This window comes from Microcaecilia unicolor, chromosome 3, assembly GCF_901765095.1.
Source record: "Microcaecilia unicolor chromosome 3, aMicUni1.1, whole genome shotgun sequence".
Lineage (NCBI taxonomy): Eukaryota > Metazoa > Chordata > Amphibia > Gymnophiona > Siphonopidae > Microcaecilia > Microcaecilia unicolor.
Genome location: NC_044033.1, coordinates 200359114 through 200615061, shown reverse-complemented (window position 1 = coordinate 200615061; position 255948 = coordinate 200359114). Strand labels below are relative to the sequence as shown.

The window sequence follows — 255948 nt, the reverse complement described above, 5'->3', positions numbered from 1 at the left end:
GAGCTACAACTGAACAAGGTGTGAGCAAAATCTAAATAAATAAATTCATCAGGAGGTTATCTATAGAAAGACAGCACTGGAAAGGATCTAAGGGCTCATGTACAATCATAGAGAGAGATTATTTTTTATATATATATATTTTAGATTTAGCTCAGGACTTTTCATTGGAGTAGCTCAAGATGAATTACATAAAGGTACAGAATTAATTTGGTCCACTCCCAAACCTCCAGATAGGATCCACTCTACCAAAACTGTTGAATGTTATTAATTTTGTTTTGTAATCTGCTTTAATACTGTTGCACTAAGTGGTATATTAAGTTAATAAATCACATCAACATGATTGCCTAACCTGAACTGAAAAATCTCCAATGATAGCAACTCCTCTAACTCACTGGACAATTTGTTTCAATGCCTAAATCCCAGTTAGGAAGCTCTTCCTTATGGTCTACTGTACCTAATTCAACTCTGCTGTAATAAACGTTAATTACATCTTGTCCTTTCCTCAACAGAGAGGTCGAACTACTCATTGCTACCCACATCTATCTTATGTGAAGAACGCAAGCAGGTCACTCCTCAGTTTTTTTCCTCTCCAAATAAAATTCCGCTCCTTCTGCCAATCTACACGGATCTTTTAGCAGTTTTGCTCCATTTAAAAGAATTCTCTAGGGGTAACAGTTGCTGAGTGCAGAGGAGTAGGCTAATGGTTAAAGCAGCAGGCTATGAACAAGAAAGACCAGGTTCAAATCCCACAGCAGCTTCTGGATCAAGTAACTTAACCCTCCATGCCTTGGGTCTGATGTTGGGGCAGGTTCTGGCAGCATTGATAGTCTGGATAATGTCCCAGTCTCCCCCCCCCCCTCATGTTGGGCAGCAGTGACAGGTGGGCCTCACCCTGCACAGGAGAAGGTAACAGCAAACCACTCCTGTGTCTTGCCAAGGAAGTGAGGGAGGGTCATTCTGTGGTCACCAGGAGTCATTTTGACTCAAAGGCACATCTGGCTCTGGAACAGCTGCTGTGTTGTAGGAAAGTCTTCTGGAATTATGCCATTTCCTTTAACTGTATTATTTATTTGTCAAGTTTGAGATACTGCTACCTTATATTGACATCCAAAGGAAGGTACAATAAAAACAAACCAGTTGCTATTCTGCTGGCAGTTGTCATTGTTTTTTTTTTTAATGCTGACCACAGCCGGCAGAATTATGCCCCAATATTTCAATGGCAGGCTATGTCTGGACACTAGCATCTGACCAGATACAGTCAGGCTGTCAGCTCTTAAGTGGGTCCTGGCTGATATTCAGCTGAGACCTGCATAAGACCCTTATGCCGGTCTTGGCTGAATGTCGGCTGGGACCCACATTAGTGGAATGTGCACCCCCCCCCCCCCCCCACTAGCTCTGATGCTTCTCCTTCCCTCCCACCCAATACCAGCCTCAATCCCCCTCCCCCCAAGTTACAAAAGGCCCCCTGACCCTACCGTACTCCCTGGTGGTCTAGTGGGGCAATGGGGGAAAGAGCAAACCCCTCTTGCTCCTGCCTTTAGCAGCTCAATAGTAGCTTAAATAGAAAACAACTTACGCATCTAGTTTTTCCTACATAAGCACACAACTGTGGAACGCACTACCAAAAGCCTTGAAAATGACGTACAACCACCTAAACTTCCGGAAATCACTAAAAACCAACCTGTTTAAAAAGGCATACCCTACCGATCCAACTTAAATGCCTAATCTCTGCAACACAACCAAAGTAAAGCACGTAATGGACATAACACAACTCTTCCGTTCTCCGATTCCCTAATGTGGCTGTGCCACATGAACTTGATCTTACCACAACATCACCCTGTATTTGTTCACACCGGAGCCTGCAAAGGCCTCTCCGGTACTATGTAAGCCACATTGAGCCTACAAATAGGAGGGAAAATGTGGGATACAAATATAACAAATAAATTTAAAAAAAATGGCTCTCATGGCCAGGGAAAAAGGTAGGTCTGGTGAGGAGGGGAGGGGGAAGCTGGTCCTTGTGTTGGGAGGAATTAAGAAGGAAATCAGAGTTGGTGTCAGGTGGAAGAGAAGGGGGACAGGATGGAAATTAGAGTTGCTGCTAGGTGCGAGGGAGGGAGGAGGGTCAGCGCTCACTGAAGTGGGAGGGCAGGGCAGCTAGGCTGGTACCCAGAAGTTGATGATATTGACATGAAGATATTATTGATAAAATGCTGATGTTGGGATAACGATGTTCATAATGATAATAATGATGGATTATCAAGATGTTGGAGCTTATAAATATTTAACATCATATTAGTTGAATGTTCTAATGCATGCTTATTAAGTGAATCATTAGTATTATGCTAACATTGTATTTTATCTTTAGTATTTGAATTCCAGTGCTGCTAAGTGTATATTTTTGATACTGTTTCACGGTAGTTCTATTATTAGGTTTCAATTTACTGTTTTCAAGTTTACCTCATTTATTGTATTTAGTTTATTCTTGGTTATTTTACTATTGTTATGCGGTTAACAAAATTGTAAGTTTTATGTTAAACTGTACCTGCTACACACCGCCCTGGGTGAATCTCTTCATAAAGGTGGTTAGTAAATCTCAATAAATAAAATAAATAATAAAATAAAATGCTACTGACGGGGGCTATGTTGGTGATAATAAAGAGTGGGATGATAATGTTAATGCTTATAATGGGGGTAATGAGAATACTATTGACAAAGAACTGGCGATCTTTTCTGTTCTTAATGTTCTTTTTAAATTGTAAAACCGCTCTGACTAGTTTGACAAAATAGGGTGGTATATCAAGTATTTTAAACTATTAAATTAGAGGACAATGACGGTAATGTTGCAGAAGATTAAATACATTTTCATACAATAGAAGTAACCCCTGCACGTTTATCTCATGCATATTCATTGTGGATAGCCTGAAAACCTGGTTGTCTTGAGTATGTCCCCATGCTCTAAATACATTGATCCTACAGCGTCCTTAATCTGGAGCCCGTCTTCCATTGCTCTTTTATTGTGACTAAATAAAGGGCAGATATGAACACATCAACAATGACCCCAACAGACACTTTATAACAAATGGAGGTTTATGGTTGTTTGAGTGGTGGATAAGCAGATTCTTGAAGGCTGTAAGAACGTGCAAGGATTTAACCTCATGTCCAGGATCTCATCACTGTAGAATATTTCCACCATTCCATCCTTATCACTGCCACCATTTGCACAATTGTGTCTTTATGGACAGGATTATTCTCAACGTAGCCGTCAACATAATTTACAACTTCATGCGCATTTATTGTGAGCATCCTGAAAACCTGACTGGTTGGGTGTATCTCAAGGACTGGGTTGAGAACCTCTGATTTAGAGGAAGAGTCTGAACAACGCACTGGCAAATGTTAACCATGCCCAGTTTTTCTTCTGCTCACTCACGTTTTGGGTTGCGTTTTTTAAAACACTTTGTAACAAGAATGGTCAGTGGTTCCCAACCGTTATTTAGAAAGAGGGCACTTTCTAATGCTTCATCTTTCCCCTGTGTTGTCTTAGGGTCTGATGTATGAATAGACCCTCACCAGGTCCTTTAGTACCTTGCTCTCATTCGCTTTTCTTCTTCTTCAGGATGTTAATTAAAGGGGCAGTGGTTGAAGTTTGTTCTCTAAGAAACTGGTAACGTTTTCAACTAAAATGAGGGTTTGCTCTTTTCAGGGCAGTTGACCATAGGAGACTGCTCCTTCCCTGTATATTTCCTCAGGGTGTAATGTCCTCTTTCCTTTCTCTTATCTTTGTCTCCTTGTCTTTGAATGTTTGCCCCATTCTCTTCCTTCACCTCTCCCTCTCTAAACTCTACCAGTTAGCAGAACAGAGGTGGTTAAACACAGAATCAGGTTGCAACACTTGGAGTCAAAGTCAGATTCAGACCTTTCACAAAACTTCCTTTGTGAAACTTCCCAAACCTTCATGATTTTGACCCATCATCCCACCCCTTTCAACTCCTCCCTCCCTACTCTACTGTAACACTGTCCTGGATCATGCCTTGTGTCTTACGTAAAGAACACTTTCTGTAAACTCCAGAATCCTGATCATTCCACACCAGTGACTGCTGTGAACAATCTTTCCCCTGCTCCTTCTAACAAATTGGGGGGGGGGGGGGGACCAGGCTATTTATCATTGCCGCCTCCAGCCAATCTAGATTCTGCCTCTCTCTTTCTGTCCATATACCATTCTAGTTGCCTGACATCCTGTGAAATGATCTACCCAGGTTAATCTGCCTCCACATTTCAGCTTAGGAAGAATAAATCCAGCAACAGTGGGGACTGGAGGAAAAGGTGAGGGTTTCTGTGTTGGCTCAGCTGGATAACAGATGCTGTAGATGAGACACTTTAATTGGACTTCTCAGAACCTGAAGCTGTGTGATGATGGTGCCCATATCACATTTTACACTTTTTCATATAGTTCTTCCATCCATTCAGAAGCACAGATGTGTCAGCTTTCTTTGAAATGTCTAGAACATAAGATTTGAAGGTGAGGAAGCTCAGCAATTCTATTTCAGGCATGCCTTGGTGGGGAGGTGGGAGCTTCTCCTTGAAATATCACTTTGTTTTTTTTTATATGGCAGCAGGGCTGTCTCATGAAGGCAGCACATCTGCCTGGGTATCACTGGAGCATCTCCAGGAGGTGACATAGATGGGAGGAGGCTGCATCACCCCCTTTCTGCCTCACCCCTCTGCCCTCATGTGTCCCTGGGAGAATAAAGGATGGGAGATGCTGAAGGACACCAACAGCTGCCACAATTTTGAAGTGTAAAAGGGGAGGGGGGACTATAAGTAAAGAAGTAGGTTTGAGGGGAAGGAGATTCAGAGAAAGCACCAAGGCTGCTAAACTAACCCAAGAGATTCTGGTTCGAAATGTGCCGCAATCAATTTTGTTCAGATTCATTTCTATTTTGTTAGGAATAAAAACAATGCAAACGCTCTCAGGGAGATAAATGGCCAGTTCTCTGGTAGGGCAGCCAGTGTCTTCCTGCCAAAGTCACATTTCTCTCTTCTTTCTCTGTTTATTTCAATTTGAATTATAAACCACTTTGTTGTTTTCAAACTAATGGTGGTTTATCAAGTGTAATGTAAATAACAGAGGAGCCCACGCAGCAAAGTGCACTCAAGCTGTGTACAGGGTTAGGCAGCTGTAGGGCACAATTTTGTGCACAAACTAATCCTGCATAAAGCTTTGTTTAGACACTAGTGCACAGCACATTTAAAGTCACAGTGATGAGGCTAATTCATTATGCTGCAGTGATGGAGAGAAGGGTGCACAAGAGTTTTAAAGGCTGAGTACAGTGTCGGGGCTTTAATGCCTAGTCTGAGGAGGTGAAGAAGGGCTCCATGTTCTTCTGCAGTACCATATGTGAGTATTTAATGCCTGGTCTTGTTTATCTTGCACAAATTCAGAACCCACCAAGTTTTATCTTGGCCTCCAGGAACAGCATAGATTAAAAAAAAAAAAACCCAACAGAGTAGGGAAGTGTTGGTTCCACACGAAGGGCAGCTATGTCCATGCACAGGTCAGAGCAGGAAAAAAAAAAAGTATTTTTTTTTTTCTTTGTGCTTCCTTTGGCTTCACACCTGGGCAGGTGTCTGTGCTACCCACCCTATATCTGCTGACATGGTGTGTTTCTTTTCTTTTACCTTTCTTTCCTGATACAAATTGTGTTTCTTTCATTTTCAGATTATTACTATTAACTGCCTACATTGGTATATCAACATTTTAATAAACTTTGAATGCTATCTTGTGCAAAAATATCACCATTGTAATACTAGTGTGCATTGAATAGCATTCCAGGCATGTGCAGATACATTTCTCTGTTCAGACATGCACTCGGCATCATATGCACATGCATCCAGTCTGCTCTGCCTGTTTTGTGCACAAGTTCTGCATGGATCTTATTTGCAAATAATGTGTTAGAAAGCCATGTGCTAAGCCAGCAGCGCATGGCTGTAATGCAAGCTTGCTCCATTGGGCCCAGCATTAGAAACCTTCAGCCTGTTACTCAGGAACATAGGAGTCAACTTTTCAAAATGATTGGAGTGCTCAACTTGCCACACATTACCAAGTGGAGGAGCGGCCTAATGGTTAGAGCACCAGTCTTGCAATCCAGAGGTGGCTGGTTCAAATCCCACTGCTGCTCCTTGTGCTCTTGGGCAAGTCACCTAACCCTCCATTACCTCAGGTACAAACTTAGATTGTGAGCACTTCTGGGACAGAGAAATATCCAGAGTACCTGAATGCAACTTCAGCTACTACTAAAAAAGGTGTGAGCAAAATATAAATAATGCCTGTAAAAAGGAAACAAAAGGCAGGGTGATGGGCACAACTGGCCAGGCCATATTTAGAAGTAGAGCACAGCAGGTGGTGCCCACATTGGAAAGACTGAGGGCTAAAGGAAGAGCTCAGGAAACACTGAATGTTCCACCAGTCTCTCTTCCTCCCCAACATCACCTCATCCCCACCGCTATACTCCACCTCACTTTTCTTCTCTTTCTTCCCCCCACCCACAGCCATAAATCCTTCTAGCCAGTCCAGCCTTTCCTATCCATACCACCCACAGTCGGGCACCATGACTGCTTTATTTTTGTGAAAAAGGAACATAATGTTCCTCTCCATTTCTCTTTCAATTTGAGACTTGACTATAGGTCCTCTCCATTACAGAACCTTTTCAGACCATGGCATCACATTCTGCCAAAACTCCCTCTGCTCCCATCAGTAAAATAACTTGTATAGCCTGGTGAACGTAGGGCTGGAGGAGAACAGCAATAAAAGTAATATTGTGAGGTATTATCTTCTACAACCGGTATCCAACCCTTTAGAAGTCAGATGAGAGGAATGTTTTAGATGAGGGGATGATGGAGTTGACCCTGGCAAAGACCATGGGGTCTGAAAACACCAGTAAACTTCAGGAAAATGCAGACCATGTGAGGACGGAAAATATCAGGAGGAGACGCCAACAAAATCCAGAGAGCATGCAGGGGCTGAGAATACCAGGGGGGGGGGGGGGGCACCAGAAAAAAACTAGAGCGCAGATGAATTAAAAATACCCAAGGAGATTCCAGGAAAATGAAGAATATACAAGGGTTGAAAATACCAGACTCCAGGAGAACCAGAGCATGCAGAAAATGAAAATTCCAAAGACAACTCTCGAAAAATGCAGAAAGAGAAGAGGATGAAAATATCAGAGGAAAATTACGATGAGTTCAAGGGCTGAAAATACCAGAGATTTGGAGCATTTGCAGCTAGTTCCTTCTAGTCAAAGGCAATTTGTAGTTCTTTCATAAATCCAAGTAACCTTCAGACTTAGATGATTGTCTGATGCCCTCTGAAGGCCACTGCTATAATGACTGCTAACGGGACTTCAGCAAACTAATCTTTTGGCCACCATCCTTAAGAGATTCTTCCAGCTGCCGGGCTTAGAACCCAGGCTCCCTGGTTACAGTCCAGCTGAACGTAGAAGCCAGGTCTCTGTGATATTAGGTCTGTTTTTCCTCTCTCAGTGAACCTCTGGTAGCATTGCCTATCTACGTCCCTTCTCTCTGCCTCCCCTCCCTCCTTGTTTGTATCACTGTATCATTCTGTGCTTGAGAATCTCCCTGCAACCCAGCCCCATTAAACCTTCCCACAAGAAGATCTGTGCTTTATTCTTAGCCTTGCCAGGGCTACATGGAATGTTCTCTTCGGATGTCCCTTCACTGCCTCAGAGAATGCACTCGCTGCCTCTGTTCTCTCCCCCGAGATCACTTACTAGAAATGTATATTTAGCAAGGCACAAGGCCAGGGGACTGCAGGGACACTGGGTGTCCTGCATCTAATGCCACTTTCACTGATGCCCGGTAAAGCTTCTTCGACCTGGCTTTCTCTTCCAGAATTTGATCTTAATTATCAACAGAAAAAGTTGGTTGCAGTGGGAGACAATGACCAATTATATCAAATTCATTGTTATTTTAATCATGCCCAGCACCTGGTATCAGAATCGGAAGCTCCAATAGAGAAGGATGTGGCCAGGTACAGCAGCAGTCCAGGGAGAGTGGTATGTGTGCTAATGTTTAATCTAGCTTTTAAACTTTCCACTTCTATGAGAAATAAACACACAGAGAATCAGAACCTGTGTTTAAAGCCGTTTATGTTAACCCTTTACATATAAAACACAAAAAATATCTACAAACAAAATTCAGAAGCAGCAAAGATCCAACCTCCTCCCCACGGTCCAGAACAAGCAGAAAAACACAGGCCCAAGGAAGAGTCCATCATGTAGAACAGAACCAGCAAGAGGACCAGTCTGTCCTCTCCCCCTACCCCATCACAGAGATCCCACAGCAGAGCCCACCACACCTCCCCCTCCACATCTCAGACTTACATTGCCCTGCAACAACATCTGAAACACAAACTTCACCATTTCTCCAGGCTATCACATACTCTAGCACAGATACGATGACCCAGTTTAACATCAAGCCCTTATTCTGCTGTATGAACCAATGAGTTCCTATAGCCTCATCTCGTTGAAGCAGCCTTTAGACATGTCTTAAATTAACTGGCTGATGCCTTTATGGTTGTGATGGACCAGCAACAGAGACTTATTTTTTTTGTTTGTTTGTTGGTGTTTCCCTTTCCATTGCTGCTTACAATTTATTAACATATCATACTGTTAATGTAGTTTACTTGAGTGTATTGTAATCCGTGTGTGTCTGTCTTGTCTTTATTACTTTCTTTTATTGTATATGTTTTTCTTTTTCCTTTCCCCTGTTTTTAATACTTTGTAACCGCTATGATTTTAATTATAACCAGCAGGATATTACATAAAATGAGCCTTTGATATTCAAGATCAGCCAATGCTATTTGGCCATAACACCACAAATCCCTCTGCAGTCTTTGTCAAACTATAATTATAGCCCTGTGCCTTTCCCATTTTAAGATCAGTTTTTCTGTAATTGGCACATTGATCTTAGCGTACGGTCCCTGGTAAAGTTTCTGGTATGTGCAACTCTTGATATAACAAATGCCGAGTGCTAGAGAGTTGGATACTGAAAACGTTACACATTCACAGTGATCTTCATCTGCCACTGAAGAATCTAGCCACAGAACAGGGTGTACTGGTCAGGATGAGACTCCAAGGACACTCCTCGATCACTGAAGGAAATAGCTTTCGATTCTCAAGGGGATAACTACTGCACTCCAAATCAAATAGTCTTTAAAATAGATCAAGCTCAAAAGGAGATTTAGAGAATCCCAATAAGAAAGACACCATCAGAATATTAGATTTCATATCAAACTGATACCTTTGGCACTGTGTTTAACATTAACATTCAACTCTATGATTAAGTGCATTGTTAAAGGTCTTAGCGATTAGGATAAAATAGTTAATCAAGCCAGTTTAGAGGTACTTAACTCAAGAAGATGAGGCTTTGAAGGACCAACAGTATGCCCAAACAGCATGTTTAAACCAACAAAAACCCGGTTATCTGAGGAAAATTATTAGTTGTGGTGGGAGCGGGAGAGGGGATGGTAGGGGAGGGAACTTCATGAAGGTGTGGGAGAAGAACGTATGATGCTCAAGTACAAAGTGCTTTCTTGGGGTATCACAAGTTGGAGAGTTGAAAAATGTAATAAAAACAAATTTAAAAAAAACAGAAATACACAGAGAAGGAGTAGTGGTATTAACCTTTTCAAGTGAAGCAGCAAGACCTACTGGTCCACCAATCTGAGCTTGACAAGAGAACCATGTGTGTCTGACTTACCTACAGCAGAGGAGAGAATGAAATGAACTTCTCTGTCCACAGGCAGGAGGGTGAACTCAGCGAGGCCATGCCCACCCAACGTAGAAAGCAATGCGAAGGAAAAATACAACCAGCACAAAAAGATCCAGGTGCACTATTGCACCTGGTACAAAAGTGTAAACTATTTTTAAAAACCAAATACAGTACAAAGTACGATACCTGAATGAGGACACTGCAGTGTGATAGCTAGTTTAGTGTTATAAAAATGCTACAGACACAAGGCTCGATATTGATTTTCTTAAATCTATAATTAGTCCCATACATTTTAAATGGAATAAAAAGCTTGTGATGTGGTTTAATGACGTCAGCAACGAAGAGTCTAGTGGCATTGAATGGTAAATTGGGCTCAACAGCCTACACACATAGACTTGTTTTCAGCCAAGTTTTTCTATCTGTAGAGGGGGGAGGATGGCCACCTGCCAAATCAAAAGCCCTTGCGTTTCCACATTCATAGTATGCCGTCCTGATCACACAGGGAACCAGAAAAATGCAAATTGGTACTTGTGAGCTGGAATCCCCCTAAACAGGAATGAAAAGGTGACCATGGCTTTGACAAGCAAACATCAGCTCCTCCTCCCTCCTATCACCATGGGGATAATAAAACCAGAGGAAACCAAACTGGCATAGGGTCCAGTGTCTACAGCCCAGTTCATAGTGGCTCTGCTATTCCACCCCACCTTCCAAGGCCAGTTGTATGCCACTCAGCAAGATAAATGTCCTTCAAAGAAACATTGTAGAAAGCCCTGGAGGGCTAACTGAGACACTTGGACAGAACAAAGGACTTGCTGGGCTTCAGAAAAAACTCACCCCTCAGCCACAGAGAAATCCCCAACCAGACTCCTATCCACCAAAAAAAAAAACCTCATACTTGGCTGTGATGTCACACATGGTCTCAATGACATACACCACACAGGCCAATTGGCTACCACTGCCTGTGCCGAGGTAATACAAAAAAAAGTATTTGTTAAGTGTCTTAAGAAACAGCTAACTATGAGACACCAGCCAGTGTGATCCATGTGCCCCAAGGAATCAGAGATGAAGGGGTGTGTGGGGGTGGGGGCACAGGATCTTTTCATCAGCTGCGGAACTTTTGCTGGACTGAACCCAAGAATGAGCCCAAGACACCAACTCCGTTGTGACATCCTACAGAAAATAGAACTCTTCAGCTACAAAAAGGTTCCTGAATCTGACAACTGCTCTCAAAGGACCAGATTAATCTAGCATTTTTCCCTACTGCTGCAAAACATTGGGTGAAAAGCAAATCTGAGCCTGTCCATGCAGATTCATGACATGCTATTCACGTGATCCCTATTCTGCAAAACCCTGATTTTTAAGAGCTCTAGAGGTTCAAACTCCCTCAAAAAAAATATCTGCTCATTTAATAATAACAAATCTGTCTCATATCAAACCCGGATAAGACCCAGTTAAGACCAACATCCTTCTGCCTAAGGCCCAGACCTGTATTATTTTTGTTCAGTAACATAAGACATAAAAACATCAAGACACTAGTGAGGAGATAAAAACCCAAGTTACCCTGAAGGTCATAGTGTTATTGCAGACAAGCTGTACCACCTTCTCTCAGCTTTACAAAAATAGTCTCTCTTAGCTGCTTTCACCAATATCCAGAGTCTTCTGATCACAGGGAAGAAGCCCAACTGGAAAACAGAATTAAAAGGGATAAAAGTCTGGCAGGAAGCAGATAGGGAAGGAGAGGATGGTTAGAAGCTGGGACTTTTCATGGTGGCTCTGAATGCAGAAGAGGCAGGGGTGAGGTCTCCCACAATCCTGTGTTCCTGTAATGCTGGAATGGAGCAAAACAAATTAGGGGAGGGGTACACTGTGGGACAACAGCCTCCACTGGACTCGAGCATTCCAGGAATCCACAATAGGAGAGGAAACCAAGTGTTCTCCACTTTCACCCAACTTTCTGTGATCTGATTTCATCTGTGTGCATGAATTCCCCAGTATGGTCTCAATGTAGGCAACATCTTGTAGGAAGGCTGGCAACAGCACGGGTGCTGCTACTGATTCTCTGTGACAGCAACAGAACAGTGAATGGGCAGATCCTGTGCCACCTCCTGCTCTGAAAACAAGCCTTCCTGCAGATGAGGGAGCAAGGAGAGTTTGGATCCCATCTCTTCCACATCCAGTGTTGGCTATGTAGCAGATTCTGTGTACGCAGGCTAGGGAGAGGGGAAAGTGGGAGGTAGTGAAATCTCTGTTCAAGTTCAATTCTGAGTTTTGGGAAGTAGATGAAGGATATTGGGGGCGGGGAGAGAAGGAGGTTTCTCCATCATCTTCAGCCTCCTTTACTAACTCCCCACTTCTGTTTGTTAAGCTCTCCTAAGAAGAAAGTACAGCCCTCCATTTTCCCCTGTTGCAGCTGCCAGTCCTTGCACAGTGCATTACGGAGAGCTCAAACTTTATTCTCTGGCTGTAGCAGCATAGGACGTGGTAAGCTGTTAGTACCGGCCAGACTTGGCATCCCCAATGGCACCCCAGACATCAAAGACAAACTCATCAGGAAAGGCAAAGTCACCCAGTGTCTCATCCAGTGCTTCAGCAAGCTCATCAGGGTTCTTCTTGTCCTTTCCCAGTTCCACCATGGTGGCAGCTGCAGAGGAGAAGAGAGATTTTACTTCTAAGCGTCATTTAACATCGCATAATGCACTGTCCACTGGGGTAAAGGGAGGCAGATGGAGGTTTCTTCACCCAGCATCTGCCAATTGCAGCATTACTAGCCCTAAGGATATCTAAGGTAGGGAGCGAAGGGATGTGTGTAGCTTCTAATGACTTGCCCATTTTCAAGTGTGTCTATCCCTACAGGCAAGGGTAGCTGGGGGAGGAGGAGAGGACTATTCACCTAGCGCTTGCTCTCAAATGGGGGTTGTATGTGGTAGTGTCAGAAAGGGATATGGAAGTACCCACATGACCTCTTAACGCCCTGCCCATCTTCAGCACTGCTTTTACTGACAGGGCAAGGAAGACTAGCATCAGTCGGGGTATGGGAGGATTTCTCACCCTTTTTCTTTCCCCTGCCTGTCAAAGATGCCAATTCCCCACCCCCTGCCCCCTCCCCAGTGTTAAAAGGCAGATAAGGAGGATATTCACCTAGCTCCGTATCACGGATCCCCATGTAATTCTCCAACAAGTCATCCACTTTTTTGATGGCTTTCTCCTCAAATTCCGATGGCTATGGGGAGAAAGAGGATGTAAGGGCTGAAAGCAGATCAGAGCAGGGATACAACCTGGACAGATCCCAGCAGCCTCCCTCCCCCCCCCCCCCCCCAAGTACCCTTGAACAGCAGAATATCTCTTCCTTTGTTCAACTTACCAGCTCCTCCACAGTGGCAGGTCCCTTCGACCGCAGCCGCAAGGTCCCTCTCCCAGTACCAAGCTGGGAACTGGTTCCCAGTTTCCCTCCTCCAGACCTCTGGCTGATCTTATCTGGAAAAACAAAGGGTGCAAACATAACACTTTGGGCAACAAGACATAAATCCTGTGCACAGAAACCATGGTAAAGTCTCAGCCTTATCCTCATAAACCACTAGGCACATTAAGTGAATTCTTGGGCCTCCGGAAACAGACTAGCAGCTGTTAAATGGCTTGCAGTTCTCCCGATACCAGGCCACCAGTGAAATGGTCATGTGCCGCCCTCCAATGGAAAAACTGAAGAACTGCATCCCCAAATGATATAAAACCGTTACGTGTTCCTTTCCAAACTAAATCATGGCTGTCCCAGAGGCCATTAATGTTCTGGCCAACCCAAGCAGCAGGAGACAGGTCTAGGAATGGAATCAGTGGTCTCACTCATGGCACTGATATGAAGCAAACTCCTCTGCCCTAAGCTTTTCCCTTTTAACTCTTTAGAATAGCCACACAAACTCACCAAATGCTTTTCTGGGCTCAATAAGCTTCAGCACAAAGACGCGCCCCTTGGGTAAGTCCTTCAGCATTTTGGCCACCTCATAGTGGCGGCAACCAATAAGGCTTTGACCATTGATGGATTCGATCATATCACCCACACTAATAAGCTGGATCCGGTCAATGATGCTGCCTTCCTTGATCCGCTATCCAAGGGAGTTGGGAGGGGGGGAAGGGGAGGAGAAGACAGGAGGGTGAAACACAGAGGAATTAGATTCACTGCATGCAAAGCAAGTGCTGAAGGTCAATAGTAAAAGCCCTCAGAGGCAGTCATGCAATGCAGAATGACTGGGATCATTTCTGACCCAGACAGTGGCCTTCCTCCCCAGGATGGATAAAGGGAACAACAAACAAGGGGTATGCAAGCAGCTGGCCAGAAATCATGGCCAAACACTGAGGAGATTGACTGCCAGCTAACTAACCTCGGCTACCACTAAAAAAAAAAAGGACACAGGTCTTTCTTAAGAACCTCCTGTTCCGATTCTGCTGGAAGCCCTGTTTGCCCCAACCTCTACCTTCCCTTAAACAAAAATGCATAATCAGAGGGTTGTGGTCTGGAAATGTACCAACTCCTCATGGAGCTGAGGTCTGCTCAAGATTTTTAGGTTCAGCAGAGAAGGGGACTCAAGACGTGATTCTTCAAGACAAGAGACAACTCAGTGACAAGATGATAAGCTGCCATTGTTCCTCCTATTCCTCCCCCACAAGCCCACCTTTATGAAGGCATAGCCAGCCCCATTGTCTGTGATGGTGAGCCCCAGGGCATCCTCTGACTTGTACACCTCCACCTCCTTCTTCTGCCCCTTGACGTGAGCAAAGATGAAGTCCTCCAGCCCAATCTGACCTCCCAGCAATTTGTCCATGTCAACTTTGTGGGTGTTCAGTGTGCAGAACAAAACCTAAAGAGGGAGAAGTTTAGAGGTTTTATAGGCTCAGGCCGAGGCATCACACCGCATCAGTATATCCCTCTGTATGAAGCTAGGATTTAGGAAAGTGCATGAAATACCTTCCAGCTTCAGCAGGTGTACACAGCTGAGACCCCACTGATGGGGTCAATATAGCTCTCCCCTCCATCCCCACTACTGCAGTGATGCACTAAACCCTCACACCTCCCTCCTGGTATTAAACCTGGCTCCCCTTACTACACTGGTAACAAAAGGAGAGGGAATCCAAAGGCACAGAAGTCAAAGCAATTAGACAAAAAGCACAAGGTGCCTTCAAACATGGGGGCATCTCAACTTCACTTTATTGAACGGACCGGACACGGTCCATGTTTTAGCAACAACTTCATGCGTCAAGAGTCTAATCATGGTATCTGGTTAAGATGCCCCCATTTTTGAAGGCTCCCATTAATACACTACCACATTGGGGGAAAAAAAAAAGCAAGGCATGATATTGCAAACTTCTTAAGAAGTGATAACGTCACACATTTTCAAGAATATTCTCTCACAGGAAACCTTCAGCTTAGGAGACTCTGATTCTCTCTTGGGGCCCATCTGGTAACTGTGCCAGGATGGAAGCGGCCATCCAACATTTTCCAAGGACAGCGCAAGAAAGCTAGTCTGTCCAAGTTACAGGGCACAAGTGTGGGAGATACTCCCTGCAGGCCCACACTGACCCAAGAGAAAAACAGAGTCGGAACAGATTTAACTAATAAATTGAAAACACATTTGCTAACAGAAAAACAAAGCAGTTATCTCCCTTTCCCCAATCCAATTTCCTGTTAATGACTAAAATGTCTCCTCTTGGCTCTGTTACTGCCAGCCCATCATCACTGCCCCCCATTAAGCAAATCCTTGCTGCCATCCCAAAAGCTCTGAACACCAAGTGAATCAAAATGAAAAGGCTTCACAGGGAGATCCTAGCTTGCTCTTATCTTGCTGTTTATAGCAGTGACAAATTTACAGCACACCAAATTTTGAAGAGTTTAAACAAAAGTCATGCCATACCTCTGAGCCGGGGATCTTGAAAACCTCAGCAATCTTTCCATATAGTTCTTTCACATTGGTGAACCCTTCGATCCTGCCTGTTGGGCTCCCTTGAGCCAGCTGGGTATGGAAGACCAACCGAGGCCGAAGACCAGGGGGCGGTGGGGGCAGGCCAGGCTGCATAGCAGCCAGTCCAAATGGGCCCATGTCTGCCCCGGCCAGATTGCCACGGATGGGCTCCGCCTCCTCATTTTCCACTAGTGGAGGAGCTTTCTTCCGGCGACCGAGTCCAAGTGGCATCAGGAGGGGACAGTGCAAGGTCTTAGGAGCTGAGACTGCAGCGAGGGGCAAGATCCCCTTCCTCAACAGTGTAGACCTGCAAAGATAACGATAAGGTAGATGTTTAATTAAACAGCCACAGATGGGCAAAATGTAACAATTCCACAGTCTGATGATACCCGATAATGTGCAGCACCTAGAAAATGTCTTGTTTCATGAACTAACTCAAAGTCAACATCTAAAACTGAAGCCCTGGCATCTCTCTAGCTCACCTATACATAAGAAGTGCCAAGCCATGCACCTCCGACAGTGATAGGTTACAAGTACCGGCAAGATCTCAAAAAAAACCTTTAGGAACTTGTCTAAACACTTTTTAAACCCAGCAATGCTAACTGCTTATAACCACATCCTCCAGCAACAAATTCTAGTTTGTTTGTTTTTGCACCCTGTTAGGTACCTTTTCCAACACAGCTTTATATTTTTTGAGATGAGATCAGAACTGCACACATTTAAGATATATGAGAAGAGGTCACGTGATGCTCTAAAGAGAGGAAGACGTGGTCCCGCGTCCTCCTAGGCCCCGACTCCAATAATCGCATTTAAACACTGGAAATAGAACAAAACAAAATCGACAAACCTTGCTTAATAGCAGTGGGAAGCCCTATGGACAGATACCTGTGCTCGCCACAACACACCATGGCGAGCAGAACCACGAAGAAGGATAAAGAAAAATTGAAGGCGCCAAGCGGCGTTGAGGAAGGCCAGAAGGCGAACAGCAGTGGTCCATTCATGGAGGAACAATTGCGGCAGCTAACGGAGGCAGTGAGTATCGCGCTGGACCAGAAATTGGACAAACTTTACTCCCAGGTGTCTAATTTGGAAGCGCAAGCAGCAGACGCGGAACAGAGACTGGGGGAGCTCGAGCGTCGGGTGTCGGAAGACGCAGCGGGTCCAGTAGCACAGAAAGTACACAATATGGCTGCCGCAGTAGAAACTTTACAGGCAAAAGTGGATGACCTGGAAAATAGGTCACGCAGCAGAAACTTGCGGATAGTGGGGCTTCCCGAAACAGTGCCGGATAATGTACTCCTGACAGTCTTGGAGAAATGGCTGGCAGAGGAATTTGCCCTAGCTGACCACGCGGGGAAATTATGCTTAGAGCGAGCACATCGTGTTGGCAGGAAACAAGAAGGGAAACAGGCTCCGCGAACAGTGATCATAAAGGTGCACAACTATGTGCACAAGGATGAAATACTCCGTGGATCCCGACTTAAAAGAAATGAGTTGCGATACGATGGGCATCAACTACGAATTTTCCAAGACTACTCGATGGCCCTTCAAAAGAAAAACGCCGGCGGTTCACGCCACTATGCCAACAGTTGCACGAGGCACAGGTGCCGTTTATGCTGATTTATCCTGCAATATTGAAGGTGAAGACAGAGGGACGCTGGAGACAATTTGCAGACATTAAAGAGGCACAAAAGCATGTGCAGGAACTGGTGCAATCGAGAAAGACCGCCGAACAGGCAGAAGATAAATGACAACAGCTGATAGAAAGGCCTACAGGAGGTACAATCACTAAGGGCATTTAGTGAGACCACACACAGGGAGCAGGCACAGAATCAACCAGTGTTAGATTTAGTTAACATTTTCAGGGGGAGGGGAGAGCGGAGGATGCGGGGAACCCCAGTATCCCACAAGATAGTATGGGATATATAGATGGGAGGGTAGAGGGTGGGGAGGGGAGTAAAGGAAATGTGAGGTATATAAAGAGTGGTTGGGTATGGAGACTAAACGACACTTTGGAGGGAAAAAAGGGAACTGAACAGCAGAAGAAGTGGAGAAAGAAGGGGCTGGATTTAATGAGAGCAATATGGATCCCTGGGGGGAGGCTGGGCTTCCTAGGGGTAGGGATAAAGAACAAGCTGATCTACTTAATGGAGATAGTGGATAACGATTAAACAATCTGGTGGAACTACACGTGTAATATCGTGGAATGTGTGTGGGATAACGTCCCCGGTTAAGCGAGCAAAGATTTTAAGTGCGCTTAAGAGACACAAGGCGGGAATAGCTTGCATTCAGGAGACCCGGTTGTCCGCAGTAGAACTCAAGAAATTGCAGAGGAATTGGGTGGGCGAGGTTTTTGGCTCCCCAGCAGTGGGCAGACGTGGGGGGGTAGCAATATTGATACACAAGTCTGTGGTGGCAACGGCCAAATTCCTTTTTGCAGATGACGAGGGGCGATATGTGGTGATCCGGTTGAACCTACAAGGGGCAGGCATATCTTTTGGTAGCAGTATACGCCCCACAGACTGGAGGGAAAAAAATTTTTGCGGACCTGTTTGCGCGGTGTCAGGGGCAGGGATCGGATCCCATAATAGTGGCAGGTGATATGAACCAGGTGCTGGAGCTGGACAGGACGGGTCACACGCAGGGGGGGAGTTCCGGGTTGGGGATGCTCGAAACCTTTTGTAATGGGCTGGGTTTGGTGGACCCTTGGAGATTACTACATGAAGAGGAGCGTGACTACACGCATACCTCGAGGGTGCATGGAACCCAGTCCAAGACTGATTACATCTTGGTGGCATCTGGGGTGTTTGCCCGAATTGTGGGGGCGGAGGTGGGCCCGGAGGAGCTTTCAGACCACGCCATGATTTGGGTAGACATTGAATCCCAGCTGTACTACCGTGGGTTGGGTGGTTGGCGATTCCCTGCATATCTGTACACTTCCCCAGAGTTTGCAGAATTTTTAGCAAAAAAATGGGAGGAATACACACAATATAATGAGCAACATATTAGAACCCCGGGCCTTTTTTGGTCCACCGCCAAAGCAGTGTTGCGTGGAGAAGTGATTGCCTATGTCTCCAAGAGGAATCGTACAATAGCGCAAAAAATGGTGGAACTAGAACGATAGGTTAAGGCAGCTAGAAAGAAATACATTGAAACCCCTACCAGGGCTCTATTGAACTCCCTGATCGCCATACGCGTGGAGCTGAATTGTTTGCTACAGGACAGATATAACAAGGCAACGATTACACGCAAGTATAATCTTAGCTGCTATGGGGATAGACCGGGCGGTATGTTGGCACGGCTGATAAAAGGCTCCCGCAGATCACATGTTATTACCCAGATACGGACCCCCTCGGGCGCCCTTACGTCAAACCCAGAACAGATAGCAGACACCTTCCATACACATTTCACCAGGCTCTACACAGGAGAGGGTGAAGGACAAGGGGTTCGGGATACAATTAGGGAGTACTTGCAGCAATCAACCCTGCCTCAGTTGACGGAGGAACAAAGAAGTGTCTTAGACTCCCCTTTGGGAGCAAAGGAGGTGCTGAAGGCTATACAGACATTAAAGCTACATTCAGCCCCAGGCCCAGATGCCTTCCCGGGCAAATTTTACAAAATGCTTAGGACGCAGGTAGTGGGGCCCCTAGTGAGCTTATATGAAGAAGCGACGGAAGAAGAGCAGTTTCCAAAATATGCTAATGAAGCGCTGATAAGCTTAATACCGAAACCCGGACGAAACTTAGATGATCCAGCCGCGTATAGACCCATTTCCTTAATAAATGTCGACATAAAGATTCTCTCGCGGGTCATGGCGGAGCGCCTGGCACAAGTAGTGCCCTCCATAATTAGAGAGGAGCAAGTTGGCTTTGTTAGGGGCAGGCACTCTGTCATGAACGTGAGGAAGTTGATCGCAACGATGACCGTGGCCCTGGAGAGGGCACCTAAAGGTTTAGTGATTAGTTTAGATGCGGAACGTGCCTTTGACAGGGTTGCGTGGCCTTTTATGCATGAGACTCTACGCTGGATTGGAGTACGGGGCTGGTTTGCGAGAGCACTGGGGGCGCTTTATACAGACCCGAGAGCCAGATTGCGGGTGAATGGGGTCAGAACGGGTGAAATTGTGATAGGGAGAGGGACGAGGCAGGGTTGCCCTTTGTCCCCCCTGCTTTTCTTACTAGTCCTGGAGCCACTTTTGTGCCACATTAGACGCAACCCCGAAATTAAAGGCATAATGGTGGGAGAAACAGTACTAAAACTTTTGGCGTATGCGGATGACCTGTTATTGATGGTGAATGATCCGCAGGCATCGGTAAAGTGTCTCTTACAGGAGATAGAACATTATGGAGGCCTCTCTGGGTTTCAATTAAATCTGTCTAAGTCTTTGGCACTAGCGATGACAGAGGAGGCTGGACAGGATTGGACAGGTCCCTTTCCCTTTCGATGGGCTGCGGGTCGGTTGCAGTATCTGGGGGTGGAAGTGCCAGTTCAACTATCTACACTTTATAAGATAAATGTGAGACCCTTGTTAGCGGAAACGAGGCGCCTACTGGGAATCTGGGGATCCTGCCCTCTTTCTCTGGCGGGGCGTATAGCTCTTTACAACATGTTGATAGTCCCTAAGTGGCTATATAAATTCCAAGTGTTGCCACTGCACTTGCGGGGGAGGGAGGAGAAGGAGTTGAAAGTGACACTAAGACAATTTCTATGGAACAACAGACCACCTAGGCTCCCTTTAGAAGTATTGTATAAGCCCAAAACACATGGAGGAATGGGACTGCTCAACATAAGATACCTCACTATTTCCTGTACAATGAGACATGTCAGGGACTGGCTGGCAGGTAGTCAACATTTCACGAACACATTGTTAGAGGCCTCATTGGTACCTAGAATGCATCTGAGTTGCCTATTGCACACCACTAAGAAGAAGACAGGGGCCAGGCCCCCCATGAACTGGTTTGTGCGCTCAGCGAGAGCAATGTGGAGATGGCTATGCAGGAGACATGACTTCTCTGCAGCAGCAACGCCTTTTGTTTCCTTGAAATGGAATCCAGACTTCCCGGCGGGGACAACAGAAAAAGCCTTTGTGCGTTGGAGGCAAAAAGAAATGTATTATTTGTACCAGATATTGGATGAAGAGGGACAGCTCAAAACTTTGGAGGAGCTGACGAGAGAATATGACATTTCAGCGAATGACTTTTATGCACATGCACAAGTACAACACTATGCTCATTCATTGGGAGCGTTTAATTTAAGTGAAGACGTACAGGACATACTTGCTACAGCACTAACATTGGGATCTCAAAATATAGTGCCTTTGCGCTTCCACCATAGAAATCTCCTGGACACTACGGAGGACATTGACTATACCAATATAGCGGAAAGCTGGTCACGGGACCTTGAGACTGAAATTACTGTGGAGATGATTCAGGACTTTTTACTGGCTATCTTGCGTAAATCCATCTTTATACGACAGTGGGAGCAGCAATACAAGTTCCTCCTGAGAGCTTACATAGCGCCGGTCAGAGCACTGAGAGCAGGATTTGGCACAGGGATGTGCCCCAAGTGTGGAGAGGCGCAGGTGACCTTGGGCCACATGTTCTGGCTGTGCCCGGAGATTCAACAGTTTTGGATACAAATAATAGCAGAATCTAGACAATACTGGAGACGGAGAATAACGACGAACCCTCTGGTGTTGTTTGACATTTTTAATGTAGGGCAACCTGTGCCATTGGGACTTACTGGTTTTCTGCAGAGAGCGACCCTGATGGGGAAAAAAGTGATCTTGCTTAAATGGAGAGACGAGCAGGCTCCGACCAGAGACATGTGGAGGTCCAAGATGACCGAATTATTGCATCTGGAGCTTTGTGGCATGGTTCCCTTAACTGACCAGGAGAAGGACTCAGGTACTTTCACAAAGATCTGGGGAAAATATTGGAACACACTCCATCCTACGTCCAAACGTCAAATTCTTCATAAGTTGAAAGGCTGGCAAAGGAATAAAGCTGTACCCTCCATGGACTGAGCTAAGAGGTCATTTATGTCAACCACATTTTCTTTGGAAGGACTGGGAAGGGGAGGGGGAGGGGAGGGACTTGTTTATAGCAGAATGATATGTCATGAAAGGTGGAGAGCTATAAGACTCCAAGCTCTCCATGTTTAAGTACGACAGTTGTATTTACTGCAGCTACTAAAATTTGATTGTTCTGTAATACGATAAATGTTTGATTGAAGTATAACACACAATAGCTGGCTATAGAAGGGAGGGAAAGCGGTAAGGGAGGGAGGGGAGGGGAATGATAAAATGGAGATGAAGAGCTTGTTATTTCTCTTACACTCTCCTTGGTTCTTGTTTACTAGTGGAATGTGTCAAGAGTGTGGATTATCTATTGTTTTCATTGGTACTTCATCAATAAAAATTATTGAAACTAAGATATATGAGAAAATAGAGCAGCAGTCCTACAAATCCACAGATTTCTGGGTGGTACTTCCCCATGTCTCAAGAGGGTCCAAAATCGAATTAGATCCTTTTCATAACCCCTACCACTGGAGTGGAGGAGTAGCCTAATGGTTAGAGCAGTGACCTGAGAATCAGGGAAGTGGGTTCATTTCCCACTGCAGCTCCTTGTGACTCTGGGCAAGTCACTTAACCCTCCACTGACTCCAAATAGGAGGAAATATTTTTTCACTCAAAGAATAGTTAAGCTCTGGAACTCACTGCCAGACGATGTGGTAACAGCGATTAGCGTATCTGGGTTTAAAAAAAGGTTTGGACAAGTTCCTGGAGTAAAAGTCTGTTATTTAGATGGACATGGGGGAAGCCACTGCTTGCCCCGGGATTGGTAGCATGGAATGTTGCTATTTGGGTTTCTGCCAGGTACCTGTGACCTGGTTGGATTGGAAGCAGGATACTGGGCTAGATGGACCACTGGTCTGATCTAGTATGACTGTTCTTATGTTATTACAAAATAAGTACCTGTATATAATTTGTAAACCACTTTGATTGTAACCATAGAAAGATGGTATATCAAATCCTTTTCCCTGAAAATGGACAACCCTTCTTGGATCAACTGTGACATCTAAGCAGTCCTTCATATAGAAACAGCCCAGCCTGACTCTCCTTTCCCTAGCAGGACCTGGCATGAATCCACTTCCCTCCCCAATTATCTGGGAAGGAGATGATCTGTAGTTTTCTAGTTCCCAGCAGCGGATGCACAACCTCTCAGCCTTTTGTCTCACCAAGAAAATAAATAAATTTAAAAAGTGAGTCAGCTTGATCAACCTCTCAAACCTAGTGATACCAGATCCTCCCCAAATACACCCATGATGTCTAAAGCAGATTAACCTAGTAGGTGTGGGGTAATTAAGCAAGGACTGCCAGCACATCACTCAAGGAAGAGCTGGTAAGAACTAGGCCTGTGCCCCAGAAGGGTTCAATCCTTCAGCATGCCTGTGTCACAACACCTCATTCAAATGCGCATGAGCAATGAAATATCCTGCCTGTAAAAGTACTCCATAGCAGAAAAGGCTCAGTCTAAAGGGGATAGCAGACAAAGAAGGGACAGGCAATGGATGACATTCAAGAATATTACCTGAAGAAAGCAGATGTCTGTGATTCCACAACAGCAGGTGGAATCGGGCCGGATTGCTGCTCACCTGCCAACAGGAGCCACTGGCAGCAAGCTCCCACATCATATAACTGCTGTATTCCTCAAAACCTCAAATACACCAATCATGGCACAATTCAAGCCACATCCGCAAGATTGAAGTCTTTCCCCTGATCCAAAGAAACAGCATTTGTACGTGACTCAGCCTTCTCTGCCCTACTATGTGTGCTGAAAGGCATTCAGTGGAAATGTACCTATGAGTTTGAGCCCAGCACCACGCCTAGAAAATGCCCTGGTATGTCTTACTGGTTAATTACAAAGGAAAGTGACAATAGGTTACCAGCTAGCTAAACAAAGTCTGGCAGCTGGACAAGGAGGAGGAGAAGCAGCAGCAGCAGCAACCCTGGGGAAATTAATTTGAGGAGCCCCTGCTAGTCACAGTCCCTTCCAGTACCCCACCGATGTAAGTGGGAGCAAAACTCCTCCAGCAGGATTATTCTTGGCTTGATCTCCATTTCCCACGCTCTGTCCTTCACATCCAGCTGCACCTCCACCCTCTGACAATCATGTGGTTCCCCTGCCTTTCCTGCTCATGAATTGCATGCTCCTGATCAACGCTTGCCATCACGCCTGCCATCCCCCACCCCTGCATGGCTTCAACACTGAAGACAGCACTAACTACATTTTATCCTAGCTGCCAAGGAGCTCACACATTTAGAGAAATGCTATGTACGAGGAAAAAAATGCCAGAGGACCACCACCTACAGAAGACATCACTAGCCCTGTGACGGTGGGTGGTGCTGACAGTATGGAAGAACAATTGTACTTAGAGGACCTCATCAAGGCAACACCCTCAATCTAGCAAAAAAAAAAAAATAGGGGGCAAGCTTGTAACCCCATACTAGGCAAACTACTTCCTTTTCCACTACATTCCAACTCCTTTCAGAAGTTAACAGCAGGGGGGACCCTTCCCAGAAGGAAGCTGGGATAAGCAGCATCTCTTAGGGCTTCCAACAGCAAAGATCCCCAAGGAGATGCCCTTCCTGAGAGCAAAAATCCAGACGGATCTTTTTAATCTCTCCAAGTGATTCTGGAGAAAGGAGGCTGGAACGCAGAGGAGGTCTGGAGCTGTACAATTTATACTGCCTGGTTTTAGAAAGAGGGTGAAGGTGCCCCAGTGTGTAACCTGTAACACAGCATGGTGTTTCAGCCCTGTGCCTCTGCTGTCAGAGCTGGCACATGGGGAGAGGAAGTGGGAAACTGGTTTCCTTATAAGCACACAGTAAAGGCTAAAATGCAGAGCCGCACCTTCATTCCTTGTCTTTGCCACCTCCCTTTCCCTGTAATCTTACACCACTTTCACACCTGAAACCTCTACAGGAGAAACCTCTGTTCACTCATACCTGGTCACCTGCCTATGGAAAGAGATTTCTTAAACCTAGAGGGGCTAAATGGGGGGGGGGGGGCCAACAACGGGGACTTGGTTTTTAAAAAAAGGACATCTCAAGCCGTCCTCGGGGACTCAGAAGGTTTTTCAGGACATCTATAATGAATAAAACACGAGACAGATTTGCATGCAGTGGCTTTCCTGTATGGAAATAATCGTATGCACATTCATTGTGGATATCACAAAAAGCTGACTGGTTATGTCAAGAGGACTGGGTGAGAACCACTGGCTTATACACATCACTGCTTACAATGGAAAAAGAGTGAGAAGGCAAAACATGCTGTATTGGACCAGCCTGTCAACACGATCATGAGTCCGTGGTATGGGGAACAGAGCTGAGCTGGTTCTGGCTTTGTTCCCTTCTATACAAGGGCCTGTAGCTTGATTTACCCCTATGAAACGCAAGAATTAATCTCTAAGCACACACAACCTCCTCTGGGGGGCCTGAGATGCCGACAGTACAACTTATTTGATTCCTTAAGCACCAGGCAGAACTTTGCACTCTACCAATCAACACTCGACTGTTCCTTCTTTCCGTCAAATACGTTACAAGTACATACGTAGCTCCTTGTTAAGCGTCAATGGTCCATTTCTTTCAAAACACACTTCATCTGCATCTAGAAATGTAAGTCATCTCTGAAGAATTTGAAAAAAAAACGTATTGCCCCTGAGGGGAGGGATGCCCTGAGACCGGGACTGAAGCACACAGGTAACTCTTAATCCCTCCTTTTTTTCCTAATCTCATTGTAAAATGTAAGCTTACCCTCCTACCCCCCCCCCCCCCCCACCCCCATCTCTTTCCTCCGGCTTTCACTAGTTATTAATTATAATTACAGAAACATTTGTTGCCGTCAACTTGGTACTGTGATAAGCGATAGGGATAAAAAGAACTAACTACAGCCCGACTGAATTTTGGTTTCAGCTTTGGTGAACCAACTGTACTGTGCAACCCTCGCTTCCTCTCTCCTCCGCATCCCCTGGGTCCACCACCCACAACAGCAGCTCCCTTCTGGGCCTACCATGTCCTTGGTAGCTAGTGGGGGGCAGAAGCGATTTCCACTTACTACAGCCCATGGCCAGCTCCTGCTTAAAATGGCTTCCAGGACTTCAAGTGACAGTTTCACGAGAATGCTGCTGGAGGCTACAGCTTAGCCATCAGATTGGAACCAGCATAGGCAGGAATGACTGAGGATCACTCCTACAAGTGCTGGTTCCAAATCAAAATGATGCTGCAAGAAGTCCCGGAAGCCATTTTGAGCAGGAGCCTGCCATGGGCTGCAGCGTGTAGGAATCGCTCCTGCTCTCACTAGCCACCAACGACAAAGCAGGCCCAGGAGGGGGCTATTGCCAGTAGGTAAGTCTGGGAAGGGGGCTGGGCCAGTTTTGTTTTCAGCTAGAATTGAGCAGCCAATTTTGGTCGTGGATTCGAAGATTCTGGTTTTGGTCGGCTCTGATCCCAACTGGACACCAATTTCTCTCACAAACTGGTTTTCAGATAACCTACTTTAGAACATCCCCCAGCCTGAGGTTGCTTTACACCCTTCCTGCTATCCCCCTCCTTTTCACAATAGTCTAATTTATCGGTCTCCCTAACACTGCGTACCATGCAGCCAACCCTGCTGCCGCAGAGACATGCAAACAAGCAGCCTTTTGTGCATGCTGTGGCTTGGCCCTGTCCACAGCCCCGATGTCTCCACGACCTCGGACAGGACATCTGCACAGCAGTGCATTGAAAGCAGACTTCACCGACTAGTACCAGAAATGGATGCTGTAAAAAGGCTCCCACCCTACACCCGAAAACACACACCTCCAGTCCCCTGGCTCCCAAGTTATGGAAATTGAAAATTTATGACAAACACATAGATGAATCACACTGGAAGTTCTTAACCTTTTGTGGTTCCTGCACCTCTTTAACTGATCAGTGAAATGCTTGCACCCTCTACCCAAAGCACGCATCCGCTAGCAACTACTGACAGCTACATATGTCATCATTAGCCACTACAAGTAATATCTGTTAACATGTCGCTAAAATTACAATGATAAATTATTGATATCCAGTCTAGCTTCAGTTGTTGTTTTAATGGGAATTCTTTACATATCAGGTCATATCTTAAGACTTTCAATTCTTAGATCAAATCATACAGTTTCCCCAAGAACCTCAGTGATGTTAATTGCCAACAACTTCAATGTTTAGCGATATATACAAACGTCAACATCTTCACTGGTTCATTTACAAATACTCTTCTCTTATTCACTCAAACCCATAATTTAAATTATATTTGAACTTATCTTATTTTCTTTAGTTTTGTTGGACCCAGGGGTTCTACTGCCCGAATTGCACGTTTCGCCCAGAAGCGAGCTGTCTCGAGGACATCCCCCTGAAGTCTTTTCAACGTCAGCTCAGCAAACGTTAGTCATCAGCCAAGATTCATCAGCTAAAATTATAATAGCACACAGCGGAGGAATAGCCTAATGGTTAGTGCAGTGGCCTGAGAACCAGGGGAACTGGGTTCGATTCCCACCATACCATCTTGTGACACTGGGCAAGTCACTTAACCCTCCATACCCAGGTACAAAAAAAAAACTTAGATTATGAGCCCAGTAGGGACAGAAAGGGTACTTGTTTATATAATAAGTAAACCACCTTGATTGTATCATGGAAAGGTGGCTTATCAAATTTCTTTCCCCTACTAGCAACTGTATACAATGTTGTTGAATAATGTACCTGTGTGAATACTAAATGCAGATTTGAGCCTGAGGAACTCCTTTGATAACTGTCTTAATAACTGCCGACACACTCTGTCTAGAAAAAGTTTAATAAATTGCCTCAGATTTCAAGACCCATTTGGGCACTGCTGGTTATGAACCCCTAAATTAGACAAAAGATTTTTCCATCCCAACCGAACGATTCAGAAGCCTAGCAATAAAAGTACACTATTAGTCTACTAACATGGATAAGCAAAATATTAGTGGAAATGATTAAAGGAGAAGAAGCACACTGATATGCTAGATTAAAGAGCATATCATGCCCACATTGTGTCCAGCTCTTTTGAATACTTTGGCCACAGACATTGCAGATAGGTTGTTAGAAAAGGTTTGCTTTTGTGGATTCCACACTCTGCAACAGAGTAGACATTTGTAACATGTAGAAAAAATGAGGAATGATCTAGAAAAGCCTTTGCCATTGTCTATAGTTTGACAATAAAGATGTGCAACTGTGGAGCCTAATTCTATTCTATTGTAATTCTTTGTTTTAAATGTATTGTTTTTATTATTGTAAACTGTTGTGACCTAACAAGCCTGGCAGTGTGGTAAGTTCTTTAATAAAAGAGAATCCACTCAAGAAGTCCCACAGAGCAACTCAAAAGCAGAGGGAAGTGGGAATGTGAACCAGGATTCCCAAAGACCGGACCACAGCAGTAGTAAAAATGAAGCAAAGTTTATTAAACAATAAAATGACTCTCCTCCCCCCCCCTCCCTCCGCCGACCCTCTCCACCCCCCCCTCCCGCCATCATGGGCTACCTTTGCTGGTGGGGGACCCCAATCCCCGCCAGCCGAAGTCCTCTTCTTCCCGCGAAGGCTTCGTTCTGTTTCTGACTTCCTGCACATTGTACTGACGTCAGACTCGGGGGGGGGGGGGGGTTGAGGCAGGAGGGGGGGGTCGAGAGGGTCGTCAGCGAGAGGGGGGTCGAGAGGGTCGTCAGCAGGGGTCGGGGGGGGGAGGGTCGGCGGCACTGGGGGTAAAATGTGCCCCCTCACCTCGGGCTCTGGACCTCCCTTCCGCCGAAGTCTGGCTAAGCCCCTGGTGACAATCTTGTGGCCATAGCCAGAAGGTTGCTAGGCTGCAGAGAGAGATGCGTGTGACCAGCAGAAGAAAGGAGGTGTTGATGCCCCTGTACAAGTCGTTGGTGAGGCCCCACCTGGAGTATTGTGCTCAGTTTTGGAGGCCGTATCTTGCTAAGGATGTAAAAAGAATTGGTGGTGCAAAGAAAAGCTACAAAAATGGTATGGGATTTGCGTTACAAGACGTACGAGGAGAGACTTGCTGACCTGAACATGTATACCCTGGAGGAAAGGAGAAACAGGTGTGATATGATACAGACGTTCAAATATTTGAAAGGTATTAATCCGCCAACTAACCTTTTCTGGAGACAGGAAGGTGGTAGAACTAGAGGACATGACATGAGGTTGAAGGGGGGCAGATTCCGGAGTAATGTCAGGTAGTATTTTTTCACGGAGAGAGTGGTGGAATGCCCTCTCGCGGGAGGTGGTGGAGATGAAAATGGTAACGGAATTCAAAAATGAGTGGGATAAACTTAAAGGAATCCTGTTCAGAAGGAATGGCTCCTCAGAAGCTTAGCGGAGATTGGGTGGTAGAGCCGGTGGTTGGAGGTGGGGCTGGTGGTTGGGAGGCAGGGCTAGTGCTGGGCAGACTTCTACAGTCTGTGCCCTGAAAATGGCAGATACAAATCAAGGTCAGGTATACATATAAAGTAGCACATAAGAATTTATCTTGTTGGGCAGACTGGATGGACCGTACAGTTCTTTTTCTGCCGTCAATTACTATGTTACTAAGATGGCCAACCATAGAAAATGCAACAGGAGTGGAGGAGTAGCCTAGTGGTTAGTACACCAGTCTTAACATCCAGAGGTGGCTGGATCAAATCCCACTGCTGTTCCTTGTGATCTTGGGCAAGTCACTTAATCCTCCATTAGCTCAGGTACAAATTTAGATTGTGAGACTGAGAAAGGTGTGAACAAAATCTAGAAGGATGCCTGGGTGCATTAGGAGAAGAATGGCCAGCTGGGGAATGTAAAAGTGACAGTGCCTCTGGATAAGTTTCTAATGAAACATCATTTGGAATACTGTGAACAATTTATACAGGTTGTGCTTTCAATCACTGGCTGGAGTGAGTTAATCTAGCAAACAGCTACTAAAATGGTTGACACATAATAGGACAGTAACAGGACCTCCTAGAGAAAAAGTGGTTTTGGATGTGCTACATAATTTTTTTGTATCATTTTATGTTTCTATGTGAGAAACAAGAATTAGAACCAAGGCACACACAAGGTCAGACATAGAGGAGGGAAGATGAAGTCATGCACAAGGATTTCTGCTGCTAGTAGAAAGTATAAAGCTATGCACCACACCCTCTTCAGTACACACAGCTCTGGAGGCTCTCCCTACTACTTACAAGTTAAAAATACAGCAATTTGTGTTTCATACTTTTCAGGTAATGGAGGACTTGTGCTGAGGGTAGGAGGAGTTTTGCGCAAGTGGCTAATCTGAAGCCCAGAGCAGAAAATCTAAACTGTGGGGCAACTCAAGGACAGAGTGTTGAGATCAGCTTGTCGGGGGATAATTTGGCACTTAAAGAACATAGCATAAGACCATAAGAACAGCCAAACTGGGTCAGACCAATGGTCCATCTAGCCCAGTATGTTGTTTCCAACAGTGGCCAATCCTGGTCACAAGTACCTGGCAGAAACCCAAATAGTAGCAACACTCCAAACCTAAATAGTAGCAACACTCCATACTACAAATCCCAGGGCAAGTGGTGGCTTCCCCATGTCTGTCTCAATAGCAGACTATGGACTTTTCCTCCAGGAATTTGTCCAATATTTTTTTAAACCCAGATATGCTAACCGCTGTTACTACATTCTCTGGCAAAGAGTTCAAGAGCTTAACTATTCGTTGAGTGAAAAAAATATTTCCTCCCATTTGTTTTAAAAGTATTTCCATGTAACTTCTGTCCCCTAGTCTTTGTACTTTTGGAAAGAGTAAAAAATCGATTTACTTCTACTCATTCTACATCACTCTGGATTTTGTAGACCTCAATCATATCACCCCTCATCTGCCCTAACTTCTTTAGCTTTTCCTCATAAGAGAGGAGTTCCACCCCCTTTATCATTTTGGTTGCTCTTATTGGAACCTTTTTCTGCTACATCTTTTTTGAGATACGGCGACCAAAACTGAAAATAACGTGCGGTTGCACCATGGAGCGAAACGGAGTGCTGCATACGTCTAGTAGAGCTTTAGAAATGATAAGTAGTAGTAGTAGTAGAATTATAATATTTTTGGTCTTACCATTCCTTTCCTAATAATTCCTAGCATTTTGTTTGCTTTTATGGCCCAATTTGCTCACACACGTGTGTTTTTACAAGTCTCCCTTCCATATCAATCTAGACTCTATAACCACTAAGATCTCCAAGTCCCATCAGAATCACCAGGGTCCCCAAAACATGCACCCTATTACCACCGAGATCCCCCAAGGGGGCTGCTCCTAAGTCACCTCATCATCTATCCCATTATTATGGGTATCAAATTTTCTCTCCTCCGGCAGAGAAAGGACTAATGTTATCTTTGATGTATGACTTTTCACATACATTTGGCACACAGGTAAGGGGGCAGCCGAATGAGAGTGAGCAAGGGATAAGGTAATACAGAAGAACAGGATGTTGTAGTAGCAGAAATGAAGGCAATGAGAATTGGGAGAGCGGGACCTGCCAGGGTTCACATCCTCTCCCCTATCATAGGTGCCAGCTCAGGGGTGCACAACCCTAATACTAAACACCTTTTTCACCGTGCCTATGGAGGGCAAATTTTATATTGCATGTTGCACCCCTGATCATTTTTAACAGATAGCTCATACTAGGGCTCACCTCCCCAGCTCCTCTCCACCGTCTGTCCCAAGCTGTTCCCCCAAATCCCTCCTCTCCCAACAGACTCATTTCTACCCCCCACCCTCAGGGCTCAGCTCCTCTTCCTCACTGCCTCTGGAGTTACTCCCAGCCCTAATCCCCTCTCCTGGGACTGAACTTCCTTTCAGCCCTACCCTCTCCTCCTTTCGGTCCTCAGGTGCCTCTCTCCCTCTCCCCTGTCTCCTGGGACTTTCTATCCTTCTCCCCTACCCTGGCACCTTAACTCTTAATCCTTTTCCCCTCCCCCCTAAGGAACTTAACCCTTGCCCTTCGCCTCTTAACTCAACCTCCATCCCCTCTCCCTCTTCTCCTCTCGATACTGACTCCTCTTACCCAAGTTACACAACCTGACCTTTCCGAGACAGAATCCGCCGAGCGAGGGCTTCTGCGAGACTCGGTCTCCTTTTCGCACTCCGCTGCCTTTGATGACAGCGACCGGGTCCGATTCCCCTCCGCGCTGCCGCCTCTCTCCTCGCTCCAGCGCTCCGCTTCCCGGACTACCACAGAAGAGACGAGAGGAGGAAGGGAGGGGGGGGGCGGGAAAGCGCCGGCACTCTCTTCCGCGCACGCGCAGCACCACACCGACGTCACAGCCCTCGGAGCCAACCGGCGCCGCTTCCGGCTCCGGCCTCGCCCCGCCCTCCCATCCGCTGCTGTGGTTGCGTGCGTGCGTACGTCGACCCTCCTCCTCTCGAGGAGGTTTAATGACAGGAGGCTGTGTGAGACTATCTGGGCTGAAGCCAGTGGGTGGAGCTTGCCGCCATACTTGTTAGTCCAAAACAAACAAATCGCAGACTTGTGAGATTTATATTGTCCTTCTAGGCTTTGCATTCTGTCCAGTAGTGGGGGGGAGGGGCGGAAGGGGGTATAGAGTCACCAGTTCCAGACTGGAGATATTGCACAGGGCTATATTTAAAACTCTGATTTTCAAGGCCCTCAGACAAAAAGGGCCTGAGTACTTAAAAAAAATAAGTTAACTATTTACACACCTCTGAGAATTCTAAGAGCCTCTCAAGGAGTATCACTCTCATCAAAGGAAATTGTAAGATATGATACCCACCAGCGAGCCTTTTCAAGAGTGGCCCTTACTCTCTGGAATTTATTCCCAGAGGGGCTACATATAACTCAGGAAACAGATGAAAGCCTGGCTCTTCTCTCTCAAGCCATAGGGTGACTGACTATACACCCATTCTGTGCCTGGACTAGCTTGCCACACATACTGTAACTTAGACCAGTCCTTATATCTTGTTTAACTGTACAAAAAAAACTAGTTTAGCCACCCATTTATTTATCCCAACTGACTCTGTACCACGCATCTTGTCCCCACCTATATATCTTTGTGAGAATTTCTGAGATGAGTACATTTAGATCAATCAATAGACAGTATGGGCTGTTAATCCTACTAAAGTAATCTAATACAACAGAAACTGAAAAACAGCCAGACAGAAACTCAAAGGGTCGTGTAAAAAAGGAATGCACAGCGATAGCTAACTAGTGGGAACTACCCTCAGAAACCAAGGTATCTACCAAGGTCTGAACACCAGGACACTAATATCTACGTGAGATTTCTTGTGCCTGTGATCTTGTCTCTTTCATAGGGTACAATATCCCACCTATTTTCAAACAAGACTGTTCACAATAGAACTAATAGTTCAGGAAACATTATCAAAAGGTAAAAACTTTCCAAGCTGCAGCATAGCATAAATAAACTTAGCTTTCTCAAAGCTGGCTTGGTAACCCCACACTTCAACTGTTAACTTTCATTCGTTCAGTGGGGCCCAAATCATTTCACCCGCTTCATGGCTTCATCAGGAACCACAGTTTAACATGGTTACAGGGGTATAAATAAAGTTACTTGCATACCCAACTGCCACCAAACAAGTAAACAGTTTACCTGTTTGGTGGCAGTTGGGGGTGAAACGATTTGGGCCCCGTTGAACGAATTAAAGAATAGTAGAGCACATGGGCATATGAACCCATGACCCCAGAGTGATAAGTAAACTGTTCTGAGCACTAGACTACATCATTTACTGTTTGTAGAGAGTTAATGCTCACCAATCTTTGAGGTTAAATTTAAAAAAATAGAAAAACCAACCCCAAGGCTAGAAGAAGATGGGGCACCCAGATAACTTTTTATTCATGAGTAAACAGCTCCTATTGATGTTTCTTGAGATCTTAGAAGATTACTTGTGGATTTGATCCCACCACCTCTGAACTATAAATCAACTGTTTTTAACCACTAGATACTTCATCAACTGCCCTCAATGAATTGCTGCTCAACAATCTTTGAGGAATTGATGCCTACTTCTGATGATTCTTGAGACTTAGTAGAGCACCTAGGGATATGAACCAGTGACCCCTGAGTGACAACCTCTACTCTATGTAGACATTTAATGCTCCCCAATCTTAGAGGTTAATTTTAGAAAATAAAAAGTCAATCCCAGGCTAGAAGCATTCCAACCCCCTTTGGTTCCTCCTTTATTTGAAAAATCGACTGCTGACTGCTACTGTTTGTAGAGAACTGCTGCTCAACAATCTTTGAGTTTAAAGTTAAAAATAGAAAAGCTATCCCAAGGCTCAAAAAGATGTATCAACAATAGTACTTTATTTGAAGAGATTATTTCTATTGATCCTTCTTGAGGTATTAGTACATCATCTTATGATTTAATCCCACAACCTCTCAACAATAAGTCAACTGTTTTAACCACTAGACTATCTCTTTAAATGTTTGGAGAAAGACATTCCTCACCAACCTTTGAGTTTAAAGAATAGAAAAGCCATCCCCTGGCTAAAAGCAGGTGCATCCCCCAGGGTACTTTTTTTATTTGAGGAACACCCTTGTACAGTTCTTCTGTTACTTAAGAAGATTCCTGCTTCTGATGCTTCCTGTTTTATTACAACACCTAGGGTTATGAACCCACCACCCCTGAATTATAAGTAAACTGTTCTAACCACTAGAATACATCTTCTGCTGTTCATAGAAATTTAATGCTCACCAGTCTTTGAGGTTAATTTTAGAAATAGTAAAGCTAATCCCAGGCTAGAAGCAGTCCCAAACCCTGGTTTCTTCTTTTATTTGAAGAACTGACTGCTGACTGCTACTGTTTGTAGAGAACTGGTGCTCACTAATTTTTGAGGTTAAAGTTAAACATAGAAAACTCATCCCCAGGCTAGAAGAAGATTCCCCTCCCATGTTTATTCTTTTATTTCATAAAACAGCTGCTACTGACTTTTTTTTTTTAGGTCTTAGTAGATCACCTTGGAATTTGAACCCAGTAAACCCAATAGACTATTTCATGAACTGTTTGTAAAGAGCTGGTGTTTACTAATCTTGGAAGTTAAATTCAGAAATTGAAAAGATAATCCCAGGTTAGAAGCAGTCCCACCTCCTTGGGTTCTTCCTTTATTTGAGGAATCAAATGTTGACTGCTACTGTTTGTAGAGAACTGCTGCTCACCAAACTTTGAGTTTAAAGATGGAAAGAGAAAACTCATCCCCAGGGTAGAAGATGCACCACCCAGGTTATTTCCTTTATTTTAGGAGACAGCTACTACTGATGTTTCTGCAGGTCTAAGTAGATCATCTTGGATTTGAACCCACAACCTCAGTATAATAAGTCAGCTGATTTAAACACTAAACTCAGTCTATCATATTGTTGTTGCATTGGGACTACAACCCAGGTTGTCAGGATCAAGGTCAACTGCACTAGCCATTAGGCTAATCCTCCATTCATTCTTCTTTGCGCCCTGGGAACACTGAGACAAGAGAAGAAGTGACAGAAGACTCTGTTATCCTGGTTCTGCTCTCTAGAGGGTCTATTAGTCCGACTGCTTTCCATATACACCAGGTTATGGGTTTACCCCCACTGTATGCAGGAGTTGTAGTTCTGATTTCCACAATACATCCCCTTCAAAATAAAAAAAAGTGCATGTCCCTACACCCAATAGAGGGTAAACCCCAAAACTGGAATGGCCCTTTAGGGGTAAAATGTTAAACCCTAAAAAAACACAGTCATTAGATGTCACCTATCAGCAATAGATTTTCTATGACAGTACTAGATGCATTTGGTACTGTATACATTATAGGCAAATACACTTGATGCTTATAATGAGCTTCCAATCTTTTTTTTTTTTTTTTTGGTGTGATGGGAGGATTGAATGGCTTGTATATGTTGTTGCTGTAGTGGGGCTTGAACCCAGTTTACTGGGATCAAGGTCCACCGCATTAGCCATTAGGCCAATCCTCCAGTCACACTTCCTTGGCTCCCTGAAAACACTGAGTACCTCCAAGCCTTATATGGACATCCATCTCATACATGTTCATTCTGCTAATGCTGATCTGTGACTGGCCAGGTACTTATGAACTGCATTGGCTACTGTTGGAAACAGGATATTGGGCTCGATGGGCCATTGGTGTGACCCAGCATGGCTATTCTTATGTTCTTAAGTCTAACGCTTTATCTCTGGGAGGGTGGAAAGAGCTAGGCAGACAGCTGTCAAGCGAAGAAGTGACAGGAAACTCTCTTGCTCCTGGTTCTCATCTCTAGAGGGTCTTTCCATATACAGCAAGTAAAGGTTTTACCCTCACTATATGCAGGAATTGAAGTTCTGATTTCCACAATGCATACCCTTAAAAAAAAAAAAAGGCAATGTCCCTAAATGCAATGGCCCTGTAGGGTAATTTCTTCGATCCAAAACGTGTCACCCATTAGCAACCATTTTTCTCTGACAGTACTAGATGTATTTAGTACTGTTTACATTACTTGCAGGTAGAGTTGATGCTTCTAATGAGCTTCCAGTCTTATTTTTTTTGTTGTATGATGGAGGATTGAATGGCTTGTTCATGTTGTTGCTACAGTGGGGCTTGAACCCAGTTTATAGATAAGGCATGGTGACGAACACAGGGAAGGCAGGTTTCTACACAGCAGGAAGTGGCAAGGGGCTGAGGGAAACTTAGTACGAGTTCAAGGTAGGGGGCCTACAGATGCAATTAGAGGAAGGTGGAATTAGGCCTCACCTGCTAATTTTCTTTCCTCTAGACCAGTCAAGACCGTTGGGTTATGCACTCCTACCAGCAGACAGAGACTGAGCACACAAACTGTAACAATGTATAAGCCACCTGCCAACCTCCAAGCAACCAGTAAATCAGTACCAAAGCAGAAAAAGAACAAACACATAAAGCAAATACATAGAACCTTGTACTCAAAACAGACACGAATGTGCTTCTGTCGACCGAACGCCAAAGCGCTGCAGTCCACCCTGACAACACAGAGGCTACTACCACTGCACTTCAGAAAACGAGAAGTCCAGACCTAAAGACCTATCAGCGATAGCAATCCTAAGGCACAAAACCAAAGCCAGTCTGCAGACCTCACTAGACAAACACACGGGGTGGGATCTGGACTGGTCTGGAGGGTCTAGAGGAAAGAAAATTAGCAGGTAAGGCCTAATTTCACCTTCCTCAGTGACCCTCCAGACTGGTCAAGACACTTTGGAAGTATCAAAGCAGTAAATAGTCTAAGGGCAGGAACCCTAAAAACCAGAAGTCAGAACTGCCGCACCAAAAACTCGTATCCTCTCTAGCCTGCACATCAATCCTATAATCCTTCATAAAAGAATACAGAGAGGACCAGACAGCCGCTCTGCAAATATCTTGAGGAGAAATCAAACTACTTTCAGCCCAGGAGGAAGCCACCCCGAGTAGAATGCGCCTTAAGTACTGAAGGCACCTGACACCCCTTGAGCAAGTATACCGAAGAAACTGCCTCTTTCAACCATCTGGATATTGTTGCTTTAGAAGCTGCAGCACCCTTCTTAGGTCCCCCATTCAACACAAACAACCTAGCAGAGGCCCAAAACACTTGAGTCCTTGTCAAGTAAGAACACAAAGCTCGACGAACATCCAATTTAGCTAAACGGCGTTAACTCCAATCTCCCAACCTATTGCCCAAAGCCAGTAAAGAAATGTCCTGAGTCACGTGAAAAGAGGAAACCACCTTAGGCAAAAAGGATGGAACATGCTTCAGGAATACCTTTTCCTTAGAAAAAGTAGAAAGGATCACAACAAGACAAAGCCTGCAACTCCAAAATCCACAGAGCTGAAGCAATAGCTACCAAAAAAAAAGTCTTAAGAGTGAGATCCTTAAAAGTACTCGAAACCAACAGCTCAAAGGAGGAAACCAATGGCTCAAAGGGGGAACCCACCAACACCAGATTCAAATCCCACGGCGGATGAATCAACTTCACGCCCCGCAAAAAACAAATGTCTGGAGAAGAGGTCAAGGATATACCCTGTACCTTCCTCCGGAAACAAGCCAAAGCCACCACCTGTACCTTCAAAGAGGAAAGAGCGAGACCTCTATCCACACCAGTTTGCAAAAATTCTAGTACTTCCGGAACCGAAATGCACCAAGGAGAATAAGAACACTCCTGACACCAATTTTCAAAAATTCACCACAAACGAACATAAGCGACGGAGGTAGACAGTTTACAGGACTGCAACATAGTATCAATTACTCTGGACGAAAACCCTTTCTTCCGCAACCTGTTCCTCTCAAGAGCCAAGCCATAAGCGAGAATGGAGATGTATCGGGCATCATTATAGGCCTTACACTAACACCACCGACTCCTCCAGAGACAGCAGACCCCGAACTGCCAGACGCACTAGATCTCTGTACCACGGCCGACGAGGCCAATTCAGAGCTACCAGAATCACAGTGCCTAAGTGCCGCTCTAGTCTCTGAACTACATGACCTACCAGGGCCCAAGGAGGAAACACATACAACAGCTGTTGAGGAGGCCATGGAAGCACCAGGGCGTCGATCCCCTCGGACCGTGGATCCCTACGACGACTGAAAAACCGGGGCACCTGAGCATTGGTGGACATCGCCATGAGGTCCAACACAGGCAGACCCCCACTCCATCACCAGACGATGAACCAGCGGACAATGAAGTGACCACTCTCCGGGATCGAAAGTGTGTGCTCAGAAAATCCACGCTCATGTTGTCCACGTTGGTCATGTGACCTGCTGAGAGACAATGCAGATAACTTTGGCCCAACGCATGAGCTCCGCTGTCTCTTCGGCGACCACCGGACTCTTTGTGCCCCCTCGACGATTGACATATGTGACGGCCGTGGCATTGTCAGACAGAACCCGGACCGCCTTGCCGCCTAGAAGATACTGAAGAGCCTGGAGAGCCAAACGGATCGCCCGCGTTTCCAGACGACTGATGGACCATCCGGCCTCCTCCGACAACCAACGGCCCTGGACCACCTGTCCGAGGCAATGGGCCCCCCAACCTCCCAGACTGGCAACCGTAGTGAGAACAATCCAGTCCGGAGGATCCAAGGCAAGCCCTTCTCCAGATTCTGTGTGTGAAGCCACCACTGAAGGCTGAGGCGGGGAGCATCCGGCAAAAAGAGTTTCTCCTCCAAGTCCTGAATCTGAGGAGACCAGCGATCCAGCAAGAATGACTAACTGCCGCATACGAGTCCGGGCCCACAGAACTACTTCTATCGACACTGCCATGAGACCCAATACACCTGCAGATAAGAGCGAGCTGAAGGAAGTCTCTTGGAGCAAAGCTGACGAATCAGAGCCTGCATCATTGACAATCTGAGCTGACGGTAGGAACACTCACCCCTTCAACGTGTCAAAACGAACTCCCAGATACTCCAGGGACTGCGACGGAACTAGGTGACTTGTCCATGTTCACTACCCAACCGAGCGACTCCAAGAAACTCACCACTCTCACTGTCGTCTTTACACTCTCCTGCCTTGACTTTGCTCAAATCAGCCAATCGTCGAGATACAGATGGACCAAGATTCCTTGCTTCCTCAATGCCGCCGCTACGACCACCATGACCTTGGAAAAGGTACGAGGTACCGTCACAAGACCGAACGGCAGAGCACAGAATTGTAAATGCTGTCCTAAGACCGCAAAATGAAGAAAACGCTGATGCGCCGCCCAGATGGGAATATGTAGATAGGGTTCTGTCAGATCCAACAAAGTGATAAACTCCCCCGAGTGAACCGCTGCGATGACCGAACGCAAAGTCACCATCCTGAAGGAGGGAACCTTCAGCACCCCGTTGACTCTTTTCAGATCTAAAATAGGCTGGAAGGCACCCAACTTCTTGGGAACCACGAAATAGAGTTACAACCCACCCCCCTCTCTGAGGTGGGTACGGGAACCGAAGGAGGGTTTGGCGAATTGCCCTGGCTTTGAGATGAGAGCGACACGGAGATCCCAGAAAAAAATCGGGAAGAGGGCCATCGAACTCTAGGACATACCCGTCGCACACCACTTCGAGCAGCCACTGATCCGATGTGATATTGGTCCACCTCTGGTAAAACTTACGTAGATGAGCACCCACGCGAACTAGAGGCTGGACCCGTACACCTTCATTGCGAGGCACGCACCAAGGCGGAACCCACTGAAGATGCATCCCGACCTCGCCAGCGGCCTCTACGAAAGGGCTGCGTACGCTGAGCTCCCACAACCAATGCCATATTTTTTTTGCAGAGGCTCGCAGCAAACGATAAAGAGCATCCGCTAAGAAAGAAGAGCCCATCTTCAGCTTGGCTAGTTCCTGCACCCAGCTGAAGCAAGCATGAGCTACTAAACCTCCACACACCGAGGCCTGCAGCGACAAGGCGGACAGATCAAAACTACACCTAATAAAGGATTCCTATCTTGAGGATCCCTGAGAGCAGCCCCCCCCCCCCCCCATCAACAGGAATAGCAGTGGCTTTAGTGACCGCTGTCACCACAGCGTCTACTGTAGGAGACTTTGAGTCCCTATCCTCTTGCGGAAGAGGATAAAGCCTCACCAATGCTCTAGCCACCCTACAAGCAGAATCTGGGGAAGACCACTCCTGCATGACCATATCTCTGAGGTCTTTATTCATGGGAAAAGAATGGGAAGACCGGCGAATACCCTTAACCAATGGGTCTACCTGCTTTACCTCCGCCACCGTGGTCTCATGAGAATCAAAGTGTAGCAACCACCTGATCAATTCAGCCAGCTCATCTCTATGAAAGATCCTCACTACCGAGGGATCTTCACCTGGCAAGGACCCCTCCTCCTCAGGACAGGTGTCCAAAAGAACATCATCTCCAAGATCACTGCACTCCTCTTCAGAGTGCTGTAAGGACAAAAACTCAGGGTCTTCTGACCACGCCAGACGAGGGTGTTTGGCAACTAAGGGACTTACCCCCTTCTGAAGGTCTGCCTGCTGAGATCCTGACTTCCACACCTGGATCATCAGCCAAATAAAATCAGGTGGGAATCCCATGCCCCCTGAGCACTCAGACCAGCCTACATTCTGCCCCCGAAAATCCTGCAACGTCTGAGGCGAAACCACAGGCCGGAGGAAACCAAGGTGGCGACGGTTCCCGCCAAAATCGGAATCACCGCTACCGCACCCGGGAGCAAGGACATATCAACAGAGCCTGAGCTGACCCTGGAAACCTCTGCGGACAATACCGGAGGCGAAGAGGCGTTCTGGCTCCCCACAGAGCCTGCATTGTGCCTCCGGCACGTCCACACCTCGGCACGCACAGAACCGGCAACAGGATGGTTTCCCCGCCAACATCCCTCAGGGAAGGAGGTAAGCAACCCAACAGGCAGCAGCGCCCAGACTCACACTCTCTCAAACGCACTGCAGCTCTCCTGGTCAGCCCCAAAAACAAGCAGAGCTTTTTTTCTTTTCTTTCAACTAGCTTACCTCCCACCCTGGTTGCTAAAAGCTGACAAGAGCTATGGCTCTCAAGGTTCCTGCAATCACACAGGAGCCAAGGCACAGGGCTGACTGCTCAGGAGAGCACAGCAGGGGGAGGGACCCGATCACCGCGTGCGACACCCCAGGGGAAAAACGGAGCCCCACCGGACCCACTTCCCTGAAGCACACAGATTCTAAGTAGAGGGTGCTAACCCACAAAAGGCCTAAAAAATCCCAGGCCTACCAGACCAGACTGCTGCTCAGGCTGCACATCTACCCTCTGCTGGAGACAGATTTACTGGCTGCTTGGGGGTCAGCAGGTGGCTTATACATTGTTACAGTTTTAGTGTTCTCAGTCTCCCTCTGCTGGTAGGAGTGCATAACCCAAGCATCTTGACTGGTCTAGAGGGTCCCTGAGGAATAGCTCTAGCAAACAGGCACAGTCTATAGGGAAGTTAGGAAACATGTAAAATTAGGCAGACTTGCTGGAAACCTCTACAGTGTCGTTCAGCCTGCAGGTGGAATGCTGACAGTTAAACTTAATTATCAGAGAAACAGCCTCACCCTCTTCACTCTGCATTAACACTGTACACAACGCACCTTACAGGATCAGAGGACAAGGTGAAGATAATCACCCCATCAGTCTTTATATAGAGCTCAGGGTACAGATACCACTCAGTTGCTAGCCTGTGTTACAGCACATTCATCAGTAGATAGTATGTTAACTTATACATTGCTTCTGAGAAATCACACACATTGGTCCTGTATTTTATGGTATCAAAGATACAGCCCTGTTCTTTTAGCATAACCTAGCTTTTAAGTGGTGGCCCCATTGTACCAATCTCCACCCCCCCAAAACCACACTTGTGAAAGGGTGGAGGAAGAGCAAGGCAAATGCACTTAGAAACACTCTTTAGATCTTGCTCTTGAAGATACCCTCAATGAGAAAAGGTTTAAGGTGGCCTAGAAGGGATGATGTCATACAGTATTATGGCACCTCTGCACTTTTTACCATAATTTGAAAAGGTGGAGTGCTTTGCCTTTAGCTGGGCAACTGTCCTTACAGCTTAATAGAAATGAAGAAAATGAGATTCAAGTACAATACCTTCATATCAGAAATGCAAAGGAAAAAAAAGGAGACAGTTCTTACCTGCTAATTTGCTTTCATTTAGTCCTTCCAGACCAGCCCAAAATGTGACTGATGGGTTGTGCACTCCTTTCAGCAGGTGGAGACTGAGGAGTCTCATGAGAGCCAATAAGAGCCCAGTATAGCCAGAGTGAGATTAACTATTATCTTTACAAAGCAGAATAGAAAGGAGAAAAAGCTTCTGTGCAACTGGAGAACTCAAACAGCCACTGTGAGCCTACAAGAAAATACCTGAAAAACTTAAAAAAAAAAAAAAAAAGAGCATCAGTAACCTAATCACCAAAGTCAAACAGACAAAGCAGCTCTTCCCTAAAGCTCTGGCCAGGAAGGGATCTAGGCCGATTCGGAGGGACTAAAGGAAAGCAAATTAACAGGTAAGAACTAATTTCTCCTTCCTTAGTGTCCCTCCGGACCGGCCCAGAATGTAACTGATGGGATGTAACAGAGCCAGTACCCATAAGAGTGGGACCATAACCATCTGGCTGTAAGAGCACTGGCTCCAAAAGTGGCATACTGACATCACTGGACCTCCAGCCTGTAAAGATTCAAAAAGAATGCCAGGGAAACCATGTCACTGCCTGACATACATCCGAGGAACCAAAACAAAAAATGCTCTGCTTATGACATTGGCTGCCCTGGTAGAATGGACCTGGAGTCCCTTCAGAACTGGCTTCTAGGAAAAAAAATTAAAGCCGAACCAAACATCTCTTTAAGCACCTAGAAAGGTAAAATTATGTATAATCATACCTGATAATTTTCTTTCCATTAATCATAGCTGATCAATCCATAGACTGGTGGGTTGTGTCCATCTACCAGCAGGTGGAGATAGAGAGCAAACTTTTGCCTCCCTATATGTGGTCATGTGCTGCCGGAAACTCCTCAGTATGTCGATATCAAAGCTCCATCCGCAGGACTCAGCACTTAGAGAATTACACCCACGAAGGGACACTCTGCCCAGCTCACCACCGCCGAAACGGGGGAGGGGAATTAACCCAGCTCATCCCCACACAAGTGGGGGAGGGGAATCCGTCCAGCTCATCCCCGCGGAGCGGGGGAGGGACACCACACCCGCCGATGCGGGGGGATCTGGCTTATCCTGCAACCGCAACCGCGGGAGGAGCTGACTGACCCTAACACCGCCGAAGCGGGAGGGGTACAAAGCTGCCCTACAGCCGCACGAAGCGGGAGGGAGTGCCGGCAGAATTTATGTCTCAATCCAGCCCCGTAAAACGGAGGGGAGAGGAATGCAGCAGCTCACTGTAACACAAAGTCGTCTCAACTCTTGAAGAATCCAAGTGAAAGAAGAACTTGAACACGAAGTCCTCCTGAAGTAACTGAAGGCTAAACTTGAACCTAAAATTCAACCAGAATATAAACAGTACAGATATCTGGGAGGGGCTATGGATTGATCAGCTATGATTAATGGAAAGAAAATTATCAGGTATGATTATACATAATTTTACCTTCCATATCATCAAGCTGATCAATCCATAGACTGGTGGGATGTACCGAAGCAGTACTCACCCAGGGCGGGACATAGAAATCCCTGACCTCAACACTGAAGCTCCAAACCGGGCCTCCGCCCGTGCAGCCACAGTCAAACGGTAATGCTTGGAGAATGTATGAGCCGAAGCCCACATTGCCGCCTTGCATATCTCTTCCAAGGAGACGGATCCGGCCTCTGCCATCGAGGCCGCCTGAGCTCTCGTGGAGTGAGCCTTCAGCTGGATAGGCGGCACCTTCCCCGCGGCCACATAAGCCGCTGCAATGGCTTCCTGGACCCATCTTGCCACTGTAGGCTTAGCAGCCTGCAGACCCTTACGAGGACCTGCAAACAGGACAAACAGATGATCCGATTTCCGGAAATCATTGGTCACTTCCAAGTATCTGATGATGACTCGTCTCACATCCAGATATTCAAGAGCGGAGTACTCCTCTGGGTAGTCCTCCCTACGAAAGGAAGGGAGACAGAGCTGCTGATTCACATGGAAGCGAGAACCAATCTTGGGCAGGAAGGAAGGCACTGTGCGAATAGTCACTCCTGCCTCAGTGCACTGCAGAAAAGGCTCTCGACATGAGAGCGCCTGGAGCTCGGAAACTCTTCTGTCTGAAGTGATAGCCACCAAAAAGACTGCTTTCAACGTCAGGTCTTTCAGAGATGCCCTCGACAAGGGTTCCAAAGGCGGCTTCTGCAATGCTCTTAGCACCAGGTTGAGATTCCACGCAGGCACCACTGAGTGCAGAGGAGGGCGCAGGTGATTAACTCCCTTGAGAAAGCGCACCACATCTGGCTGCGAAGCCAGGGAAGCACCCTTCAGGCGGCCCCTGAAGCAAGCCAGAGCCGCTACCTGGACTTTAAGGGAACTGAGCGACAGGCCTTTCTCCAGACCTTCTTGCAGGAACGCCAACACTGAAGAAATTGGAGCAGTGAAGGGAGAAAGTGAGCCTGCTTCACACCATGCTGCAAAGATACGCCAAACCCTGGCGTAAGCAGTAGAAGTAGAGCGCTTCCTCGCTCTCAGCATAGTGGCGATGACCTTGTCTGAGAAGCCCTTCTTCCTCAGACGCTGCCGCTCAATAGCCAGGCCGTAAGACCAAAGGGAGAGGGATCCTCCATCACCACGGGACCCTGATGTAACAGGCCCTGCTCCACTGACAGCCGCAGAGGATCGTCGACTGAGAGCCTGAACAAGTCCGCATACCAGGGACGTCTGGGCCAATCCGGACCCACCAGGATTACCCTGCCGGGATGCTTTGCCACCCGGTCTAGCACCCTGCCCAACATGGGCCAGGGCGGGAACACATAGAGGAGCTCTTGTGTCGGCCACTGTTGGAGAAGAGCATCTACTCCCAGGGATCGAGGGTCCCGTCCTCTGCTGAAAAAGCGCGGCACTTGGCCATTGGCCGATGACGCCATCAGATCTAGGCTCGGCTGGCCCCAGCGCTTCGTGATGTCCAAGAACGCCTGAGCAGATAGTTGCCACTCTCCGGGCTCCAAGGTATGGCGACTGAGAAAGTCCGCCTTGACATTCATGACTCCGGCAATGTGGGCCGCTGAAAGCTGCTCCAGGTTCGCTTCCGCCCACTGGCAAAGACTCATAGCCTCCTTGGCTAGAGGGGCGCTCTGGTACCTCCCTGGCGGTTGATATAGGCCACAGCCGTGGCATTGTCCGACAGGACCCGTACAGGCTTCAACACGAGTACCGGGATGAACTCCAATAACACCAACCGAATGGCTCTGAGTTCCAGGAGGTTGATAGACCACTTGCCTCTGCAGGAGACTAGAGCCCCTGCGCTGTCCTTCCCAAGCAGTGGGCTCCCCAGCCCATCAAAGAGGCGTCTGTCGTGACGACAATCCACTCCGGGGTCACCAGAGGCAATCCTGCAGACAACTTGTCTGTCTGCGTCCACCAGCTCAGCGCCTTGCGCACTGCTGGGTCCACGGGAAGGCGCACAGCGTAATCCTCCGACATCGGAGTCCAGCGCAGCAGCAGAGATAGCTGTAGTGGTCTCATATGAGCCCTGGCCCAGGGCACTACTTCCATCGTGGCCGTCATAGAGCCCAACAGCTGCACGTAGTCCCAAGCCCGAATAGGAGAGGCTACTAGGAACTAGTCCACCTGAGCCTGAAGCTTGACAATCCGATTGTCTGGCAGGAACACTCTGCCCACTTGGGTGTCGAATCGAACTCCCAGATACCCCAGGGACTGAGTCGGGCGCAGCTGGCTCTTCTTCCAGTTGATGATCCATCCCAGGGAGCTCAAAAGAGCAACTACCCGGTCCATAGCTTTGCCGCACTCTGCATAAGAGGGGGCTCGGATCAACCAGTCGTCCAGATACGGATGGACTTGTACTCCTTCCTTTAGCAGGAAGGCCGCTATGACCCCCATTACTTTGGAAAAGGTCCGCGGAGCAGTAGCCAACCCGAAAGGGAGGGCTCTGAACTGGAAGTGTCGTCTCAGGACTGTAAAACGCAGAAAGCGTTGGAGAGGAGGCCAGATGGGAATATGCAGGTACGCTTCCTTGATGTCCAAGGAAGCCAAGAACTCTCCTGCCTTCACTGCCGCTATAACAGAGCGGAGAGTCTCCATGCGAAAGTGCCTCACTTTCCAGGCCCGATTGACCCCTTTGAGGTCGAGGATAGGCCGGACAGAACCTCCTTTCTTTGGAACCACAAAGTAAATGGAGTAACGTCCCTTGCCAATCTGATTTTTTGGCACCGGAACGACCGCACCCAGGCGGATCAGGTTGTCCAAGGTCTGCTGCACTACCACAGCTTGACCGGAGACTTGCAGGGAGAGAGTACAAACCCGTCTCTTAAGGGTTGGCAGAACTCTAGCTTGTAGCCGTCTCTGATGACTTCCAGCACCCACGCGTCTGAAGTTATAGTGGTCCACTCGCCCAGAAACGAGGACAGCCGTCCTCCAATCTGCACTGGGGCATGGACCAAGGCCCCGTCATTGGGTACGAGACCCTGGGGGAGGACCGGAGGGAGCACCTCCGGGACGGCGGTCTCTGCGAAAGGAATGCTGCTTGGGGGAGAAATTCCTCTTGAAGGAAGAGGGGGCAGAGGAACCCGACTTGCCCGGGCGGTATGGAAGTATCGGGACGAGTACTAACCCGAGCCCTGACCTCTGGTAATTTCTTGCCCTTAGACGTGCCGAGATCGGTCACGATTTTGTCCAGCTCGACCCCAAAGAGCAGCTTGCCTTTAAAAGGCAATCTAGCCAGGCGGGATTTAGAGGCGTGGTCAGCAGACCAATGTTTCAGCCAAAGCCACCGCCGTGCAGAGACTGTCTGAGCCATGCCTTTAGCTGAGGCTCTCCAGACATCATACAGCAAGTCTGCCAAATAGGCTAAGCCCGATTCCAGGGCCGGCCAATCAGCCCTCAAGGAATGATCCGAGGGGGAAGCCCGCTGCACCATAGTCCGGCACGCCCTGGCCACATAGGAGCCGCAAACTGAGGCCTGCAAACTTAAAGCAGCTGCCTCCAAGGACGACCTTAAGGCCGCCTCCAATCTTCTGTCTTGGGCGTCCTTTAGGGCCGTGCCACCTTCCACCGGCAACGCCGTTTTCTTAGTCACCGCAGTGATTAAAGAATCCACGGTAGGCCACAGATAGGCCTCACGTTCACTCACAGCCAAAGGATAGAGGCGGGACATAGCCCTAGCCACTTTAAGGCTCGTTTCCGGGACATCCCATTGAGCCGCAATTAAGGTGTGCATGGCATCATGCACGTGGAAGGTTCTAGGCGGGCGCTTCATCCCCAGCATAATGGCAGAGCCAACAGGGGCTGAGGGAGAGACGTCCTCCGGAGAGGAAATCTTCAAAGTGTCCATGGCCTGTAACAACAGGTTGGGCAAATCCTCTGGGCTAAAAAGCCGCGCTGCAGAGTGGTCATCCGCTCCATCCGAGCGGGGATCTATCTCCTCCAAGGAATCCGCAAAGGATCGTTGGGAGACCTCAGACACGCTGCCCTCATCTACATCGGAGGAGACAAAAGTCCTCCAAGGCCTGGAAATCAACCCGAGGGCGTTTACCTCTGGGAACCTCAACCTCTTTATCAGAAGAGGGAGCAGGGGCAGCGTTTTGCATGAGGAAAGCCTGATGCAGCAGCAAAACAAACTCGGGGGAGAAACCCCCCAGACTGTGCACTTCCGCAGCCTGGGCAACAGCCCTAGACGCACTCTCAACCGGCGCTCGCAATAGCGGGGGAGAGACATGCTGCGCATCCAAAATGGCGTCCGGCGCGAAACTCCGTGAAGGAGCCGCGCGGGAAGAACGGCGCTTAACTTTAGCCGCTTTTGTGCCGTGGCCCAAATTAAGGGCGTTCATGGCATTAATGTCTCCAACCTCAAGGGCGGCCCCGAAGCCGTCCGAGCCGCGTGGCCGGCCAAGATGGCGGAGGCGAGGAGCGGGGGATGGGCGTTTATGGCGGGAAAAAACCGCCACGCCGGAGGAACGACCGGGACATTCATCGGTCACTAAACTATCACCCATCAAGGGCGAATCAGGTTCTAAAACCCCCGCATCCCCTCTAGAAGCGCTCCAGCGATCCGGGGAGCGACCCTTTGCGCCCTCGCCCTCCGACGCCATTGCCACGAGGAGAAGAATCGGGGAACCCCCTGCCCGCTATAAAAAGGTAAAATTACCTGCTTGCCGCTCCGAGCTGTAACGAACTGGTGTCCCAGTGAGTAGTTGCAATGAACGTTTAAAGAAACGTCGAATTAAACGCCTTTAAAGACGTTTAAAAATATTTTTTTTTTTTTTTTTTATAAACGGAGCCAGCGGGAGGGGGGGAGAAAAGGAGGGACCTGGCACCACCAGGTTTGCACTTGCTCAAAAGAGCCCTCAACCCCAGGCCTCAACAAAACCTAAGGATTAGGCTTGGAGGCCTAGCCAGAGCTGCTGCTGTGTGTGACCACCACCTGCTGAGATAGAGAACATACTGAGGAGTTTCCGGCAGCACATGACCACATATAGGGAGGCAAAAGTTTGCTCTCTGTCTCCACCTGCTGGTAGATGGACACAACCCACCAGTCTATGGATTGATCAGCTTGATGATATGGAATGGTGGGTTTAGATTAGAGGAAAATACAAGATTGAGTAAACTCCTTAAGGGAAAGCAAAAATTAAATAGTCATTAAAACTGAAGGAGAGAAAATTAGAAAGCCTGAAGGGCTCACCTCCTTCCACCTGCTGGAGACTGAGAACACTGGCTCTCACTCTAGCTACCCTGTTTCCCCGAAAGTAAGACATCCCCCGAAAATAAGACCTAGTAGAGGTTTTCCTGAATTGGTAGATATAAGGCCTCCCCCGAAAGTAAGACCTAGCAAATTTTTGTTTGAAAGCAGGGCCACCGAGAGCTGGACAAGGCCGCCGGGCCCCCCCCTTCACCCACCCTCCGTCGCTCCCGGAATTAACCTTGAACGCCTCCTTTCACCTTCGCAGCAAGCAGCAGCAGGGCAGACCTCTCCTTCCTTCCGTGCCCCGCCCTCGCGGACGTTACGTCAGGCAAGGGCGGGACACGGAAGGAAGGAGTGGCCTGCCCTGCTGCTGCGAAGGTGAAAGGAAGCGTTTAAGGTTAGTTCCGGGAGCGACAGAGGGCGGGCGGGCCAACCCCAATGTTTCCCCGAAAAATAAGACAGCCCCTGAAAATAAGACCTAGCGCATTTTTGGGGGCAAAAATTAATATAAGAGTGTCTTATTTTCGGGGAAACACGGTATCCTGGACTCTTACTAGCTCTCACGAGAGTCAGAGTTCTCATTCTCCACCTGCTGGAAGGAGTGCACAACCCATGTCAAATTGTGGGCTGGTTCGGAGGGACTCTAAGGAAATGACTGTTTCTGCTATCTTTCCTATCTTATGGCGTTTTCCTAATTTTTGGTTCCACAGTCTTATAAATCATGTGATAGTGACACAAAAGCTGACATAGCAAGGATAAACATCTCAAACTGAGGTCAAATGAAGAAATACTAATGTTTCTCTCAGGACAAGCGACCTAGGCAAGTGTTCAAGGCTTGGTTAGGAGGGACACACTTGTATGTTAAAACAGTTCAAGACATTTTTCAGCTACTAGCACCTAGGACCAGCACCCAGACCTGCCCCTTCTTCCTGACCCTTATGCCTTGTCCTTCAGTTCTGATATTCTATTTAAGTGCTTAGTACCTAAGTCCTAGTTACTACCTCTCTACATAAGGGTTAAAGATACTTCTTTTTACATTTTAGTTTTGTGAATACTGTAATAGCTCAGATGCCAATCAAGAACAAACTGGCCAGTTATTTTGATTGTGATGTGCTTGCAAGTAACTCCTCACCCTCTTGCGAGCTAAGGCACCAAATAAAATTCACATTAACACTTCCATGTACTGATAGTGATCTATACTCCTGCCATTTATTGATTTAAGAAAGCAAATCAAAACCTTACAGCATGTGATAAGAACTGAGCCTCTTAACCAGTTATGCCCACACCCATCCCAAAGGGTTTGGAAAGAGGTCAAACCGCACGAGATTCAGAGAAAAATAACTCAATGTTAGGCACTATCTATGCTAAGATTACTTAACTGCTCACATTATGGGGGTGGTGTGGTGAGACCAGTCTAATCCCACACACATGAAGCTAAATTATATGTACAGCACTAACCTCAACTCGCCTCCAGTCCTCCAGCAGTGTCTTAAGCTGCAGAATAGAGAGCCATCTACTTCTATGGATTAAAGCAAATACACAGGGATATGCTCAAACCCTAGCACTGGCATTAGTGAGCCAAGAATGCAGTGGGCTCTAGTGCAAGAGACAAATGTGCATGCCAAAGCTGAGCACAAATAGCATGCAAATGTAGTCAGATAATAATGATGTCATTTCCTATTACCTCCTGATGCTCAGCACACAAAGCCACCCTTAAAAAAAAAAAAAGCAGAGAATTGTGGGAAATCCTCTCTAAGGCTGCAAGCGGGTATTAGGTTTTCAGCATTAAGTTCGTAACAGAAGCCAGCCCAGGCAAGCTCTTAAATGCTGGCAGCAAGACAAGTGTGCAAGTCAGAGCACATACAAGCTGAAAGAACACACTGGAACCTGTGCTTCAAGGATTGTCTGGGCATGTGCTTACTGTGAACATCTCTCCCCCCCCCCCCCCCCTTAATTTCCCAATGCTCATGCTTTGTGCGTATAATTTGCATATTAGTGTTGAGCATTGGGAAGTTACATACGGCACCAGCGTTTTGAGCATTGGCCAACAGAAAGGTAGAAGCAGATCAGCAGCTGTTACTGCATGGAAGCAGCAGTAGCAGCAGCAATTGTGCAGGATGGAAGCATTTTGGAGATACAACCAGCAATAGGGGAAGAGGGACAGCAAAATGAAGAGGTATTGTGGAACCAGCTTGGAGCCGAGGAAGAGGAGATTACTTTCCAAAAAGTTCAGGGATCCTCAAAAGGGGGTGCAAAGCACAGGGACCTCTGACAGAATGCGAGTTCCATAAGTGGAAGTGTACTCTTGTTCACTTGCAAGATCAGTCTGTTCCCTATGATTGTTTGAAAACAGGCTATGAATAACTAGATTTCACAGCACATGTAATACTCTGGCCATAAAAAAACCACATCAATTTGTCATATCATGGTAGATACTTTAATATACTGAAACGTAAGGCTTTACATAAATTTTAATACAAATTAAAAAAAAAGTTATGTACAGAAATTCTATTATGCTCCTTTAACAGAAGCAAAGGCCCTTTTATCAAAAGGACTTCTAGGGTTGTGCAGACAATTCCCCCAATAGAAAAAAGTAGCCTGTCAAGAGAAGTAGAGGTGGGGGTTTTAAGTCAGCTCAACAACCTTACACATTTAAGCTGAAATAAATAGTGACTCAGAAAAACTGCACTAGGACAAAGACCAGTGTTGTACCCAGGGCTCAAGCTGCAGCAAAATGGAGTGGTCAAGCCAAAAGTGCTGATTGGAGAGTAGAGTTAACATCTCTACTCTAGGCTCAACCCTCCCCCTGCACTCTAGGCCACCTGGGCAATGGGCTAAAGTAGAACATATCTACTGCTCCAGAGACTAAGACGTGGCAGAACTGTGCTGTAGGCCATTTCCCCAGAAATTAAGCCCTGGTTGTATTGTAGCTACTAGTCAAGTTTGATAAGTAGAAACTTAACACAACCAGTCACACTTTCCTATCTCATGAGGCTGGTCTCTATACATAGATTTTCAAATAGCAGATGCTTTATCTGCTATGAAAAGTAAGTACTAAGACACCATAATGCAACTGAGCTTCAAGCCAAGATTAGCTTCAATCTCCCATCAATATGCAGGTGGGCTGGGAAGAGCCTCTGGCACCAGCAGCTAAGCTTATAAAAAAAATAAAAATAAAAAGCCACTCTGCCAGGGAGCAGCAGTCTGCTCTGCCCAACATACACTGCAAACTGAGAATATACTTTAATATTCTGTTTAGAAGATGGACACTTTCAGCACCAGAAATAGAAAAGAGCTCATGTATATGAAAAACAAAGTTAAGCCAAGATATGATGAAGGAACAGCAGGAAACTATTAACATTAAGTTGTGGGGAGCTGAGTAGCAACAGGGACTAAAGTGAGGTTTGACAAGTTATGGCCTGAAAGGCTGATGGCATCTGACATACATAAGAGGTTGGTATAAATTTTGGTCATAAGATTTAAAAAAATAAGAAGCTTTAAAATACAACGTAACCCTTTTTACATCATCAGCACTGCCCTGTACTATGAGTAAAGTACTGTATGACATAAGTCCATGCATCCCTCCCAAAGTTCTCAACCCTTCACCCATGCTAGATAAGACCCAAAATCCCTCTGGAGAAAGTGTCCATACTAGTGTCTTTGCTATGCTGGCAATATTCTCTCCAGGACTTCTTTTGAAGACTGTGGAATTTTGTCTGGAAATTTCACTTCAAACTCTATGATGAGGTCTCCTCTTTGGTTAGGTGATTTTGGTAGGGGAAGACCTTCTCCTGGGATTCTTCGTTTCATTCCAGGTTTTATCACATCCTTGAACACTAGTGGTATGGTCCTGTTGTCCAGGGTTGGTGCCTCTATTGTACAGCCACACAAGGCCTGAAAGGGACAGAGAAATTTCTGGCTAGCAGTGGATTTGAGATTCAATGGTTTAGTAGAATGAAACAGAACATATGAATGAAATACCTCACCTTTCACCTAACAATGCTTTAACAAGCCACAAACTCTGAAGTCAGCTAGTCCCACTACCCCATCCTCCCACCACCATATGCAAGTTGCATGAAAAAGTTCTAAAGTTCTTATCAACTGTTGCTCATACTAAATCTATGCATACTTCACAGCTCTTCCATTCAACACTCAGTAGAAGAGACTATTTGGTTCATCTACACTGCCCCCAGTATGCTTCAACTAGTCTTGCTCCTTCCAGACCCACAAAAAATAAATCATATTGCTCTTGCGACTTAACTGCATGCCTCACTTACCTGTCTGAGGCTGATTTTGGCTGGGTAGATTATGTCTGAGCCATCTCGCTTGAAGGTGGGGTGTGGCTTGTCCTTTACAACAAAAACGATGTCAGCAGGAATGTTGTTAGGTGTCTCATCTCCCTCTTTAGGAAAGGTTATCTTTGTTCCCTCTTTCCAACCTCTCTTGATTTCTACTGTTAGAATCTTGTCCTCAGTCCGTGTTGTCCTTCTGTCTGAATTCAAGCGTTTGTGAGAGATTTTCATCTTCTTGGTGCATCCCCTGTACACCTCCTCCAGGGAAACCTTCAGATCACGGACCACTGGAGGGTCCTGTTTCCGGCCAACATTCTCTCGGATTGTGCGGGAGCGTGGGAAGCCCATACTGCCAAAGTTGCCTACACCAAAGCTGGCAAAGGGATCATCAACATCCATATCTTCATCTCCATTCCGTGCGCTGAAGAATGTATCAAATGGATTCCGGCCACCAAAGAACTCTGTAAACATGGCATGTGGGTCTCCGTGGAAGGTATAACTGAATGAAGAGCCATTAGGTCCTCCTCCACCACCACCACCACCTCCACCACCTTTCAGACCTAAAAAGAGTAGAAAATGTAATTTTAAAAGCCTGGCATCTCAAAGAGTCAAGTACATTCAGAGAACCAACCAACAAGGAATAGGTTAGAAATTAAACACAATCACTTAAGCCAAACAGGTAACGTTCTCTAACTTGATACTGTACTCTGGCCAATTCTGGCAGATTTTAGAAACGACTGGTTTATTCTGTAATGTGAATAATTCCTCTCCCACAAAATTAGCTTAACTGCATTTTTATTTTACTCCACAGAAGCAATCCATTGCCAAAATTAGCTATCCTAAAGATTACAGTAATTTAGTGCCTTTTTGAAGGAATTCACTCAAGGCAGTGTATAGCAAGAATAAATCAAATACAAAGTTAGTACTACAATGCAAGCCTATGGTTAATCTGGCTTCTGTGATCTTGTTTTTCTACTTCCTTCAAGCACTTTGTTAAATGTCAGGATAGCCAGCTGGATCCTTGGCTTATCTACAACATGATTTTGTATAAGTTTCAGTGGTGTACTCCAGTAACCAGACATCTAAACACCACCAAAACCCACATGTTTATATTTTATATGGAATTCCCCACAAACTTAAACCAAACTCCAAGATACAATATAATGAAACTGAATTTGCTAGAAGCTTCCAGCAAGAGCTATAAGGTATCATCGGCAAGAGCTCCCCCCAGCTGTCAAAGATCACCTCTAGCATACACCTTAGTGCAACTTCAGGTGTCTGCTTCTTGCACCAGGTTTGCCCTCAACCCATGCAATGCAAAGTTTAATTTGTACAAAAAGCAACCAAAAACGATAAGTAGTTTGTGAGAGCAGGCTGGGGGATGGAGTGGATAAAGTTTGTCCTCACCTCATTCTCTAGTTTGAAAGCGATTCTTCCCCCCCCCCCCCCCCAATTTTACTAGTGGACTATCACAACAGACCAGGGTTTCAAATTATATCAAGTCAGGAAAGCACCTCCCTACTAGACCACAGAAAAAAAACCCATATACCTTGATATGACTGATAGGTCTGTCCTGTCAAATTACACTGTTGCTTTCCTTTCTCTTGGTTTGTAAATGTTTGAATCTTAAATCGCCTAGATCTGCCAGTTAGTCATGACGACATAGCACACCTTAAACACCATGAAGTAACAGGACGCTAGAAAGTAAACGTACAGCTGAGCGTCCCAAGGGTGTTTAACCCATTAGTGCCCAATGGGAGCTTATTATGGGAACACTGGGCACTCATGGGCTAATTAACCACACCACCCCCACATTATAGTCTCCCAAATCAGACAAAAACGTTGCCTACCCCACGTTCTAGGCATATGGGTGCAAGTGCCGGCCATTCCCCCCCCCCCCCCCAGGAGATACAAGGCATGTTACCCCCCCCCCAACCCAGAGATGGCTACAGAACACCTTACCACCCCACCATGAATAATGACCGATATAGCCAGAGCCATTACACTCCACTACTCCCTGAAAACGGGTCGAGGCCAGGCCCAGCCTCCCTCACTTACCCTCCTCGCCGAACTTGTCGTACACCTCGCGTTTCTTAGGGTCGCTGAGCACGTCGTAGGCCTCGGCCACTTCCTTGAACTTCTCCTCGGCGCCCGGTTCCTTGTTCTTATCCGGGTGGTAGCGCAGGGCCTGCTTGCGATACGCCCGCTTGATGTCCTCCTCGGTGGCGCCCCGGCTGAGCCCCAGTGTCTTATAATAGTCCTTACCCATGACCAGAGCGGAACTGTCACTAGCAGCAAGATCTAAAGCGCTTTTAACTGTCCGAAGCTATTTAAAAAATAAAAACAACGCCAAGCCGCTCCCCGCTCAGCCTTGTCGCTAACTGCGGTCGGCGCGCCCGCCACCCGTCGCCATTTATAGCTCGGCCGAACCTTCCAGACCTGCCCAGAACTTTCCAAGGCCGGGCGCGCGCGAGCGCCGCAGCTCCGCCCGCCCAATAAAGCAAAGGGGCGTGGCTTCCCGCTCGCGGCCCCCCCCTCCGCCAATCAGGGCGCGCGGATTTTCTTTCCTCCCCGCCCCCTCCACCCTCCCGCTACTCCCCGCCTTCTTTTTTTTTCTTCAGTAAAGGGTGCCGAGCGCGCGGTTCCAGATCCCTCTCCTTTTCATTCCGTTTCTTGTAACGAGGGTACACACTTCCAGCGCGAGACCCCGACGGGCGTCTGAATGACTACTCCGTCCCCCCTCCCCCCAACCCGTGATGACGCCCGAGCTGTCACCCGGATTGGCTGCTTTCTGCAAGCCCCGCCTCCTTTGTTTGTTTTTCCCTGCTCCCTTGCACCTTGCAGGGTGAGAGCCACGTGGTTGCGGTGCTGTCAGTTGTGACACACACGACATTAAGGGAAGTTGGATGTGATCCTTGGGGTGCGACAGTGGAATTAGTGCTGCTCCAAGATCTGGTGGCAAAGTTTGGGATTCACTAGCGAATTGACAGACGATTTGGGGATCCCTGAGAAGGCAGGTGCAGCAGCAGCACCAGGGATTATTACTAGAAAGGGACTGTCTTTTGTGTATGGTGTACAGCGCAATATTCTTGTAGCGCTATAGAAATACTATTACTACTACTACTTAGCATTTCTATAGCGCTACTAGGGTTACGCAGCGCTGTACAAGTTAAAACATGGGGAAGGACAGTCCCTGCTCAAGAGAGCTTACAATCTAGAGGTAACAAACTATGTAGTCAGTGTAGTCAGTGTATCATGAATGGGGAAGGTGGTTAGGCGCCAAAAGCAAGGGAGAAGAGATGGGTTTTGAGTAAGGACTTAAAGATGGGCAGGGAGGGCGCATGGCGTATGGTCCCGGGGAGTCTGTTCCAGGCATAAGGTGATGCGAGGCAGAAGGGACGGAGTCTGGAGTTAGCGGTGGTGGAGAAGGGTACAGATAGGAGTGATTTGTCCTGAGAGCGGAGGTTACGGGTGGGGACATAGGGGGAGAGGAGGGTAGAGAGGTAATGGAGGGCTGCAGATTGAGTGCATTTGAAGGTCGTTAGGAGAAGCTTGAACTGAATACGGTAGTGAATCGGGAGCCAGTGAAGCGACTTGAGGAGAGGGGTGATATGAGAGTATCGGTTCACGCGGTAGATAAGACGTGCAGCGGAATTTTGGACAGATTGAAGGGGGGATAGGTGGCTAAGCGGGAGACCAGCAAGGAGAAGGTTGCAATAGTCAAGACGAGAGGTAACGAGTGAGTGGACGAGGGTTCGGGTGGTCTGTTCAGAGAGGAATGGGGGGATTTTGCTAATATTATAGAGGAAGAAGCGACAGGTCTTAGCTGTCTGCTGGATATGGGCAGAGAAGGAGAGGGAGGAGTCGAAAATGACTCCGAGATTGCAGGCTGACGAGACGGGGAGGATGAGGGCGTTGTCAACAGAGACAGAGAGTGGGGGAAGAGGAGAGGAGGGTTTGGGTGGGAAGACAAGGAGCTCAGTCTTTGCCATGTTCAGGTGACGGTTGGACATCCAGGCGGCGATATCTGAGAGGCAGGCCGAGACTTTGGCCTGGGTTTCGACTGATGTCGGGAGTGGAGAGGTAGAGCTGGGTGTCATCGGCATAGAGATGGTACTGGAAACCATGTGATGAGATCAGTGAGCCCAGGGAAGAGGTGTATATTGAGAAAAGAAGCGGTCCAAGGACAGATCCTTGGGGAACCCCAACAGAGAGCGGGACGGGGGTGGAAGAAGAGCCATTAGAAAATACTCTGAAGGTGCGTTGGGAAAGATACGAGGAGAACCAGGAGAGGACGGGGCCCTGGAATCCAAATGAAGACAGTGTGTCAAGAAGTAAATTATGATTGACGGTGTCGAAGGCGGCAGATAAGTCGAGGAGGATAAGGATGGAGAGTGACCTTTGGATTTGGCAAGGAACAGGTCATTGCAGACTTTGGAGAGAGCTGTTTCTGTTGAGTGTAGTGGGCGAAAGCCGGATTGAAGCGGATCAAGGATGGCCTGAGAGGAGAGGAAATCAAGGCAGCGGCTGTGGACAGCGCGTTCAAGTAATTTGGAGAGGAAGGGTAGAAGGGAGATGGGGCGGTAATTGGAGGGACAGGTGGGGTCAAGTGATGGTTTTTTAAGAAGTGGAGTGACTACAGTGTGCTTGAAGGTGTCAGGGACAGTAGCAGTGGAGAGAGAGAGGTTGAGGATGTGACAGATTGAGGGGTTAACTGTAGGAGAGATGTTGGTAAGCAGATTGGTGGGAATGGGGTCAGAGGAACAGGTGGTGCACTTAGAGGAAGAAAGAAGGCGAGCAGTTTCCTCTTCGGTGATCTCAGGGAAGGAGGAGAAGGAGGACAGGTTAGGTTGGTTGAGGGAGTGAGTTAAGAAGTCACAGGGAGGAGAAGGCTTGGAGGTGAATTCAAGGTTTATCTTCTGTACTTTATCGCGGAAGTAGTCAGCTAATGTTTGAGGAGAGAGTGAGTGGGGGGTGGAAGTGGAGGGCACTTTAAGTAGGGAGTTGAGGGTTGCGAAGAGGCGACGAGGGTTGGAGCCAAGAGAATTGGTTAATTGAGAATAATATTTCTGTTTGGCAAGGAATAGGGAGGACTGGAAGTACTACTACTACTATTTAGCATTTCTATGTAGTAGTAGTAGAAGTGCAATGCATGCACCGTAGAGGAGGCTAGTTACAAATCTGTGGAAAGCATTGTCTGTACCTGGCAGAGTTAAGGACTGGCTAGAACAAGGCAAGGGTCCTGCGAATGCAGGCATTGCATAGGGTTGGATGGAACTCCTGTGACAGTAGAGGAGGCATTTAATTTATGTATTTAAAAATATTTATAGCCTACGCTGTCCTTCCACTTTAGGTGGGTTACAAAATTAAAACATACTTAATATAATTAACAAAGATAAAACAGCATCAAAATAACAAGATGTAATAAAATCTACCATAAAAATATCTAAGCAAAAAAATGAGCCTTAAGTTATTTTCCCAGACTGTTATACAGCTGAAACATTATAGATCAGAAGAACGTGTGTTCCATAAAAATAAAACTTTGACAAGAATGCCTGGCCAAACAAATGACTCAAGTTGTTTTATAAATTGCGTTTTTTGAGCTGACACATCAAAAGTACCGTGTTCCGTAACTGAGCACCTTGGCTAATTAGTCTGATTGATGGAACATCAAGTAACATGTTCCCTTAGGCATCACGATTTTTGCAGTTGTTCTATTCTTGCCGCCTCTTGTCAAACCCTGGGGAACTCTGGATCCAAAACATGGTGTTTCATTTTGGGCAGGACAAAGATCGATAAAGGGGACTCCCAGTTCTTCACCTGAACATCCTTCAGGATCTGGTGAAGAGGGACCGTCACAGCCTCTCTAGGAGGAGATTCGTAGTCCAGGACCCCCGACATCTTAGCCCAGGACTTGTCCTCCATCTCCAAATGAATGGGAATAGCAGCCGCCATTTCCTGTACAAACCCTGGGAAGGAAAGTCTCTCAGGTGGAGGACTTCGTCCTGTCATCTGGAGGGGAGGGGTCGGATGGGATACCATAGGACTCCTCTGAGAAGTACCGTGGATCCTCGTCAGACTCCCATGAGAGCTCCTCATCAGTGTCAGCAAGAAACTCCTTATGGAGGGCCAAGACCAAGCCTGCCTCGATGCAGAGGAACCATGTCCCCGAGAGGGGTGTTGAGGCGTCAGCTCCATTCTCGACTCTGGCGAAGCTTCCTCCACTGACGTTGAGGGGTGCCAGCACAGGTGGCTGTCGACACTGGTGTCAGAGACCTCACTGCAGGCTGAGGGCCTTGCAGGACAGTAGCAAGAGGGCATGGTTGGCACAAGCAGGCATCAGAGTAAGTGGAATCAATGTTTCAGCCATTGTGCTGTGGCTTTCTTCAGGGTTTGATATGAGGTTTGCAATTTGAGTTTTTGCGGAAAAATCCATTGACGAACTTTCCCTCCAAAATTCAAATTTGTGTTCAGCGGAATTCCTGCCTCAATTTCCTGCAAGAATCTCCTTCCTTCCTGAGGAAACTACCCACCTCAAACCCCAGCCAATCAGGTTTGAGAACCCACTCAGGGCTGGTGTTAGACATTCACTGGCTTCCCATAAACACAAGGATCACCTTTAAAATGTGTGACTGTTTACCAAATCATATATGGTTTATCGCCCCCCTATATGCAAGAACTAATTGATTTACCTTCATATAATATAGTAAAAACATACCTCACACTCCATTATCCAAACTGCAAAGGTCTTTCTTACAAATCAATCCTTGTCACAGACTTCACATATCATCTACTAAACTTTGGAATTCTCTGGCCAAGCAATTAAGATACTTAGAAGATTATCTGTGATTCTACTACTACTACTATTAAACATTTCTATAGCGCTACTAGACTTACGCAGCGCTGTACAAATTAACATGAAAAGACAGTCCCTGCTCAACAGAGCTTACAATCTAAATTGGACAGATGAACAGACAGCTAGGGGTGGGGAAATTGCAGTGGTAGAGGTGTTGAGTAAGAGAGTCATGGTTAGGAGTCAAAAGCAGTAGCAAAGAGGTGGGCTTTAAGCCTAGACTTGAAGACAGCCAGAGACTGAGCCTGACGTAATAAAGGCTTTTCTATTAAGTATGTATCTTATCAAAAGTCAATAAACTAATGTTGCTGTCTCTCTTATATGTTTCTCAACATAACCAATACTCTTGCCTAGCTGCATGAGAAACATACAATTATTTCTAATACCTTTAAAATGTGATAATTATCTGACTGTATCACATTTTTTAATGTTTTTCTTGAATGTAAGCCAGGATAATGTGGGTTACAAATGTCATAAATAAAATAAATAAATAAATATTTTACCTGCAGCCAGTGCCGTAGTGAGGGCGGCTGACACCCGGGGCGGGTCGCCGCTGTGCACCCCCCCCCCCCCCGGGTGCAGCACAGTGCCCCCCTTGGCACGCACCCTCCCCCCCCCCGGAGCGCATTCTTACATGAATTAGGAAGCGAGGGGCGGGCGAGAGGGCCGATCCGCCCCAGAGTGCGCGTCGCTGGGAGCTGCGTCGGCTCCACTGGTTCCTTGCTCTCTCTGCCCTGGAACAGGAAGTAACCTGTTCTAGGGCAGAGGGAGCAGGGAACCAGCGGAGCTGACACCCCCCCAGCGGCGTGCACCCGGGGCGGACCACCCCACCCCCTTCCTACGCCACTGCCTGCAGCTACTTACAATTCTGATAAGTTCAGGATTCTGGCTTTATATTTCATCTTGTAAGCCACATTGAGCCTGCAAATAGGTGGGAAAATGTGGGATACAAATGTAACAAATAAATAAATCATAGCTAAGAAGAAGCTATTAAGGATAGTTTCCCTGGAAGTTTACTTCAGTAAACTAGGGAGGTCAACTGGACCCCTATTTGATCAGCGAAAGAGGGAGTCAAACACCTAAGTAAATGATGCCATGAAAGAATAACTATCCTCCTGTGTATCCACGTTAGCTAGGGTTTGTCACCCAGAGAAAGGTGACAAAATAATTAAAAGCTAGGACAGGATCCTTACTTTCCTGGGGGGGGGGGTCATTCAGATTTTGTTTTATTGGCATGACAATTTTACAGTTATCGCTCAAGTAATAAGATAATTAAAAAGGGTCGGTAATACTTTACAAAATAATAATATAAAATTACAGTAAGTAGGAAGAAAGGTCACAATAAACTTATCCGCCCATTGGTGCAAAGAGGCGCGGTCGGCTCACCAGTCCTGCTCTACGATTGGCTACCCTCCACTCAGCCTTCGCTTCCTTCACCCATTGGTTCCTGCTGCCGAGCAGGCTCCTGTCACCTTCCCCGAACCGCAATAGTTCATTGGACGGGCAGGGCTGTCGAACGTCACGCAGATTAAAAGTATCGGGGAGAGATTGGCTGTCAGAAAGATCCCGCCCAAGCGCCGGAGACAGCTCATTGGAACGTTTAGTTAAAAAAAACAACCCAATAATAATAAAATCGGTCACCTCGCCGCCGCCAGACTCCTCGTCGCACCTTTGATGACGATCACCGGCGGCGGTCTGGACTCTGGAGCGCGCGCAGGTGCGTGAGCGTGACGGTTTATCGGCGGTGGGGCAAACATGAAGCATTACGAGGTGAGAGGTTGCGCTAATAGCAGTGTTGTTGCTAGGCCCCGGGGAGGGGGAGAACGAGACTTAATCCTGTTGTTCGTTCAGTTAGAGGTGGGTAAATGACTAGGTAGAAGGAAGGTTTGATGCGCATGCGCCAGGGAGTGCGGATATCCCCCGACAAGTATAGGGATATGTCATATGTGCATGGGGTGTGCTAGTAAATTTTTAACAACAGGCTCTCTCCAGGCCTAGCCAGCCCTGCAATTTGGGGGGTGGGGGGGGGGTGCAGGGATGGACTGGCAGGAGCAATGCATGCCTCTCTCTCCCCCCCCTCCCTCATGTAGCCACACTAAGCATACCTTTGCTTACAGGGATGTTGAGCCCCACCAGCCAATAAATGGACTGCCACCACTCCCTGCTGCTTGTTTCTGGTTTTCAGCAGCATGCTAGGACTTCTTTCGCCTGCACCAGAAGTCGCAACTTGCTGCTCAGCGCTGGAAACAAGGAGTGGGGAGCAGCTGCAGTCTATTGACTTGGCTGGTAGGGCTCATCATCCTCACCAGCAAAGTAAAAGAAAAGTAATGGGGGGGGGCTTAATCCCTTAATCCCACATTTTGGAAACCAGTTGTTAAAGTAGGGAGGGAGCTAGTTCAACAACCGGCTCCCAAAATTCTTAAAAACTTAACAAACAGCTCTTGCAAGCCTGTGAGAGCCCACTCTAGAACACCACTCGATATGTGGTTATCTATTATAGTATATGAAACACGTTAGTGGGTGTGTTGGGGGACATGCGGGTATCCGTGGGAGAATTTATATCATATGTAACATGCCCGTATTTCCTGGGGACTTAGGTGGATGTGAAGCGTCTGTTCACGCTTTCCAAAAATACTAGGACTAGGGGGCATGCGATGAAACTACAGTGTAGTACATTTAAAACAAATTGGGAAATTTTTCTTCACCCAACGCATAATTAAACTCTGGAATTCATTGCCGGAGAACGTGGTGAAGGCGGTTAGCTTAGCAGAGTTTAAAAAGGGGTTAGACGGTTTCCTAAAGAACAAGTCCATAAACCACTACTAAATGGACTTGGGAAAAATCCACAATTCCAGGAATAACATGTATAGAATGTTTGTTCGTTTGGGAAGCTTGCCAGATGCCCTTGGCCTGGATTGGCCGCTGTCGTGGACAGGATGCTGGGCTCGATGGACCCTTGGTCTTTTTCCAGTGTGGCATTACTTATGTACCCCCTGAAGCATGTGCACTACACACCCGATATTGTGTTTTCATATTATATAAGTTTACCCATACCCCTTGGGGATACATATACATTCTAGTTCATACACACCCACTAGTGTGTTTGATATAATATGCGGATATCTGTATGTGAATTTATATCCCCATATTTCCTGAGAATACAGATAACCCCCTACTGCATGCACGCTACACAGTCATTAACGTGTTTTGATATAATATAAATTCACCCACAGATGCCAGCATAACCCTAAACTTCCCTAGGATATTCCTGTTGTATGTGCAGTACACACCCACTAATGTGTTTCATATAGTATAAATACACCCACAGATACCCGCGTATCCCCATATTTCATAGGAACAGAAACATCCCCTGGCTCATGTGCACTACACACCCACTAACGTTTCATATAATATAAATTCACCCACCGATACCTGCATACTACATGAAACATGTTAGTGGATGTGTATCCTGGGAAAATATGGGACTATGCGGAGTATCGGTGAGTGTAAAAACTGTTCCACTCTATTTTTACTGTAGAGTATAATTTAAAATATGGATCATGGTATGATTTTACATACTTGCATCTGTTATCAGTTCAAGGAATAGCCAAGCACTGATGCACCTGGTTTGTGCAGCTGGAGAGAATTATTTCTGCAAAAGTAAAAAAATACTTTTTTATAAATGGTTATTAAAAAGCCCCAAACAATTTAAAAAAAAATAATTTTTAACATATCTCTGCTTTTATAAATGTTTTTAAATGACTATAAGTTTGGCTGGTGGTGGCTGCTGTGTCTGCATGGAGGAAATGTACTTCTTATGCCTCTATTCAGGAAATCTAGACTGCCCCAATTTGACTGCCCTATTTGAATGACTGTACACTTGTCCTTTAGATTGTAAGCTCCTTGAGCAGGGACTGGCCTTCTCTGTTAAACTGTACAGCGCTGCTTAACCCTAGTAGCGCTTTAGAAATGTTAAGTAGAAGTAGTAGTTCGTAGACTTTGGTGTAGTGGTGTATATAATACTTATGTATGCCTTTGTTTTTTGGAGGGGGAATGGGATGTCGCTTGTTTCAGGTGATGTAGTGGAAAATGATGAAGAATGCTAGAATATTTGCAGAAAAGCTCCTCTACTCCCCTGGTTCAATTATAATTCTCATTTAGTCCTGCAGAAACTCATCTCTTCTGTGGTGAGCTACGTGGAAGGCTTCCAATCATTCTGTAGCATTTTGTGTCTGAATAGAGTTCGGGGCATTCACGCTGGTCGTCTATGAAAAGATTTTTTGTTCTTTATAGCTGGCAAGTATTTCCCATTCGTTTGCAACTTTGCAGACTTTAAATCTATTCATGGTTTGATATAATGGGAACTGAAGAGTCATTAGCTGTTGACTAGAAGGAACATTATTGAGGTGGGATATTGTTTTAGCTTTTACTGTTTCTAGCAGAATTAGAAAAGGTTCAAAGAAGAGCGATGAAAATGATAAAGGGGATGGAACTCCTCGTATGAGGAAAGGCTAAAGAGGTTAGAGCTCTTCAGCTTGGAAAAAAGACGGATGAGGGGAGATATGATTGGGGTCTACAAAATCCTGAGTGGTGTAGAATAAGTAGAATTAAATCGATTTTTTACTAGTTTCGAAAGTACAAAGACTAGGGGACACTCGAGGAAGTTTTAAAACAAGTAGGAGGAAATATCTTTTTCACTCAACGACTAGTTAAACTCTAGAGCTTTTTGCTGCAGGATGTGGTAACAGCGGTTAGCGTAACTGGGGTTAAAAAAGGTTTGGACAAATTCCTGGAGGAAAAGTCCATAGTTTGCTATTGAGACAGACATGGGAAGCAACTGCTTGCCCTGGGATTTGTCGTATGGAGTGTTGCTATGATTTGGGTTTCTGCCAGGTACTTGTGGCCTGGCTTGGCCACTGTTTGGAAAACAGGATACTGGGGTAGATGGGCCATTGATCTGACCCAGTATGGCTACTCATGTTCTTATGTAGATGTGTATGCCATGTCCAGTACTGAGATTAACCACATGGTCAAGTAAACTGGATTGTTAGACCAATATAAGTCCATTTCTCTGCTGACTGTTCATTGCTAGTATTCTCAAACTCCAACTGGTTTGAGGCTCTTAAGAACCGAGAGTTTCTCCACAGACGAGCAGGGGAGATATAGACACACTTTCTGGTGACGTCTCCTAATTGATCAAGTATGCCAGTGCTTTTCTCAAAATCCAACTGGTTTGAGGCTCTTAAGAACCGGGAGTGACTATATCTATCTGATTGAGAACAATCTTGTCCTACCAGTCCCTCTGTATTGCAGGAGAGAACAGCTTGACACAGTGATTGTAGACTTCCAGGCTGTACAGTTTCTCTTTGCCTTTGTCCTCTCCAATAACTGTCCCCACAGTATCTTACTTTCTATGAAAAATGTGTATTTTGGAAGCCTGCTTTTAGCTCAGACCTGTTAGCAGCACACTGCTGATTTTGGAGGAGATGCTCATGGAGTCTGTGGTGACTCTGTCCATATAAGTTACTCTTTGCATTTGCTTGATCCTCATCAATCCTTCCCCTCTCCCTTTCCAATAGTGTAGGGGCTGCTTCTGAAATCATGTACTCTCCAACATCTGTGCGATAATATCCAACCTGCCGGAAATGTATTCCTCCCACTGAAGTGTGTAAACAAACTTCAGATTGTATGCAAATGGCCTGAGGTCTCCAAAGCTCATGCTGAATATCGTTTGGTATTTGATCTAGGAAATAACATTGCAGCAAGTAAAGAATATTATGTTATGGAACAGTAGTACATTGATAATGTAAGAGATTGTATTCTGAACGGGAGGAGGATGGGGTTTTAGTATCTTTGGGACCATTACTTTTTCTCTGTTTTGTATTGGAAAAAGCTCTTGAATAAAAATAAGTTTATTTATTTATTTGCATATTGTTATACTGCCTTTCAAATGAATTGTACATAATCAGGTACTTTAAAGAGATTTTACGAATGTTATGCTCATGGAAAACATTTTTATTGAAAAAGGCCCCTTGATGGACACAAATGGTTGGGATGTTTATCAGATGAAGTCGTCTTAGACTAAAGCATCCTTCCGTGGTAATATTGGCGTATCCAATTTTGTGGTAGTGATAACTGCAATTGGATAGACACTGCACCATTTGTGAAGGCTGGTAAGTAGTAAAATTAGGTGTGAGTTTTATCTCTTTCTAGTTTTTGCTGTCAACAATTTCCAGGAACAGTCAGCTGATAACATGGGGTGTAGACTTGGGTTCTGTCTGGGCTGGAAGGGGCTGTAGGTCTAAGGTTCATTTCTACTTTCATGAATAATTAACCTTGCTCTCTTGTCCCGCCTGAGAGAAGACACTTTGTGGAGGTCGTTGCATAAGCAGAGCCACTCTTGTACATGTCCTTGCACTGTAAACCCAGCTATATATAGAGGCAAAGCTATTAGTGCTATCCCTGCAAGCTCAGCATACTCACCAAGACGACAGCACAAGGTTTTCATCACAAATAGAAGCAGCTTGGGGGCCTGGACCGCAGGCTATAGGAATCAGAATTCAAGCATACAGGAGAGCAACCCAAAGGGAAGGAGACGACCACAGCTAGAGTAAGACCTGCAGCAATGCTGTAGGCAGGCACAAATGAGCAAATCCAACGATCAGCCAACTGGCCCTTTATCTGAATCTGTATTTTGTGTTTATGTAGACTGCTGGAAATACAGTTTTGTTTTCAGGCATTTTTGAAACATTTGAAAAGTGTTTCCTTGTGGCTGGTTAGCTGTTGTAAGGACTGACCAGATCACCATGCTCAACATCTCTGAAAGACTCTTTATTAAACCCCAGCGGGTGGTGGTTTTTTGTTGTTGTTGTTGTTGTTTATCGTTCCACCAGGTTGGTTACAGCACTTGTTCTTTAGATACTCCGGTTTATTGAACCCATAACAAGACTCAGTTCTTTCCTTTGTGCGCCAGAAATATACTTTTTAGCCAGCTATCAGGCTATAGAGTTATACTCATGACCCCGAGGGCAAGGTGGCTTTGTCCATGTCACGGGTGCTTTCAATAAAGACTTGAAGACCTCATCCCATGCCTGATCGTCATTTCTTCCATCCTCTACTGTTTTCTCGACTGTGGTTATGTACGTAGAGACTCTGTTTTTCTGCTTTTACACTTAAAGCCATTCCTTTTATACAATTTTTGGGTGATATTGTCATCCTTCTGTTTAGACTGATCTTTTGTATTTAAACTACTATGATATCCCTTCCAAAACAGGTCTCCTGACAGCACAGCTTTAAGCCATGGGAAAAAAAAAACTTCCCAATATCCTGTATAAGATCTGGTCACCTTGTTTTCAGCTTTCCTCTATACACTGTTGATTTGGATATCCTCCCCTTTACTATGACCAGTTATGTGTGTGTGTGTTTTTTTGTTTTTTTTAACAATTGATATCATCTTAATCTACAGCAATCCAAAGCAATTTACAGTAAAGCAAAAATACATAAAAATAATACTCTGCTCATCTGTCATAAACAAAATCCCAATACTCACCCAACTAAACAAGTACTCATACAACCTCCTCTTCGCTCCTCTGTCATGCAAACCTGCTCAACTTAACAACCTCCAAACACTTTTTGAAAAAGCCCAAGTCTTCACCCCCTATCTAAATTGTAAATAATACATTCTTTCTGTTCGCCCCTCCGAAATCCCATTCCATAACACTGGGGCCATCGCTGATTAAACCTTTCTTAAAATCTGCGCAATCATGGGCACCACTAACTCATCTTTCTGAAATGAACGCAGTTCACGTGTGGGAACATAATCTTAAAGCCTCTGAGGTAGATACTTTGTACCTAATCCTTGAATCATAACACAACGTGAACATCTTAACATGAATTCTACCTCCACTTGGAACCCATGCAAGGAGTGACAGCTTTCAACTGTCCTAGAGTGCAGAATACTGGACTAGTTGCAACCACTTAACCTGCCTCTGAGGTTGGCCCATATAAATGGCATTGCAGTAGTCCAACCTAGACAAAAGTAGCATCTGAGCCACAGGCACCAAATGTTCTTGGCTCAAGAAAGGATGCAACGGTCATAAAAGTCACAACTGACAAAAAGCAGCCTTCACTGTTGATACTTGATCCTCACATGTGAGGCAAAAACTGATCCAACCCCCAAATACTTGATTTTATCCTGTTGTATCAAAGCATCCAATCTAACTATACGTTACCTACAACTGTAATGTCAGATTTAGAGCAATGCAACTTCAAGTGATTCTGCCAACACCACCCCAAATCCTGCTCAAGACACCTAGTTAAGAACTGAAGCATAGGAGCCAACTTTTCAGAACAATTGAGGTGCTAAACTCATAAATTGTCCCTCTTTGGACAAAGTGAAGGAACCCATAAAACCATGGAGCTAGTGCTTGTAAACTGAAGATCTGCAGCTGGATCCTGAGTCAGCATTTAAATTAACTGAGCATCATCCACATAAAATACCATTATTTTGGAAACTGTAAAGAGGCATTGATAGCAGAACAGAGAGGCGGTGGCTGAGGAAATTGTCATACCAGGGAGAAAACCCCCAATGGTGAAAACTCTCTGCTTTGGCGCTACCAACAGAAGACTGGTTGGTTGAAGCTTGCACCTCAGTCTCTGCATTTAGAGAGAACAGGTATAGACAAGTCTCTTCTCTCTTCTTTTCCCCACCTCTGGCCCCAGGAGAGCCGTGTGTGGACTCCCAACGAGCAGTAGGTCTTTGTGAAGAAGAGAGAGGTAGTCTTCTGACTGTCTCCTCTAGACTTTAGTGGACAAAACTTGGTGTTCTCAAAGGCCTATTCTCTCGACTATGTTGTAAACTGTATATAGCAGGGACTTCATTCAAAGTGTCTACTGCATACACCTGGTAGCGGTATATGAAGACAACAGTGTTGACAGAATTCAAGAATGCATGGGATAAACACAGAGGATCTCGACATAGAAAAGGGATGGAATCCATTAAAACTAAATCTAAATGATCTCCTAGCTGGAGTGAGGTTAGGAAGCAAAGTCTGGCAAACTTCTACAGTCTGGATCCTGTAAACGGCAAAGACATATCAGGATGTAGGCCGGAGTGCACGTCAACGACAACTCCAGTAATTGAATAGTAAGAGCAGTGCTGGGCAGACTTCTCTGTAGGGGGAGAGATAGAATCATAAAATTGATATTGCTGAATGATAACTAGTTAGTGATGGGGAAGGGAATCGTGGTATTTGATGCCGGTGTTTAATCATGAAGAAGTATAACCTGCGCAGAGTGCCAGATACAACTCTGGACATCTTGGTGGGCAGACTGGATGGACTGTACAGGTCTTTTTATCTTCCAACATTTACCTGTTATGTTAGTAAAACTGTAGGTAGCACTGGTTTAGCAAACTCAGAAGCCTAATAGCACTTTTTCCATATAAAGCTCAAGGGGGCTTAGAGCATTATTAGTAGTTTTGATAAAAGTCCCTTTCCCAGAAGAGTATGGTTTAAATAGGTACCTGAGCTATTGGGATATAAAGTGAGGGACATGCGGTTCGAACACTGATGTTCTAACTAGGCTCCCTGACCATCATATTCTCCTAAAACTCAGGGCAGGGTTAATATGGCAGATCCTGTGCTTTAATGAACAAAACGCCAAGGGGCGCTGTGGTATTTTATCTGGGTGCCGCTCTGACTTGGGTTTCCAGCATTAGATTTACCTTCGGACTGAAGGACTTGTTCATGGAGTGATTTTTTTTTTTTTCTTTTGATAGGTCCTTGAATGAGTGAGACTTAAAGCTATTTGAATAGCTGTGACATTCAGGACAGTAAATCGATGCCAGTAAAATGGGCTTGTAAAAAGGCAGACATTCCCCAGGGGCAGGGGCACACTGACTGCAGCCAAAGCAGCGGGATGATTCATTACTAATACATGGGAGGACTGTGCCCAATTTAGCCATTCATGAGTTTCTAATCTGTTGTTTCACAAGAGTTTGTGCCCTTTTTTTCACTTTCTTTTGCAGCAGTTTTGTCCCCCCCCCCCTTTTTTTTCCCCAGCACCAAAAAGTTCTCTTATACAAAGACTTTTCCAGCAAAATCAGCAGCCCTGCAGCCTGATGACATGAGTTCCATTTCTCAAGTGCTGCAAATGGGTCTGGCATTTGGGGCAGCCAGTCCTGCAAACAAATCTGATTCTTGGCTCAAAGATATGCAGAGAGATTCTGTGAATAACTGTGGTAGGAATCCTGAAAGCCAGAACCGGTTTTGTGGTACTAGAGCACTGCAGTTCTCTGCCTTTGGTCTACTTTTTGAAAAGTCCATGGAGACTGCTTGTCGGTTAAGTAAAGTTGACCATCTTCAGGCTTTAGGATGCAAAGAGGCATATTTTCAAAGCATTTAGACTTACAAAGCTTCATAGTAACCTATGGACCTTTATAAGTCTAAGTGCTTTGAAAATAAGCACCAAAATGTCCTTTCCTGTGTTCTGTGCCAGTGAAGCTAATAAAACAACAGATTAAAGAACACCCAGCATCACAAACGTGATCTTAGAGAAACAAAATCATGTGCCAACCCAGGCTATACAAATTAAAATTGCAAACCTTTTTTTTTCTTTCTTTCTTTCTTTCTTTCTTACCTACTCTACTGTGAAGAGAAATGCCAAACATGGGTCAGCTGCAAGGTGTGTTGCATTTGGTTTGGCTGTTAATGGATTTCCAGAGACCCATGGTGAATATGTATAAGTTGCTTTTGCATGCAAGACTGAAGAAGAAGAGAATTAACTTACTTGCATTTTCTCTGCCAGTATGCCACAAAAGTAGGTGAGCTGCTGAGTGAGGCTGAGGGGCCCAGCAGTTCACGAGAAGTAGTGCCAGTAAGATAAGATCCTCAGGTACCAAGAAAGGCAGTCTGAAACAAAAAAAAAAAATGGCAGAAAGATACAGAAATATTTTCCATCATTTTGGGTACCACAGACTTGATGAAAACATTTCCAAGCATACCTGCATAAGATGCCTTGTGTTAGATTACATCTTACGAACTGCAGAGAGGAGCTGTTTGGCACAATGCAAGTTTACGGACAAGCGTTAGCAGTAAATTTGAGAGACTGAGATCATACTCCATGTGAGCCTGGCTTAGGAGTGAGGTTCATTACTGTCATGGTGTACAGAAAACAAATCCATTTGGAGAAAATACCCCAAGAGAAAATGCCAATCTTTTTAACCTTCTGCATTCCTTTTGTGTGAGGCAGCCTCCTTTTGGCTGAAAAGGATTTCACCTGCTTTCAACAGCTTGCCAGATTACCACTTCCCTCCCCTTCCCTTTTGCAAGAGTAGAGCATAATTCTGTGCAGCTGAACGTTTCAGCCTCGGGAACATGAACCATTGCCTTGGTTAAGAATAGTCATCTTTATGATATTAGAACACTTGTTCCTGAGATACCAGGATAAGATGATTGCTGGAAAATAATATGCAAAAGGAGTTAAGAAATGTCTGTGTCTAGGGGCAAACCACCAGATTTTATATAGGTTGCCCAAAGTTGGGCATCGAGCCCAGATGTGCACACAAACTAATTAGCCAGTTGGGTGCTAGCAACCAATTTATTGGTGTTAATTAGTTGATTGGCATGTAATTGGCACTGGTTTGGTTTTGCACGCATCTGCTGATATGCTGTTCTATAATGCTGTGCAACTAAGGTGTCACGTGTAGCCCAAAATGGGGCGTGGTCACGGGAGGGACATGGGTGGCTCAGGGACATTCCAAATTTTAGGCGCAGTGTTATGGAATATTTGGGGTTATGGACCCAACTTGCACGCCAGGATTTACACTAGGTTTCAGCCAGCATAAGTCCTCACGCCCGAAGTTGGGCAAAGGAATCTGCTCAGCCCAGTGCACCCCTTATAGAATAGCACTGAGGGCAGGTTCTTCCTGGTGCTTAAATTTGAACACCATTTACTGGATCGGGCTCAAAACGACTCTGAAAAAATAGAACAGGATGAAATTTGGAATGGGGAATCACTGGTGGAGGTTAAAGTGGGCCAAATTGGACCCCAGGGAAATAAGACCACCCCCCCCTCCCCAATGGCTCAGGAAACTTAGCAGAATTCTCCTTTCAAACTTCCTCTCCCCTGTTCTCAGCTTTCCCCTACACTCCTAAAAGATTCCTTACAACTGACTCTCTCCCCCAAGAGCCATGGTCCAATTGCTTTCTCCACTTGTTCATGTCTACATCCTTGGTTCAAATTGTACAGTCCTCAGTGCTTGACCAACAGCCTTTCTGGATTTGATACTTTTTCCTGCTGTTCCTTTCTTGGAACCAGTCTCTATTCCTTTCTGGCTTCTTTTTTTTTTTCTTCACCTTTTTGCTTCTCTTTAAATTTTGGTTTTAAAATTACAGTTTTTATATGCTCTGTTTGTTTCTTGTGTAATTTAAACATTGACACTTTGAAAGCAGCTACATCTGTGCCAGAAAATACCAGCTTGGGAAGGAGATTTGATACCTTGAAGACCTCAACAAGAGGGAGAGGAAGATATCTGTACTTTTGGAAGAGTTTGGAACCCTCCCCCAGTGGTAAAAGTAGAGAAGATTTGAGAGAAAGTGAACCTCCTGGTTGTCTCAGTCCATGCAATTTTTTTTGTTCTTGTTTTTTTTTTTTACTCTAGTTTTCGACTTGCGGTCTTGCACATTTCAAGAATACCGTTCAGTGCTGAGGAAATTCAAGTGGGCTTGGCCAGGCAGAGAAGCTTGCCAAGGCAATACTTGGCCCTATGCTACAGCTGCCCCTTCATCTGTTGAACATCGGGAAAAGTGAGCCTTCACCCATCTTTGTCAGGAACTGACTTAGCCATTTGGGTTCTCTTCAGCACTGGTATGCAAAATATTTGTTTCAGCTGCTTGAATATACTTGGAAAGAAATATTATAGTGTTGGCAACATTACACCAGTTGCTACTGTTGGAAGCAAAGGTTGTCATAATGAGTCCATAAGCTAAAATGCAATGGACTAGGCTTATAGTACTGTTTGGAATTATATGTGTCATTGAAAACCAAAGCAGTAAAATGCTGTTTTCTTTCTTTAACATATGATCTGGGTAAAACTTAATTGAGAGTGTTGTCCTGTTCACTTTGATGTCATTTGTAGAGTTTTTGCTCCAGTCTGGGCTGCTGAGTATAGTGATGGAGGCTGTTGGATCGTACAAGGCCTCTTTCTAAATTGCTTCATCGTTTCAATTTCCCAGGTTGGTTGTTTGGTCCTCCCACCTGGGAAGCAAGCAAGTCGGAAGGAGTAACACAAAGTAATGTCAGGTAAAAAGAGTGCATCAGGCCACAGATGGAACAACCAGGTGGATTCAGAAGTCAAAGGAAGCAGTTTTTTATTCACAACTCAACACGGCCTGCGATTCGGCTATCGCCTGCATCAGGGGTCAGTCAGAGGTAAAACATCAGTCTCGAGAATCCTTCTGAGCAACAATACAAAAGAACATGCAAGAGGTTCTCTGCACCGCTTACTAGAAAACAATGGTGGTTGCCAGCATCATGAATCAGACTGTTGTTGCTGAGAAAGTTTCTCGAGACTGATGTTTTATCTCTGACTGACCTCTGATGCAGGCGATGGCCGAAACACAGGCTGTGTCAGGTTGTGAATAAAACATTGCTTCCTTTGACTTCTGAATTGTGGCCTAATACATTCTTTTTACCTCTCACCTGGGAAGATATTGAGAGTGACTGCTGCTGTTCCAGGGCATGCATACCTTCAAAGGCAATGACTTGATGGAAGAGAGACAATTCCAGAAGCAGACTTCTAGGACTGTTATGGACATTGTTTGGTGTACAATGTTCATTAATCAGTTTTGGTTGGTTCTTTCGATTTTTCTTAAGGGATGCCAAGAAACCCCCTAGAGTGCAAGGGATCCTAGACTCATGTTGTCCAGTGAGTTGAATAGTGCAAAGTGAGGTACCACTCAAAGATTTATCCTGTTGGATGGTGATCTGGCTCATTGACTTAAGAGATTGATCCTGATACAACGTTTGGAGCTTGTGTGGCGTCAGAAAAGCAAGAGTTGGATCCTTCAGCAGGGAAATCTCCCAAGACAAATTATAGAATGTTGGGTATTATTAGGAAAGGTATGGAAAACAGGTGTGAGGATGTTATAATGCCGTTGTATCGCTCCATGGTGCGACCGCACCTTGAGTATTGTGTTCAATTCTGGTCGGTGCATCTCAAGAAAGCTATAGTAGACCTGGAAAAGGTGCAGCGAAAGGCGACGAAAATGATAGCGGGGATGGGACGACTTCCCTATGAAGAAAGACTAAGGAGGCTAGGGCTTTTCAGCTTGGAGAAGAGATGGCTGAGGGGAGACATAATAGAGGTATATAAAATAATGAGTGGAGTGGAACAGGTGGATGTGAAGTGTCTGTTCACGCTTTCCAAAAATACTAGGACTAGGGGGCATGTGATGAAACTACAGTGTAGTAAATTTAAAACAAATCTGAGAAAAGTTTTCTTCACCCAACGCATAATTAAACTCTGGAATTCATTGCCTGAGAACGTGGTGAAGGCGGTTAGCTTAGCAGAGTTTAAAAAGGGGTTAGACGGTTTCCTAAAGAACAAGTCCATAAACCACTACTAAATGGACTTGGGAAAAATCCACAATTCCAGAAATAACATGTACAGAATGTTTGTACGTTTGGGAAGCTCGCCAGGTGCCCTTAGCCTGGATTGGCCGCTGTCATAGACAGGATGCTGGGCTCGATGGACCCTTGGTCTTTTCCCAGTGTGGCATTACTTATGTACTTATCTTTCATGGTCATCACTTTAAACAAAATCTTGATTATGCCTTTGGCTTTTTGAAACTGCTTCCTGTAGTATTCTGTAAGCTGAGAAGGCAGCAGCTTCTCTTAAAAACCCTTACAAGACGCCATCAGGACCTACCAGTACCCCAGTAGAGGCTTCCACTGCTGCCACACTTCTGGAGATTTCTGCATTTTGCCTGTATTGAGTTTGAGAAGTGAAGTTGGAAGCAGAGTGGGATCTGAGAGCTAACATGTTGCTTCCCATGCCTATTTCTTAAGTTTCACAATCCATTCCAGATGGGTCACGCTTGGGGTTTTTTGTTTTTTTTTGTTTGTCAAGAAGGAAGTATTAGTTTCTCAGATGCTATATATAACGCCTCTCGTTGGGATCACCTTGGCCTTTCACTTGATGTGGCTCATTCTGTGGACTCCCTGGGATGCTGCAGATATTTGTAGGAGGTTCTGACCTTTCAGTTATAAGGATTATGCTCTGGCTTGTTCTTCAAGTGGGTGGACTACAAGTGAAAGCACAGCTTGAATAAGACTGGTATTTCCTTAGATCCCACTGTGGCTTCTTGTGATGTTGGGCAAGTCGCTTAACCATCCATTGTTTCAGGTACAAACTTAGATTGTGAACCCTTTGGGGACAGGGAAATACCTTCTGTTCATGAATGTAACTCACCGTGAGCTACTACTGAAAAAGGTGTGAGCTCAGCCCAAATCCAAACTGGAACATCGCCTCTTCTAATAAGCTATTTTCTCTGTGAGCTTAGCCACCCCTTTGCTTTTCTTGAGTTCTGGTTTTGGTATATTAGTCTGCTTTCCTGTTCTAAACAAAGCAGGATCTCTCTGGTTTAAAAAATAAAATTAAAAATTATATATATGTAAATATAACATGATCTTCTGTGAGAGGTTAGACATCCTTTATCATCCAGTTCCATTCCTGCTCCTTTTCTCTCTTGTCTATAGCTGTCATTTATTACCCCCCCCCCCCCCCCCCTTTTAGTCTGTATTTTAAGCTGTGGGACTCATCACTATCCCAAGTGCCATCTCTCCTTGTTCCCAGGGGTTTGCTGGCATGCTTGAAAGGCAGACGGGCAGTTTTTGTGACTGTGCCTGGGTCTATTAATATAACAATTGGCCACTGGTATCTTCTATGAGCTGAGGCCCGGTTTGGGCAGGTCTGCTGTCAAGCTCACACTTAATGAGGAAAGAGTATAGAGTTAGCCATCAAGCCCTGGGGAAAGGTTGTACAGGAAACCCTGAGGGCCAGATTGTGCATCTAATAGGGGAGAAAAGGTTTTAGTAAATCAGAGCCAGAATTCAGTTGTGTTATGATAACATAGTAACATAGTAAATGACGGCAGATAAAGACCTGTACGGTCCATCCAGTCTGCCCAACAAGATAATGTAGAAGAACTTTACAACCTTGGATTCAGTTGACTTCTTCCAGATAGTATTACTGGATTCTCAAGCTGACAAGTCTCTGCAGTTTGTTTGTTTTGTGATGGAGAAGATTAATGTGTATTATCCAGACCTCCTCCCTTTTCATAGGGCACAAGCGTAGGTCCCCCCCCATTTGGTTTAGCAGGAGGAGTGACCTAATGGTTAATTCAGTGGCCGGGGAACTGAGTTTGATTCCCACTGCGGCTCCTTGTGACATTGGGCAAGTTGCTTAACCCCTCATCGCCCCAGGTACAAAATAAGCACCTGTTTATAATATGTAAATCGCTGCGAATGTAATCAGAGACATTTTTTTAAATCCCATCCCCTTTCCCCTTATCCAGCAGTGATTCCTTTTTATTGACTAATGAGAAAGTAGCCAAACTGTGGTCCATGAGTCTTTTGAGTCCTGATTGGTGACCTCCAAAGCTTGACTGTGCAAAATTATTCTGTTTGTCCAGTTTATTGATATCTTGCTCTGTTTCTTTGTTTTTTTGTGTGAATTTTCATCTTGTGCAGTCTAGCTAGAAATGGAAAGTTCTCCCTACAAGAATAGACCCAAAATGGGTTCTCTAAGTCTCCTATGACTGAAAAAGCTGGTGGTGAGACGGTAGGGTGGGGGGGGGGGGGGCTTTTTTGGTTTCTTTTATTTCCAAAGTGATGATGGATTGATCGAGATTTTGGTTGAGTGGAAATGTTGCCCTTTTGTCTGCTGGAAATTTGATGTATGTATGTGTCTCCCCTGCCTTTCTGGTAGCTGAGGCTGCAGAAAAGATCAGAGTTGCCTTGCTGTAAATGGGCCTGGGGGACATTTCACAGGGGTCTGAACCTGAAACCTGCTTCCCTGCCTCTGGGAAAAGTCACAGCTGACATGGGTTAGCTAAAGCAGGCAGCTGGAGGTATTTGCTAAGTGAACCATTAAATAAATGCCAAAAAAATTCATTTTCATTGGTTGAATCTGAAACCAGATACAAACCTTTGCAATTTCTGAACCAAGAGAAGCAGCCTCCCCCAAACAAACTTGGTAGCTCTTTGCTTTGTACCAGCTTAAAACTTTAAAAAAAAATAAGGTTGCGGAGGGTGGGGTGGGGGGTTGTACATAAATTAGAAATTGGCAATAAATGCTCACCTTGCTTCAGTCTAACAGGAGGATGCCTGCAAAAAGCTGGTGCACCCCGAGCAGATGTGAATGGAGCAGGTTCCCAATGGCTGGGCTCTTTTATATTTAGCAGTCCGTATGAGCAGACTTATCAGGTTACACCTCGGAGCAAAACTTGTCCAGTGCACAGAGCTCAGCAACCACCTCCCCTCCATGCCACGGCAAGATCTGTTTATCCCGGAGGGGTGCTGGTCCTCTAGCTCCTTTCAAACATATTGGGGCTCACTCCAACCACCGAGTCCTCTAGCAGGGTTTTTTCTTTCCTATCCAAATCTGCAAACACAGCTTCGGGAGGGAGAGGATCTATTCTGAAAGTAGCTGAAGAGAGCACTCAAAGAAAGGGAGAGGTCCAAAACCCTTAAAAAAAGCAAAAAAAAAAAAATCATGGATATAAATATGGTGGCAAGTGAGACAAACCAGCCAGGCAAGAAGAATACCAATGGGGCTGCCCCGAAATGGACTCCTGTCAAACTACCTAAGAAAACTAAAAAGGCTGTTGTTTTTTTCGAGGTGGAGATTCTGGATGCCAAGACCCGGGAGAAACTCTGCTTTCTGGATAAGGTAAGGCACTGGCTTTGCATTGCCCCCATCCCACCCCTGTACGAGCGTTAACTGGCTGCACCCAGAGCCGTTTTTGAAGCATTGTGGATGGCAGTAGATGTGGAAGTCCTCTGCTGGATAAGGAGTTGAGCACGGTGAGGTGGATATAGGGCTTCTGATTTTAGATTTCAGTTGATGAACACAGATAAAATGCCTTCCAGTGCAAGAATAATTTAATTTTAATGTCTGTTTTGTTTGACATAGGTATTTATTGGATGCACAGCAGAAAAAGCTCACTTTTTCCGACAACTGTGTGATATAAATATGCATGGTTGATTCCACAGGAATTTTGTTTTAATGCCTTCAAAGAACCCCTGATTAGCTGAAAAATAAACACCTACATTCACAATTTATAATGACCTAAGAACAGACACCCTAAGCATATTGAATATAACAGGACAGGCACAGACAGGACTGTGATGAGAGATTCTTGTGGAGGGTGGAAGAACTGGGTTTTACGTATTCGGAATCGCTTATTGGTTTAGTAAGATAATGCACTGGGGCTGCATAAAGATGTTGATGTATTTCATTTTGAAAGAGAACCTGACAAACACTTCTGCTTCCTCCACCCCCCTGGCAGATGCATGGAACAGTCTACAATTTGATTTTGATGTACTGTTCAGTTGTTTAAAAAAAAAAAAAAAAAAAAAAAAAAAGTCATAAGGGGGCTTCACAGTTGGATGGATGGTGGGGAGTTAGTTTTGGAAGGACTCCATCTCTGAAAACCACACAGTTTATTTTGAGGTCTGTGCAGACAGTTGCCACAGCCAGATTAAAAAAAAATAAAATTAGAATCCCGCAGTCAGACCTGAGCTTGTGTTTGTGATTGTTGGATCGGTAGGCTTGCTTTCAGCTGCAGCATTGCAGATACCAGAACACAGTTGAGGGGGGAGGGTGGGGTGTATTATAAGAATAGCCATACTGGGTCAGACCAGTGGTCCATCCAGCCCAGTATCCAGGAGCAGCTTAGTATCCTTTGGGAGCTGGGTGGCTTGGTGTACAAGAGGCCTGTAGGATCCAGAAAAGAATACTAGCAACAGCGTCCACTACAGTGGGAGTGATTCCCACTCCGCTCGTCTGCTGTCAGGTATCGGGTTCCATCGTGGTGGCCCATGGCTTCTTCATCCTTTTGTGGTCTGCCCTACCTAGCCATAGCTAGTTCTAATATCTGCTTGGAGCACATACTTTCTGGCATTTTCCTGTGGCATGTTCAGCTTTGCGTTGCAGCATGAGTGTCACTGACATCCTGCTAAGCATGTGTATTGGGAACACACCTTTTTTTTTTTTTTTTTTTTAACTAAAATTCCATTTTATGTAAATAATACCCACCCTATCCAGCCCTGTAAATTAATTTCTCACCCTTCCGTTCTAGACTACAGGCATAGCACCCAGGGTTTTCCCAACAGTAAGACAGTGACCCTTAACCAACCTCCTCTAACCCACAGACACCACAACAAGCACCTGTTTGTTCTACCTTGTTAGCAGTTCCTAAGCGCAGATTAACAGGTTGTATGGGCTGTTTTCTGTAAGAAATGGTATGCTTTTTACAGAAAGGACCACACTTCAAACATCTGAGGCCACATTGTACTACTGTGGTATGTAGTGATGCCAAGTAGACTACTTGTGTTAATAACTTATTTACAAAATGTATACACTGCACAATCTGTAATCCTTGGCAGTGTCTAACTTAAAATACAATAAACACAACCAAAACCATATAAGCATCAAATCTGATCAATATAAAACATTCATTGGCAGCTCCAAATGCTTGCTTAAACATGTCTTCAATTCTTCTTTTTTTAAATTCTCAACTGGATTAATTGTTCTTGAACCTAAAGGTAAGGCTTTAGGGCCATTGACCCTTCTCTAACTTAGCATCTGTGAGTTGGAAATGAACAACAATTTCAGTGGAGCTGACTTACCTTAAATTGACACTCGGCTTCACACTGGGGTTTTAGCAAGGGCTGCAAGTTCTGGAATTAACGTGGACATTCACTGCACATGTTTTAGTCCAGTGAAGTGTTTCTATTTCCTTCCAATATCTATAATGACAGACTAGGGCTCACCAACTCGAGAATATCACTCTACACCCCATATGATGCACTGCCTTTTGTCTCCACCTTTCCTGTTTTCTCTCTCTTCACCAGTTTTTTGTATACTTTATGCATGCTTGGGAAAAGGATTGTTTGGGGGTTTTTTTGTTTTGTTTCTTGGGTCTAGCATTTTCCCTCCTGCTTGGTGTTTTTGGCTCAGTTGGAGCCAGCCTTTGCCCTGAACCTGCCTTCATGATTTTCCCTCTTTCAATTTAGCCTAGCTACGACAGGGACTGTCCTTGGCTAGAGACTACAACTGAACTACCCTCCAGAACCCAGCCAGTGTGGCCCTCGGGTCTGGCCACCAGGTGTAGATATTAAGCGATGGCAGAAACCTTCATCGCTCAGGAGCTGTGTGCACTGTCTCTGCAGCAACACTTGCCCCATGTCCAGTTTGGAGTTTGCATAGACTGACAGCAAATAACTAGAGCAAAGTCCATTTCATCTTCCCTTCTTGTAATATATCCCACAGATGCAACCAAAACTTTTTGCTTTCATCTCCTGAATTCCATTACTATTTTGCTTCCATAATCTCCCCAAGAGATCATTCCATGCATTCTTGACTGTTTCTGGAAAGAAATATTTTCTGAGGTTACTCTTCCTATAGTGATAGCAATGCATGCAAATTTCTCTCATGCATAATCATCATGGATATCCTGAAAACTTGGCTGGCTTGGTGAGTCCAAAGGACTCGGCTGAGAGCCCCTGGTCCATCATATCCGTCCTCTGGACACGTCCCTTCTGTGTTTGGGTGGGTGCAGGACCGCCAAGGGGGGGGGGGAGGGCAAAATTCCCCAAGCTCAGTGCTGGCAAGCTTCTTCTTGCAGCCTGCTTCCGGGTGTGTCCTCCCCTGCTCTTGCGTGCCGCCCAGGACCCGTATGATTGCATTAGTGCAATATCATATTCCTTAGCGTCCCTCCGGACCGGACCAGGATTGGACTGATGGGTTGTGCTCGCCTACCAGCAGGTGGAGACTGAGAAAAAACTCTGACTCTAGAGAGCCAATAGGAGCCCTGGCCATGTGACCTTAGCCCCAGTATTTTCTCAGTCTCCCAGCAGGTAGGAAGTGAGCCCATTAGTCTCTCTCCTTTTCTCTTTAGATATTACAGATATTTGTGATAATTCTTCTGTGCCTGGAATCTTATTTAGAGGCTTGACAGGGTTTCCTTTCTCTTCTTTCTTTGACAGCCTCGGGGGTGTTAAACTCGGGTGTCTCGAGTCCACCCCCCTTCCTCCCCATCTCCCTGGCTTAGCAGGGAAGGGCCGTCCCTTTCTCTGGAAAGGTGTACCGTCTTTGGGAGAGGCAGCCACTTTTAACAGGTAGCTGCTTTAAAAGAATTAAATCAAATAAAAGGAAATTCAAAGAAGCAGCCTTTCTTTCCCCAGACTTCTAACGAGCAGGCAGCTCCAGTGTTTTATTATGATTGAGGGGTTATAAAAAAAAAAAAAAAAAAAAACAGAAGAAAATAATTCAGTATCTGTGACTTTAAACAGCGATTTTTCTCGTCAGATTTAATTTCCTCCATTTTCTTGCGTTTTGGCGGCGGCAGTTTAAACAAATGAAAAAAAAAAAAAAGAAAAATGTGCGAACCGCGTAAGCGCGGCCACCTGTTTTTTCCGATATGGCTTAAAAGTTCAAACAGCTGCTGTCGGTCAGCGTCGCGCAGTTCACGCAGCCGGAACGTGTAAATTTTGCTCTCCCTTCAAGGTTTCTTCGGGTCCGGTGCTGCCTCCAGTTTTTTCGGGGCCTTTTTCGCCGGCTGTTGTTTCTTCGCCGTTCCGCTGGGCTCCGCTTGTTCGGAGGTGTCGGGCGCGCTGTCGACGATCGCCACAGGGCCAGTGGAGCGAACGGCGGCCATTTTGTTTCTCCCTCCATCTTATCAGTCGGGGATCTCTCTGCTGAAGGTAAGGCTGCAGTTCATAGAGCAGTTCGGCTCCAAGATGTGTATACTTTTGTATGTGCTGAACGGCGTATTCTAAAATGCTCTTCACATCAGCAGGCAATATTTGGTTGAAAGGGGGCTCCTTTCATATATGAATATATAACAAGCTTTTCTTCTTTTAAATTTCTATGTATCACGGGGCTGTTAACACTAGTTTTTTCTGGTGCTCAGTCATTTTTCATTGCCTGGTGGAAAATCTACATCTTATCATAATATCATAATTCATTTCAAGCATTTTCCTCAATAGCTGTAGTATTATACAGTGTTTTAAGAACTTTAGAAACTTTCTCTATAGGCATAGAGTAAATTTCTGTCTTTCTCATTCCCTGGTGAATAGGACTACATTGTCTAAGAGTCAATTGATTGGTACTTTGCAATTCTGACCATAATATATTAGTTCCTTTCAAGCATTTTACTCCATGCCTATGATGTTATATAGTGTTTTAAGAACTTAACAGACACTCTCATTGGCTGTAGTGTTATACAGTGTTTTCTTTTTCCGACTTTAAGAAGCCTTCTCTAGAGGCATACAGTATATTGTTCAGATGCCATGGGGATATATCAGCTCTTTCATATTCTCTGAGGGACAGTCCTGTCTACCAAGCAACCAATCACTCAGCTGCCTTAGCAGGCATGCTTTATTCATGTCTTCCCTTCTTTTCCAACTGCCTTGAAGCCTCTCATTTTTCATTTTAGCTTTCTTCTGGTTTTTACAGGACATATGGTCACTTAGAGAATAAAGTCATCCTTTCACTTAAAGATAGTGGACGGTCCTCAAACCATCTACTCGTGTTTGTCTCTACTCTATCAGTTCAGCATTGGCAGATTATAAACATCCTGGTTTGGTCCAGTATGCCTATACATACCATCTGCTATCTCTTCCTCTTCCTTAGAGACCTGATGTTATATCAAGCTTTCTTGAATTCAGATACAGTCTTGTCTACACTGCCTTCACCAAGTGGCTGTGGCACAACTTCACTTTTTTCGTTACAGGTAATTTCCAAGTTTGTCCTTTTTCATTTTCATTCTATGCGCCTTCACTCCAGAGTGTTCTTTCAATTGGAAGGGGATTCACTCACTTCCTGTGTATTTATACCATAGGTACATAAGTATGGTTATGCTGGGTAAGGCCTAAAGTCCATCAAGTCCAGCATTCATATCTAATGGGCATAGGTACATAAGTTTTGCCATTCTGGGGAAGCTCAAATGTCCACCTTTCTACAGCCAGAACAGCATTAAAGAAAAGAAAAAAAAAAAAAAAAACCTCTCACGAGAGTATCGAACAGAAATCTCTGCTCCAAAAGCAAGGCTTTGCAGTAATTCTGCAAACTAACGCATACAATATTTGCCATGGCTGTTCACCACTAGGAACACCGGGGACCCTGGGCCTAGGTTCGGTGTTTTAACCTGAAACAAGCTCAACATTCATATCTATTGGGTGTGAGTCTGGTACTACTACTACTACTTAACATTTCTAGAGCGCTACTAGGGTTACGCAGCGCTGTACAAATTAACAAAGAAGGACGTTCCCTGCTCAAAGGAGCTTACAATCTACATCTCAGTGAGGGAGGACGCATGACCGTGGTACGTGGATTAGTGGTATGTGGATTAGGGAGATCCAAGAAATTACAGGCCGGTGAATCAGACGTTCATACTGGGACAATTTTTTTCTGTCCGGAGCGTACTACCATAGCTGGTGGACTCCTATATTCAGAACTTTCTATATTCAGAACTTACCCAACTATGGAACGCCATAGAGATAGGGTTGGAGTTTGTAGCCCTATTTAACTGGTGTCCTTGGTCACCCTTCCTCTTCTCCTCAGGATCCAGAGAATGGCTAGTTTTTTGCTTATGCATTAACCGGTCATTTTCAGCAGTACTCTCTCTTCCGTTCTTTTATAGATCTAAGAGGATGTTCATTGCGCTCTTAGGGTCATTTCATTCTTACCTAGACGACTGCCTAATTGGAGAAAGTCTTATCAGCAGAGTTCTCAGGTCACGCACCGGGTGTTGCATTTCTTACAGTCTCTAGGTTGGGTGGTGATTGTAGCCAGGCCTTTTATTTGATCTCTCATCAGATATCTCTGATTTTCTCTTTGTTTAGTCAGGTTGGCGCACAGTCTTTTGTCTCCTCTGCAAACACCCCAGTTTATATTTTTCTTGGTGACCTTGGGCCTTCGGCCATTTCCTCGCTCTATTCTGCAGAATGCAATTTTACTTTCTAATGCCCAAGAAGGAATTTTCCTTCATCCTATTGCGAATCTCAGGGTCATCAATCGCACTATTTAAGTGTCATCTAGTTATCTCAAGAACCTTAGTTCTGTCATTGGGATGCTTCGTGCAGTACACTTTTTGGCAGAAGCTTGTTTGTATATATTTTTTTTCTGGGGGACCTCAGCAATTCGTTTTACCTTCGGGTGAATTTTGTTTTCCCTACTGACAAACAAGGCGGAGAGAGCTATGTTGGTCCTTGCCATGGCAATGGGTTATGTTATCCGCCAAGGAGGAGTTAAGAGTATACTCTTGAGTTTGTACTCATTTTTTCTTAGTTGTGTCACCCTGCTTTTAGGTGAATGGACTCTCATTTTTTCAGCCTTACTTCCTCACTGCGACACTTCAGGGCTATCTCTTTTTGCCTTCAGGCTCATGAACATTTCTTGCTTCTTCCGTTCAGCAACAGTCTTGACGGAGACAGGGACAGATGCCAACGTCCAGCAGGGGTTTTTCAGCCTTCTTTATGCGTTTCTTCCATCATCTCACTAGGTGTTTACGCAGAACCAAGGCACCCTTCTACATCCGGACCCCCAGTCACTCAAACTTATGGCGTGGTTACTGGGTTTGCAACATCTTTGATATTTTCGCAGGAAGTACTTCAAGTTTTAATTGCTTCCAGACAGAAATCTACATTAAAGTCCTATGAATCAAAGTGGCGACGGTTCACTCTGTGGTACTCCTCTCGCCACTTCATTCCACAAACAGTATCCATTTTGCATGTTTTGGAATATCTTCTGCATCTTGCGAAATCTTGTCTGTCTTACTCATCCATTAGAATTCATTTGGCAGCTCTATCAGTGATGCATGATACTGTTGACAACCGCACGCTTATGCAGCATCCACTGTCAAAGCGGTTTCTTAAAGGAGTCCTGCACCTGTACCTCCCGCTTCGTCCACCAGCTAGGTGAACTAGGTGAACAGACTCTTAAAGTTCTGTTTTCTAGTAGCCATAACTTTTTCTATAAAGTTTTCCTCTTCAAGCAGTGTTTCCCAGTAGCCATTGCAGCAAGTAGATCTATGTGTGGAATACTTCTACGGTTGGTAACTTCTTTTCGGTCTGCTGTAGTTTAAAGTTTTCACCTTTCCCAATCGGTTTTTTCTTATTGGTTTTGTCCTTCTAGCCAGTAGGCGTAAAAGTTTTTCATTGTTTCTAACCCGCTATATCGCGAAGGATCAAGGAAATGAGAATGTCTATTTCTCTTCTCGCTGAGAGGGCAGTTCCACAGCGTATTACAACATATTCCACAACTTCAGAAGCGGGCTCTATTCTTACTACGGCAATTTTTGGTGCTCTCGGTGCACATTGGTAAGTTGGCAACTTAGTCCTAGTTTCATTTTATTTTGCTCATTGGGACACACTACATGTTAGTTGTCGCCAGGTGGCCTATGCAGCATGAACATTTCTCTGCAGTTTTCATAGGGTCCCTCCCTTCAGATTACTGCTTTGGTACTTCCCATCAGTCCAATCCTGGTCCGGTCCGGAGGGACGCTAAGGAAGGAGAAATTAGATCTTACCTGCTAATTTGCTTTCCTTTAGTCCCTCCGGACCGGACCAGGCCCCTCCCATGTTCTCTCTACTCTTTAGCTTCTTTTATTAAGTAGGAAGTGTATTCATTCCTTTACGATTCGTGGAACAATACTATATATATACAGAACTTTACGTGGTCTATACCACTTCTCTGGTGGTTGCTGGTGAGCTCAATTGCTGGAATCTATCTATAAAACCTTAAATACGCCATACCACTTCTCTGGTGAGAGTTGTGGCTGAGCTCAGTTGCTGGAATATCTATAAAACCTTAAATATGATTTACCACTTTTCTGGTGAGAGTTGCTGGTAAGCTCAGTTGATGGAATATATATAAAATCTTAAGTGGGCCATACCACTTCTCTGGTGAGAGTTGCTGGTGAGCTATATTACATGTGAGCCATATCGCTTCTCTGGTGAGAGTTGCTGGTGAGCTATAGTACAAGTGAGCCATATCGCTTCTCTGGTGAGAGTTGCTGGTGAGCTATAGTACAAGTGAGCCATACCACTTCTCTAGTGAGAGTTGCTGGTGAGCTGTAATACATATCGGGCCATACCACTTCTCTGGTGAGAGTTGCTGGTGAGCTCTGATACTTGGCATTGCCGAGTGCTTTGTGGCTGCTAGGATTCCATACGGCACAGAAGGTCTTTCTTTCTTTCCTGCTTTGTTATTCAAATACTGAGGCTAAGGTCACATGGCCAGGGCTCCTATTGGCTCTCTAGAGTCAGAGTTTTTTCTCAGTCTCCACCTGCTGGTAGGCGAGCACAACCCATCAGTCCAATCCTGGTCCGGTCCGGAGGGACTAAAGGAAAGCAAATTAGCAGGTAAGATCTAATTTCTCCATCATCTGGGTCCTGACTGCTGGCACAGACAGTGGGAGCAGGTACGCAGGAAGCAGCTTGCCGAACCTTGAGCCCAGGCCCCCCCTTGGAGGCAAGGACAGAAAGGTAAGGGGGCGGGTGGAAGCGGCGTTGCAAGTGGGGGTGGCAGCTTGCGGCAGTCTGGTTGTACCTCAGGCCTGGCTGTGTCTCTTGGCGGCTCTGGGTGGGTGCAGTGATGAATTTTACCCCCTGCTGTAATTGCCAGTGCTGTCTGCCTACAGATCCTTTTCTGCAGAGGCAGCTCAGCATAACACCAGAGAACCTTTAAACCTGGAAGCAGTATTAGTGACATTAGATATGGAATGAAACTTCAGTGAGCAGAAGGGACCATGCCCAAAGGTCTGGGGAGAGCAAGAGCTACGCACTGGCCACTGCTTCCTAACACAAAGGTAATGCACAATTTTAGCTGCTCAATGCAGTAAGCAAATAGTATGCAAAATACTGCTTTGTCAAGGTATGCACTGCAAACATCCTCCCTTCCTGTCAGTACATGAGGGGGGATTGGCTCACGCACTGTTGAGGATTGAAAAAGCCAGCTGAACTCCCGGTTCCCCATCCCTCCTCCCCAACACGGTCCCCCAAAAATCCCTAGTGTACCACCCCCTCTCCCTAAAACAAACTCTGCACACACATAAGGGAGGTGGGAGCAGTACCCACTCGCCCTCTAGATCCTGAGCTGCCCTGCTATGGCAGATGGACCCCAGGAAAAGGATCAGTGGGGAAGGGGGAGATAGGCCAGGTACCAGAGGCATCAGAAGGCATTAAAATGTCATTTTATTTTAACTGACAGTTGGCATTTGTCCAGCCTTCAAGGTTTCTAATTCTTGTAGTACAGATGAAGCAGATGACATGCTGTGTAATGGAAAAAGCTAGATATAGGTCTCTGCATTGTGCACCCCATCTCCCTGCCCCCTCCCTGGCCTGTTGCCTTTGGCTGGTGTCTCACACATCTTTTCACACCTTCAAATCCTTCCTGACAGATTGTATTGCGCAGGCTAGGGCTTGATTAGCCACCATAGCAAACTCCATCTTCCCAGTGGGGACTGAATGCATCTGCAGCTACTGGGCCCAGCCTGTTATATGGTGTATCTGTGGGGGTAATTGGACAGACTTTATTATATTATTGTTAAATGGGAGAAAGATCAGTATTAATAAATATACTATAGATCCCATATAATACTGACATTAAACCAGAACAAAAGAAAAATGTAAAGCCTATTCTCCGAGGACAAGCAGGCTGCTTGTTCTCACGACTGGGTTGACGTCCGCGGCAGCCCCCACCAACCGGAAAAAGCTTCGCGGGACGGTCGGCACGCAGGGCACGCCCACCGCGCATGCGCGGCCGTCTTCCCGCCCGTGCGCGACCGCTCCCGCCAGTTACTTTTTTCCCGCGACTGAGAGAGTCGTGTTTTTGCAACTCTCTCGTTTCAGCCGCCGGAATTTTCGACCGCGTTTACGCGGGTCGTCGCTCTTGGCCCTTTTGGCCTCTTCTTCTTTCAGTTTCGTTTGTTATCCAAAAAAAAAAAAAAAAAAGAATTTTGCGCGTGTGGAGCACGCGCTCCTCCTTTTTCCCTCGCTTTCTAGCGGGGACGCCTCGTTGCGGCCTAGTGGCCGCTCGGTCGGTTTCAATTTTCGTGGTGTGATTTTAGCCACCATTGCCGACTTTGACTTCGCCGACGCGATTTTTCCGTCGATGTCCTCGAAGGTCCCGAGTGGATTTAAAAAGTGTGGTCGCTGCGGCCGGCCGATCTCGCAGACCGACACCCACGCTTGGTGCCTCCAGTGCCTCGGGCCGGAGCACAATCTCAAGTCGTGTGCTTTGTGTCTCGGTCTCCGGAAACGGACTCAGGTTGCGAGGCAAGTTCTGCGGGACCGTCTTTTTGGAACTTGCGCCGGCCCCTCGACGTCGACCTCGACGGCATCGGTATCGAAGGCCGGTTCTTCGGTACCGGTATCGATGCCCGAGACATCGGCACCGATGGCAGCGACCCCAGGAGAACAGGTCCCGTCGGCCCGCCGGTCCGCCGGCGAGAGTGGGGTAGAGAGACCGCGTGGGCAGTCGGCCCCGGTCACTCCCTCAACTCGTGAGCCACGGGACCGAACCCTGTCGGACCCGGTACCTCGAGACCGAGGGGGATCGACCTCCTCCTCCTCCATGCCCTCCGGCACCGGTGACGTGCACCGGAAGAAGGACAAGAAGCGCCGTCACCGGGAGCCCTCGGTGCCTGAGGAGGTGTCGACGCCGAAGCGTCATCACAGAGAGGAGAGATCTCCGTCGGTGGTGGAGGTACCGACGCGTCGGGGTTCCGGCACCTCGGTGCCGTCTCCTGGCCCCCAGCAGCTTCTGGCACCGACACCCTTGCCGGCCCCACCGCCTTTCTCGGCAGCGGGCCTGGACGAGTGCCTCAGAGCCATCCTTCCGGGGCTCCTGGAAGGGCTGATGCGCCAGGCTGTGCCGGCGCCGGGGGTGCTTGCGCCCTCGGCGCCGATGACTGTGGCGCCGGCGAGCTCTAGCCCGGCGCCGGGGCAGTCGACACCGCCGCCGCTTGCGGTGCCGGTCTCGACAGCCACGCAGGTGGAGTCCCCGTCGACGTCGATGGAGGGAGCTCCGTCCCCGCCGGCGCGGGAGTCCACCGCTCGACGACACCGAGGCCTCGGTGCCTCGACGTCGAGCCGGGCCCGGTACCGGACTCAGCTACATGAGCTAATGTCCGATACCGAGGATGAGGACTCGTGGGGGGAAGAGGAGGACCCGAGATATTTCTCCTCAGAGGAGTCTACGGGCCTTCCCTCGGACCCCACGCCGTCACCGGAGAGGAAGCTCTCACCTCCTGAGAGTCTCTCCTTTGCCTCCTTTGTGCGGGATATGTCTATAAGCATTCCCTTTCCCGTGGTCTCTGTGGAAGAGCCGAGGGCCGAGATGCTCGAGGTCCTCGACTATCCATCACCACCTAGAGAGTCCTCCACGGTACCGCTGCACAATGTCCTGAAGGAGACGCTGCTCCGGAACTGGGTGCGACCATTAACTAATCCCACCATTCCCAAGAAAGCAGAGTCCCAGTACAGGATCCACTCTGACCCAGAGCTCATGCGGCCCCAGTTGCCCCATGACTCAGCGGTCGTGGATTCTGCTCTCAAGAGGGCACGGAGTTCGAGGGATACCGCCTCGGCGCCCCCGGGGCGGGAGTCTCGCACTCTGGACTCATTTGGGAGGAAGGCCTACCAGTCCTCCATGCTCGTGACCCGCATCCAATCGTACCTGCTCTATATGAGCATCCACATGCGGACCAATGTGCAACAGCTGGCGGACCTGGTCGATAAGCTCCCGCCGGAGCAGTCCAGGCCTTATCAGGAGGTGGTCAGGCAGCTGAAGGCGTGCAGAAAGTTCCTGTCCAGGGGGATTTTTGACACCTGTGACGTGGCATCTCGTGCTGCGGCCCAAGGTATAGTGATGCGCAGGCTCTCATGGCTGCGTGCCTCTGACCTGGACAACCGCACCCAGCAGAGACTGGCCGACGTCCCTTGCCGGGGGGATAACATTTCGGTGAGAAGGTCGAGCAGATGGTGGACCAACTGCATCAGCGGGAAACCGCTCTCGACAAGCTCTCCCACCGGGCGCCTTCAGCACCCGCCCCCACGGGTGGGCGTTTTTCCCGGGCACGGCAGGCTGCACCCTATTCTTTTGCAAAGCGTAGGTACAACCAGCCGGCCCGAAGGCCTCGTCAGGCACAGGGACAGCCCCAGCGCGCTCGTTCTCGTCAACAGCGTGCGCCTAAGCAGCCCCCTGCGCCTCCACAGCAAAAGCCGGGGACGGGCTTTTGACTGGATCCACGGGAACATAGCCGCCCTACAAGTGTCCGTACCGGACGATCTGCCGGTCGGAGGGAGGTTAAAATTTTTTCACCAAAGGTGGCCTCTCATAACCTCCGACCAGTGGGTTCTCCAAATAGTGCGGTGCGGATACGCCCTGAATTTGGCCTCCCTGCCTCCAAATTGTCCTCCAGGAGCTCAGTCTTTCAGCTCCCATCACAAGCAGGTACTTGCAGAGGAACTCTCCGCCCTTCTCAGCGCCAATGCGGTCGAGCCCGTACCACCCGGGCAGGAAGGGCAGGGATTCTATTCCAGGTACTTCCTTGTGGAAAAGAAAACAGGGGGGATGCGTCCCATCCTAGACCTGAGAGGCCTGAACAAATTCCTGGTCAAAGAAAAGTTCAGGATGCTTTCCTTGGGCACCCTTCTGCCAATGATTCAGAAAAACGATTGGCTATGTTCCCTGGATTTAAAGGACGCATACACTCACATCCCGATACTGCCAGCTCACAGACAGTATCTCAGATTCCGCCTGGGCGCACGGCACTTTCAGTATTGTGTGCTGCCCTTTGGGCTCGCCTCTGCCCCACGAGTGTTTACAAAGTGCCTCGTGGTGGTAGCGGCCTACCTACGCAAGCTGGGAGTGCACGTGTTCCCATATCTCGACGATTGGCTGGTCAAGAACACCTCGGAGGCAGGAGCCCTCCGGTCCATGCAGTGCACTATTCAACTTCTGGAGCTGCTGGGGTTTGTGATAAATTACCCAAAGTCCCATCTCCAGCCAACTCAGTCTCTGGAATTCATAGGAGCGCTGCTGAATTCCCAGACGGCTCAGGCCTACCTTCCCGAAGCGAGGGCCACCAATCTCTTGGCCCTGGCTTCGCAGACCAGAGCGTCTCAGCAGATCACAGCTCGGCAGATGTTGAGACTTCTGGGTCATATGGCCTCCACAGTTCATGTGACTCCCATGGCTCGTCTTCACATGAGATCTGCTCAATGGACCCTAGCTTCCCAGTGGTTCCAAGCCACCGGGAATCTAGAAGATGTCATCCGCCTCTCCACCAGTTGTCGCACTTCACTGCTCTGGTGGACCATCCGGACCAATTTGACCCTGGGACGTCCATTCCAAGTTCCGCAGCCCACGAAAGTGCTGACGACGGATGCATCTCGCCTGGGGTGGGGAGCCCATGTCGATGGGCTCCACACTCAGGGTCTGTGGTCCCTCCAGGAAAAGGATCTGCAGATCAACCTCCTGGAGCTCCGAGCGATCTGGAACGCACTGAAGGCTTTCAGAGATCGGCTGTCCTGTCAAATTATCCAAATTCGGACAGACAATCAGGTTGCAATGTATTACGTCAACAAGCAGGGGGGCACCGGATCTCGCCCCCTGTGCCAGGAGGCCGTCGGGATGTGGCGTTGGGCGTGTCGGTTCGGCATGCTCCTCCAAGCCACATACCTGGCAGGCGTAAACAACAGTCTGGCCGACAGACTGAGCAGAGTCATGCAACCGCACGAGTGGTCGCTCCATGCCAGAGTGGTACGCAAGATCTTCCGAGCGTGGGGCACCCCCTCGGTGGACCTTTTCGCCTCTCAGACCAACCACAAGCTGCCTCTGTTCTGTTCCAGACTTCAGGCACACGGCAGGCTAGCGTCGGATGCCTTTCTCCTCCATTGGGGGACCGGCCTCCTGTATGCTTATCCTCCCATACCTTTGGTGGGGAAGACCTTACTGAAGCTCAAGCAAGACCGCGGCACCATGATTCTGATAGCGCCCTTTTGGCCCCGTCAGATCTGGTTCCCTCTTCTTCTGGAGTTGTCCTCCGAAGAACCGTGGAGATTGGAGTGTTTTCCGACTCTCATTTCGCAGAACGACGGAGCGTTGCTGCACCCCAACCTTCAGTCTCTGGCTCTCACGGCCTGGATGTTGAGGGCGTAGACTTCACTGCGTTGGGTCTGTCTGAGGGTGTCTCCCGGGTCTTGCTTGCCTCTAGGAAGGATTCCACTAAAAAGAGTTACTTTTTCAAGTGGAGGAGGTTTGTCGTGTGGTGTGAGAGCATGGCCCTAGAACCTCGTTCTTGCCCTGCACAGAACCTGCTTGAATACCTTCTGCACTTATCAGAGTCTGGCCTCAAGACCAACTCAGTAAGGAATCACCTTAGTGCGATTAGTGCTTACCATTATCGTGTGGAAGGTAAAGCCATCTCTGGAGAGCCTTTAGTCGTTCGATTCATGAGAGGCTTGCTTTTGTCAAAGCCCCCTATCAAGCCTCCTACTGTGTCATGGGATCTCAACGTCGTCCTCACCCAGCTGATGAAACCTCCTTTTGAGCCACTGAATACCTGCCATCTGAAGTACTTGACCTGGAAGGTCATTTTCCTGGTGGCAGTTACTTCAGCTCGTAGGGTCAGTGAGCTTCAAGCCCTAGTAGCTCATGCTCCATATACCAAATTTCATCACAACAGAGTAGTGCTCCGCACTCACCCAAAGTTCCTGCCGAAGGTGGTGTCGGAGTTCCATCTTAACCAGTCAATTGTCTTGCCAACATTCTTCCCCAGGCCGCATACCCGCCCTGCTGAACGTCAGTTGCACACATTGGACTGCAAGAGAGCATTGGCCTTCTACTTGGAGCGGACACAGCCCCACAGACAGTCCGCCCAATTGTTTATTTCTTTCGACCCTAACAGGCTAGGGGTCGCTGTCGGGAAACGCACCATCTCTAATTGGCTAGCAGATTGCATTTCCTTCACTTACGCCCAGGCTGGGCTGACTCTTGAGGGTCATGTCACGGCTCATAGTGTCAGAGCCATGGCAGCGTCAGTGGCCCACTTGAAGTCAGCCACTATTGAAGAGATTTGCAAGGCTGCGACGTGGTCATCTGTCCACACATTCACATCTCATTACTGCCTCCAGCAGGATACCCGACGCGACAGTCGGTTCGGGCAGTCGGTGCTGCAGAATCTGTTTGGGGTGTAAATCCAACTCCACCCTCCAGGACCCGAATTTATTCTGGTCAGGCTGCACTCTCAGTTAGTTGTTCTTCGTAGGTCAATTTCTGTTGTACCCTCGCCGTTGCGAGGTTCAATTGACCTGGGTTATTGTTTTGAGTGAGCCTGAGAGCTAGGGATACCCCAGTCGTGAGAACAAGCAGCCTGCTTGTCCTCGGAGAAAGGGTATGATACATACCTGTAGCAGTTGTTCTCCGAGGACAGCAGGCTGATTGTTCTCACCTTCCCTCCCTCCTCCCCTTTGGAGTTGTGTTTCATACTTTATTGCTTGTCATTCAACTGGCGGGAGCGGTCGCGCACGGGCGGGAAGACGGCCGCGCATGCGCGGTGGGCGTGCCCTGCGTGCCGACCGTCCCGCGAAGCTTTTTCCGGTTGGTGGGGGCTGCCGCGGACGTCAACCCAGTCGTGAGAACAATCAGCCTGCTGTCCTCGGAGAACAACTGCTACAGGTATGTATCATACCCTATATCAGGAGTTGAAGGTTTGGTGTACAACTCCACAGCCATAATTTCATGGATGTCTGTTCTTTCTATGACAAGCAAAGGTTTATGCATTTTGTGTCACTGGGTCATTAATTTTGTGAGCTAGTTTCCTTTAATAGAGAGGGTCCTTTTGTGGGGAAGAAGATACAGTGAATCACTCTCTTGGTTTTAAGTGTTTTTCTTTCTCTGACAGGTGGAGCCTAATGCAACAATCGCAGAGATCAAGAATCTGTTTAATAAATCTCGTAGGTACCAGAATTGAACGTATTGTCTGTATGTAGCTGTTCTAATAAAAGCAGTTTTAAAACTCTATTCAGCTAGATAAGTTTTTATAATAGTCATATTGAATATAAAGTTTTGCCTCCATGCTCATTTTATCTCGTGTATAATCATTGTAGATAACCTGGGTATGAAGTCACGAGGATAGGTTAGGAACCACTGGTCTGCCGAGAGAATACAGACGCTCATGCCTGTCTCATTCTTATTGCAGATCCCCAGTGGTACGCAGCCCGGCAGTCTCTGCGGCTCGATCCAAGTAAGCGTTGTCTCCGTGGATGTGGGCGTTGTGTAACTGCTGCTGAGCAGAGATGCTATTGGTACTGATCCTCCTAGAGGATACAGCTTTGTTACTGGAGGGGGGGAGGGTACAGGGAGCCTGTGACTCCATCATGGCCTTTTTTAGGCACAGTCAGAAAGCGAGACTGGGGGGTGGGGGAGAATCAAAAAGATGAGCTATGAAGGGAGAATCCAGATCTGGATGAAATCATTCTGGCTGCAGCTGAGCTAGCAAACGGCATTGTCTAAGCAAAAAAACGCAATTCAGATAGTAAGCCAGTGATCTAAATATTTGCACTTGTAAAATTCCCTACAGAATCTAGCAGCATGCATCTCTGAAACAGCATACACAAGAAAACAGGAGCTCTGCTCTCCTGGCATCCAAAGGGAATGCTCTGACCTTTTCCAATGCTGCTCTCGTCTCCTGGGCCAGGCTGGATGCTGATGGATGAGGGGGCAGCTGGTGTGAACTGAGGTCTAGGGGGGCAGTGCCATGCAGGGTTGGGGCAGTGGTGGGATTACTGTCAGCTACACTAGAAACATAAGTGGGGGTTTGTGCACCAAGTGAAAGAAAAGGTAAGAGAACTTTTTTAATGCAGCCTGAATCGAATATCTAGTACTATAACTGGCCTCTCAAGATTAATTTCACAATTGCTCTTGTGTATTCTGGAGTGTCGCCGCTGTACACCCTGTGACATGTGTTTCCTGTTTTATGGATGAGGCAATCACAAGGCAGCTCAGAAATGCACCATGCAGTTGCAGTGCCCTCAGCCCGAGTCCACAGCAGAGACGCACAATCATATGTCCCAATGGCCTGCTACTTTGCATTAGAGATGTTACAAAGCTCCATTAAAACTTTTTGGCATCTGCAGCTGTAGGATACAGAAGATCCATTTTTGTTTTTCATTCCCTTTTTGTCTCCTGTCCAAATCTATCTGTAAGTATTTAGCTTAAGTCTTTCCAGTGGTAGTTCAAGGCAAGTTATATTCAGGTACAGCCGGTATTTCTCTGTGCCTGAAGCAGTGCAGGGATAAGTAGCTTCCCCAATGCCCCAAGGAGCGGCAGGTGGTATTGCTGTGGTTCACAGCCTGCTTCTTCTTCTCCTCCTCCTCCTCCTCCTCCTCCTCCTCCTCCTCTCCAGTTTGGAGGGTTTCGCTAGCTGGCCTCTTTCCTTTTTGTAAGTTTATTCCTCCCCCACCTTCCTTGGATTTTTATTTTGCTGTTGCTGTGTTGGCTGCTTCACGTGTGTTGGGCCCAACACTTGTTGTTGTTTTTTTTTTTGGACATCTGCATGCTGGAAATTTGTAGTTTCTGTAATGGTCACTGTAGCCAGAGCTGCCGAGCTCCCAGCTGGCAGTGACTTATCCATTTTACACTATTTCAGTACAAGAAGAAAGGCCTTTGCACTTAGCTTCACTTTTAACCCAAGGTCCTTCCCTCTAATCATTATGTTGCCAGACTCCTAGATGAATGATAGGGAGGGTGGATTCTCTTCCATAAAGAATAGAATTCTCATGTGTTACTTTATCCTCCCTACCTACTACTACTTATCATTTCTATAGCGCTACTGGACGTGCAGCGCTGTACACTTGAACATGAAGCAGACAGTCCCTGCTCGACAGAGCTTACAATCTAATTAGGACAGACAAACAAGAGATAAGGGAATATTAAAGTGAGGATGATAAAATAAGGGTTCTGAACAAGTGAATAAGGGTTAGGAGTTAAAAGCAGCATAAAAAAAGTGTGCTTTTAGGTTAGATTTGAAGACGGCCAGAGGTGGAGCTTGACGTACCAGCTCAGGAAGTCTATTCCAGGCATATGGTGCAGCAAGATAAAAGGAACGGAGTCTGGAGTTAGCGGTGGAGGAGAAGGGTGCAGATAAGAGAGATTTACCCAGTGAACCGAGTTCCCGGAGAAGAATGTAGGGAGAGATGAGAGTGGAGAGGTACTGAGGAGCTGCAGAGTGAATGCACTTATAGGTCAATAAGAGGAGTTTGAACTGTATGCGGAAACGGATAGGAAGCCAGTGAAGTGACTTGAGGAGCGGGCTAATATGAGCATAACGACACTGGCGGAATATTAGTCATGCAGCAGAATTTTGAACAGATTGAAGAGGACAGAGATGGCTAAGTAGGAGACCTGTGAGAAGCAAGTTGCAATAGTCTAAGCGAGATGTGATAAGAATGTCTCTCCCCCCCCCCACCGACCACTTTTCATGGTGGTGGGGAGATAGAAAAGCTAAAATCAGACTCATGATTTGTATGCTGATGACAGCCAGTGCATGTGAACAGTCTAGCACCATGCATAGACTGTCTTTAACAGGTGGTCAGGGGTTTGGTGCCGTTGAGTGATTATTATTATTTTTTTTAAATAAATTTTTGAAGTGACCTGTTAGCTGCGGTGATCCAGATTTATTTCTTCAACTAGGCTGGGCGTGCTGCAGAAGAGGCACTGAGGTCCCAGAGGAAGGGCATCCTAGCTATTGTTCAACAATGACATCCACTAGCTGACTTCTGAATACACTTGTGCCTGGTGCTGCTGTTTGTACCTCTCATCCGGGGAACCAGGGGTGGAGGGTAGCCAAGGGAATATGAAGGGTGACTACATATGAAGGCTTAGCACTAGACCGATTTTAAGCTGGGGTTTCGATGTTATCTTCAGAACTTAGTAGTACAAGAAGAGTGCTGGGCAGACTTCTACGATCTGTGCCCTGAGAATGGCAAGGACAAACCAAACTCAGGTATACATATAAAGTATCACATACCATATAAAATGAGTTTATCTTGTTGGTCAGACTGGATGGACTGTAAGGTCTTTATCTGCTGTCACTTACTATGTAAATTCAAAGGAGCATTTATGAATTTTTTTTTAATTAATTGCAGACCAGATCAATCAGTGTAATGGTCTCAAAGCGTAGCAGACGTCTGTCGTGTGACATTGCAGAGTTCCCAATGGCTTGCCCCTGAATGGCTGTGTGACATGGCTGTTGCACAGGATGCTAGGCCTCTATTTCTTATCCTATAGCTGAGCATTCTGATACGCACACCTGAGGATGTTTTTCTGGAGTACTAGACTACACCACACGGATTGTATTTGGCAGCCAGCTAAGTCCATTTTCTCCTTTCCTCTTCTTCCAGAGGGCAAATCGCTGAAGGATGAGGATATTCTGCAGAATCTACCAGTGGGGACCACTGCCACGTTCTACTTTCGAGATCTGGGAGCTCAGATCAGCTGGGTGACGGTAGGCACATCCGGTCACCAGTGATGCTTAAATGTAAAGCCCCCTGCTTGAGAGCTGTACCTGAGGGTCTGTGTGTCCTCCTTCCTTGCAGGTTTTCCTGACTGAGTATGCAGGGCCTTTGCTTATATATTTGCTGTTCTACTTTCGAGTTCCATTCATCTACGGCCCAAAATACGACTTCATCTCAAGCAAGCACTCGGTGGTGCAGTGAGTATCTGTACATGGAGGCATGTGTTATGAGGGGGGAGGTAAATTTGGACAGAGGGAATCCTGCTCTGTGATAGGACAGAGTTTGACTGTCTCGTTTGTGTAGCTGGTTTTTGATAGTCAAGAGACAGCAGAACACAGAAGGGGGGGGGGGGGGACCAAACTCTAGCCCCATCCTGTAAGCTCTCTGGTGAGGCTGTGTGGAATAAAAACATTGGTTGGGCTGTAGTCCCAGTGACCCATCCCATTCCACTGTCTGCGTCCCCTCGATTATCAAAAAGATTGCATTGTTATGCCATGTTTGAAGAACAAAAGGGTGTAGCGATGCTAGGAAGGTGTAGTATTTCTCAAGCACACAATAAGTTGCAAATCAATTCCTGTAAAAAGTTTGAAAGTCTTTAGGCTGCTTCCCTGAAGCCTCTGGGAGCAACTGGATTGATCCATATTTACTATGATGTCATAAATGAACACAGTTCCTATTCTGTGCAAGAAATGGCGGGGTTTGTTTTAATCCAGGATGGAGTTTACCTGTGACCCATGAATGAGAAGAGATTTATTTATTAGGATTGATGTAGGTTCACTTAAACCCATGGTATGCTAGTTTTATTTTAAAATGTTCTAGATATGTTACCCCCTCCTTTTTGCCCCCTCCATTCCCGCCCCCGACTCGTGTTTCCAAGTTATTGTTTTTCTCACCAGCTCCCCCTGTTGATGCTCTTCCAGCCTAGCATGCATCTGCCACTCATTCCACTATGTGAAGCGCCTGCTGGAGACACTGTTTGTGCATCGTTTCTCCCACGGCACCATGCCGCTCCGTAACATATTCAAGGTAAGACACGCCAGTGCTTTCTACATGTCTTGCTGGCTGTAGGCTTGTGCTTGAAGTTTAACAGTTTATGATGACAGACTGCCACTGCAATTAATTCACATGCAGCACATGTACAACCAGGACCCTGAGGCCACCTCACTTTCTAAGTGCATGCAATAACCTAAACCCGTTTCCTTTTCTTTCGTAGAATTGTACTTACTACTGGGGATTCTCCGCTTGGATGGCGTATTACATCAACCACCCGCTCTACACACCACCAAGTAAGTGAGGTTTTCCAGTCCTGTACTACATGTAGGGATGGGCCCTTTCCATGTATAAATTTCCATCCTTCCTATGCAAAAGATCAGGACCCGCTCTGAGCAGTGGTTATCTCCTTTATGGAGTAGAACTAGCAATGTGATTGTTTCCCGTAAGCCCTTGAATCCTGACCTTTTACTGCTGTAAATCTTGCCAATTTTTTTTTTTCCAGTGTATGGAGATCGGCAAGTGAGATTGGCACTTATCATATTCCTGGTAAGAAAAGAAAGGGAGAAGCAAAGTACAGTAACTCTTAATGCTGTGTAACTTATCTGGAGGAGGAGGAGGAGGTTTGCCTTGGGGTCCTGATTCTGAAATGAATGTCAGGCTATTAAGAGAATGTGCTTACATTTCTGTCTTTGATGCAGATGGGTTGATGGTCATGTGAGGTTTTTGTTTGGGGGGGGGGGGGGGGAAATTGGATTTCGTTATCTTGCTCCCCCTGTTGAAGGCTTGGTAGACTGGGCGAAGGGAATAAGGTTTGCTTTGCTGGGGGGGATGCAGATTGTAGAGTGATCAGTGTAAAAGTTGCTTTGTTTTCCCTCCCCTTTTCCCCTCCAGTTCTGTCAGTTGGGAAACTTCTCCATTCATATTGCCCTCAGGAACCTGCGTCCAGCTGGTGAGTTGACCATGTTATCATCCCTGGCTAACCCAATGTGCAGGCTAGAAGAAGGGTCTTTATATGCCAGCAACAATATTTCAGAATTCACCTTGCATCAAAGAGAATTAGGACCATTGCACTGTGAAATCTACAGATTAGGATTAGTAATAACTGTTCAGAAGTTGGATATTTAATTGAAAGTCTAATTATTAAATGCATAACATCATAAGTTTTATGTAGAGTTTTAGATGTAATTAAGTACAATGTGAGTTATACTTGGCTACAGTAATTGAAGTTCTAAAATCTACTTAGATTTATAGTAAAATTGAGGTGCCACTCTGTCATCAGCGCCCCAGCACTTTAGGGGAAGACACAGAATCCCAAGATACCTAGAGGTAGTGAATCTGTAACAAGTAATATTTAGAGTTAAACGGCTTAAGCTGAGCTTTCCAGAGGTGAACACAATTGGCCAGACAAATAGGCTTTTGCTGCCTTCTTTCTCCCAGGCTCAAAGACCAGAAAGATCCCTTTTCCGACCAAGAATCCATTCACTTGGCTCTTCTTACTGGTTTCCTGTCCAAATTATACTTACGAGGTGAGAATCCTCACACCTGCACTGCAGATGTCTTTGTGTGTTATGTATGAATGCCCACTTTTGGTTAATGCACGTATGAATGTAAAAATGCATGGGATGCCTCTGTCTGTGAGAGGTACAAGAGTCTCCTCCCGTCTGTTGAGTCCTGGCTTTCCCTTATGTTGCATGTGGTGGGCAGGGACAACCACTGCAAAGGTAGTGGCCTGCCTCTTCTCCCTGCTCTCTGACTGTGATTTGGTTTTGTTGGTTTGTAGGTGGGATCCTGGGTTGGTTTTGCCATCATGACTCAGTGTCTGCCAGGTGAGTGGACCTTGTGTGTATTCCCAAAACATCCATAAACGACTGTCCTCTGTCGCTTTACAGGACTATGCCAGGAATGTAGTATCTCAGCAGAATCTTCTTTAATCTTACCTACCTTGTTCATTTTGTGGTGAAATGGGACAATAAATTAGATTATCAGCCATGAGAAAAGATGAGTGAAAAGAATTTTAGATATGTTAAACCACTTGGGCTGCCCATCAGTGCTGGTAGAAGATGGGTACAAGAATTGTGCCATGAATTGAATGTGTGTCTGCTAAAGCAGCAGTTGAGCCGAGGCTCAGTAATCCTGTACAGTACTTCTTGTTAATTAAAAGGTTGGACCTTTTAACAGCTGCTATTCTTTCTAACATAAGATACCAGTTTGTAGTTCTACATTTTGTACGTAGAGGCTCATTTAAATGATGGGTGGGGTAGGCTGCACACAGTGCCAGAGTGTTAACCACTTTGATGGGCATCAGCTACTAGAAGGCTTTTGGTAATGCTAGAGGTAGGGTAGTACTTGATTGGAGGTACATAAGTATTGCCACACTGGGACAGACCAAAGGTCCATCAAGTCCACTATTCTGTTTCCAACAGTGGCCAATCCAGGTCAGAAATACCTGGCAAGATCCCCAAAAAGCTCAATACATTTTATGATGCTTATCCCAGAAATAAGCAGTGGATTTTCCCAAGTCAATTTAATAATGATCTATGAACTTGTCCTTTAGGAAGCCATCCAGACTTTTTAAACCCTGCTAAGCTAACTGCCTTTACCACATTCTCTGGCAATGAATTCCAGAGTTTAATTACACTTTGAATGAAGAAAAGTTCAGATTCGTTTTAAATTTACTACTTTGTAGCTTCATCGCATGCCCCTAGTCCTAGTATTTTTAGTAAACAAACTATTCACATCTACCCATTCCACTCCACTCATTATTTTATAGACCTCTATCATATCTCCCCTCAGCCGTGTCTTCTCCAAACTGAAGAGCCCTAGACGCTCTCGTGATGTGTGCATGTTTGACCCACTCCTGTTTTGTACTTCAGATAGAACCAGGGCTGGCATCTGGCACCATCTTAAATCCCCTCTGTCCCCAGACCTACTTAGCTCAGTCATTTTAGTAACAGTCCTACTCTGGGGCCTATACACCAAATCTGGCTACCAGCTGTTACCCTTAACCAATGACCAGGGCTCCTACTGCTTGGCATCATGCAGCACTTAACCCTTTGCTTGCTGGGTGGCCCTAGTCTGATATGCTGATTTTGTGTAGATGGGTGGAGTTGCTCTGGATAGGGTTGGATAAGGTTCAGTATTTCATATACACCTGCCTTGGTTCTTACTGCTTTTTCTGTCCACAGTGGCTCTATTTACTCTTGTTGGATTCATCCAGATGACCATTTGGGCAAAGGGAAAGCATCGCAGCTACCTGAAGGAGTTCCGGGATTATCCACCCTTGCGCTCTCCTATTATCCCCTTCCTGCTCTGACCGTGCAGCCAGCCAGATGGGCAGGGATAAGGGGAAGGAGAGTATGTGGCTATATAAAATGTAATGATGGCAGCTGACACTGACTGACTGGGAGGGAGGGGAGCTACAGAAATGCGAGTGGTTTATTTCCACAGCTGCCCTTCTCATACCCGACATCTTGCTGTGAACAATCTGTCCCCCATGTTTAAATCAAAGAATTTTATCCTGTGGCATGTACCTGGCCAAATCCCAAGACTCCTCACTAGTCGGCTGCAGCTGTATTAAAAGCCTTTGGGAGCCAAAACCCACCAGGTATCCACTAAGCACAACTATTAAATCTTTCCTGGCCTACAGACTAGGGCTGCTTGTACAGCTGCCACAGGCCCTCTAGTGATGGGTAATGGCTTGGCTAGATTAGGGTCAGCTTTTGCCCTGTATGGTAATAGCTGTGAAAGCCTTACTTTAGGCCAGTCTTCTTAGGTTAGAGGAAGGAAAAGAGGTGTTGCACTAGTACAGATCTTATGTGAGAGAGACCATTTGAATGACAGAGTTGATGTAGGCCAAGGGAAAGCTGTATGTCAGAATACTAACCATTACTGCAAGTGGTTTAAGAGCATGGTCACTAGCGCCTTCATAGCTAAAATTAAGCTCATAGGATTTCAGATGGGCAGAGATTCCACAGCTTATACCATCACTATTGTTGGAAATCTTTCCATATATAAAGCATGAAATGAGATGGGCTGGAAAAATGGAAGCCAGGCAGCTACTGGGAGCAGTCCTGACCTTTCTTCTCTCCCCCATCCCACTGAAAATTGATCCATAGTTTGGGGGGGGGGGGGAAGTGGATTGAAAACTAGTTCTTATTAAATGCAGTGGCCTGGGGCCATTTTTCTTGTACTTCTTGGTTTTGAAACCATACCAGAAACCATCTATACACCTTGTTGCTTTCTCTTATTGTATAATGTAAATCCTGTCTGCTTAGACCTTACTCTGCAATGCCACAGTGTAAAACATTTGTACCAAAACTGGCAAGTACAACCAAGTTGATTTTGTAAAACGATGTCCAATGGAACAGGTCTGGACACAGAACCAGGAACAGATTTTTTTTATACTGGATGTTCTTTGTAGGTCGCTCTTGGTAACCTTTAAGAATGGCTGAAATAAAAGGAAACCCTTAGCACCTCTCAGAGCTGTGTTTCACTAAAGAAGCAAAAAAAGGTGGGGTGGGGTTCTCTGAGTTAGTTCACAAAAAGGATACTGGGCTCAGGGCGTGATGTACATCTGCTATCACTGGTGAAGGAAGAAGAGTGTGTTTACCAAGACAGCCTCTGGTCATAAGGTTAGATTCCCCCCCCCCCCCCCCCAGGTGACTGAGGACTGATTGTTCAGTAATGTGGATAGCATGGCCACACAGGCCCTGATCTGGGCAATTACTGTAGGTCAGTTTATTAAGCTGTTATAAAACAGCACCTTCCATGAGTGCCACAGTGTGCTTGGGCCTGTCTGAACTTCTGTGTCATGGCTGGGCCAACCCACACCTTTCTATCTTTGGCAATGTGTAATCACAGTCTGGGGCTACAGCCAGCTATAAGTCCTCAGTAGTTGGCCAGCCCCACTCCTACAGAAAGCACTTCCTGAACTTTCCCCTTCATCCTAAGGCTCATTCAGGAGGGGGATTGCAATCACACCAACTCCAACCCTGGCTGACCAGAGGCAGTTCTTTGCTCAAGTGCTAGATGGCACTATTAGGAAGGAGGGAATGCACTCAGAGGCAGATGCACTAAAGCTTAATGAGCCTTTAATGACCCTCCAACGAGGAAATTTTGATCCGTTGCATGCATCAAAGGGCTTTTACCGAGGAAGCTAGCAGCTAACGAAAACGGAATGGAGATGAGCAATTAGTGTAAAAACCCCATTGAAAGGAGATGCACTAACCTTTCCCGATTGCCTTTACGCAGGAAAAAGGCAGGAAATCTAACGAGAGGTCTATCAGCTACAAGTTTAAAAGTGAAATGTATTTAAAAAAATAACTAGGGGGGCGAAAACGCGCGTCAGGGGCGTCCTTTATTGACGCCCCAGGTCGCTGCTGCTCCCCTCTCCCTCAGCACCAAAAGAAAAAAAAAAAAATCGGGAGGGGGCAAGGGTGCTTGGCATGAGCATCCTGTATGGCCGTCCTTGCCCCCCCCCCCCCCCCCCCCAACCCCCGCACGAAAAAACTCAAATTTTAGCAGCCCCAGCCCCTGGCCGGCCCTCCTCCCTTCCTGTGTCTTCTCCCACACTAGCTCCGCCTCCCGCCATCCTCCAGTCCCGTGCCCCCGCCCCCGCCGCCCCCCCTTTGGTCGTGGCTGCCGCTCCCCCCCTCCAAGGCCCCCCCCCCCCCCCTTTGCCTTACCGGCCCGTGCAGCGCCTCTCACCTCTGCTGCACGGGCAAGAACAGCTGATCGGCGAGTCAGAAGGCCTCCTCAGATGTCCCTTCTTTCTTCCTGGGCCCGCATAGTTTACCTACGTCAGAGGAGGGCGGGCCCAGGGAGAAAGAAGGGACTGAGGAGGCCTTCTGACTCGCCGATCAGCTGTTCTTGCTCGTGCAGCAGAGGTGAGAGGCGCTGCACGGGCCGGTAAGGCAAAGGGGGGGTCGTTGGAGGGGGGGAGCGGTAGCCAAGACCAAAGGGGTGGTGGCGGGGGCGGGGCACGGGACGGGAGCATGGCGGGAGGCGGAGCTAGTGTGGGAGAAGACACAGGAAGGGAGGAGGGCCGGGCTTGGGCTGCTAAAATTTGAGTTTTTTCGTGCGGGGGTGGGAAACGGCGACCTCAGGGGGGGGGGGGCGGGGGAACAAGGACGACGCTCCTCAAGAGCACCTTTGCCCCCCCCACCCTTTTTTTATTTTTGTTTTGATTTGGGAGCCATGTGCTTGTGTTTTGGCTGTTTGTGGCATGCGCAGAGCAGCTAACATAACGATTGGCTGCTCTGCGCATGCTTTAGGGGCCGATTACCGACGTGTATTGTGATTCTTTGATACATTGTACTTTTCAATACCGATCCGAGCATGTGTGACTTGTTGTTTTGGTGTATTCTTCGTTTTTTTAAAATCGTTAGGGACTTTAACGATTTAGATTTTTTAACGTTTGCTTGATGCATCTGCCTCTGTCTGCTGCCCCTCATTACCCCTCTACCCTCATTTCCCCTTACGTTCCCGCCCGTAACCTCCGCTCACAGGACAAATCCCTCCTCTCAGTACCCTTCACCACCGCCAACTCCAGGCTCCGCTCATTCTGCCTTGCCTCACCCTATGCTTGGAATAAACTTCCTGAGCCCTTACACCAAGCCCCCTCCCTACCCATCTTCAAATCCTTGCTCAAAGCCCACCTCTTCAATGTTGCTTTCGGCCCCTAACCTTTATACCTTTCAGGAAATTTAGACTGTCCCTATTTGACTGACTGTACATTTGTCCTTTAGATTGTAAGCTCCTTTGAGCAGGGACTGTCCTATGTTAAATTGTACAGCGCTGCGTAACCCTAGTAGCGCTTTAGAAATGTCAAGTAGTAGGAGTAGTAGTAGCACTCCACATCCTAATGTACTGCCAACACTAACCAGATTCTATGCTTTACTACCATTTCTGACTTCTCTTAAGCTGTATTTACACATCCAGTAGCAGAGTTGGGATTAAACTTAAACACAGGGCGATGAGTCTCCACACTAGGGAGACAGGGTTCATGAGTGGCTATATTTTCTAATACCTGTTAACTGTTGATTAGAAAATGACCAGGCTTAAGCCACTGGAATGCTTTTAACCAAGATCCTTTTTAATTTCTCAGAAATAATTACATACAAATATAGGAGGAGAAACGGGTGCTCCTGTTTCATACCAGAGAGATTCAGGCTGCGGCCCTCTCATCTAATCTCTTCTTCCTCATTAACAGGCGTCGCTCCCGCTCATACTCCTTCATACGCATCACATAACTGCACAGCAAGGAGACAGCATCAATGCATGGGCAAACTAAAGAAAGCAGTAATTCCTAGTCACAGCACCACTAGAGGACCACAGCCAGCTTAAATGTTTGTTAGCAAGAAGTATTACATATAAAAATCATTGAATGCTTATTCATAAAAGTATGAAATTAATTTATCAAGAAAGTCAGAAGTATAAACTACTGCAAGAGCTTTCCTTACAACAAGCAGCTGCATCTGCGAGAGCAAAGTTTTACACACACCCCCTCAAAAAAAAAAAATGTAGTTAAAGAAAGGGGTTTTATAGAAAATGAAGAAACAGAGCATACATCTTACCCTATCACAGAACAGTCAATAGTTCAAGTTATAGCCACACACAAGCATGCATGCGCTGCCCTGACAGAACAAGTTAAAGCAGTAGCCAAACAAGCTCTTTGCATACTGCCCCAACTGACTGAATCTAGAAGCAGACTGTAAACTAGAGACAGTTTTATCTCTAAGGATAATAAACATGAATAGAAAAAAAAGTGATTACAAGATAGGCTCTTTTATTTTAAATCAGGGGTTCCCAAACCTATCCTGTCAGTCAGGTTTTCAGAAAATCATATTAATGGTGGATATCCTGAAAACCAGACTCACTGGGGTTCCCCCAGGACAGGTTTGGGGATCACTTTTAGACACTAGAAATTCTTCATTGGAGTCCAGTGGCCAGGTTGTGCTGACAACTGCTTTGGACACCAAGAGGCATATTTTCAAAGCACTTAGCCTTCCAAAGTTCCATAGGTTTCTATGGAACTTTGGAAGGCTAAGTGCTTTGAAAATATGCCTCCTTGGCACATGAGGTAGCCAAATGACTGTCAAGCTCCAGGAGTCTGCTCTGCTGCAAGATTCACACTAGTATCAAGCCAAGGTGAGCAGAAACCATTATGCTAGCAACTGTCTCTGATATGCAGCAGTCTGCCACAAAACTTCAGTGATGTAAGCTGTTCCATATGAGCAGGATCAGTCTAAGGCAGTAGGAATCCCTGCTTACTTACTCTAGGTGCTCACAATAGTCCCATTCGTGACGCTCATGTGAACATGCCAAGAAGTTTGGCCAGTTGTCTCGCTTGCACTTCAGGAATTTGATGAGGTGGTGAGCACAATAGTCCCTCTGATCCAAGGGCAACTGGGCTGCATTCATCTGCTCCTGAGTTGCCACCATCACTGTAAGGAGAAAACATAGCCATGCTAAAAAGTAAGAAAGAGGTGTTATGACAGAGATGTAGTTATGCAGTCAGAGCTCACAGGATAAAGGTGAAAGAGGATAGACTGCAGCGTAAGCAAAGGAACTAAATGGCTGTAGGTTGGAAAAGGAGACTAAAGTTGCAGATCCAAAAAGTTGAGAATGGCAGATTTTCTTGTCATGGGTCCATCAGCAGTCTAAAAAAGTTACGTTTGAACTTCTGTAACTTTTATATAAAAGTATAGGGTAACAAGTAGGAACTTAACATTTGTAGATTTTTACATGGTCCCCTGAAAAGTGATGTAGCCAAATGCCTCATGGGTAGATTAAATTGAGTAGTTCACTGGTGAGCTGAAGAAATGCTAAATAGTAGTAGTAGTAAGAGAGGATAGGGAAATTAACAGACAGCCTAGGTGAGAAAGCATGTTCAGTAGGGAAAGGGTATATGCAAAAGGAGTAAACAAGGATGTCAAGTGATACTAATTGGTGTGAGCTGATTCATGCATAGATTGGGACTGTTTATTTGTGGGCAGACCTATGCCAATTTATATGGTATGACATACTTCACACTATTGACAATTCATATGTCTAAATCCCATGCCACATTCTCCTCTGTTAAATGAGAAGCATATAGAGAATGATAATCCTAACGAGAGATACATGATGCTGTGTTTCATATTAAGATCCTGTTCAGGAGTGGTGATTCCTACGCATGATGGTGGACAATACAGTGAAATTCCTCTTAGACCATCGAGATAATGCAGGATATAAATCTGAAAATAAGTCCTCTACTCAATATGCATCAGTGGCCAAACAGAATAAAACAGTATCATTCTACTTCTATTTTATTCCATGCTTCCAAAAAAGATAAGGGATGCAATGACAGACAGCAGATACAGACCAGCATAGTCCAGCAACTGCACAGTAATGTGGCTAGAATTGTACATGCCTCTCCATGCAGTTACCGCCTACATAGTGGCAATTCTATACAGTAATACCAACATTTTTGGAGCCTCAATGTAGTGTGCTGCAGTGCTGAGCAGCAAGTCTATAATAGGCAGCTATAGGGGTCCTAAGATTCCGTTATAGAGTATGAGATAGCACTCTAATCAGTCGCATACGTTTGTAGAATAATAACACTATCTTTTAGGGACTGCCCTTTATGCCTTTTTTTTTTCAGGCTTGTACTTGTGCCTCTGTGCAGATTACCTACATCCCTCTGGCTTTTTTTCAAGTGTGAAAGGTCATTAAGTTTTGCTTTGACTCCAATCTCAAACTAAGTTCCTTACAGAAGAAACAGCTGCGGGGAGATAGAAGTCTATAAAATGACAGCTCAGCAGTAGGGGTAAATAGGAGACCTAGAGCAGTTGGGTGAGAATTCGGGAAGCCCACTGCAGCTGCTTGAGCAGTCACTTAACCCTCCGGTGGGTCGGATCCAAACAGACCCGAGTGCTCTGGGGCCAGGGACATGTACATGAATGTAAATCTCACTGCGAGATTAAAAAAAAAAAGACATGAACTAGATCTTAATGACTAAAATAAAACAGGGGGTGGAGGGATAAAATTGTGCCTCGGACTGCTTGACCCCTCTCCACTTACCTCTTTCCTTGCGCTCGCCGAATCCAATCTCCGGGGAGAAGGTGGGCGGGTTCGTCGGATCGGGTTCCGGCTGCCCCGTGTAACGACGCACTAAGTGCGCCCCCATCTCCTCTCCCGGCTCCGCTTTAGACGCCCAGGAGGTGAAGCGACAGGTCACTTCCACAGCACCTACTGCACTGCCCTAGTCATTACTTCCGGGGACGGAAGAGGGTCTAGAGAAAATGCTTCCGGGGCGGGTGGACGGCGGACCAGCTGCTGGAGCTACGTGCTGACGTCACGACCCTGTTGGTTTCCCCTGGTTCTTCACGTGGTTCTTTCCCGCCCTTATTCGCGACGGCTTTGTTTAGAACTACAAGGTTTATTTTCAAATAAAAAAAAGTAAAAGGGGTTATGTGGCGGCAAAGCCTGGATAATCACCTCGCAGAGGGGTAAGTAGCATTTTTTTTTTACTTTTGTCATTTTCTGTATCTTCTTAGTTTTACTTTATTTTTGCCTTATGATTTTTTTTGTGTGTTTTCCTTATTGCAGCAGTAGGTGCATTTTTAACGCACCCTAAAAATATTCCTGGGGGCGTCTCTAGCATTTAACCTGCGCTAGAAAATCGTAGTTTCTTACCTGTAACGGTAGTTCTCCAAAGACAAGCAGGCCAATATTCTCACTGATGGGTGACGTCACGTCGGCCCGGAGGACTTTCCAGCAAAGTCCATGACAAAAACAAAAATGTCTCTCGTCGCGCGGGTGGATGTAGTGCGCATGCGCGCGTCCACTTTCCCGCCCGTCGCGCGAGCACATTCCTCAGTTTTTTCTTCTCCGCGTCTGAGGTGACACGGAGCTCGACCTTCGTCTTCGTGTTCCTCCTATGCCCGGAGGTGAAGATTCAACAAAAGCGAAGTATCCTTTTATAGTTATCTTAGATATTTTTTCGTTTATTAAGTTTCCTTTCTTTTAGCTGCGATTTTATTTAAATCGCTCGGTTGGGTATTTTTTCCCGTTTTTCTTTTATTTTTCTGTGTCATCTTTTTATAGACACAATCGCGTCTTTTGATTTGGCAGGGACTATTTTTCCCGAGATGTCAACGAAGACGCCCAGCGGCTTCAAGCCTTGTGCCCGCTGCCATCGGGCCATCTCTGGCACTGATACACACTCGTGGTGTATCCAGTGCCTTGGGCCGGACCACCGCTCGGAGAGTTGTAAATTGTGTCTCGCCATGAAAAAGCGGACACTGCTCTCTCGAGATGCCCAGAGACAAAAGATTTTTGGGCCCGGTGCTTCGGCGTCGACGTCGTCTAAGTCGGCGCCCTCCAAATCGGTGCCGGGGAAGTCGGCGCCGGTGAAGTCGGTGCCGTCGAGGATGATGTCTTTGGAGCCGGCGTCGTCGAGGTCGACGTCGAAGGAGGCGTCGGCACCGGGAGATAGGGGACAGGCTGCCTTAAGACCGATGCACGCTGGGAGCAGTGATGCATTGAGTGGGTCTCCACCCGCCTCGGCGCCTCCTGCTTTGCAGGCCCCCCGGGACCGTCCTGCGTCGGACCCGGCCCCGAGGAGACGTGTGGATTCCACGTCCTCTCCGGTACCGAGGAGTCTCGACGACATGCGTCGGGCGAAGGCCAAGAAGCATCGTCGTCGGTCTCCTTCGAGACACGGCACCGGGAGCTCCGGGTCATCGATGCACTCGATACCCGAGAAGCGTCGGTGCCGAGAGGATCGCTCTCCCTCTGTTACTGAGGTTCCGACGCGTGGGGTCGCTGGCAGCCGAGTCCCCACTCCCCAACCTCAGCAGACTTTGCCTCCGATGTCTCAACCGACCTCGCAGCCTCTTCCGACACCAACTCTGGATGAGCGTATGCAGGCCATGTTCCCATTTTTTATGGACATGATGCAGCAGTGGCAGTCGGCATCGAGGTTGTCGGTACCGTCGGCGTCGGCGGTGCCGGTGTCGATGCTTTCAGAGGCACCGGTGCCGACGGCGTCGAGTGTGTCGACATTACCGATGCCGGATGTTTCTGCATCAGGCCTTCAGCCTGTGGTGAGGTCTGTGTCACCGGTGTCGCCCCCGGTGCCGGTGGCTTTGACTTCCCGAGTTGACTCTCCCGAGGCATCGGAGCGGGAAGCTTCTCCGGAGCTTCAGGGACCTTCAGCTTCTCGGCATCATCATAGAGGCCGTCAAGCCTCTGCGTCGAGACGGGCTCAGATCCGGGCGGCTCTGTCTGAGCTTTTAGCCCCATCTGATGATACCTCATCTGAGGATGAGGAAGGAGTGCATGGGGAGTTCTCTGGCGAGGATTCTCAAGGCATTCCTTCTGACTCCACTCCCTCGCCTCAAAGGCAGTTGTCTCCTCCCGAGAGCTTGTCTTTTTCATCTTTTGTTCGGGAGATGTCTGAGGCCATCCCCTTCCCAGTGGAAATTGTGGACAAGCCCAGGGCCAAGATGCTTGAGGTTCTGGACTATCCATCTCCACCTTCATCTTCTGCCACAGTTCCTTTTCATGAGACTCTTAAGGAACTTATGCTGAGGAACTGGGAGAAGCCTTTTTCTAGTCCAACCGTCCCCAAAAAAGTTGAGTCCCAATACCGGATCCACGGGGAACCCAGTCTCATGCAGACCCAATTGTCTCATGATTCAGCGGTGGTGGATTCCGCCCTCAGAAGAGCCAAGAGTTCCAGGAACTTCTCCTCGGCGCCCCCGGGGCGGGAGTTTGCAACTCTGGACTCTTTTGGGAGGAAGGCGTATCAGGCCGGTCTGCTCGCCACCAAGATCCAGTCTTACCAACTCTTCACGAGTATTCATTTACGGAACTCTGTGAGGCAACTTGAGAGTTTGGTGGATACACTCCCTGAGGAGAAAGCTGAACCCTTTCGTCAAGTGATCAGGCAGCAGAAGGCGTGTCGCAAGTTCCTGTCCAGGGGCATTTTTGATACTTGCGATGTGGTATCTCGCTTTTCTGCTCAAGGTATAGCGATGCGCAGGCTCTCATGGCTGCGTGCCTCTAACCTGGAGGAAAGAACTCAGCGGAAGATAGCAGATATCCCATGCCGGGGGGATCACCTTTTTGGAGAGAAGGTAGAAGAGATGATTGATCATCTCTACCAGCGTGATAACGCTATGGATTCTCTCTCCCGCCGGGCGCCTTCTGCAACCACTTCCACTGCTAGGAAGTTTTTTAAGGGAAAGAGAAGTGCTCCCTTCGCTTCTAGGAACCGCAGGTACACTTCTTATTCCTGTCAGCCGGTTCAGGCTCGACCCCAGCCCGCTCGCTCTCGTCAGCAGCGGGCACCGAAGCAGCCCCCTGCAGCTCCCCAGCAAAAACCAGGGACGGGTTTTTGACTGGCTCCAGCAGAGCATAGCCGAAGTCAAAGTGCCTGTACCGAACGATCTGCCGGTCGGAGGGAGGTTAAAATATTTTCACCAAAGGTGGCCTCTCTTAACCTCCGATCGGTGGGTTCTTCAAATAGTCCGGTACGGGTACACCCTCAATTTGATTTCCAAACCTCCAAATTGCCCACCGGGAGCTCAGTCTTTCAGCTCCTACCACAGGCAGGTACTTGCAGAGGTACTTCTCAGCGCCAATGCGGTCGAGCCCGTACCACCAGGGCAAGAAGGGCTGGGATTCTATTCCAGGTACTTCCTTGTGGAAAAGAAAACAGGGGGGATGCGTCCCATCCTAGACCTAAGGGCCCTGAACAAATATCTGGTCAAGGAAAAGTTCAGGATGCTTTCCCTGGGCACTCTTCTTCCCATGATTCAGGAGAACGATTGGCTATGCTCTCTGGACTTGAAGGATGCTTACACTCACATATCGATACTTCCAGCTCACAGGAAGTATCTTCGATTTCGGCTGGGATCACAGCACTTTCAGTACTGTGTTTTGCCTTTTGGCTTGGCGTCTGCACCCAGGGTTTATACAAAGTGCCTGGCAGTTGTGGCAGCGTCGCTACGCAGACTGGGAGTGCATGTGTTCCCTTATCTAGACGATTGGCTGGTGAAGAACACCTCTCCGCAAGAAACTTTGCAGTCCATGCGGATGACTACTCAGGTGCTAGAGATGCTGGGCTTTGTCATCAATTATCCCAAGTCCCATCTCGTCCCAGTTCAGAAATTGGAATTCATAGGAGCTCTGTTGTGCACACAGACAGCTTGTGCTTATCTCCCAGGACCCAGAGCAGACAGACTTCTGTCTCTGGTTTCCAAAGTACAAGCATCTCAGCAGGTCACAGCCCGGCAGATGTTGAGATTGCTTGGCCACATGGCCTCCACAGTTCATGTGACACCCATGGCACGTCTACATATGAGATCGGCTCAATGGACCCTAGCTTCTCAGTGGTTTCAGGCCACAGGGAATCTAGAGGATGTTGTCCGGCTGTCCACCAATTTTCGCAATTCCCTCAGTTGGTGGACCATTCGATCCAATCTGGTCTTGGGACGCCCATTTCAAATTCCTCAGCCTCAAAAAGTGCTGACGACGGATGCATCCCTCCTCGGGTGGGGAGCGCATGTAGATGGGCTTCACACTCAAGGAGCCTGGTCTCTTCAGGAGAGGCATCTCCAGATCAACCTCCTGGAATTGCGAGCGATCTGGAACGCTCTGAAGGCCTTCAGAGATCGGCTAGCCAACAAAATTGTTCTCATTTAGACAGACAATCAAGTGGCCATGTATTACACCAACAAGCAAGGGGGTACCGGTTCTCGTCCTCTGTGTCAGGAGGCCGTGCAGATGTGGCTATGGGCCTATCAAAACGGAATGTTTCTCCAAGCCACTTATCTAGCCGGTGTAAACAACGGTCTGGCCGACAGGCTGAGCAGAGTTATGCGGCCTCACTAGTGGTCCTTGAACATGACTATTGCCAAAAAGATCTTTCGAGTTTGGGGAACTCCATCGATAGATCTTTTTGCTTCCCAGGACACTCACAAGGTTCCTCAATTCTGTTCCAGGCTTCAGGCCCACGGCAGACTAGCATCGGATGCCTTCCTCCTTTTTTGGGGGACAGGACTCCTTTATGCTTATCCTCCCATCCCTTTAGTGGGGAAGACTCTCCTGAAACTCAAGCGGGACCGGGGAACCATGATTCTAATAGCGCCTTTTTGGCCCCGTCAGATATGGTTTCCCCTTCTCCTGGAGCTTTCTTCAGAAGAACCATGGAGATTGGACTGTTTTCCGACCCTCATTACTCAGAACGAGGGGGCGCTTCTACATCCCAACCTCCGGTCTCTAGCTCTCACGGCCTGGATGTTGCGAGCATAGAGGTTGCCTCCTTTGGTCTCTCTGAGGGTGTCTCCAGAGTCCTGTTTGCTTCCAGAAAAGATTTCACACATAAGTGTTACGCTTTTAAATGGAGGAGGTTTGCCGTCTGGTGTGACAGCAACGGCCTAGATCCTTTCTCTTGTCCTGCACAGACCTTGCTTGAGTACCTTTTGCATTTATCCGAGTCTGGCCTTAAAACCAACTCGGTTAAAGTTCATCTTAGCGCAATCAGTGCTTATCATTCTCATGTTGATGGCTTGCCTATCTCTGGACAACCTTTGGTCATGCGTTTCATGAGGGGTTTGTTTTTGTCAAAGCCCCCTGTCAAACCCCCTCCAGTGCCATGGGATCTCAATGTCGTTCTCACCCAGCTGATGACAACTCCTTTCGAGCCACTGGATTCCTGTCATCTGAAGTACTTGACCTTGAAGGTCATTTTCTTGGTGGCTGTTACTTCAGCTTGTAGGGTCAGTGAGCTCCAAGCCCTGGTAGTTCATGCACCATTCCTTGTCTTTCATCATGACAGAGTAGTCCTCCGCACGCACCCGAAGTTTTTACCGAAGGTGGTGTCGGAGTTCCATCTGAACCAGTCAATTGTCTTGCCAACATTTTTTCCCCCTCCTCACATGAGCCCGGGCGAAAGCAAGTTGCACACTTTGGACTGTAAAAGAGCACTGGCCTGTTACGTGGAGCGGACACGCCCCTTCAGACAGTCCGCCCATCTGTTTATTTCTTTTAATCCCAATAAGAGGGGAGTTGCTGTCGGAAAACGCACCATTTCTAATTGGCTAGCAGATTGCATTTCCTTCTCTTACGCCCAAGCTGGGCTGACTTTGGATGGCCATGTCACGGCTCATAATGTTAGAGCCATGGCGGCGTCACTGGCTCATCTAAAGTCAGCCACCATAGAAGAGATTTGCAAAGCTGCGACGTGGTCTTCAATCCACACATTCACATCACATTACTGCCTTCAGCAGCATAGCCGACGCGACAGTCGGTTTGGGCAGTCGGTGCTGCAGAGTCTGTTTGGGGTTTAGAATCCAACTCCACCCCCCTAGGCCCGTTTTGTTCTGTTCCAGGCTGCACTCTCAGTTAGTTGAATTTGGTTTCAGGTCAATTCTGTTTTTGTCCTCGCCGTTGCGGGACCAAATTGACCTTTCTTTGTTGTGTTGAGTGAGCCTGGGGGCTAGGGATACCCCATCAGTGAGAATATTGGCCTGCTTGTCTTTGGAGAAAGAGTAGTTACTCACCTGTAACAGATGTTCTCCGAAGACAGCAGGCAATATATTCTCACAACCCTCCCACCTCCCCTTTGGAGTTGTATTCCTCTGATTCTGGTAATTAACTGAGGAATGTGCTCGCGCGACGGGCGGGAAAGTGGACGCGCGCATGCGCACTACATCTACCCGCGCGACGAGAGACATTTTTGTTTTTGTCATGGACTTTGCTGGAAAGTCCTCCGGGCCGACGTGACGTCACCCATCAGTGAGAATATATTGCCTGCTGTCTTCGGAGAACACCTGTTACAGGTGAGTAACTACTCTTTTTCCGTGGACAAAGGATCTTCTAGCCACACCCCTTGAATTACGCCACAATGACGTACGTGACCCGGCCATCCATTAGCAACTCTTAAAAAGAGAAAGCAAGAAAGTTAGCGGATTCCCGCCCATATTTACAGTATAAATACACTTGACAGCTCAGAACCAGTCAGTTTAATAATATAGCTACGACAACTAGGGAGGGTAGGGAGGGATGGTGTGGCTAGAAGATCCTTTGTCGACGGAAAACTACCGTTACAAGTAAGAAACTACGATTTTTCCATGGACAGGATCTTCTAGCCACACTCCTTGAAGAATCCCAAGCAAACACAGGTAACAGAACATGTGATAGATAACATGAAATATGCAGTAAACACACTGACAGAAATCTGTTACCTGTGATAGGAGGAGGAGGACCATTGTCGGTTACATTGCCTCCCGCAAGATTGACAGTCCAAACAAAGAATCTGCACGTGAAGCTGCATCCAAACAGTAATGCTTTGAAAAAGTATGCAGAGAGGACCAGGTAGCTTCCCTACAGATATCAAGAAGAGGCGCTCTATGTAAAAATGCAGTAGATGCTGCCATTGAGCGTACTTTATGAGCTGTAACATGAGGATGTGATGCACACTGGCTATAACAAAAATTTATACACTGAATCAGATATGACGATAAAGTTCGTTTCGAGATTGGTTGTTGAGCATTCCCATTGTAAGACAAAAAGAGCTGTGAAGGCCTGTGACTACCTGACGTTTGTTGCAAATAAATGGATAGAGCTCTGGTACAATCCAATGTGTGCAACCTACTGTGTTGAACAGATTGATGTGGAGGAGGAAAAAACACTGGTAAAATAATTGATTGATTGATGTGAAAAGAAGAAACTACCTTTGGCAGAAACTTTGGATGAGGACGTAGTATCGCTTTATAATGTAATATTTGAGTATAAGGACTGTAATATACGAGTGCATGTAATTCATTCTTTGAGCTGAAGTAATCGCTATAAGAGACAACGTTTTCCAAGTAAGATATTGAAGGGAAGTCTCTTGAAGCCAACAACACTTTAAGAACTGATTGAAAAAAAACCTGAGAATCTATTGATTGACCTGAAGATACCAAGCGGTCAGCTGGAGTTTGCTGAGATTTGGATGTAGAAGCTGACCGTTGTTCTGTGAAATAAGGTCTGGAATTACAGGAAAAAAGTGTGGTTGTTGGACAGCTAACTGCTTCAGCACAGGAAACCACACTTGCCTTGGCCAATATGGCACTATTAGAATGAGTGACGATTTGTCCTGGAGAACCTTCTGCAACACTCTTGGAATGAGAGGGATTGGAGGGAACGCATAAAACTGAGCATTTGTCCAACGGATAGCAAATGCGTCCTCTGCTAATCTGTTCTTTGCAGGCCACCTTGAACAATATCTCTGACATTTGTTGTTCTGTGGGGATGCAAAAAGATCTACTAGAGGCCAGCCCCACATCTGGAACAGTTTGTGAATAATTGTGGTCTTCAGGGACCACTCGTGAGGTTGAAGACTCCTGCTTAAGACATCTGCAATCTGATTCTCCCGACCTGGTAGATAAATTGCTTGAATTACCGAATTGAGGGAGAGAACCAGGTTCCAGAGTGCAACCGCTTCTTGACACAGATGAAGAGATCCCATACCTCCTTGCTTGTTGATATAAAACATTGCAACTTGATTGTCTATACGAACTTGTATCACTTGGGATCGAAGTAGATGCTGAAAAGTTTGAATAGCCAATCTGACCGCTCTCAATTCCAGAAGATTGGTGGAATAAAACTTCTCTTGATTGGTCCATTGGCCTTGTGTCAAGAAGTGGTCTATATGCGCTCTCCACCCCACTTTGGATGCATCTGTGGTAAGAATTTTGGTTGGAAGAGGTGACTGGAAAGGCGCTCCTACCAAAAGATTGTGTTGATGTGTCCACCAAGAGAGCTGAAGTTTGATACTGGTGGATAGAAGAATTCTTGAAGTAAGAGGATCTCGATACTGAATCCACCTGTTTTTTAAATACCACTGTAAAGGCCTCATGTGAAGGCGTGCTAGTGGGAGCACTGCAACTGTCGACGCCATATGTCCTAACAGAATTAGGAGAACTCGAGCAGTCGTGACCTTCAGTGATTGAAGATATTGAACTAATTGGAAAAGCAAATAAGCTCGAGGAAGTGGTAGCTTCGCTATAGATTCGTACGACAGTAGATCCACTCCGATGAAAGTCAATCTCTGTGTTGGGATCAAATGTGATTTTTTGTAATTGATTACTAAACCTAACTTTTCAAGAAGTATTATGGTAGTCTGCAAATCTTGAAGATTCTGCTGAGGAGACTGAGCTACAATCAGCCAATCGTCGAGATATGGAAAAAGGACGATTCCCTGTCGATGTAACTGAGCCACTGGAGCTATGACACACTTTGAGAATACTCTGGGAGCTGATGTTAGTCCAAAAGGCAGAACCTTGTACTGGTAGTGTTGTCCTGACAGACAAACCGAAGAAATCGTCTGGACGAGGGATGAACAGGAATATGTAGGTAAGCATCCTGTAAGTCTATTGCTGAAAACCATGCTCCCTGATTTAATAAAGGAAGTATGACCGGTAATGATGTCATCTGAAATCTTTGTTTCGGGAGAAACTTATTGAGATGTCGTAGATCTAGTATTGCTCTTTGACCTCCATCTTTCTTGGGGATGAGAAAAAATCTGGAATAAAAACCTTTGTTGATGTCGTGAGCATGTACAATCTCTATAGCATTGAGATGAAGAAGCCTGAAAACTTCCTGATGTAATTGAAACATCTGAGAACTTGGGACATGGAGATGTATAGATGATCGAAAAGGTGGGGTTTGTGAAAAAACCAGAGAATAACCATGCTGAACAATATCCAGAATCCACTTGTCTGATGTTATTGATCTCCAAACAGGGAAAAACTGTTGAATCCTGCCCCCCACCGGACACTGAACGTGGGAAAGGTCAAAAAGAAGGAGTAAGTTTTTGCTGCTGATGTGACTGAATAGGCTTCTGAGAACGCCTTTCTCTAGTCGGTCTAGCATGAAAGTTGTAACGGTGATACTGAGATTTAAATTGAGAAAATGACCGTTGAGGAGCAAAAGGCTTCTTCTGAGGAAATCTATTCTTAGTATTAAAATAGGGCAAGCGTTTATAGTTTAATTTTGAAGGTTGTTGCTTATCCTGCTCTAAAGTATCCAATGTTGTGCAATCCTCTTTAAGGCCCTCTATTAACTGCTTTACTTTGTCTCCAAATAAAGAATCCCCAGCACAAGGAGCATCAGCTACCTTGTCATGAACATCTTCTCCTAATGCAGAAGCTCTTAACCATGACAAACGTCGTGATGCAATAGAGGTAGCCGCAGTTCTGACTGAAATGTCAAACTGATTGTGGGTAGTTCGGATCATTTGTTTAGAGCTATCCTCTAAATTAGCCTTAATTTGTTGAAAAAGCAGCACGTGCTCCTGAGGAAGCAATGATTGTAATTTTGCTAAATCCTCCATTACAGTATAAAGGTATTCTATTTGATGGAACATGTGAATTGCAATACGAGTCGACAACATGGAAGACTGAAAACTTTTCCGTGCTAGGATATCCATAAATTTTTAATCTTTAGGCGGTGGATGATTAGTAATATCTTTCTGTAGTTTATGTCTTCTCATGGCTGATTTGACTACCAACGATGCATGAGGAAGTTGTGTCTTCCCATGACCCAAAAGATCATGAACCTTATATTTATTCTCTAATGACCTTTGTGTAGGTCTAACTGAATAAGGTGTGGACCAAACTAATTTTTGGTGATCTTGAAGCACCTGAGGTACAGAGAAAATGCTACCGATTGCTTGACTAAATTCAAATATTTAGTGACAGATCTTTTCTCTTCCGGAACATCCCCCTGAGGAGTCAGCGGTATATGCAAAGTAGTCACTAATTTCTGTAAAAAGTTTGTATAAGACTCATCCTGCACAGGAAGACTGTCATCCTGTGAAGTAGAAGGCATAGCTGTATGAGAAGGTAAATCCTGTCCTGTTGGTGTATGATGAAGTGAAGAAGCCACTGAAGGTGCTGGTGAATTCACTGGTGATTTTACTGATAAAACTTCTTGAACAGAAGGTGAAGGAGATATAGCCCATAACTGCTGCCTCTGAGGTGAATGAGGCAGAGATGTTGGTGGATTAGATTGAACTGCAGGCTGCTGTATTTTCTGCTGATTGTCTAACAGCTTTGTTAGCAAATCCATTATTTTCAATTGTGTAGTATAAGAAAAAGAAGAAGAACGCCCTCTAGAGGAGACATGGGAAACTGAACAGGACGATCTATACCTAGCAGAACGAGAGGGTGACCGAGTATCCCGTCTACATCGCTTCTTCGGAGAAGCTGCAGATGATGAAGAAGATGAAGAACTGGAACATCTGCCTTTACGCACAGAACAGCCATATTGAGAAGAGCGACGCTGTTTAGAATGGCTGTAACAAGAAGAATGGGAAGAACGGCGATGGTGCCGTGCACTAACCTGCCTGGAATCGACATCAGAGCCACTGGCTGAAGTCGAGTTCGATGACATCATTCGATGTCGAGGGTTTCCATGACGACGTCGAGCATCAGCTGATCTCGATGATCGTTGATGCTGACGTCGATCTCTAGAGCTGACCTCGATGTCAGGGAAGCCATTCACAGATGTTTGCTGTCCATTTAGAGAAATAGAAACCTGATCCCCGGGCACTGAGGCAAGGGGGAGAGCAGGAATGGACGCCACCTGATCCCCGGGCACTATGGCAAGGGGGAGAGCAGGGATAGTAGTAACTTCCTGAAGCGCTGAAGCTGCTGATACTGTGACAGCCATCGGCGGTGAAGTTTTTTCAGACAAGCTGAGTTTCAGACTGAGACGCTGTCAAATATTGCTGTAATTTAAACGCCCTAATGTCCAGAGATTTCTGTGACATATTTCTACGGGCAAAGCAGTTTTTGGTATCGTGATGTTCTCCGAGACACCTTAAACATCTGATATGTGTGTCAGTAAGAGATAACTTTCAGGGGCACGTAGCGCAAGCTTTAAACCCCGTCTTTTTCTGAGACATATCAAAAAATAATTATCGGCACAATTCGTGACTGACTGACTGTCTAAAGAAATAACAACCGGGTCATTGTCAACGCAGAAAAAATAAAACTGACTGGTCTGGGCTGTCAAGTGTATTTATACTGTAAATATGGGTGGGAATCCGCTAACTTTCTTGCTTTCTCTTTTTAAGAGTTGCTATTGGATGGCCGGGTCACGCACGTCATCGTGGCGTAATTCAAGGGGTGTGGCTAGAAGATCCTGTCCATGGAAAACACTACCCTGCCCTGCCTTTGTAAAAGACCCCCTAGCAGAATGAAAGGTTTGAAGAGGAGGGGCTAGAGGAAGGCGGAGCCTAAAGAACGAGAGGTAGGCGGCGACAGTAGCATACCAAGGGGGGGGGGCCGGGTCCACCCCTGGTGCAGGCACCAAGGGGGTGTATGAAGCAGTTGCGCTGCTGTTGGCTCCACCGGTTCCCTGCCCCCTCTGATGTTACTTCCTGTTCCGGGGCAGGGGACCGGCGTAGCCAACAGCAACGTGACTGCTCTGTGTACCCCCAGGTGGTGAGGATGATGTGCTTCAGAGGAGGGAGGGGTGATGCGCTGAGGGGGAGCATAGTGGTGACCTGCCCTGAGCAGGGGCGTAGCTACGTGGGGCCACGGGGGCATGGGCCCCTGTAGATTTGGACTTGCCCCCCCCCCCCGCCGTCGGGTACTGTTGGTGGGGGTTGGGGACCCCCGCCAGCAAAGGTACCCGATGGCGGCGGCGGGGGATGGTTGGCAGCAGCGGGAAGAGGGGGTCGAAGGTGGTGGTGGCAGCGGGAGGGGTCAAAAATGGCAGGCGGGGGAGTAAAATGGCTGGGGGGGGTTGGCAGAGCCTGAGGGGGGCTAAAATGTGCCCCCTCACCTCGGGCTCTGGACCCCCCTCCCGCCGAAGTCTGGCTACGCCCCTGGCCCCGAGTGCAGCCAACCTAGCTACGCCACTGGGCGGAGAGGACAGAGACATAAGAACATAAGAGTAGCCATACTGGGTCAGACCAATGCTCCATCTAATCCAGTATCCTGTTTTCCAAACAATGGCCAAGCCAGGTCACAAGTACCTGGCAGACACCTAAATCATGACAACATTCCAAAACCCCAAAGTGTAACAAGATTCCGGAATCATAACGAATAGCAAGATTCCATGAAGAACCTCAAAGGGTAGCAACATTACAGAACCCTAAAGAGTAACAAGATTCCGGAATCCCTAAGAATAGCAACATTCCATGTAGAACCCCAAAGAATAGCAAGATTCTGGAAACCTAAAGAGTAACAAGATTCCAGAATCCCCAAGAATAGCAACATTCCATGTAGAACCCCAAAGAGTAATAATAAAAATAAAATAGTCCAAAAAAAACGATAAAATAAATTGTAAAATAATAAACAGCTATGTATCTAAAAAAATACTTCAAAAAGATGACAAAAAATGTTAAAAAACAAACTTTATTAATCAAAAAATAGCAGGAAGAAAGGGACTCGACACAGCTGTGTTTCAGCCATATAGGCCTGCGTCAGGAGTCTTCTCACCGTACGTTGTTTATAGATTCTATCCAATTATTTGAAGAATAAATGTATCTCTTGCCAATATTGTAGTGATCAGCGCTGACCAAAACAAAGTTCAGCAGGAAAAATCGGAACAGCGTCTATGTCAATGTATGCTTTTCTTTTGATGATGAGGGTTTCAGTCATTGTTATGTTGTTATTATGGGACATAGTGAGGACAGTTCTATAAAGGGGCACCTATTGGAAGCCTAGTCTATAAATGAAAGTAGATGCCTACTTTCCTGTACAGAATACTAGTATAACTGCACAAATATGAACTTATATTTTAGTCATGAGCACTTCTACAGCCATAGAGCTGCTGTAACTACTTGCATTTAGGTTGTTTGTAGTATTCTGTACTTTATACATGTGACTGTGTGCTCCCCCATGTTCTGCCCAGACACCACCCATGTCTAGTTCCATCTGCAAACTATACACCGGGTTACGGAATATCACTTAGCAGGAATGGGGTGGGTCTTGTGTACGTATTTGCACATATATATATGTAAACACTGGTCTTCAAGTCATCTGCATGCGTTCTTGGCCCCTATATCACGGTCCTTTTCTTATAGAATTATCCCCATTGTGACTATTTATTTCATGTGATTTTTAAAAAAATGTTTTTATTGATAAGAGCATGACAAGATAAACAATCACAGAGAATGGTAACAAAGTCAACAAAAGCTAAACTTCAACAATCCAAAGCAGTAATACAGAACCATTACCCAACCCTTCCCCCCTTCCCCCCATGGAAGTACGGCACCCAATAAAAGCCACAGTTACTAAGAACAATGTCCACGGTCTCATACAGTAATGCTCATTGAGAACTAGGGATCGATAACGACACCTGACTGGAAACACCAGGCGTATTTCACGTGATTTTAAATGTATAGTTACTAATGTGGGCTCTCATTAAAACATGTTAGTTACTGTTAATTAACCCTAGTTATTAGTAACTAGGTCTCATTGCATAAAATTGGACCTGTGTTAAAATAACACATCTTAACAGTACCACATCTTAGTGACTACTGCCCTAGGTGTTACACACCTTGACCTCTTCAGGTTTAATGGGATATAAGTTGTATATAAAGCTCTTTATCCGTACAACTCAAAGAAAGTTGTTTCCTTGTGTGTATTGTGGGAAAGATGAGCTTAGTACTTGTATCAGTGTAACAGTTTTCTGGTATATAATTACTTCAGGTACTCCTTAAGTTGTTCCCCAACAGACTGAAATATTTAAGTTTGCCAAAGTAGCCAACTGAAAATGACAGAAATAGCTCTCATGTCACGGTTTCAATTAAAGTGTTATTGGGTATGATGCAACAAATGACATGAGAAACACAGCATTATCCAAATCCAGAGGTGTTTGGTTATAGAGGATGTGTTATGGTTTATTACATGTGGAGGGACATTTTCAATATAACGTCCAAGTCCAATATAGTGATTTTTGAAACAGCAAAATGTCTACCTTTTTTTTCCCTTCAAAATGCCTATTTGCTAGATGTTTTTGTGTGCTGTGTGTTTATCTTTTGGGTCCATTAAACGTCCAAGTGAACAATGCACAGAATCAAGCCATTGGGATGTAGGAGGAGCCAGCATTCTTAGTAGACTGGCTACACAGACATCCCAGCAGAGCAGTGGGACACCCTAGGGGGGCAATGCAGTGGACTTCACATAAAAGCTCCCAGGTACACATCTCACTGTTACCCCCTTATATTGTATGGTGATTCCTCCAAAACCTACCAAAAACCTACTGTACACCACTATAATAGCCCTTATGTCTGTAGGTGTCATCTATATGTGAGTACAGTAGGTTTTTGGTGAGTTTTGGAGGGCTCACACTTTCCACCACAAGTGCAACAGTTAGAGTGGGATATGGGGTAGAGTCTCATTCTCTGTAGTGCACTGCACTGACCACTAGGGTACTGCAGGGACCTGCTTCAGTAGGATCTGAGGCTGTCATAGAGGCTGGTATGTACTGTTTCTTTCACATCTTTAGGGGGGGGGGTGGTGGTCAGTGACCACTAGGGGAGTAAGGAGGGTGGTCATCTGGTCATTTAGGGCACCTTTTTCTGATTTAGTCGTGATAAAAACAAGTCGACCAAAACGTTACAATTGTAGCCCTGGACATTTTGGTTTTGTTCCATTATGGCAGAAAAACATCCAAGTATTAGGAACACCCTAATCCTGCCCACAACATGCCCCCTTGTGTTTTGTATGCACTGCAGATGAACTGCATAGATAAACATCTGCAAATTGGGTTTCAAAAATAGTGATTTGAATGTTTTGGCAAGCAAAAAGTCCAAATGCTGCTTTATGCCACTTTTTAAACATTTTTCTCTTTCAAAAATGAGCCCCTTAGTACCTTTCCTGAAGGCATAACGAGGTGGTGAACAGACTAAAAATTCAAGTAGAAAGGAACTCAATTTCTAATAGGAAAGAAAAAGCAGAAAACACGGGTCAACTGTAAAGTACAATCCTTATATTAGATGCCATAGTTGGCTTCCAATCATTCAGAGTAGGATGAAAATTAAGAGCTCCCAGTGACCACACCGCATCCTGCATCCTTACCAAAGGCTGTTTTAAATATGTAGGTTTTTATTGTGGGCTTGAATTTGGAAAATGAGAGATCCATGCAGAGAGTTGCTGCAAGTGTGTAGCACAGAGCTGATGCTGTACAATAGCGCAGTGCCTCATCAAGTCCAATCTTGCAGAATATACTGACAGTACGTGCAGTCAGGGGGGCATAAAGAACAACAGAGAAGGGCAGGCAACAGGAGATGCCTGTATTCAAAGTATTGTACATGATAAAGAACAGGAAACCAATGATGCTGGATAAAAAGGGGAGTGATGTGGTTAGATTTCCTGGCATGAGCGTGGCTCATGGAATTCTTTCCATCCCCTGTGTGTGCTTGTCTGTCTGTGGATGCAAAAATGTTTTTGTGTGTATGGGATGTTGTGTGTGTATCTGTGTTGGTTCTGTCTGTGTCAATGACCAGGAAAGGAGAAAAGAGGCGAAGTTTGAAAGGAACAATTCCTTAATTGTTATGCTTCAGTGTATCAAAGTGTCCATGCTGCAGCTGGAACTCCGGGTCCATTTTGAACTTAAATGTGCCTTTTCTGGGGTTTGCCCCAAGCCAAACTTGGTTCCATTGTATTGAATTTTTAGAAGATCTTATTTTGTTCCCTAGATAGACATTCTCAAACCCTTATATTTAATTTATTTCCAATATTCTTTTTTGCTAGAAAGAGTAACAATAGCTACAAAGATCTAGCAACTTACATGTTGGGTATCTCTTGGGCTGCTGAACAATCCAGTGGCTCAAAGGTAAACATGCATAACTCTGAAAGTGCTTTTCAAAAATATTAATACTACATGGCTTGCCAAGCCTCAGTGCTATAGTCTCTAGAATAGATAGAAGATTCTGACAGCGCCTGTGCAGAGTCTTATACTGTGCATTGTGAGTTATTTGACGAATGTAACTGTATCATGTGAAGAAGATACAGAGTCCTGAGAAGTGTTATAGCAAATGGTCTGATTTCTTTTGTGCTGGCGGCTTCATGAGCTCTCACTGTCTTCACACAGATGTAGCTGATTCTTTCCAAGGAATCGCTGTAGATGCTTTAGATAATTTTTTTTCCTTCATTTCTGTGCTGGTATCCGTCTAAAATCAAAACAATCACAGTTTTATATAGTAACATAGTAGATGACGGCAGAAAAAGACCTGCACAGTCCATCCAGTCTGCCCAACAAGACAACTCATGTGTGCTACTTTTGTGTATATAAGTCTGCCCAGCGCTATCCCTGCCTCCCAACCTCCAGTCCCGCCTCCCACCACTGGCTCTGGCACAGACCGTATAAGTCTGCCCCGCACTATCCCCGCCTCCCAACCTCCCAACCTCCAGCCCCGCCTCCCACTACCGGCTCTGCTATATTATAAAGCCACACATGAACATTTAGCCAGCCTGAGTCCCTACAGACCTTTATATTTTACCATACAGCACACAGTCAATAAACTTTACTACTGCCCTAAATGGAGGTGGGAACATCCCCCCCCCCCCCCCCCCCATTTTAATGTTTTTATGTGACCGCTTTAAACTGCTATTAGGTGGTATCACCTTTGGTATGAATGACTACCCCCTGTATTTCTGCAGAGAGCAAAGAAGTTACAAAAAGGCTGAAGGTAGCTTAAGTCACAGAAAAGGAAAAGATAACTCATGTGGTTTGGACACATAGAAGCAGAGATGCCAATGGTGAAGTATCCCAAAGAGTGAGATTTACTACCATGAGGTGTGAGATTTGAAAGCCAAAGAGTGAGACTTCTCAGGCACTGTGTCCGGGATATACATCACTTCCCACGCCAGGGGTATGCGTTAGCTGTTTTGCTTATTGGTTTGATTGTTATAGTCTCGAGGAGAAGCGCAGATAATTCCCATATTTATATCCCCATTCTGGGAACAGTGGTGTAGCCAGGCTTCAATTATGGGTAGATCTATGAGCAAAATGGGTGGGCATAGTGTCCTCCCCACAGCTCATCCCCTTCCACTCTCTGCCTCCTCCCCTCCCCTCCCAGCACCTTCCCCCAACCCCAACTCAACATATTGAATTCCTGAGCTGGTGGGGATCCTCAAGACCTGCCACCTTGAACTTCCTCCAACACAGCTCAGCAGTCAGCAGCTGCTTTTCTGACCCACCCGATGCCTGCACCCGGCACATGCTCAGTTTTCTTAGCATGTACCAGGTGCTGGCATTGGGTTGCTCCCTTTTCTGAGCATGCGCTGGGTGCTAGTGTCAGGTGGTACAGGAAAACTACTGTTCAGCTGCACTGGAAGGAGTTCAAGGAGGTTGGAGATCCCTGCCAGATGCAGTAAGGGTGCACTTCTAATGGGTGGCTTTGAGCCCAAAGTAGGTGGTCCCTTGCCCACCTGGGCCCACCCATGGCTACACCACTGGCTAGGAATATATCCTTCAGTAAATTAGGAGTTTGGTGTTTATTGTCTAGAGCTGCAAATACACTGCAGTTGCCTAATTTGGTTACATTATTACCTCAAGATAAAAGCTACAGTGTATGACAGAGAGCTTATCAGCACACACAAGAGAGAGGAAGAAAATTCCCTCCTAGAAGGAGCAGCATAACACTGTTTTGCTTGGAGGATCCAAATAAAGCAACCTCCAGCCCTGCCGCTAAGCTTTCTAATTACTCATGCTCTGCTGGGCCAGATATTGATAGGACCATGGCCCCAGTGGCTCACCTCATTCCAATGCCTATGCTACCTAGAGACCACAAGAGAAGTGAACTAGGCTGAACAAACGAAGAGGAGGAGTACTTTAGGTTTGAGGACTTGTTTGTTTTTCATATTGTGTTTGACCTGACTTTGAAGCATTGTAAATACTTTATCTGTGGGTGCCTACTTGTTTTTGCCTTATTTTTTTCATTTTCCCTCTAGTTTAGGCTTTTAACTTAGCCTTCCTTTATCCACCAGGACCCTTTTATTTTGATAGATATATTGGATTTGTATGTTTCAATTGTCTTCTTATTTAAAGCTCTAATCTTAAAGGCAGACCTAACTAGGCTGGTTTTCAGAAGAGCCACAATGAATATGCAAGATACGGGTTTGCATACATTGTGTAGAACGTGGGATTCAAATTGTGTGTCAAGATTAAAATAAATGTCTCTTTAAAATATAACCTGCTGCAGTGGCAGAAATTCAAATTAAGAGCCCCCAAATAAACTGTGGGAAAGGACCCCCCAGAGCAGGAGGGATCCACCACAGAAACCATGTAAGCAGCTATAAGTAGACCCCTTCTTCCCTGGCTCTTCCTGCACTGCAGGGGCCAGTTGGGTGGAATGTAAATCACTGACCTGCAGCTAACACAGCTCATTAAGGTTCAGTATCAGTCTTCGGTTGACTCTTGGCACCAAAGAAGATTATATTGAACACTACACAGGAAACATTAAAGTTCAGATATACTACTACGTTCCTTCAAATATTCATCTCTAGCTGAGGACTAGTTAGTTTAGTGGGAGGCAGGGCGGGGAGAGGGCTTCTGTTATAATTAAACGTTGTAATTTATTGTATGTACTGTATCCTATAGATTTTCCAACTTGCTCTCATTTCTAAAAGTCATCCTAACATAATTTGCTTCCATAGATCTCACTGCTATCATCACCCTCATAAAAGTCCATTAAAATGGACAAATTTCTTATTTGTCTTTTAAATATTGTGTATTTTTGTGAAAAATGCTTTGCTTATCTGGCCCTTACATCCTCTACACTGGTTTTATTTATTTGATTGTAAGATTCTGTACAGTTTGTCAGTTGCACAGACATATTAACAGGCAGGTGTCTTCTATAGAAATACAAAGTATGATGACCAGCAAGCAGGATTTCCTACCGTTTTTGTGATGGTCATGGATGCCTGACTTTCTGTAGGTAATGTTTGGATGCTCTTCAACCATCGTCTGTACTCCTGTCTCACCTGTACATTTAAAAACAAATCATAGCTACTATGAGCTCACAGGAAGCAAGTCATCTACAAAGCAGCAGCTCCATTTAGCAGTCAAAAAGAGAGAGCATGCCTCTAATCGACCACAGAAGCTGTTAATACTGAGCTGTAGATTTGTGTTCTTACCACCAAAGGAACCACAGTCCTTCCTCTTAAACTCTAACCATGCAGGTTCTGGCATGTGAACATTCCCCCCCCCCCCCCCCCCCAGTTTACAAAGCCGCGGGCAATGCTGACACAGCCCATGCATTAGCATACCAGCAGCCACTAGCACGGCTTTGTAAATGGTGGTGGTGGTGGGGGTCTATGAATTGCACTATACAAAATACATCTGAAGATCTGAAGGTTCAAATCCATTCAGGCCCCTCTGTGAGGAAATGTGTTGCAGCTGGAGCTCAAACCAGCATCCTCATGATTTTAAGGTAGCATTTCAACCAATCAAACATCAAGAGGACCTCCCATGTGCCAAACTTTAGTTTATTACATGATGAGTCCCAGCACGGCAGAAGGAACATGGAAAGAAAGAGGTAGCTGTACCTGTCGGTTTAGTACACAGTGAATCAGGAAGATGAAGGCTCCCTGCAGACTGTTGATAATGGTGAATAAATACGACATGACCTCAGCGATGGAGCCAATTTGAAAGAGTCCAAAGATCCAAGTACAGCCCAGTATGAAAAGCTGAGCGATGGCTTTAAAAGTCAGTAATCTGGGTAAAATAATAATAATAGATAAGAAGATATGTCTGATAACAGAGGAGTGGAAAGTGGGGGAGATTACATTTCTGAAGGTGTTAAGTGGAACTTATGTCTTTTGGGCTAAGAGTGACTTCCCAGATCATCACATAACAATTTGGGTTTTCAAGTTATTTACTGCTGGTAATATTCTGAGTGCACCATACATTTAGGAATGTGTTTATTCATGCTTTTCAGATTCTAAGTGGAGATTCCTGTACAGTTCTAAAATGTGTTTTTGTAATAGTTCTCCGTGAACAAATCTGAATGCAGATTACTAGTCTGCTTCTTAGAAAACAAAGGCAGGTAAAGACTATATGGCCTATCCATACTATTTACTATCCCTTCATGTTCCTTAGAGATCCCCCCTCCCCCCAGTTCTATCTAGTGTACCAGAGTTAGGTGCCACTTAGGTACGCATGTGGAAATTAAATTAGTTGTTTCCTGTGGTAGATATGGCACATGAACACCTAACTCTTAATATGTGTTGTTTTTGATGTTCAATGATATAATATTTTATATTCTGATAAATAAAATATAGATTGCATGCAAGTATTAGTTCTGTTCTAATCACACAGGTATGTGTAAGAGGAAAAAACACATAACAATAATTGGCCAGATAACCAGGACCACAATCAAGTAACATAGTAGATGACGGCAGAAAAAGACCTGCACGGTCCACCCAGTCTGCCCAACAAGATAAACTCATATGTGCTACTTTTTGTGTGTACCCTACCTTGATTTGTAGCTGTCCTCTTCAGGGCACAGACCGTATAAGTCTGGCCAGCACTATCCCCGCCTCCCAACCACCCGCCCCGCCTCCCACCACCGGCTCTGGCACAGACCGTATAAGTCTGCCCTGCACCATCCCCACCTCCCAACCACCAGCCCTTATGTGTATAATTCTGGAGATGCATCTTCAAAAATATATAAACAGGATGGAGCCTGTCCAGAGGGCGACTACTAAAATGGTCAGTGGGGACAGACTTAAAGATCTCAATATGTATACTTTGGAAGAAAGGTGGGAAAGGGGAGTTATGATAGAGACGTTTAAATACCTCCATGGCACAAATGCACTGGAGGTGAGTCTTTTTAATTGAAAGGAAGCTCTGGAACGAGGAGACATGGAGGGACATAATCGAACGGCGCCGGTGATCTCTATGGCTGGCCGGCTCCGTAAGTGGGCAGAGCCAACCGTATTTTCGAAAAAGATGGTCGGCCATCTTTTTCTTCGCTAATACGGTTGGGCCTGGCCAAATGTCAGAGATGGCCGGGTTTGAGATGGCCGGCATCGGTTTTCGCAGATAATGGAAACTAATGCCGGCGATCTCAAACCCGGCCAAATCCAAGCCATTTGGTCGTGGGAGGAGCCAGCATTTGTAGTGCACTGGCCCCCCTCACTTGCCAGGACACCAACCAGGCACCCTAGAGGGCACTTCTAAAAAATAAAAATAGCTCCCAGGTGCATAGCTCCCTTACCTTGGGTGCTGAGCCCCCCAAAACCCACTCCCCACAACTCTACACCATTACCATAGCCCTAAGGGGTGAAGGGGGCACCTACATGTGGGTACAGTGGGTTTTGGGGGGGGGGGTTGGAGGGCTCCCATTTACCACCACAAGTGTAACAGGTAGGGGGGGATGGGCCTGGGTCCACCTGCCTGAAGTGCACTGCACCCACTAAAAACTGCTGTCAGGGAGCTGGGTATGACATTTCAGGCTGGCATAGAGGCTGGCAAAAAAGTTTTTGTTTTGTTTTTTGTTGGGTGGGAGGGGGTTGGTGACCACTGGGGGAGTAAGGGGAGGTGATCCCCGATTCCCTCCGGTGGTCATTTGGTCAATTGGGGCTCCTTTTTGAAGCTTGGTTGTGAAAAAAAAGGGACCAAGTAAAGCCGGTGAAATGCTCGTCAAGCCCGTGTTTTTTTTTTTCATTATCAGGCGAAGCCGGCCATCTCATAACCACGCTCCCACCCCCATCCCGCCTTCTGTACCCTGCCTTGAAGGTTGGCCGGCTCCGCGACGGAAAATCGGCTTTTGATTATACCAATTTGGTCGGTTTCAGGAGATCGCCGGCCATCTCCCGATTTGTGTCGGAAGATGGCCGGCGATCACTTTCGAAAATGAGCTGGATAGGATGAAGGTGAAAGGGGACAGACTCAGCAGTAGTCTAAGGAAATATTTCTTTACAGAAAGGGTGGTTGATGCATGGAATAACCTCTCAATGTTGGTGCTGGAGATAAAAATGGTGCCTGAATTCAAGCAAGCAATGAGACAAGTACTTAGGATCTCTGAGGGAGAAAAAGGGATATTAGAAATTATGGGTTGGCATGGAAGGACAGACTGGATAGGTCATATGGCCTTTATCTGCCATCATTTTCTATGCTTCTGAGCAAGTGGAGGCTGAATTACATAAATTTCTCTAAAATAACCAGCTGTGATTAAATATGAAGCCATTATTGTAATGTTGCCTTATTATTCCACTTAAGTGTTCTCACCTCACAGCCATGCAAATCAGTTATAGAGCTATTAGTAGCACTAGAGTGAGTATCAGGGGGAAAGGAAATAACAGAAGGAATCTCATTCTAAGCAGAAATGGAAATGGCAGCAGCAGGGACTGATAACAGCAGCAGTGGAAGTAACCGCAATTCCTGCTGTTCACTAATGGTGCACAGGTCTTCCATGCCTCTTCCATCAGAAAGCACAAAACCAGAAGCTTAACTGGATGTTCTGTCAGTGCAGAGCTCTACCTGGTGTCTTTCAGAGTTGAAACATCAGCATTGACTGTTGAGAGTTTTGCTCTTAAAATCCAGAGTGTTGTGGCAAAGAGTATGGAATTGATCTAAAGAGGAGAAGAGAGAGAGGAAATGACTGCTGTGCCCATCTGTCCACATACATGTATGTTTAATGTTCAGGATTTATAAGTTTCTTTAGTTGTACTGTAATTTTTCTGTTCTTGATTTTACAGTTCTATAGAATTGTTTTAGTTATGTCAATTTATGTATTTTGCTTTGCATCATCTTTCTTAGGTTTTTACTTATGTTTGTGTAATATATGTACATTTGTTTGCCACATACGATGGTGTCAATCAGTTTTGAGAGTTATAAATATTTTTTAAATACATCAAAGTAACAAAATGTACAAAGGAAACTCGCTGAATAAATGTCTAAACTGAATTCAAAATAGAGTGAGGAGCCAGCTCAATGTAATCAGACACCATAAAGGAATGGTGGGGGGAAATACCTCAGATGACTGTGGTATCCTTAGAATGTTACCGTAATCCAATATCACAACATTCAAACCACAGTTCACAACTTCTATCATGGGTCAGAAAACCCCCCAACCAAAACCACTAATTAATTTTTGTAGAAAATGTTTTTAGTGAAAATAATTCTTATCTACAAAAGTATTGTGACATATTCAATTTGATTTCATAGAGCTGAAGATTGAACTTAGCTTTAGGACGATCTAAGGCAGTCAGATAATCTTGGGAGATCTCAATGGGGACCCGTTTCACAGTTCGGCTTCTTCAGGGATTTAATTCTGCCATGACTTCCTTTGAAGTACTGCACATGGCAGTACTGTTTTGAGTTGTTCCCCCACCATTCCTTTATGGTACTACTATTACTACTTATCATTTTTAAAGCGCTACTAGACGTACGCAGCACTGTACACTTGAACATGAAGAGACAGTCCCTGCTCGACAGAGCTTACAATCTAATTAGGACAGACAGAACAAACAAGAGATACGGGAATATTAAAGTGAGGATGATAAAATAAGGGTTCTGAACAAAGTGAAAAAGGGTTAGGAGTTAAAAGCAGCATCAAAAAGGTGGGCTTTTAGTTTAGATTTGAAGACAGCCAGAGATGGAGCTTGACGTACTGGCTCAGGAAGTCTATTCCAGGCATATGGTGCAGCAAGATAATAGGAACGGAGTCTGGAGTTAGCAGTGGAGGAGAAGGCTGCAGATAAGAGAGATTTACCCAGTGAATGGAGTTCCCGGGGAGGAATGTAGGGAGAGATGAGAGTGGAGAGGTACTGAGGAGCTGCAGAGTGAATGCACTTATAGGTCAATAAGAGGAGTTTGAACTGTTTGCGGAAACGGATAGGAAGCCAGTGAAGTGACCTGAGGAGAGGGCTAATATTAGTCGTGCAGCAGAATTTTGAACAGATTGAAGAGGAGAGAGATGGCTAAGTGGGAAACCTGTGAGAAGCAAGTTGCAATAGTCTAAGCGAGAGGTGATAAGAGTGTGGATGAGGGTTCTGGTAGTGTGCTCAGAAAGGACAGGGCGAATTTTGGTGATATTAGAGAAAGAAACGACAGATTTTAGCAGTCTACTGAATAAGTACAGAGAAGGAGAGGGAGGAGTCGAAGATGACCCCAAGGTTACGAACTGATGAGACAGGAAGGATGAGAGTGTTATTCACAGAAATAGAGAATGGGGGAGGAGGAGAGGTTGGTTTAGGGGGAAAGATAAGAAGCTCCATTCTATTTTTATACAATATCACATAAGGAGGTGAAATATGGGAGGGGCATGAGTGTGTCTTCAAGTCACATGTATAACTTAGAGAATACGTTTCGCAGAGATCAGTGAACACTTAAGTCCAAACATTCATGCCTGCTACTGACCTGGAGTAACTGTTCATGCATAACATTAGTTGCCTTAGTGCCCACTTTTATGTTAGTATTCTGTAACAGCATCTTGGTGCACAGATGCTGTCATAGAATTGACACTCAGAGTTTAGCAGAGGCATACCTACCTCAAGACACCCAGTTACAGAATTATCCTCTTCACGTTTTATTAATTTGAGACATGGGGAATGCTATAGAAATGTAACACCAAGGAAAGAGTGTGAGAAGAGATAAAAAGAGTAGGAAGAGTACATGGGGAACAGCTTAACCCAGGACAGTTTCAAGGAAATGAAAAACAAATCTAAACCTACCAAGATGAAGACACAAACAGGGGCCAGGAAACTCCAAATCATATTTGATTCTGTACAGAGCCAGCAACTGTAGACAGCAAATACAACCAATTAATGCAAACACATATTAAAGCAGCCATTCAGATCATCTCTGCTACAATGTGCTGTAAGAGAATGGCGCAATGTACAGCAGTGCATGTCACATGGTATGATGATCTAAATTACTCCTCGGTATCCATTCTGCAGACTGTAGTATGACACTGCTGGAGAAAGGACATCTGTGAATCTCTTCACAAAGGCGGTTAATAAATCCCAATAAATAAATATTTCAGCCTCACTGAGAGAAGGTTTGTCACTTACTGCTTCTCTGTCCCGTAGCCACTGGGGTTAACTGCTGCAGAAATCATCACAATCAGTGCCGGGAATCCATAGCCAAAGAGGCAGAGGTGGAGCATCTTAATGTTACGTGTATTGAAATAGTTCACAACCTTTAGATTTCTGACCGTGAGGAAAAGCATCAGAGCTTCAAGGAACATCCAGGAGAAAGCAGCCAGGAAGAAGTAATGCAGGAATCCTGCGATGATAGCACATAGGATCTGGTGTGGGGAGAAGGGGAAGAAGCAGGAAGACACAACACCAAACGTCTTTGATTAAATCATACGGTCCGGAGTCAGAGTCAAGTAAGGAAAATCAACAGTGACACAGAGAGCCAAGACAGCTTCTGAGGCCCATAAACTTTACCTTAATGAAGGTCTTGTGTATTCCCACAAGGAAGAGAAACTGTCCCATGAACAGACAGAGACTGAGCTGGAGGTGGTTGGAGGTGCTTGCGTTACGTATGGGACGACATAAGAGGAAAGTGAGGATTGCCAGGCACAGGCACACCAGGGAGAATACTATCCCAATACAGGTGATGATCCACAAGATAGGAGCATCCTGCACAGAAAACAGATGCACAAGTTCCCATCTGCAGTGCATTATATACAGGGTCAGCTTGACCATTAGTTAACAGCAATCACCTAGGGTGGCAGCTCCTGGAGTAGGCAGCAAAGAGTAGCTTCAATCAAAGCAAAATAAATCTTGCAGAGAGCTACAGACCTATGTTTCTGACTGATATTTAAAAGTATGATGTCCAGGATCATTCTGGGAGGGGATGATTCAAGTTTAATTATTAAAATTTTATGGGAGGCTGAAATATATAGTTGGTCATTTTACTATTGTTATGTTTTAGTTTTATGTTAAAACTGGACCTGCTGTACACCACCATGGGTGAATTTTATTTATTTATTTATTTGTATCTTTTGTATCCCACATTTTCCCAACAATTTGCAGGCTCAATGTGGCTTACATTTGCCGTAATGGCGGTTGCCATTTCCGGGTAACAGAATTACAAATGGTAATGTGTTAAGTTGCATACATACATGGTAGCATACATGTAACATAACATACGTGAACAGATCATGGTATATCATGGTATATAAAGGCAGTTAATAAATCCCAATAAATAAATAAAATTATTTGTCATAATAATTGGAACATGATAGTGTGTAAGTGCTTCCTTACAGCCTCCCTCTAGGCCAGAGATAGATGCTTAGTCTGTCCATGCCAACGCCATAGTGGCAGGGAGAGTAAACTGCATCAGCCAGTTCTTTCTGCTCTGCTCACTCAATACAATCATCCTGATGCCACAGCAAAGTTCCACATGTCACACACTGGCACATCTGTAGGGACGTCTGTTCTGAATCAACAGCCAGGTACCTCTGATTCTTCAGTAGCCATGAGAACAGCAAAGCTGGACAGGTGATAACAGCTACACTCTGTGTAAGTCAGGTTAGAATGAAGAGTTTCACATCCCTCTGTGGACCAGCTGCCGTTTCCAATGCTGCCATCCCAGAAGACACAAATTGTTTTGCCAGTGCAACCCTTTTCCTAGAGAAAGCAGTAGAATTTGTATGAAAAGAAAATCCATTGATGTATTGAGAAGTGAGAGACCTGGATGCTATTCACAGTTTCACTCATCAGGCTGAGAATGGGAAAGTCACTGAAATGAATCTCTGTACAGTTCTATTGTTTTAGTTTCCAACTGGAAGTTGCAAACATGTCATAACCCTTTCTGCAATGTGATGGACAGATCAAAAGCATCTTGGATGATCATATCAATTCACTGTCCTCAGCATTTTATGGGGGGAATTTTATACATTTGCATTTTTAGGGAAGGCGTTTGGGTGGAGCTGCAAAGTACAGTATGTGGGCACACATTTACACCAATTCCACAGCAGATTTAAATGTTCACAGGTGATGGCTGCAGGTTTTTTATAAAGACACATAAGTGCCAATGTGTTTTTATAAAATTGCCCCAAATAGTCACCTACTTGGTCCTGGATTAGTCACTGTTGGAAGCAGGATACTGGGCTAGATGGACCATTGGTCTGACCCAGTCTGGCTATTCTTATGTTCACCTGCTCCATCCTCTCCTACCACACTAGTTAGATTAGAAGCAGTTCTCTGCAAGTGTTCAAACCTGGATAAGCTGTAGAGTGAAATTGACAGGATGTGTGAAATCAGTTCTCTGCTTGCTGTTTATCATCCCAGTCACTACTCTGGAATTTATCTGGATGGCTTGGATCTTTTTCCCAGGTTCTGTTCTTTCAGCATCAAAGAAGTCCGCAGTCAAGAATTTCTCCATGTCCGTGTAAGAAGCAAAAGCAGCTCCAGCAGAGCCTGTAAAACCAATAGACACAAATAGAAAGATTTATTGCATGAAAGTACCTTTATGTTAGAAATTATGTAAGTAGATACAAGGAACTTGGTGTAATTCATCATCTGTATATTAGAAGATGTCCCTTTAGTAAGGAAATGATCGCCAACACTAGTAACAAGCTTTATTACAGACGTGTATGTAGGGGGTAATTGCTAGTGAGATGTGCCCATCTGTGTGTGATGCCGTTCTAGAATTCGGTCCCAGGTCATGGCAATGGGTTGTCTAAATGGAAACTCAGTTTATAGAACTGCCTCAATAATGCATAACCAAAAAAAAACTAGGAACAGGCCAATATGTCACGATAGTGACTGTTTCCTTGTCTGTGCTCACCTCGCCCTCTGGTGGCCAGAACCGGTGGCTGCTATGGACTGTCTCATGTTCCAGATTTCAGCCCACTCCGGTCCAGATCTTCCGGGCTGCCAGACTTCATAGGCGCCCCGTATAGGAGGCTTGGGGAGGCCCATCGTGGACTTCCGACTTCCCTTGGCTGCTGCAGTGCTGCCCTCACAAGCGCAGCACTTTTGCTAGGCAGCTCTGGCTCTCCCTCCTTCCTTCCTTGGTTCCTGCTCTTGGCTCCCCGATCGGCAGCCCCCCCCCCCCCCAGCGCATTTTAACCTTTACTTTCCGTGGCAGGCTGGCAGCGACGTCAATCAATGAAGAAAAAGGCACTACAGGCTCGCTTCCAGCTTCTCTCTTCACACAGTGTCCCGCCTTTAGCGATGATGTATTTCCTGTTTCCGCGAGGGCGGGGAACTGTGTGAAGAGAGAAGCTGGAAGCGAGCCTGTGTTGTGCCTGTGGGATGTTAGTTTTCTAAAACAGCAGTGTGATAGAAGAAGGATGTACTGTGCTAATAGAAGATCTCGCAAGGGCGCTGCGAGACCAAAAATCGGATACAGAATACTAAAAGGTAGAAAAACTAATGTGAATAGATTACTTAGATAACTATCACAACCTAAGGCAGATCCGTGAATGATGATTGCTTACCTTAAAAAAGACCGTCGTGGAATATCTGTCTTGAAAAGAAGTATCACTCTAGCGATCTAGGAAAACAGCTGATGTGCAATGAATGCCTTTATGTGAACGAAAAATAGCGGGAAAAAGTGGCGGATGACGTCAGCATTGACGTATGCTGCACAGGGAGAACCTATCAATGATATGTGCTAAAAACCAGATCATTGGGGGACCAAACTGAAAATCAAAATGAATCGAATGCAAAACATCCTTTTTAAAAAAGGGTGGAGGGCTAACGTCAAAAAATTGATGTGCGTAACGTAATCCATATCGAGGAGGAGGTGAATGAAAAGTTGACTGATGTGGTGTTGTAACCGGCTGATATAAAGAATCAAACGGGATGGAAGGCACGTTTTGTATGGACATGGTGAATTAGGTCAATTTAAATGTTAAAAAGGTGTAGTAAGCATTGATGACTAGCTGGATGTTTAAAAACGATAGAGTATAGGAAAAACATATATAAAAAAATAGATGTATAAAATTATATATGTATATATAAAAAAATAAAGTGTTGATATCACCTAACCTTATGTAAACCAGGGAACTGCTATATTCGGGTACACATAATTGTTTAGTAAGGGTGTCCAGGAGAAATATAATAGCATATCATAAATGAGATATGGTAATGAACTGATGGTATTAGCAAGGCTTTTGGAAATGTACTTCCATATCAGCAAGCAGATCAATCCATAGACTGGTGGGTTGTGTCCATCTACCAGCAGGTGCAGATAGAGAGCAATCTTTTGCCTATCTATATGTGGTCATGTGCTACCAGGAAATCCTCAGTATTCTATCTAGAAGGTGTGTGGTCACACGCAGCAGCTCTGGCTTGGTCTCCACGCCTATTTACTTAGGCTTTGTTGAGTACCTGGGGTTGAGGGCTCTTCGTGAGCAAGTGTAAACCTGGTGGTGCCAGGTCCCTCCTTTTCTCCACCCTCCCACTGGCTCCCTTAAAAAAAAAAAAAAACATAACAGTCTTGAAGCAGAAAAGATTTTACTTGCAGCTGCTCACTGGGACACAATTCGTTGCAGCTCGGAGCAAGAAGCAGGTAATTTTACCTTTTCCTAGCGGGCAGGGGGGGTTCCCCGAACGTTTCCCTCGTGGATCATGGCGTCGGATGGTAAGGGTGCGAAAAAGCGCTCCCCGGACTGCGATCGCGCGGCTAGTGGGGAGGCGTGGGGATCGGAGGCAGAGAAGCCCTTTTTGGGCACCCTTCCGGACTTTGCTGATTTAGCCGGTTTTTCCTCCGCTGGGGTGTCGGCGGCCTTTACTGCCTTAGGCGCCCATCCCCCGATGTCCGCCCTTCCGACGTCGGCTGCCCATGCAGCTTGGATGGCCTCTGGTATGGCCGCCTTTGAGTTGGGCGGCGGTAAGAAGATGGCGAAGTTTAAGTGCCATGCTTCCTGCCCGTCAATGGCTATGGCTTAAGCATTGGTCAGCTGACCATGCCTCCAAATCCCGCTTAGCCAAGTTGCCTTTTAAGGGCAAGCTGCTCTTCGGGGATGAGCTGGACAAGATCGTGACGGATCTCAGCAGTTCTAAAGGCAAGAGGTTGCCGGAGGTCAAGGCAAGGGCCAGCAGTGCTCGCCCTGGTTCCTCTAAGGGCCGTTTTCAAGAAGCCCCTCGGTATCGCCCGGGCAAGTCGGGCTTCTCCTCCTCCTTCAAGCAGAGGTTCTCCCCGAAGCAGCATTTCTTTCGCAGAGACCGCCGCTCAGGAGGTTCTTCCTCCGGTCCTCCCCCAGGGTCTCGTACCCAATGACTGGGCCCTGGTCCATGGCCCAGAGCAGATAGGAGGAAGGCTGTCTTCTTTTCTGGGCGAGTGGAGCAGGGTAGCTTCAGATGCTTGGGTTCTAGAAGTCATCAGAGACGGCTACAAGTTGGAGTTCTGCCGGCCCCTGAGAGACGGGTTCGTGAACTCTCCCTGCAAGTCCCCCTCAAAGTGGCAGCAGTTCAGCAGACTCTGGACAACTTGCTCCGCCTTGGGGCGGTGGTCCCAGTGCCCGTAGAGCAGCGTGGCACAGGACGTTACTCCATTTACTTTGTGGTGTCAAAGAAAGGAGGCTCTTCTTGGCCTATTCTCAACTTCAAGGGAGTCAATCGGGCCTTGCGAATACGGCATTTCCGTATGGAGACTTTCCGCTCCGTGATTGCTGCGATACAAGAAGGAGAATTCCTGGCATCCTTGGACATCAAGGAAGCTTATCTGCACATTCCCATCTGGCCACCTCATCAGCACTTCCTGCGCTTTGCAGTGCTGGGCCGGCACTTCCAGTTTAGAGCCCTCCCGTTCGGATTGGCTACGGCTCTGCGGACCTTCTCCAAAGTGATGGTGGTCAGTGCGGCTTATCTCCGCAAGGAAGGAGTGCAAGTCCATCCCTACCTGACTGTCTGATTTGAGCTCCCTCCTTTGCGGAGTGTGGGAGAGCGACGGACAGGGTCATTGCTCTTCTGACCTCCCTGGGATGGATCATCAACCGGGAGAAAAGTCAGCTGCGCCCGACTCAGTCCCTGGAGTATCTGGGTGTTCGGTTTGACACCCAAGTGGGCAGAGTGTTCCTGCCAGACAGCCGGAGCCTCAAGCTTCAGGCCCAGGTGGGCCGGTTCCTAGCCTCCTCAGCTCCTTGGGCTTGGGATTATGTGCAACTGTTGGGCTCCATGACGGCCACGATGGAGGTAGTGCCCTGGGCCAGGGCCCATATGAGGCCACTACAGCACTCTCTTCTGCGGCGCTGGACTCCGGTTTCGGAGGATTACGCAGTTTGCCTTCCCCTGGACCCGGCGGTGAGAAGGGCGCTAAGTTGGTGGCTGATGTCAGACAAGTTGTCAGCCGGTATGCCTCTCACGTCCCCGAAGTGGATTGTCGTTACAACAGACGCCTGCTTGACGGGCTGGGGAGCCCACTGCCTGGGAAGGACAGCGCAGGGGATATGGTCGCCGGCGGAGGCGAAGTGGTCCATCAACCTCTTGGAACTTCGGGCCATTCGGTTGGCGCTTCAAGCGTTTCTTCAGGTACTGATACTGAGGCCAGTTCGAATCCTGTCAGACAATGCCACGGCCATGGCCTATGTCAATCGCCAGGGAGGTACCAGGAGCGCCCCCCTAGCCAGGGAGGCCATGAAGTTATGCCAGTGTGCAGAGGCGAATATGGACCAGCTGTCGGCGGCTCAAATTGCGGGAGTCCTGAATGTCGAGGCGGACTTTCTCAGTTGCCATACCTTGGATCCCGGAGAGTGGCTACTGTCTGCTCGGGTGTTCTTGGAGATCACGAAGCGCTGGGGCATGCTGACCTTGGATCTGATGGCGACCTCGGCCAATTGCCAAGTGCCACGGTTCTTCAGCAGAGGACGGGACCCTCGATCTCTGGGGGTCGATGCTCTTCTCCAGCAGTGGCTGGTACAGGAGCTTCTCTACGTGTTCCCACCTTGGCCTATGTTGGGCAGAATTCTCGGCGGGGTGGCGAAACACCCAGGCCGGGTGGTCCTGGTGGGTCCAGACTGGCCCAGACGCCCTTGGTATGCGGACCTGATCTGGCTTTCCAAAGACAGTCCTCTGCGGCTTCCAGCGGAGCAGGGCCTCTTGGGTCCCATGGTGATGGAGGATCCCTCCCCCTTTGGTCTTACGGCCTGGCTCTTGAGCGGAAGCGGCTGAAGAAGAAGGGCTTCTCGGACAAGGTCATCGCCACTATGCTGAGAACACGGAAGCGTTCTACTTCTACTATGTACGTCAGGGTATGGTGTACCTTTGTATCATGGTGCGAGGCAGGATCCCTGTCGCCCTTCACGGCGCCAATTGCTTCAGTGTTGGCATTCCTACAAGAAGGTCTGGAGAAAGGCCTGTCGCTCAGCTCTCTTAAGGTCCAGGTAGCGGCTCTAGCTTGCTTCAGGAGTCGCCTGAAGGGTGCTTCCCTGGCTTCTCAGCCAGATGTGGTGCGTTTTCTCAAAGGGGTTAATCACCTACGCCCTCCTCTGCACTCGATAGTGCCTACGTGGAATCTCAGTCTGGTGCTGCGGGCCTTGCAGAAGCCGCCTTTTGAGCCATTATCGCGGCTGTCTCTGAAAGACCTGACATTGAAAGCGGTCTTTTTGGTGGCAATCGCTTCAGCCAGGAGGGTTTCCGAGCTCCAGGCGCTCTCGTGTAGAGAGCCGTTCCTGAGGTTCACGGAGGCAGGAGTGTCTATTCGCCCAGTGCCTTCCTTCCTGCCCAAGATTGTTTCTCGCTTCCATGTGAATCAGCAGCTTTGTCTACCCTCCTTCCATAGGGAGGATTATCCAGAGGAGTATCGTGCTCTCAGATGCCTGGATGTTAGACGAGTTATCATCAGATACTTGGAAGTGACCGACGATTTCCGGAAGTCGGATCACCTGTTTGTGCTGTTCGTGGGCCCCCGTAGGGGTCTGCAGGCATCTAAACCTACCGTGGCACGTTGGGTCAAGGAAACGATTGCGGCGGCTTATGTGGCCGCAGGGAAGGTGCCGCCTACCCAGCTGAAGGCTCATTCTACTAGAGCACAGGTGGCTTCGATGGCAGAGTCCAGGTCCGTTTCCTTGGAGGAGATTTGCAGATCAGCGACTTGGGCGTCGGCTCATACCTTCTCACGGCATTATCACTTGGACGTGGCAGCATGGGCCGAGGCCCAGGTTGGAGCTTCAGTGTTGCGTTCTGGGATTTCCATGTCCCGCCCTGGATGAGTACTGCTTGGGTACATCCCACCAGTCTATGGATTGATCTGCTTGATGATATGGAAGGTAAAATTATGTATCATACCTGATAATTTTCTTTCCATTAATCATAGCAGATCAATCCATAGTCCCTCCCAGATATCTGTACTGTTTGTTCTAGTTCAGTTATATTTCAGGTTCAAGTTTAGACTTCAGTTCCTGTTCAGGAGGACTTCGAGTTCAAGTTCTTCCACTTGGATTTCCCTGGGGACGACTTTGTGTTACAGTGAGCTGCTGCTTCTTTCCCCCCACCCCCGTTTCGACGGTGGTTGGATTCATAACTAAATTATGCCAGTGCTCCCTCCCGCTTTGTGCGGTAGTAGGGTAGCTTTGTTTCTCTCTCGCTTTGGCGGTGATGGGTTAAGCCAGCTCCTCCCGCAGTTGCGGTAGCAGGACATGCCAGTTCCCCCCGCGTCGGCGGGTGTGGGTGCCCCCCCCCTCGCTTCGGCGGTGGTTGGGTGGCAGAGTGTCCCTTTGTGGGTGTAATTCTCTATGGTGATTCCTGCGGATGAAGCTTTGATATTGACTATACTGAGGATTTCCTGGTAGCACATGACCACATATAGAGAGGCAAAAGATTGCTCTCTATCTCCACCTGCTGGTAGATAGACACAACCCACCAGTCTATGGATTGATCTGCTATGATTAATGGAAAGAAAATTATCAGGTATGATACATAATTTTACCATCTGTGATATTTTGCATGTAAGTTTCAATTTTTCTAGTATTGCTGCATGCTGAGTCCGACTTCTTGAGGTAACTTTCCAGTTCAGTATTTTGCCTTCATATCTGTTGTATCATGTGTTTTTCATGTGTGATCAAGATGCAGTATTCTGCTAGCGTGTAGTATTTGCAGCCCTTTTTGTTTTGTTTTGTTTTGTTTCACTAGGTTGTGTACTGGTGTTTTAGAGCCCGGTGTAATTATATTTATTTATTTATTTTATTTATTGCATTTGTATCCCACATTTTCCCACCTTTTTGCAGGCTCAATGTGGCTTACAATGTATCGTTCTTGGTGGTAATGGATTAGAATATAATCACTTATTGTTACATAGAGATTTTGAGTAACATGGTAGAAGTTTAAAACAAGCAGATATTATAAAGATAGGTCTGTGTAAAGGTAAAGGAGATGCATGCATTTATATTTGTTGTTCTATGTGGTATGCCTTATTAAAAAGATGGGTCTTCAGTGATATTTGGAAGTTTGTTAGTTCGTAGATCTTTCTCAGGTTGTGCGGCAGTGCGTTCCATAGCTTGGCACTCAGGTAGATAAAGTTTGCTGCGTGCATAAGTTTGTATTTTAGACCTTTGCAGCTTGGGAGATGAAGATTAAGGAATGTGCGGGCTGATCTTTTGGCATTCCTAGTCGGTAAGTCTATCAGGTCTGACATATAGGCTGGGGCATTATAGTGCTGCCTTTCCACACATAAAGGTTGTAGCTCGTCCTGTCCTTGGAATTAGTGCTGTTATGGTTTGGTAAGGCTATGAGTGTGTTTTTGCACAAGTTTGTGTATAGTGTTTTGCAGTGGAGAGATTGTGTGTTGGGCTTACTGAGGTGACACCAAAACATCAGAAAGGGTGTACAGCATAAATCATGACACACTACCTCTTGAAGGATCTACATATGGTCATTAATAAAAAGGAGCTCATTGTGAACACTATCCACCCTAAAAGGGTGTTTTGTGGCTCTACATAAGAATTGTGATATGATCCCTTGTTTCATATTGTTGATGGTCTGCATTTTCCCTAAGGGTGCTATATTGGTGTATTAGGGTCTGCCCAGTGTAATATTTATGGTACAGTAAGGTTCTGAGTGTGTTTTTGCACAATGTTGTGCATAGTGTTTAGCAGTTGAGCAATTGTGGTTAGTATATGCTTTGAGCAACCACTTTATTCTTTGACATATGATACATATCTAATATCTAAATTTAATAAAAGGTATTAACTGTGACTATTTTATTTTTACTTATTTTTTTTCTGTGTGTTGTCAGACAATTATGGAGGTAAGCTCTGCCCCTGGCCCCACCCCTAACCCCGCCACCTTTAGCCTCCCCAAACAGTTGGGCCACCGACCGCCTATGCCAGACTTGCTTTTCTTGTTTGTGCCTGAACAGCACCCGTAGCTGCCTTGTGATTCCTGCAGCTGAACTTCAGCAGCTGATGGGCTTTATTAATCACCTGAAAACTTCTGTGTTTGCCTTTGCATCGTCTAAGGTCCCTGGTTTGTTGGTGCTTTGTTGCACTTCTGCCTAGTTTGGTTTCTTGTTTGAGTTTCTTGTCCGGTTCTAGTTAGTCTGTGTGTAGTTTAGCTTAGGTTTATTGCTTATTTCCTAGTCTTGTTTCTGGTCTGTATTTCTTGTCTAGTTTCTGGTTGTCTGTGTCTCTCTCATAGTGGCTGCGTGGAAGCTTTCAGTCCTGACTCTTTTCTGTCTGTGTTCTTGCTTAGTGGCTGCTCTGCAGCTTTCAGTCCTTACTCTTTGTCAGTGTTGTACCCTGTTTCAGTGGCTGCTTGGCAGCTTTCAGTTCCTGTCCTTTAGCTTGTCCATTTCCTGCCTTGTGTAGTATTGTCTGTCTGTGAGTCCTAGCCCGGTTTCCTGCCTTGCTGCCCATGTATATTCCTTTCCCCTCTGACCCTCAGTTCCTGTTCAGCCTAGATGGTATCCAGTTCCTGCCCTGTCCGGTAAGTCCTGCCCCAGGGGCTCAACTCCTGAGGAACAGCGGTCAAGTGTAGGTGAAGTCTAGCTGTTTCTGTCAGAGTTCTGCCTTGTCTCTGGTGTGGGGTGGTTTTGCCTGCCACTGCCGCTTCTCTGCAGTGGTCCAAGGGCTCATGAACCTAGTTTCTGCCTTGAAAACCTAACACAATATTTCTTCTATAAAATTCCTGTTTACTAAGGATGGTAGGACGCCGCTGCAAGTAGGATGATTAGTGCTGCAACGGAAATGTTAACAGTAGACACTTTACAGCTGGCACCTTTTTTTTTTTTCTAACATGTATTAAAAATGTGCTTTGATGACATATCGACTCTGCTGGAAAGTATGACGTAACCTCCCTTTCTTTCTCATTCTGGCTGACCCTTCTGCTGCTTTCACTTTGATCTGATCCGGGTTGGTCTGAATAATACACACCTTGGGTTTTGTCTCCAATGATGGTGCTGCAGTGGATCTTCATTTGGTCTCCTTTTGCATTCAAGCTGAGTGGGTCACTGGTTACATCACAGCTTTCATTAGCTTCAAGCACTTTACTTTGAAGTTCTAGAACGACAGCAATCAGGAGTGAGAAAGATGGAAAGAAAAAAATGAGAAGGAGAGAGAAGGAAAGAGCAGACATAAAGGTGCAGATTTTAAAAGGATAAGAAAACATTTTTTATTGTATTTTGGTTTTGAATACTGTTTTTAGTTAGAGACTGATATTCAAAAAGTTGAATATGATAGACCAACCCCACTACTCATAATGCTACATTGGCTCCCGATCAAGGCCAGGCTATGTTTCAAAACCAGCACAGTTATCTTCAGAATACTGTTTGGCATGTCATCGGACTACATGCTAGACATGATCAACCTATCACCAAGAAATGCAAACCCAGGTACACGAGGCTACTTACTATATCACTTGCCCAACTGCAAAAATGTACTATACAAGTCCACCTACATGGCGGGATTTAGCTACTTGGGCTCAAAATGTTGGAACTCAATTCCCATAGTCATAAGAAGCATCCAGTTCTGAAAAGACCTAAAGACCTACCTCCTCAGGAAATTCTATGAGTAAAATATGCACTAACTATTCTGGAACAACAATACACAACACAACCTCTAACTGTAACATATCTTTTCATTTAAGAAAAGAACTAAGACATATCTTCTCAAGAAACCCAATGACTATTCCATACGCACTAATAGTTATCTTGCGAACCACTGTAAAACACAGCATCATACAACCTTGTAAATGTAATTGAATCAGTGTAATCTCTGTTAAATGTAAGCCATATTGAACCAAAACTCGATTTTGGATAATTGTGGGATACAAGTATGAATAAATAAATAAAAGAATTAGGTGGAATTCTATTTTATAAATGTTGAATCTAGGCTGGAGGGTGAGGGGCCTAAAACCAGAGTATAACTAGGAACTAGGTTCTATTTTCTAGAGTATTTTTCTTTGGAGGAGTGGCCTAGTGGTTAGTGCAGTGGACTTTGATCCCGGGGAACTGAGTTCAATTCCCATTGCAGCTCCTTGTGACTCTGGGCAAGTCACGTAACCCTCCATTGCCCCTGGTACAAATAAGTACCTGAATATACTATGTAAACCGCTTTGAATGTAGTTGCAAAAACCACGGAAAGGCGGTATATCAAGTCCCATTTCCCTTTCCCCCTTCCCCTTTGGTATTATCACATAATAATAAAAATAAACATTAAGAGAAGGTCCACTGTATATTCAGCTGGTGGACCTGTGATTATGGAGGACAATTTTGAAAGCCATTTCCCTGGGTAAATATATATACCTGAATAAAAGGAACTGGATGAAAATGGTCTCCCTCAGAGCTTACTTTACGTGGAGGGGCATAATCAAAAGGGACGCCCAAGTTTTGCTGAGGATGTCCTCGCAAAATGTCCCGGTGGAGGGGCGTGGAAACCCATATTATTGAAACAAGATGGATGTCCATCTTTCGATAATACGGTCGGGGATGCCCAAATCCTGAAATTTAGGTCGTCCTTAGAAATGGTAGTCCCTAGACTTGGTCGTTTCTGATTTTCTGCAATAATAGAAACCATGGACGCCCATCTCAGAAACGACCAAATGCATGCCCTTTGGTTGTGGGAGGAGCCAGCATTCGTGGTGCACTGGTCCCCCTGACATGCCAGGACACCAACCAGGCACCCTAGGGGGCACTGCAGTGGACTTCATAAATTGCTCCCAGGTACATATCTCCCTTAATTTGTGTGCTGAGCCCCCCAAAACCCACTACCTACAACTGTACACCACTACCATAGCCCTTACTGGTGAAGGGGGGCACCTAGATGTGGGTTCAGTGGGTTTGTGATGGGTTTTGGAGAGCTCACATTTACCACCACAAGTGTAACAGGTAGGGGGAGAAGGGCCTGGGTCTGCCTGCCTGAAGTGCACTGCACCCACTAAAACTGCTCCAGGGACCTGCATACTGCTGTGATGGACCTGAGTATAACATTTGAGGCTGGCATAGAGGCTGGTACAAAATATTTTTAAAGATTTGTTTTGAGGGTGGGAGGGGGTTAGTGACCACTGGGGGAGTAAGGAGAGGTCATCCCCGATTCTCTCCAGTGGTCATCTGGTCAATTCAGGCACCCTTTTGTGCCTTGGTTGTAAAAAAAACAGGGCCAAGTAAAGTCGTCAGGGACGCCCATTTTTTTCCATTATGGGTCAAGGACGACCATGTGTTAGGTACACCCAGGTCCCGCCTTCGTTATGCCTCCAACACGCCCCTGTGAACTTTGGTCGTCCCTGCGACGGAAAGCAGTTGGGGACGCCCAAAATCGGCTTTTGATTATACCAATTTGGGTGACCCTGTGAGACGGACGCCCACCTTCCGATTTGTGTCGAAAGATGGGCATATTTTTCTTTCGAAAATGAGCCTGATAGTAACATAGTAGATGACGGCAGATAAAGACCCATATGGCTCATCCAGTCTGCCCAAGAAGATAAATTCATAGCATAAGGTATGATGTATACTACATATGCACAGAATATAGAAGTCTGCCTGGCACTGCCCTTGTTCTCCAACTATTGAAGCTGTCATTGAAACCTCACTCCACCCCATCCAAATCTGTCCAGCCATAATCAGGGCACAGTCCGTAGAAGTCTGCCTGGTACTGGAATTAGAAAAGGTACAGAGAAGGGTGACAAAGGAGTTGGGACGACTTTCCTATGAGGAAAAGCTAAAGTGTCTAGGGCTCTTCAGCTTGAAGAAGAGATGGCTGAGGGGAGATGTGATAGAGGTCTATAAAATAATGAGTGGAGTGGAAGGGGTAGACATGAATCGCTTGCTTACTCTTTCCAGAAATACTAGGATTAGGGGGCATGCAATAAAGCTACTAAGTAGTAAATTTAAAACAAATTGGAGAAAATATTTCTTCACTCAACGTGTAATTAAACTCTGGAATTTGTTGCCAGAGAATGCATTAAAAGCAGTTAGCAGGGTTGAACAAAGGTTTGGATATCTTCCTAAAAGAAAAGTCCATAAAGCATTATTAAGATGAACTTGGGGAACTCCACTGCTTATTTCTAGGATAAGCAGCATAACATCTATTTTACTGTTTGGGATCTTGCCAGATATTTGTAAACTGAATTGGCCACTGTTGGAAACAGGAAATTGGGCTTGATGGACCTTCAGTCTGTCCCAGTATGGCAATACCTAGTACCTAGTACCTAGGCTTTGCTATTCAATTACTGGTGTTGCCATCTGATCACTGTTAAGTTTGTTTGATTCCATTCTTTCTATACAGAATTCCTTTGTGTTTATCCCAAGCATTTTTGAATTCCGTTGCTGTTTTCATCTCCACTGCCTCCCATGGGAAGGCATTCCAGGCATCTATCTCCCTCTCCATGAAAACTACTTCCTGATGTTATTTCTGAGTTGACTCCTTCAATCTAAACTCATGTCCTCTAGTTCTACCAATTTCTCGTCTCTGGAAAAAGTGTATTTGTATATGAATACATTTCAAATATTTGGATGTCTGCATCATATCACCCCCCATCTCTCCTTTGCTCCGGGTATATGTCTTCTGGTCATCAACCCCTCCTCATATGTCTTGTAGTGCAAACCTCATACGTTTCTGTCACTTTTCTCTGAACCGCTTCAAATCTTTTTACATCCTTAGCAAAATGCTGCCTCCAAAACAGAACACAATACTCTAATGAATTGTAGAGGGGCATCAACACCTCCTTTCTGCTGGTTTTACCCCTCTCTGTGCAGCCTAGCATCCTTCTATCTGTGGCCACTGCCTTGACACATTGTTTCTTCACTCTGAGATCCTCAGACACCATCACCCCAAGGTCCCTCTCCTTCTTATCAATCTCTCTCCTCCTATCACTCTGCACTTCTTCACATTCAGTTTTAACTGCCAGATCTTTGGCCACTCTTCTAATTTTTAGAAGTGCTTTTTGCATTTAAACGTGCATAAATCAGCATTTAGATGTTTACATTGCATAAATGTCTAAATCCAGTTTTACAAAGCCAGGATATAAACATCTAAAACTGAAAAATGTGCATATGGCAAGGGGACTTGATCTGGGCATGTTTTTGGGTGATACTAGGGTGGGCCTGTATTCCCCATTTCAGAAGAGAAATCCAAAGAGACATGTCAAGGTTTACTCCTTTTGCCTGGGATGTTTTAGTTTCAGAAAGGTGCTCCTATTGAGCAGTGCTCTATTGGAGGGATTAGGGGAGGCCACACCCTGAATCCCCTAGGGGTTTGTCTCCCCTACCCCCCCCCCCCCCAAAAAAAAAAAATGCGAAACTGGAAAGTGATAATGGACTGACAGCTTAGGAAACATAAATGTTTATTTTGCCATGCCAGCCTTACTTTTTTTTTTTTTGTTACATCTGTACCCCACGCTTTCCCACTCCTGGCAGGCTCAATGCAGCTTACATATACAGGTACTTATTTGTACCTGGGGCAATGGAGGGTTAAGTGACTTGCCCAGAGTCACAAGAAGCTGCCTGTGCCTGAAGTGGGAATTGAACTCAGTTCCCCAGTGCCAGAGTCCACCACCCTAACCACTAGGCCACTCCTCCACTTAATGGTTCTAAAACGGATGCACCTGCCACACATCGCTAATGCATAAACATTCATTCCTCAGTGTATTTCCACATCGGCAGATCCTGTTCTAGAATACTAGTGGAACTTGACATTCTAAGTTGGACATCTCAAGTTCAATTTGTACGTCCTTTGTAAAATGCTGCTCCATAGCTAGTTTTAGGCACATTAAAAAGAGATCCAGTGGTGCAAGCGAACTCCAAGCACATCACAACATTTTAAAACTTGTCTGTGCTTTTTCCCTATTCCTTTGCTCTCAGAAAAGGAGGTGCACAGTATATGGAGACTTCAGTGCCCAAATACACGTATTCACACAGTGAAAAGGTTTGGTAAATTTTCTCATAGTCAAACTATATCGTTACAAATCTTTAGTGTACACCCAGTAATAAACATTCTGTTTCTGGCAACACTTCCCCACCCCAGGTTTCACCAACAAGTCTCAACCAACCAGTAAAATGTAACAGAAATATACAGCAATAGTTCTGAAATGCTAATAAATGATTTAAACCTTACAAACTCCCTGAACCGTTTTGGTTGGCCTGTCCAGAGAAAGAGTATATAAAATTCTATAAATAAATAAAAGCAGCACTATACCCTCCCCACCCTCCAAAGTTTCAGTTTTGAGTTTGTGCACTAGAATTCACATGCTGTACCTACCCATCTGTTCTGTAATCACTGACTGACTTCCGGAGATGAGAGTTAGAGCGATGCGCTCCACAGCCTCAAAAAAGGAGGTGGCAGTGATAGAGATCTTCTCTGTGGTGAGGTTGTGCCACAGGGCTGTTTTATTAAGAACATTTCCAAAACTCTCCATGGCTTCCTGTACAAGACATAACATTACCCAAGATATGAGACATTTCCCTGGCTGTGGGATAAATTTGAACTTTCCGGGATACAGAGCTGGATTTAAAACTTTGGCACCCATAGGTAAGACCAGTCATTAAATTCCAGAGAGTGGGGAGGGGCTCAGTGATCGCAAAGACTGAAGAGCCAAAAGAGCAACAGAGGGATGCCATAGTGGCTGCCCTTTACAGCAGAACATGTACATTGCCCCAAACTGAGTGGGAACAAACTTTGGCCTGTGTAATTGGCACCTTCAAAATTTGGCACCCTAAACAGTTGCCTATGCCTTTAAATCTAGACCTGCCTGAAGGTGTTAACTCTCAAGATGAGAGTGAAGGGAAATATCTGCCTCCTAAAGAGAGCTTCAAATGCAAGTAGGCTATCCTGTAAGGAAGGCTTAATGATTTTGTTTTCATATTTAGGAGTATATTTGCTTGCTTAAAATTTTTTTTTTTTACTTGTTTCTCATTTATTTGCTCCCATACACACACTTACTGTCTCCTTTCAGCCTTTGCCCTACAACACAGAGAAGAGCCTAATTGTTTCAAATTCCTGTTGTAACCAGCAGGGGGAGACAACAGCACACAAAGTTCCCAGTCCTCCTTCAAGAGCTGTCTGCTCTCAAGTGTGCTTAATTTCTGTGGCTAATACCCAAAGTAGCTCTTGAATGACTCCTGCTAGAGATTAGAAACGGAGAAACACAGAAAAATATAGGCAGATAAAAGCTGTATGGCCTATCCAGTTTACCCATGCATGCCATCTTCTCTCCCTATCCTTAGTGATCCTTTGTGCTTGTCCCAAGCTCTCTTGAATTCAGATACTGTTTTCATCTCCACTACGGGAGGCCATTCCACAAATTCACCACCCTTTCCATGAAGAAGTATTTCCTCAGACTAGGATTCATGCTGGTTAGGCTCAGGTTATCTCCCCTGATCATAGATGTACCAGAATATGTCATATGTATACAGCCTACTAGAGAATCCAAAATCATGCAACATCCCTTGCAGCTCCACAGACACAATTTCATTCTCACAGGGTTTTTTAAATAGCATTTCAAGACAAAAGAATGCATTACATCCACATAGAGAACCCCACCCCCCAAACAAAAACAAGAAAACAACAGTAAATGTTGAAACTTTTTTTATGCACATGTTGCAAATGATTTTCTTTGTTAGATATCCCAGGCATTAGCAGGGGGATAATGGGTATGATGGGGTAATATAGAGTGGTACTTACTTCCAGAGTGGTGTTTTTCAAGTCATTGATGTCTTTCATCAAGGAAGAAAAGGCATAATTTACAGGCTAGAGCAAATCAGGAGAGAGGCAGAAAACAAAAAGTTAAGTTATTAAGAAAAATTATTATATATAAAATGCTAGTAAACATTTCTGACAGATGTGCCAGGTCTTTGTGTGTGTGTGTGGGGAGGGGGGGGTCTTCCTGGGACCCTGACATTTTAAGCAACAAAACCCTTACAAGATACTCCACAAAATAATAATATTACTGCTCCGCACACAGTACATGGCATGATTCCAAAGCCATACATACAGAGTCTGTGGCAGAGCCAAGATCAAAGGCACAGGGAGATGTGGTGACTGTCCCAGCTAGAGGGGATGTCAGTTTCTAACCAATCAATTTTCCTAACTCATTAGTGCCATTATTTCTCGGCCATATCTCTAGCCCACATAACCTGTCCAAATGAGATGTACATAATTACATAGTATAGTACCTTATGCGATGAATTTGTACATTCTTTGGTCCCATTGTTGCTCTGGCATTTGCTTCCATCTTCTGTAACACATATACAGAGATGTCGATTGAGTCTTTTCTTGACACCTTGAAAGCCTTTTTGTGACAGTACCTTCTATGGTCAAAACCCTCCAGACTTTCTTATGAGCCTCACAACTAGTTTTCTTGTATACATAGGAGCCAACTTTTCAAAATTATCGGGGGTGCTAAGCCCAATGGAAATAACCCTTCCCTGGACACATACAAGGAATTTTCTCAATATTGGGGGTGCTCAAGCACCCACAGAGTTGACTCCTGTGCTTGTAAATAAGTTTCTGGTACTGACCCGTTAAAGCAAGAGAGGTGGAATAATGCAGGCAAAAAGCCAAAAGTGGAAAGGCAACACAGTAGCAAGCAGGCACAAGTGATGTCCTAATTTCTGTCTCCTTCCTCCTAAGCAATGTCTATTTTATTCACTTAGTAAAATGTATAATTTGTCAATTCACAGAACCAGTCCATAGCATGTTACAAACTTCCAGATATAAAATTAAGTAATCGGGCAGAGGAAGTAAAAAAAAAAAAAAAGTAAACTGTGTTGGGGTCAAGTGATGAGAGAAAGGCACTGATTCTGTGTTTCCCTGTCCTACCACAATTTTAACTTCCTCCTTATGTCCTGTAAAGGAGAAAGAAAGATTAAAACTATAAAGTTTTTCTGTCACTGACAGACCTGAAGCAGGAACATGGTGCAGATTAAAGTCATCGCTATAATCATCATCCGGGTCATTCATGCTGTCCAAATCAAGCTCACCAGCACCACTGGAACCTGAGGGAAATGGGTTTTGGACTCTAACATCTGCAGCATAAGAAAAATGCCATATTCACTTTAAGGATCATGAGTTGTGCAATGTGTCCAGGTAGCAGTGATCACTGATGAGTTGTGTCCCCCCCCCCCCCCCCCCCCCCCCCCGCCAGTGTCAAAGATTCTCCGACAATAAATGCGGACTTGCAGGCAAATTACACAGTGTTAAGTGTCTTGTACAGAGATGACCTGAGGGCAGTCTCATCTTCTCTGCAAAATATTGGGGGGGGGGGGGGTCTTTTGGTATATTATAACATGGCAGCTGTGACTTTTTTCTGCAGCGAGTTGGTGCCTCTGAGGTGAAGAAGAGTGTTCGAATATTGCTGCCTGTTACTAAGTCACCCTTGAAGATGTGTCTACTTGATATTCTGCCCGGATAATATAGAACAGACGGATAGCAACGTCCTTCTGAAAGCATCGCTGTCTTTTCTTTTTATTTTAATGATGTGTAATCTCCTTTTTAAATGGGCATTTGGTGAATTAAGATGAAGGCAGGACAAACTTGTACTGTGTATACTATGTAAACTGCTTTGAATGTAGTTGCAGAAACCACTGAAAGGTCCCATTGCCTTTCCCTTTTCCTAAACCCTAAACGGGCTATTAGCAGTATATAAGACCTAAATTAAACTGAAGTATCCATTGCTAGTTTGGGTTGGGGGAGGCATCAATCACTGTGGATTAAGGGGACAGCCTCCTTAAATCCTGTAGTGGAGCATTGCTCAGTAGGAACACTTTTCTGAAACCTAGACATCCTAGCTAGCAGGTGTAAATCCCCCACCGTGAATCTATTAGGACACAAGACATTCATTTCCCTTCTGAAATGGGGACTAAATGGTCATTTTTTAGGCCCAGACCATGCCCCCTTGACATTTGCACATTAGATGTGTATATCCTGGCTTTGTACAATCGGAACTTAAACATTTATGCAAGATAAATGTTTAAGTGCTGGTATATGCACATCTGAAATGTGTATGGCCCTTCTTAAATATGCAGTAAGGACAGAGAATTAATATAGTTGAATTTTAATCCTCACATTTTATTGCTGAGGGAGAAAAAAGGCCTCAGAAACCACAAGACAAAGATATCTTCATATAACCTTTGTCTCTAAAGCGGTTCAAGTTTCTTTCTTTGGTCTTAAAAACTCCCAAATATTTTTTATGATCTGATGCCAAATGTGATTGATATTTAAAACATTTAAACAAGTCTCTATGTGGCTCTTTTTTGTGACTTGTGCGAATCAATTTCAAATTTATACAAATCACCAAACAATGAGATATAGGCTTACTAAGCACTTATCTCGTGGAGCAGTCTTGCTTTGATGCGTTCTCCTGTTAATTAACAGGAGAGAGAATTGCAGAACTTCTGCTCATTTTATAAAGCTAGAAGGGGGGGATTTACAAGTAGCAAAGGGCTGGTAGGTGAATGGAGCAGCTTCCCAGCAGCAGAACTAATAGCAACACAGGTAACGCAATTGAAGAAAAACTAAGACAAACACAGAAGGTGACATTTGCCATTTCATCCAAGTCCACCTGATCAATCGGGTTTACCTAACTGCGTGGATGTGATTTCCCCAGAAAACATAACACTGCGTTTCCAGTCATAGAATTGGGGGGGGGGGGGGGGAGGGGAACAGGATTAGATGAGTGTATTCAGGTGGAGCTGGGTGAGATGGTGCATGGACAGAGGATCCTTAGTGGTGCGGAAGCTAAAGTGAAGCTGGCAATTAAGCCGAGTTTATGGTATTGCAGGTGCAAGAAAAAGTGGTAAGGACTGAATAGGATATAGGGTCACTATCTGCTGTCTATTTGCGCTTCCTAATTCTCGCACAGCAGGAGCAACATGAAGTTCCAACATGGTGATACTTTTGGCTGGTCTCTGTGGCACTCCTTTGGTAAAGGCCTGGATTAGACGTGCCGTAGTCTTCCGTGATGCTGGGGGTTCATTTATCCTGAAGCGCCACAGTTCTGAGACATTTCTATGTCCCTTAAAGGAACATCAGCTAGAAGGCAGCTGTTACCTTTACAGTTGATTTGGCCCTTTATCTTTTCTATTCCAAGGGGAGAAGTGTATCCTTCATGACACTGGCAGAAGAAGCTACCTTGGCTGTTGAAACAGCATTTGGCCCACAAGGGTGCTCTGTTCATTCATTAATATCTGTGAAATTGAGAAGTGATTCTGAAGGAAAAAAAGGGTTAAGAACCTGAGGCCCTGTTTACTAAGCCACGCTAGACGCACATTAGTGTTTTTTTTAGCATGCGCTAACCCTGTAGACACCTATAATATTCCTACGGACATCTACACAGCGCATGCTAATTTTTAGCACACGCTAAAAACACTAGTGCACCTTAGTAAACAGAGCCCCTGGTCTACCAAGTAATATTATATCTAAAAGCAGCAATTTGTTTTTTAGTTTTTAAAAGACAGGGGACCTTTCATGTAATGCTAGTAATTAGTGATGGATTAAAAGGAGGATATTGGGGCATATTATTCCTTTGAGAGCATGCTTGTGACCTTCAGATCTCTCTCTTTCTAAGACACAGCTCTTCTGCCCCATCTTGATTACTTTAGAAAGAATTATATCTGATCTGCAGCATGTACTGCTCCAAATGCATTATGGTAAGTATGAGTGAACCTCTTTCATAAAGGCGGTTAATAAATCTCATTAAATAAGTAAATACGTTGTATTTCTCAGTCTGGATCTAGTACTTATCTCTAACCTGGCGGCAGGGTGTAGCCAGACCTCGGTGGGAGGGGGCCAGAGCCCAAGGTGGGGGGGGGGACAGAGCCCGAGGTTGGGGGCACTGTTTAGCCACCCCCCCCCCGCCACTTTGGACCTCCCCGCTGCCACAACCGCAAATCCAACCCCCCCTGCCACTACTTTGGACCGCTGCTGCAACTGCAAAGCCCCCCCCCCCCCCACCGCCACATCAGGTACCTTGTTTGCTGGTGGGAGTCCCCAATCCCCGCCAGCCAAAGAGTTTTCTTCAGCGCTGGTCGACTCCGGCGCCTTCGTTGTGGGATCATCTGTTTCTGATGCCTTACGTCCTGCACAGGGCTACATACACGGTGCAGGACGTAAGGCGTTAGAAACAGATGATCCCTCAACGAAGGCGCTGAAGAAAACTTTGGCTGGCGGGGTTTGGGGACTCCTGCCAACAAACAAGGTACCTGATGTGGCGGCAGGGCGGGCGTGCGGCGACGGCGGGAGGGGGGGGTCAAATGTAATCTGTGGGGCCCATGCCCCCGTGGCCCCACATAGCTACGCCCCTGACCTGGCCCCTGCTACAGTCTCCCTGAGAGCAGCCATCATAAATGGAAACACACGTTTACTAGCATCTGAATGATTCTTGCTATGGATAAGATCATTTTTACATAAATGCCAATATGGAGCAATCCTGTACAGAGGATGTAAATGGTATTAATATGAGAAATGGTCAGTCCCAGATCTGCAAGGTAGAGGCAGATGTTCAAAATTCACGGAATCAAACAACACTGTTGTTTACCTGCTGGTTGCTGCTTGCTATTTTACCTTTTCTGTTGAAGCTCACTAACTCACCCATAATAATTCAGAGCTAAACTACTTCAACACTACTCCTCCCACACCCAAGTCTGTACAAGATGAAGCAAAATGTAACACTCACACAATCAAAAGCTGCAGAAAGATCTAAAGAAACCACCTCTGCATCAGACCCCAAATCCAAACAGAGTTGTAAATCATCTGGCAGTTTTAGCAACAGTGGGGTCTCCATACAATATCTCTGGTGAAAGCCAGATTGACTCATGTCTAAAACCTGTTTTATTGTACTATGCGACTGTCCAGATCAATGGCAGGCAGGGTTCCACCAGAGAAATAGTACGGAGATGATGCTTGTGGCAATTCAGAATGACATCTTGTGTGGATCACAAGAGTGGGTTCTCCTCATCTTATTGGATTTATCTTCAGCTTTTGAGCTAGTGCAGTGCTTCTCAACCCTCTCCTGGTGGCACTTTGCCAGTCGGATTTTCAGGACCCCCCACAATGAATATTCATGAGCTATATTTGTATATAATGGGTCTCTGCTATATGCAAATTTATCTCATCTTTTGGTAATCCTGAAAACCCGCCTGGCTAGGTGTCTCAAGGAGAGGGTTGAGAAGTGCCAGTCTAGTCAATGGTACTATTTTGCTGCAATGTTGCAGTGATCCTGGCCTGACAAGAACAGTTCTTAAATGGCTGACTTCATTTCTGTAGTGTTGAACACTCACTGTGGCTGTACCTACATAAGTATTGCCATATTGGGACAGACCAAAGGTCCATCAAGCCCAGCATCTCGTCTGTGTCATCGTTTTTTTTCCAGTCCCAAAGGGGTGCTTCAGGGGTCAGCGTTCTCTGCTTTTTACAATATATTTCTACAGATTTTGCATAGGTTACTACACTCTTTAGATTTGAAGGGCTTCCTTTATGCAGATGTAAGGCACAAGATATCAAAATGGCTCAGCATGGATCAATTGTTTTTGAAAACCAGGAAAACTGAAATTTTATGTATTGGTTATAAAAGGTTAATATTTGGTTTATCTAAGGTTAAATATTGGCACAATTGATGTTGTTTTGGTGCTAATAGTTAGGGATCTCAGGGTGCTTTTGAATCGTGCTTTTAATCTGGAGGGCCAGATTGCTGAAACAGTCAATGCTGCATTTCAGAAGTTGCACTAAGTGAGAACTTTGCATCATTATTTCGATAATGGCTCCTTTCTATCCTTTATTTTAATGGCCTCTGTGTGGGTCTTTCTGATGGGCTCACTCATAGTCTTCAGGTGGTACAGGGTAATTTTGTGTCAGCCAAGATATTGATTGCCTGTTTACACAAAGACCAAATTTAAGATAGTGGCACATGTCCATAGATCAGTTCATGATTGTAAACTTTAATATTCAAGGGAAAAGCTTTCCTGGTATATACCAGGGTGTTCACTGAGATCATCTCAGGGTACCTTCTTGGCAATTCCGAATGTGGACTACATGGGGAAGGACGTACATCATTTGAGAGCTTGCTCTATTATTGCACCTGTTCTCTGGAACAAACTCCCTGGAGGGATTTGTGGAAAACGAATTCCATGAGATTTAGGATGATGTGTGATGCTGTCACACTGATTGTGCTGTGTTGCTGTTTTTGTTTTAGTTTCAGATATTGGTTTGTTTTTTTTACAGTTGTGTGCCTTATTAAATGTTTTATATGTTTGATGTTATTTTTTTTTATGGATTTGTTTTATGTTGTACATCACATTGGGCAATCTCTGATTGGGACCATAGTTTATAAATGTGAAAATAATTATAAGATAGGTAGTTAGGAATGAGACCCTCTTATGATAAGGACAAGTTCAGCCTTGGCTGACAGTTCACAAGGAAACTGCTAAGTCAATAAACATCTCATGACAAAACAGGTGCCGGAGAGCCTCATGAAAGAGACTTTGCGGGATCCCTGGACATGGCAGAACTAGAGGGAAAAAGTGACTTTAAAATCAAGGAAGACAATTGTTCCTTTTTTTTATTACAGATATTCCAGATGGTAAAGCTTTGGAGAGTCTTGCCATCTAATGTACCATAATGTTTATTAACAAGGAAGATAGTTTATTGAGTCAAGCCATCTAATTGAAAAATATTTCACAAAGGAAGTTTAAAAATAAAATTAAACCCTATTTGTAGATCCTAATAATATACTGTAAAAGTGTACAGTGATCCAGGAAGAACAAAGTGTCCTGGGGCCTTTATGAGAATGAATACAACAAAGAAAAGTATTTTCTGCTTTAAATACCATTACTAAATATTTGGTGTCATTGTTTCCCCTATTATATGGCAATTATTGCATTTTCTTTTGACACATGTGGAGTCACTTACTCTCGCAACGGGCTGCTCCTTTGGTAAAATGGCTTCCAGATGTTGACCGATAACCGTCTTTGCACTGACAGTAATAACTCCCAATGGTGTTCGTACAGCGCGAGTTCTTGGGACAGGCATCTGAAAAGTTACACTCGTTCACATCTGCAAGATTAAGAAACTATGGTAATTAGAAATGTGACCAGGAAAAGTCATATTTTTCTTTTGCTATGGTGAGAGATGTCATATGGAAACAGAATTGGTCTTTTTTGCACAAGTTAGCAGTTGCACCCCACCTGTCTTGTTAAGGAATTAAACTGACCACCTGTGCTGTGCCTGTTTCTTCTCAGGAGCTCTCTAGTTATAGGATATGTGTTTTTTATCTTTACAGGTCATGTCAGTTTTATTCCTAAATTGCTGTTTTCTGGATTTGGTTTGGAAATCTCACAGACTCCTGCATTAGAATGGGGGTGGGGGGTGCCACAGGTGTCATGTAACCCCCAAAATGTTTGTTCCCTGAGAGGTATTCAGTTCTTACCTCCCTTCTCCCAGTGCAGTGATGCAAACTCAACATTTACAGAGGTGCACCATGGCCAGCGTGGGATCTTGAGCATCTGCGCACGTGTAAGGCCTGCCAGCTTCCGTCCCCTCTGAGGAGGGATGTGGAAGGAAAGATAGAGATTCTAGAAACTACGGGGGTGGGGGGAAGAGGAGAGAGATGCTGGAGACCATTGGGATGGAAGGGAGGTAGGGAAGGAGAGAAATGCTGGACACCAAGGGGAAGGGGGTTGAGAGGTAGGGAGGGAGAGGAATGCTGGAATTCATGGAGAGGGACATGGGGGAGGGGTGATTCTAGACTATGGAGTGGTAAGGAAGAAGAGATGGTGGGGGTGGGGCAGAATTTGTCCCTGCTCTTGCACTCAGCAGAAGGACCACAGTGTACCAGATTGAATATCCTGCATTCATCAATATCTAACATGATAGGGACCACACCACAGTCAATCAGCAGAGCTCCTGAACCTAAGCAGACTTCTCCTGTGCCAGCCGCAATGAAATCCAATCATACAATGGTGGAATTATGTCATAAGCATTAGTGAGATACTGCTGAATACAAATACCCCTCATTTCTGTTCTCCTCCTGTCCTCCAGGCCTCAGAAAACTGCTTTCTGAGATTCTTCATTGATGGCAAATGACATGCCAAGAGGAATTAGGCACAGAGAGAAAAAGGGTTGTGTGATGGTCACAGGCTGTCAGCTCCTCAATAACATGCTGCAATCACTGTACAGACTTCTCCTGCATCAACAGTGAATGTGCCACATACAGCCACTCAGACTGGGAAGGCAACATGTTTGCCATCCCTGGCCATCACCTCACTTCTCCCTACCCTTCAACCCCATATGTATTTGCCGCATGAACAGAAACTCACCAACAGACCAAATGTCAAGAAGAAATTTATTTTTAATATGTAGATAAACATCGGCTACAACATACGAATACATAAATAGAATTGAAAAATTTTGTAATATGGAAGGGGTGTGGCGATTCTTCACTGGCACACAGCTCTCTTTTGGGATACTTGTACCATCTTTATGAGAGATCGGGGATCAGCCATAGAAGCTTCTACCCATTGCTTGACCTCGTCTTGTTGACACTGCTGTTAAAGCTGTGCCACTCTATTAATGTCTAACTCTGCAATAGTTTTGTACAACTTACCTTCCCCTTCTGACAAAGTCCAAGGTCACATCTCTCAGTGAAGGATTTAGGTGCCGAGGAATGTGATCCCTGCTATCCCAGCCAACATCAACTTGTGTTGGCACCTCACAGGCAACATACAATAGGGTAGGGAAATTATATCTCTTCCCCTTTTCTTCCGTCATACATTCCATGCTATTTATCATTTGGAAAAGACCACTCTGCGTTGACACTGCCTTTAAAGGTGTGCCACTCTATCAACATCACACACTGCAAAGCTTCAGCACAACTTACCACCCACTTCTGCCAAAGTCCAAGTCTCGCCTTTCAAAGCTGACATCGACCCATATATCGGCGCCTTATAGACGTTTGCTTTCAACATACAATGGGGTAGAAAATTGGTGACATTTGTGAGACCACTCCCACTACAGCCCTCAGCAATGAAATTTCACTTGCCAAGGGGCACCCTACATTTTTGCTATTAATAGTTGTGGCCATCCTTCCTAATTAGGATCTCCACAGCTTCTTGTAGGTGACTGCTGACTATGTCCAAACTCAGTTCAGAAAGGTGCACTCCACCAGGATGATACAAACCAGGGCAATTCTCCATGATGAAATCACATGGAATGCGCATTCAGAGTATAAATGAACTTACACATTGATTTGTTTAACCTTTTCCCTGTTTTTCCTACAGCTTTGTGTGACTATGAACATCACTTACAGTGAGCCCCTGGCATGACCAACTCTGCCACAGCTCATTGTCAGTACCTGTGGCCATGCAGGAACAATAATCCCTTGATCCCATTTGAATGTTTGCCATTATAAATATTAAAGCCCATATCTGAGAGTCACATATTGTTCAGTCTATAAATACCAGGGCATTCAATTATTAGGAGTTTTTAATATGTTTAATTTTGATGAAATGATGTAACAGTTCCTTGCATCAAACTCTTCAAGAAATGATGCAGACACAGATGAACCCTTTCATTGTATAATCTGGTGCCCAATTTCAGGCATCAAGTTTGTGTGTATGTTACAGAATATTAGCAATTTATGCATGACAGGTGCCAATAGTTGGAAGTTATGCACATAACTTCCATGTGCTATTCTGTAACGTACGCACCTAAATCTGCGAGGGGGATATGCTTGAGTGAAGCATGGATGAGCCAGGGTCATGTCACCAAGTGACACATGAACTTCTAGAATTCTATCAGTTGTGTGTGTTGCACGGTGCACCGAGGCCTGCCAGCTTATGCCAGCCGTTGACCTGTCGTAAATGGGTGGACCTAAATTTTGGAATGCCAATACAGCTTTCCACTAGTATTCTAGAACCACTCGGGTGCACCCTGAAGTTGTTACAGAATTGGCGCTAACCATGTCCCATTATAGAATTGCGCCCAGTGCACACAGCTGGACAGAGACATGGCCACTATCTTCCCGTATCTTTTGATGAGCTGTGCACTGTGTACGGAGGCAATGCATTGCCCTAAAGAGAGAATCAGTGCTCAGGGTATAATTTGCTCTGTATAATTAATGGGATTAATTAAAGCCACAGTGGATCAGTCCCATACAGAATATGCCATTATTACCCAAACATAAGCAGAGGGCCTGCCCAACAAAAAACTGACCACATGTCCAGATGTCATGCCATCTCCGTGATGAACCTGAGGTAAATAAATTAACATGGTGAACAAAAAGTATCTGTAATGGGTTTCAGGCCTGACATACAGTTTATAGTGGTGAAATTACCATATGCAAATTGACATTGTTTTCAGGCTTACACACGTGGCTTTCATTGTTTCACCTATGCAGAATGAGTGAGTGTCTTACCGTCTAGGTCTAAAAAAGGCAAGAACAGTGGTTAAATTTTACAAGACTGGAAGCACCCCATATAATCTAAGGGAATGAAACCATTCTTAACAGTGAGAGAAGATCTGCTCATTGTTAGGAGGAGGAAATTGGTCCAAAGAACTCACCCACTCTCTTGGCGGAGGTGACTGAGCTACTGGAGTTAAGGCTCTAAGAGGCATTGTGAAAAGCAGGATTTTTTTTTTCACTTATTAGGATTTAGCTCACGTCTTTTCAGTGATAATTCAAGGAGAGTTACATTCATTTACAGTAGAAATTCCCCTGCCCCTAGAAAGTTTACAGTCTAAGTTGTGCCTGAAGCGATGGAGGGTTAAGTGACTTGCCCAAGGTCACAGAGAGCATCAGAGGGATCTGAACCCAGGGAGCATCAGAGGGATCTGAACCCTGGCAGCACTAGGGGCAACGTGAGTGAGAGACTGGTTGGGATGGGGGTGAGGGAGGAAAGACTCCTACTCAGCAAGGGGAGGAGAGGGAGAGAGAGCATGGGTAAAAGTTCAACTTACCTGACAAATTAAACTAATATTTGTACAGTATGTGGCTCCCCATATTATCCTTGGAGTCTTCTAGAAAATCAGTCCTTATAGCACCACTGGGACTATCTCCAACAACACAGGTCCTCCTCATCTCTGTGAAAGAGACTACAAGACTCCTCTTACCTTCACTAACCTTGTTTTTATAACAGTGAAGACAACTTTCCCAAACAGAGACGTCAATTCTGGTTTGCAGGTGCAGTTATAACCCCTTGGGTTATTGCGACAAAGTCTATCTGCAAGACATTGACCCTGAACACTGCAGTTACGGGTTCTATTATCTGTAGAGAAGCAGAGACACAGATTAAAACAGATGTTCTCAGGACCCACACAACCAGCTGAGTTTCAGGATATTCACAATGAATATGCATAAGATAGAAGGGTATGTAAATCTGTGTCATGCATATTCATTGTGGATATGTCCAAAACCCCACTGGCTGGGTGTGTCCTGGGACTAGGTTGAGAATTCCCGGATTAGAGGCTCATAGAATGTGACTGGGCTCTTTATGTAACTTCTGTTCACTTTTTCCAACTTCAGATTCATATTCTGGGTACCATATAGCCATGGAACAGGTGAGAACTCTGAAAACTAAAAATATAGTGAGGTTGCAAAAGAGACCATAGTAGATCAGGTGTCCTTAAATAAAAATAAAAATCAGACAAAGGATTGCAAATTAATACTGTCACGTACTAAGCATCATGTAAATAGGAACAACAAACATACTTTGAAATGTCTATATGCGAATGCCATGAGCCTTAGAAAAAAGATGCGAGAGTTAGAATATATTGCACTGAATGAAAAATTAGATATAATAGGCATCTCTGAGACCTGGTGGAAGGAGGATAACCAGTGGGACACTGTCATACTGGGGTACAAATTATATCGCAGTGATAGGGTGGATCGAATTTGTGGAGGTGTAGCATTGTATATTAACAAGAGCCTTGAATCAAATAGATTGAAAATTCTGCAGGAAACAAAACACTTCTTGGAATCACTGTGGATTCAAATTCCATGTGTAAAGGGGAAAAGACTACTGATAGGAGTGTACTACCGTCCACCTGGCCAGGATGAGCAGACGGATGCAGAAATGTTAAAGGAAATTAGGTTGATAATTATAATTGATTGAGCTTTGTTATATTAGCTCATAAATATATATATTTTCCATTTTGGGTCAATTACATTTATTTGTGGACGATAGTCATTATTTGCTTTTTAGAATTATGATTTTGTAATTAAAGATGGTATTATTGCATGTATCGTGTAATATTCAAGATTGATTGAATATTGTATAAAGAAAAAATTTGAAAAATAAAATAATAATAAAAAAAAAAAGGAAATTAGGGACGCGAACAAACTGGGCAACACAATAATAATGGGTGATTTCAATTACCCCGATATTGACTGGGTAAATGTAACATCGGGGCAAGCTAGGGAGGTAAAATTCCTTGATGAAATCAAGGACAGCTTTATGGAGCAGCTGGTACAGGAGCCAACGAGAGAAGGAAAAATTCTAGACCTAGTCCTTAGTGGAGCGCATGATCTGGTGCGGGAGGTAACATTAAAAAAGGAGACTGATAAAATGAGAAGAACGGTGAAAAAGAAACTTAGAGGAGTGGCTGCGAGGGTCGAAAATTTACATCAGGCGTGGATGCTGTTCAAAAACACCATCCTGGAAGCCCAGTCCAAATATATTCTGTGTATTAAAAAAGGAGGACGGAAGACCAAACGACAGCCAGCGTGGTTAAAAAGTGAGGTGAAGGAAGCCATTAGAGCTAAAAGAAAATCCTTCAGAAAATGGAAGAAGGAACTGACTGAAAATAATAAGAAACAGCATAAGGAATGTCAAGTCAAATGCAAAGCGCTGATACAAATACCTGGCAAGATCCCAAAAAAGTACAAAACATTTTATACTGCTTATCCCAGAAATAGTGGATTTTCCCCAAGTTCATTTAATAATGATCTATGGACTTTTCCTTTAGGAAGTTGTCCAAACCTTTTTAAAACTCCGCTAAGCTAACCGCTTTACCACATTCTCTGGCAACAAATTCCAGAGTTTAATTACAAGTTGAGTGAAGAAATATTTTCTCGGATTCGTTTTAAATTTACTACTTTGTAGTTTCATTCTGTGCCCCCTAGTTCTAGTATTTTTAGAAAGAGTAAAAAAGTGATTCATGTCTACCCATTCCACTCCATTCATTATTTTATAGACCTTTATCATATCTCCCCTCAGCCACCTTTTCTCCAAGCTGAAGAGCCCTAGCCGCTTTAGCCTTTCCTCATAGGGAAGTTGTCCCATCCCCTTTATCATTTTCGTCGCAAAGATACTTACCTGTTACTGGTGTTCTCCGAGGACATCAGGCTATTTATTCTCACATGTGGGTGACGCCATCTGACGGAGCCCCGGTGCGGATGCTGAATTGCTAGCAGCGTCCCCACCGCACTTGCGCTGGTGCCTTCCCTTCCAACGCTCAAGCACGGGTCCCTCAGTCAGGTGAAAAGCATAAAGAGTACAACCAAAAACAATGCCTAGGGGAGGTGGGAGGGTATGTGGGAAGGCAAGCAAGGAGTGGGATGACAATATCAGAACCTTGTAGGAGCTAAATATAGTAATAAACAAATGCAAAATAAGAACATAAGAATAGCCATACTGGGTCAGACCAATGGTCCATATAGTCCAGTGTCCTGCTTCCAGCAGTAGCTAATCAAGGTCACAAGTACCTGGCAGAAACTCAATTAGTAGCAACATTCCATGCTACCAATCCCAGGGCAAGCAGTGGCTTCCCCCATGTAAATCTCAATAACAGACAACTACAAAAAAAAAAAAAATACACACCCCCATGTCAAGGTCCAGTTTGTTCAAACTGCAATTTTCAACCACAGTCTGACTTGTGGGAACATCACATGAAGGGGCATTTGTTAAACATTGGTCCTACACTTGCAGTTTTGGGGGACGTGAGAGGACACCACAATATTTTCCTGCTGACCATTCTTCCTTATACTTCTAAATTTATATATCCTTCTTCATCTCTCTTCTTCAGTTCTTTTTTAAAAATCTGACCACTTCTCCTGTCTTCTTGTTCACAGCTATGTATTAATATCTCTGTCTGTTTTTTTCCCTCTTCCTCTTTTCGCCTTAACTGCTAAATGTATTACTTTGGCAGTGCATGAAAAACTGCCATGCCAAGAAAGGTATCTGAATCTGCATTGATAAGCATAATGCTTAAAGTCTGTTGTCTTGTATGAGTCATTCTGTTTGCTTGTTACATTATGGCTTTATGAGATTATGCTGTTTGAATTATGAATGTTACTCTGCAGTCTGCTTATTGTAAGTAGACTAACCCCCCTGTTTACTAAAGCTTAGCTTGAGTTACCTGCAGCAGGGCCCATTTTGTTCCTATAGGCCCTGCTGCAGATAACTCAAGCTAAGCTTTAGTAAACAACCCCCTGCACAAATAAAGAAATAAAAGCTCCTGTCTTGTCAGTATTAAAAACAATATTTTTAAGGGGGGGGGGGGGTAGTTATCAATATAGGTTACCATTAAGATGTGTAATTTTAATGTTACTACCACTACTACTTATCATTTCTATAGCACTACTAGACGTTCACAGCACTGTACACTTGAATTAATCCCAGTTATTAGTAACTAGGTCTCACTGCATAAAATGGAACCTGTGTTACAATAGAGTAAGTTAGTAGTAAAATAGTCAATGGTAGCCAAGGTTTAACTCCCCCCCCCCCCTTAATTTCTTATATACCATCTAGAATCCATTAAAGCAGTGTATATTCAGGTACAGTCCCTGGAGGGCTCACAACCTGAGCTTGTATCTGAAACAATGGAGGGTTAAGTGACTTGCCTAAGATGACAAGAAGTGAGCTCGTCATGCTAACCATTGGACTACTCCTCCCCTCCCTGTAACTAGCTAGCAATCTTCTTCAAGGCCTTTCTCCAACTTTGAGAAGGCACCTACTGAACAGGGACCACAGACTGGATATCATCTGCATATATGAATCCCCATAGCCCAAATGAACATATCAGTCCACCTAGGAGTGCAAGACTATACTTCCAACCAGTGTTCTCTGTCTTGCATTTTTTGTGGAATCCCACCAATATTGGTGCCTTCGCTCCTGGATCTGTGGACACCTGACCTACAGCATGAGAGCAGAAACATTATGCTTAGTAATGCAGATTGAACTAATTTTATTGGCATGGCAATTTTACCTTTGTTGTAGCACCAGAAATTTTATAGCCCAAATTGTATTGAAATTGGTCAAGTTTTGACAAAGTTATGCAGAAAACAAGCTTTGTATAGCTTTTTTTTTTAACTCAGTATAAATGTTGCATTTGTCAATTTTTCCTGCATATATAAATATCTTTCATTGATCAATTTATTCTTTATTTTCCTGATGTAAGAGGAGTCAAATGTAAAATGATATTTTCATCATCATTTCCATATCAAGCCACTAAGATTAAGTAATCAATCATATGAGATTTCATTGATCTTTGAAAACCTACTTAGTTGACAATTGTTTGTAACAATTTATTATGTTATTTATTTTGCATATTTTTAATAATGTTGTTAACATCCTAGAAAAGATTAGTATACCTCTTCTGTAATCTGCATTGAACCGTTGGTAACTAGTGGTTAGAAATGTTTAGAAATGTTAGAAATTTTAGAATTGGCTGGGAAGCTTGATTTGAGTTGATTTATTAATTTTTTTAAAATTTGCATGAAGTCTTTATTAACAGTTAAAACACAATACAATACATAAGGCATCATGAATCTTACAGCACGCTCCAGCTTGTTGTAATGTACACCTTTTACACCAGTTTTAACTTCCAAAAGGTAACAATGTATAACTTATAGACTTTTTAAAGTTCCTATTTCCCATTTCCTCCCCCCCCCCCCCCCACAGATCCCCCCTGTTGATTTATTAATTTGATTTACTGCTTTACACACAAGTTTTAAAGTGTTTTAAAATTTAAAAAAGCAGTATAATAAAATAATACAAGACGAACAATACAACCAAATCAAATAACTGCATCCAGCACATCAATTCTTCATAACCATAGCAAACAAAGAAAATCAACTAATACCCTGTACTGGAATTGAATGGGCTTTGTTACATTTTCTGTGCCAGAATTTCTAGCACGGCTTTGTAAAAGGAGCCCTTGGAAGAAAATTGTTGCCTTCCGAAAATAGAGCCTGTATCTAGCAACCCTTGAGGCAAGGAGCTGGCCAGAACCTCAACCCAGCGGAGAGAAAAAGCTGGAATAAGGGGGAGTAACTTGGGGTAAATATATGGGGAATGACTTGGGGAGATGGTGAAAAATCTTGATGGAATTACAGTAGATTAAGGCAGGATCAGCCCCTAGAGCAGCTGCTGATCCCAAAGGTGTGCCAGGAAGACTGGGACTCTCCCACATATCCTCCAGGGGCAGAGAGGGAGGCCAGGCCCTAGCCCAGACCTAAGAGCCAATAGGGAAGGCCCGTAAGGAGTCAATCACAGGATACTGTAAACTATAAGGGTGGGGAGCCCCGGTACACAGTGCTATCTGTTACACAGACAGTGCAATTAAATACAAATAATACTCATACTAAATATACATAACAATGCACCCTGCCTCCGTGAATATGGGGGAAGAACAACTATTAATGTATCTATCAAACTTCAAGAAAAAGCACGTTGACAAAACTAAACTTGAAGAGTGCTACCCGCACTAAACATATACCATGTTTGTCCTATTGGATAGTTTTTGTACCATCATTAGTCCTCTGATGTAGGCCATAGTTGCTGAAACCTGGACCTTGTCGGGTCTGTTGAATAAAGTGAAACTGAGACCACCCCATTTTTGAAGGCTCCTCGTGTTCTTTGATTGTGTGCTTTGACCCTTGTGCTTTTGGATTCTCTCTCCTTTGTTACCTTTCATTGCTTTTCCACATCATCTTTATAGTCAGAACAACCCATAAGCTCCCCTGTGAGGACTACAAGTTTCTCATCAGCAGCACATAACATTGTAGTCAGTCCCTCAAATACTCTGGATTTGATTATGAAGCACTAAATGTCACTGCCCTCAACTTGTTCTTTAATGGGAAGTCTGGCTGCAACATGTTGAATGAATTACTTGCAAAATTATAGTAAACGTTACTATCCACCCTAAAATGCATTACAGTAAACCAAGGTGCTAAGTACCACTGATTGCATTATACGTAGAGCGAGCTGACATGATGACTGTAGCTTCTGAAAAACATTCCTCATGTCACTAGAAAGCTTTGCTTGACCAATCCATTTTTTCACCATTACACCCAGTAACTGTATTAACTCCTCCCACTTTACTGATTATTGGTCTAACCCACATATCCTTGCTGTCCATCTCACCAAACCACAAACACACCTTCTTTTCCATGTTTAATATGAACCCACTCTCTCCCAACTAGTCCTTTACTCCTATAAGGCAATAATTCAACCATAGGAGCCAACTTTCCAAAATCATTGGGGGTGCTAAGCCCAATGGAAATAACCCCTCCCTGGACACATACATGGAATTTTCTCATTTTTGAGGGTGCTCAAGCACCCACAGAGGCGGTGCCTATGAATTCAACAACTTTATAACCAGAGTAACATCACCCTCTAGTGGTACCAACAACTAAATGTCATCCACATACTCAAAAAAGTCCAAATAAAGGAGGGAAGCTATCAATATGGGCTACCATTAAGGCATGTTTTATTTATTTATTTATTTATTGGGATTGATTAACTGCCTTTATAAAGAGATTCATCCAAGGATTATTTCATTGTTAACCTCAAGGAGCTGTGCTACAATAGCACAAATTAGTCGTAAAATAACTAACACATCTTAATGCCAACCCATGATGATAACTATGCCCCTAAATGACCTAACAATTTCTCCCAGGGGCTACAAATAAATATTGAATAATAAAGGGGACAGTGACAATCCTTGATGGACTCCTAATGACTGTGCATGAACATTGGACCAGTCATAGTAACATAGTAGATGATGGCAACAAGGTAAACTCATATGTGCTACTTTTTGTGTATACCTGACCTTGATTTGTATCTCTAAATTGTATAGGAGAAAATAAACTCAAAAATGAAATATCAACCTATCTAAAGGAGTTTAATTATTAAATCATATAAAGAGATGGTGTGAAGGTGTCCCTTTGGATTGATGAATAATATTAACAAAATGAACCTCAAACCTCCTAGCAGGGAATATTACAAAATTATTGCTAAACCCCTGCTTCAATAGGAGTAAAGTACTATCATAGGTTCTATTTAAGAGAGTCAAGAGAAAAAAACCCCAACGTAAAAACTCATGAAGCATGAGAAAACCGATGGGATAAAAAACTCAATTCCTCTCTTAAAAATTCTTTTTCAATCTTAAATACAAATGGACACCAATCATCAAGCCACCCTAAAGACTGACAATAGCCAGTAAAGGACTGTCTAAAGAGAACCCTCAGAGCAAGGGTACACCCTGAGATACCCTAAGGTACTATTTGTTGTATAGTAAAGAAAAACAATGGTAAGTATAAAAAACTTTTTAACATTTTAAACCATCTTGAAACTTTACTTATACACTCTACAACAATTAGAAACCCACTCAGGCTTAACCCCAGATATATCAAATGTGGAATACTTAGCTTCAACCAGGTGTTTAACCCTCAGGAAAAAGACTATGACCAAATATCCCACGCTAAGGGACTCCGGAGTCCTATGAAGTTGCTGCAGCGGCGAAAAAAACGCCAGCCCCTCAACAAAAGCGCCTTGTTTCGCCAACCTCGTGGCTGCCTCAGGAAGAGCGCTACAAAACCATCTAGATAAACCAAATTAACACTGAAAACTAAATCGTCAGCTATATGGAACCTCAAAGATGGTGCAGGTTGGCGAAACAAGGCGCTTTTGTTGAGGGGCTGGCGTTTTTTTCGCCGCTGCAGCAACTTCATAGGACTCCGGAGTCCCTTAGCGTGGGATATTTGGTCATAGTCTTTTTCCTGAGGGTTAAACACCTGGTTGAAGCTAAGTATTCCACATTTGATATATCTGGGGTTAAGCCTGAGTGGGTTTCTAATTGTTGTAGAGTGTATAAGTAAAGTTTCAAGATGGTTTAAAATGTTAAAAAGTTTTTTATACTTACCATTGTTTTTCTTTACTATACAACAAATAGTACCTTAGGGTATCTCAGGGTGTACCCTTGCTCTGAGGGTTCTCTTTAGACAGTCCTTTACTGGCTATTGTCAGTCTTTAGGGTGGCTTGATGATTGGTGTCCATTTGTATTTAAGATTGAAAAAGAATTTTTAAGAGAGGAATTGAGTTTTTTATCCCATCGGTTTTCTCATGCTTCATGAGTTTTTACGTTGGGGTTTTTTTCTCTTGACTCTCTTAAATAGAACCTATGATAGTACTTTACTCCTATTGAAGCAGGGGTTTAGCAATAATTTTGTAATATTCCCTGCTAGGAGGTTTGAGGTTCATTTTGTTAATATTATTCATCAATCCAAAGGGACACCTTCACACCATCTCTTTATATGATTTAATAATTAAACTCCTTTAGATAGGTTGATACTTGATTTGTATCTGCCATTTTCAGGGCACAGACCGTAGAAGTCTGCCCAGCACTAGCTCCGTCTCCCAGCCACTAGCCCCACCTCCTACCACCAGCTCTCTATTATACTTTACACTGAAACTCCATTTCAGAAATGACCCTATCCACTCAAATACTGTCCTTCCAACACCTTTCCTACACCCCTCATTAAGCATTCTAGCATCAACCAAATTGAATACCACTGTTAAATCCAAGGACACTAAAAGGACTTCACACCCCTCTCTAAATGGGAGTGATCTTAAACCTTCAACTGTCCCCTATCCCTGATATGTCCTGTCTGTCCTAACCCTTATCCCTTACTTGTCCTGTCTGTCTGTCATAATTAGATTGTAAGCTCTATTGAGCAGGGACTGTCTCTCCATGTTCAAGTGTGAAGCGCTGCGTATGTCCGGTAGCGCTATAGAAATGATTAGTAGTAGTAGTAATACTGCACTTTGCATTTGATGTATTGTGTGGGAGGATGGGAAAGGTAATCTAATTAGGACAATAAGGGCGGAGTGCTCTTACAGAGCTTTAAATACATTTCATTATTTTCTAAGAAGAAATCAAATAAATCACACAATATACCATATAAGCTAAAGACTTTAAAAAAATATATATTAGACTAATATCCTTAGGAGCCCATTTACTAAGGCGCATATGTGCGTCCAACGTGCGTCCAACATGCGTCAAATTAGAACTACTGCCCGGCTACCGCATGCCCCGGGCAGTAATTCTATTTTTGATGCGCATCCAAAACATGTAGCAGGAAATATTTTCTACCGCTTGGCCCTAACCGGTAATCGACAGTGTACGTGCGCAGATGATTACTGCCGGGTTAATGCATGAGAACTTACCACTAAGTCAGTGGGTGGCAGTAAGTTCTCAGGCCCAAAATGGACGTTCTCATTTTAATTTTGCCACATGTCCATTTTTGGCCCACAAAAAAAGGCCTTTTTTGCAGGCACGCTGAAAAACGGACCTGCGCACATCCAGTACACATGCCTACACCAGCAAAGGCCAGTTTTTGCCATGCCTTAGTTAAAGGGCCCCTTAGCACGTTTTAAATGATTGAAGAACTCAAAAATACTGACACAGCAGTCCAGTAGCGAGAGGGGTGCTATCCAGTCTTTCGCATTGAGTTTCACATGTATGATTATCTCCCAGGTGGTCAGCGGTTATATGTGTGTGCCTGATGCAAAGAGCTCCAGCTCTCAGAGAATGGGTCCGTTCTCTTGAGGTATAGTAGACTTGGAGGAGCTGAGAGAGATAGAGGAGACCTACAGGGACGTTTTAGACAAGTCCCACCTCCAGTCTGGCAGCCCCTGTGCTGCCTTGGAGGAAGGAGGTCTCCTAGAAGGAGAGCATCACCCTCTGTATTGCTCCATGGTGCGACCGCACCTTGAGTATTGTGTTCAGTTCTGGTCGCTGTATATCAAAACAGATATAGCAGAATTAGAAAAGGTTCAAAGAAGAGCGACCAAAATGATAAAGGGGATGGAACTCCTCTCATATGAGGAAAGGTTAAAGAGGTTAGGGCTCTTCAGCTTAGAAAAGAGACGGATGAGGGGAGATATGATTGAGGTCTACAAAATCCTGAGTGCTGTACAACGAATAGAAGTAAATCACATTTAGTACAAAGACTAGCAGACTCTCAAGGAAGTTACATGGAAATACTTTTAAAACAAATAGGAGGAAATATTTTTTCACTCAACGAATAGTTAAGCTCTAGAATTCTTTGCCAGAGGATGTGGTAACAACAGTTAGTATATCTGGGTTTTAAAAGGTTTGGACAAGTTCCTGGAGGAAAAGTCCATAGTCTGCTATTGAGACACACATAGGGAAGCCACTGCTTGCCCCGGGATTAGTAGCATGGAACGTTGCTACTCTTTGGGGTTCTACATGGAATGTTTTCACTCTTTGGGGTTCTATATGGAATCTTGCTATTCTTGGGGATTACGGAATCTTGTTAATCTTTGGGGTTCTGGAATGTTGATACTAATTGACCACTGTTCGGAAAACAGGATACTGGGCTAGATGGTCTGACCCAGTATGGCTGCTCTTATGTTCTTATGTAAAATAGTGCACCTGCTTATGTGAATATCATGTATTTATACTACTTTCCTCCCTGCGATAAACACAATTCAGAGCACAACACTTCACAAGTCAACTGAAAGTGTATGCACCATGGACATTTTACATGTGTTTTTGCCACAGTCAGAGCAATCCAGATATATTGTAAAATAAGCTATACTGATCACTGGTCCATGTGTCTGGTGGTGATAGATATGAGAAAGACGCTGTACATGTTCCCTTACAGTTATTGAGCCATATCCATATGGTATGTGGCAGAGTATTGAGATTCTGTATACAGTACGAGTGTACCAGGTCATCAGGATGGATTAATAATTGCCCTCTGCCCCACTGCAGTGTCTGTTGCTTCTCAGAGCCTCACTGCTTATAGGACAGGAACTTTCTTACCTTCACAGGTCGTCTCAGTTTTATTCTGGAACTCCTTTTCCCCAGATGTGGTTTGGTAACCTTGCAGACAGATACAGTGGTAACTTCCAATTGTGTTCTTGCACTCAGCATTCAGGCCGCAGTCGACCAGAGTGGGTGGAATACATTCATTAATATCTGTAACACAAGAATGAACACTGAAGACCCTCAGAAGAATTTCTGTACCTTAACCTGTCTCTCATGTGACAATCACAATGAAATCCAAATATGTAACAGTAACCAGATGCATTACTGAGGTGCTGAGAATAGAAACCCCCTCGCTTCTGTTCTTTTTCAGGCATTCAACAAATATTTTCTGAGACTTTTGATAGGTGGAGAGTATGGGCAGAGTGAAAAGAGAGATGTATAGTGACCATAAGCCCTTAGTTTGTCTGAAATGTGGTTACAAATTTCTTCTGCTATAATGGTAGTAGATGTGCTACTCGCAGTCACCGGTTGTGTGTTCGTGTAGGTCCTTGTGATGCCCGCCTGGCTGCACAAACAGCAGCACAGAACTCTCAGGTAACGTGGTGGCCACAAGGAAGGATGTTTGTATGTTTCACTGCACCCCACCTCCATGGCAGTATGATGCCCTTTCAATCTCTGCTGGGACTGCTTTATCACTGACCTCTCTGGCCAGTCTACAGAAAATTGTTTCCCTCTTGGTTTTCAACATGTGAACATTCTTATTCACAGAAATGTGAATACTGGGCTTTACCTGTTCTGCCTGGCCCATTTGTTACTCCAGTGCCATGTGAACTGTAGCATTGCCTAATACATGGAAGACCAAGGAAAAAAATACCTGGAAAAAAAATAAAGCAGATGTTTATTTTAATGCGGCTGTACATTATTCGCTAGTTAAACAAACAAACAAAAAAAACCCTGGGTTTTTCTGTGCAGTCAGAGTAGACCCTATAGCAGAGTTACAGTGTTCTGCATTCACAGGCACTTTTGTGTCGGGTCTGTTCTTTAAATAGTGAGAAACTTCTGTATCTGGAGTGAAAATGTTCCTTTTGTAGTTCAATATTCCTCTTTAACCACAGGAAATCTTATTCTCTTAAGGGGTAATAAACATCTACAGGAACTGCTGAGGAGAGAGGGGCAGGGAAGGGGAAAGGAGGGGTAAAACCCAGAGACATATGAACTGCTGAGGGGGTGAGAGAGGGGCAGGAGGGGAAATGAGGGGCAATAACCAGAGATACAGGAACTGTTGAAGGTCGGGGGTGGGGGAGAGAAGGACAGGAGGGGAAAATGAGGGGCAATAACCAGAGATAGAGGAACTGCCAAGGGGCAGGAAGGGAGAACACAGGGGTAATAACCAGAGATCCATGAACTGCCAAGGGGAGAGAGGGGGACAGGAGTGGGAAAGCAGGGGCAATAACCAGAGAGACAGGAACAGCTGAGGGGGGAGAGAGGAAGGCAGGGAGGGGAAAGCAGGGGCAATAATCATAGGTACAGGAACTGCTGAGGAGGGAGAATGAGAATAAATACCCCAAGCAGGTGAGATGATACTGTAGGAGAGCCTTTTTTAGGAAAGAAACAAGGTACCATTAAATAGTGTAGAAAAAGGTTTCCCTTCACATCCTGTGGGAATTATTTTCAAACTGTGTTCTTTTATTGGAATATTTTCTGTATCACCCTTTACAGACATATTCCAATGTGGTTTACAACAGGTATCAGAAAACAGGAAGAAAATTAAGATAGAATAAATATAAAAGCTGATAAAAAAAAATAGCAGAAGAGAGACAGAGAACTATGTGATCATATAGCTTCAGCCACAGAAATTAAAGAAATAATCTGGTGAAGTTACCTAAACAAGAAAAGGAGCAGTGATGACTGAAGAGAGGGATGATAGATGACTCAGGAATAAATCAGGATCAGGACAACAAAGTTTATTGATGAAATGGTGGCTGAAATGTGTATTTCACCTCACAGTACTGAAACCAGAGCTTTTATCAGCCTAAGTCACAAATGGAGACCATGTCAGATTGAAAGAATCTAAACCATCTTTGATCAAGACAGTGAAGTGCTCCCTTACTGGTACACACCACACCTTGGAATAGTAAGGAACTTGATCCATTTCTACTTTGAAACCATTCTCAGCTTAGCTGCTAGAGGTAAGGCTAGTAGATTAGCGTTGATCCATTTTTAATCATGAAGGAATTGGCTTGGTCTGTTGTTAGAAAGGTAGCATCACCCTTTTATTTTTTATCCAAGTCTGATTTGAGGCCTACTAATTAGAGGACCCATAATTACAGCAACACTCCTATCTCAGTCTGCTGAATATATTTCTGATATATGATTCTTCTGCAGTGCTGTTAAATGTTTATATTTCTGATACTGTATCAGGTTAGTACTATTACTAGGATTCAAGTTTACCTGATTGTATTTATGCTTATATATGGTTGTTTTACTATTGTTACACTGTTAAACATTCTTTCTCAAGGGCAGTATTTATCTGATTCAGATCCACAGTCTGAAATTTAAGGGTAATCTCAGGGTAGTTTTCATCCCTTAGTGAAATGATAAGAACATAACATGAGCATTGCCATACTGGGACAGACCAAAGATCCATCAAGCCCAGCATCCTGTTTCCAACAGTGACCAATCCAGGTTACAAGTATCTGGCAAGATCCCAAATACATACAATACATTTTTCTGCTTATCCTAGAAATCATCAGTGGATTTTCCCCAAGGCCATCTAAATAATGGCTTATGGGCTTTTCTTTTAGGAAATTAGCAAAACCTTTTTTAAACCCCGCTAAGCTAACTGCTTTTACCACATTCTCTGGCAACAGATTCCAGAGTTTAATTACATATTGAGTGAAGAAATATTTTCTCCGATTTGTTTTAAATTTACTACTTTGTAGTTTCATTCTGTGCCCCCTAGTTCTGGTATTTTTAGAAAGAGTAAAAAAGTGATTCATGTCTACCCGTTCCACTCCACTCATTATTTTATAGATCTCTATCATATCTCCCCTCAGCTGTCTTTTCTCCAAGCTGAAGAGCCCTAGCCACATCCTCATTGGGAAGTCATCCCATCCCCTTTACTATTTTTGTCACCCTTCTCTGTACCTTTTCTAATTCCACTATATCTTTTTTGAGATGCAGTGACCAGAATTGCATACAGAATTGCAAATATTAGCCTTATTACATAACTGTTACTGTTGGAACGTAACATTATTGTGCAAATAAGGTCATGGTTGTTTTATTACCTGAGGTATAATTTGTTTATTGACTTCTGTATGATTGTTCTTAGCTATAGCTATGATTGTAATTGTAATTGGTTTAGATTGGTTAATAAATGAACTGTCCTTTTTACCCTGTAGTTTAAATTTTTAGGAATTAATTTTCATCTTTGGGTTACTACAGGGAGATAATAGCATAGATGTAATGATCTGTGCCATGTTATTCAAAGTGGTAAGATGTATTTCTTTCTCATGAAATAGAAGAGGCTAAAGTAGTATTTTATTGGATATGTCTATTTGATAGTGAAGACACAGTCTTAGTAGTGTGTTGGATGTGTAATCTGTTTTTGATACTTTAAATCTTTTCATATAGAATCTTGTGAAAGCAGTCAGGTTGGACCAATATATTGAAATGGTTTGAATCTTTCATGACTAAGCACATCAGGTACTGACTAAGATGGATTGTCACAACTAGAAATCTTTGACTTCAGAAGGTCCTAAGAATCTTCATTATTCCCCTTTCTGTTTCAATGGTAAGATTATCAAGCTATATATCAGGGCTTCCCAACCCTGTCCTGGAGACACCACAGCCAATCAGCTCTTCACGATACCCACAATTAATACATATCGCCAAATCCAAGCAACCTTAAAGAGCTGCTTCTACTATTTGCGACAGCTACGCTGCCTCTGTCCTTACATCAAGAAGGTACATGCCATGATAACATCAAGACTGGATTACTGAAATGCACTATACAATGGTCTGACTACAAAGGGCCTGCACCAGCTCCAGTTGATTCAGAATGCAGCAGCAAGACTCATAGAAGGTTGCAAGTGACGTGACCACATCACACCATTTTTGCAAAAACTTCATTGGCTACCAGTACAATACAGGGCTAAATTTAAAACTCTATGTCTGATCTTCAAGGCCCTGAAAGGAAATGGCCCTGAGTACCTGAAGAATAGGCTGATCCTCCACGCACCGCCAAGGACACTAAGGTCCTCTCAAGGACTATCACTAACCACACCCTCTCCAAAAGACATTACACGATGCGATACCCACAAGCGAGCCTTCTCCGGAGTAGCCCCCACAGTCTGGAATGGACTCCGCTTAGCACGTGACTATCTCTACTTCAGGAAGTAGGTGAAAGCTTGGCTCTTCAACTAGGTCTTTAATGGAATAAGTAATTAACTTGTTAGTCTCACTCACACAAGGAGTGACTCGGGCTGCATATACTGCAGCAGGACATGTTTATCCACTCCTACCCTATCTGAGATAATATTTAACCATCTCTCTGACCTCATGTGCAACTTCCTTTAAATCAGTCACCCTACTTTCTAACTCTTCTTACTCTCTTACCTATCTATATGTTACATTTTTGCTTTACCCTTCACTATCAATTAAAATGTTCTATTATGTATTGTATTGACATTGTAAGTAGTATGCTATTCCATACTTTGTATTGTTATTTTAATATTTTTACTGCTGTAATGCCTATTGCTCATGTTTGATCTAATCTTACTGTACACCACCGTGAGTGAATTCCTTCAAAAAGGCAGTAAATAAATCATAATAAATAAAATATGAGATTAATTTGTACAGATTGGATACCCTATGCATGCTATTTCACCCAATACATGTATATTGTAACTATCCTGAAAACATGACTGTGAGTTGTCGAGGACTGGTTTCAGCATCCTTGCAATATGATGTCTTATAGTTAATTTATCTTGATATCCAAATGTGTTTGCCACTGCATCTTGACCTAGATCAAGTTCTAAGGTCTTTCATAGTCAAGAAGCAGGTTTAAAATCTAAAGAAAACCAGGACAGTTTGGGTGAGCCATATTCTTAGAGTAGCCTAATGGTTAGAGCAGTAGGCTGAGAACCAAGGGAGCCTGGTTCAAATCCCACTACAGCTCCCTATGATCCTGAGCAAGTCACCCAACCTTCCATTACCTGTAAAGGCCTTTTACCAAGCTGTGTTAAGCGCTAACGCAGCATAAAATGGTATACCATGGGACATGCTCAGGCGTCCCGCGGTAACTGACAAATGTGCATCTGCTGGCCCAATAAAACACCACGAGTGGAGGAGTGACCTAGTGGTTAAAGCACTGGTCTTGACATCCAGAGGTGGCCGGTTCAAATCCCACTGCTAGTCCTTGTGATCTGGTAAGTCTCTTAACCCTCCATTGCCTCAGGTACAAACTTAGATTGTGAGCCCTCCAGGGACAGGGAAATACCCAGTGTACTCATCTTGAGCTACTACTGAAAAAGGTGTGAGCAAAATCTAAATAAATAACAATAATCTAAAATGGGATACCTTTATTACCCTGTAGGTAAGAGTTCCAAATATAACTAATAGGACCTTTAATAAAATCTAACTTACAAACAAGAACCCCACGCAAGCATAACTCAACACCATGGTTCAACAATGAACTGAAAAAAGTTAAAAACACAAACCAGGAAACTCAAACGAGCATGGAATAAAACAAAAGATGAACATACACTCAAACAAATACAAAGAAAATACAAATATGCAATAAGACAGACCAAAAGATCATGCTATAAAACCTGGAAAAGAAAATAAGATGATACCTGTTTTATTTCTATTGATTACCTTTAAAAGTGGACTAACACGGCTACCACACCTCTCTACTATAAAACCAAAATAGGGACAGATTACAAAGATGAAGAAATTATACCAACTTGTGAACAAACTCCTAGACCCCAACTTGGTCACTACCACGAATACAGACATCCCATCTGCAGATAAACTTGCGAAGTACTTCAATGAAAACATTGTAAACCTATGCAACATGCAACCTCAGAACAACACCAACATTGAAAACTTCCTTAATGAATTGGTCCCAACCATTGGAGAATACCCAGCAGATCGGACCTGGTTAAACTTTGCCCTCCTTACCATCGAAACAGTTACCCAGGCGATTAGTAGATGGAAACTAGATACCTGTCCCAGCTACCTAATGAAATCCGCCCCTGACCGCTTCATAGCAGACCTCACATCCCACCTAAATTACATGCTTTAGCAAGGCCTGTTCCCTAAGGAAAATAGCAATATCCTACTCACCCTAATACCAAAAGATACCAAGAAAAAAAACAAACGAAATCACTAACTACCGTCCAGTAGCATCTATCCCGTTGGTGGTCAAACTGATGGAAAGCATGGCAACCAAACAACTTACAGATTACATAAACAAATTCTCAATATTACACAAATCATAGTCAGGCTTTCGCCCCCTCCACAGCACGGAAGCAGTATTACTCTTCTAGCCAAATTCAAGCAGGAAATAGCAACAGGCAAAAACATCCTTCTCCTCCAATTTGACATGTCTAGTGCATTCGACATGGTAAACCATAATATATTAATAAGATTACTAGATAAGTTTGGGATTGGTGGAAACATACTTAACTGGATCAAGGGCTTCCTAACCACAAGAACATATCAAGTAAAATCAAATTCAAACATATCATCACTGTGGAAAGCAAACTGTGGAGTACCGCAAGGATCGCTCCTATCACCGATCCTAATCAACTTAATGATGACCCCACTTGCCAAGTCCTTATCCAACCATGGCCTTAACCCTTTCATATATGCAGATGATGTCACAATATACATTCCTTACAAAACCAAACTGACAGAAATCACCAACGAAATCAAGCTCAGCCTGAACATCATGGATTCATGGGCAAATGCATTTCAACTAAAACTCAATAAAGAAAAAACTCATTATCTCATCCTCTCATCCCAACACAGCGCGGACATCCCCACAAGTATCAACACCCCAGATCACACCCTTCCTATCTCAGACAGCTTGAAAATCCTCAGTGTTACAATGGACTGTAACTTAACACTAGAGAGCCAAGTGTGTGGAGGAGTGGCCTAGTGGTTAGAGTGGTGGACTTTGGTCCTGGGGAACTGGGTTTGATTCCCACTGCAGGCACAGGCAGCTCTTTGTGACTCTGGGCAAATCACTTAACCCTCCATTGCCCCAGGTACAAATAAGTACCTAAGCCGCATTGAGCCTGCCATGAGTGGGAAAGCGCGGGGTACAAAAAAAAAAAGTGGCATCCGCAACAAAGAAAATGTTCCACTGAATGTGGAAACTCAAACGCATGAAACAATTCTTCCCGAGGGAAACATTTCGCAACCTGATACAATCAATGGTACTAAGCCACTTAGGTTACTGCAATGGAATTTATGCAGGATGTAAAGAACAAACCTTAAAGAAACTTCAGACCGCTCAAAACACGGTAGCTAGGCTTATATTTGGTAAAACTCGATTTGAAAGCGCAAAACCCCTCCGCAAAAAACTACACTGGCTCACAATCAAAAAACGCATTGCCTTCAAAATCTGCACCCTGGTTCACAAAATCATCTACGGAGAAGCCCCAAGTTACATGACAGACTTGATCGACTTACCAATTAGAAATACATCCGAATCAACACGATCTTATCTAAATCTGCACTACCCAAGCTGCAAAGGACTTAAATACAAAACAACTTATGCATCTAGTTTTTCCTACATAAGCACACAACTGTGGAATGTATTACCAAAAGCCTTGAAAACGACGTACGACCACCTAAACTTCCGGAAATCACTAAAAACCAACCTGTTTAAAAAGGCATACCCTACCAATCCAACTTAAATGCCTAATCTCTGCAACACAACCAAACTAAAGCACGTAATGGACATAACACAACTCTTCCGTTCTCCAATTCCCTAATGTGGCTGTGCCACATGAACTTGATATTACCACAACATCACCCTGTATTTGTTCACACCGGAGCCTGCAAAGGCCTCTCTGGTACTATGTAAGCCACATTGAGCCTACAAATAGGTGGGAAAATGTGGGATACAAATGTAACAAATAAATAAATAACTGCGGAGCAATGTTCCCGCTAAGTAGACCTGAAGTCCTCCATCTGCATTCCTGCCAGTGGGGAGTGTTGCTTGAGTATCACATCGCCAATTGCAAGGGAAAGGCAAGCTCTATAGAACTCCAGGGAACCGGCCTGTCCCCCAGTGATAGAAAACACCATATTGAAGCATCAGCTCTCCACTGGCAGGACTACGACTGAAGGCCTCTCGCAGAGCCACTTTGTCTCTATGCCCCTGTCTGCTAATGTCAAACTAAAAACTACTTGATAACAGCACTGATAATCCTTAACAGCACTGATAATCTTGTCAGAGAGAGGGCGAGTACATCTAATCTCATCCTGTATCTAGAGAAAGAAGTAACTTTATGAACCATGTTGACTTCTGCCATTTCTGTAGTAGAAACTAGGAGTAAAATAAAAAGTAAAGAAATGGCAGAGAGGAATGAAGGAGAGGACTCTGTATATAGTTTTACTGTTATCAATTTGCATTGCTGCATATTATGCCTTTCCACTGTCAAATATTGATCTGCCTTAAAGACTTTTAAGAGAAAAAGTACATTGGAATCAACTGAGTTACTTATGTGGAGAATTATGAAAAGAAGTCTGAACTGCTTATTCAACCTCCCAGAATAATTCCAGTCCTAGCCTTGGTCCTTCAATCAATAAATCTGATTGTGTACTGGGTTCCCACTCCATGGGGCAAACATTAGGAAGTCACCTAGGTGTATATGGTGAAACCAGGGGTTACATTAGGAACTCTTCAGTCAGTGGCAACAAGATATTTCTTTAAATTCAAAGTAGACTTTCGTAATTTTATTGCAACCATCTATTCATAGGGATATTATGCATGACTTGTACTTACTGGGGTAGAACATTACAACTCAAAGTATTTAGGGATCTGCGCGGGGGGGGGGGGGGGGGGGGGGGACTTAGTTCATTTTCAAATATTTTGTATTTTGCCCTGATTTCCACCATTTTTTTCTCCAGAAGTTTTGAATTTCCAACCAGACATGTTTCTAGGTGTCTCTGAGAGTACAGCCTCAGGAGTATATTATGCGGCATTGCTAAGGTTGCATGTCTCAGGGCAGGTGTAAATGCCAACATCTAGATTATTTTAGTGATATGTATTTCGCTTGCTGAATGGGGTTACACACTAGTATTTCATCTTGCCCCTCTCCATGCCCTCTTGCTCTCTAAAAGGCCCTTTTACTAAGCTTAGTGTATGCTAACAGCATGGGCGCATGCTTATGAGTGTCTCTAGCATTTTAGCACGTGCTAAAAACACTAGCGCGGCTTAGTAAACAGGGCCCTTATGGCTTAATAAATGATATACTGCTTGTCAAAAAACCAACATTGAAGCACTAACTTAATACATTATCAAAAAATGTATTGTTAGTCCAATAAAAAAGGTATCATCTTATTTTCTTTTCTATGTTTTATTTTATTCTATTTTTATTGAGTACCTTTAAAAGTGGACTAACATGGCTACCACATCTCTCCCTTCAAAATGTGAATCTGCTCTGAGGTTGTTCGCGTTATATATCTCATAGAAAGATCCACACACGATGATATGAAAGAAATATTTTTTCAACAGCTTAATAAATATTGCTACTCTTTGTTTTTATAAAGGCAAAGTATATTAACACAGGCAACTGAGGCATTTCCCCTTCAACAAAGGACAGGTACAGCTCTAGTCCTGAGTACACCTGGCCATAATGAGGATCATTTTATAACTGCTGGGACAGATGCACGTAAGGTCCACCAGTTTTCAAAGGGAAAGTAGCTGCATACTGTACTGTTCTCTCAGAAACTTACCCATACATTTATACCTGTTTTGGCGCACACAAAGCACTTTATTTATTTATTTTTTAATTTTTAGAAGTCTTTATTGAACATTGTTAATTCTGAACATAGCTTACCTAACACATTTTCATTTAAAAAATACACATAACAATGTGCTAGTTGCACAACAAAGAATCTACAATATAGTTTGCAGTACGTAATCAAATACATATTATACTTCAACTTTTTACTTTTTATTTGTAAGTAACACCCCGTTCCCTGCCTATCACCCTCCTCTCTAATATCTCAAAGCACTTTATTTTTAAAGCCTATGTGCTTAAATGCTATCCCTTCTCCAATCCACCTCAGAGAGCGGCTCTGATGAGGACAGATAACTAAGTGCATAGTCTGGATAATTCTAGAAAAGGTTGTTTCTGCGGGTACAAATTAAGTACCTGAATATAATACGTAAACTGCTTTGATTGTAAATACAGAAAAGCAGTATATCAAATCCAAAACCCTTTCCCTTTTCCTTAAAGTGCTGTCACCCACAGAAATCCCTTTTCAATTACCCCATAGTCTTTTCACCCTAGTCATCTTCCATTTGGATCTATTAACTTTTGAATAAAGTTTAACATCTTGGTCTGGATGCACAAAGCCTCTTATAAACATATTATTTCAAGATAGCTTTTCTGGATGCCTGATCAGTACTGGGGGGGGGGGGGGGACTGCTGCTGCCTTTTTTTTTTGGCTTTGTATATTTTTTGTAATGGTTTAATTGTTTATGATATATATAGCATAGTAAACCACTCTGGTTCACGCTGTAAGAAGGGTGGTATATCCAAATTTTATAAATAAAAATTTAGACGAAAAGAGAAACAGCAGTGACTTACCCAGCAGCAGTGAGATGTGTGTCTTCCCCATGGCACTGGACAGTCTCGAAGAGTGAAGGAGGCTCTGCAGTTCCTTTTATCTTGTCCCACCACAAACACTTGAGCAAGAAAATGGATGTTAGAAAAATGTGGCCACAGATTTTGGTTACTATATGCTCAACCTTTAGTGGCCAGAAAAGAAAGGAACTATCGAAAAAGAGGAGACAGGGATCTTACAGAATAAAATGCTTAAGTGATTGAATTATACAATTGTAGTTTTTGCAGTAAGCTGTGTAAATTGAGCGGGTACAAAATCAAAGAAATAAATATTTAAGGGTTGACATTCAGCATTATGCTGACCACTTCCAGCATTATGCCCGGAAATTCAATGCTGAACTATGTCTGGACTTCGGCATAGACCTTCCGGGCTTTTGGAGCCAGCTAACACAGCCGGTTAGAAGTGTGATATTCATCTCTTAACCGGCTATGGGGCACTGCATAAAGATAGGACTGACTTTTATGTGGTCCTTTTTATGCAGTTACCCTGGCCGGTTAAGTGCTAAATATTGGCATTTAACTGGCCAAGTGCAGACTCTGCTCCCAGAATAGCCAGTTTGGCTTTAAATGCTAACCGGTCATTTTCAGCGATACTAACCGGTTAAGTGCTGCTGAAATTTAGTGAATAGCCCCAAACAGGCAATTTATCCAGCCAGGAGCCATTTCTAGCCAGTTAAATTGCTTTGAATATCGACCCTCTAGGGGTCTAGAATGTTTGCATATGAGCCTTCCACTGCGTCTGACTGGGTCAGAACCTAGGTCCATCAAGCCCAGCAGTAGATGCTACTTTATTGTATACACCCAGCGATAAGCAGTGACTTAATTGGCTAATAATGGGTTATGCTAAATGCACTGACCACATCTTCCAGTAACAAATACCACCCTTTAATTGTGCATTGATCGGAAAAGAATACATTTTCCAATGTATTTTAAATCTGCTAGTTAGTTTCATGGACTGTGCCCTAGTCTTAGTACTGTTTCAGTTTATTAGTACACTTGCAAACTGCCTTTTGCCTTAAACATTCCACCTCATTCATGATTTTATAGACCTCTATCAGATCTCTTTTTGTCTTCAAGTTAAAGAGCTGTAACCTGCTTGGTTTTTCTTCCTAGGGAAGCTGTTCCATTCCTTGTATCAGTTTGGTTCCCTTCTTTATATCTTCTGTAATTCTGCTATATCTATTTTAAGTTGGGGTGACCAGAACTACACACAACACTTAAGATGTGGCTGCACCTTGGGACAATTCGAATAATTCTTAACATTCAACATATTATGTTGGAGTGGTAAGCCTGTGCAGTCCTGTGGATCTGGTAGGCCTGGCCAATATCTGCATCTCAGCACTAAATATTCTTAGTAATTTCAACCGTGGTGATTGGCATTTTAAAAATGCTGCCCACTGGCCTAATGGTTATAGCATGGTCTTGCAATCCAGAGGTGGCTGCTTCAAATCCCACTGCTGCTCCTTGTGATCTTGGGCAAGTCACTTAACCCTCCATAACCTTAGGTACAAACTTAGATTGTGAGCCCTCCTGGGACAGAGAAATATCCAGAGTACCTGAATGTAACTCACCTTGAGCTACTACTACTGAAAAAGGTGTGAGCAAAATCTAAATAAATAAATACTAGGCCATAATCAGGGGCATTTTCAAAAGAGAAGGGCGCCCATCTTTCAACACAAATCAGGAGATGGGCGTCCTTCTCTCAGGGTCACCCAAATCGGCATAATCGAAAGCTAATTTTGGGCGTCCTCAACTGCTTTCCATCACGGGGATAACCAAAGTTCCCGGGGGCGTGTTCATAGTGTACCGAAGGCGGGACAGAGACGTGCTTAAGAGATGGGCATCCTCGGCCAGTAATGGAAAACAGAAGGGTGTCCCTGACGAGCATTTGGCCGACTTTACTTGGTCCCTTTTTTTCACCACCAAGCCTCGAAAAGGTGCCAGAACTGACCAGATGACCACCAGAGGGAATCAGGGGTGACATCCCCTTACTCCCCCAGTGGTCACCAACCCCCTCCCACCCCCCCCAAAAAAAATTTAAAAACATTTTTTGCTAGCCTCTATGCCAGCCAGCCTCAAATGTCATACCCAGCGCCATCACAGCAGTATGCAGGTCCCTGGAGCAGTGTTTAGTGGGTGCAGTGCACTTCAGGCAGGCGGACCAAGCCCATCCCCCCCCTACCTGTTACACTTGTGGTGGTAAATGTGAGCCCTCCAAAACCCACCCGAAACCCACTGTACCCACATGTAGGTGCCCCCCTTCACCCATAAGGGCTATGGTAGTGTTGTACAGTTGTGGGGAGTGGGTTTGGGGGGGGGCATGACCAAGACTGAGCTTATCTTTCCCCCTAAACCAACCTCTCCTCTTCCCCCATTCTCTATTTCTGTGGATAACACTCTCATCCTTCCTGTCTCTTCAGCTCGTAACCTTAGGGTCATCTTCGACTCCTCCCTCTCCTTCTCTGCACATATTCAGCAGACTGCTAAATCCTGTCGTTTCTTTCTCTATAATATCACCAAAATTTGCCCTTTCCTTTCTGAGCACACTACCAGAACCCTCATTCACACTCTTATCACCTCTCGCTTAGACTATTGCAACTTGATTCTCACAGGTCTCCCACTTAGCCATCTCTCTCCTCTTCAATCTGTTCAAAATTCTGCTGCACGACTAATATTCCGCCAGTGTCACTATGCTCATATTAGCCCTCCCCTCAAGTCACTTCACTGGCTCCCTATCCATTTCTGCATACAGTTCAAACTCCTCTTATTGACTTATAAGTGCATTCACTCTGCAGCTCCTCAGTACCTTTCCACTCTCATCTCTCCCTACATTCCTCCCTGGGAACTCCATTCACTGGGTAAATCTCTCTTATCTGCACCCTTCTCCTCCGCCGCTAACTCCAGACTCCGTTCCTTTTATCTTGCTGCACCATATGCCTGGAATAGACTTCCTGAGCCGGTACGTCAAGCTCCATCTCTGGCCGTCTTCAAATCTAAGCTACAAGCCCACCTTTTTGATGCTGCTTTTAACGCCTAACGCTTTATCATCCTCACTTTTAATATTCCCTTCCCTTATCTCTTATTTGTCCTGTTTGTCCTAATTAGATTGTAAGCTCTGTCGAGCAGGGACTGTCTTTTCATGTTCAAGTGTACAGCGCTGCGTATGTCCAGTAGCACTATAGAAATAAGTAGTAGTAGTACATTGTGCTCAATATTTAATAGAGTAGATGCTGCATAAAGATATACAGATGACTTCTTCCAGTATGTTTAAGTAGAACTTCAGATTAAATTAAAACAGCTGTTTATATCAATAAAGTTATCTGCACAGTGCTGAAGATCACCACTATCAGCATAACTTATGGTTCACCCTCCCTGGACACCTCCCAGAGCTTCTCTTCCTGGCTGGACATTGAAGTTTCAGGATAAACAATTTATGTGATGAACTCCAAAGTTAACCACATAAATCATTTTGAATATCCGCCTTGCTATTTTAAATTGCAATTAAAAAATATCTATTTATATAACAGAAACGGTGCTGTCACCTGGTGCTTGTAATAGAAAAATGCATTAACATTTACTGTGGTCCTAATTTTAGAAGCTCTATTTGTGTTTTGGACATTTGAAAACTGGCATTTAGACATCCATATTGCATGGCCGTCCAAATATTGATTTTATAAAGCTAGGATTGAGCAGGGATTGTCTTTTTTGTGTATGGTGTACAGCGCTGCGTATGCCTTGTAGCGCTATAGAAATGTTAAATAGTAGTAGTAGTAGATATGGGTGTCTAAAACTGCAGCACATCCGTATGGCAAGGGAGCGTGGTGTGGGTATGTTTTGGGCAGGACTACGGAGGGGCCAAAATATGGACATCCAACTCCGATCACAGAAGATAAAGGAACATCCGTGTCTAAAAAGATGGACGTTGTTATTTAGACCTGGTACATGGCATGTCCAAGTTACAAAAGGTGCTTTGTTTGAGCTGCTGTCCACTGGAGGGATTAAGGCATGACACTTCCTCAATCCCCAATGGTGGTTGTCCCCTTCCCTCACAAATTCAGAAACTAGGGAGGTTCATGGTACGAAATTGTTTTTTTTTAATTAACTTCTTTATAGATCTCTATGCAAGTTTGGGGAATAGCCTAATGGTTAGTGCAGTGGGCTAAGAACAAGGCGATCTAGGTTCAAATTCCATTTCAGCTCTTTCTGAATTTTTTTTTTTTTTATTATGAGCCTTTGAGGGCTTCAATGCTGATGCAGGGGTTGGTGATTGGGAGAAGGAGGCTGGAGGCTGATATTGGGAGAAAGGATAGGAGGACAGATACTGTGAGGGGGAGAAGTAAGGACACATGCAGAGGAAGACGCTAGGGAAGGAGAGTATGATGGTGGGGGTTGGGCAGGGGAAATGAGTGCTTAGGAAAGGGGTAGGAGGGCAGATACAGCAGAAGACAGATTGTAAGTCTGGAGTGTAAGTGGTGATTTTGCTGGGATTATGACTGAGGATTCAGGGACTGGGTAGAATGAAGAATAGGCATGTAAGGGTTAGGTGGGGGGATAAGAAACTGAGCAGAGATTAGGGAGGTCAGTGGGAACTAGATGAGGGGTATCAGTAGAGCTGTGAGACAGAGCATTAAAATGGTGTGGGGAGACAGTCTGAAGGTCCTGGGGAGGGGAGAGGGCTTGGGAGGTAGTTGATATGAGCAGAAGATGTCTACAGAGAGGCTGAGAGATTAAGCAAGAGGGGCAAGTCTTTGAAGGTTGTGAGATAGTTTAGAATCTGGGAAGATGACAATGAAAGTCTGGATAGGGAATAAGAAAGGGTCTGGAAATAGAAAGGAACAGAATAACAGGGAAGGCGCTGGGGCTGGTGAAGGGATCAAAGAAAGAGGAAGGTAGATGAGGCTGGGGAGGGAATAAGTGGAAATGGATGACTAGAATGGGGGAAAGATGGGGGAATAGGAGGCTAGGGAAGGAATGAGAGGACTAGGGAAGTCAAAATAGGAAATGGAAAGCTGGTAAGTAGGTGTAGGGAGAAAGGAGAAGGAGGAGTAAAATCTAGCTATACATAGATAAAAGGGCAGGTAAGAGAAATGGAGAAAAGAAGATTAGACAGATGCAGAGGTAGAAGGGAAGAGAACAGGAAGTGGAAGAAAACAGAAAATTATGAATTTTATATGTGATTTTGTAAGTTGCCCAGAATGATATCTAGAGCAGGTTCTAAGTATTTTAAATAAATAAATAACATTCAAATGAGATCTTGGAAAAAAGGAGAAAACTTTGTGAAGAGAGACCAGGACCAACCTCACTAGAAAAATAAAAATGATAAGAGAACACAGGTGTATTCCAGTGTGTATGTGTGGGGGGGCATTCTCACACTGAACCCCTCACAATGGTTCATACTGCAACCTTGCCCTCAAGATGGAGGTGAAAAAGTAAAAGGCACATGACTTCTTGAATGGGTCTTGTCCCTCATTGCTCCCCATATTAATTTCCCTCTGCATTTCAGAAACCCATACTATCACAGGTATTTACAATTTGTTGGAGAAATGAGAAAAGACCAAGTATATAGACAGCATGCCAAGAAAGCCAGGGCTGGCTCAGTCTTTTCACATGCAGCTCAGTGGTCATACTACATGCCTACATGCCTGCCCACAAGTTCTCGTTTTGCGATAACTCATTCTACTTCTCCTTTTTTTAAGCTGTTATCTTTGCATAAACCTGTCTGACAGTAGAATGAGGGAGGAGCTAACAGAGAGAGTTCATTAGAAAAGACATCTGAAAGACTAAGATATGTCCTGCTCTTGCTCTTAGGTACAAAGTTAGAGAACCCCGTTAAATACACATTGCCCAGTCTGTCACAGCATCACAGTGGTCCTTAACTTTGAAGATTATTTATCTTCTTAGAAGGAAGCCACAGTTACCCTTTTCTAAGAATTCAGCTGTGAGTGTATCGTTTGCTGCATCGAAATAATTAATATTCTTCCTCCCCCATCCGTTCCCCACCACGCACTCTCTTCTGCCCTCTGTGGTGCCTTAGACTAGTGAGTTACAAGATGAGTTACATTTGTGTACAGTGGTATTTCCCTGTCCATGGAGCATTTATTAAGTCTGTACCTGAGGTAATAGAAGGTTAAGTGACTTGCCCAAGATCACATAGAGCAGCAGGCAGAATTTGAACCAGGCTTTCATGGGTCAGTCCTTTCATAAAGGTGATCATAAATCCTGATGAATAAATAAATAAATAAAAATAAAATGAAGACATCCTCTTTTTCCTAGCGGAGATAAAAGTGGAAAATCCTTCAAGCCAAACCAGGATTCATAAGAACATAAGTGTTGCCATACTGGAACAGACTGAAGGACCATCAAGCCCAGTATCCTGTTTCCAACAGTGGCCAATCCAGGTCTCTCACAATAACCTGTTACCCAGTAATTAACCCTTATGTCTAAGTCACACATAGGTGAGTTAATACACCTGTAAAGAAACTGACCAATGAAAGTGGAAAAGACTCTCTGAATGTACCTGCTGATCTATTGGACCATTTAGGAGAGTTATATGTGTGTTAGGTGAGAAGAGAGACTGGACATTGAGCAAAGTATTAAACTGCACAGGTATGAATGACAATGCTGCTGTTAACGGGACAGTTGATACTCCTCCTGTGATGAGTGGTATAGAAGAGAATGTCACTAGTGCGAGGTGGGTTTGGAAGATCCTAGCGGATGAGATGAGCTCTTTGACTCTCCCTAGAACTGGCTCTTGAACTGGTGCACAAGACGTCACCATTATAATCTACAGTTCCTCTTACATTCATTGTGAAAGCGTTCATATCTCACCCAGGACATTGCTTAAGTCAGCCCTTTCTGAACTTTTGTTGAGTTTGCATCAGATAGTCTAGCAAAGTGCAAAGAGTTGACAACACCAACAAAATGCAGAGACCGCAGAAGCTGAAAATACTAGATGAAACTCCAGCAAATTGTTCTGAAGTGGAAAATGTGGCTAGTGCTTTGGCGTTTCTAACATCTGTACATCTCAGTACTGCTTCTCCAGTACTCATGTGATTACCGATAAATCTAATAAGTTATCCCTTTTTACATGGTGAGACTAGAAGCTAACTTGGCTTTTCTTCATATTTTATGCTATTAATAAAACTGCTAAATTTCTGTTCTAATTAAATGGTGCAATGGACGATAAATGATAAGCTACTGTAAAATCAAACCAAAGCTTATGAGTCACATTGCTGATGGCAAGATTATACTGTCTGCTGAATCTAACATTTCATTTGCCCTCTTCCTCCTCAGAAACACCACATCATGTACACAGATGAACATTTCTTGGGTCCCCAGAAACACTGCACCATGGTAGGAAAACAAGGTAGTGGGTAAGTTAAGTCTCTTAAAATAGGGAATGTTGAATACACATTATCATTATAGATCAGACACTTTCATTTTTTAAGAAGAGAAAGCTGAAACAGATTTGTAATTTTTTTTACCTCTTAGTTGTTCTGTCTGTTTGCCTGTCCTATTTAGATTGTGAGCTCTTTGAGCATGGACTGTCTTTTTCATGTTTAGTGTACAGCGCTCCGTGTACCTTGTAGTGCTATAGAAATGATAAGTAGTAGTAGTACATTTAGACTGTGGACTCAGGGGGTCTTTTACAAAGGCCCGCTAAGTTTTAGTGCATGTTAAACCCTAGAGGCCCCCATATATTCCTATGGGTGTCTCTAGCATATAGCGTGTGCTTATTTTTAGCATGCACTAAAAACACTAGCACGCCTTTGTAAAAGGACCCCTCAATCTTTAATAGTGTCAGTGCTTGATTATTGTAATATTTTTTTGTATTGCCCTAAATTTATGATCCAAGCTATTCAGAATTTCTCTTCCTATATGTTTAAAGTTTATTATGGTTTATTAAAAATGTTCTATACCGCTATAGCTAACTAGCAGGTCACAGCAGTTTAAGGTTGAAAATGGAAAAGAACTACATTTTGGATAGGAAAGATCACATATACTATTTATTTATTTATTTATTTATTTATTTGGATCTATTACCGCTTTTTTTGAAGGAATTCACTCAAGGTGGTGTACAGTAAGACTAGATCAAACATCAGCAATAGACAATTACAGCAGTAAAAATATTCAAATAACAATACAAAGTATGGCTGCTACATCACAGTGTCATACTCTACTAGAACCAGGAGTTTTTGCTACCTATTGAAAAACTTCATAGTGATGAACTCCAATGTCATTACATGTACTGTGTTAGATTCTTTTTATATAATCGAGAGTACCCTCAGATTATCGCACACACTATGGCACTCAGATATACTGCTGCCCGGTGGTATAGTACTTCAGTCATCGGGTTACTCTTCTTTTTTATGGATATATTCCCACCTATGTGCTATTACATAGTAGATGACAGCAGAAAAAGACCTGCACGGTCCATCCAGTCTGCCCAACAAGATAAACTCATATGTGCTACTTTTTGTGTATACCTTACCTTGATTTGTATCTGCCATTTTCAGGGCACAGACTATATAAGTCTGCCCAGCACTATCCCTGCCTCCCAACCACCAGTCCCGCCTTCCACCACCGGCTCTGGCACAAACCGTATAAGTCTGCCCAGCACTATCCCCGCCTCCTACCAACAGCTCTGCCACCCAATCTCGGCTAAGCTTCTGAGGATCCATTCCCTCGGAACAGGATTCCTTTATGTTTATCCCACGCATGTTTGAATTCCGTTACCGTTTTCCTCTCCACCACCTCCCGTGGGAGGGCATTCTAAGTATCCACCACTCTCTCCGTGAAAAAATACTTCCTGACATTTTTCTTTAGTCTGCCCCCCTTCAATCTCATTTCATGTCCTCTAGTTCTACCTCCTTCCCATCTACGGAAAAGGTTCGTTTGTGGATTAATACCTTTCAGTATTAATTGATATTAGTAACAATTCTTCCTTAGTGACATACTTTCTATACCAGCACCCATTAAAGTCTTTCATGACATCTTTAAAAAATGACAAAGTTATTCATGCAAACTGCACTTATCTTCGTATCAGCAGTCATTCCCCCTCTCTGGATTAAGGGACCAAAATCTCTAGAAACATCCAACCGCCTTCCCCTGGATACGCCCTTGTGTTGATATCACAATGTCAACACAATAAGTAATAGAACATTTTAATAGACAGCGTAGGGTATAAGCAAAGATGGACCATATAGATAGGTAAGAGAGTAAGAGGAGTTAGAAAATAAGGTGACTAATTTAAAGAAAGGTGCACATGAGGTCAGAGAGATGGTTAACATATAGGGGTCCTTTTACCAATCTGCGTGGTAAAAAGGGCCCTGTGCTGGTGGCGGGAGCCATTTTTCCCACATGCCAGGGCCTATTTTACCACAGCAGGTAAAAACACCCCAGGCACACATGGTCATAAGGTAAGAGACCTCTTACCGCATGGCCCTGCAACGTGGAGCTCCTATCACCACCCATTGAGGTGGTCAGTTTTGTAGATAATTTTTTGCAATTTGGGAGGTGTAGTCTGAGTTTCTTATTATTTTCAGTCGGTTCCTTCTTCCATTTTCTGAAGGATTTTCTTTTAGCTCTAATAGCTTCCTTCACCTCACTTTTTTCATTCAATCATTTTTATTGATGACAAAACTCGTACATTATACATGAAACAGTTACAATCTGTCAGAGCCAGAGTCAAAATAGATTGAATAACAACAAGAACAGAACATCAGCCATCAAATACAAACTCCCCCCCTTTAATTTCCCCCCTCCCTACCACAAACAAGTCTCCCACCCCCTCCCCTACTCCCCGTCCCTACTCCCCTTCCTCTGCACGCTATTCATTGCTTGTTACAATATACAATTTCGCAAAAATAATTGAAGCCAGGCATCTCTAAAAAGAAAATAAACAATCATGTTCAAAAACCACCTGGGACTTCTGCACTGCATTCTAGCTTAAGTTCTCACCTTTCCCAGCCGAGGACCCCCCTCCCCTCCTAAAGCCCCTCCCCATTCCCCTTCCCTTCATATAACATGTCATGCGTGCTAAGAGTTTAGAATTCTGCTCCATGCCACTGCTGTCAACGAGTCCCAAAAAGGGGCCCACATACAGCAAAAGGCATCCCCCCTAGTTGAGGCCAAATCTCCAACCTCTCTACAGTCCAGGGAACAAAGGAAAATCATTCTGGACCGCCATTGGAACAACTCCGGACATTCAGCCGTTATCCACAGGTGAAGAATAGATTTCCTCCCCATCATAAGTACATAAGTACATAAGTAATGCCATACTGGGAAAAGACCAAGGGTCCATCGAGCCCAGCATCCTGTCCACGACAGCGGCCAATCCAGGCCAAGGGCACCTGGCAAGCTTCCCAAACGTACAAACATTCGGTGGCGGTTGTGCTTCTTAGATGGTAATGAAATGTATTTAAAACTCTGTAAGAGCACTCCTTGCTTGTTATCCTATTTACAATGACTGACTATAAATGAAGAGTTGTCCTGGGCTGGGCGGGAAGACTAAACTAGATCCTACACTGCCTGCTAGAGGCTATCTGTTAATGCTGTGGTACAAAATTCAAGTTTTAAAACTAAGGGAAAAAGACTATGGAGATTAGTTGATAAAATTTGCTTTTTATATTTTTATTCTGCCTATCACTAACCTACAATTCCTCCTTTAAACCCCAATCTTTAAGTTCCCAAAGCACAAAACAAAATAGTGTTCACTTACCAGAGAAATGTCCTCTTCTCTCAGAACTTCTCAGAAAGAAAGCTCAGTGGGACCTCTCCTCTTTCTATAGTTTTGAATCTAAGGGGACCTTTTCAAAACAGGCTCTTTCAAGGCAAGCTAACTCAGCAACCTGTGCAAATTTTCTATGTCCTCACGTTGTTGTCAGGCTGGGGTTCATTGGAGCAAATTACCACATCCTGTGCGATTTACTGTGAAATATACTCATTTTAGAACAGATTTGAAGACTGGGAAATTTTTGATCTTATTTTTCTTGCAGTTAATAATGTATGGTTTTCATTTTTATCATTGTACCTTCTGGTAAGTTGAACCATTGTCTTATCTGTAATCCACATATAAATTCATTGAGGTAATTGCGGAATTTAAGAATAAACTGTTATGTTAACATATCAGATATCTCCCCAGAAACACTGCACCATGGACTCACTTTAACACTGCAGGTATTCCAGAAACACCGGTGGAGAGGTGGAGACTGTCATGCACGCACCACCAGGCTTGATCCACCTCCAAGTAGAGGCCTGCCATTCTGCCCTTTCACACCCTTAGCAACCAGTAAGCTTGTCTCGCCCCAGTCGCCAGACTTTGGGACAACAGAAGCAGAGAGGCTTTAAATCATGAGCAGCTCCGTAAGCCCCTTTCATTACTTTCCCTCCCTCTTTTTTTATGCTAAGCTTTTTTCCTGCACAATGGGAAAAAAACCCAGCATTGGAATCCAAGAACATTTGAGGATCTAGACACAGAAGATTCTTAGCTGGGGTGGTGGGGGGGGGGGGCGGTAAGGGAGAGGTAAAGCCTGGGATAAGCTCTAAGCACAGAGGATCCTTAACCAGAGGGTCAGCGGTAAAGTGTGGGATAAGCATGGAGAATCCTTAGCTTCGGGGGGGGGGGGGGGGTAAGGGGGAAAGCCTGGGATCCCTTCCTGAGTGGGGGAGGGGTGAAGCCTGGGATAAGTACAGAGAATCCTTAGCTGGAGGAGGATGGTGAGGGGTAAAGCCTGGCTAAGCACAGAGGATCCTTAGCTGGAGGGTGAGGGGTGAAGTCTGGGATAAGCACAAAGATCCTCAGCTGTGGAGGGGGAGTGAAGGTAAAGTCCAGGATAAGCACAGAGGATCCTTAGCTGGGGGGGGGGGGGGGCAGTAAGGGTAAAGTCTGGGATAAGCACATAGGATCCTAAGCTGTGGGGGAGTGAAGAGTGAAGCCTGGGATAAGCACAAGTTTAAACTATTTACACAACCCTAGTAATGTAGCTCTGGATCATAGGGAAGAGGGTGATCTGGCCTGGGTTTTACCTTTCAATCCCTATGGAAATCCAGGCGCCCCAATTTCCAGGTTCCTCTAAGGGAAATGAGAATTAAATTCCCAGTGAGGCAGGGAGGGAGGGATGGACCCATAACTGGCCCTGGGTTTTGTGGATCAGCTGCATTCATCAGCATCTATGTTAATTCCTGCAGGTATTCATGGGCTGGACAATGCCCGAGAGGTTCCTGCTTCCACCTACACCCACTACAGGTAAGCACCAACTCAAAGATACTCCTTTAACTACCAACACAAATTTTTAGAGAAACTACTAACAAAGCAAAATCATTTACATTAATTTTGTTTGGAATTTTGTTCAGTCTAGAGAGGATGTTCATGCTTTACATAAGTATTGCCATACTGGGACAGACCAAAGGTCCATCAAGCCCAGCATTCTGGCCAATCCAGGTCACAAGTACCTGGCAAGATCCCAAATGTCTGAAATTGGGACATTTAATCTGCTCCATGATTATTGATGAAAGTAAATCAGAGTGTCTGGCTGTGCTCATTTTCATCAATGCACCTCCTAAACTCCCCACTGCAGGGAGCATTCAGCACAGACAGGTGAGCAGAGGGTCTTCAGCAGAGCCCTATGCCAACATCTGGAAAACAGATCACCTCCCTTCCCAAATGAATTGTACTTTGGAGATAAAGCATCTTGGGTTTTGTAGAAGATGGGTGAATGGAGAGCTGGGCACTGAAGGGTAAAGCAAGGAGATGGTTCTAAAAAGTGGAGCAATTTCCATTTATTTGTTCCCCATTCAGAATGTTTATTAATTGCTTACAGTACTCCAAGCTAACACAAGTATGTCCAAATGTTAAGATGCTATAAAAGGCAGGTTGCTACAGAGAAAGAGAGATGAAGAAAGGAGGAGAAGGGAGAGGACCTGCAAGGAAACAACCCCCAGGAAGACTACACATGTTGACATCAGCTCCCAGCAGCCTGCTGCAGCTGTAAAGGAAAAAAAGGTTAGAGATGTTTCTTTTCTCTGGGTCCAACACATAATACTGGGTGCAGCTCCCTGAGTGGTGTAGCTGTACTAGGGGCGTCTGTTGCGTACACACCTCCTGTCCCGTCAGTGTGGGTGCCAGAATAAGACTTGGAACACACACCAAAAGCACCAGCATGAGGTTTGGAATACAGCAAGAGAGGCTATTGGAGCACCAGAATTAGGCTTGCAATACACAGAGAGGCAGCTGGAGGGCTCACAGTTGAAAGATCTTATTGTCACAGCCCCTATCTAGACCGCTTAAATGGTCACCAGAATTTTTTCTATTCCCTAAGAAACCCCCTGGCCTTACTACATCGCAGTCCCTTTTGGATGGCCGTGCTATGGCAGCTGCGAGGATCACCTTGGCTGCTCACTGGAAGAATTCTCAGGTGCCTTCTGTGATTAAATGGTTAAATAAGATGTGGTACACCTGTGAAATGGAGAGGCTCTGGGCCTTGCCTAATAAAACTATGACTAAATAGGAGGCCATTTGGGAACATTTTATTACCCATTGTAAGTGTTAAGAACCTGGTGGTGGGGGGAAGGAGGGAGATGGGAGGGGTGTGATGGGGGTAATTTTTTTTTTAAAGTTCTTCATCTGGTAGGAGTAGGTAAGGGAGCTTGGGGATGGAGGGGGGAAAACCATAAAAACTCTTGTTATAAAATCAAGAAGTTCTATGTTAACCAAATGTAATTGAGAGTTCATGAGGTGAATTGTTTTATACATGCGTGTTGTGAGCTAATGTTTATGGCTTTGTACTGTCTCTCATATATTTCAATAAAGACTTCTATAAATTAAAAAAAAAAATTCCTGGCTAAACCACTGACCTCTCTCAAAAGTTAGAAAATCATGTCACTTTTTTTTTTGGTCATCACCTATAAAATGCACCTTGCAACAGTTTCTCTACTTTGTCTGCGAAGGTAACTGGTGGAAAACGAACCATAGCAGAAGGTACCAGCAGATCCCAGCATGGCCCAGAAGAAGTCTGTGAAGGTAGAGTACAAAAATTGAAAGGCAGGTTTCAGGGAGAGGGGGGCAGTTTTCTAGAGAATACATTATAATAGGAATGATTTTGGCTGGAGGAACAGTGGGACAGAGGACTGTTTAGGTTTGATGCAGAGCATGTCACCCATCCTGGGCCAAGTCCCAATGCATCAACTCTGCTTTTTAGCATGGAGATATGCAGAACTTGTTCTAGCACAGTTTTCAGTTCCTTGCAATTTAAGTAAGGCCCAGTTTCTAGACCTTCTACTCTTGATACTGCTGGTAGCTGGATTTGGAGGTGCTGTTTTGTACTAATCTAAAATTAAGCCTCTCATGCTTTCTGCTTGTTAGGACATAAGATTAGCCCATTGCTCAGAAAGATCAGACATTGCTCTGTGCTGTACCACTGACACAGGTAGTGACATATTACTACTACTACTACTACTACTTAACATTTCTAGAGCGCTACTAGGGTTACGCAGCGCTGTACAAAATAAACGGTCCCTGCTCAAAGGAGCTTACAATCTAAAGAACGAAATGTCAAGTTGGGGCAGTCTAGATTTCTTGGGTAGAGGTTAGGTGCCGAAGGCGACCTTGAAGAGGTGGGCTTTAAGCAGAGATGGGCAGGGAGGGGGACTGGCGTATGGGCTCGGGGAGTTTGTTCCATGCGTGGGGTGAGGTGAGGCAGAAAGGGCGGAGCCTGGAGTTGGCGGTGGTGGAGAAGGGTATTATACATGGTGCTTGTGTTGCGTACACAACCCCTGTCCATACCTTAAAATCTTCTCTGCGGCACTCATCGGCTGCCTGCAGCCTCCTCTGGAATCCTCCTCTCTGAGCCTTCACACCCCTTCTAATGCAACTTCATATTTTCTGAAGGGCAGGACGGTTCAGAGAGCAAGTTCCAGTACAGGCCGCCTATGAGTGCCACTGCTTGGAAGAAGACTGCAGCAGAGATTAGTTTAAGTGGTGGGGGTTGGAAATGCAGCCTCTAAAAAAATAAATCCTGGCTATGCCACTGGACACAGGAATAGCTGAGTAACTATGAATAATTGGTATCCATCGTATGGTTTTGTTGTAGAGGTGGAAGTAACAGCACCCTTAACTCGCTTGCTCAGGAGACAGAAAAAGACAAAGCGATGTACAAGGAGCAGCTGCAGGACAGAGAATAAACAGAGGGATGCTGAGCACTTACAGTGAGTAGAAACAGGAGATGCTATAACATTACAAAGAGCACCAGCCTCCCCTGCCTACCACAAGGACATCTCTCACCTGGCACTGCAGTGAAGTCTCACTTACCCTTTCCTAATTCATTTAAAGCTGCTCACAAAGGCAGGGTGGGTGTAGTACTAACCCCACCCCACCCCACCCCACAAATGACCCAAGCACAAATTCCAATCAGACCGAATGGGTCTTACTTGCCAGGATGCTCACATGTATCCAATATCTGCAACCATGCATGGATCCAAAAGAAACTTGCTTTCAGGGAGCTCTCTGGTGCCCGGAGGCCATGCTTTTCTTACAGTTAATTTCTCTTTTTCACACAGAGCTCCTGCTAGGACACTTCACTTGCCGCCTCTGATTACCACTCATCTCCCAATGCCCAGAGAGAAGAGGCCTGCATTTCACCACCTCCGCCTCCTCACACCTAGAACCAGGAGCAATAAGACTCTCTATCAGACCTGGCATGGAAGACCCATTCTCAATGACCACTGGTCCATGTTTACCACCTCCCATCGGGGCCATGCGCTGGAGTATCTCATCCATCCTGACTGGAGCTAAAGCCAGCAGAGGAACATACATGAGAAACAGCGATTCTACTTTGTGGCCCCGGCAGAAGTGATTTTTGCCCAAATCCACAGCACCTAATCCAAGGCTTGAACAGGATCTGCATGGCAATCCTCTTGGTTCTAGTTGAGGGGGCCCCCACAACCATCCCTACATCATGGTTTAATCCTGCTCCTACCTCTTTCCCCTAGAGAGAACTGGATCATATGAAGTTTTGGATATACATAGAGAATGCCAAGACCATAGGGCGTCAGGGGCTTAGGTAGCAAAGCGTATTATAAAAATCCAGTTTAGAGACGACTTGACTGCATCTGAACCAATGAGTTTATTAGCGCTGCCCTAGGATCTGCTCTTGGGGGCAGTAGCAGCCTCCGCTAGTATTAACATCACATAACCCTTGTTCTAGTCTCACAATAGGGCGCAAGGTCCAGGCTGACTGCTGCTGAACTGTAGTTAAGAAACTCAGGATATGAGAATCCCTCATGTGCATTATCAGCTCACTTCAGGCAGATCTTTCATTTTTAAATAGTTGGCTGTGTTTGGGTGTCTCCTTAGCAGCTGCAACCTTAAGACATCTCCTCTACTACCCTACCCAAGCTAGGAGTGTTAATGGCAGCACAGGAGTCCAGGATGCTGGTTTTCATGGTTACCCTAAAACTCAGCTTGTGGGCTGACTACAGTGGCAAGAGACTGCTCCTCCCTTCATTTTAATATATTTCACACCTTTCTAATAGTAGCTCATTCAGATACACTGGGCATTTCACTGTCAGCAGAGGGGCCTCGTATTCTAAATTTGTACCTGAGGCAATGGAGGGTTAAGTGACTTTCCCAAGGCCACAAGATGTGGCCTGTAAGCTTTGAACCCTGGTTTCTCTGGGTCACAGCCTGCTACTCTTAACTCCCAAACTACTCCTCCAGTCCACTGCTGCTGCCAGTAGGAGCTGGGGCTATATGGAGGATGCACTGCTAACTTTGGGAAAAGTCTGAACACGTACACTGGTGACCAAGGGAATCTTCAAATAATCATTCACAATGTTTTACTGTTTCAGACTCAGGCAAAACTTGGTTTAAAATCTTTTATTGGCAGAAAAAAAATGTATAAAAATATTGTCTATACAGAAATACACTTTACTGTACCTGTTGGTTAGCTATAGGGTTTGTTTGTTTTTTTTTCCCCAACCTTCCCCTTTCTCCCAGTCTGAACAGCAGGCCAACAGTAGTAGATGGTACTCAGGCAGCACTAGAATCCCCCTCCCACTGCCAGGACAGCCTCACTTTATAGCAGAAGGATGGGGGAGCTGGCCCAGTGTTTAAAGGTGCAGCGGCATAGCCCATGCAACTAAGTAACAAGGGGACACAAGGACCCCTAACCCCAGAGTAGCTAATAGTGCCCAGGACCTAAGCTCCAGCACACTTGTAAACAGAAGGCCAAATGGGCTGAAAGCCTTAGACGACCCATCAACCTCAGACAGCTCCAAGCCAAACAAAAAATAAAATACTGATGGGGAAGGGGGGAAGGAGGTTTAGACCAGGGCAGAATGATCTAAGACACAAGAGCTTCTTTCCTCCTACCTCTGGGACAGGGGCCTGAGCCTGCAAAAACAGCTGAACACTGCAGCCTGTGTCCAGCAGGATTAGTATAGTTAAAACACTTCAATCCTCACCAAACCACTCTGGGTTGTATGGTAAGGCAGCACAGTCTGCTACCCCGTTTCAGCTGGTCCTGGTGCTACTGCCACCATTTATCTTTCCATCCACAGAAACTTCAACATAATTGACTAAAGCTTCAATGCATATGAATGTCCCCATCGCCATTGTCAGTTTAGGCTGGAGCTGCTGGTAAAAGCAGAAAATATTTTAAAAAGGCTTAGTGAATGAAGGCAGACTACAGGTAATCAAAACTACAACTGTGATAATTTCTCCCACTCTGCTCAGCCAAGTAACAGAAGGTAGTGCAGGGGGTCAGGTTCTGGGATCTGCAGAGGGAAAGAGAGGGGTCAATGCTCCACTTACTGAAGTACCAAGCTTTTCCTGTCAGGCAAATCATTGAAGAGGCAGAAGAATTTAGCATTTAATTCAAAATTCCTCATACAGGAAAAATTGCTTCCAGACAAACCACTTCACCAACCCCATCAAAACCTGCCACATTACAAGCACCTGAAAATAAAAAACCCTCTCACTTTCAAAAAGAGAAAAGTAGAGGAGTGTGGTAGAGAAAAGAACCCCCCCCCCCCCAAAAAAAAAAAAGTTCCTTATTAAATCAAAGTATGATAAACCATTTATGTAAGGCACCACGATAACAGGCAATGTAAGACCTCATCCTCATACCCAGATGAAGTGGGACTGCACATCTTAAAAATACAGACTACCTGAAGGATTTATGACCATTAGGAGCATCTGCCACAGTGCTGACTTGTGGGCAGGCACCCTAACCTGCTACAGAAATAAATTACCAGGTCCAGAAGGAACATCGGATTAGTGCTTATAAGTTAAAACATTGTACAAAAACTTCTTCTAGGCTGCTTAAGCCTTCCAAGTGGCCAGTCCAGTCCTCTGAAGTAACACTGGGTATCTGATATCATATTGAAATGTTTCTAGGGTCGAGAACCTGTCTGAAGGTACTAATGCTGGGTTCAACCTGCAGCAGTTTGACAGGACTGTGACTCCTTGCACCCTGGTCATAATTCATCCCTAGCCGTGCTGTCCAGTGGGGACTGAATTACATCAGAGTTCTTGGCCTCATTTCGTAGTTCCTGCTGCTCCCGCATCTTTTCCGATTTGGCCCGGTCCCAATCCGTCTTTTGTGTGTCATTGTTCCATACCACAGAGGTCTCGGTGTCACTGACGTAGCCATCGTCCCCAGTGTAGTGTGTGGGATAGATCAGCAATGGTTCTGCTGAGAAAGCCTTCAGCGTCCTGCTCTCAAAGTGCTCCATGTACTTCTTCCTAAAGAAAAAGGAATTAGCGTAAGGTTCAGGGACTGGAGAGTGGGGACACACCCCAAGACATACTATTTTTGGGCATTCACAGGAGAAACAAAGCTGAAAATCCAGCAACTGCTGCAGCCACTGTTCAAGCCAACTTTTAAACTGCTCCAGTATAAACTTGCTGCAGCCAGAATTATAAACCCCTTTCTTGGGATTTAAAGAAGGCAAGGCCTAAAGGTTCCTCCCCTTTACTGTGTTCTGCTGGCAACCCCCCCCCCCCCCAGCCCCTCCATTTCAGCAACTCACTTCTCATCTTTCCTCTTCATGTTATTGATCCCCTGACTCCCCCATTAAAAAGCTTTCTCCTAGCAACACAGAATACCATGAATATCCGTAGTCTCAGTCCTCCCCCTCTTCCACTTATCTGGCTGCAAGGATGAATCACTTTGCAGCATGGAAAAAACAGCTGCTTGAGGGAATAAAACAGTGCTGCAAAGACATTTCAGCCCTCCCCTCCCCCTTCAGAGCAAATAAAAGCATGTGTGTTGTGGATCCTAGAGACCCTCCCCCAGACAGCTGTTGAGCCTTGCTAACAGAAAGGGCAAGGGGCAGAAGCAAGATGTGTTGAAACAGTTTCCAGCTGTCCCACCTCCAGAGCACTGTATCCGTACCCCCCCCCCCCCCCCCTTACACTGGGTGCTTGTTGTACATGACTGGAAGAAATTCATCAACAGGTAGCATCTTGCTGAGCGGCTCTGCAGCCAGCAGTTTGCGAGCCCCCTGCAGTGAGATCAGGTAGCCCAGAGTCCAATAGGAATAATCTGCTTCCACCAGGTTCCGGATGTGGGACACAGCCTTCTCTGGATGATCCACTTGCATGCGCTTCCGGCCAATGTAACTAGACAGGAAGATGCAGAGAATGGTGAGGTGAGGCAAGGCTAGACTGCTGTTATGGTAAGCCATCACAGTTAAAGAGAAGTCATTCCTCCTGGGAAGAGACAGTCCCAAATTAAAGCAGTAAAATACTAGACCTTGAAAGAGTAGAAAAGAACATGAGCCTCCTCCCACAGCACTTACATCAAATCCCAGTCCAGCTTTTCCTCCTTCACCTCTTGCACTAAATTCATGAGCCGACGCTTAAAGAAGATCTCAAAGCGCAGGTCGTCCTCAAAGACAAGGGACCACTCTAGCCCCCGCTCAACAATCTGCTCAGAGTGACAAGAGAACATTATGAGCAACAGGACAAATTTGGAGACCACCACAGAGCCCAGACCTCCCTCCTTCTAACTGGGGAGACCACGCACTCTTCTTGCCCAACACTACACTTCCAGCTATAGAGAGATTAACTGTTAACTGAACCGTATGACAGCAGGAAAACCCTGTTAAGCGTTCACAGGGGCATGACAGTCTTTTGCTCAGTAGGTCACAGTGGAAGATCAAAAGGAGCTCAGCTTGTCTGAAAGATAGATTCCTAGTGAAATAAGAATACTGGATATGCCAAAGATCCAGCAGAAAGCTCAGCCCAGTGTTCTAGTATCTGGCAAATCCCAAAGAAGGAGGTGCTACCTTGCTGCTCCTCCAAGGGGAGAATGGGTGGCTTTCCCAAGTCTACTTGGCTACCAGGAAGGGGGGGGAGAGGAGACAATTAGCCTGGAACTAAATAGCTTTTTGCCTCCTGCAGCCACAGGGCAAGAGCAAGTAGATGGAAAAGTTGTTAGACGTGAACATGATGGGCACGAGGCCAGATCCCATACCAGATGCCTGGCCAATCACAGACCCAAGACTCACCTCTTTCCATACATTGTAGTGGCTCAGGAAGCAGCCCAGCTCTCCCTTGGTGAGGGGGCGTCCATGGTATGGGTCTTTGTAGTCTGGTAGCATTTTAATCCCCATGGCATCCACCTGACTGGCATTCATGGCTCTGTAAAACACCAGAATATCTTAAGCATTCCTCCTCATCCCCAAACTCCTTCCAGGCTTCCTACGCAAAAGCCCTGGTCTCTGTAAGGAACGCAGGACGTTTACTACTGTCTAAGATCTATTCTCACAAAAGGAGTATGGGGGGAGGGGGGGGAGTGTGGGGTAAGAGGACACAGAGGAGAAAAATCAAGGGAAGAGAGAACAGAGCTGCACAGAAAGGACAGGCACAAGAAGCTGAGCATTTTACTCACTTGCCATCCACAGCATTCATGATTTTACAAGCGATCTGCTGCTTGTATAGTGTCCTCAGCATCCGCTCTTGCCGATCCTTGCGCCGCTTCAAGTTAATCAGGTACACCTAGAGAAGGGTGGGAGGGGGGCCCAGTCCATTAATCAGGAAGCACTGGCTACAGACTCATCCTACTAGAGGAGTCCCATGTGCCCCCAGTCAACCCACTCCCAGCTCTGACCCTACTGCAGTGCCATGTACAGTTCTGGAGACTGCACCTTCAAAAAGATAAACAGGATGAGGTTTGTCCAGAGGGCAGCTACAAAAGTGGTTTTTATCATAAAGCATAAAAAGAGACTCAAACCTCATTATGTATACTCTGAAAGGCAGGGGGAAGATATGATAGAGACCTTTAAATACCTACAGGCCACGGTCAGTCTCAATTGAAAGGAAGTTTGGGAACAAGGGGGCATAGGATGAAAGGGGACAGACTCAGGAGTAAAGGAAATAGTTCTTCCCAGAAAAGCGATGAATTTGCAGAACCACCCCCCAGTGGAGATGGTAGAGACAAAAACAGTATCTCAATTTGAGAGCTTGGCACAAGCACAAAGGATTCTAAGAGAAGAGGATGGGATTTGATATACTACCTTTTCTGTGGTTACAAACAAAGCATTTACATATTTATTACATTTGTATCCCGCGCTTTCCCACTCATTGCAGGCTCAATGCAACTTACATAGTAACATATTATATTCAGGTACTTATTTTGGACCCAAGGCAATGGGGGATTAAGTGATTTGCCCAGAGTCACAATGAGCTGCATTGGAAAATGAAACCAGTTGCTCAGGCCAATGCACTAACCAGAAAGGAAGGCATTATAGAGCTCCGTAGTTGATGTGGATGGTCAAACTGGACAGATCGGATGGTCTTTATCTGCATCATTTTCTATGTACAGAGGATCTCCGAGGGAGAGGAAGGGATTGTAGAGATTAGTAGTTGGTGGTGGACAAACTGGATAGGTCGTATGGTCTTTATCTGTGTCATTTTCTATGTTTGTGTACAGAGGATTTCTGAGGGAGAGGAAGGGATTGTAGAGATTAATAGCTGGCGTGGATGGACAGATCATATGGTCTTTATCTGCCATCATTTTCTACGTTATCACAAAGCAGTGCCTGTGAGCGGGTAATCTTCTATTCTGGATTTCAGTCTCACCTCGTCCAGCCCCATCTTGTCAGGAACCTTGGGTGATATGTAAATGTACTTGGACGGCTGCACCGGAGGGTTCCGAACTATGAAACAGGAAAAAAAAACAAAAACTCACAAATTCCAGATTCTGCCTTAAGAGACTAATCAAAGTGAGGGAGGTGAAAAGGGGGAGGGAATCCTAATGGTTTTAACTGGGTGCACTGGTACAGTTACTTCAAGAATCCTCAGCCCAGACCTTTCCGACCTGACAATGTTGCTATTCAGGTACTTGTGACCTGGCTTGGCCACTGTTGGAAACAGGATACTGGGCTAGATGGACCATTGGTCTGATCCAGTATGGCTACTCTTATGAGTTTAAGAACTCAGACTGTCGCATGGCTGCAATACAGAGCACCTTTATGTAGCCTGAGGGCAGCACAAAGATACTACAACACTCTGCCTGGCACAGGGTGTGTGAAATACAGCAGGACATTTGTCATGTGTGCTCATTCAAGTACACAAGGACACATCCACAGGCTCCTAAAAGACAACCAAAAGGCAGACTCAGACTTGCTATCAACATTCACGGTATTGTGATTGATTTTCACCGACTGGAATTATGTTAAAGGCCACAGATTACAAAGTAAATGGTGTCAAAATCACCACACCTTCACCTCCCACTCAAGCTGTTTGGAGACCCTTACCCATGACCTCCAGCTCCACATGAAGGAAGCTCTCCGCCTCATCACGCAGGCTACTGTGAGATCGCAGTGGTACTGGTAAGAAGCCGTACACCTCCTTGTTGCACACGAACATCTGGACTTCTGAAACCAAAGCACAAGTGACAGAAGTGGCCGTGAAAACACATCATGCGGATATGACCACTTAGTGCAACACTATTACAAGCAAAAGCTGCCAACTAGAGAGTTTTGACGATGGGGAGACTGGGGAGCACACGCAGGATGCAAACCTGGGTACACACATAAGGCTACTGAGGTTGGGAAAGTCTGTGCCCCCTCACCTGCTTGCTTGCAGGAAAACGCAAACACAATGATGTCATCGAAGGCCCAGGTGTAGTCAGGGTGTGGGGGATGGAAAGCCAAGTCCTGGGATGCTTCCTTCCGCAGGTCGATCAGGAACGTGGAATGCACCATGGGGACAGCGAAGCAGCCGCGCCTGTCCAGCTTACGGATGGGGATGTAGGCCGGAGTGCGCCTGTAATAACCCTAGAGCACAGGACCATCACATGCCACATGTAATCAATGATAGACTGTCAAACTAATCACCAGATCTCAGGACATATGGGACATGGGAGCCTCTGCTGCTCTCTGCCCTTACCTGGGAAGTCATTCCACACCAAAAGTTGGAGTAAGCAGCTCTGGACTCCAGCATGGGGGCCACTACAGTCTTATTCTCTGCTATCAGCAAACTCAGGATGTCTGGGTTGGTAAGGAGATTGTCCGCATCCACAAACTGCAGCGGAGAGACAGCAGAACCTCAGTGCTGTCTGTACTGTATATAAAGCATTTTTATTGATGACAAATAACAGCAATATACAGATTGTGAATTCACATATACAGATTTGTATAAAAAAACAGCAATACAAGAATACGATAACCAAATATCAAACAGTCATCAAAAATGTTCTGTTTTTGTGGTTAACAGCGTATCTTTAATCATGGCCAAACATTCTTAATATCAAACTAATACCCAACCACAAACAGGTGACCCCTTTACCCCTCCCTATCACTCTTCCACTCCCACACAGTCCGTAATATACGTCCTTATCGCTGCAGCCTTTCCCTCGCACTGCAGTCCTTGCATTCTCCCCCTTTCCCTCAGTTCTTACCAGGATGTAGTCAGCCCACATCTCCCTAGCAGAGTCCAGCGCTGCCTGTCTCAGCTTCATCACATGCTCATAACGAGTGTTGGACCAGTGCTTGGGTCCTTCCTCATCTGGATAAGACCTGCAGGAACTCAATCTGTATTAGATTGGGGGTGGGGGGAACAACCCACAGGAAGGGATGAAAGGTGTCTCCCCACAATGTTGTCTAAGGGGCTGTGGTAATGCACAAAGACTCCTCAGCTCTGATTTTAAATAACACTTAACAGTTTGGTCTGCAGGGGGCTTCCAACCCAGCCACCAAATAGATATCCACCAGGCAGAACTAGGATTATACTGGTTCCTATGATAGTGTCCGACGGATGTCTTCCCTTTATGGCCACGGGGTCTGCTGCCACCATTAAATTCATCGCAACCTTATTCAATTTAGGCAAAGCATTTCATCCTCAAGTGTTTTCTTGGATCACTCATCTCACCTTTGCTTTGTAGTATTTGCTCTGTAAAACCCTCCCTTAATATCAAAGCCCTGCAGATTTTACTTCACGCTATAGTCATTAACCATCTGCATTACTGAAATTCTCTTCTTGCTGAAGTTCCTTATACCACCTAAAGTGGTCACAGCTCATACAGAATAAGGCTAATACTCAGAAACAGGACCACACTGTGCCTATTGCTTTTCACATTAAGATTTTCATTCTCACTGGCATTCCTTTATTATTCCTTCCCATTTACTGCTATCTTCCTTTTCCAACCCACTTGTGATCTTTCCCCTCAAACTGCACTTAAGATACTTCTCCAGAATGGCCTTTAGCTATTTTGTTCCTGAAAACTCACCCCTCAGCTCAGAGGCCATGAACACTGTTGCAAATCCCCATCTTCCTCCTTGGTACGTTTGGCTCCTGAATTCTGCTCTTTTCATTGTCTCGGAGTCTATTGAATTCTAATGCTCCCCTCCTTTTTTGATTTTGCTATTTTATGTCCATCTGCTTGCTCTGCTCTGGTGATAGTTTTATGAATGATGGTGTAAGAAATGACAAATATATACAATTACAAATACTACAGTTAAGACTGAGGGCAGAGTGGTACCATTTTAAAAGCACTGATGTCTTTGAGCAGGGCCTGTCCTTTTATGTTAAATTGTACAGTGCTGCGTAACCCTAGTAGCGCTTTAGAAATGTTAAGTAGTAGTAGTAAGAGTTGGGGACCTGTCCTATGAATACTAGAAAAGTCAGATTCCTAGCAAAGGGGTAGTATGGAAGCTGCTCACCTGGGCTCCTCCTGTGGCCTCCATTCCACATAGTGATACTGGTCCTGTATGTTAATTAACCATTCTCTCAGTATTGCTGTAGTGTTATCAATATTATGGTCTGTCGCCACCCTGCAGAATGTCAGCGGAGAAGAGGAGAAAGACAGAGACTCAATGTGAACACACTTCCCAGAAGACACACTGCACCTCTTCTCTCCCACCATATCCCAAGTCTAGGGTCAGTGCTTTCCATCCTCAATATCCACAGCCATCTCTCGGCTACAGTAGGAGAATCCATGCACACATACTCACACCCTCAGCCTCCTCAGCACTGACTTTGGTACAGGAAACTTTAGGCCTTGGGAGCTTAGCAATAACACCTGGGTACCACTCCTAACGCTGGCTCTTGCCCCTTAGGCTGAGTGCCACAGAGGTTAGGAGGCCCACACTGCTCTGTTCAGCCACTAGGTGTCTCTGAAAGGCAAGGGCCCTACTCCTAGAAGCTGTTCTTATAGTGACATCTAGTGGCTAGTCACATAACAGCAGTTTCAGTAACATTTAGGTGCCTAGGGCTACAGCCTTCCAGACATCAGAAAAGCGCACACAGTGATTGCTCTACACACAGAGGGTGTAACGAGGATGAGAACAAGCAGACACTTTAGAAACGTCCTCTGTGACTTAGCATCCGTGATGGGTTCCACCAGCACTTTTTTTTACAAAGCATCACTTGGGGTTCTACATGGAATGTTGCTACTAATTGGGATTCTGGAATCTTGTTAACTTTAGAATTCCAGAATCTTCAGAACTTTTAGTACAAGAAGAGTGCTGGGCAGACTTCTACGGTCTACGCCCTGATCGTGACTGGATAGGGATTGGCTGGAGTGTAAATTTTAAGGGGCTTCGACGTTAGCTTCAGAACTTAGTACAAGAAGAGTGCTGGGCAGACTTCTACAGTCTGTGCCCTGAGAATGGCAAGGACAAATCAAACTCAGGTATACATATAAGGTATCACATACCATGTAAAATGAGTTTATCTTGTTAGGCAGACTGGATGGACCGTGAGGTCTTTATCTGCCATCACTTACTATGTTACTTGGCAAAAGCCATCTTTGTTACCTCCCTGTATCTGAATGGTGAAGGAAACCCTTCCCAGGGACTCCAGTTCTCATCGAACAACTGCAGGGGAAGTAATTCAGAACAGAGGCCATGAGAAACTCCCACTCTAGAAATACCAAGAAGGTATAATGCCTTAAGAGATGTGCACTGAAGTAATGAGAACAACCAGCCTCTGCACTCCAGATGGCCAAGGAAGTATCCATCCTGAATTGGATTACTGTGTCAAGTTCACTCTTTGGATTCTCTGAAAAGACCAGCTGCAAAGGGATGCATTGCCTTCAGTTTCCCAGAGCAGAGGCACTGAGCTACCAGAAGAAAACACTTAGCAGATCTGAGCAGAGATTTAAATAAAAGATACCCCAGATGTCACAGGCAGAAACTCATGTAATGTTTCTTATGCAAAAATTTAAGCTACCCAATGTGCAGTGGAATATTCCCTCTGTAGAATCAAAGAGAACCTGAGACCTACAGGGTTGGAGATGTCAGCTGTAACCTCACGTGTAAAAGGAGTAGGCTGGTAACTACAGACCACAATCCAAGTTCGATGATGGGAAAATTAATGGCATCACCATTAAAGGAAAAGATAGTGGACCATCTTGAATCCTGTGGGTGGCAAGACCAAAGCAGCATTGTTTCATTCCACTGAAGAACCAAAAAACTAAATAGATAGCTGTTATATGTTTACATTTCAGGAAACCTTTAGAACTGATCCTACATTAAAGGTTGATAAATAAACCGAAGGTGCTTGACTAGGTTAGAAAGCAAGACATAAGTGATGATAAAATGTAAACCACTGAGGAGAGAGGAGTAATTAGTGGAGCGCCGCAGGTCCTGGGATCAATTCTGTCCAATATTTTAATTAGCGATAGTAAAGAAGGAATAGAGTAAAAGATTTATCTGCTTGCAGATATTAAGATCTACAAAGGGTCTGACTCCAGATGAAGAGCAATTAAAAGAATGATATAAAGTATGATGTGGCAACCAAGATTCAGTGCACATGTCATTTATGTGGGGTGCAGAAAACTCAGGATGAGGTATATGATGGCAGGTGAAAGGATGTGCACCGATGCAAAAGAAACCTTGGGGCAACAGTGTCTGAACATCTCAAGACAGCGGAGTAGTGCAATGAGGCTGCGAACAGAAGCAGAGGGATGCTGGGGAAGCATAACCCACCTCTCTGCACAGGTTACTGGCGAGTTATTTCTCTAGGATATCGTGTCCAGTTCTGAAAGGATAGACAGGCTGAAAGGGGCCCAGAGGAGGGCTGCCAAAACACCGCAGCATCAGATACAATTAAAATGGAAAACCTGATGACAAATCCATTAAAAGATATCAAAACGATTGAGGAAAGATGAACCCTTTTATTAATTGCCCATTATAATTTCTAAATGCAAACTATTTGAAATTGCAACACTGGATGGTCCTACTCAAAAAGGCTACAAAGACTATCCTGTTTTATTTTTGCTCTGATAATTTTTTACTGTGAAAAAAACCTTGGTAGGACACAGAATCTTGAAGGTGATGTAACATATGAACCTCTCATATTGGGCAGATTTTACCAACGCATTTTATTAGTTATGATGTTTGTTTATAAAGTTCTAAATTTCAACAGCATTATGTTACTATCTGATCATATCTACTCATTTTAAATCTTGAGTAAAATGCAATTGTGATCCTTGACTTATAAAATTGTAATCTGGTGTACATAAATATATGCTCATGACTGTATATTTGCAACTACATTTAACTGGATGTTCTGATTTCATCAATGTTTTGTGGCACCAGACTAAAAAATTAATAAAAATGTAGTGCAAGCAAAACAAAAAAGCTCAGGGATTTTGTGTTATATTTTGATTTAACTCAGGTCTTTTCAGTAGCAGCTGAGTGCGAGATACATTTAGGTACAGTATGGTTTATGGTTAACTCTCTCTATATATAATTGGTCAATCTGCATCCCTGGATGGCTGGCTGGCTTCATAACCATATGCTAATGAGGTTATATCAGCTCGCCTCCAGCATTCCCTTCCCTCTGTGTCCCGCCCTGGCGGAAAGACAAAATGATGTCAGAGGAGGGCGGGACACAGAGGGCAGGCAAGGGAACGCTGGAGCCGACACAAGCAGAGCCTGCCACCGCTGCGACCTCAGGTATGGAGTGGAGGGCAAAGGAGGAGAGGGGAGAATCGCTGGACATGGATGAGATGGGAGGGCAGAGGAGGGGAGAATCACTCAACATGGAGGGAAGAGAAGGGAGAGAGACGAGAAAATGCTTATACGACAGCTTTCCTAGGGCCTGTTTCATTTGTTCCGAAACGGGCTTTTTTGCTTATTCGATATAAATAGCAGAACAAAATTAAAAGGAAGAGTACAGAAAGGCATTATCCTGTCCCCAGAATGCTTATAATCTTAAATGTGTAGTTGAGGCAAAGGACAGTTAAGTGACTTACCCAAGGTCAGAAGTAGTGACAGTAGGATTTGATCTGTAGCTTTCCAAATTCTCTGCCTAGTGATAGTCCTTTAACGCTGCTTACCTATATCAGATGTTCTCTGTGGACAGCAGGATCCTACAGCCACACTGACCCTCCCTCCTCTAGTTGAAGTTCACTCATAAAACATCGACTGGCACGCATCGATGATGTTCTGACTAGCAGTGTGGCTGTAGGAACCCAATGTCCACAGAGAAAACCTTTTACCAGTAAGCAACTTGTTTTGATGGACATTTGTTACGAAAATGGCAGTCAAGTAAATATTTATAAGTCAAATACATATAATTTAAAAACAGTCTTGAAGAGGAGATCATGAGATGAGGCCCAAAAGGGGAGAGTTAGGAGAAACATTAAGGAAATTTCATCCTGCATAGATGGAAAAACAGAAAACTTGGCTGACAAATTTCTTTTTAGGAGACAGAATTAATAGCTTTCTTGTAATTTTGTGAGGGTTTCAATTTCTTTAAGAGATTTGTTGTTCTTACTCTTGTTTTATCTTTTTTTTTTATTTTTTTAAGCTTCAATCATTTGTTTTTCCATGCTCTCGTCTTTCCAGCCTCTTCCCTGCTACTGATCAAAGTAGCTTTTCATCTAGCCCAGTCGTAGGCATCCAAGAAATCTGTCATCCCAGAGAGACAGGACAATAGAACCGTGTTCCAGAAAAGTAGCAGAAACAGTAAAATAACGTATAGAAAGCCTGGACATTAGCCAGGCTCTGTGATGAAGCCAAAGGAGAGCTGGAGAATTGGAGTCTGCAGTACCTGCACCTGGAGGGGCCTCAGGGTCCTGAGCTGCTGTCAAAGTTCCACCTTTTAAAGTCTTACACTATCAAAATGAACCAAAAGCTACTGGAGAGCACAATACATCAGTCCCATAGTGAAAACACAAGCAAAAAAAAACTGCAGACCACATTTGGGGCCCAGTGAGATGGAAGAATCACTGGCCGACTATTTCCGCGACAAAGTGCAAAAGATCAACCTTGAGTTCACGACCAAGCCACCAGGGATCTGTAGTGGACCCCTTCTTTTCTCAATCTACACCTCTTCCCTGGGCTCGCTGATCTCGTCTCATGGTTTTCAATATCATCTTTATGCTGATGACACCCAGCTATACCTCTCCACACCTGACATCACCGCGGAGACCCAGACCAAGGTATCGGCCTGTTTATCCGACATTGCGGCATGGATGTCCAACCGCCACCTGAAGCTGAACATGTCCAAGACCGAGCTCCTCGTCTTTCCTCCTAAACCCACTTCTCCTCTTCCTCCACTCTCTATCTCAGCTGATAACACCCTTATCCTCCCCGTCCCATCTGCCCGCAACCTCGGAGTCATCTTCGACTCCTCCCTCTCCTTCTCTGCGCATATCCAACAGACTGCCAAGACCTGTCGCTTCTTCCTCTTCAACACCAGCAAAATCCGCCCTTTCCTCTCTGAGCACACCACCAGAACTCTCGTCCACGCTCTCATTACCTCTCGCCTTGATTACTGCAACTTACTCCTCACCGGCCTCCCACTCAGCCATCTATCCGCCTTCAATCCGTTCAGAACGCTGCCACACGTCTTATATTCCGCCAGAACCGATATACTCATATCACCCCTCTCCTCAAATCACTTCATTGGCTTCCGATCAGATATCGCATACAATTCAAGCTCCTCCTCCTTACCTACAAATGCACTCAGTCTGCGGCTCCTCACTACCTCTCCACCCTCATCTCCCCCTATGTTCCTGCCCGTAACCTCCGCTCACAGGACAAAGCCCTTCTCTCAGTACCCTTCTCCACCACTGCCAACTCCAGGCTCCGCTCATTCTGCCTTGCCTCACCCTATGCCTGGAACAATCTTCCTTTACCCATACGCCATGCCCCCTCCCTACCCATCTTCAAATCTCTGCTTAAAACTCACCTCTTCAATGCTGCCTTCGGCGCCTAACCGCTTGAGAAATATAGAATGCCCCAATCTATCCACCCTATCAGATTAACTGTTCACTCGTCCTCTAGATTGTTCACTTGTCTTTAGATTGTTCTCTTGTCTTTTAGATTGTAAGCTCTTTGAGCAGGGGCTGTCCTATGTTTAAATTGTACAGCGCTGCGTAACCCTAATAGCGCTTTAGAAATGTTAGTTAGTAGTAGTAGTAAGAAGGGGAAGCACAGGGAAAGGGGGTTGATGTAAATGTTCTTCCTCCAATTAAAATAAAGAATGTGGTAGTACAATACTACAGGAAAACATGTATTTCCCACTCCTTGCCAGCTGCTCTATGAAGTGAAATGGCAAACACACTGAACTCCTCTGCAACCCTTCTCACTGGCTACACCAACTGCCAGCATGGGAACAGCAGAGAGGCACTGTCCGTTCAGAATCAAGAAGCAATTTCATGGCTTGAGACACTGTTCTGCAGCAGACACCCCCCCCCCACACACTCGGGTCTACTTACACCCACATCAACAAATAAAATGCAAAATCCCCCCCCCCTCCCCAATTTGGAATCCAAACCAATAGTCTAAAAAACCATAAATAAGTCTCACCACTGCCATCCCTCAGTAAGTTAATGCTCCCCCAACATCCAAATCCTGGGCTCCTGCATCCCTCCCCCAACACACCCCGATCCAAGCCTCTTCCTACCCCCACATCCAGGCCCTCAGCCACCCTCCCTCCCCCCAACATTCCAGAACCCTGCCTCCCTTCTCACCTTACATCTAGACTCCCGACTCTCTCCCCCCCCCCCCCCCCCCCCCACACGATTCCTGCCTCCCTACCCACACATCCCGGACTGATACATCCCTTCCCTCCCTCTAATCTATCCCGTACTCTTACCTCCCCAACCACATCACGGACTCCTTGCCAACCTCCCCCCACTCATTCAGATCCCAGACACCTGCATCCCCTCCTCATCATCATATCCAAATACCGGATGTTTGCCTCCCCCCATCATATCAAGATCCCAGACTCCTCCCCCCTCCTTTCCCGGCTCTTACCAGAGCCCGAGCCGGTGCCGCGGGTAGCGCAGCCTCTCTATGCAGCCCAGCACGGCGGGCAGGGAATGAGCCGCATTGCGCACGTTCAGGGCAAGGAGGACGGGCGGGGCCTGCAGCGATGACTCGGGGCTCCAGCGCTCCTCCGGGAAGTAGCCGGCTGCGGCAACAGCCAGCGACAGCAGGAGAGCGGGAAGAACCGGCGACCGAGCCGAGGCCATGGCCTAGTGCGAGCAAACAAAAGCGCCTTGCCGCCCCGGAGAGGGATTAAATAAAGTGACACGAGGGCGGCCACTTCCGCCCTACCCGCCAGACTCCGGCCCCTGCGTCCAGCCTCCAATCCCCAGGGCGAACGTCATCAACGTCTGACGCTACGATCTGAAGAACCGCCCATCAGCCGCGCTGTGCTACGCTCCCGCTGTGTACGTCATCTGTGACTCATGTGAGACTTCCAAGTAAAAGGAGAAAAACCTCAACAAAAGCAACAGAAGATCTAAAAAGCAGCAGAGGTGGCTCAGGACAGAAGGAAATAACCAGGGGTGCACAATCAAACTTATTCTTGAGAACTGACTACCCCCACCCAGGTGGTTTTTATGATAGGAGCGGCATGACGTCACAAAAGTTGAAGCTGGCCCGCCCGCGCAACCCCCATATTGGTAACACCAAAAGAAACGATCCGGCTGCCGCAAGCTTGTTGATTGCATTTTCCTTTCATCTCACTTATATTTTAAAACATGGGTTTATGCAGCGACGCGTACGGATCAAGGAGATTTAATAGACAGGAGACCAAAGTGACGTCAAACGTTGAAACCAATTAGGTTAGTCTCAGTTTCCCCGTCATCGCCGTACTCTCAAAACAAAGCAAGCAAATCTATGAGCTGTTGCATCCACGTTGTCGCTTTTTATTGGTTGGTAGCATTTGTATTTAATCTCACTTCTATTTTCAAACATGCCACTTTGTGCTGCATAAATATACACATAGGCAATATAATAACTTCTCAAAGATTGAGTTGTAGTTTGTTATAAATCGTAATCAGTGTGTCATTTGGAGGGGCTAGTTATAGGGACATCCTAGCATGTGTTATATTCTTGCAGAATTTTTTTTTTTCCCCCTGGGGAAGGGGTGCTCAATATTCAGAGTTTTATTTATGAAATTTATACCCCACAATAAACATGAATTAGGTTGAAAACTGAGAGCATTTTAAATCTTTTCTTTTTCCTGTGCCTAGATCAAAAGAAAAATATGGCATGTAGGAACTTGCTTCTATTATTTTGTGGATTGCGGAGGTAAAAAGCAGTTCCGTATCATCATGCTGATCAATCCATAGCCTGGTGGGCAGGGTTGCCAGGTGGAAAATTTTTTTCCAGCCCAATCGAGCCCAAAAAACAGCCCAAAACCCGCCCAAACACAAACCCCGCCCCTGACACCCCCACCCCCGCGTCATCGCCCCCGCCGTCATCAACCCCGCCCCGCCGTCACCGGCCCCGCCTCCCCGTCATCGGCCCCGCCTCTCACTTCATCGGCCCCGCCTCCCCGTCATCGGCCCCGCCTCCCACGTCACTAACCCCGCCCAAAACGTCATTAACCCCACCCAAAAACGTCACTAACCCCGCCCCCCCCGCGGCCGAAAAAACCGCCCTGAAGGCCAAAAACAGCCCAAAAAACCGCAACCCGCCGCGGGCAAAAATTTCCCGCGGCGGGTCGCGGAAAACCGCCCACCTGGCAACACTGCTGGTGGGTTGTGTCCATCTACCAGCAGTTGGAGATAGAGAGCAATCCTTTTGCCTTCCTAGATGTGGTCATGTGCTGCCGGAAACTCCTCAGTATGTTCTCTATCTCAGCAGGTGGTGGTCACACACAGCAGCAGCTCTGGCTAGGTCTCCAAGCCTAATCCTTAGGTTTTGTTGAGTACCTGGGGTTGAGGGCTCTTCTTGAGCAAGTGCAAACCTGGTGGTGCCAAGTCCCTCCTTTTCTCCCCCCTCCCGCTGGCTCCGTTAAAAAAAAAAAAAAAAAGAAAAAAATTTTGAACAACCTTTAAGGGCGTTTATTTCAACGTTTATATCAGCGTTACAGCTCGGAGCGAGCAGCAGGTAATTTTTACCTTTTGTAGCAGGCAGGGGGTTCCCCGATCGGTCTCCACGTGGCCTATGGCATCAGAGGGCGAGGGCGGGAAGATTCGCTCCCCGGACCGCGTGTGCGCGTCTAGCAAGGATGCGGGGGTTTCAAAACCTGAATCGCCTTTTTTGGGCGTCAGTTTGGAGGCCGGTCAGTGTCCCGGTTTTTCCCGCCATAAATGCCCATCCTCCGCTGCTCGCCCCCCCCCCCCCCCAATTTTGGCCAGCCACTCTGCTCGGACGGCTTCTTCTTGGGCCGCCCTTGAGGTGGGAGACGTTAATGCTATGGTCGCCCTTGATTCGGGCAACGGCAAGAAAGCGGCCAAAGTTAAGCACCGTTTTTCCCGCGCGGCTCCTTTTCGGAGTTTCGCGCCGGACGCCATATTGGATGCGCAGCATGTTTCTCCCCCGCTCTTGCGAGCGCCGGTTGAGGGTGCGTCTAGGGCCGTGGCCCAGGCTGCAGAAGTGCACAGTCTGGGGGGTTTCTCCCCTGAGTTCATTTTGCTGCTGCATCAGGCTTTCCTTATGCAAAACGCTGCCCCTGCTCCCTTGTCCGATAAAGGGGTTGAGGCCTCCGGAAGCAAACGCCCTCGGGTGTTGTTACATTTGTACCCCGCGCTTTCCCACTCATGGCAGGCTCAATGCGGCTTACATGGGGCAATGGAGGGTTAAGTGACTTGCCCGGAGTCACAAGGAGCTGCCTGTGCCTGAAGTGGGAATCGAACTCAGTTCCTCAGTTCCCCAGGACCAAAGTCCACCACCCTAACCACTAGGCCACTCCTCCAGGATTTCCAGGCCCTAGAGGACTCTGTCTCCTCTGATGTAGATGAGGGCAGCGTATCTGAGTTCTCCCAACGGTCCTTTGGGGATTCCTTGGAGGAGACGGATTCCCGCTCGGATGGAGCGGATGGCCCCGCTGCAGCGCGGATCTTTCGCTCAGGATTTGCCCAACCTGTTAGTGCAGTCCATGAGCATTTTGAAGATTTCCTCTCCGGAGGCCGTCTCTCCCTCAGCCTCTGCTGGCTCTGCCATTATGCTGGAGACGAAGCGCCCGCCTAGAACCTTCCACGTGCATGAGGCCATGCACACCTTGATTTCGGCTCAATGGGATTTCCCAGAAGCGAGCCTGAAAGTGGCTAGGGCTATGTCCCGCCTCTATCCTCTGCCTGAAGGTGAACGGGAGGCCTTTCTTTGGCCTACCGTGGATTCTTTAATCACTGCGGTGACTAAGAAAAGGGCGTTGCCGGTGAAAGGTGGCATGGCCCTAAAGGACGCCCAAGACAGAAGATTGGAGGCGGCTTTAAGGTCGTCCTTCGAGGCGGCTGCTTTAAGTTTGCAGGCCTCAGTTTGCGGCTCCTATGTGGCCAGGGCGTGCCTGACAATTGTGCAGCGGACTTCCCCCTCGGATCCTTCCTTGAAGGCTGATTGGCCGGCCCTGGAATCGGGCTTGGCCTACTTGGCAGACTTGCTGTATGATGTCTTGAGAGCCTCGGTTAAAGGTATGGCTCAGACAGTCTCTGCACAGCGCTGGCTTTGGCTGAAGCATTGGTCTGCTGACCACGCCTCTAAGTCTCGCCTGGCTAAGTTGCCTTTTAAAGGCAAGCTGCTCTTTGGGGTCGAGCTGGATAAATTGTGACCGATCTCGGCACGTCTAAGGGCAAGAGGTTACCAGAGGTCAGGGCTCGGGCCAGTAGTGCCCGCCCCGGTTCCTCCAAAGGACGGTTTCAGGAAGCCCGTCGGTATTGCCCGGGCAAGTCGGGCTCCTCTGCCCCCTCTTCCTTCAAGAGGAACTTCTCCCCCAAGCAGCATTCCTTTCGCAGAGACCGCCGTCCCGGAGGTGCTTCCTCCGGTCCTCCCCCAGGGTCTCGTACCCAATGACGGGGCCCTGGTCCATGGCCCAGTGCAGATTGGAGGACGCCTGTCCTCGTTTCTGGGCGAGTGGACCAGGGTAACTTCAGACGCTTGGGTGCTGGAAGTCATCAGAGACGGCTACAAGCTAGAGTTCTGCCGACCCTTAAGAGACGGGTTTGTACACTCTCCCTGCAAGTCTCCAGTCAAAGCTGTGGCAGTGCAGCAGACTTTGGACAATCTGATCCGCCTGGGTGCGGTCGTTCCGGTGCCAGAAGATCAGCTTGGCAAGGGACTCCATTTACTTTGTGGTGCCAAAGAAAGGAGGTTCTGTATGGCCTATCCTCGACCTCAAAGGGGTCAATCGGGCCTTGAAAGTTCGGCACTTCCGAATGGAGACTCTCTGCTCTGTTAAAGCGGCAGTGAAGGCAGGGGAGTTCCTGGCATCCTTGGACAAGGAAGCTTACTTGCATATTCCCATCTGGCCTCCTCATCAACGCTTTCTGCGTTTTGCAGTCCTGGGCCGACACTTCCAGTTCAGAGCCCTCCCGTTCGGGTTGGCTACTGCTCCGCGGACCTTCTCCAAAGTAATGGTGGTCATCGCGGCCTTCCTACGAAAGGAAGGAGTACAAGTCCATCCTTATCTGGACGACTGGTTGATCCGAGCCCCCTCTTATGCAGAGTGCGGCAGAGCTGTAGACCGGGTGATTGCTCTTTTGAGCTCCCTGGGGTGGATCATCAACTGGGAGAAAAGCCAGCTGCGCCCGACTCAGTCCCTGGAGTATCTGGGAGTTCGTTTCGACACCCAAGTGGGCAGAGTGTTCCTGCCAGACAATCGGATTGTCAAGCTTCAGGCTCAGGTGGACCAGTTCCTAGTAGCCTCTCCTCTTCGGGCTTGGGACTATGTGCAGCTGTTGGGCTCTATGACGGCCACGATGGAAGTAGTGCCCTGGGCCAGGGCTCATATGAGACCACACTACAACACTCTCTTCTGCAGCGCTGGACTCCAGTGTCGGAGGATTACGCTGTGCGCCTTCCCTTGGACCCAGCGGTGCGCAAGGTGCTGAGCTGGTGGCTGAGGACAGACAAGTTGTCCGCAGGAATGCCTCTTTTGACCCCGGAGTGGGTGGCTGGTGGACGTGAGGATCGCCTGGTGACTTGCCTGCCTGGTGCGAAGGTGGCGGACCTCACTCGTCACCTAGATAGGATTTTAGATAGTGCTGGGGAGGAGTCTGCTGTCTTGGTACATGTGGGTACCAATGACATAGGAAAATGTGGGAGAGAGGTTCTGGAAGCCAAATTTAGGCTCTTAGGTAGAAAGCTCAAATCCAGATCCTCTAGGGTAGCATTTTCTGAAATGCTACCTGTTCCACGTGCAGGGCCCAAGAGACAGGCAGAGCTCCAGAGTCTCAATGCGTGGATGAGACGATGGTGCAGGGAGGAGGGTTTTAGATTTGTTAGGAACTGGGCAACATTCTGGGGAAGGGGGAGCCTATTCCGAAAGGATGGGCTCCACCTTAACCAGGGTGGGACCAGGCTGCTGGCGTCGGCATTTAAAAAGGAGATAGAGCAGCTTTTAAACTAGAAATGGGGGGAAGGCCGGCAGTCGCTCAAAAGCGCATGGTTCGGGAAAAGGTATCTTGCAAAGATACCTCACAAACAGGGAAGATAGGGTTTCTGGATAGTGAGGTTACACAACAGACCGTGGTAGGCCAGGTGCCCTTAAATACAACTAAAGATCAGACAAAAGATGTCAAATCAATAGTGTCAGGTACTAAGCATCATGCAAATAAGAACAACAAACATACTCTGAAATGTCTATATGCAAATGCTAGGAGTCTAAGAAATAAGATGGGAGAGTTGGAATATATTGCACTAAATGAAAAATTGGATATAATAGGCATTACTGAGACCTGGTGGAAGGAGGATAACCAGTGGGACACTGTCATACCGGGGTACAAAGTATATCGTAATGATAGGGTAGACCGGACTGGTGGAGGGGTAGCATTGTATATTAACGAGAGCCTTGACTCAGATAGATTACAAATTCAGCAGGACACAAATCACACCTTTGAATCACTGTGGGTTGAAATTCCATGTATAAAAGGGAAAAAAATGGTGATAGGAGTGTACTACCGTCCGCCTCGCCAGGATGAGCAGGTAGACACAGAAATGATAAAAGAAATCAGAGACGCGAACAAAATGGGCAATGTGATAATAATGGGTGACTTCAATTATCCAAATATAGACTGGGTAAATGTAACATCGGGACACGCTACAGAGATACAATTCCTTGATGAAATCAAGGACAGCTTTATGGAGCAACTGGTGCAGGAGCCGACGAGAGAAGGAAAAATTCTAGACTTGGTCCTTAGTGGAGCGCATGATCTGGTGAGGGACGTTATGGTACTGGGGCTGCTTGATAACAGTGACCATAATATGATCAGTTTTGACATCGACCTTGAAGTAACTGTACACAGAAAGTCAAATACATTAGCGTTTAACTTTAAAAAAGGAGACTATGATAAAATGAGAAGAACGGTAAAAAAAAAAACTTAGGGGGGCAACTGAGAGAGTAAAAACTGTACAACAGGCGTGGACGCTGTTCAAAAATACCATCCTGGAGGCCCAGGCCATACATATTCCGCAAATTAGAAAAGAAAGACGGAAGTCCAAAAGACACCCGGCCTGGTTGAAAAGTGAGGTGAAGGAAGCTATTAGGGCTAAAAGAAACGCCTTCAGAAAATGGAAGAAGGAACCGTCTGAAAATAACAAGAAACAGCATAAGGAGTGTCAAAGCAAATGCAAGGCGCAGATTAAGAAGGCCAAGAGGGAGTATGAAAAAAAGATAGCATTAGAGGCAAAAAAACATAGTAAAAAAAATTTTCGGTATATTAAAAGCAGGAAGCCGGCAAGAGAATCGGTTGGGCCGCTGGATGACCGAGGGGTAAGAGGGGCGATCAAAGAAGACAAAGACGTAGCGGAGAGACTGAATGACTTCTTTGCTTCAGTCTTCACCGAGGAAGATTTGGGTGGGATACCGGTGTCGGAAATGGTATTTCAAGCGGACGAGTCGGAGAAACTTACTGACTTCACGGTAAACCTGGAGGACGTAATGGGGCAGTTCGGCAAACTGAAGAGTAGCAAATCTCCTGGACCGGATGGTATTCATCCTAGAGTACTGATAGAACTGAAAAACGAGCTTGCGGAGCTACTGCTAGTGATATGCAACTTATCCTTAAAATCGAGCGTGGTACCGGAAGATTGGAGGGTGGCCAATGTAACGCCCATTTTTAAAAAAGCCTCCAGGGGAGATCCGGGAAATTATAGACCGGTGAGTCTGACGTCGGTGCCTGGGAAAATGGTAGAGGCTATTATTAAAAACAAAATTACAGAGCACATCCGAGGACATGGATTACTGAGACCAAGTCAGCATGGCTTTTGTGTGGGGAAATCTTGCCTGACCAATTTACTTCAATTCTTTGAAGGAGTGAACAAACATGTGGACAAAGGGGAGTCGGTTGATATTGTGTATCTGGATTTTCAAAAGGCGTTTGACAAGGTACCTCATGAAAGGCTACAGAGGAAATTGGAGGGTCATGGGATAGGAGGAAATGTCCTATTGTGGATTAAAAACTGGTTGAAGGATAGGAAACAGAGAGTGGGGTTAAATGGGCAGTATTCACAATGGAGAAGGGTAGTTAGTGGGGTTCCTCAGGGGTCCGTGCTAGGACCGCTGCTTTTTAATATATTTATAAATGATTTAGAGATGGGAGTAACTAGCGAGGTAATTAAATTTGCTGATGACACAAAGTTATTCAAAGTCGTTAAATCGCGACAGGATTGTGAAAAATTACAAGAGGACCTTACGAGACTGGGAGACTGGGCGGCTAAATGGCAGATGATGTTTAATGTGAGCAAGTGCAAGGTGATGCATGTGGGAAAAAAAGAACCCGAATTATAGCTACGTCATGCAAGGTTCCACGTTAGGAGTTACGGACCAAGAAAGGGATCTGGGTGTCGTCGTCGATAACACACTGAAACCTTCTGCTCAGTGTGCTGCTGCGGCTAAGAAAGCGAATAGAATGCTGGGTATTATTAGGAAAGGTATGGAAAACAGGTGTGAGGATGTTATAATGCCGTTGTATCGCTCCATGGTACGACCGCACCTTGAGTATTGTGTTCAATTCTGGTCGCCGCATCTCAAGAAAGATATAGTAGAATTGGAAAAGGTGCAGCGAAGGGCGACTAAAATGATAGCGGGGATGGGACGACTTCCCTATGAAGAAAGACTAAGGAGGCTAGGGCTATACAGCTTGGAGAAGAGACGGCTGAGGGGAGACATGATAGAGGTATATAAAATAATGAGTGGAGTGGAACAGGTGGATGTGAAGCTTCTGTTCACGCTTTCCAAAAATACTAGGACTAGGGGGCATGCGATGAAACTACAGTGTAGTAAATTTAAAACAAATCGGAGAAAATTTTTCTTCACCCAACGTGTAATTAAACTCTGGAATTCGTTGCCGGAGAAAGTGGTGAAGGCGGTTAGCTTAGCAGAGTTTAAAAAGGGGTTGGACGGTTTCCTAAAGGACAAGTCCATAAACCGCTACTAAACGGACTTGGAAAAATCCAAAATTCCAGGAATAACATGTATAGAATGTTTGTACGTTTGGGAAGCTTGCCAGGTGCCCTTGGCCTGGATTGGCCGCTGTCGTGGACAGGATGCTGGGCTCGATGGACCCTTGGTCTTTTCCCAGTATGGCATTACTTATGTCGTCACGACAGACGCCTCTTTGACGAGCTCCTGCTTGGGAAGGACAGCGCAGGGGCTCTGGTCTCCTGCAGAGGCAAAGTGGTCTATCAATCTCCTGGAACTCAGAGCCATTCGGTTGGCGCTTTTGGAGTTTCTCCCGGTACTGGCGTTGAAGCCAGTACGGGTCCTGTCGGACAATGCCACGGCTGTGGCCTATGTCAATCGCCAGGGAGGTACCAAGAGCGCCCCTCTAGCCAAGGAGGCCATGATTCTATGCCAGTGGGCGGAAGCGAACCTGGAACAGCTGTCGGCGGCCCACATTGCGGGAGTCATGAATGTCAAGCGGACTTTCTCAGTCGCCATACCTTGGATCCCGGAGAGTGGCAGCTATCGGCTCAGGCGTTCTTGGACATCACGAAGTGCTGGGGCCAGCCGAGCATAGATCTGATGGCGTCATCGGCCAATTGCCGCGCTTTTTCAGCAGAGGACGGGACCCTCGATCTCTGGGAGTAGATGCTCTTCTCCAACAGTGGCCGACACAGGAGCTTCTCTATGTGTTCCCGCCCTGGCCCATGTTGGGCAGGGTGCTACACCGGGTGGCAAAGCATCCAGGCCGGATAATCCTGGTGGGTCCGGACTGGCCCAGACATCCCTGGTATGCGGACTTGATCAGGCTCTCAGTGGACGGCCCTCTGCGGCTGCCAGCGGAGCAGGGCCTGTTGCATCAGGGTCCCGTGGTGATGGAGGATCCCTCCCCCTTTGGTCTTACGGCCTGGCTATTGAGCGGCAGCGTCTGAGGAAGAAGGGCTTCTCAGACAAGGTCATCGCCACTATGCTGAGAGCGAGGAAGCGCTCTACTTCTACTGCTTACGCCAGGGTTCTCCCTTCACTGCTCCAATTTCTTCAGTGTTGGCGTTCCTGCAAGAAGGTCTGGAGAAAGGCCTGTTGCTCAGTTCCCTTAAAGTCCAGGTAGCGGCTCTGGCTTGCTTCAGGGGTCGCCTGAAGGGTGCTTCCCTGGCCTCGCAGGCAGATGTGGTGCGCTTTCTCAAGGGAGTTAATCACCTATGCCCTCCTCTGCGCTCGGTGGTGCCTGCGTGGAATCTCAATCTGGTGCTAAGAGCCTTGCAGAAGCCGCCTTTTGAACCCTTGTCGAGGGCATCTCTGAAAGACCTGACGTTGAAAGCAGTCTTTTTGGTGGCTATCACTTCAGCCAGAGGAGTTTCCGAGCTCCAGGCACTATCATGTCGGGAACCCTTCCTGCAGTTCACTGAGGCAGGAGTGTCTATTCGCACGGTGCCTTCCTTCCTGCCCAAGATTGTTTCTCGTTTCCATGTGAATCAGCAGCTCTGCCTACCCTCCTTTCGTAGGGAGGACTACCCAGAGGAGTACTCTGCTCTCAAATATCTAGATGTGAGACGAGTCATCATCAGATACTTGGAAGTGACCAATGATTTCCGGAAGTCAGATCATCTGTTTGTGCTGTTCGCAGGTCCTCATAAGTACATAAGTAATGCCATACTGGGAAAAGACCAAGGGTCCATCGAGTCCAGCATCTTGTCCACGACAGCGACAAGGGCACCTGGCAAGCTTCCCAAACGTACAAACATTCTATACATGTTATTCCTGGGATTTTGGACTTTTCCAAGTCCGTTTAGTAGCAGTTTATGGACTTGTTCAGGAGGATCTCCATGTTCAAGTTTTTTCGATGGAATTCTTCTGGAGACGATTTTGTGTTACAGTGAGCTGCTGCATTCCTCTCCCCTCCGTTTTACGGGGCTGGATTGAGACCTAAATTCTGCCGGCGCTCCCTCCCGCTTCGTGCGGCTGTAGGGCAGCTTTGTACCCCTCCCGCTTCGGCGGTGTTGGGGTCAGTCAGCTTCTCCCGTGGTTGCGGTTGCAGGATAAGCTAGATCCCCCCGCATTGGCGGGTGTGGTGTCCCTCCCCCGCTCCGCGGGGATGAGCTGGACGGATTCCCCTCCCCCGTTTCGGCAGTGGTGAGCTGGGCAGAATGTCCCTTTGTGGGTGTAATTCTCTAAGTGCTGAGTCCTGCGGATGGAGCTTTGATATCGACATACTGAGGAGTTTCCGGCAGCACATGACCACATATAGGGAGGCAAAAGGATTGCTCTCTATCTCCACCTGCTGGTAGATGGACACAACCCACCAGTCTATGGATTGATCAGCTATGATTAATGGAAAGAAAATTATCAGGTATGATACATAATTTTATCTTGATATTTTTATTACTATTATTTAAAAGAGAGAACAACCCTCATACAGAAGTCCAGAGTCAGTCTAAATGTGCCAGCATTGTCCAGTTCAGCACACTATTAGCCTCCAAGTTCATACAAAGTTAATTATGTTCAGTAGAAAATAAATTAGTTGGCTCAGGCTGCCTGCTATGTGAATATTCCATCATTGTTTCATTATTGCTACCACATATTTACATATGGGCATTTGCTTTAAACTTTGATTATTTTAATTTGTTTATCCAGACCTTACATATACATGGTTTACTTTTTAAACCCAAAGGTGAATCCTAAGGGTGGTTGGACAATTAGGTATAAACTGTGTTGTTTCTGACTTTACTGTTTTGGAGTGCTTTGGGTTCTGCTGATCTGTACATCTGCTGTCTGGAATTTTGGAAGATGGAAATAAGAATTAAGTTTTGGATGTGCTCTGTAGAAGTTGTTGTTTACTTTTGCAATGTGATGGATGCCTGTTCTGGTGTGTGCATGTGATAATCTTTGAATAACTGCCTAGATTTATGGCTATGATTTCTGAACATATGGTATGACTAAAGGACATGCTGCTCGATTTTACTAGACAGACTGCATTTTGCTGTTGATCTCCCTTCCTTGTGGAATGCTTTTGGCACCACAGGTCCACCTGGTGTTCTAGGAGTGGCCTAGTGGTCAAAGCACCAGCCTTGATAGCCAGAGTGGCTAGTTCAAATCCCACTGCTACTCCTTTTGATCTTGGGCAAGTCATTTAACTCTCCATTGCCTGAGGTACAAAATTAGATGGTGAGCCCTCCAGCAACAGCAGAATGCCCAGTGTACTTGAGTGTAACTTACCTTGAGCTACTACTGAAAAAGGTGGGAGCAAAATCTTAAATAAAAATACCCTAAATTTTGTTCTGCCCTGAAAACCTACTTTTTCCAGAATGCCTTTCCTGATGCTGTGGTAGCCTGTAGCAAGGCGGATAGGGTTCACTGACCTCTTCTAAGTAGACTCAATCCCCCCCTTTTTTTCCTTTCTCTCTGAGTGTATCTGTGATTGACATTTCCTATCATTTTTGACCTTCTTTTCTGTTTCCTTTATGGATTGATTTTATATATTATTTGTAAACTGCCCTGTGATGCACCCAGGAAGGGTGGTATATTACATCGAATAAACCATAATCTGCCAAGTCTCCCTTCGGTCATCTCCCACATTCCCAGTGGGAAGTGGCGACCTCCTGCTCAGTAGTCTTCCAACTTGCTGTGTTTTCTATGGCCAGGCTAGCTTATCTCTCCTACGCCCAATGCAGTCAGCGTCTCTCTCTTTCCCCACCCTCAATCCTGAGTCAGTGTTTGTCTCTCTTCACCCCCTCCCCACAAGTTCAGATTGTCCCTTATTCTTCCTCCTCACTCCAGAGCTTTTCCATGGACAGGATCTTCTAGCCACACCTCTGAATATACGCCACGATGACGTGCATGACCCGGCTATCCAATAGGAATGCTTAAAAGTAAAAGCAACAAAGTTAGCGCATTCCCGCCCATATGTACAGTATAAATACCAATTGACAGCCCATACCAGTCAGTTTTATTTTTTCCGCGTTGACACAGCGACCCAGTTTTTCTAATTACTCAAGTCAGTCACTCACTCAGTCAGTCAATATTCATCAATTTGATTTATCCCGTCAATTATTTGTTATGTCTCCGAAAAAGACGGGGTTTAAAGTTTGTGCTACATGCCCCCGAAAATTATTCCTCACAGATACTCATATTAGATGTTTACGCTGTTTGGGAGAACATCACAATATCAAGAACTGTTTTGCCTGCAGGAATATGTCTCAGAAATCTCTTGACATTAGGGCATTTAAGTTAAAACAATATTTGACAGCTTCTCAATCTGAGACCTTATCTGTCAGTTCTTCTGACAAAACTTCACCACTCATCGCTGCCACAGCATCGGCAGCTTCAGCGCTTCAAGAAGTTAATGTTCTCCCTGCTCTTCCCCTTGCCATAGTGCCCGAGGATCAGGTGGCGTCCATTCCTGCTCTCCCCCTTGCCTCAGTGCCCGGGAATCAGGTTACTATTTCAGTAAATGGACAGCAAACGTCGCAGAATGGGCTACCAGACGTTGATGTCGGCTCCAGAGCTCAAAGTCGGCATCGTCTGTCATCAAGATCAGCTGATGATCGACGTCGTCATCGGAAACCATCGACATCAAACAGTGTCTTCGGACTTGACCGAGTAGTGAAGCCGAGGTTGATGTTAGGCAGGTTAGTTCACAGCACCATCGCCGTTCTTCCCAACATGGCCGGCCTTCCCATCATAGTCGTTCTTCTAAACATAGCCGCTCTTCTCGCCAGAGCAGCTCGTGTTTTAGCTGTCAAAGGTCGAGATCTTCATCCACTTCGTCATCCGACGCTCCTCCACAGAAACGAAGTAAAATGCATTCTCAGTCAACTTCTCGATCTTCAAAGTATAGTGCATCTACTCGTTCAATTTCACATGCCTCCTCTAGAGCACGCTCTTCTTCTTCCACTACACAATTACATAGTAACATAGTAGATGACGGCAGAAAAAGACCTGCATGGTCCATCTAGTCTGCCCAAGACAAACTCATATGTGTATACCTTACCTTGAATTTGTACCTGTCCTTTTCAGGGCACAGACCATATAAGTCTGCCCAGCAGTATTTCCCGCCTCCCAACCACCAGTCCCACCTCCCATCAGCGGCTCTGGTACAGACCGTATAAGTCTGCCCTCCCCTATCCTCGCCTCCCAACCACCACCCCCTCTTCCCCCCAACTGCTCCGCCACCCAATTTCAGCTAAGCTTCTGAGGATCCATTCCTTCTGCACAGGATTCCTCTATGCATATCCCAAGCATGTTTGAACTCCGTTACCGTTAAAGATAATGGATTTGCTAACGAGGTTACTGCAGAATCAGCCGAAAATACAGGAGTCTTCAGGTCAATCAAATCAACTAGTGCCATCTCAAACAACGCCCCTGCCTCATACACCTCAGCGGCAGCAGTTATGGGCTGTATCTCCTTCCACTTCTGTGCAGGAGATTTTATCAGTAAAGTCACAATTGAATTCACCAGCACCTTCAGTAGCTTCTTCACTTCATAATACGTACCTGAGTCCGCCAGAACATGAAATGCCCTCTCATGCATCTATTCCATCGACTCATCAGGATGAGAGTTCACCTGTGCAGGATGAGTCTTATACTAAGTTTTTACACAAATTGGTGACTGCTTTGAATATCCCTTTAACTACTCAAGGGGATATTTCTGAAGAGAAAAGATCAGTCACTAAATACTTGAATTTAGTTAAGCAATCGGTAGCCCTGCCCATACCTCAGGTGCTGCAAGATCACCAAAAATTAGTATGGAACACACCTTATTCAATTAGGCCTACTCAAAGGTCATAGGAGAATAAATATAAGGTTCAAGACCTTTTGGGTCACGGGAAGACTCAACTTCCCCATGCATCGTTGGTAGTGAAATCGGCCATGCGACGCAATAAGCTACAAAAGGATATTACTAATCATCCACCTCCTAAGGATTTAAAAGTTATGGACATTTTAGCAAGAAAGAGTTTTCAGTCTTTCATGCTGTCGGCTCGTATTGCAATTCATATGTTTCATCAAATAGAATATCTATATACCATAATGGAAGATTTGTCTAAGTTGCAATCATTGCTTCCACAGCAAAACATGCCGCTTTTTCAGCAAATTATGACTAGTTTAGAGGATAGCTCTAAGCAAATGATCCGTACCACACATGATCAATTTGACACTTCGGTCAGAAATGCAGCTAATTCTATTTCATCAAGACGTTTATCGTGGTTAAGAGCTTCTGCATTAGGAGAAGATGTTCACGACATGGTAGCAGATGCTCCTTGTTCTGGTGATTCTTTATTTGGAGATAAGGTGAAACAGTTGATTGAGGGCCTAAAGGAGAGGATTGTACAACGCTTGATACTTTGGAACAAGATAAGCAACTTTCTAAATCGAATTATAAACGATTACCTTATTTTAATACTAAAAACAGATTCAACAACGGAAATCTTTTGCTCCTCAACGTTCAGCTTATCAATTTAAATCTCAGTATCAATGTTTCAATTTTCACAATAGACCAGCTAGAGAACGGCGGTCTCAGAAGCCTGTTCAACCACATCAGCAGCAAAAGCTTACTCCTTCTTTTTGACCTTCCACAGTGTCAGAGTCCGGTGGGGTGCAGAATTCAACATTTTTTTCCCTGCTTGGACATCAATAACAACAGACAAGTGGATTCTGGATATTGTTCAAAACGGTTATTCCCTGGTATTTTCACAAACTCCACCTTTTCGAGCACTCCCTTCCACTTCCCTTCCAGAGGCTCTGATGTCATTTCCTTTCGGCGAGGGCGGGAGGGACGCTCGCTGAGAAGGCAGGGAAGCGAAGGACGACGGAGGAGCTTGATGCCTTGACTAGCGCCGCCCACCAGTTCGCCGCTGCGACTTGGTTAGAGACAGTGAGTGGGAGTTTGACATGGGAGAGGAGAGGGAGGAGAATCGCTGGAGAGGGGGGGGGAGAGGGGAGGGAGGAGAACCGCTAGCGAGGCAAGGGGAGGGCAGGGGAGGGAGGAGAATCGCTGGAGAGGGGAGGGCAGGAGAGGGAGGAGAATCGCTGGATGGACCTGTGAAAAAAGGTGCCGGTACGCCGTACCGTTGCGTACCGGCACAAAAAAAGCACTGGGTTTAGTGATCAATTACAAAAAATCACATTTGATCCCAACACAGAGGTTGACTTTCATCGGAGCGGATCTGGTTTCTTGCGAAGCTCTAGTGAAGTTACCACTTCCTCGAGTGCATTTGCTCATACAATTAGTTCAATATCTTCAGTCAATATCATGACTGTTCGAGTACTTCTCATTCTGTTGGGACATATGGCGTTGACAGTTGCTGTTCTGCCGCTAGCACGGCTTCACACGCGGCCCTTACAGTGGTATTTGAAGAAAAGGTGGATTCAGTATCGACACCCTCTTACTTCACGGATTCTTCTATCCAACCGTCTCAAACTTCAGCTTTCATGGTGGACTGGTATGGGCTGTCAATTGGTATTTATACTGTACATATGGGCGGGAATGCGCTAACTTTGTTGCTTTTACTTTTAAGCATTCCTATTGGATAGCCGGGTCACGCATGTCATCGTGGCGTATATTCAGAAGTGCTAATATTATAGAGGAAGAAGCGACAGGTCTTAGCTGTCTGCTGGATATGGGCAGAGAAGGAGAGGGAGGAGTCGAAAATGACTCTGAGGTTGCGGACTGAAGAGACGGGGAGGATGAGAGCGTTGTCAACAGAGACGGAAAGTGGGGGAAGAGGAGAAGAGGGTTTGGGTGGAAAGACAAGGAGCTCAGTCTTTGCCATGTTCAGGCTGCCGATGCTGCAGTCCCTGGTTTCACCTGCCTGCCTCCTCGGCTCCAGGCCCCCTGCATTCGAAGCAGCAGTCACAGATCGCCTCCCTTCGGGCCTTCTCTCCGTGTCCTGCCCTCTTGGAAACCGGAAGTTAAATTAGATAAGAATGGGATACAGGGAGGGAAGGCCAGAAGAGAGGCGATCTGCAACTGCCGCTTCGAATGCAGGGGGCCCGGAGCCGTGGAGGCAGGCAGGTGAGACCGGGGACGGCAGCGACAGGGGGAGCAATGGGGGCGGGGCGGCTTTGCCCCGGGCCCAGCCTAGTCTCTCGGCGGTCCTGGTTTCAGCCAGGGGCTGCGACTGGACACTGAGCACCAGGATACACCGGCCACGAACAGCAGCACAAACTAACCAGCAAGTTGCAGATTTTTATACAGTGCAGGTGTGGAGGTATCACATAATGACAGCTGGTGTGCAGGTGCCACAATACAGAGTTAGGTTTTATTAGGAAAGGAATGGAAAGCAAAGACGAGGACGTTATAATGCCTTTGTATCGGTCCATGGTGCGACCACACCTCGAATATTGTGTTCAATTCTGGTCGCTGCAGCTCAAAAAAGATATAGTGGAATTAGAAAAGGTGCAGAGAAGGGCGATGAAAATGATAAAGGGGATGGGACGACTTCCCTACGAGGAAAGGCTGAAGCGTCTAGGGCTCTTCATCTTGGTGAAAAGATGGCTGAGGGGAAGATATGATAGAGGTCTATAAAATAATGAGTGGAGTGGAACGGGTAGATGTGAATTGTTTGTTTACTCTTTCCAAAAATACTAGGACTAGAGGGCATGCGATGAAGCTACAAAGTAGTAAATTTAATACGAATTGGTCTGTAATCTACACTGTAGAAACTGAGATTTTAACATGGCCTCCTTTTGCATTAGAGATCTATGCTTGGAACAACCTTCCTGAGCCCTTACACCAAGCCCCCTCCCTGCCCATCTTCAAGTCTTTGCTTAAAACCCACCTCTTCAATGCTGCATTCGGCACCTAACTCTTACCGTTCAGTAAATCCAGACTGCCCCATTTTGACCGCCCCTATCGGACTGACCGTTCATTTGTCTCTTAGATTGTAAGCTCTTTGAGCAGGGACCGTCCCTCTATGTTAAATTGTACAGCGCTGCGTAACTCTAGCAGCGCTTTAGAAATGTTAAGTAGTAGTAGTAGTAAGTAGATCTGAGCTTTTCATGGGCAGGTGTCTCTCCTCATGAGCAGAGACTACTCTGAGATGGTGTAGACTAGGGATTCTTAACCAGGGGAGTGGGAACAGGTCAAATGGGACAAGAGTCTTGAAATCTGAGGCAATTTATTGAAACGTTTTAGACTGAGGGAAGGCAGTTACTATTACTACAACTTTAGTGACACGTTAACAAGTTGTTAATCTTAGTAGCTAACAGGCAGATAAAGACCTGTAGGGTCCATCCAGTCTTACCAACAAGGTGGCCTGAGTTGTCCCTGGTAATCTGTGCAGGTTCCTTATCACTCCATGTGTACTCTGGTGGATCCTCCACCACTTCTATCCCACTATCAGTTGATGTACCTTAGGGATCTGTCCTGGGACCTCTTCTTTTCTCCATCTATACTTCCCTTCGTGGTCTGATGCCATCCCATGGATTTCAGTATCACTTTTATGCTGACGACTCCCAGATCTACCTCTCCACACCTGAAATCTCAGCAGGAATCCCAGGCCCAAGTATCAGCCTGCCTGTCAGACAGTGCTGCCTGAATGTCTCACCACCCTCTGAAAGTAAACATGGCCAAGACTGAACTTCTTATCTTTCCCCCTAAACCCACCTCCTCCCCCCCCCCCCCCCCCCCCCCATTCTCTATCTCTGTGGATAACACTGTCATCCTCCCTGTCTCATCAGCTTGTAACCTTGGGGTCATCAACTTATTTCTTTTTCTCTCTCTCCATATCCAACAGACTGCTAAAACTTATATCACCGAAATTCATCCTTTCGTTTCTGAGCACACTACCAGAACCCTTATCCACACTCTTATCACCTCTCAATTAGACTACTGCAACTTGCTTCTCACAGGTCCCCCAATAAGCCATCTCTCCCCCCTTCAATCTGTTCAAATTTCTGCCATAAGACTTATATTCCGCCAGTGTCGCTATGCTCCTATTAGCCCTCTCCTCGTCACTGGCTCCCTATCCGGTTCTGCCTACAGTTCAAACTCCTCTTATTGACTTACAAGTGCATTCACATTGCAGCTCCTCAGTTCCTCTCCACTCTTATCTCTCCCTACACTCCTCACCGGGAACTCCGTTCACTGGGTAAATTATCTGCACCCTTCTCCTCCACCGCTAACTCCAGACTGCGTTCCTTTGATCTTGCTGCACAAAATGCCTGGAATAGACTTCCTGAGCCAGGCTGTCAAGCTCCATCTCTAGCTGTCTTCAAATCTAGGCAAAAAGTCCACCTTTTTTGATGCTGCTTTTAACTTCTAACTCCTATTTACTTGTTCGGTACCCATGTCTGTCAGATTTTATCATGCTCACCTTAGTAATTCCCTTATCCGTCCTGTTTGTCTGTCCTGATTAGATTGTAAGCTCTGAGCTGGGACTGTCTCTTCATGTCCCGTGTAGAGTGCTATGTACATCACAGTGCTACAGAACTGATAACTAAACACTGGCATTGTAAACTTGACACCTTGCCAACCTCATGGGCAGTTAAGATGCAATTCTGTGATACCATTGCTTTCTGAGGAAAGGGGGAATAAGAGGAGTAGGCTCTTGAACAACACCAGTAGGCGACGTAGGTTAGGAACAATCTCTTTATTTAAATAAAGAGATTGTTCCTAACCTACGTCGCCTACTGGTGTTGTTCAAGAGCCTACTCCTCTTATTCCAATTTTTCGTAGGAATTTGTGTACCTCCATCCTTGTGGTGGTTTGGCTTGCATACCATTGCTTTCAACACTAAGGATGTCTTCCCCTCCCCCCCCCCCCCCCCCCCCCAACTAGCATAATTTGTGTTAATATCAACTCTCATTCTACCCCCTCCCCCAGAGATGCACAGCCCCTGCAATCGTAATCTGTGCTTTCAATGTAGCTGTCAGGAGTGGGTATGTAGGTTAGGAAGGGGGCATGAGCCTTTGATTGACAAAGGGGTGCAGGAACCAAAAAGGGATAAGAACCCCCTGGGTCAGATGGTCAGTAAGTCAATATCTGACACAATCAGATCTCAGCAGGAAGTGATTGCACTACGAGACCTTCAATGTTGGGGATGGGAACAGGCCAAACAAAAAAACAGCACCACGGGCCTTTAAAAATGGAACTTGAATATATTCCTCTACAATATATTATTCCTTACCCCAGGTCTCATATCGTAAAAGCTACAAAGCAACAAGGCACTTTCACTTTCTGTATCCATCCGTTTGGATACAGAAAGTGAAAGTGCCTTGTTGCTTTGTAGCTTTTACTATATGAGACGTGGGGTAAGGAATAATATATTGTAGAGGAATATATTCAAGTTATTCCCCAAGTTTTCCACGTCATCACAGTGACCCCTGACGCAGGTGCTAGTCACCGAAACACGGCCCGTGTCGGGTCTTTTTGTCAAGGCTCATTCATTAAAGAACTGTGTTCCATTTTAAAGGCCCGTGGTGCTGTTTTTTTGTTTGGACTTTAGTTTGTACTTCGTTCCCTCTCTTTTGTTATCTCCTGGGGATGGGAACAGGGCCATTTACCCTGGTACAGTACAAGAAGGTTAATAAGCATCTTTGAGACAGTAATGGATAGTTTCAGACACTATTTTCTGGCTGACAGAGTAAACCCTAGGAATTGAAACTGCCTCGTGATAGGTAATCAGTTAAAGCTGGAGTCCTCAAGCATTACTTAGAGATGCCCAAGTCAGTTTTTTAAGACATGCAAAATGAATGTACTTCAGATAAATCAGCTTTTTCTGTGTGTCCAACAGTTGTAGTTTCTCATACATTTTCATTGTGGATATCCTGAAAACCCACCTGCTCTGAGGATCCCAAAACACACAGCTGAAACTCTAGTTAAGGTCCTTTTAGAAAGTGGCTCTTGGAGGTCTTGCTCTCAACTGTAGCCTCCTCTCTGTTCTGTTTTGTCCATTTCCAGCAGGTCTCTGTCCATCTGAAATACAGCCATCTCCATGGCTAGAGAGAGGCCATCGAGCAACAACTGTCTGTGAGCCATCTCCATTTCCACAGCTAGTAAACTCACCCCATCTGCTTCTCTGAGGCAGTTTAAGTTCTCAAAGGTCGGCCAGGCTGATTTCTGAAGGCTGTGGGTAGCAGAAGGGGTCAGTTCTTCATTAGGCATAGTTACTGCTAGGGCTGATTGCCCTCTCGGCTCCCTGTTGCCAGACAAGGCTGTCCCTTCTCCATCAGCAAGGTAGGGACCAGTTTGGCAACTGGCTTCCAGATCCCTGAGGCCTCCTGAGCTGGCAAAGACTTGATTACCTTTAAGCGTGTTTCCATAGTCCCTTCTTTGGGCATCTCCAGAAGCACCTGGATTCCCCACACTTCTAGAGCGTTCCTGGACACCATGTCCCTTCCATTTTCTCTCTCTAGTGTTCAAGCACTGCCCTGGCCTGCTGAGGTTCCCATCAGGTTCTGTCCGACAGTCCTCTACACTGCTAAAAATGGATGTAAAGCTGTCGCTGTAGAGATTGTGCTTGCTTTGGTTCGAGGCTTCTTTCAGGCCTGGGAGAAAAAAAATAGGGGGAGAAAGCACCCCAGTGAAACTCTGTTTTTGCATATTCTCACTAGGCCAGTGGATTTAACACACAGGCGGAGAAATAGGGACCAGTTGAAAGATATGCAATAACCCAAAAAGTGAAGCGGACAGAGTAGTTAAATCCCAGGGCTAATTACTCTCTTTCACCTGGACTGTTAACACCTTCTGCAACCCACCCTGGAAATTGTTTCTACAGTGGTTTTCTTGTCTTGATCAATCTCATTAAGGTCTAGGGAAAGAAACTGCACCATTCTCCACTTCCATTATCAGTGTATTTGTAATACTTCCAGAACCCTCAATTTCCCCAACATGACCACACCTGCCACAGAGATACAGAAGAGAAAGCTAAAACAGTAGGGACATGTTTGAAATAGAGGCTCAAGCCCTGATGAAAACCCAATCGATGGACTTAAAATGTTGGCGTCAAGATTTTTGCTCCTCTCCTCCCCCTCCTGGGTCACTGCACACACATCATTTCCAAAAAAACAAGCCTCGCCGCTCTTGGGAATGGGTGGTGCCCAGAACAGGGCAGAGCTGTACCTTTATCAATAGCTTTCTGCAGCAGCCCGAGGACTATCTCTTCATAAACGCTCTCCATGCTGATGATTGAGCTATAGTCGGCAAACACGTAGGTCTTGTACTTTGGCAGCTCCTGTGGAAACAAGGGATAGACTGATACAATTCTCTCCATCAACAACCTGAATCACTGAGCACACAGACCTATCCAATTCTCTCCCAGAGCATTCTATAGGTTTCTTCAAGGTCTCTCTATACTTTTCCCCTTGGCAACTCATTTCACTTTAACACAGTGCTCCTTCCTTAGTGTCATCACCAGAGCAGAGATTTTTGGACTGGTCTAGTGAGCCTACAGGAAAATAAAAATTAGCAGGTAGGTTCTAATTCCTTTTCGAAGTAACTGCTGTATGGTCTGAGCAGGGGCAGATTAACAGTGATGTGGGTCCCCGGCCAGTAAAGGTCATTGTGCTCCCTCCTCCCCAAGCTGCGTCCCAACACCACTATGCTGCCATCCTCCCTAACCGCCTCCTCTTGCACAGTACAGTCCCCAGAGCCTCAGTGGGCCCTTCCCGATTTTACCTTGAAGGGCCATGGTGGTCTATTAGCTTCTTTGGGGGCAGGAAAACTCCCCACTCTTTGCTGTCCAATACCTCTATTCTGCCTGGCGTCTCTGTGTTTTCAAAATGGGTGCCAAGACTTCCCCCTGGTAGTGTCTCCAGCCATTTTTAAAACATAGCAGCAGTGGGCAGGAGAGTGGTGTTGTTTCCTGCCCCTGCTGGGACTGGGGCAGGCCCACTGAGATTCAGGGGGCTGGTAGGGTGAAGTGGTGGGGGAGAGCTTCTGGGCCCCTGGTACTGAGGCACCTCTAGAGAACCTGTATCACATCTAACCTCCCCAAGTTCTTCACTCACCAGTTTACAGCTAGACTCCAAGTGCTGAAGCAGGAATGGAAGGAAGATCTGGATCAGAGCATCCTGAGTGAACTGCTTGCGGATGGCGCTGCTGTCATAGTCAAACTTCTGTAGAGCAGAGCACAGATCAGCGCCATGGTTAGGGCGCAGGGGAGTCAACAGAATGGACAAGCAGCTGGGCCTGAGGCAACTGGACTCTGCCATCGGAAGATGGTGATGGTGGCACAAAGACCATGGTAGGGGCAGAATTGTTTTGTATAGATTTTTAGCAGGAGGTTGGGCGAATAATGAGGAGCAAGTGAAAATCGGGTTAACAGAAGTTATAGAATGGTGAATTAAGAGCAAAAGACTGTGGGAGGAAGAGAAACAGAGGAGAACAGGGACTGACACAATTCCACATGGTACAAGGCGCTGGCTTTGATCTTAAAGACAAGGACTTTTATTTATAGGGGGACCTCTCACCTTAAACACACGACCTCTGACCTTTTCCAACGTCTGGATGACCTCAGGTGTGTTGCTTATTCGATTTAGGTGCAGGTTCGATAAATGTTGGAACGTGAAGACCAGGTTTTGCATTAACTAAAAAACACAATGACAAAAATTGATCAATGTCTGATGGACACAACCAGATCCAACCATTTCTATCCCTTTACATTCCCTCCTCTTTCTTTTTTTTTTCTTTATTTATAATTTTAAACAATTTCCGAAGCGAACTTTGTCAAGAAATATGCCAGAAGTTACAAGGAAACCAGCAATCAGGGAAACTTTTCCCGTTTCAACATTAACATTTATAGGCAGTAGTCCACAAAATGAGGGGAGACTGAAACACAAATCCTATAAAGAGGATAAGGATATTTTTAAAAAGAAATTATTCATAGTAAAGAAAAAAAAAGGGCGTTTAGAGATCCAACAATTACATCTTCTATTCCCTCCTCTTTCTGTTCAGTCAGTGCTTGGAAAGAGATAGCTGGACTGGTCTGTCTATCTCTTTTCTCCTTGCCAGACCATGTAACTACATCATGTGTTTATTTACACCTTATATTTGTGTAAACACATGTTAATATTTTTGGAAGGTTTTCATCATGTAACCCATTCAGCTTTCTCAAGTGATATCTGTGTCCTGTTAAGACTTGTATAAGTCCAGCAGTAGGGGAAGATATCAAAGTTAAAACTGTTGGACAGCGATGCAGAATCTTACCACCTTATTTTCCTGGACCCTGCCCCCTAAGTAAACGTTCTAATACCCTTCCAGAAAGCAGCATCCTCCTGGAAATGCTTGTCGCCTACTGTACCTCCTGCATGAGATTCTGGGCTCTGAGCATCAAGCCAGCCACACTCTGAAAACCAAAGCGATCTCCCAGCCCTTGTAGCCCCTCAAGAAACAGTGTGGCCTTCTCATAACACTGCTGCATCAGGACTGAGTTCCTGGGCATCTCCGTGAGGTTAAAAACCTGAATCAGACCAATTTGTTTTAGAACATCTCAAACAAATTACTATCACAGTGATCCACTTAACTATTCATCAGTATCATCATCAACTAATCTATCTCTGTTCTTTCATTTATCAGTCCATTAACATCTCTGTGCATTGATACATTCAACCATCACTATCACCAGTATCTATCGATCCATTTATTTATTCATCTATCATCTCCATCAACCTATCCATCAGTCAATATATGGAGTGATTGCCCACTCATCCATCAATATAATCATCTGTCTTCTCATGTATTCATCTAGCCATCATCTCTATATATGAAAACATTCAGCTGTCAATATTATCATCTATTGATTCATTCATACTGCCATCCTTTCATTTATTCCTCCATCATCTCCATCAGTATATCAATTGATCATCCCTTCATCCATCAACCTGATATCTGATTTATCCATCCATTCATCATCTATATATCAAAACAGCTGTCAATATCATCTATCGATTCATTCGTACTACCACGCTTTTGATTCATCCATCCATCTTAATCTATCCATCATCTTAATCAACATAGCCATCAGTCAATATACTGAGTCATCGTCCACCCATCCATCAATATAATCATCCGTCTTCTCATTTATTCATCATCTCTATGTATCACTCAGTTGCCTATATTATCATTGTTTATCAATTCATTCATACTACCGTTCTTTCATGTATTCCTCTATCAATATTTCAATTCATTATCCCTTCATCCATCAATCTGATCATCTGTCATCTCATTTATCATCTCTATGCCTCAAAACATTCTTCTACTATCAAATTAATACATTCTGCCATCAATATAATCTATTGATGCATTCATACCACCATCCTTTCATGTATTCCTCCATCAATATAATCATCCATCGTCGTCCATCAACATATATTCACCTGTTCATTTATATATCCATTGTGTATCAACCAAACATATCCACCTATATATTCTACCAAGTTATAAATCTATTTAAACTTCCATCCATTATCGGCTGTCCAACCACTTATTATGTTGTGTATCCATTTATTCAATTATTTATCCTTCCTTCCCTCCAGTTTCTCTTTTCATCCAGTTCCTTCATCCTTCTCTTCATCTCTTTTCTATTTACAATCTATCCATACTGTAAATCCACCCTATCATTTACGTATCAAGCTTCTCTTTACTTTTTTCTTTGTGCATCTCTCTATCCGTCCAACCTTTTTGTACAATCTTACCTCCTGCGGTACTGCAGCCAGATGGCTCTGAGCATGGTCAATGATCCTGTTAATCCTCTGGGCAAACAGAGAAAGCACCATCTCAAAGCCTGAGCTGATGGGACCCAGCAGCTCCTCAATCACATAATCTAGGGCTGGCTCCACCTTGTTCTCACAGAGAGACTGAGCCCCACTGGACACCACAGCTATGAGACATAAAAACAGTGTCATTGGCGTGAAGAGATTTCCCAGGCCCAACTGTGTTCAAGATTTTAGTAGGGTATTTCATATTCTACCCAAAGTTGGGCTGTGGTAGGATCTCAGTGAGCAGGGCTTTCCCTTCTCCACGTGCTACCCTTCCTTATTCTCCTTGGCGTGAAATTTACACTGAGGTAGAAGGGAATTCGGCCATAATTTTCTTTCTACAGGCTGAGCACTAAGATGGCAAACCGCCAAGAAATGGAGGTTTATTTAAGGAAGGCTACAGCTGGCTCAACTCTGAAGCTACTGTCCTAGCACTGTGTTAGAGGACACTCTTGTCTCTGAAACCAGTGAAGAACTCAAGTCTAGCACAAACCACTTCTTAAATTCATAGCATAACCATTAACCAGAAGGTTTCTCCTTTCCTTACTTTGCATTTTCCCTGAAATCTGAGCCTTCAGGGTCAACATCTGATCCAGCTCTGGGCGGATTTTCTTCTCCAGCTGTCTAAGTAGTTCTACTTCTTCCTCCCGAGAAGCCTGGAACTCAGCAGAGACCTGGTCCAGAATCAACGTGTACACTCCCTGCAGGAACTGAGAGAAAAAGAAACACAGGGAATGAGAGCTTGCGTTCCCTGCAGGCTCAGCGGTATGTGACTGCTCTCTTTGTGCTGAGGTACTGTGAGAACTTACTGAGAAGCAGGACACCTTCTTTTTTTTCATTGTCCGCTTGCGCATCTGCAGGACCTGGGATTGCAGCCACGGTCGTAAGTCCTGCATCACCATGTTACTGAGAATCTGAAGCAAGATAAGAAACTAATCACTCCTTCCGTCAGAAGGACAAGAACGGCCCAAAGTAATCGCTACACCTTCTGCACCACTTATTTACTACATAAGCCAATCGAATTACAAATTTTTATTATACCCCTCTATCTTGGGAATGCGGCAAACTTTCTTACATTAATTAACATAGAATAAGTTCCGTGTTACGTTAAGAGGGGCTTGTTTCTCACCAACTCTCTTAAAAAAAATTCAAGGAGAGTTACAAATTGCTGAAAAAAAAAATCAGAGACTGATAACAAACCACCAGAAATTAACAAATAAAAAAGCAACTACAAATTTATCAAACAATGCTTTATCTCCTATGGCCCAGTAAACAAATATGTTTTCAGGGATTTACGGAATAAGAAATAAATAATTTTTCAATGAATGAAGCTCAGAAGGAAGTTTATTCCAGGACTGAACTGCAGCAGAAAATAAATAAAAAACAATTTTTCCCATCTGGTTTAAAACAAACATCAAATTACTGTAACTCCTAGAAGTTCATTTATAAAATTTATATCCCGCCTAAACCTAAGCAGATAACAATATAACTTTCATAATTTCTTAAACAATACAAAACAATACCCAACTGTATCCCAAGCAACCAGGAACTTTAAAAAGTCTTGCCACAATTTTGCAAAACATGGTCCCCGTTCTGGGACACTCTTACGACAGTTGGGAGAAGCAGGATTTTGAACTGTTAATAGGTCCAGTAGGGGAGGGGAAATAAAATGAAAAACTGACTATGCTCATTGTGTGATGTTTAACACGAAGCTTATATTATGTATGTTTATATGTTGACCGCTGTAATGGGGTCTTTTTTTTTTGTGTCACCAATAAAAATTGTTAAAAAAAAAAAAGTCTTGCCACAAGTGAGTCTTCAGAAACTTCTTAAAATGTCCTGCATTGGGACAGTAGCGCAGATAACTAGGTAGCACATTCCACAATCCAGGACCTGCACAGGCAGCCAGGGCAGATGCTTCAAAGCGGGAGTGATAGGCTCACATCGCGAGAGCCCCATTATTACCACCCTCGCTGCAGCGTTTTAATATTCTCAACTGGCATCCCCGGATACAAAGAATTCCAATAATCTAACCTCGATATCACCATACTTTGCACAACAGTGCGAAAATCAGAAAAAGACAGCACAGGTTTCAGTCGATATAGCAAACATAATTCAGCAAATGATGTACCAATGACATGGGTAATCTGAGATTCCATAGCAAGATGTGCATCTAATACCACTCCCAATAATTTCACCTCATTCCTCATCTGCATTTCCACACCACACACTGTCACTGACAGAGGCCATCTTTCGTCCCACAATCATTATCTCAGTTTTATTCAGATTCAAAACCAACCCTTTTGCCTCCATCCATTCTTGAATAGATATGTCGAAACTTGGCTTGTCAGATCAACACCCCACACTGTTATTGGAAAATAAACCTTGCACATCAGCATACAATCTGTATTCCACACCTAAATGTTTAAGCACCCGACACAACGGTGCCAAAAAAAGAGCAGAAAGCGCCAATCCCTCTCTGAACCGCAATAACCTCCAACAATGTTCCGCCACTCCATACTTGCATACTACGACCAGCTAAATATGAAGAAATCCAACCGAAAACTTTCCCTCCTCTCCCCAATTGTTTCAACCTAAATAACGTCTCCGTATCAACTGAATCAAAAGCAGAGGAAACATCTAATGATATCGAACAGAAGATTCGATTCTTATCCAAGCCTCATCTCGACACATCCACAGTGGACAGCAACAATGTCTCTGCTTCATGAAATCTAAAGCCATACTAAAACTGATCTAAATAATGATTTTGCTCTACACAATTCTCTACTTACATCAACACCATCTTTTCAACCACTTCACCTAAAAAAGGGATAACAGAAATTGATCTATAATTCGATGTGACAGATCTAGGGTTTCACCTTTCAATAAAGGCCGCACAGTTGCTTGTTTACACACATCCGATAAACAACATTCTTACAAAGAACCTCCTTCAGGGCAAGAACCATCCAGAAACTTAAACACTAAGCAAAGTGCTTTAAAGATGACCCCAGCCTGCACTGGGCATCCAAAAAAGTGGTTACATGATCCCACCGCGTTTATCAGCCAAGCAGTTGAATTCTCAGTTCTAGAAAATTGCTTATTACCCAGAGAATTAAACTCTGGAATTTGTTGCCAGAGAATGTGGTACAGGTGGTTAGCTTAGCGGGGTTTAAAAAAGGTTTGGACGGCTTCCTAAATGAAAAGTCCATAGACCATTATTAAAATGGACTTGGGGAAAATCCACTGCTTATTTCTGGGATAAGCAGCATAAAATGTATTGAGCTTTTCTGGGATCTTGCCAGGTATTTGTGACCTGAATTGGCCACTGTTGGAAACAGGATGCTGGGCTTGTTGGACCTTTGGTCTGTCTCAGTGTGGCAATACTTAAGTACATAAGTACATAACTACTTAATTCCCATAGTCCAGTAATGATAAAATTATCAACAGCCCAATAATCCTAAAACGATCATGTAGGAAACAGGATCTCAACAGACATAACTGTTTCAATCTAAACTATGCTTTTCTATTTGGTTATATTGTTCTCACAATTGTGACACTTATGCAATTCATACATTTCATGAATGTTATTCATAGAACTAATATTTGAAACTACAATAAGATATTTTTTCAAACCATTACTCTGCGATTCCATGTTCAGTGAAGAGTCCAGAACCATCCCCAAGACTCTGGAAGTTTCATTTGCTTCTAAGTCAGACTTACCACTGTCTCGAGTGCTCGTATAATGCCGCAAAGAACAATTTCTTATAATATACTGAATAACCCCTAACGCCTTGCACTGAGCCTACTCCTCAATGACAGAGCCGGAAGCAGGTTGTTGGGTACCAGGAGGGGTGGGTGGGGATAGTGGGGAGCTGCTGTTTTACAGACCTCAGCGTTGTTACCCAGAAGGTGGTCGCTGGCTCCGTAGCTGCCTTTCTCCTGACGGTAGAAGCGCACAGCCTCCACAAATGCTTCTGCGGTAACGTGGTCTCCCCGCTGTTGGGCTGAATCGGAGAAACTTTTAGAAAACATTTATATTTCATTACATTTGTATTTTGTACTGTTATAACTTTATTGTGTGATGTCTACTTTGTGACTTTCAGTTGTACTCTGTAATCTCTTATATACGCCTGATGCAGGCTTGACACTGAAACATGACCATGCTAGTTTTTTGAAAATGTGTATTTGCACATTTTAGAGATTTTTATTTGGTGTGTGTAGGACTAATAAATCTAATTTATTTAGGTTACATTTTGTGGTTAATTGACTGTCCATTGTTGTTATTACGTTATTGATCATGCTCCTTTGGAAGTATTTTTTCATGGAGAGAGTGGTGGATACTTGGAATGCCCTCCCGCGGGAGGTGGTGGAGATGAAAACGGTAACGGAATTCAAAAATGAGTGGGATAAACAAAGTAATCCTGTTCAGAAGGAATGGATCCTCAGAAGCTTAGCCGAGATTGGGTGGCAGAGCTGGTAGTGGGAGGTGGGGCTAGTGCTGGGCAGACTTCTATGGTCTGTGCCCTGAAAATGGCAGATACAAATCAAGGTCAAGTATACACATAAAGTAGCACATATGAGTTTATCTTGTTGGGCAGACTGGATGGACCGTGCAGGTCTTTCTCTGCCATCATCTGCTATTTTACTATGTTTTGCTTTAGCCCATGTGACATTTCCTAAGCGTTGTTACAGTGACACCTACTGGCTGGTATAAATCAGACTCATTCCAGGTTGTGGTCTGTGCCTGTAAGCCCAGGACTGTTGTGATAAGGGCTCGGATGATTTCAGGAGGAGCAGGGTTAGGAGGTCACAGTAGAAGATGAACCTCTGCCAACGAAGGTCTCTGGTACCCAAGAGAGGGACATTAGAGCCAGATGCTGCCCTGAGCAACGGTGAGCTGCCAGATGTGAAGTGAAAGCCCAAAATGAACCTTCTTATGGTCATTCTAGATTGTCAGGGAAAAGCACCTCTTCTGAACAAACAGCGGGAAACGGCATGTGTCCTCAGGGCAGTTACGCATCACTTCTTTGAGAACTTTGTAAAAGGACCCCTAAAATGTTCTCTTTTTCCTTTTACCCTACGCTGTTATTAAAATGTTCTGTTACATATTGTGTTGACATTGTAAGTAGTATACTTTGCCATACTTTGTATTGTTATTTGAATATTTTTACTGCTGTAATTGTCTATTGCTTTTGTTTGATTTATTCTTACTGTACACCACCTTGAGTGAATTCCTTCAAAAAGGCAGTAAATAAATCCTAATCTATATAAATAAGTCTCACCTCAAACATTCTGAAGCTCACTCTGTGGCAGGGAAACACTGAAGCCCTGCACTTAGGCTGTCAGCAACACTCACTGTCACTCATGCACCACTCACTCTCACTCATAGACCCGCCCTTAGCCACACCCCTTCCGCACATAATTCGCAACCCCAACGTTCTAATTGAAGCTGCAACTTCCGTTTTTGAGGTGGCATAGATCGGAATTTTTCCCCATGAGTGTCTGCCCCGCCCTCGCATCACAACATGATGACGTCGAGGGCGGGGCTATGACACTCAGCAAATCGCCAGTTCCACCACCCTAGGCCGCACCTAAACCCCCCACACCCAAAGCTGCCACCGCTACACATCCCCCGACACAAATGCCACCATCCCGCCTCCTCCTGCTCGCCGCTCAACCCATACACCCACCCACCCCCATCCACCCCCCCTCCGTCAATGGACCAGCCTACCTACATCGAAAGCACAGCGCCTGTTACCTGTATCAAAGCGCTGCAGGCACAAGATCGGTTGCCTTCCACTCGCCTTCCCTCCCTATGTCCCGCCCTTGCCGACGTCACGTTACGTCACGTCAGCCGACGGCGGGACACACGCAGGGAAGGAGATCCAAGGGAAGCGTTCTGCCTGCACCGCTTTCACACAGGTGACTGCTTTCCGGGTAGGGAGGCCGGCCCGTTGACGGAGGGGGTGGGTGGAGGGGGCAAGGAATGGCCGCCGTGGAACTCGACGAAGTGGGGGAGAAGGGGGCGTTGACCTCGATGGGGGAAGGAGGGGGCGTGCAACTCGAAGGGGGAGGGAGGGGGTGTGCACATCGACGGGGGGGAGGGGGCGTGGAACTGCAGGGGACGGCACGGGACAGGACACTTGCTGCACATGGCTGCATGGAGGGGAAGCCAGGGGACAGGACAGTTGCTGGATATTGGTGGATACAGGGGAGAGGAGGGTTGCTGCACATGGGTGGATGGAGGGGACAGGAGGGTTCCTGGACATGGGTGGATGCAAGGGACAGGAGGGTTGCTCCACATGGGTGAATGGAGGGGAATAGCCTTGCTAGCGCCCGTTTCATTTCTTTGAGAAACGGGCCTTTTTTACTAGTAAATAAATAAACAAACAAACATTCAGAAAAGAGACAGTCAATCCCACGCATCCCCTCCCCCCCAGCGGAGTTACCTGTGTTGTACCAGCGGATGCCATCACGCAGAATAGCTCGCAGGCTGCACAGGGATTCTGCCGAGGTCAGGCAGAAACAGAGGTGCTGGCGATGTGGATGGAACAGGAAGAGAGAAAACTCTGTCGGAGGGCATCTCAGGGCATCCTTCACTTGATGCAACGGGGCTCCTGAAAATAAGAAACATGGCAGAGATTAAAAACGCTCTTTCGCAAGGACCGACACCAGTTGCTCTATCTTTCTTCTTGGAGGGACTGATCCTGGTCATGTTTGCAGGGTGGAAGTTGTGTAAAGAAAGGGTAAAACCTGTCTCGGTTCATCCTGAGAAGAAGCATAGGAGAGCCATTGGGCTGCCTTGTAGACTAATGAGTTTACCCTCCAACCCCCAAATCCCAAAGAGATGGTCACCATGACAGGACCCCGCTCCCCAAATCCCAAAAAGATTTTTATTTTATTTACTTATTAGGATTTATTTTATATTCCTAGCATGATAGGAAAACATTGTTTCCTGCAACACATGTGCCGACAGAATGAGATCAAAAAATGAACAAATCTGGCTCCTCACCCAGTAACTGCTGGCAGAAGGACTCCACAAGGCAAACATAGTCTCTCAATGATACAGCCAACTGATATCCTGTCAGCACAGCACGGCCCTGGGGTTTGCAGTCTTTGCCCTGCACCTGAAAGAAGGGGGAGAGGGGGGTGTCAGATTACTGATATTACCAGGGCAGGGGTTCTAAACACTATCCCTGGCTCCTCCAAAGACAGAGCGTACAGCCAGATTGAGCTATGTAGGCCTGGATTTAGACACTGGCAACTGTCTAGGTGCCAAAGGTTGGAGGCTCCGAATACCTGGGCTACATACAAGTCGAAATCCACTCTTGGGTCCATTTTAAATCTGGCCATGGGCAGTGAATGTCTGAGGGAGAAGGGGGAGCAGGAGAGGGTCTCATTAAGATCCAGAAGTGAAATGGCTACGTGGATTACATGTGCTCAGCAGGGCTGGGCAGGAAATTTAGGGACCTAGACTGTGTCAGATTAATACTCAGATAAACAGTATGGAAACAGTATGGGCTGTTAATCTTACTTCCATAATCTAATACACCAAGAACTGAAAAACAGCTAATCCAAAGCCCAAAGGGTAATATAAAGTGGTCATACAGACAGTAGCGTGTACTAGGGAATTACCCTCAGAAACCAAGGCATTCACCGAGGTCTGACCAGCAAGACTGATATCTATATAAGATTATAGTGTATGCGGTCTAATCTCTTTCATTGGGTAATACTTTCACTCACGCTTTCAACTGAAAATTATTCAAAACACAAATGTTTTAATGTTGCTGAATGTAATAATAATCTCAGGCTACAGCTTAGCATAAATTAATTTAGCTTTCATTCAGCTGGCCTGGTAACCCCTCATTCCAACTGCTGATTGTCATTCAACGGGGCCCAAATCATTTCACCCACTTCAGGGCTTCATCAGGAACCTCCCAGTTAAAAAAATTACAGGGGTATCATTTGGCTGACTAGACTTCTTTTGGAACTACCAGCAATCACTGCATGCTGGGAGTTGCAGTTCGGAATGAATCCAGGAGCGGATTAGCACCAGCTGTCAACCCTGGCAGGTGCCAAGAGGATATTCCCAGATTCTGCCTCCCCCCCCCCCCCCCCCCCCAGGGAGACTCCAAGGGTCACAAGTTTGAGCCACCCATAGAAAGATAATCAGGTGACAATTACGTAGTAATAGGTAAGGGAGGGGGGGAGTCAACTGTGATGCCAGTAATTATCCACCCAGGTGTTGAAGACAGTCAAACAGATGAGCCACAGCAAGAACCCCAGGTTATCGTGGATGCTCTGTTTGCAAACCCTACATCCCCTTTCCCAGTGTATGCTGGGAGATGTAGTCCCTGCCTTCTCCAGAGAACTCCATTCCCATGCAGGCTAAGGAGTCAAACGAGGCAGGGAGGGGGGAGATCCTGGAACTGTCCAGGGCAGAGAATCTCTCCATCCTTAGCCCAGGAGCTTGGTGGAGAGGAGAGGGGGGGGGGGGGAGTTCAGGAGGTCCACTGTGTGACAAAAGGATGCACCTGCCCCATTTACCTCTCTGTAACGAAACCACTCCAGAGTGAAGTCCCCTCGGACAGTGACATAGCTCTCCCGCCATTTCTGTGACTTGTCATTGTACTGCAACAGGAATCCCTCGTGCAGGGTGCTGTCAGGATCCTTACAGACCTGGGGGTGGGATCGAAAAAAGCCAAACATGTTAGTAATGACATAAGCTTTACAAACAGCACAGAACATGGCATTATGTGGGTTCTCGGGGTACCCGAATACTGCACCCCGCAGCCCCTGAAGGAGGACCTAGGAAGACAGAAGAGGATGGGCAGGGGGGTCTGCAGTTTCCGTCTGAGCTGAGAACTCTCCAGCTCGGGACAGAGATGAGCAGGGAAGTGTGAAACCATGGATGGTCCGGAGAAGGAAGAAAGCCAGAAGGGAGGGGGTATAAGTGAGAGGTTTGGAAAGGTTTATTTCCTTTTACAATTTATCTCCTTGAGGCTTCTGGCCTATGCTGGATGATACAGAGATCCAAAGTTTACAACGTCATAAAATGAACCCTCTGCAAGCACTTGGGCCTCCTCTGGACCATCCAAAAAAATAGTATCCCTCCTTGTGGAACCCCAAGCCACCACTACCACACCTGCGCCCTTCCACCCCTTTACCACATGCAACTGCAAGGAAGTTCCTCCCCGTCCCTCCCCTGCATTCAAGAAAGGGCTCAGCTGCAGGATATGTAAAGCTGTGCCTTGTACAAAAACACTCTCACCTCCCAGGCTTTGTTCTTCAGCCATCTGTGCTGTATTCATTTTATACATTTGAGTGTGACGCTTATATGGGACTCTGATGAATATCCATTGTTCAGCTGTCCATGCTGTATTCTCAGCTTACACGTACGAGTGTGATGTCTACATTGGGATCTGATGAATATTCAGCTTTCAGTTCCCCATGTGGTTAGTGCAACAGGGACCCGATGAGGTGACTCTTCTCCTCGGGAATTATAACCACTTGAACAAGCCATGGTTGTTGGGGAAGAAAAATCTTGCTGGTTTTATGTACTAAACTCAATGATCTATCAATTTGTAAGCATTACAGGAGCTCTTTAGTCAATTATCTGTCAGTATTAATGATTCAGTTTTTGGTGGAAGACAGCTGATGAAACCAGGGGTGAGGCGCTGGGGCTGAGTTTGAGAGGGGGGAGTGGCGGTGAAGGGTGCTCACCTTGTACTGTAGGAGCTGCAGTCCGTGTTTCCCAGGGGGCTCCAGTTCCCCCTGCACCTGCCGGAAAAACACCGAGGCAACCTGTCTCCTGTAATAAGGCATGAAGCTCCTCAGCACGGCGTCTGTCCGACCTGCGCAGGGAAAGACACACAGACAGTGAAACATGTATAACATCAGAGCCAAGGGGCTATCCAGAACCTTCTACTGAAGTCAGTCCCAGCCCCTTCTGTAATCATAGAATTATGGCAGGCAGACCTAACCCAGGGATAACCTGGCACATTTTAAAGGGATGCCTGAGGACAGGAAGGGTCTCCTTTATGCAGGATGGGGGCCTGCGCAGAGGGCAGGTGGTTGTCACGCAAGATGGGTACATGTGCAGATGGCAGGTCTCCTTTACACAGGATCAGGGCCTGCACAGGTGGTAAGTCTCCTTTACACAGGATCAGGGCCTGCACAGGTGGTAAGTCTCCTTTACACAGGATCGGTGCCTGTCTCCTTTACACAGGATCAGGGCCTGCACAGGTGGCAAGTCTCCTTTATGCAGGATGGGGACCTGCGCAGAGGGCAGGTCTCCTTTACACAGGATTGCAGCCTGCCAAGGGGGCAGGTCTCCTTTACATAGGATCGGGGCCTGCCGAGGGGGCAGGTCTCCTTTACACAGGATCGGGGCCTGCACAGGTGGTAAGTCTCCTTTACACAGGATCAGGGCCTGCACAGGTGGCAAGCCTCTTTCATGCAGAATTGGGGCCTGCAGGGCGAGTCTCCTTTACACGGATGGGGGCCTGCGCAGAGGGCAGGTCTCCCTTTAAATCTTACTGCCCTGAAGACACTTAAATCAGCCCACCTAACCCAAGTGCAGAACCAAAAGGCAGCTCTTGATCAGCTGCTGTCCCTCTGGGGGAGGATGCCAGCTCCAGCCCTTGGATGGAGCTCCTGAAAAGTTCCTCTGTCATTCACCCCACCCGACTCCCCTCCTGGCACAGCTCAGGAAATGCAGCAGGGCAGATTCACAAGAAGACCGTGAACACAAAGAGCCCTTCATGAGGCTGTGGGGAGGCCGTGGGAAGGATTCCTAGTACTGGTGAATAGGTCCTTGTGAGGCACTTGTGGAATACAAAACTGATTCAGCCTTAATGCAGTTCATCCCCATCCTGGCTTGCCTTCATCCCACCCAAGAGAACTCTGTAAGGGGGGGGGGGGGCACCCAGAAAACATTCTCCTTTTGGACCGAGAAGACTCCAGTGGCCCCTAACTACTTTTAACTCCTTCTTTATATGAGCAAGGATACCTGAATTAGCCTTTGAAGCTTGCAGTGGGCCCTGTGGCCTCAGAAAAAAAAAACAGTTTAACTCTGTAGGGCCGCTGTCTCCTTTCCTACTGCGAATAATGTTCCCGGAGAAAACAGTGGAGGAATCCATGTGATGAAGCTGAAAGAGAATCTGGAGGCAAGGGGGATCTGGGGTGAAGGAGGGACAAAGTGAGCTGGATCTGGTTTTACCCTCCCCACTCCCAGTGTGTGCATGGAAAACTCGTTCCTAGTTTTCTGAAGGTATTTCCCTTCCTGCTGGGCTCTGTGAAAGTGCGACAGTTGGGCACCAATTGGAACATTTGGAAGAGGGTCAGAAGCCAGTGGAGCAGAGAGACCTCATCGCTCCTGAGATACATTGGCAGGGTGTTGTGGTTGGTCCTGAATTTCTTCTTTGCAAAGACAGAGGACTGCAGCCTTCCAGTGCTCAAAGCTTTCCTCACGGCGAGGGAAGATATGATAGAGGTCTATAAAATGAGTGGAGTTGAACGGGTAGATGTGAAGCATCTGTTTATGCTTTCAAAAATACTAGGACTAGGGGGGCATGCAATGAAGCTACAAAGTAGTAAATTTAATACGAATCAGAGAAACTTTTTCTTCACTCAACGTGTAATTAAACTCTGGAATTAGTTGCCAGAGAATGTGGTAAAGGCGGTTAGCTTAGCGGGGTTTTAAAAGGGTCTGGGCAGCTTCCTAAAGGAAAAGTCCATAGACCATTATTAAATTGACTTGGGAAAATCCACTGCTTATTTCTAGGATATGCATCATAAAATGTATTGAGCTTTTCTGGGATCTTGCCAGGTATTTGTGACCCTGGATTGGCCACTGTTGGAAACAGGATGCTGGGCTTAATGGACCTTTGCTCTGTCCCAGTGTGGCAATAATTATGTACCAGTCAATTTCCAAACAAACAAACTCAAATTCAAGCAAACCCAGCTTGACCTGACCCAACCCAACTTTTCAGAAGAGGCAGGCGTCAACAAGAGACTCAGGTTGACTCATGCCAACACAGTCAACACCCCCCATTCTGAGGTCCTTCCCTCCGAGTCTTCCTCCACACTCCCAACACTATTGATCCTTTGGGTAAGTCTCCCTCAATGCCTCCTCACCTTGCAGGTAGCGCCGCTGTCGGTCATCCAGCCGGCTGGAACATACTCCTCCCATCTTCCACCTGAAATCAGCTTTATCCAAGGCCAGCTCCGTTTCTCCTTCCTGCACCTGCTTCACGTTAGGCGAGGACCATTGCTCCCAAGGACAGGCCCACACCAAACCAACTGCCTTTGTGGGTGTCTTCCCTAATCGCACCATGCATACGAAAAGCAAAATGAACAGTTCATTGTAAATATTCTCTCTCTCTCATGTATGTTCACTGTGGATACCCAAAGACTCCAGCTGGCTAGCTTGATAAACGCTGCTCTGCTCGTTGCCCACACAGACAGCTGCCAGGGCAGAGCCCTAGCCAGGGAAACAATGTCCAAAACTGCCCACTTACCAGAAACAAAGAGCACAAGCCCACGTTCTGCTCTTCTTATAATCCAGAGGCAGCTCCAGGCTGTGCTGAACCGAAGAATGACAGTATTAGAAAAAGCCTGTTTCGAGACCACTTCCTCCAGCGAGAGGTGTTGGTGCATAAAGTTTCTGAACCTTAAAGTCAGCAGCAGAGGGGGGTGAGGGCGCCAGTACTCACAAAGGAGGGAACAAATCAGACCAAAAAGCT

The 255948-nt window shown here is 45.4% G+C and overlaps 8 protein-coding genes and 1 long non-coding RNA gene across 12 annotated transcripts; 2 read left to right on the top strand and 7 right to left on the bottom strand.

The window, feature by feature from the left end:
• Positions 1-8145: 8145 nt before the first annotated feature.
• Positions 8146-32026, bottom strand: GIPC1 (GIPC PDZ domain containing family member 1). 2 transcript variants are annotated; one of them, XM_030197124.1, is made up of 7 exons: positions 31844-32026; positions 15687-16041; positions 14451-14636; positions 13703-13883; positions 13148-13260; positions 12925-13006; positions 8146-12427 (listed from the first exon to the last, which is right to left on the bottom strand). In XM_030197124.1, the coding sequence occupies exons 2-7, from the start codon at positions 15963-15965 to the stop codon at positions 12276-12278; spliced, it is 993 nt and encodes a 330-aa protein (XP_030052984.1). In that variant the 5' UTR covers positions 15966-16041; positions 31844-32026; the 3' UTR covers positions 8146-12275. The 2 variants fall into 2 exon arrangements, with proteins under 2 accessions (XP_030052984.1, XP_030052985.1); XM_030197125.1 differs by lacking the exon at positions 31844-32026 and adding an exon at positions 23327-23546.
• A 19441-nt stretch (positions 32027-51467) lies between these two features.
• DNAJB1 (DnaJ heat shock protein family (Hsp40) member B1) lies at positions 51468-55815 on the bottom strand. Its single transcript, XM_030197123.1, has 3 exons — positions 55400-55815; positions 53327-53901; positions 51468-52943 (listed from the first exon to the last, which is right to left on the bottom strand). The coding sequence occupies exons 1-3, from the start codon at positions 55608-55610 to the stop codon at positions 52713-52715; spliced, it is 1017 nt and encodes a 338-aa protein (XP_030052983.1). The 5' UTR covers positions 55611-55815; the 3' UTR covers positions 51468-52712.
• A 5949-nt stretch (positions 55816-61764) lies between these two features.
• On the top strand, positions 61765-103478 carry TECR (trans-2,3-enoyl-CoA reductase). 2 transcript variants are annotated; one of them, XM_030197122.1, is made up of 13 exons: positions 61765-61964; positions 78097-78147; positions 94394-94445; positions 94691-94735; positions 97893-97996; positions 98088-98203; positions 98927-99032; positions 99220-99292; positions 99502-99545; positions 99891-99948; positions 100437-100525; positions 100780-100825; positions 102185-103478. In XM_030197122.1, exons 1-13 carry the CDS (start codon positions 61950-61952, stop codon positions 102310-102312), a joined length of 927 nt encoding a protein of 308 aa, XP_030052982.1. In that variant the 5' UTR covers positions 61765-61949; the 3' UTR covers positions 102313-103478. The 2 variants fall into 2 exon arrangements, with proteins under 2 accessions (XP_030052982.1, XP_030052981.1); XM_030197121.1 differs by lacking the exon at positions 61765-61964 and having other exon boundaries at positions 77744-78147.
• LOC115466096 lies at positions 63772-77612 on the bottom strand. Its single transcript, XR_003941500.1, has 3 exons — positions 77557-77612; positions 70983-71104; positions 63772-63846 (listed from the first exon to the last, which is right to left on the bottom strand). It is a non-coding gene; the product is annotated as an uncharacterized LOC115466096 (long non-coding RNA).
• Positions 103479-106071: 2593 nt separating the features above from the next.
• On the bottom strand, positions 106072-109267 carry NDUFB7 (NADH:ubiquinone oxidoreductase subunit B7). Its single transcript, XM_030195302.1, has 3 exons — positions 109062-109267; positions 107275-107443; positions 106072-106249 (listed from the first exon to the last, which is right to left on the bottom strand). The coding sequence occupies exons 1-3, from the start codon at positions 109165-109167 to the stop codon at positions 106165-106167; spliced, it is 360 nt and encodes a 119-aa protein (XP_030051162.1). The 5' UTR covers positions 109168-109267; the 3' UTR covers positions 106072-106164.
• A 15561-nt stretch (positions 109268-124828) lies between these two features.
• On the bottom strand, positions 124829-196978 carry ADGRE1 (adhesion G protein-coupled receptor E1). Of its 2 annotated transcripts, XM_030197116.1 has the most exons (19): positions 196934-196978; positions 186178-186275; positions 176133-176216; positions 175397-175552; positions 160237-160380; positions 154233-154358; positions 153507-153568; positions 153016-153081; positions 151594-151756; positions 146275-146400; positions 137178-137377; positions 136415-136585; positions 135398-135592; positions 135017-135252; positions 134678-134744; positions 132483-132574; positions 129545-129713; positions 128897-128980; positions 124829-126165 (listed from the first exon to the last, which is right to left on the bottom strand). In XM_030197116.1, the coding sequence occupies exons 2-19, from the start codon at positions 186206-186208 to the stop codon at positions 126079-126081; spliced, it is 2259 nt and encodes a 752-aa protein (XP_030052976.1). In that variant the 5' UTR covers positions 186209-186275; positions 196934-196978; the 3' UTR covers positions 124829-126078. The 2 variants fall into 2 exon arrangements, with proteins under 2 accessions (XP_030052976.1, XP_030052977.1); XM_030197117.1 differs by lacking the exon at positions 154233-154358 and having other exon boundaries at positions 196934-196977.
• A 541-nt stretch (positions 196979-197519) lies between these two features.
• LOC115466094 lies at positions 197520-204190 on the top strand. The gene is made up of 6 exons (XM_030197120.1): positions 197520-197577; positions 198403-198460; positions 199071-199216; positions 200161-200233; positions 201303-201417; positions 201769-204190. The coding sequence occupies exons 1-6, from the start codon at positions 197566-197568 to the stop codon at positions 202001-202003; spliced, it is 639 nt and encodes a 212-aa protein (XP_030052980.1). The 5' UTR covers positions 197520-197565; the 3' UTR covers positions 202004-204190.
• On the bottom strand, positions 203089-218248 carry COLGALT1 (collagen beta(1-O)galactosyltransferase 1). Its single transcript, XM_030197118.1, has 12 exons — positions 217933-218248; positions 211381-211491; positions 210120-210237; positions 209609-209743; positions 209292-209496; positions 208975-209094; positions 208298-208374; positions 207108-207214; positions 206725-206857; positions 206014-206141; positions 205628-205834; positions 203089-204955 (listed from the first exon to the last, which is right to left on the bottom strand). Exons 1-12 carry the CDS (start codon positions 218148-218150, stop codon positions 204688-204690), a joined length of 1827 nt encoding a protein of 608 aa, XP_030052978.1. The 5' UTR covers positions 218151-218248; the 3' UTR covers positions 203089-204687.
• A 19692-nt stretch (positions 218249-237940) lies between these two features.
• On the bottom strand, positions 237941-255596 carry NIBAN3 (niban apoptosis regulator 3). The gene is made up of 14 exons (XM_030195301.1): positions 255341-255596; positions 252926-253056; positions 251750-251881; positions 250215-250329; positions 249652-249819; positions 247091-247206; positions 244012-244116; positions 243750-243912; positions 243140-243324; positions 241747-241905; positions 240917-241033; positions 240455-240562; positions 239568-239679; positions 237941-238993 (listed from the first exon to the last, which is right to left on the bottom strand). The coding sequence occupies exons 1-14, from the start codon at positions 255537-255539 to the stop codon at positions 238365-238367; spliced, it is 2439 nt and encodes an 812-aa protein (XP_030051161.1). The 5' UTR covers positions 255540-255596; the 3' UTR covers positions 237941-238364.
• Positions 255597-255948: the final 352 nt, after the last annotated feature.

Coding starts and splice junctions, on each gene's coding strand:
- COLGALT1 (XM_030197118.1), bottom strand. CDS start 218,150: ATGGCCTCGGCTCGGTCGCCGGTTCTTCCCGCTCTCCTGCTGTCGCTG. Junction 211,492..217,932: donor CGGCACCGGCTCGGGCTCTG/GTAAGAGCCGGG, acceptor GACATTCTGCAG/GGTGGCGACAGACCATAATA. Junction 206,858..207,107: donor ATGAATGCTGTGGATGGCAA/GTGAGTAAAATG, acceptor GGTGTTTTACAG/AGCCATGAATGCCAGTCAGG.
- DNAJB1 (XM_030197123.1), bottom strand. CDS start 55,610: ATGGGTAAGGACTATTATAAGACACTGGGGCTCAGCCGGGGCGCCACC. Junction 53,902..55,399: donor CGACAAGTTCGGCGAGGAGG/GTAAGTGAGGGA, acceptor TACTCTTTTTAG/GTCTGAAAGGTGGTGGAGGT. Junction 52,944..53,326: donor CCAAAATCAGCCTCAGACAG/GTAAGTGAGGCA, acceptor TGTCCCTTTCAG/GCCTTGTGTGGCTGTACAAT.
- NDUFB7 (XM_030195302.1), bottom strand. CDS start 109,167: ATGGGGGCGCACTTAGTGCGTCGTTACACGGGGCAGCCGGAACCCGAT. Junction 107,444..109,061: donor CGGCGAGCGCAAGGAAAGAG/GTAAGTGGAGAG, acceptor TTCTCCTTACAG/TGATGGTGGCAACTCAGGAG. Junction 106,250..107,274: donor GACTATTGTGAGCACCTAGA/GTAAGTAAGCAG, acceptor CTTGCTGTGCAG/TTATGTGATGCGTATGAAGG.
- GIPC1 (XM_030197124.1), bottom strand. CDS start 15,965: ATGCCACTTGGACTCGGTCGCCGGAAGAAAGCTCCTCCACTAGTGGAA. Junction 14,637..15,686: donor TCAAGATCCCCGGCTCAGAG/GTATGGCATGAC, acceptor CTCCCTCTTTAG/GTTTTGTTCTGCACACTGAA. Junction 12,428..12,924: donor GATCCGTGATACGGAGCTAG/GTGAATATCCTC, acceptor TCTCCTCTGCAG/CTGCCACCATGGTGGAACTG.
- NIBAN3 (XM_030195301.1), bottom strand. CDS start 255,539: ATGGTGCGATTAGGGAAGACACCCACAAAGGCAGTTGGTTTGGTGTGG. Junction 243,325..243,749: donor GATTTCAGGGAAAATGCAAA/GTAAGGAAAGGA, acceptor TATGTCTCATAG/CTGTGGTGTCCAGTGGGGCT. Junction 239,680..240,454: donor TGGAGTCTAGCTGTAAACTG/GTGAGTGAAGAA, acceptor TTGTTTCCACAG/GAGCTGCCAAAGTACAAGAC.
- TECR (XM_030197121.1), top strand. CDS start 77,971: ATGGATATAAATATGGTGGCAAGTGAGACAAACCAGCCAGGCAAGAAG. Junction 78,148..94,393: donor AACTCTGCTTTCTGGATAAG/GTAAGGCACTGG, acceptor TTTCTCTGACAG/GTGGAGCCTAATGCAACAAT. Junction 98,204..98,926: donor AGCAAGCACTCGGTGGTGCA/GTGAGTATCTGT, acceptor ATGCTCTTCCAG/CCTAGCATGCATCTGCCACT.
- ADGRE1 (XM_030197116.1), bottom strand. CDS start 186,208: ATGGGGAAGACACACATCTCACTGCTGCTGG. Junction 176,217..186,177: donor ACACATCTCACTGCTGCTGG/GTAAGTCACTGC, acceptor TTTTTTTTCCAG/GTATTTTTTTCCTTGGTCTT. Junction 160,381..175,396: donor AACTGAGACGACCTGTGAAG/GTAAGAAAGTTC, acceptor TTAATCTTGCAG/ATGTGAACGAGTGTAACTTT.
- LOC115466094 (XM_030197120.1), top strand. Junction 198,461..199,070: donor TCCACCTACACCCACTACAG/GTAAGCACCAAC, acceptor CCAAATGTTAAG/ATGCTATAAAAGGCAGGTTG. Junction 201,418..201,768: donor AGGGATGCTGAGCACTTACA/GTGAGTAGAAAC, acceptor TTTTTCACACAG/AGCTCCTGCTAGGACACTTC.